Source organism: Enoplosus armatus, chromosome 22 (assembly GCF_043641665.1).
Source record: "Enoplosus armatus isolate fEnoArm2 chromosome 22, fEnoArm2.hap1, whole genome shotgun sequence".
NCBI lineage: Eukaryota > Metazoa > Chordata > Actinopteri > Centrarchiformes > Enoplosidae > Enoplosus > Enoplosus armatus.
Window position 1 is genome coordinate 12,210,289 of NC_092201.1, and position 288,358 is coordinate 12,498,646.

The 288,358-nt window shown below is 41.5% G+C and overlaps 3 protein-coding genes across 3 annotated transcripts; 1 reads left to right on the forward strand and 2 right to left on the reverse strand.

Annotated features, from left to right (window-relative positions):
• Nucleotides 1–70,878: 70,878 nt before the first annotated feature.
• On the reverse strand, nt 70,879–175,185 carry tbc1d22a (TBC1 domain family, member 22a). The gene is made up of 14 exons (XM_070929025.1): nt 175,004–175,185; nt 174,474–174,530; nt 172,265–172,448; nt 171,662–171,911; nt 168,278–168,460; nt 153,315–153,385; nt 145,560–145,688; nt 142,316–142,381; nt 137,783–137,897; nt 119,872–119,978; nt 106,890–106,965; nt 98,773–98,900; nt 87,551–87,646; nt 70,879–71,007 (listed from the first exon to the last, which is right to left on the reverse strand). The coding sequence occupies exons 1-14, from the start codon at nt 175,063–175,065 to the stop codon at nt 70,879–70,881; spliced, it is 1,653 nt and encodes a 550-aa protein (XP_070785126.1). The 5' UTR covers nt 175,066–175,185.
• Nucleotides 175,186–177,555: 2,370 nt separating this feature from the next.
• On the forward strand, nt 177,556–213,430 carry cerk (ceramide kinase). The gene is made up of 13 exons (XM_070929191.1): nt 177,556–177,724; nt 190,259–190,396; nt 192,099–192,221; nt 194,361–194,486; nt 195,143–195,209; nt 196,599–196,744; nt 202,137–202,211; nt 202,408–202,560; nt 203,370–203,475; nt 204,025–204,107; nt 207,233–207,429; nt 210,931–211,145; nt 213,333–213,430. Exons 1-13 carry the CDS (start codon nt 177,556–177,558, stop codon nt 213,418–213,420), a joined length of 1,686 nt encoding a protein of 561 aa, XP_070785292.1. The 3' UTR covers nt 213,421–213,430.
• A 33,256-nt stretch (nt 213,431–246,686) lies between these two features.
• gramd4a (GRAM domain containing 4a) lies at nt 246,687–287,930 on the reverse strand. Its single transcript, XM_070928996.1, has 18 exons — nt 287,693–287,930; nt 281,432–281,645; nt 275,120–275,240; nt 262,531–262,651; nt 260,914–260,975; nt 258,583–258,718; nt 258,060–258,085; nt 257,587–257,678; nt 256,758–256,849; nt 255,733–255,781; nt 255,539–255,610; nt 255,405–255,448; nt 255,187–255,296; nt 254,367–254,521; nt 252,366–252,510; nt 251,976–252,069; nt 251,526–251,616; nt 246,687–247,337 (listed from the first exon to the last, which is right to left on the reverse strand). The coding sequence occupies exons 1-18, from the start codon at nt 287,719–287,721 to the stop codon at nt 247,221–247,223; spliced, it is 1,770 nt and encodes a 589-aa protein (XP_070785097.1). The 5' UTR covers nt 287,722–287,930; the 3' UTR covers nt 246,687–247,220.
• Between the last annotated feature and the right edge of the window lie 428 nt (nt 287,931–288,358).

A 288,358-nucleotide genomic window follows, 5' to 3' on the forward strand; every position in this document is an offset into this window, starting at 1 on the left:
GGCATGCTGTCTGAGGGAGGAAACTTCATTAAGATATATTTTACACCCCATGACCAAGCGAAAGTGACCCGACTATTGACCCATGTTGTCTACTCCTACATCATTGCTTGATATAAGTATTGTCATATTTCACGTCTTCAGTTGCCCTTAAAAGAGGCTAAGAGTTATTGCCGCATTCAAAAACTGGAAGAAATAATGGACTACATTAGATCAATACCACTTACAATAGTGTGCTTATGGATTATGGTACTCAGTTCATAACAACATACAATGGCATTAGTGCTGCAATATTTGTCTATTTTTTATTTTCTCTGTTGACATATTGCACCACCCTTAGTCCTCAATTTGACTGATATGTCCACAGAAACTCGACATATCTGCTCATGCTCTGGAAGTTAAAAACACACAATCCTTATTACATAAAGAGAGATATCATTGAGTTCAGTACATTAGGTTCTGTCACAGTGCAGGTGAACGGGCAGCTATTAAAACACATTTTGCAGCTATGTCCACTTTCCCCAAATGTAACCGCCATGACTGACTGCACTCATGTTAAATTAAGGGCACCTAAGGATGATGAATTGGTTTTCCCGCAATTTAAAAAATAATGCTCCATCACTGTGCTAATCATTTGTGATGCAAAAGTGGTTCTGACAAATGTGGTTGGCCCGACATGTCTACTGCCGAGTTAGTCCATTTAGCAGCATTTTAGACTCATTTTAAATACATGACTCTTCTTGCAATGGTCACCACTTAAAAACCCTGGTTCCTCTTTGCTTTTATCTGTGCTCAAGGTGCACAGCAGACTGCACCACTGCACACAGTGTGGTAATACGCACCATTGGTTTCTTAAAGAGGAGTAGATGCTGTCTGTAATTAAGTGGGGTGAAAATGCTCCATCAACCAGAGGAGGCCTGCAATATTGTTCAGCATTATAAACCATGTACGCCACAACTTGGCTTTCAAAGAAGTGTTGTCTTCACCCCCGGAAGCAGCCTGATGAACCAACACGAGCCCCCAAAATGCGCCTTCATTCTAGATCTGTACTGTACCCTTGAGAAGTCATTGGTTTTTATTTCATGAGGTTAATTGCGATTTATAAGAAGGTAAGGAGTCACACCTGCTGCAATGCTTACTCCCTCTCGCAACCTGAATCAGAGGACTGCATCAGTGAATGAAAACTCCATATATTAACAAAAGGGAGAAAACGCGTGGCTATTTTCTTGTCTCGTTCTTTGCGGCCCGCGCGCTCGGATACCAGATTTTTTCAAGTCTACTTTTGCACAATATTCACATGCCCATGTGTACATTGAAAAAGTTTTTGGTCGCTGTTTTTGTTCTTCCTGTCCATACTCGCTGTAAATAGATCGCTTTGTACTGGGATTCCCATGTAAGAGATAGGGGAACAAAATCCCCTGTCCTCATTTTGTGAAAAAAATGCTAATAAGAGGCTTCAGCAGAGTGAGTTAAACCAATCAAGTGGGTATCTTCCAAAGTCAGCTTCAACTGAACTTTGGAAAAGCATTTTTACACATAGTGACAGTCTCTTACATTGGAATCATGCAGCCAGTATGAACAGGGGGAACTACTACAACGACAAAAAATGTTTTCAGTGTACATATGGGCATGTGAAAATTCTGCTAATATAGACTTGAAATAAATATAATAAATAAAATATAGTATTGATGTCGGCATTATTTTAGTGAAAAATTCTTCCTCATTGGGACCAGCCACAAAAGTTACCCAGTGTGTCCCTGCCCATATTTACTGTTTTTCGGGGGCAATTTTACAGTGCATTTCCAATTCAGCACTTGAAATTAAAATTGAGGGCATACTGATGCTTCTTTTGTAATTAGCTTACTCAAAATTTATTCTTTCATTCATGAATAAGCAAAGACATCAAATCCTATTTAATCTGAACTAAATCAAAGGACATCGCTGCTGAATCGAATCTTTTCAAACTGACTTTGAATCAAAGTTGTTAGAAGAGTCATTACATTGTATCATTGTATATCATTGAATTGTATACTATGACTTCTTTGATATGATGATCTTTAAAAAGGTTTTTTTAGCTTCATCTTTTTCCCTTCATCGGTCTACAGAAAAAAAACGACTTTTACATAAGTTAATGCATCCTTTATGAATATGCACAAGCTGTGATTTTTCAGGTCAGTTCCTTGGCGGATGTGGAGCTTATAGAAAAAGATGTACATAATTTACAGGCGTACTATTCTACAGTTTTCTCCTTCGCTCTTCAGATCCTCAGTTACTCACCTCACTTGCTGCCAAGATGTGTTATGTTTAGAGCCAACTAGCATCATTGTACAGTATATATACACATACACACACACACACTATCATTTCTTTGCCATAGTTTTCATAATTCATTTCATTTTTCATCCTTGATTTCCTGACAGCTTGAGAGCTTGTCAGTCGGAATGATTTATTGAAGGGAGGTTTGTGGGAATAGTTCACCTGTTGTGACCTCAGCAGTAAATGGCACTGGAAGTTATGCAAATTAAACGGTCCTTACAGTGCGCTTTAAAAGGCGAGGGGATATGATAATCAATATTTAAATATAAATCACAATGTGTCTTCACTTGGCAGTGAATAGACTTTAATTTACATCCAATCTCAAGCTCAGCGTTCAGAGCTCTGCATTATAGTTGTAGACTGTGCAATCAATGATTTCTTTTTACTCATTATAACATTGTACATGGTGCTTTGATGTAGACTAATATTCTTGCAATGAAATTTACAGAGCAATGATCCAACGGAGCCACTTCAAGAATCTGTCTTTGTAAAACACACAAATGGTTGGGTGATCAACATCCTTCAACAGGCCGCGTTTTATTGTACAATAATTCACAGACTCATTGCCATGAATAAGAGGGTTTTACATAATGCCGCTTGCTATTCATTCCAAGAACAAAGTGGAGCCCCTCCTCATGTCTCACTCCCCAAATCTGCGGGTGAGCTCGTGATTAATGTGTAATTGACTTGATGAATGGGTTTCCCATTCCGTGAATCCATCAAAATACTGCTTGATTAAGCATCCTCTGTGCCTCTGATTAAAAACCAGCAAGATCAGCTTCATTTAAACACAAGCACGGAGCCATCATGTTTCAAAATCTGGTCACGCCCACTGATTATCTCCTTGCAATGTGGGGTAATCAATGCTCGGAGAGGCTGGGTATCGGGGGCGACATAGTTGTGGTTGTAAGAGAGGCTTTGCAGGCAGCGTGGCGGAGAATCGGCCCAGTTTCAGCAATCAGTCATGCCAACAGAAGCAGAATAGGATGGATAGGGGGCGGAGGAGGAGATGGATCGCAGAGGGTAAGAGTTTGAGAGGTGAGAATGAGATGGAATGGGATTCCGACGGGGACAGAGAGATGGATACAGAAAGTAAGACAGTGTGGTGAAGAAAGTTTGATATGAAAAGCAGGGAGGGAGAGGTGCTGATGAGCAGACGCATGGAGACATGTTACAAGGTATTACGAACAGAAAGACAGGCCAGAGACCTCATATGACACTCCCCTCATCACCTCTTCCTTCTGCAGGAATCTATACCTCTCGCTCCATCTCTGTTCAAAGTGTCAGAGTGTAATTACAAAATGAAGATGACCAGGATCTCACCCTCACAGCCACCAGTGAAGAAAGATATTGCAGCCTTTACAATACATCACCTGTACCTGGCTCTATGACATTTTACAGTTCTATATAGTAAGCCACTGGTATGATCATAGAACATTTCAACGAACAATTCCAGCAATTGATCCACATTTGCTACACATTTATTATTATTCTGAATGAAAGTCTTTTAGACCATACATCAGCCATATGGCCTCGATTCCCTGGGGGGCTTTTGTGCTGTGTGTACTTATGATGTGATGCCAAGACAGCACTGCCATACTTGCAAGTCTTATAAATAACAACCATGGGGTGTTTTTTTAATTATATTACAACAGTATAATGGGAATGTGTTCCATTATGTGCCACTATTGTAACAATACCGTCCCTTTGTGGAGAAAACAACCCTGCACCTAACAGTTTCATAAAACGTATTTTGAGACTGATACATTTCTGTGAAGAAGTAAAAAATGTGCGGCGTAATCATAGTTCAATAATAAAAATCATTGTATTGGAAAACAGTTGAGGAAGTGCGACCAGACTTTGGCTTGTCTCTACATACAAGAGCATTCATTAACACTCAGATGAGTTTCAGCAACAGAAAAAGCCTTTCCATCCTCTCTTCTCACCTCCCCTTCAGTTAGAGGTCTTATTTTCTCGGCAGCCATTAGTCATGCTCCTGTTCTCTCACCTCATCTCAAATTGTTGATCTCCCTGTTTTGATCAACTGTTCAACCTTTAATCTTCCGAACTCTCCTGTTTATTTTCACTTTCTCTCTCCTCTCTCATTGAAGCTCAGTCCGCCTTTACGCTTCTCTTTCTACTTATTTCTCTCTCTGCGTACCCCAACTCTTTTTGCTCTCCCCCTTTCTCCCCTCCCTGCCACCCACCATCGCTCCCTCCTACCCGTACTGAACATCAAACAGAATCCATTTCCCCTGGAGAGCAGGACTAGCCCCTGTGAGCTGCTCTTGATCTCTGTCCGAGCATCTCTGTTTGACAGCTTACAAATGAGCCTGAACCCCTTGTAAACAGGACACACACACACAGATTCCCTACGTAACCACAAGTGCTGTGCGGTTGTAACCTCTGTCAGGAAGCAAGACCTCTGCTGGCCTCTCTGCTTTCTGAGAAATCGACAGATTGTGCTGCCCTGCACACTGATGTCTGTCTGATTGTCTGACCTCTCACCCTGTGGTGTCACCTTTGACCCCTAATGGTGGAAGAGAAGGGAGTAGTGAAGAGGGGAGTCCATAAAACATGCACAAAGTACATGGAAAACATGCACTCAAACACTCACACACTACATATCACATGTAGTAATTTGTGCCATACTGTACACACACATATACACACTGGACCACCACAGCACACACAGGTACCAGTTCAAGAGAGCATTTACCCCCTTTACTACAACGCTACACTGTAACCTTCTGTATAATTCAATCCTCCGACATGCGTCTCCTGCCACGGCACTGCAGCATTAGTATCACTGGAGCTGGACATCGGCCCACTGCGCCTCCTGACATTAGGTTCACAAAGATGCCTGAACAGCTCCCAACGCGCTTCTGCAGTTTTGCCGTGGATGAAAAATTAATAGGGAACCCTGGGAAGAAAATCCAGATGCAGCTTGATCCCATAAATATTTATCTGCCCGTTAACTATTGTGTTTGCTGTGGAGGAGGAAAAGAGGACTGCAGGGGGAAAAAGGTCATAACCCCAAGTAAAGTGACTTTTTCTAGGTGAGCTACCAAAACTGAAAAACCACAACAGTCTATCAGCTGTCCACACACACAACAGAGGAAGTGTAAGGTGTGATTGTCCATCTGCAGCTCATATGTTTCTGTCGCATTGTAGCTTTTACAGTTTTGGCTCTTTGGCCAACCTTCTGTGAATTGGAAATAGACTAAAACACTAAACGTATGAGACATTAATTTAGGATAAAACATGTTTTAACAAGACTGAGAGGTCTACAGCCCCACTCGCTGTTCCAGGGTGAAATACTGTAGATAAATGCTAAGGTCAGTATGCTAACATGCTCACAGTTGACAGCTAACCTGTAGATGGTTAGCATGTATTATGTTTACCATGTTTACCATCTTTAGCCTGCATGTTAACCTGCAAACATTTGCTACCTAGCACTAAACACAAAGTACCACAAAGTACAGCGGAGGCCGATGGTAACGTCATTAGTTTTGTTATTACAATTCATCCTGAGTGGGAGATGAATGGGAGTGCCAAATTTCATTGCAATCCAATAGTTGTTGAGACATCTCACTCAAGACCACAAATGTCAACCTCATGGTGACGCTGGAAGAAAAGTCAGGGGATCACCAAAGTCCGTAGGATTCATCCTCTCGAGACCATGAATGTCTGTACAAAATTTGTGCCAATCCATCAAATACAGTAGATGTTACGATATTTCCCTTGAAACCAAAAATGTTGACCTGCTGGTATTGCTAGATGAAAAGTCAAGTGAGCACCAAAATCAATAGGATTCACCCTCTTGAGACCATGAATGTCTGTACCAAATTTCATAGCAATCGATCTCATAGCTGTTGAGATATTTGAGTCTGGAACAAAATGGTGGACCGACCAACTGACCGACGACAGTCATTGCCACTGATTGAAAAAAATGTATACAACATGTCTATATAAAGGTCCAACAGATCACCAGAGGAAGCTGGTCAATATATTAATCAGTATACCAAACAAAAAGCTATACAAGTATCTCTTCCTACAACTTCCTGGTTTATGGAGTTGAGTAATCGTGTGTGAAGGACCTCGGTCAGGAAGATGACCAAGGACCCAAAGCAGCAGGCCAACTGCTTGAAAAAAGAAATCATGTTAAATCTCTGAGAGCATGACACAAAATATGTGGTCTGATGAAACAAAAATTGACCTTCAGCCTGTGTTATGTCTGACAGAACCCCCAGCACAGCTCATCATTCATCTAACACCATCCTACTGAGATGCATGCAAGTAGAAGAATCGAGCTGAAGTGGGGGGGGGGGGCGCTTTTCAGTAGCAGGGACTCTGAGACCATTGAAGGGAGAATAAACAGACAGATACAGGCACATTCACATAGGGAAATAGATTTTAGATTTTGTAGAAAAGATTTAGATGTAGAAAAGATTTTAATTCACACAAGATATTGTGTGTACCGCACCATAAGCATACACAACAAAACAAACAGGGGATGGCTTCAGAACAAGAATGTAAAGTTTCGAGAGTTTTTCAGCCAAAAAGCCCAGACTTGAGTCTTGTTGGGAGTCTGTGCAATGCATTAAAATAGCTGCTCCCAGATGCTGCCTAAATCTACGAGGAATAATCAGGAAATATATGACAGAATGCAGATCTGCTTGGCAGAAATACAGTTTGTGATCCTCCTGCCATTTTATGTTTTTCAATTTCATTTTCAGCAAGTCATTATGAGGCTGTTAGTGCAGACTGATGACTTGAATCTCAAGTTAGGTTGGGCAACATTGCCCTCTTTACCATGAGACGAAGTGTTGGACTGAAGGTTAAAATTAGATTTATTTTATAATGCCTACATAAGAGAAGATAATATGCTGTAAAATATACTAACCAATTGGACATTGGTGGACATTAATCTGCCAACGGCTAGGCTAGCCCATCCATTATGAGAGGTTTTGGACTGAAGGTTAAAATGAGATTTATTTTATAATCACTCTGCAACAGATTGATCTTTATTTCAATGCCTGTATCCCAGAGGGTTGTTCTGTAAGACAAAAAAGGAATTTATTTTCACAAATAAATGTATTGTTTAGTCATCCAACATAGTGTTTATCAATGGGTTTTTGCTTCCTCCAAAAAAAACAAAAAAATGCCTATGATCTGATGTTTTAATCTTTAATAATATTGTGCTTTACTCATTGACTCTTTATTTCCTTTACATTAATCTTGAGAGTATCAGAGGAAATTAATGCATAAAATGCACAAATTAGAGCATAAAAATTCACCAGAATGCAGGAAATGACGTGTCTGACACTCAAAATGTCATGGGGGAGGAACCCCAGACAAAAAAACAGATTTCCCCCAACAGCAGCTGTTGGTCAGATTTGGTAGATACAAGGAATCTGTTTGCATTCACCAACACACCAATCTATTGCATGGAGTTGATTTCAGGGCTTCATGCAGATAATGAATGGTGTTATTTACTGAAGGGAGGCAACTGTGGAGCAGCAAGAGAGAGGAGATGGCTGGAAGGCAGGCAGATGTGTGTGTGTGTGCGTGTGTGTGTGTGTTTAGCACAGTGGCCCTGAGCTAATCTAGCCCATCCTGCTCCCTCACACACACACACACACACACACAGTACTCCTCGACATAACACCTCCCAGGCACATGCAATTGCATACACACACACACAGAATCACACTCCTACGCAGCATCAGTCCTCTGCTGGCTGAAGCAGCCCATGAGGTGCTGTAGAGATGAGCAGTTCCAGCAGCAATTTGGCTAAAATGACAGCAGCAACAAAGCAAAGTGTGCATGAACGTACATATCTATTTGTGTGTGTGTGTGTGTGTGTGTGTGTGTGTGTGTGTGCACCCACATTCACGTGCATTAAGTGCACATCAGCTCTAGAAGTTTCTTGAGATGTGGTCATGTGCCAACGTGGGTGTGTATGACCTGCACATATGGTTTTGCACGTGTTTTCATAATAAATCTGTATTTGTGTGTGTGTTAGCATCCCTATGTGTGTGTTTGGAGTGTGTTTGCATTTGCAACTGGATGTACTGTGTGTGTCCATATCTACATATGCATGTTGCAGCAGTCATTTGTTTGTATGTGTGTGTGTGTGTGTGTGTGTGTGTGTGTGTGTTCCAGCAGTATTTTGGCTCGGGGCTGACAGTAGTGAAGCAGCAGAGCCCCTGAGCAGGTGTCGTCTAACACTACAACAGGAATGGAGCGCAGAGCGCCATACAGTACAGCAGTTTAGCTGTTTACGGCGCTGTTCAAGCTGACAGATAGCAGACTTGCCAGCTTGTCCGTATTCACATGTACACCATAGCAACCACGGTACAGCACCTACACTCGGTTTTGAAGCGGTGGTTAGACTCAGCGTGTGTGTGTTTATGTGAAGGAGACGGGGTGGGTTGGGTGTGCATGCAGGTTGTTGTAAACATGTGCGGGCACGTGCGGGGTTTATGTTTTTAAAAAGACGTACATGTCAAGTGGTCAACATTCCTTAAAAGAGCAGCTTGACATTTTGGGAAATACACTACACTTAAACTGGAAAAAGAGGGAAACAGCTATCTTTGCTCGACAAAATCTCACCTCTAAACCTCGATAAGATTTCTTTGCCAGGTGCAGTCACTTCCTGGAGTCTATTCATCACCGTCAGGTTGCCAGGCAAACTTCATATTTAGCGTACAGACATGAGAGTGGTGTCAATCTCTTGTCCATTTTCTGCAAAACAGGTAACCACCTTTATACTGAAAACCCTTCTGTAACCTTCTGGCTGGCTCTGTCCTTTACTTCTCATTTAAAATAATGGGATTTTACGTGCAGTCATGGAATTATCACATTTAATGTGTAAACTGATTATAGGTAAAGGACAAGCGCTAATCTAACCTGCTCAATCCCTCATTTCTGGTGTGTCAAATAGATACTACTTGTTGACCTTGTGATCTGTTCACAGCAATTGCTATGTCTGTAGCAGCCGCTGACGTCAGACAGGCATAATAACTGTTCTCTAACCCGGTTAAAAATAGGAGGATGTGATGAGTGACGAATTATATTTCTGACCAAGCACCCTGGATGTGAGCAGCTCTCATGTAATAGCAGTGTGGACACAGGTACTCTGGTATTTTTAGAAGCCTCATATGCCTCCCGTCACTGGCAAGACCTGTCTGATTGCAGTGAAGCTGCCAATTTCCCTCTCTAAATTCCACTCTGTCTACATTATCTATGATATTTTCCTTTTTGTCTTCCTCCTCTTCTGCTGTCGCCGTCTCTGTCAATTTGCTTCTGACTTTTTCTGTCAGTCCTCATGTCTATGCCTCCCTTTTCCCTCTGTCATTTTTACTTGAAATGATCACCTACACCTTCCCCCGCCCTCCTGTATTTTTCAAATCTCCAATCTTCCTCCATGCGCGTACCCCTCCCTACCTGTTTTGTCTCCCAAAGTCATCCTAATTAGTGTTTAAAGCTCCTGCTCCCCCACGGCGAGGTCGTCTGTGCCCGTAAGCCACCGCTGCCTTGTCTCTGCCATGCCAACTCTAATGAAAAAGCCCTATCTGCTGCCATCAATGCTTGTGTGTGTGTGTGTGTGTGTGTGTGTGTGTGTGTGCGTGTGTGTGCGTGTGTGTGCGTGTGTGTGCGTGTAAGAGAGAAAACAGAGACCACTCACACATCATTAACAGCATTACCTCAATTACACAGCCTGACAATGAGAACTAGCCAAGAGAGATGGAGAGTGAGTGAAAGGAGGGAGGGAGGAAGGTGGGGGGGGTTGACAGGTGGGGGGGGGGGGGTGGCGGTCTCACTCAGCAGAAATGTGGAAACTCCGCTGCAAATTTTGTAAGCGTTTTATTCACCTGTCAAGAAAATGTAAAACAGCTACTGTACACAAAACCAATTTCTTGACTGCACTGAATTCAATCCTCCATTTCTGTTTAAAAAACATATTCATTCATATTCAACACATATCCGGAGTTTGATTGAAATCCACGTTGACACCTCACTGCGAGAGATAGCAGCGCATGGAAGTGGGTATTTCTGTGAGGGGCTCTGATGTAATCATAGCAGCCTAATATTTTTTTCTGTCATCCTCTATCTCTTTGCATGACAGTGCTTTCCCCTACCTCCACAACAAAGGTAACTAGATTTGACTCTTGTCATGATTTTTCCGCCCCTCGTTCCTCCTCCACTGCCGCTTTCTCTCTTTCTTTCTCTTTTTTTTTTTTTTTTTTTAAAAAGATGCCCTGATGCCCGTCTTTTATATATCACTGAATTTCGTCTGGGAACAAGAAACAAAACAACAAAGGTCGGATGAATAAGGAGCGAAAGGGGACATGATGGAGGTGGAGAAGACGCTGGCGGAGGGAGAAATGGTTCAAATCAATATCATGAATCTACAGGGATTTGAAATGGTGCCCAGGGACAGTTTAGGAGCAGCATATCCGCTGCCGATTGTGTGTCTCACCCAAGGGGCAAGGCCAGTCAGGGCTGCTCGACCACAGCGCTCAACAAATCAATAGTCCTGCATTTTGTGTGTGTGTGTGTGTGTGTGTGTGTGGCTGTGTGTGCTATCTGCCCACAAGCCCAACATCCATTGACAGAGAGGGCCAGGTGAAGTGTTGGGTGAGAAAATTGTGCAAACAAGGAGGCTGTTATGGGAGTGCAGGGTAAATAAATGCTGCAATAGAAGGTCCTGAGGCTGATGTAAAATTTAAGTGCTGTTACAGGGTGAGACGTTTTGGTCTTTTTGTCGCCTTCCTGCAAAATTGCTTGGTAATACAGCAATTAAGCTAAATCCAGTCAATTAAGCTAAATGTTTCACAAATATCTGACGCAAGACTCCAAGTTATAATAAAATGGGATTGTAACTAAATCTCGCCCTAAAAATCATCTAAATGATGTTCAATGTAAAGCACAGTTTTTCCCTGTAATGTATTTAGGGATCCTAAGGATCGGTAACTGAGCCGATCTGGGAATATTGCAATGGATCGGAATCAGTTCAAATAAAGCAGATCAAAATTTGATCCTTTCTTTACTGTATTCTGCTGAGCTAGTGTTACAGCGCTGCTCTCCTTAATGACAGGCTGGCCTCTACAGTGTGAGCGTTTCTCTCCATATGAAAGTTAGAGTGTGTGAATGTGGAAAATGATCAAGTTGCACCGGTGACTGACTCTGTTCTGACACCCTGGTTGGCAAAATACACAAATGTGCTAAACTCAAACAGTAAGGAATTGGTTATTTCTTCTGCCTCATTAGCAAAGAGCAGCGTACAGAACATTCAGTTAGCTTCTCACTATTTGTTTCACCGATTAAATTAACAAATGTCGCCGGCTCGCTCATTAACGTTAATTTCGTAACTTGATGACAAAATCAAACTTGGCCGTTGTCTGGTTTAAGTGCTTTCTGCAAGCCACTGTCTGTACGCAGCCAAAGATTGTTTATGAGTTACAAAAAGCATCACTCTATAACGCCACAGTACAACTGGCATATAGTGTTTCTGTGGTTTCAACAACTCCAACAGAGTGAGGCGTCTTCTCTCGAGCTGATCGCGTCACGTCAGCTTGAGGAGTCACATTCTCCCAGTTAAACGTTCATTCACATCATATCAATAATTTAAGCTCTTCAACTTTTGAACCAAAACCTTCGGTATTTGGAGCAAGTAGTGTGTTACATACATATTTAATCAACATATAGGTAAATAGAAGTATCGGATTGGACTCGGTATCGAAAGATACTCAGTATTAAAAGGATTCGGTTCAGGATCAGTGCCTAAACACATGATGGGGACATCATAATAAAACGCAGTGATTTTAAAAGATTTAAAAGACATTTAGTACAGAACATGTGAGGCTTGCATATTATCCACTTTATTCAGTAAAAAGAGGATAAAGAGCGTGTTTGATCTGGCCTACTGTACTTCTAAACTTCTTCACATTCAGTGCAGAACTGAAACTACAGCAGATGTAAAGCATCAAAAGGAATAAAACATAAACTCAATATCTCAAAATCCATAGATAATCCAACATCCAGCCAGGAAAAGGGCAGTGGAACATGTGCAATATTCCACTATGTTAATGTTTTCTGTCAGAGAGGTGTTGATTCAACGTTGGTTACTTTTGATGCCATAGTTTGTGACAGAGCTGTAGTGGATCGGATTATGATGTTAAGTGTTCATGTTATGGGACGGACCCCAGGGTCTTATTAATATTTAATGTTACACTTTTGAGGTGAGCCACAAGGGAACATGCAGCGTGACAAACTCTGTTGTAACTGCCGCTTGCAAGCCGAGTCACAGGCATAGTGTAGATTGCAAAGCAGTGCTATCAGAGAAGTATACTGTATATGGCATGACAACACCACTCAGCATCTTAGCACAGCCCACAGCACACATTTGGACATTTGTGGGTTTTTAAGCTTTTCAAAACTGGTGCGGCGGACTCACGTGGGCGCATCTTTTCTTTTACAATTTGCTTCTTCAACTCCTGTGTCATACTATCAGATGGCATAGATTACTTCCCTGTTTACCAACATTTAAATGAGCAAGCTGTTGAAATAAAATGTAAGATATGGCATAAAAACACTCCACTGCTAATGGACACAAGAGAGACATTTTCAAAATCAGATCTCAGTAGATGTAGCAAGAAAATGCACATTAAAATTTCAGCATGACTTTAAACAACACCTAAATGTGTAATTCAAACAGGCTCCACGCTCCACACTACATCTTACAGGCCGAGGCAATACTGCACGCTCTTATGCGTATCCATTCTCTCAAAACTCTGGCAATTAGCATACTGTACTGCAGGCAACAGCTGGCGCTCCATACTTGAGTGCATTATCTGCAAGCTAGGGAACAAACACGTGTACTCTGTTGTTGTTTTGCAAGTCAGAGTCATTATTATTGCAAAGCTAAAAAGGAATATAAAAAAAAAATAAAAAATCAGGCAAGACGGCTATGGGCGCAACAAGAGCAACCATTTGCATGTGCAGTCATTTCCATCAAGATTATTCTGTTATTCGTTTATGTGAATTGGAAACAATTCATTGGCTTCAGACTGTCAACAATGTGGCAGAGGTCATTTTCTAAAGAGAGTAATTATACTGTTATCTATCTTGAAGTTATTGTGCATGTCACAGGTGTGCTGTGTGATGTGCTTCTGTATGTGTGCGAGTGTTTGTGTGCATTCTCTTCAGTTATGGTACTGGCTATTTCCCATATACAGTATGTAGACTATATATTTTATTTTGGTTTTCTGTTTAGCTGGTTTTTGGAGCTATGCTTCCTTAACATATTGATTGTTGGCCTACATAGTTCCTTTCTCTTAATAGGTCCAGTTGTGCAGGTGTGCAACCAGAGGGGTGTTTAATTAAGTAAGATTATCAGTTAAGCCTGGCGTAGACTCGTTTTCAGGAAGTTCTGTTTCATAAAAGAGTCATTTTCACATTTATACACTCGAGCATCTGCATAGTATTCCAGTCAAAATATGTGCTTTTAAATACACTGCAATTACTTTAAAGCTAATAAACAACTTTGACCCATAGCTATAGCCTCATATTAACCTTTTGTTGCTTAAATAAAATGTGAGAAATGGACACCTAGAAATATCAAAAGTACAATAGGGGGTGACAGCTGAATGTATTTAAAATTGTAGTTTTACTATATGGAGGCTGGTGTGTGGCACAATCCAACTGATAGAGAGCTTTCGTTTCTAGAAAATGCTTAAACATCTACTTCTATAATTTTCAGCACTTATGACAAACAGAAAATTCACTGGAAACTGTTAAATCTGATTCAGTGTGTTAGGCTCATACAAGATCATACATTTTCTTGGGCTAGGGTTGTTTTTGTGTTTGCTCACATGATTTTGGTTGATTTAAGGTTAAATTTAAGTATTTTTTGGGCTTGTTCATTGGTCAGAATTACTATTGTAGTTTATGGGATGGCTCCCCGACTCAGTGAGTGCTAATAAGGCAGAAATACAGTCAATTCAACCAGTTGTCGATGTACTGGTCCAAGCTCCCATCTGTGGTGTATTGGGCATAATTTCATTATGTAAGTATAACACAGTGGAATATAAAAGGTATGTGAGCAAGTTCAATAGCTGCTAATGTATTATCTATGTGTGCATTCCAACTAGTCATTATGCCATTACATTTGCTTTTACTCATATTGTGAATTATAAGAGGTATACTTTTACTATCAACTACCAGTGCTTTATACATAAGAACTCATTTCAGCCACAATATTTCATGCTTTTTGTTTAAACCTTATCTTTTGTCCCCCGCTGAGCCATTTTACATGGATTTGCCATCCGTTGGCGGACATAAAGTGTTGCATTCATCTGCTAGTTGGTTATAACAGCGGAAAAGAGGCACTTGTCTTGTCTGTTGAATTTCCCCCATTGGTTCATTTAGCTGAGTAGTACAGAATGGCTTCAGGCAACTTTGATGAGTCATCCATTTATTGATGCTTCTCCTCCCTCTTCCACTTAAAGAAAAATCCCCTGTGATATTGACCTAAAACACTCGCTTTCAGTGAAAACTCTGAATTTAATCTACATGTTAAGTAATGTCATATAGTACATCAGAGCAAGTTGACCTAGTTTATCTACACTAAGGCATTACTTCAACACATTTGTAATTGTGAGTTAGAGCAAAGCAGAGACACATTTATTTTTCTTCAGAGGGATATTACGCCAGTGAAAACACACCCCTGCATCTGGGGGAGTGCACAATTTATTGACAATGTACTGTATGTGTCACTGTCTTCGCTGAGCCCCAGCACTCATACAGAGACTGTCTCTCAATATTTCTTTGTGTCATAACATTTTCACAGAGAGGTGGGATGATAGAGCTTTTACATAACTTTTGATCTCCATTTCTTCTCTGTTGTGCCACATTCATCTCTGTCATATTATTACTTTTACGTCTTGCAGCACTGTCATAATTATTATAAATTAATTAACTGCTTTGCAAATAATGTCAGAGATGATGTGATGCTGCAGTGCTTGGAAGTCAATGAAAAGCTCAGCTGCAGAGATACAAGACTAAGACTCACTAAGATGTGTCTGCTCAAAACGTCATGGCAATCTTTCCAATAGTTGTTGAGATATTTCGGTCTAGACCAAAGTGGTGGATCATGCGACCGGCCCACTGACGTTGCCATCCTTAGAGCCATACTGTTGCATAAAATGTCTGTCTAAAAGTAAGATTTGATATTTCCAGCCAATATTAGCCAAGTTTACATTGGCTGGAAGTCCAATCTAAACTGGGCTAACCAGTACTAATGTTCATCATTTATTTTCCCTTGTTTCCCACCTACATACACACATTATTGCTTCTTGTACTGCTCGTGTTACCTAGAACCCCAGTATCCCAAACCAGTCCTCACATTGACATGGTTATGACTAGCCATGTTGGCATAGGATTTGAACCAGAACAAGCTAGATCTGAAGAGATTCCTCCTGCTGCTTACTGCCTTCTGTAAAATACTCAGATATTGGAACTCAGTTTAGAGTATTGTAAGGAATATTTCAATACTGATATTATTTGGCCTGTTTCATCTCCTTGGAGGGTCAGCATTGACGTCCGACATTGCGCTATTGTCGACACTAGGCTTCAAAAAAACCTGAGCTAATGGACTCATGACTCATTCAATGATGCACCTAAGAGAACCATTTCATATTACTGTTGGCCAATGAGCAGCATCATTGGAGTAGTGAGGAGGTTACGTATCTTGCTGAAGGGTATCATAAACGCAGAAAGTCATATGTGTATTGATAACAGTGGACGGAGTGTTGTGTGATTGCTGATAATGGTTGCTAATGGACCCATACCAAGGGCTAGGCCTCAGGGAAAGCACTCCAGACTGTGGATTGAACAGACTGTCACTCACTGTCTGTGGCCATATAATAGACAAAGTACCACACACACACAGACACACGTTTCCATGCCTACATAAACCCTTAACCCTGGCCCTTCCGTATACCTCTGTATAATTACATTCTGCAGGTCATCTGTTTCAGTAAAAGCAGGAAATAACCCACAACTGCCCTGATGATCAGTCACTGTGCAATAACAGAAAAAAGGTCACTAAAAATGATAAGGGTCTTGATGAAGAAATCACACACACAGGGAGCACTGTCACGCCTCTTGAGGCGAAATGTGACAAAGCAACAAGGTCTTGACCTTCTCAACACACACTAATGCCTCAGTTATTAGACCATAAAGCCTGAGGGTGCACATGTTGGGACAGTGCTTATCATAGGGTCTATGTTGATGATTCGGGCTCAAACACAGTGCCCTCAAGGAGAGAGTCAGCATGTAATAACTGAAATGAAAGAAGGCGGATATTATTTATTGTGTGACGTCACAGATAAGGAGACTTTAACATTTCCATCTAAATCATAGTCTGCCATACCATATTCCAAACCTACTGTGGATGTGCTTCACTAGGGGTTAATACAAGTCCTGATTGTATAAGCACATTTTTAGCCATGTTAGCAGTATGGCTCTGGGGATGGCCATGTCAATTGCCGCTTATAGTCCCCAGAGGATGAATTCTAATCTATTTGTTTTTTTGCTTTTGAGTAAACTATCTCAACAACTACAGCATGGATCGCCATTTACTTTGGTGCAGACATTCATGGTTCCCAGAGGACGAACCTTTGGTGATCTCCTGATCTCAAGGTTTTCACTTATCCTGTGAAATTCTTTTCATATAGCACCATTATCAGACCATGTATTTACATTCTTTCATTCACTGGGACAAAGAGCGGAGATCATGGCAAGCAGAGGATTTGCAGTGGAGATGGCTTTGTTTTTGCACTTTTATAGTAATTTTCCTCAGTCTCCTCCTTCCTGTTAGTGAAATATGGCACTAAGAGTTGATAATGATTCAAGGCCTAGATAAGGATAAGTAAGGTTAAGTAATAAAAAAATGATCTCCTATGACATTTCAATAAGTTTTTAATTTTCCATTGAAGTTGTGTAACAATAATTTAAGCCACTGGCTGACACTCAAAGTGGAGATACAGTTATTACACATGACTTTCTTTCACTTGAGCCCTTTTGTGTTTCCCTTTGAACTAAATTACCTGCTTTTTGAGAGGGACCCCACACAATAAGAGGCAGAGAGGGGCATAATGAACGCAAAGGATAACTGGGTAAAGCTGGATTCAATAGCGCCTAATCGTTTTTGACATAGTCTTGATTAAAATACAGTTTTTGACATTGTTATTTTCTTTGTGTTGCTTTGTGTTCCTTTGAAATTCAAACTGCTTGGACAAATTATGGCTGAGTGAGGGAAATGCTTTGGCAGCCACGTGTAGATAAACACAGTAGGTGGAAATGCTCTGCAGGAGTTTAAAATCTTAACAAAGCAAGAAAAAAATGTCAGTCTCAAAAATGGCTCAGACTTAGAACAATGTAAGAGGGGAACTTGTGGGCTGAGCGTGCTGGGAATACAGTCAGACAACTTGGTGTTTGAAGTGAATTCTTATGAAAGAACTGGTTTATTGGACTTAATATGCAGTGTTTACAGAGTGGGAACGGGGAAACAGGGCTATATCCCACTGAATAGAGCCAAGAATAGCAAGCGCAAAGCCCAAGGATATGGAGTGCTGCTGGGTGGCGTGCGTTTCAATGCGTGTGCATGACAGAGAGAGTGGGGGTGGAGCTTCTGCATCGAGATTGAAATCCGCTTGGAAAGTTTGACTGTTTGCCTTAGCCTGCCTTACTTGCCAGATGGCCATGGTTTGAGGTCTGGGACTTGCTGCGGCACAGTCCATAAGGCAGCCGTCTCTCAAACCCATGTAAGAATCCTCGTGTGTGGAGTTGTTTTTTGTCTTCTGCAAATTCTCATTGTCTTGAACAGGCTCTGCTGTTTCACTGCCTGAATTATAGAGAAGATACACATTGACGGTTGGTGGTGGGGTTGGGGTAATTGATTCTTTTAATGAAAGCTAATACTATATTATCACTATTATATCACTGTGGGGTATCCAGGTGGAGAAATGAAACAAGGTCATTCATGTATATATGTTGAAGCCTCCTGTCTCGTTTTCCCCTCAATGCTCCAATCACAGCTAAGCAAGAAATCACACAATTCTGGACAACATTCCCGGCTGCATCTGTGTAACAAAGGTGAGCAAGATTTATAAGAGTAAGTCTGTAGAACTCAATGTCAGATTTAGATTAACACCATTACTAATATTCAAGTTAACAAGGTTTTATCAATTACACACATTTTCTGTTAAATCAGTAAATATATACTGATAATGCCAATGCCACTTTATGCCAAAATACCAAATTCTGATTTCTTGACATTCAGCATCAGTTGTTGCCAACTTGTATGGAAAGTTGTGAAAAGGAGACGCCGCATGGAGCAAGGAAATAATTGCTATTGACTTCCTGGTTAGTCCTCGCTGCTTCTCATTTTACCTCTTTTGCCTGCCTCTTTCTCTTGCCTCCTTCCCTTTATTCATCTGTGTTCATCCCCAATCTGTATTCCACATTGACCCTCACCTTACTATTTATTTTTCATTTTCTCCTCTCTGTCTCTCCATGTTATTTCCTCCCCCACCTACTCCCATCCATCTCTCCCCTTGTCACATCCTCCCATTCTCTCTCTATCCATCCATCCCTTCCTCCCTCCCATGTGGACAGGCTGCTCTGACCTGTATCTGTCTGGCATGGATGAGTCCCAGGTTTGGTTTAAATGCCCCAATTATTCTCCTGAATTATGATGCCCTGCTCTGGGCTGTGTTGCTCCATCTCTGTGGCTCTCTCTTATGAAAGCTGGCACAGCGCAACAGAACCATTTACAGAGGCCAGATTAAGGGCACGTTCACATGAGCGGTTCTCCCCATGCACCGGGCCATGGAAAGCAGGCGGTTGGTGTGTAAAACTGACCACACGGAAACACTTTGACCTGTTCTGATCTGTCATCCTGCTTTATACAACACCTTTCTCTTGTTTTTGTGGCTATCAAAGTCAATATCAACTGTTCCACTTTGGCACATGGTCTGGACCACATACAAGAGGTTTAAATGATTACTGTGGAAAGGAAATGCAAGTGTTGTCTTTTTGGAATACCTTTTTGCAGTTTCTTGTCATTCAAAAGTCTAATAAGCATTGCTTGGTTTAACCAGCATGCACTTTAGCCACTAAGCGTGTAATTGGAAAATGTATGACTCGTGCTGTAATCATTTTAAACTCTACCAATAGAGGCTTTAACTGGGAGAAGAAGTAATACTCCAAAATGGTTCATCATTTGTAAAGACAGACAAGAGAGAAGAGGAGAGTAGGACTGAACAATATACACCGTTTCAGATCACAATTTCAAGGAGTGCTTTTTAAAATCGCAAGAGGCCCAATTTACATTATGAATAGTATCTCAACTGGCTATGTAGCAAGTGATAGTTTAAGTCAGTGAATGTTGCTGTTATCAAATTCAGTCAGCTCTCGTTAATTAAGAGTTAATTCTGCGAAGAAGCGAAAGACTTTTGTTGCCTGGTAAATGTGCTCCCTCTCTCTGTGGCCGGCATACTGTGGTACTTTCTATAGTTAGACCTGAAATTGTCAACCTTATGAGAGAACAAGGGGGAATTACATGCCATGAACATCACCAGCGATTAGGCCACAAGGACTCCTGAACACGCAACACAACACATATGTATTATTACTTAGTTCTATCCATTTAGCAGTGGCCCTCCTTTCTCAGTCAATCCGGTGCCTAAAGGAACACTCGTTGTTTAATGTGAAAGGTTTGGTAATGGAATAAAAAGCAAGCCAGGTGGCACACTCCTCACTGAAGATGACTTGATACAATACCCCAGGTGTGCTCACATGTGGCGCGCTCACACTGCTCTCCCTGCTGGAAAGTAGAGAACACATGCAGCCCACACTTGGATGAGTCCAATATAGCCTAACCCTCCCCATCTTTTCAAAGCAACTGTGTAATCCAGCCTCCATGGTTAGATTCCTCATTTTTACCACCAGTGTAATCCTACATTACGTCTGAACCCACTAAACCTCTGGTGACATATGTTCCACACTCTGAAAGGTAGTCTAATCATCCAGCTCTTTTTCTTCACCCTATAATTGATCATATCGCATGTGGCCTTGATTAAACACCCACTCGTACTTCAGAATTAATCATGCATTGCATGAACTTAGCATTAATCACGGTATAACCCCCGCTCCATCTCCATTCCTCAGTCGGACTGTAATGGGATATTCATCTCTTCAACAATTAATAACATCGGCATGGGGGCTCCTGCACACTAGCCCCATTCTCTCTGTTCCCACAGTGTTATTTTAAGCTGGTCGCGGGCGATGATTGAGGGGTCGCAACGAGAGCTTAAATGGGATTTATTAGCGTAGATGCCAGAGGTGAAGAAAGGAAAGAAGAAGTGAAGAAGCAGTGGGGTGACAGTGTGCGACTGGATGAAGCAGACAGCGGGAAATAGAGAGCGGGGAGAGCAAGAAAGAGAGAGGACCTAAAGGTGATAGAGTCATTGGCATGTTTTCACACATGTGCCCGCTGGAGAGGCATCAATCTTCTTTATCTCTTTTAGACTTTTTATATCTCCGTGTTTTTCCCTCTGTAATAACCCCCTGCCACCTACCAGGTGATTCATCTGAAACACTCCGCGGCCGAGCTCCTCTGGGGTTCATAGAATACCTGCCACTACGATCCATAACGGTACATAACGACACACACACGCACAAAGGAATAAGAGAGCTGGAAAATAGATTATTATGCTCTTCTCAAAGACTCACTTGACCGTAACAAAATGAGAGTAGCCTATCATAACACCGGCGCTGCTGTAGAGCATAAAAAGCACCACAGAGACTGACTGACGAATACAGCAGCTGCCATCTAGAAGTCTTTCTTCAGTATTGAGGTCACATGCATCTGATGAGGTAATGATAGATCACTTCATAACTTTCAAACTGGTTTTCACAGACTCTGACCTACACATGATGATGACAAAAACATGTATTTACTCATCCTGTGGCCAGAAGAAAACTCTGCTCATGCCAATGAATACAACAGACGCAACAAAGTGACCATAACTGGCCAGAAATGACTCCTCTACAGAACAAAATGAAAGCGACTTTTCAGTAAATCAATGTACACCTGATCTCTTTCTTGTAGAGAGTTAAATGAGGAGATTGATGACACTCGTGCCTGTACGGTAATTATGAAGCTACTGTATAGCCAGCAGCTGATTAGCTTAGCCTAAGACTAAAAACAGCTGTGTTTCTTGGCAGGGGCACAAAGGACAACTAGACTCCTGAAAGTCACTGCTTCCGGACAAGAAATAGTCCAGCATGTAAATCCCCCGTTACGCTTCAGGTTTTGTACAGATTAAATAAACAAGATACAACTGGCAGGCGGACTTTTGTCGCCTTTAGACAGAGCCAGGCTAGCTGTCTCCCCTAGCTTCCAGTCTTTATGCTAAGCTAAGCTAGCCAGCTGCTGGCTGTAGCTTCATATTTACTGCACAGGCACAAGAATGGTATCGATATTCTCAGTTGGAGCGTAACCTTTGAACAATAGGACTTTCTAAAAAGGAAAGACAAGTTGAATCCATAAGCGATACGATGGATCCATCCTCACTGCAACAAAAGGTGTGCTGCAGTTTTACATGGTCAACAAGTGGCTAATGTTAGCTAATGTTACCTAGATGATGCTGTGTGTATGTGATACTGACTAGGAGTCTACTTGTGGTACTGTTGCTCTACATTTTAGCACGTCACAAATAAACATTTCAATGGTCTTTTTGACAAGAATGAAGCTAGAATTTAACACACTGTACCTTGGTAGAGGACATGTTGGTTGCTGCTTTAATTCCTGTTCCAGTTGCAGGTGTCAGGTGATCTTTCTCTACTTTCTCCAGTGTTAAGGTGTTTTAACAGTACCCATGCCAGAGTGTGGACCACACACTGGGCCACAAATTATTAAATTAGTGATGTTTTCCAGCCCAGTTTCTCTAAAGTAACCAAATAAAAAGCTCCCTGACTCAAGGGAAGAAAACATGCTTTCTGAGTTCTCAGTCGGTCACCTAATGATGACATCTTTAAAGGGACTGTGTGATGAGAATCTTGGGAAATGTAGTAAAAATTCAATGCACCAATATCCTGTAATTACTGCTTGTGGCCACAGTGGCCGCTGTTCAACATCAATTCATTTTCTCTTTTCTCTATTTGTTTGTCTATATGTTATTGTTCATTTGATAAGGATAATGCACAATACATTCATTGCACCAGATATACATAAAAGCTCATTTTCATCTGCCGTCTCTGGGAGGAGGCTGCCAATGATGTGCAGGTTGATGTAATAAAAGATTTTACATTAACAGTCAGTTAATTAAAACATTGCAACTTGAAAACAAACACAATAAAACATCAAAATTACAATCAGAATAAAACCGACACATTAATTCCCAGCTAGGGAATATACCGTAATCTAAACATAATTAAAAACTAAAAAATTCATCTGTATAAGAATTTTGGTTTTGGTTAACATAATTAGCGTAGCTTTGCTTCAGTGTCCTTCAGCCATTTCACTTAGTGTATCTGGAGACACACTCCTGTTTAAAATGTGTTGCACAAACAGAGTGACTCATATTCCTGTGGGCTTTCCATCCATTTACATCTCTGAGGTAAGTTTGCATTCATTTCACAAATGTCATTTATCTAAACACACACACATCTGGCAGAAAAAAGCATTTCCATGAAATTATTCGGGGATGTTGTGAGACCAAAGTCATCAGCTGAAATCACTCCAAATGCAACTGGGTCAGTCTTACAGATTTTACTCAGTTTTAAAATTGTAATGTTTCAAAGGAATGACAGGACAGTTTGATCAAATTTAATAAAGACCACTGAGAGTAGGAGGATGTTGTTTCACCTCATTTTGACGCTAACATCTATAGTCAGATATGTGAACACATTTAATAATGTCAGCTACCAAGCACCTCTCACACGCTCCCAGCTGTGAATGCATTCTCTTGGCGTGTCTGGCGAGGCACCTGATGCCAAAAAAAACAGGATGTTTCTTGGCGGGTACAGACAATGCAACTGGGCATCAAAGGATGCCAGGTTCTTTGAAGCTTCTTGGCAATGGTCAAGCACTCCAGATGTGCTGCACGGCGCCCCCAGTGGAAACGGTATGACACCACAGGGACAGATGTTTTGCCTCCTGCTGCCGTGTAAGGGTACAAATCCAGGACAATTGAACACACATTATTGTATTTATATGTCTTTTATTTATTACAAAGACTAGTAATGTACTGAATTGCATTAATAATATCCATGCTGTGATAATGTGCCTTTTATTGATCTCTATACCACAAGGAGACTTCTGGTATACTCAGCATCTTGCTCACGGTTGGTTCAGTAAGGTGTAACACCAGCCTCGATTTATTTTGAACTCTTGTGTCTCTTTGTACCCTGTGCGTCACTCCCCTCAGCACAGCGCAAAATGTGAGCATGTGAGCCTTGAATTGTTGAATTGTTACAAGACGACACAAGTTCACTACAGCATAGAAAAGGTACAATCTTGAATGGAGGTAGAAATATACAGTTATAAATAATTACAGACTTGGGAAGAGATGGTGCAAAACTGAATTAGTGTACACTTGAGAATGAGACTGCGGGAAACTGAGCAGTTGTACACAGTAAATTGAACAAACCTACACTGTCTGCCCACCCGGCTGGAACAATGAGAGAAACAGCTTCCTGGTCTTGTAGCTGAAATTATTAAGCCTTTCTTTTAAAGCCTGTGCCAGTCAATACCACATCACATTATTCCTGCACACGGTCATTTTCTGCCATTCATCTTTATACACAATGAAACACAACTTCCTTCCTTAAAAGTTGCCGGAGTTTTATAATAGATGACATTAAATATAACCCCATCATTTAGCAGCATCAAAGTTTGTTGTGGACTGGCTGGACTTAATACGTCATAGATAAACAGAGTTAACATGGATACAGTATCTACAGTTAACCTAGCACACCATGTTACTGTAGTACACTACAGTATAGGCTGGTTGTCCTCCGAGTGTTGAACATCAGAACTCTTACTTCTACGTTATTACTCAGACTTGAACATAAGATACATACATCATAATAAAATATTAAAATATGCAAAATGTGCTCAAACAAGCTCATAAAATAAGTATGTATGTACATTGAGTGACAGCATAACATATAAGACATCCAGCATCATCATCCAACCTAATCACCAATAGTTAAAACCTCCAACCATCTGTTATATTGGAAGACTTCATGAGAATTTAACAGTTTGATGGCATGAGAGATAAAATCATTTCCCAAGCTGTTAGCCTTTGGTAGGATGAATCTTCTGTGGCGAGAAGCTCAAACTCTTGTCACCAAGATCAACGAGAGGTTGCCAAACCAAGTAATAATAGTTTCACATTTACACTTAGTTGAGGTAACGTCTTGGTGGTTTACCTGAAAATGTTGGACTTTTGTTGGACCATCTCATCTTGAAAAAGAAGGAGCAGGTCATCCAGGGGAATCCAGCCCCTGAATTGGTATAAAGCTTTTATGTGTTGCAGTGTCAGAAAAATGTGTGCTGGCCGTCTCCAGCCACCAACAGCCTGAAGCGGTATAGAAAATAAATGGACGGTCCCCGATTACACAATGGACGTTTTATTGAATAATTCACTGTAATGTCAATAACGCAGCACCAATCACCTACATTCAGCAAGTACAAGTTTGTTTTCAACCATCTGTCTTCTACATGATTCACCAACCCTTTTGTACGTCAGCGCTTCCTGCGTCTCCATGGAGAGGGAATAGCAGCAGAGTCAAAAAGGTATAATAAACCCACAGGTGCCTTCGGTATTCTGTGTTGGCTGTTTGGTTGTGTGTAAGACAGTGTTCCCATCGCTCCTCTGTGTCAATGGCACTCAGCAACAGCAGCCTACAGTGACAGCACTCTGCACTCCTTTTCATGCTCGCTGCTGTGCCACAGGGGGAAAAGGCACTCGGTTTTCCACAGTACTGAATTCAGCGGTGAATCAAACGGCTTGAGGTATTCCAGTTTAACTACATCATGCCAGAAAAAGATCATTGCAGAAGTCAGCCTTTTCTGTGCCATAAATCCATACTGCTTTTTGACTGTGATAGTAGCCTTTTAGCATATCCACTAAGCAGTCACATCTGTGCTTTATCTGTAAAAATAAAATGAATCACACAAGTGTGAATTCTGAACTTCAATCCAATATTATTCTCTCTTTCTATGTTGGTATTATCCCGCTAGACGCTGGAGTATTATAGTAATTATAGAAGAGCAGATGTTCTCTGCTTTGATTATAGGCACGGCAGTGATATGGCAGTGAAGTGTATATGCTCTTATACTAATTATAAAACATGCAACAGGAGAACACTGAAGAGGTCTTAGCAACCAAGTTTTAATGGCTTAAAAAGGCATAATGTCATGAGAGGACCAATTATGTTTTTCACTTTCTTCCATATCGCAAATTATGATCAAACAGTTTTCATGCTGATTGGCATCAGAGTCCATTACTGACTTAAGACTAAACACTCATCTGCGTATTTCAAGGATTCATCTATATCTTTTAAAAGTATCTCCCTGCTAGGTTTTGTAGTAGGATTAGCTTCTTATTTTTTATTTTTTCAACATTTACAACAACAAAAACAATCAGCTGCACATAGTCTTTTTCAGCAAAACCCTCTTTCACATACATGCACTTTCACCGGTGTGTTTATCTCTTCCTCTCAAGTAATTCACTATTTCAGTTCAGCCACAATTAGTATTTGATATTGTTATTTTTCAGTAAAGAAATTTTGAAAGTTTCTGAATTTTTCACTGAAATGCTGCTCTGAGGGTATTAGTTTACCTCAGTTTAGTCCGTTTTCAATGACAATGAATATAAACAAAATGGCACGTGGCTACAGTAACCAGGAGGAATTACTAGCCTATCATTAGCTACTAATGGTAGCGTTACTTGCCTTGTGTTGACTGTTCCTCTCTTTAACTTAAAAGAAAAAATGATTTTCCAATATAAAAGTGTCTCCCTGTTACTTGTTGTGATGTTTTGATGGCCCATGTTTAACTCGGGGGTGTATACATAAATCTATCCAAACAAATGTAATTTGGGGCAACTAGCTAACCACCATATAAAACCGCACTTGACTGTTAGCTTGTGGGTCGTAGTCAGATAGAATGTGGTTGAGGTTTTATGCCTCCCTCGTGTCCTCCACATACTGACATACGATGGTGTATTAGGGCCACTGTTCTCAGAATATTACCCCCCTTCCCGGCTATGTAATATTTTTTTTCTTTTACCTGCAGTTCGACGGCCATATCGCTTTTCTTCCAAAATGTTCTTGTTTTCTTCTTCTTATTGTTTTACACAGAATTTGGATCTGTGGTTCCGTGTCAAGCCAAACGTCTGACTTTTATACGAGTTAATCTTCACATTCAAATATAGAAGCTGCCCAGTCCAACCACAGACTTCTGTTTGTGACCCCCAAGCAGTTCTACTGAAGCCGAAGCTGGGTTAAGTGCCGTGTTCAAGGGCAACGCAATTTTTGGTTATCAGATCACACGTGCAGTTATGGGATTACAATAATGTTTTATTCCCTCTAACCCTCAAATTACTGGCCATGTTCCCCATCAGTCCGACCGTGGTGCCATTCCTGGTGTCAGCTCTGTTGTCAGCCAGCTCTCAGTAACTAGGTCTGATAATGTCGACTGCAGATAACAACGGAGGGATTCCCTGAGCTTGTGTCTCTCATGCCTTCCCAGTCCATTAGCCAGCCATACTGCCTGTGTGGCTGACAGATGACTGAATTAGATCTGAGTGTCATCCGAAGGGGGAAAATATCTTTTCTCTCTCCTTCTAGATCCTTGACACATGCTCTCTTCCTCTGTTGTGTCGGAGTTGCACTCTCTTCCCTGTGATGTTTCTCTTTCTGTGAAGTCTATTTCTTTCTTACATCTTTTCCTCTCTCGCTATTTCTTATCCAAGCATTCTCTCATTCCAAGACACCAGACCATTCCACTTTTCTCCTCTATTTGTGATCACAACTCCCGTTATTCTTGTTTTACTTTAGTGCAAACTTGTTTTTAGTGTGACGTTGGGCTCATGATGAAAGACTACCAGGGCCTACTTTGGATTTGTGGGATTTTTAAGCGCTAGTGATTTTACTTTTGTGATCCTCAATACATTCAAGCCACACGAGTTCAAAATGTTGGCAGAGCTAGTGGAATGTATGATTATTATATGATATTTTACCATTTTAAAAGTTTCGCGAGGTTGCCATCTTCTGTACATTTGTTTGATTTATAATTAAATGCAGAAGCTGTGAATTCACTTTCATCTGCTAATTGTAGCTTGTTAAATATGCAGCAGTTAAATAATGAAAAGTGCTGAAAAGTCGATGAAGAACGAAGATAAAATAATTAATAAAAAATACAGATGAGTCCCTCCACATGTGTAGGCAGTTACCATTGGTAATATGTGTTTCTTAACTTCAGTTGTGAGTGACTGCTATTTTTATTCTATTCCTTATCATGTTTTCATGCACCAAAACACAAACGGGCATTCATCAGAAAGAGTTTGCCAGGCTAATGTGTCTGTACGTCACTCTGTGATTCAGCCACAACAACTTTTTTACCTTTTTTCTAGCAGCAGGTGGCATCTTCACAGGAGTTTACGTGGGGGGGGGGGATCCCATATTTCTACAGACTGCGCCCCCAGCCTGCTACAGCTGGCGCAACAGACATAACATTCAACAATCCTCTGGACTTGAACAGATTCGATCCAACTTTGTCAGTTTAGTCATCACAAACAAATCTCACTCAAAATCACGATGTGCGCTCCTGCCTTAAGGTGTTTCTCTCTTTTACTGTGGACAAAGGTATTACAAAGCCACCTTACCTGTCTAAACTCTTACTGGCGCCACTCTGTATATCCCAAACTTTTAATTATATTTGATGAGCTGCCATAAAAATCCAATTTCCCACAGTGTCTGCAGGCCCTTTATTATTGCTCTGTTACAGGAGAGCTCGCATTGCATGTAGACTACAAACATCCACCTCACAGGAGCGGCACAGACTCTCAGCATCATCTCTCTTTTTGTCTTTCTCACTGCTCTTTCTTCCCACAAGTTCTTTTCTCTCTCTACACCTCTTTGATTTGTATTTGTACACCCCTCTCACACTTCTATCAAGCCCTCTTCTGTATCTCTCTCTCTCTCTCTCTCTCTCTCTCTCTCTCTCTCTCTCTCTCTCTCTCTCGGCCCAGAAGCAAAAATGGTTCATTACATTTTTAATGTTGTTTGTAATTGCTTGGCACCCTCAACATGTCACGAGCAAATCATGTTTCAGAGCGTTCGTTTATGTTTGGTGCGCAGGGATCTCAATCAGAGTGTTGCCCTGAACATGTTTTTGTATTTAGCATCTCTTATCACTCGAGTTGAAGGAGCTCTTAATGTGAGATGTTGGATTACAGCTGGAGATTAGTCCGTTCAGAGAAGAATATTTTCTGCTGCAGTGTTGTACATTATGCTTTCTACAGGAGGCAGGCAAAGAACATTTTATGCTCCCAGCCTTATTTATAAGCATTTCATGAGTGACAGTATAGAGGTTTTATTTTTGCCTGCAGTTTTCATCGCCTCTGTATCGATTTCTTCTTCCTCTGCCAACAAGTCACCCCCACAGCTTGTCAGGGTCAGTGTTACATTGCATATTATTTCAATATTACTTTGCCTTGGAGACATGGCTTGCAAACAAACTCATGAAGGGGAAAGATGGAAGATGTTGCGTATGTGTGTGTTAATGAGCTCATTTGAGTTTTTTTTTTCTTTACACTCTGCTGCGAATTTGCAAGAATGGATGCAATTTGCTCTTCATTTGTCCGGGATTATATCTCTCAATATCTCAGTATGTTGCTCTGAAAAGCACCAAATCAGCATCCAGGATACCTAAATCTTTAGATGAGAGGATTGATACCACTGTCATGTCTGCAACGTAAAATATTAAGCCATGGGACAGTTAGCTTAGCTTAGCATAAATACTGGGAAAAGGGGGACACAGAAAGCCTGACTCTGCAACAAAAGCAACAGTTATGCCTCCCCCAAGCACCTCTGAAGCTCACAAACTGAAACTTTAAATCTAGAAGAAGAATCAAGGCCGCAAATTATAAAGACTATTTCCCTAAAACTATTCCTTTAACAAGACCTAGATAAGTAGATAAGAATTTTATGCTGATCATCTAAAACTAATAGTAGACAAGACATTTTCAAAGTTTTTAAAAAGGGGCAGTATTCCCCTCTAATGCCCTGCATGGTGCAAAAAGTTTGCAATATAATGCATGAAACTAATGTCAAAACAAAACAAATCCCCCATGTCTCTCCTCTTTACCAACCTGCCCGGGCCGAGCACCTCGGCAAAACACAGCTCCTCCTACCTGTCAAAACACAAAGCTGCTCAGAAAGCCCACAAGATTTAATACAGGAGCAGGGCTCTCGCTGCTTTGTAGTGGGCAAAGTCTGCCTTTCTTCTCACTTCAACAAGCGCTTTGAAATACCCAGCCCCAAACAAACAGATGAGATCCAGACAGAGGAAGAAGACAACTGAGCCAAAGCACAAGAGGAGCGAAATATATATGAAAATACAAAACAATGCAAAACAGAAGCAGAGCGGACTGAAATTAACTGTCAAAGAGGGAGGTCACACGAAGATAAATCGAATCTACAGATAAAGTAAAATATCTGGTATTTGGTTCAGCTGGCGTGTCATTTCCTCACCCACGCACACGTATGCATCTGGATATTTCTACTTATGATGACCTTCTTTGTCACAATGTTATTACAAATGTCCGCCCTCAAGATCTACAACTCGAAGCGGTCCTCCCAAAGATAGAAATACAAGAATACACACACCTCGCCAGTGCACAGACTGAATTATGTAAACGCTTGCCAATTAAATATTGAAATCAACACGCAGGGATGACGGGACTCATGAAAGACAAAAAAGAAAGGGAAAGATGCAGGTAAAGAAGAAGAACACGTAAGCATGGGGTGTGTTGAACTGCAAATGATTTGCAGTTTTTGTGTGTGTTGTAATTACATAAGCAGTTTTTCCCTCATATCCCTTCCATACATAGTCAAAGGCTAACACACAGAGTCTAAACTAATTTATGGTTGTGGTTTAATGAGGGGTAATGTGCCGGACTATTTCTCAGCTGGGAGCAATGACGTCATGGAGTCCTGTCGTCAATGTTTTTCCAAGTTTCCGGTCTTTATATTGAGCTAAGCTAACCGTCCCTTCGCTGTAGCCTAAGCTTGCAGACATGCGAGTGGTATTAATCTTCTCATCTCAACTCTTGGTAAGAAAGTGAATAATTGTGTTTACCAAAACGTCGAATAGTTCAAGTAGTTGTTCATGAGGTTTGAGAGGCAGCAAGTCATTTCAACTAAACCACCTTACAGTTCCAGGTTTCCAGGTTTCATTCTGCACAGCTGATTTCAGTTGAAGTTGTCAAGTTGTCAAGTTGTCGTGCTAAAGTAGGAATTTGCAGGTTGGCTTTGTAGAGTGAGTGGTCACTAAGACCTGGGAGGTCTTCTCTCCAAGACTAAACTCCCACATGCAGTGGCCCCACACACACACACACACACACACACACACTCACACACACACAAAAAAAAATAATCCTGCCTGGATTTTACTGGCAATATTAGTCACATGCAAATAGGGCTTGTGCCTATTTCACCAGACAGAGGAGCAGCTGGTGTACCGAACAGTTCATCCTGATCTCACAAGAAACTAGCCGCTTACTTGGATTAAATGAATGTCAAGGTTTTTGTCTGATACGGACGTGGAGTGTAGCACGAGGTGATGCTTTTACAATAAATCAAGCAAAAACCCGACTAAAACCCAACCCCTCACATTAGCCAAAACACTTTAACACGACATTAACTTCAAAAAACGAAGCAGAGATCAGTAGATTTTCTGTACCACCATGATTACACAAAAATGCAAATAAGTTATATCACGAGAAAAGGCGCCATCACTTCCCACAGTCGATGATACGAGAAAACTATGATTCTCAGCAGTTACTGTATGTACAGACTAGAGTTAAGGCCATGAGGAGATGTCGAGTACTTAGCTAGAAACTTGCTGCACCCATGCAATTAAAAGCGACCATATTAGATTAAAAAAAGATAGATTCAGACGTCCCTGGCCTCTTCCAACCCTTCCTCGTCTCAAGTGTACGCGCACAGGTCATGTCCCTTCCACTGCATTACACATGCACACGTCCTCAGCATAACACTGAAACACACGGCCCGATGGGAGTGTGGACGCTAGTGCAGGGAATAATCTGGAAGAATCGTCTATCACAGCGCTCATGTTCATGTAAAACAGGGCTTACAGTTTGCTATAAGAGTTTTATATTAAGCTTCTATTTATTCAGATTTTTGCTCGCCCTTGGAACTGGGAAAAACCTGACTCCCTTACCCTCCTCTAAATATAGTACGACATGCTTTCTTAAGGAGATATAAACATTTTTTTTGTCCAGTCACAATGCAGTAATATTCTGCAGTCCTGTGCGTGTCTGTCAATCACTTTGGAGAGCTTTTGACCCTCTCCGGCGTGGCGGCACATATAACTAGCATTCTAACAGGGAGATAATAACAGTGGAGCACAAAGCCTATCTTCTATGTGTTAGCGTGCCTCCGTGTGTGAGCTGCTGAGTGACTAAGAGACAGAGAAAGAAGAGGGGGATTGCAAGGTGGGGTCACAAGGCCCCAAATATCCACTTAAGTCTCGTGAAAATGAAAATTGTTCAAAGTGCTGAAAGAACCCACCCGCTGCATCCCTCACAGTTCTGTTTTTCAGCGCTTGCAGTGACTCGGACCTGGATTGCCAGTCATATTTTTTTACCCCCTCCTCAGCCGAACAGAATTCCAGACTTCAGAGGCGGTTGCTTGATGATCACCGACATTGAGAGAGCCCTGCTCAGTGACCCCTGTGACCCAGAGCCTTAAATCTCCAAATGAGAAACAGGGAAAAAAAAAAAAAGGAGGGGAGGAGCAGTTTATGATATCGCACTTCAGTGAGCACCGGAGAAGAGAAAAATAAGTATCAATTTTACGAGGGGCTCTAAATCAGGATGGGTTTGCAGAGACGACTTTATCGTTCAATCTGGCCGCTTTGCTTTGGAGGTGTTAGCGAGGTTAGACAAGCGAGCGACCAGCACGCCCGACTCGCCATAACAATAATCATCTCGCTAAGCCCGCAGCTCACGACCTGTAAATTGATTAAGGAGAGAGGACGGCGACAGAGGAGATTCTCCGCGAGGTTGCAGGAGGCGCTGCGCGGTGAATTTGCAGGCCTTCATTAGGTGGACTGTCTGTCCGAGCGTGCTGGATCCGGAGCGGAGATGATGAGAGGGTGTGAGGGGGTAATGGGAAAACTCCAAACTCATTGGCGGTGTTTATACGAGCTGTCTACCATGAAGAGAGGGGCCACGGCCTGCTTTGTCCCGAGATGAATAAAAAAATCATCTTCTCTGTCTGTTTCATTACGGAGAATCATTTCTCCCAAATCAGAGCAGATAAATCATTTAGAGAAAAAGGACGGGGGGGAGTGTGTGTGTGTGTGTGTGTGTGTGTGTGTGTGTGTGTGCGTGGAGCACCCTCATGTGGATGTGTTACACGGCATGTGTGTATGTCTGCCTTTGTGTCTGTCCACCCGTGTTTTTGTGTGTAGCTGTGTTGCAACACTCATGTTTGTGCATGTGTCTGTTTGTGTGACTGTCAAGTTGAGAGTCAACAGAAGGCATGAAGAAGCGGATGGTTATTTCTGTATCGTGGTGGTGGTGGTGGTGGTGGTGGTGTTGGGGGGGGGTCTTGCCTGCGGAAGCATGATTAAGATGCTGAATCAGACTCCGTGTTCAAACATCACAGCCGAATCATGCAACTTTAACTTCTTCCGACCCGTTGACACAAACAAGCTAGACATGACTCCATCCAACATTAATCAGCCCCTCCAGGAAACTCCAGGACGCTGCAACGGAGGACTTGTCTATGCAAGATAGACAGTTTCCATGCAAATATTGCAGGGGTCTTGCAATTTGGGCCCGTCTTTTACGGCACAAGTCAACCTTTCAAGAATGACTCAGACTGTAACATTTTTAGATATCATTAATTAATTACAGTTGCCCATTTTTTTTAGAAAACCTACAGTTACAAAGCAAGAAAGAAGATCACAGCTATATGTAGGCCTCACAATATTTAATGAACTCACTTGATTGTCAAACCTTGGCTGCAAACACAGAAGCCATCAAATTGCAATTATCCCCCAACAAAGTAGTATTGACACAGTAGGAAAGAACACAAGGTTTTTACCAAAATAAAGAACATAATAAATAAAAAACAATCTACCAATCAGACAGTTACACTGACTTTTTATGGATGGCATAAAAATGGCACCCCACCACTGAATTCTCTCAACAACAACTGGACGGATTGCCATGAAATTTGATACAGACATTCATTTTCATCAGAGGATGAATCCTACTGACTTTGGTGTTAACCTGACTGGATGGCTTGCCATGGAACCTGTGTGCTTAATGCTAGTTAGCAAATGATTGCATGCTAACACGCTAAACTAAGATGGCGAACATGGTAAACATTATACTTGCTAAACATCAGCATGTTAGCATCGTCGTTGCGCTCGTGTTAGCAAGCTGACATTAGCATTTAGCTCAAAGCACAGCTGTGCCAAAGTACGGCTAGCTTGGCTTGGCTCAGTCTTGTTTGAATTTCTAAGCTGTGTCAAAACTGACCAAACGGTGTAGCACGCACCTCATACCTCTAACCCTCCAGAATATATAAACAATTTGTTCTGTTTTGCACTAGCTTGTATAGTGGAGACTAAAGTGGAGACTAATGTGTTCAAAGCCTGAGATGGGGTTGCCATAGTGATTAAATGGAGATAAATGAAGGTTCAATTAGAAACGCTACTTCTGTCATTTCCCACTACACACCCACATCCTTCATTCATTGGTTTGATAGGTGCACGTTCTTGCTTTTTTTTTTTTTTGTCCTCTCAGTTTGAAGTCTCATACGTCCCCCGTGAACGACCCCATCTATACTTTAAACCAGAACTCCTACCCCTGCAAAAACAGTAGCCAGTCACTAGTTAGTATCCACTCATTAACCTGATTAGTCGTTGACACTGAAGACATCATCCGTATTGTTACATCCACACACACCACTTTATTCTTTCTAGCTACGTTTGTGAGCACAGATGCTAAGCTCACTAATCACTCATTTTCGGCTGTCTTAAGAATTCTCTTTTCCTCTTCCATTAACAACTCTCTTCCCATACACATTAACTACTCTCCTTCAACACACAGCCCTTCAGAGCTGTGTTAGCTGAGGCCATGGATATAATTTCAAAACAAAAGTCGTGACACTTTTTTTAAACTATCTCCAGAGGCTACCTCATCCTCAGGCAGTAAACTGAAAATCCCTAATTTAATCTTTTACCTACAGACATGTTTGCTTTGATTCCCCACCCTCCCTGCGCACCAAAAGACACAGTTTGAAAAGAAAAAAGGAACAACAGGCATGGCTTTGTTTCTACAGGTTTTTCTTTCTTTTTTTTTTTTTTTTTTTTTTTAAATATCCCTGGGGATGTCGTGTTACAGTTTCAGTTGTTACAGATTCCTAGTGACACAGGAGCAAAAGAAGCGAGGAGGGTGGCTGAAGAGGAGCGCAATACCATTTTTCATAAGGAATAGTTCTAAATTCAAGCATATAACTTGACCCATATTGGTGGAATTTCCAAGAAAATGTATAAGACAGTCAAACACAGCAACTTCACCCTCGTAGTTCTACATCAGCCTCCACTTAAAATTATTTTTGCAAACATCTAGCAAAGCCCACGGCCCACACATTTTAATGGATTGACAAAAATGACATTCAAATGTATGTCACATTTCTCTGAACAGCTTGTGCAGCATAATCCAAATGTTCCATACCCACAGCGCGGTAGTTTGACTTATTACACTGTACAAGTTGGTTTGAAAAATTAGCATTTGACATTTAATGCGGTGGAAAAAAAACTGCTCCCTGATAACTTCATTAGCTTGGGGACCTGGCTGCGATGAAAGATTCAAGTTACATCAGGCTACATACTGTATAAATCAGTGGTGGAAGAAGTAGTGACTCCATTACAAGTAAAAGTCCTACATTCATAATTTTGCTTATGTAGAAGTACAAAAGTATTAGCAGTACAAGCTCCTGTCAGAGTGTTATATTGCATTATTGGTTTATTATTACTAATGTATTACCATGTGAGCAGCATTTTAATGTTTTAGCTGGTCAAGTTGGCGCTAATTTTAGGTTTAAGCAACAAAAGCACTTAAGGATAAGGTTAGCCAAAGTTCCTGGTTTTGGTTAAATGTTGTTAAACACCTGTCTTGTGCTTCAAGTCACCGCAGACTTTTTCTACCGCCACCTTGAGATCAGCGGAATAGCATGAAATCAATGGCAGGATGTAGATGTGCGTCACTTGTGTGCACGTACAGAACAAACAGGACGAGGACCTACTCATAAAACACTGCTCCATGCTGCACTGCTAGTGGCCAAAAACTCTGCAGGGTACCTTTAATGCTGAACTTGGTCACATTATTAGATTAAAATGCACCATATGAATGTCATTGAAGCAAAGCACCCAAAACTGGCAGGGCCAATATCATCCTATAGACCTTCTTCACAGTGGACATTTTGACTCTTCATAGCAGGAAAAGCACAGGTGTAACTAATATCATCAGTTATAACTGAAATTCAACAAAAAAAGTAAAGATTTTCTTGTCTTTTGTTCTTTTTTCTTCTTTTTTTTTTTACGCATGGCTGAATTGGACTGACTTGGAGAACTGGGCAGGGATGGGGCATATGTCAATATGTGATTAAAGTGCATTGATGAAGGGCACTTGAATCACTCACTCCCAGGTCTGAATCTCTGATTAAGTGATTGACGAATAAGAGCATGCAGGGTCAATCCAGTTTTAACCATCTTCTGTGGTTGTGGAAAAAAAAGCATGCATTTTATCTTTTTCTCCACACCTTCTCTCTTCACAGATTCTCACTTTAGTATGCATACATTTCTTTTGCGCTTTATTTTTATTTAATTTTCTTAACTTCCCACTCGTTGACACCCTATTCTTCCTTACTGAGCTCAGAATCTGTTATCCAATTAAGCTGCCCTATTGCTTGTCATCTACTTTTCTGCTTTCTTCCTTTGAGGTGCGTTCCTTTTCTTCAGTCACGCCTACACAATTAGAACTTTTCTTTTCCTGCTTTATCCTTTCTATATGTGGAAAAGAAAAACTCCCACCTGTGCAAACACACACACACACACACACACAAGCAGATGCTGTCACACGTTAACACACAGATATACAAAGAAGAAGAAACCGGCATAAACAAAAGTGGCCCTGCTCATGCCCCTGTTTCCACCCTTCACACCACATGAACCAAGAACGTGGAGAAAAATCAAAGAGATCCAGAGCAGCCGGGCATCTCCTCCTCTTAAGGACTGTATTAACCTTTCCACAGATGTCAGTATATAATAGGTGGAAGCGCGTGCCGCACACTGGCATTTGTCTTGGATAAGGTGCAGGGGTCCTCCTGCTAAATGCCACCAGTAATGAAGCAGCTATGTCTGTGCCTGTGCTTTCTCTAATCTGTAGTTAATGTCCCTCTTGAGTATATGTATAAAAAGTGTGTGTGTGTGTGTGTGTGTGTGAAGACCGTAGAAAGACAACAGCGTGTGAATTTGGTGTCTGTGCTGAAGGGGATAGAATGCATATATTAATGTGGGTCATCAAAATGGGTTTATATACTGCGGGTGGCTTCTGAAAAGTTGTGTTAATGTCAGTGTTGGAATTAGTGTAGTACTGAAAAAGTGGGTAGTAAAGTAACTGAACATTTCTCAATCGCTTGTTCACTTGTTAATTTGTCAAACACATTATTATGAGGCACGAGACTGTTGAAAAAAAATATACACATCCATCTCAAAGTTATCCAGAAAAAGAAATTCAATCAATATTTCTGCAAGTGCTTATATTTTATACTATGATTTTCCTGTTAGCTGTTAGCCATGCTAGCTGTGTGGCTGTAGGGATGTCAACGTTTGGCCGGTTCACCTTTTTTGATCTAGACTCAAATATCTCAACAACTTCTGGAAGGATTTCCACATAATTTGGTACAGTTAAACATTATACCTGCTAAACATCACCATGTTACCATGGTCATTGTATGCTACCATTTAGCTCAAAGCAAGTAAATTGGCAGTTGACTGAAATCTAACTTTCCACAGCAAAGTAAAAGAAAACATCACATTTCTTTCATCAGATTTAAACACCACTCCGTTCACTACTATGATCTAGTATCTCTTCACTACTCTCAATCTGCATGCACTCTCTGCTTTGAGCTCCGTTTCATCTTCCATGTTCCCCTTTGCCAAACCATAAGGGGGTGAATCGATTTGGTTCTCAGCCCTCGTCTCTGCATTTCAACTGGATATCACCCAATCATTATTGATTCTGCAAAGCTCTGAATCAAGAATGCATAGTCTCTGGTCACGTGCTTGAACACTTCTGAAGCCAGTTCGCATCAGCTAGTTAGCTGGATGGTTGTTTGGGAAGGGGATAGACAAGATATCCATGAAATCATCGTCATTAGGATCAAATATCGACCAAATATGGTGATGTTAGCCAATATAACAGTGAGTTTCAAAAAAGCCAACATGCAAGAGACATTAGAAAAAATTGGGTCCTTGTAGAACAAAAATGAAAATTAATTTCAAGAAAGATGTTGAGACAAATTGATTCTTTGCATTACAATTGGTCTCAGAGCTATCATTTAGAGGCCATTCAATGAACTGCATCTTGAGGCACTCCTGTATTGCCTTCACCACTCAGCAGTGGTAGTAGCCACTTGGGAAGAACATAAACTGAATGCATTTTTTATGATTCCAGCTGTGTCAAGCGCGCAGAACAACCAGGGAGGTTGGAAGGTTTCAGTGCTAAATCAAAGGCGTGTGATTCTGGGGTAATTCTGAAATGGTAATCACTTACACGGCTTGATATGAAACAGAAAATTTTACATAGATTAGCATTCTAATAGCCAGATGAAGCTCCTTTTTGGGGAGGTGAAAAACATGCATCTAGTTCCTAAAATGTATAACCTACTGAGGACATAGGATAGGCATTATATATGACATTATATGGATAAATGTTGTCTCACCTGTTTGTGACCAGTAGCTCGGGGACCCACAAAAGAACAGTAAGAATATCTGGTGAAGGTCTTTTCATTATCAACCACTCTCTCCTCTCGCTGTCCTGCTCCCTGGTTGTTATAGTTCCATCGACCAGCCAGAGAGGAGAGGACCCTGTGGGCCCGACCACGCACCCCATAGACACTAAATGGGTCAAAGCTTCATATGAGGAGGATCCATCCCTGAAATACTTCACGAAAGCAAAACATATTGTTCATATTTACAGTTTAGTGTCATAAGATTTCAAAAAGTTCAAAGGGCATGACACAAGGTAGAAATGTAGTGATTATATAGTAAAGAACCTTGATTAAAATGTGCCCAAACCGCATTAAATATTTGCATCCACTTTTTACAAGTCATAATAACAGTGTCTCTCTTGGCTTAATCTGTGTCTTCAGGGATGTAAAAAAAAAAAGACACTGTTGTTTTAAAGACAGTGAGTAAGCTCATCAGAAGCAGAAAACATCAGTAGCACTCTACTTTAAATAAGATACGCAGCATACAAGACTTAAGTAATCCTTCATTCATTCATCCATTTAAAAAACGCAGCCATCTGTTCAATCTGTAACAACAGCAATCGTTGTTGAGACGTTTCACTGAAAACCACAAATGTCAACCTGCTGGTAGCACTAGTGGAAAAGTCACATGATCGCCAAAGTCATTAGGTTTCGTCATCTGGGAACCATGAATGTACAGAATTCAGAAATCTGTGCCATTCCATGTAATAGATGATGAGATATTTCACTGGATGAGTGGCAGGTTTGATCTGGTTGTGGCCCAATCGGGACCACCAAAGTCATTCTGATTCATCCTCTGGGCACCGGGAATATCTGCACCAAATTTCATGTCAATCCGTCCAATAATTGTCAAGATACGACACTAAAATCCAGAAAGGACAACCTCATGGTGGTGCAACAGGAAAAGTGAGGGGCTAACCAAAGTCATTACAAATGATCCTCTGACCACCATGAATGTCTGTACACTATTTCGTAGCAATCCATCCAATACTTGTTGAGATATTTCACTCTGAACCAAAGTGATGGACAGACCAATCACCTGACATTGCCATCCATAGAGCCGTGCCACTAGCATAGCTAATTAAAATAGCTACATAGTTGAATAAATAAGCTTACAACTTTTATAGATGATGCAAGTGAAGATGTAAAAGTTGTACATTCGACGCGTAACAAGACACAATACAATTTGGTGAGTGACAAGAACTCCTGTAAAATTTCTCAATTGGGCATGCAACAAGATTGAGAGTAGAAGGGAACAGCATTGTGCAATTACTGATTGCATATCCGACATCATCTGCTACCTCCGATATACAATAACAGGAGAAAGAGAGAGTGAGCGAGAAATAATGAGACAGACTGAGAAGAGCAAGGGAGAACATCCTCCTCCGATCTCTAAATATACAATTAAAGACTGCAGCATCATGTTATATTACAGTACAGTCAGAGTATCTAAGTAGAGAAATGTGGCAGATGCGAGAGTTCACTGGCGGGGCAGCAGAAACTGTCAGTTCAGGAACACAGGAAGCATGAAGAGGCTACCGTCTGGCTCTACATGCCAACCCAGGCCGTGATGTCCACGTGGACTCGACCCTTTTCCTCCTGGCCTCTCTGAGGCGAACGCTTCTCAGTTCAGTCGAGCTGCACAGTCAATCCTCATCTGCCTTTGCTAGCATAAAATATCTTTATTTTTCACTATGTGACATGTACTTGAAAAATAATACCCCAACTGCTCTTTTATTTGTATGTCTTTTATTGCTTTCTATTATGATTTTTCCTATTTTCCACCAGTACACTCTCCAGTGATTGTTTCATGGTCATGCTTGTAAAGATATGATTTCTAATAAAAAAAATACATATGAATAAATCAGTCCATCAATTAATAGAAATAGAAACAGAATTTCAAATGACAAAAAAAATATTTTAAATTCAGACAAAAAGATTTAATTTACCTCTCCACTGGACAACTTTATGATGACTTTACGTTGCAGGCTTCATTATTTTAACATGTTGGTCTTAAATGCTACCTGCTAATTATAATTATGAATATAATCATATATTAATAATATCATTTGCAATTACTTGTGAAATGTTAGATGAGAAAATCCATATCACTCACATATCTGTACGTCAAATATCAAGCTAGAGCCAGAAGGCTATCAGCTTAGCATAAAAACTGCATTAAAAAAAAGCAGAGGGAAACGAGCTAGCCTGGCTCGTTTGTATGGATTAAATAAGACAGCTGTTTCCCCCTGCTTCCATTCTTTATGCTAACTTAAGCTACAGTAAGCTAATCACCTGCTAGTTCTAGCTTCATATTTAGCCCACAAACATGAGAGTGGCATTCATCTTCTCATCTAACTCTGGGCATGAAAGCAAAAAAAAACAAAATGTTGATGGAACATTACCTGAGCATTTCCTTGATAATCTTGCAAAGAATAGGCCTACAGGACATGACATGCAGATGTTCTACATTTATTCTTTTGCACATGGACGATAATAGAAAATCAGCCTTGATAATCAGATTCCATCCGTGGAAATCAGATACAAAAATGCCAATTAATTTCCACAAGCGCCTGGATGTGGAAAATGTAACACTATCTTAAGAGCTATCCGACTGTCTTGTTAGCGAATGATCTCTCTGACCACGAGGTAACCCTGCCCACCAAAAACACCAAACTTGCCCTTTAGTACATGTTGTGGGGCTATGAACAGACTCCCCGGCTTGAACGCAGTGAAATCTTGACAGGGAAAGACACGAGTAGCATCGTCCTTCCAGTCTCTCAGCAGCTTGTATCAAGGTGAGAACAGAAACAAAGTCCCTCAGCAGCATTAGTGGGGCAGCACTCCGGCCAGCAGCACAAGCCGGCTGCCGCGCGGGGCAGCCCACAGCTGTGAGTGTGTGCAGCAGCATTTAGCATGGTGCTGCAGAAAAAGAGAGATTGCGCTAAAACAAACCAATATTAGGGAGAGGGGGGGGGTTTGGGGGACAAGAAAAAGTAGTTGATTTTCCCCCAACTGCAAGGCTGTCCATTATTCCTGTCCTGTGGCAATGAAGGGGAAGCCAGCTGGCTACAGACCTCAACAATAAACAAACACAACATTGTCTGGCTTGAACAAACAACCTGCAGTTTCCCCAGAGCCAGCCTCTCCTCCCCAGCGATGATGAATATTCTGTCTCCCTCACGCAGTCATATTTTTCTGTTGGCTGTGGCGGTTCCTTTGGCTGCAGGGCTGGATATTGATAAAGCTGGAACAGGATTTTCTGCACTGCATAATGTGGCTATCGCTCAGTAGCGTGTGAGGAATGCTCTGTGCCGCTGTGGATATAGATATCCAACCTCCGGCTTTGACACACAGGGTGACTTAGGTTTATGTGTGAAGCAAGAGGACTGTGCATGTGTGTGTGTGTGTGTGTGTGTGTGTCAGAAATCACTAATCTCATGCTGTCTCTGACCTCTGAGCTGTCCTGTAAAGACATGTGTGTACTGTATACATTTACACACAACAAACACAACACACAGACCAGCTCACACTGTTCTATTTGAGCTATTTACCCATTTAATCCCAGTGTGTGTGCTCTGCTCCATTTCTACTGGCAGTAATGAGCTGTGGCTGGAACCTGCTGTGTGAGTGTGTGTGTGCGTGTGTGTGTGTCTAAATGCATCCTGCAGTGAGGTCTATACTGTAAACCATGTCAAGTCACCCAGCGCAGCTCAGCAAGTGGCACCTAACTGTGGTGTGTGTTTGTATAGTAAGAGGACCACTTTTTAGCACTCCAACTGTACCTCATTGAATCCGTAAAAATCACATGCGGACCGACACACACACGCATGCATCCATGCACAACTACACAAATGCACACACACACACACACTGACAGTACACGCACACAATTATTATTTCAGGAGCACGGCGCTACCCTTACTGCTGAAAGAACATTGCTTTTGCTGCTGGAGGTTAGTAGCAGTAAATAAATATCATTACTGTAAAAAGCAACATTTTCCTCCAAAGCACAAGCTGAAGCACTATAGGGCTCATGTTCTGTATTAGTGCTGCTTTCAATAAGTCACCAAATGTAAATGTTGCAGTCAACAGGTTTAAAACAGAAACATGACAACTTCAAAAGCTATAAAATAATACGCCCAAACTATCCAAAAATCACAAGAAATGGTCCTGAGCTTTGGCAGAATGCTCTTTCTTTACAGCTCAAACAACCTGGAAAATCACACAAAGAAAAGTGCTGTAGTGACACACCACTTTTAGACGCTTGTATGGTCAAATTCTGAGAATGTGTATACGTGGTAATGTACTGTAGTGCTGCAAGTTAAATGTCCTCTAAAGGTTATTGTTTGGAAGGGAAACTTGTTTTTCAGAAGCTAATGTTAATCCTTTATCAGAAAACAATGAGTCTGGTACCAGAAATTCTCTGTGTGGACCTAAAAAGACATAATATAATGGTTCCACAAAATACTTGAAGGCAGGAAAGTTCGCTAGCAAGCCAGGATAGCAGCATACAGACTTGTAACGTTATCCAGTCCATACACCATACAAATTACAGATTACTCACACACACACCATTGAAGGAAAGGGTTTCCACATGAGGCCTGTCTGCTTCTTTATTCAGCTGGCTTCCTGTATAGATTCAGAGGCTCCACCCACACAGGAAGCAGTTCAACTTACTGTCACTGCTCCAACCATGGGGTTGAAATAAACAATAACAAAACAAAGAACTGTGCACTTGCTAAGATCTACAAACTAACATTAAAATGGTAAAAGAAATGAAATTAGACATATAACAAATTGTGATTCAGATTACACTAAACAACTGAGAATCTTATGGCACTAGATGTAATGTTAGGGCATCACCAAAGTGGTTACAATTCATCCTGCAGGGTCATGAAATACCTGTTGAGACATTTCACTCAAAACCAAAAATTGTGAACCTCACGGTGGCACTGGAGGAAGAGTCAGGGGATAACCAAAGTTAGGATTCAACCTCTGGGAAACGCGAATGCTCGCGCAAAATGTCATGGCTATCCATCCACAAGTGGTCGACCACTGCTAGTGTGGCTAAAACCCAAAGCATCTAATATGCAATAACAAGAGAAAGCAGAGCAGAAACTAGAGCACTCAGGTCTCTTTGCCCACAAACACTTCAGCAGTGATGAGTAGAAATACAGCAATATGAGGAACACCGCCAGGATCACGTCAGTGAGTGTGAGTGAACAACATGCGTTTGGGTTTTATTTGCCCTTTCTTACCTCCAACTCCAACATGCCCTCTGTGCTTCACGTTCATAATGCAGCTGATGTTCTCTAATGACGAACATGTAGATCTAATGTAGCACAGCAGTGGCCTTGGACCAAATAAATATTTAATAACATATTACACTTAATGGCTGACTGGCTGCTCGCTGATGAGCTAGTGGGTACGCATTGCATAACGAGCTGTTAGCTGAGATCTCACTTCTTCTCTGCTCTGATCACCCAGACTAAAACCATTGCATTATGCATGAAAGGGTGCAATGAGAAGCAGCAAATTGCTCCAAAACAGACATGTTGCTTTACTAATGGTTGGATTTATGACGCTTAATGGTGTCCATGTTATCTGCGGTCACTCTCTGAATGGGTAATATGTAAAAATAGAATTGTAGAAATAATGAAAAGTACAGAATCACAAACTATCTTGATTTTAAATGTTCTGTATAAAATAGCAGTCCTCCAAAATACATCTGGAATTGAAGCCTTTGATTCCACTATTCGACAATTGTTTGATTAGATCAGAACTTTAAACAAATTAATGTTTTTTTATGCAAACTCATCATACATCTTAGAGGATGATTTCTTAAAAACATTCAGCCATGAACACTAATGACTACAAATGGTTCACATTTCTTTAGATGTTTTTGTTTCTTGTACTTTATACACATTATGAGATATTTGCCTCTTTTCCCTCCTTGTATTCATAGCAATTAATCACATCACACAGAGCACAAATAAATCACAAGCTATAGATGAGTGAAATTAAGCTTTATTCAAGTAAGTCGTTGGACTGTAGCTGGCTTAAGCATCTTGCTTTGGCTTGTCTGTTGGCTTGATTTGAGTCGCACGCCTCAATGCTGTACAACCGCACAGAATGATAACTAATTAGTTTCAAAGTGTTATTTTGGAGAGGAAACCACAGAAGAAGTAAGACACCACCCCCTGTCTCGTCTTGGCTCTTGCAATGGAGATAGAATCCAGCTTTGCAAAATGGTACTGGCTGTCTCCCTCATAGTGTTGGATGAACTTTACTAAAGCAGAAGTTGTCGTAGTTGATTATTGGTCCATTTTGAAATTGAATTCAAGTAAATGAGTGTATTTTCTCATCTAACTCTCGTCAAGTAAGCAAATAAGGATATTTACCAAAATGTCAAACTATTCCTTTAAAAATGTCCTTAATAACCATTTTTTGACATGAAACATGAGTAAATAGCTTTTACCCTGAATTAGAGGCTCCAATCTGAAGCTGTTAGAACAAATGAGCAAAATCTGGTAAAATACACCAAGTAGCTTGAGTCAGGTGTCAATGCCAGGTTGGAGTGTCTGTTATATGTTCTTGGTGTTCACAGGTAAGTAGTGGTCCTCACAGTCTTCAGTCACTCCCACCAGCTCTGCTTGGCTGGAGCAGAAATGGAGAGAACTCGGATCAGGGCCAGAAGTATCACGCAGGTACATGTTCTAGCGACAGTACTCATACAGCAGGGAAAGACATCGTGTTTCTGATCGTTATACCGAGCCGAACCTCCCGGCGGTGCAACTACCAGCTGTCGAGCTCCTGCTGAGTGGGCTAGAGTGCAGAGGCCTCTTTCTGGGGCACTCGCTCCTGCTGGATGCTTCTGGTTACATACTTTACTCAATCAGCAAAGATTATGCCCACTTGGAATGGAAGAAGGTAATCTCATTTTACAAAAACAAATTCCCTCATCAATGAACTAAAGCCTTGAAATGGAGCGTATACTAGCTAGTGAAATGAAATCTAAAAAGCAATCTTTTAATTCAACAGCACACCTGAGGAGTAACTTTACAAGAAAATGTGTCCAAAAGAACACCAAATTATAAATCTTACAGTTTCTTGTTGGTATATTTTTACATTTGGGTTTGTATCCCATCTCATAGTAGACATCTTTGACATTTTTATTATGTAATAAAAAAGTGCATATTATCCACATCGCTCTTTGTGGTGGCGATGATGCGAGTGAAGACAATCTAAGAGTTCAGTAGTGATAGGGTATCACTACTCAGAATCCCTCAGTACCCACTGTACCATACACAAGTGTAAATGCAAACAAGAAGCATTAGAGATGGATAAAAATCAGTAAGCTGTCCGTGGAAACAGGCTCTACAGGGACTGTTCCCTGTGATTATGTCACACTGCAATTAAACTGAAATTAGCAGCTTTCATCCTGTAAAGTAACAGGAAGACAGGCGGCTAAACCAGCGACTGTTCATAGACATGGGATAGAAATGGTCAAAGGTATGCCTACTGAATCATCATCTCTAGTTCTGTTATATCTCTGTCCGAGCATTACTTTGCTCTGTTGTATTTACACCTCCTACACCTCATGGCTTACCCACCTTATCTTTAACTAATCATCTCATATAACAATATGCTTTTTTAGCTACTCAGACGTTATTATTGTACTTAAACTTTCTTCTGGTGTTTTTGGCAGTTACCAAACATCACCAGGTGCGCTACCACCAACCTCTGATCTGGACCAGGGATTCTGACCCATACACTGTATTTCGCTAAGTGTAAATGAAAGTGGATTCAATCCAGATTTTATCCAGATACGAGACACTTGAAATAACAAGTGTAAACAGTCTATCATTCTTCTCCTGCCATTAAAAAGTATAATTAAGTGAAGAATTTCATACTGGGAGCGGGACCTTTTCTTCTTCTTGCATTATCTTTCCCTAAACTTAGCCTAGTGGGTGCCACACATTTATCATATTTTAGCTGCTAATTGCATTTTGAATTTAATGTAACTGCATCTGTACTGGAGTAAATCTGTCCTGTAGAAAGTAGATTTATCAAACACTACTGATCCAAGTTGAAGGAACACCAGAGAGATTGTAAAATAATCTCCCTGCTAGCAGTGAACAAACATCGATGTGTGTAAACGGCTTAAATCAATCCATGAATGATGCACATGGGATTGGGCGTTTAAAATTGAAGCTGATAGTGTCTTTGTGTCCCTGGGAGTTTGAGTTTCTGCCCCGCGTCCACATGTCTGGACTAAAGACGGGGCAAAGGCGCATATCACCAACAGGACGGCGATTATAACCAGCTCACCTGTAAAGAATCCGGAGAAACAAAGCAGCGTGCATCAAAGTTTTACACGCGGACTGTTACTGTGCTCGGTCATAGAGACAGAGAGAGGGAGTCTCCATGGTTACTGCGGCTGCTGTCATCTTCAATCCTGTGACCTTTTACACACTGCAGATCAATAATAGCGAGGTATAGTCTCCTAGGTAAACAAGGGAATAGGGAGACGGCTGACAGGAGTAATTGCTGACATTTCTCAGGCAGATTTCTTAGGCAGTCAGTAAAGCTCCTGGCTTCAGAATACAGCGGAGACTTGCGTAAGAAACTTGGAGAACATCTTTTTTTCTCTCTCTCTCTCTATCTGTCTGCTCCAAAATCTCACACCAAACTGGTCAGCAAACTTTTTTGAACTCATTCGCGGCGCTGTACGAAACGGACGAAGGTGTAATAAAGTGACACAGCTTTAATCTGCTGTCACTTCTGGCGCACCATCTTAGACTTAGCTCCGAATTAGCTGTATTTTCTTTGAGGAACTAAGTGCACAGTGGCAACAAATCCATAGTCAAATGAAAGGGAGATTATAAATGTAGCTATACTATCCTTCTTTATTACACCAAAGGACTTCAGATAGAGCCTCTGCTTATTAAAACTCTTCTCATGGGCTGTCTCAGAGCGAGGCAAACCCTTGGCAGAAGAGTAGGGGTTGCCTTGGTGAGGCTCCGTTTGAAGTTGTGAACTCCTAATTTGTTTTCCGTCCAAGGCTGCCAAGCCAAGCCTTTTCAAGATGCCTTTTCAAGCTCTTCGTGGATGAAGATGCTTTGGTGCAGATGCTAGGCAGAAAAGAGGACAAAGAAGAGAGGGATGGAAGGTGAGAAGGGAAGGGGGGGGGGATGGAGACAGATAAGACAAAAATGGTCAATGTGTGAAAAAGGTCTGAAGTTGAAATAGAAGAAAGGAATGACAGAGCTGAGAGGGGAGAAGGTGTGTAATTGGAATACCTGAACATGACACAGCAAAAAAAATGAAAGAAGTAAGAACTTTGTGATAACAAAGGGACTGTTTCTTCTTCTCTTTCTCCCTGCAGCTCTTTGTTGGTGTCAGCTATCAACAGCATGGAGAGCTGAGAGCGTCTGGTCTTCTGAGTTGAAACACAACACCTCCAAAGACCATGTTAAGCCACGACTTGTGATCTCTCAGGCTGATGTGCAACGACAAATGACGTGTAAATTTAAACACACATCCTGGAGGATATGTAAATGTATTATCTACATAAATGCAGCAATTATTGAAATACAGCACCAAAGTTAAATTCACGCAGACCACTTTCATCAGTAAGCTGAGACCAAGCTGCTTCTTCCTGTCTTAGATTTTTATAGCATTAGAGTGTTTTATGTTGGGTTCCGACTACTCAATATTATTGTCTGGTAAGATGGTCACTGTCAGATTAGGCGATTATAGAGTCATGAATTCTTGCCGTGACTTGACCGAGAGACATGATGCACCACGCGTTAGTCCCAGACCAATCATAGCTTGTCGACTTTCACGACGTGCATGATGTCATCGGGAAAGAGGTGCTAGGGGCCGACTTCCACGAACAAGAATGTAAACAAACATCGGCGTACGCAGCGATGAGTACGATACTGGCTGTCTCGTCCACTACAGACAGGAAACTTATGAACTTACAAACTTACAAAAAGCAGAAAGTTCCACAAGAGTTAAATATTGAAACAAACAGACACAAACACACAAGCACACGGTGTGTTCCTGTGTAGTTCACACACTCCTGCTCCACTCAGAAACACTGTCAGAGCCTTAGTGTTTTTTGACAGAAGCTGTGTCCGGCCCACAGCAGCCTCTGACAGCAACAAGGCTTCAGCAAACACCAGGCTAATACTTAGTACAAGACTCCTTCTTTTTCTCAGTGCTGACATTTCCACTTCTGTCTAACACTATATTACTGCCAGTCTCTATTATAATGGACTCAAAAATTAAGTGCTGGGATGACTCTATTGCCATGGAAACTGGTATTACATCTTTGAGCGGCCTGCTTTTCTTCAAATATATGTTTTTTTTCCCCAATGCTTTGTCCATATGTTTCTTTTGCTTTGGCAATTTACTTTATACAGTAAACTATGAAAAAGGACACATTAAACCACAGGTATCATGCGCACACACACACACACACACACACACTGATACGCATTCAAGCACACAAGCCAGTCACGCAGTGGGAGTCCTGCCAGCCAGGAGCACAAATACAACAGAAAGAAAAGGGAGCGAGAGCACGAAAGGTGGGTTTATTTTAGAGTTTAATACCTCATTTCAATTTCAGCGGTGAGACGAGGGGGGACTCGGCGGGGAGCCGGAAACCTGGCAGGAAAAAGTGGCCACAAGAGAAGCAGAGCGGTGCGAGGGTCACGCTGCTGTTATGTTCCAGTCCTAAGCCCCTCTCAGTGAGGGGGAAGAGCGGCTGCACTCGCTCTGAAGCCCGGCCAAAGAAACACTCACACAATTAGTGCTGGAATTTAGAGAAAGGTCAAGTGACTGAAGGGCGGCTTTGGTGAAAATAAGTCAAACTAGAGTAAATGTCATATTTCTTAACCAGAAAGTCTGCAGTATAGGACAAGAACTAACAAAACCCTTCCAGGTAGTGTAATTGATTATTAGAGCTTCAGTTACCTTTAAAGACCCTGAAAACCGATTTTCTCCGTCACCTCCTTACTGTACGCGAAGCGGTCCAACATATACATATACACATATATGTTATTTTCCTGAGAGATTTTCTGTATTTAGTTTTTTTGTGTGTGTGTGTGTTCTTCTCATCGGTTTGAAGTGGACGGGACTCAGTTGTAAGTCAGCACACCAGTCAGGATTTAGCAACACTGGAATCAGAATCTGTTGACAGTTGTATGGTTATTTGGGTATCTTGCAAAGCTACTGTCAATTTTTAATAAATAATAAATGTTTTTTTTTCTACTTAGGCTTTAATTGTTGTATATTTTGTAATAAATATGAAATGTTATAAAGCACTCATTTAAAACCATGTTTTCAGCCAGTTTGCTTGCTGAGGTAAATGAACATTTATTATATATGTTGACTCTGTGTTGCCTTGCTCCCCTCCTTGTGATGAACACTCTCATGCAACCACATCCTATATTTACCTTAGGAAGTTTTTTACTATACTATATATACTATATAATACTAAACTTGCACACAATTACTTAGTGAATTAAAAGTTGTACTATGCCTAATATATTGAAATGATACCGTTTCTTCCTCTGACACTATTAACCCCATGCACAAAAAAAACACCAATTTGCGTTTTTTCAGGCAAATGATACTTCTATACTGATACTTCTATACTGCAAACATTCTTTCATGATTAATCAAACATGTGGTTGCCCTTCTCAAGTACCCCCCCCCCCCCCACACACACACACACACAAAATAAATTTGTTTGCTATGCTGTGTGAAGTCAAGCATACCTGCCTCATGTTTTTTGTGGCTGTGCGTGAGCTCCATATAAACATGCCTCCAACACAGACCTATTAAATATATATAAACAGCAAATCGTGAGGAAAATAGGGCCATGGCTGAAAATGGCCATGTTATCTCTTAGTTTAAGAAATATAATCTTATTCTTTGAGGAGGAGTAAGTGAGTGAATGATAACTGAGGCGCTCGATGGTTTTAAATGTGAGGAAATGGATTGCCCAAACCCTTGTGCGACCCTGCAGGGTGCCTGAACAAATCGGCCTCTGAAGTGTGGAAATCTACAGTACAAATGAATAGTGTTAATCTGGTGGGCTGAGTGCTGCACACTTGCCGAGAGGACGTACTGTGAAATCTTGTTTGTTACCCTTTGCCTTCTCTTCCTCTTGAACCACCTCTCTCTCTAACAGCCCTCCCTCACGCGTCCTCCCTCCTCTCTCCTAGTCTACATTCCTTCCCTCTCCGCCCTCCGTCTTCTCCCACTCCTCTCTGCCTCAGCTCATCTGTCCCCCTTTCTCTCTCTTCCTCTCCAGCTCAAGTGTTTAGAGCCTGAAAACGAAACAGGCAGCGTCTCGGCAGGAGGCTGCCGGTCGTGTTGAAATCGGCCCAGCTTCCTCCCACAGTCTCCTCCCTGCTCCCACCTTCTCCTCCCTCCAGTCATCCACAATTTACACAGCGCGCTGAAACGTTAATCCACCGACGTGATTCTGCATGCAACATTCATGGGACCCCCTACCAAGAACAGAGGAGACGGCGTATACTTCCACATGGCTTCATCGTGTACATTCAGCTCTATTGTCGGATGCTGGATTGACTCCTTCTAATAACGATGCATGTTTGTGTGTTCATCCATCATCTGTAGTGATCTATATCACATGAAGCCCGCTGGTTTGTTACAATTCTTACAAATTTACAAGTGTTTTTCTGTTCAGAATCAATTTTTCTTCTGTTTTGTGAGAAATATTTCCATGTCAAAAACTGTTGTAGCTACAAGGAGGAATGATAACTTACCCAGTGTCAAACAAAGCTCCGGGTTCGATCAAAAGCTCTGCGCTGGTGCTGGAGTTACTCTCCAAGTAACAGCAGGTTAACATTCCTGCACGGGGTGTCATACTTCAGGCAAAAATGCTGTCATGTTCTCAGTGGGAATGGCACAACAAGAGAAGAGAGCAGGAAAACACTTAGTTGCAATGTGGTGGGGGTGTGTTTTGGAAGAACTGCAGTGCGTAATGCAGAAATCAAATGCATCAAGATGGCATTGTTGCCCACAACAATTTCAAGCAGCAATCCGCTCCACCTACCCATAATATCATTATAAAACGGGGGAGAAAGTTGATTCTCCTCGCATACAAGAACACCAAGAGAAGATGCATGCAAGGGCTGTTTTTTAACACTAGAACACTACATTTTAATACTACAAGCAGTTTATATGAACACGAGACAGCAGTACATTTTCAATTCACTAACGGACTGATTTTATTGCAGTAAACAATAAATTATAATTATACAGTGTAATCAGGTCAAGTTAAGGGACTGTGTGAAAATAACGAGTGGGGAGGTGGGCTGAATCTTTTATTTTATTGTATAAAAATAGCAAGGCCTGCCACAGTGTTATTAATATTTTCTTTGGACCCTCCACCTGACTTATTGCAACATCCTTCCCCGATATCTCAAAACAAATAACATAAAGTTACAGCCACGCTAAATGCACTACAATATTTCTACTCTAAGATGAATGAAAAAAAAAAAAAAAAAAAAAATATATATATATATATAATATGAAAATGCTGTCCAGTCCTTAAAAGCAACTGTCTGAAACTGTCTTTATCCAGGGTGTTCCTCACAGTCTGCAGCATTAACATTAAAGATGTTTTCTCAATAAAGAGCAACTTGGCTCCTGTTCCTCAACTCTACCTCTGGCTTTAGTGAGAATCTTTTTATCCAGGCAAGATTAAGGCTGCATTGTACCAACAGAGATTCTTTTTTAAAAACAGGCCTTAGTTAAAGTTAAATCATGACGACTTGCTTGAGTCTCTCTGCTGTTCTTTTATTCCTCACTCACAATGGGAAAGACCGTTTTTCACAGCCAACACTTTGACTTGTCATAGCAGGAAAGGCACAGGTGTTACTGACAACATTAACGAGAGCTCTGTCCCAGTAAGTGTGACAGTGAGCCAGCATGCACAATAGCAGAACCTTAAAATCAGCCTAATAGAATCCAGCCATCATCCACTATATTTACACCTGTGCTTTTCCTACTGTGCGCATTTACATGTCAAAGTGTATTCAGTGAAAAAGGCCTATATACAGTACGTACACTATCTTTATATAGCATTTTCCTGTTTGCCTCTAAGGGTTCAAGACATCAATCAAAACCCAGGAGTTACAAAACATTTAGTGTTTTAGTGTTTGATTTGTAAGATTAGCAACACATATTGGTCATAAGGTTGCCATGGTCACACTGATCTGTAACAAGAACTTTATAAAAAAACAATCATCAACTCAGGCGACAGCAGCAAATAGCCACAGCAGCAGCCCTGGAAACAACGGCAACTGTCTGAACGGCAAATAATAGTTCCATAAAGTGTAACTGCAGTTCCATGAGCAGAGACATCTAGTGGGCTTCACTATTAGTTAAGCCCTGATGACGGCATCATCTTCATGAATTCAGCACACTGCTAAAAGACATAAGCGAAGGCCAGAATATCATGTTCACCCAGCAAATTAGAGATATGACATCCAGATCCACCCCTGGTTGGGACGAAAAGGAGCTCAGAGAGCCAACCAGGGGATAAAACCGGCATTATCCAGAGCCAGATTATGCTCCCACAGTAGCCACACTGAGCGCAGAATGGTCCTTATGACACAACTGGTGGATGTAAACCGCTTTTATTTCTGACTAATCGTTATTATTGCTAAGAGGAGACTCATGTTGCTTAAACCTCAGGAATACCTTAGACATCAGGAATATCAATAACATCACGCACAATTATCAAGAGATCAACTTAGTAATACAACAGTCTGATGGTAAAAGCAAACAGATGGCGGGGAGTTGTGCTTTATGTTGTGATGAACTTGCTGTTGAACTTGACACTCAAGTAATTGTAATATCACTACAGGCTGCAACTGAACTCTACTGATATTTTGTTGCGCATTTTTCTGTCCTGGCAAAACCTGAGAGCAAACCCCTCCCGCCCCTCCATTTTGACTCACATGTGGCTTGTGAGATGACTCCTCAATAGGCACATCTGAAGTCTAGTCTCACGCACAGTGTCAACAGAGTTGTGGCGTGTCCTCTTTTGCATTTGCCCATCTCAGCTCTGCTCTGTTCTTACTTTTTTTTTTCTCCCCTCCTCCAGCGCCCCTTGACATGATGAACCCCCCCCCCCCCCCCCTCCGTCCCCCGTGGATTACACTAGCTGGTCTCATCAAAGCCAGACAGCCAGACTGCTGACTTGTCAGACATCTCTAATGCTTAGATAAAGAAAAGAAAGTCACACTCACACTCAAGAGCACTTTACTTGCTGACATTTCTGAAGAAGTGAAGAGGCACGTAACCGCAATTAAAGCAGGGACCACGTAACCAACGGAAGAAGCTACAGGAACATAATTGTCTGCTGCAGTGTTGAAAAGATCCCCAATTTCCCTCACTGTTTAAATGTTTGTGTTATTTTAGATACTCCTGCTCAATATCAGGGGTAGATGCTCTAAAGGAATACGCCATGGCTGAGGTGATTGCAATGTTGTACTAAATCTCCTTCAATCTTGAGCATTACTGCAACCAGAGGCTTAGAAAGCAATAAATGGCCTTGAATATTGGTAATGTTAGCTATTCAATGCTGACAGAGTAGTGTGGCATTAACCATTGAGCGTGAGTTTGACTCATTGATAGCAGTTACGGATCATTATTTTTTTAACGTTTTTAAAATAACAGTAGCATTTTATTGTGCCTGTGCTGGCAGTAATGGTCTATTAGTATTTCTGGATACTTTAACTTTCATCAGTGTATGTTGTGTTTGGAGGAATGAATTTTACAAGAAAAGAATCACATTAGGTGACCACCAACAGAGTTCTGATGCGCTTTGCTTTTTACGTGCACAGTAACTTGTCATGTTAGGGATCCCTTACCCTTCCTGTGCTTTCATTTGTTACATCACTCTGCATGTTTGTGCCTGGAGTTCTTCGGTGCCCGTTAATGTAAAGCTGATATTCAACTAGCAATCGTCTTCACTTTAGGCATTCATTTCTTGGAGTGACTGAGAAGCTGATGAGGAACGGCACATTTCTACACCGTCTTTGTGCACGACTGAACGCAACGGACTGAAGGCTGCAGGTGATTTTACACAGTGGATGTGGTTGGTTTAGCCAATGTGATAAGGACTCAAGGACATCACAGCTTTCAAAGATGTCCATAGAAAAGTGGTCTGACTCTGAGAGCGGATGCTGAAAAAGGGACACAGGGACAAAAAAAAGCCTGGTACATGGTGAAGACGAACACAGGGGGGACCAAGCAGTCCAGTTCGTTAAAGTGGCAAATGAGGATCCCACGGTGACAGAAATCACAGCAGCGAAGGCCAAACTGACACTCAGTACACAAAGCAGTTCATTGAGAGTGTCCCTAGAAAAAAGGGACATGACAACCAAACTGTTCAGTCATTCTGGGCCATCAGTGGGGGATTCTCCGTTGAATATTTTTATCATCAGAGGTGGGAACCCGTCCTTTGAATGCTGCTGCATTACAAAATATTAAGAATTAGTGGAATACGTCCTCGTAAGCGTTGTTATTTGATAAAACGCCTATGCAGTCTGTTGAGGGCCATACAGATAAAGGGGCTATAGTGGCTCAAGCCGCCTCCACAACTTTCCACTTTCTTCTCACGACCATGTTCATGCCCAGTTATATAGGCAGCATGTGTAGTAGAGTGTGTAGTACTGTAGTGTATGTAAGTTATGTAATGTGTGTGTGTGTGTGTGTGTGTGTGTGTGTGTGTGTGTGTGTGTGTGTGTGTGTGTGTGTGTGAAAGAGCACAGTATACAGGACATGTGCAGTCGTCATGTGTTCCATCCATGTGTGTGTGTTTGGCCCGAATGTGCTTCGATTCCTCCCGCCTCTATTATCAGATGTTCTTTCACAGGTTAATCTTACGTAACTCTAAACAGCTGCTGCCCAGCATCTCCGCTGACAGCAAGCTGGGAGCGAGACATAACCTCTCAAACTCCATTTTGTTTTCATTTAGAAGCAGTGCGCCAAGCAGAGGAGCTTCAGGAGAAAAGATGAAAAACACATTAGCCCTCTCTAATTAGCCAGACATGACGGTATTCAAACAACAGGCCTTTCACGCTCGAGAAACGAATCAATTCAGTCTACAAAACCCTCATTCCGTTTCATTTACAAAACAGCATACATCATTATTGAAACATAAAAGTACACATTTGAATTAGTGGTCCTTTGTCGCAGCTAACTAAGCTCTTTACTTGTAAACAATGCATCCGCAGTTGGCTGCTAACTTACGTTGCTGCTTGTTAATCGTCTAGTGGGAGCTGTACCCAGAGAAACAGAGCGACTGTGTGAGAACAAAGGTGTTTCAGGTCCACCATGCCTACTGCTGATGGACATGTACTGTGTGTCGAGGGAAATAAAAGGAGGAAGACTGTGAAAGGCAAAAGCGGATGACGTAAGCAAGAGAATATTTCAGTAGCAAGTCTACGACTCCATGGTAGCATCTCTGTGAGGCTGCGCTTTGACCTAAATGCTATAGTAAATGGTCTTCACCTATATAGTGCTTTTCAACTTTACCGGTTCCCAAAGCAGTGTGCACAAAGACAAGGAAGGATAAAAACAGACTCACAATAATGCTTTTAAATGGAAACTAATTCAAGGCGCAGCTGTCAGATAGGGAGATTAGCACTGGAAATGTATGCAATCTGTTGCTGAAATCAAGTGTCAAGGTAGATGCATCACTTCAATTAGCCCAACAGTCGCAAATGATTGCACTACACAGCAGTCAAGTGGCTGCCTCTCCTCTGAAGCCAGATCCTACTGAGTAGAGCTCACACCATTGTAATAAATGGAAAAGACGTACTGTACCAACAAGGTATCACACAGAATGTCTTTTGACATTGCCCCCTCCTTCTCAATCCAAATGAGCGTGGCTGTATTTTGAAATGAATGCACTTCCTTCCAGTCTATTTTATATTTATAGTGATACATCTGTCAACACGTGGAGGACAGATTTCCTTTTGCTTCTGGGTTTAATCCAAAATTGACAGGTGAGGGTTTTACAAAAAACAACAACAACAACAACAACAACAACAACACACAGCTTCACAGGTATTCAGTGATGTTCCTTCCTGGAATGAGTCTCACAATACACTTTTGAAATGAGAAATATGATGTTTTCAATTCATATATACTAAAGAAAAAACAGAGGCGGAACAAATTCAACAAATCCAACTTCACTTGGGAAATAGAAAATATGGCATCAGAGGATGGATGCTGAAGGCAAGGACAGACGTCACTGACATTTGTACTGATCCGGCTTTCATTGTTACTCACAATTTCCAGTTTGTCAGTGATTCAATAAGTCTGAGCTGTCACTGCATTTACGCAATGTCAGCAAAATGGGCCGAACAGAATTTTTTTTTTTAATATGGTTACCACATTTCTAGCCTTAGTCACATGGCCTTAATTACCTGTTCAAACATGGGGGGAAAACGTATATTTAATCAGTAAGGACCTTTTAATTGTTAAAGGGCAACAGGCTGTGCCTCACTCCACTGGCCTTTGCATTGTCCGACTAACCCAAGCGCGTAAAACACTGTAATGACCGGTCATCGAATGCCTCCAAAAGCTATAAGAAAGCTTCTCCCCTCAATATTCAGTGTTAAACTGGCTCCAAAACACACTGGATGCTCACCGAACGCCTCCTGCTTCATGCTCATGTCAACCAGCAACAGTGAACACAGCAGCTGTGCACGGCTCGGGGGCGCACGTCGGAAGGTTTTGGTCGCTCTGTATCTTCCTCGCGCCTTGCACAGATCTCTGATACAAGTACATCACTCGCATGTCGACACAGGTTTGTAATCGCACGTTAAGTATAAACCAGTGTGTTACTGCTGGTGTTCGTCAGTGTGGCACGCTGGAGGTTGATCTGAGTTTCACTGGAGTCACTTGGCTTTTGAAAACTGGGTCGGGAGTTGATGTTTCACTAAACTGTGTCGCTGTGAACCCACCAGGTTGTCATTGTGGCTTTGGTGTAAATGCACACTTGCTCGTGGGGGGCATTTCTGAAACTCGTGAGTGCCTACCCCTTATCTCACTATGTGTAATATATGTCTCATGCAACTCCCCTAGACTGTCACTCATTGGGTAAAAAGGTTTCTGAAGCAGCGATTCAATCCATCACCAGGCAATCACACCAACAGACCTGTCATAATAAATATGACAATAAAAGGCTAAACTATTTACTCTAGTTACTCTAGACCAGAGAAACTGGGACTCAAGGCCTTTAAATAAAGAGTTGAATCTGAATTTAAATAAGTGTACAGTTCCACTTTGGCAAGCCCTGCAATTTCAAGACTTTACAGTGAAGAGAAAAATCAGAAACATGAAATATTGCCCTTTTTTTTTTTTGAGTGAATGAACCTGTCTGTTGTCACCCTCCTAGAAGTATCTAAAAAGAGCTGCTTGAAGGAAAATGCTCGGTGACCTTGGGCTCCAAACGGAGTTCAGTGTGTTGTCCACTGGACGGAAGAGGAGGCAGGAACTTTAAATAGCTGACAGCAGGACAAGGACAAACACTCCATGAACCTGGGCCACTAGGCTAATATGTTCTGAGCCCACAACGATCATTTGGCGGGACACTTCTATTCTGTTCTTGCCACGTATGGCCTGAAAAGTCGTATGTAGTTAAGTCTACTATCAGTTTTAGATAAGCATTATTCCTTTTATTCTGTTGCGCAGTACCCTGAAATACTCTTGTCCACAATAACTGCTTGTTCCAATTTATATTCTTTGAGTTAGCTGTAAAACTCTCTTTCCCTCAGGTCTTTACAACAGTGTTGAAATCGTGTCTGCAATAAGCAGGAAGCTCGAGGCTTCTTCTGTTCACTCTGTCACGTCGGTGTGAACAGTCTTGAAAATCCCCGCCGATCCCTAAAACCACCACCTCCATGAAATGCAGCAGTTTTAGCCCTCGTCTGAAATTCAAATGAAGATTAATCAGAACTGCTAACAAGGCGGCTCGAGTAACAAGCCCTCCAACGGCTCTGTGATTCACCGACCCACAAGAGAGAGGAGGAGGAGGAGTATCTCCTCACCTTGCTTCCTTCCCTCTGCTCTTTTCCTCCTCCTAAAGTCTATGGGGTCGCTATGATGACGCATCATGTATCTAATGAAACAATGGCTCATCGTACTGGACCTTGACTACTTCTTCTGACTGTATGATGCCTCCGGCCGCTTTGTGTTATCTGTGATGTTTGGAGTTTTTCACAGTCAAAACGTTGGCTGCTGTACACAAACGATCGTACTGGAATAAGTCAGAACATCTGAAATCAGAACTGAAATGAAACTGCATCTTTTTCCGCCTGCTACAGCACACACATCTCTGTAAACCACTCGTCCTGCTGTTGCATTTTAGTAAGTTGTTTCCTCTTTTAGAATGAAAGCAGCACCTCGGACTGCCCGTAGAGCGGTCTGGTACTCAGTCACTGCAAATCCTGCCGAGGTGGTCTATAAAACCAACGAGTGCCCACCTTTCCTTCACAGTGACCCAGTGGGAGTGGGAGAAGCGAGGGGGGTGAAGTAACCAGAGGCTGCCTCAGGAAGCTGCTCACTGCCCTCTAATGGCTCCACTAGCCTGGAAGAAGAGCAAACTGGCTGTTAAAACATCCAGAGTAAAATACAAATACAGAGATGCACAGTCAAACAGCAGCTTGTGTATGTGTTTGTTTTCAACTACTGTTGGATTTGTATTTCTGCTTGCATGTTTGTCTCTGTGCACACATTGCTGGTCGAACCCCCGTGATGTATCAACATGGGAAAACCACCTCACCCTGTGTGGTATGATTACACAGCCAGCATTTGATTTCCTTGAGCTTAAGCAATAGTTGTGTTGCGTTCCAGCTTCATTGCAGCTGCTGGAACGTCTCCACAGCACACTAACGCTCCACTATCTTTACAAGCCGGGCCTATTTTCCTTGTGCCTCTGAGGCGTAAAACCCCCTGTGAATACATATATCAGTGGTGGAAGAAGTATTCAGGTATTTTAGTCCTGCATTCAAAAGTATTAGCATTAAAATTGACTTAAAGTACCAAAAGTTGAAGTACTCATTATGCAGTATGGCCCATTTCAGAAATATATTTATCATAATACTGGATTATAATTAGTGATGCATTACTGTGTTCATCACCTTAATGCTGCAGCTGGTTAAGGTGGGGCTAATTTGAATTACTTTATATACTGCTGGGTATCTTAGCCTATAACAATATATCTTGTTTGTTTATGTCACTTCTCTGAAGTCTGTGAAGCAGGAGAAGGAATGCGACGGCTCTCCTTTCCTTATTAGGAACCGCAGATAAAAGACAAAAGATAAGACGGCGTAGAGTATAGAGTAATTAAAATGAGTAAGATGCAGCCGCCAAGTACGTCCATTTTCACCACATCAATCACAAATAGCTGTAAACATGTGTTCAATATGCTCGAGAAACACAACAAAAAAACTGGACAAAAAGATATTGGAAATGTAGCTGCTGAAGACAGATTGCTTCAAAGAAGCGCCGCTTCTGAACGCTCCCAGCGGACGTTTAACCTTCAACGGAGATGTGACGGAGCCACAGTGCAACCAGCATGCACTGCAGTGGGGTAACACCAACAACTCCATTCACCATTTTTGGTTTAAAAAAAAAAGTAAAAAAAAAAAGTATTGAACCACATAACACATACGTAAAAACACAAACCCACACACCTTTTCACAGTACAGCATGTCTTAAGCTTAAACCCTCTCTTTCTCTCTTAGCTTTTAACACACAATGGCAACTTGCCAGGTGGCACATTGTCGCAGCATGAGGTTCTGTGGCGCTAAAGGCGATGCAGCATGGCACTCTGTAAACTGTCATTTGGCAGCAGAAATGTCAGGACTGGATCAAACCGAGGAAGATCTTTCAAACAAACAGATACACAGATGCACATGTAGTACACGGATGCATACAAATGTATCCGCACACTGTGTTGAGGCCGGGTTATCTTCAGCGCAGGAGACACAGACAGCGATGAGGTTTAAAGAAAGAATTTAATTGATCAGTTTAACCTAAAACTAATTCAACTAAGGCCAGTAAGAGGTTTTCCCATTAGTGTGTGTGAATGAATCTACTGTCCAGTTGGCAGGATTGAATTGGTAAAGCTGCCAAATGAAAAGCAGCACGCACGCACGCACACACACACACACACACACACACACACCAGTTAATTACATATCCTGAGTGTGTCATTGCTAACCACTCTGTCTTTATCGCTACAGAGTCACTTAGGCTTAGGCCAGCGGGGTCGGCAGCTATTTTAGCTAACACAGCAGCTTGGTGGCCTAACTCTGATAGAGTGTGGTACACACATCTACGTAGACACACACATGCACACCACACACCCCAACGTATGAGGGTTAAGACATTCGTATTGCAGTTTTTAAATTGATGTGGGCCTCGAAATGCTACATTTTCCTGCTCGAAGCCGCTCTTACCCAATCACCTCGAAAAAACAGCCACCGCAGCATTGAAGGGATGAGAGCAACTTCCACTGTAGGTGCTGTAAATCTAGGTAGCTTATCCAGTTGAAGGACTTGAAGAAAAAGCAGAATGTATTTTGGGAAGATTGCAAACTTGTGTTCGTTTTCCACGAAAAACAAGTAATTGCACTCTCTCAAAGGCTGGATCCCAACCCTTTTTATTTTTTGTCAGATGTAACCCCACATGCTTGGCCGTCACATGAACTCAAACACCCCTTCATCCAGACCTCCCGTCGTTATTCCATTTAACCAATTAGCTATCTATTTCAACCATTTATCCATTACCTTTAGCTATCTATTTCAAGCATATGGAAATTACTTTTAGCAAACAAAGTCAACAATTTATCCTCTACTTTTAGCTACCACTGCTTGCTTGCTCAGTTTCAACCACTCTCAATGGCAACATTTAGGTGTTACAGCTGACTCTACATGTGGACTAAAAGAAAAAAATCTAATCATGGGTCCTATTTTTTTTCAAATCAGTTGAGCTACTCCACAATCTTTTCACGTACCCCCCCGGGGTACAAGTACCTATGATTGGGAATCACTGCTCTAAAACATTGAGACTCCCTTTTGAAAGGCAAAGGTGATGCAGCAGAACGATATCAGTATTCCACAAATGAGACTGGTGATGTTCAGTCTCATCACAGTTCATGTGTTAAACCTCTTAGTCTCTTTCACTGTCAGTCTACTCTGTGAAACACATTCGCAGCCTGTAAAAGGCACATTAGACAGGAACATGATGTGGCACAGTTCAGCATGTTGCAGTATGGGTTAGACCCGTCTCCTAGCAGCTTCCAGAGGTGTCAAGACGTGACTCATCATCAGTCGGCTTACTGCTTTCTGAGTTTTCAGGGGGAAAAAAAACATGCATCATAGACCTGCAGCCGCTGAGAGTGTAGCTCCGGCTGTATCATCACTGTACTAGACAAATAATCCATGGTGGTGCTTCCCGCGGTTGTTAGAGAGGATGAAAGTATTTGTCAGGACAGAGAGCGAACATCTGTATTGGTGTGAAAAGGCAAATGTCTGTCAGACTGAGTCATCTCTCGGAGGGCACTCGTGAGCGACACTTGAGCAGCAGTTCGTCTTTCAGTGGCAATTTAGAATCTATTAAAAAGTAAAGTGGTAACCAGCTCTGTGCACTGGAACCATGGCAACTGGAAATGCAGCGATTTGTGTATTTATACTATGAAGAGATGTATGAAAATTTACACCTCACCTCATTTTCACCATGCAACTTTATGTTGATCGAGTGAGACTAAAGCTTGATGTCAGAAAAAGGACAGAAAGGCCAGGTGTTGTGGAATATACAGTAAGTCTCAGCGTGCTCTGCCCATTCTGCAACGCCAGACTTATGACAGCGCTTCAGAAAAGACCAGAATTTGATGGTTTGGGGAATATCAAGATGTGTTCACAAATGCGTCTGCATTAAAAAACGCAAATGGTTGCGCTGGCGGAGGCGTGTTGCTTCAGGTATTGGGGAGACAATGAAATATAACCCAGGCCGGTCTGAGTAGTGGAAGGGCGCATTTTGGATTCGACGATGACAGTGATGTATTTTGGGAATGCGTCGTACGCCATCAACCGGAGACGTTAGCTAAGAGAAGCCGCGCTAGCAGATGAGACTGGCTAATCAATGCACGCTGCAGCACTTAACTGGTATCCAAATTCTGATCGCTGCTATTCTTCAATAAATAAGTCTAATCCAGCAGATACAGACAAATACTGCGCCAGTCGGTCAGCGGATCAGTTTTAAATATTGCAGGGAGGAATAGCAACCCTGCTGTACCAATACCAGCCCCTCATTGAAATGAATGAGGGGGCTACGTTTTTTTCATGCGGGGCTAATGTCTGTCAGAACATGGCATTACTGTGGAGATGGATTCAGAGTGACACGTGTATAAAGTCTTGTCGATCTCGGTGATGGGGAGACGTACAGTAGATCTGATGGGAGCTCCGTCCTGTTGAAGCTCAGCGTGATGTGATGAGTAAGCAGTCACAGTTCATTTGGGGGAGTTCAGTTTTCTCATCTAGTAAATATATCCCTCACAAGTCTCCTGAGCTTCGAGTCATGCTCTAACTGTGTGAAGTCAAGTATAAATATTCACCTCCTAGTTACTGACAGGGAGAAGCTCTCACCTGCTCCATAACTGTCTGCACAAAGTTCTCGATTCAAGTCATCAGACAGAGATTTGAAAATATGTCTGAAGGAATTAAAGGACAGATCAGTTCTTTGTTGCAAGAGTTCAAATGAAGTGCATTCTTTAAATAGCCCTCGAATTTAATCTGTGAAGAACACACTGTTCCACATCTTAAGAGCAGGGAAGGGGACTTTTTCAGTCGCTAAGTGTCAGCGGCCGATAAATCCCAGAGTTGCAAAGCTACTTTTACTTTTCACCAAGTGACTAAAATAAAACATGTCTCTTAAAGTATTAAAATGTTGTAAAATCCAGTGATTATAGGTCTTATTTTTGACACTGCGGTGGCCAGTTGTGGTGACGTCCAGAATTCATCAACTGGTCTCAGTTCCAGGTTGTTTTTAGTAAATGTGTTGCTTCCCCGCATGAACTCCACGAGTACCTTGTTAATCAAACATCAAGCTCAACACCTGCACACTGACCATGGTAATCTCTCCGCTAAGATTAGTTGATCCTGCTGTGTTTCTTAGCTGAAAGATTATCACGCTCAGTGTGCAGGTGTTCTGATTTCTCTTCTCAGCTGGATGAGCTAAAAGATAACAACAACAACAACAACAACGACGCTGTTGTTAAGACAATCACGGCCAACAAAACACTGATGTGTGAACAAGTATGACATCTCTGCGTAAAGTACTGTAGACTGACCATCAAGCCAATCACTCGTTGGAGTTAAAGTTAACCAGGGACTAGAAACATGTTTTTGGACTTTGAGCAGGAAGGACCCCTCCTAACCCAGAGTGTGACATCATGTAGACATTAGGATGACGGTGGTGTCGTTTTCTGACAGTTGCAGTTTGAATTATTAAACAGTGCTGAGCAGGAAAAACTTTATAATGTGTACACGCAAATATTATAAGTTACTAATCTATCTGAGTTGTATATGTAAAAATAAGACTCCCCAAATTACTGAATAGCTTGTGTGGCTTAAACAATAAATATATTTAGCTATGATCATTCCAGCTTCACATTGCACACGCAGCAATGATGTTGCAAAAAGGGCTGTCGGCACATCTCCATCTCCTGAACATGGAATTTTTCTTCTCCAACGTCCAAATCATCTTTCAATTACACCTCCTGTTAACTTATCTGCTCCTACAGGTGGGAAAAACGTATTGCTTCTTTAGTGAATGAATGAATAAATAAGTTAATGAATGACCCGATGTATTATTACTGCCAAAATTGTTGGTTGTGACAAATCACATCCTGTTGCAAAGCTGCGTTTTCCCTGTTGCTGTGAGGTTGCAAGGTTTTTATTGAGTATGTGCTCTCTTCTGCATCCCACACAAAGTCCACAAGTTTATTTTTGCCAAAACAGTATTTTTGAATAAGCTCATAGTCATCAATTGAAGCCTCTCCTCCCACAGAATGTAAGCCTGTGTCTCTGAACACCACCTCCTGGCAGCTACCAACATGTCAGGACTAAATGCTTCCACTTCTAAAAGTACGACCAGGAAATGTGTTAGTCTGACGATTCATGGCCAGTTCGGACTGATTTCCTAAATACTGAGCCAGGTGAGGCTGTTAGAAGCTGGTAGATGTAATGGAGACAGATTAAGAACAGATTTTCAGGCTTGAGGAGATGAAACCATTGGAAGGTGGTTCATATGTATATTTTGTAACTTTAAAACATGACATTTCCACTCCTAAGCAGCAAGACATCATTTTCCATTCCCCCGCCCAACGTATTTGGATCCCTCCGTCGTCTCAGCACAAACTTTAAATTGAAACTGATTTACATCACAGTTGCCAGTGCCTCCACAGTGCACCTCAAATCCTCTCCAGAGACATCCTCAATCTGCGTGTTATCCTTCATTGGGACAATAACGCCGTTGCCGTGCAGCTCCTCTTTCCAAAATTGAATCAGGAAATTGATTTCAGACGCGGGCTTAAAATTCCACGAAAGTGCCGTGAAGTCTGCCTCGACATTTCTGCCTTAGTGATCCCCCCAAATGTTGGGAGCGTTTGCTGCTGTGAGCCACTGTTGATGAAAGGGACTCACGCTGGCAAGTGATGGTTTATAGGCCTGTAAATCGGGGGAGTTAGGAGGGCACGGGGAGGTAAACAGCGTTGGCCGATGCTATAATAGTGACATACTGTACAAATAAATGGCAAACAGCTACAATATGTAGAGAGGAAAATGGCTGTGAGAAAAACACTAAAGGAAAAGTTGGTTTTGCTAATATTTGCACTATATCTTCTCCACTTCATAGTGTGCTCCGGCTGCATCTTTGTTGGCACGTTTTCCGTCTTTCATCACCCATTAGGGTGTGTGTGTGTGTGTGTGTGTGTGTCTGTGCCTTCCTGCGACCATTGTTGGTTTTAATGTATTTTTAATTTCCCATGAAGTGACTGGAGTCCTCAGTGACCGGCACTCCATAATTGGCTGCCTGTGTGAACATCAGTCAGCCTAACGAGAGCAAGGAAGCTTCTACTGCGGGCTGCTGCATGTGTGCGCACACACACACACACACACACACACACACACACACACACACACACACACACACACACACACACAGGTATGTACTCACATTTGCAAGTGAATGCAGCCTGGTTCTTGTCTTTTCTGTCTTCTCCTTTCCTTCCTGTCCTCTGAAACACACACACACACACACACACACACACACACACACACACACACACACACACACACACACACACACACACACACACACACACACACACACACACACTAAGAAAGAAAGTCTCATTAACCAAGCTAGTGCTGCCATTTCCTCCAGAGGGATCAGACAAGGAGTGTTTACCTGTTGGACTGTGTGCATGGGAACGCTGTATGAATACAACCGATACAATTAGCTACGCACTGCACATTAGCACAGCTGTTAGCCGCGGCCTGCTCGCCATGCCGGCTAATGTATGCGCAGACACCCAAACGTATTCACACATTCAACAAGCAGGAAAAGCGATTCTAGGTTTGATTGAAAGCTTCTGCATTTTTTCTGCATTTTCATTACAGTGAAGGACTTCATTGTTGTCTCACTGGGGGACAGATCACTACGCTGCAGAAATGTGTCTCTGCAAGGTTTCCAGGCTGTTTAGATAGAGAGGCACTGGGGACACGACGCTCTGAAATATATCATACCTAGAGTTTGTCTGCAATTGGACATGGAATATTAAAAGATGCAGTGATTTCTCTCTGCTCTCACACACACACACAAACACACACAGTATTCACAAGTGTTCACACATATACATAACATGACACCTTATTCAAAGCAATTTTCTCATATATAGGATTTATTTACACTTTCTATTTACAGATTTATGTTTCAAAATCTTCTCTGTACACATTTTTAAATTCAAGAACCACTACTCCTGTCATCCACACACTCTAGTATTATTAGATTTTTCCAAGTACTCAAGAGGCAAAAGACTCCGGGGGGGGGGGGGGGGGGGGGGTCGTTTTTCAATTTTCATGGCTGGAGAAGTAGAGAAAAAGAAAAACTCTAAAAGAAATGAAAGCAGCTGAAAATGTTGATGATACCCTCCTGAAGATGCTCCAAAGAATGTTTGAAGTTTGAAGTTTGAGTGTGTGTGCGTGTGCGTGTGTGTGTGTGGGCTAATAGAAAAAAGGGCTCCAGCGAGATACCACCTCGGCCTTCATCACCATGGAGACAGTGGGTAACAGGCAGGCTAACTTGACATTGGTAGCATGTGAATGCGTGTTGGTTTAAATCATCTCTTTTCGCAGGCAGCTACTTCTTGTTAAAGGGAAATTACTGCATATGACATTAGAGTAAAAATAGACACTCTTCTAATGATCTGAAAAGAAGAAGAGGGGCAGGGGTCAAGCCTACTCTGTTTGCCCACACACACACACACACACACACACACATTCACAGACTATAGTAGCTGTCAACCCCCCTCCCCCCTGTTCAATATGAATGTGTGCAATAAGGCAACATAATGTCTTGAAAAGTGGGGCTTTGAATAAATGGGACAATAATTGACTGTTCGTGACCCACCCCCCTTAGTTACTGTTGCTAAGCCTGTCAAGCTTTCCATTTTGGGCACATGTGCAGTTTACAGGGATAACGGTGGCAGATTTATCACTCAAAATGATTATCAAAGCTAACAGGTCCCAGGCAAAAAGTTAGCATCCTCACCAGTTGATGATGCATATGGAACCAATAGTTGGACCAACTAGCTAATCTTTTAGCTAGTTGGTCCAACTATTATAAGTATGATGAAGGAAAAATGTAAGATCAGACCCTGTTTGGCTGCTTTACTTACTTGTTTGTATTCTAAATAGTATGTTCTCACATAACAAGAGAAAAGGAGTTTGCAGGAGGACTTTGGTAATGTAATGCTATCTCATTAACGCTGGTTGTTGTTGCTGGAGTGTAAACGGACACCACCCTCCAAACACTTTAGATGCAGAGAATCTTACTACAGGCCCATACACACTGCTTCAACATGTGGAGAAATCCAAAGCTTGACAGGCCCGCTGTGCCTAGTTACGGTTGCTAAGCCTTGAATAGATAATCACTGGGAGGGGCTTAGCGAACGATCAATTGCCAAGTGTGAATTATTAAATGAGTATTATTAAACAGTTGATGTTGGTGGCTAACACACAAAAAAATATATATTTTCTGTCTTTTCACAGCAAATTCATGATGTCATACTATTGCTTGCAGAAATCTAAAAGTTCATTTGAGGTCAAAAACATAACTAGGATGTTGTCTCATGTCTAAAGAGTCAGGCACAACTTAATAGGCTCGTCATGTAAACAGCATAAAAAAATAAAACCAAAAAAAAAAAGAAAATGACAAATCTTTAAAATGCTGATTGAAAGAATATATCTCATACAAAAAGAGAGAGAGAGGAAAAAATACTATACACTTTTAAATTAAGTGTAGTTTTTCCTTGTCAGAGAGCATGGGAGATGAGGGGCTTGTGAAACTGGTGCAGATTGTGCAAAAAAAAAAAACGCGTGATCAAAGAGTGACAGCTCTCACAGAGAAAGCGCTGAACCCCCCCCTCCCCTCCTTCCATCTCCCCTCCACACACCTACGCACACCGTCTTTGCGGGCTGGGGTGACAATAATGGATCCTGGCGGAGTCGCGGCAGGAGACTCCGAACGTTAACAGCTTTGTGTAATGTCATGAATGTCTGATTACCCCCCCCCCCCCCCCCCCCCATACCCTCCTCCCAACATTACACCAATATGGTGCTAGCAACTTTGGGTAAGACTTCCCATGTGCTCTACATGAACAGAGCAATGTACGTAAAAAAAAAAGGCGGCAAAAAGACAAAGACGAGGCCAGAGTTCAACAGGGGGGGTCACGTGCACAGGAATAATAAGGCTGAATCTAAATGCACCTGCTGTTTTTGTTCATTTATGTGCAGCTCGCTATAGGCAAAAGTATTTTACATTAAAGGGTGACTTGTCATCTGTTAAGCCTGTCAGGTTTCTACCACATTAGAGAGGCGTTCAGACCAGCTTCTCAACGTTTAAAGCCACGATTATGCTCTATTCCGTTATGTTACAGCAAAGGGTCTGTCCATAGTGAAATAATAAAAATGAACAATCATTTTCCAGACCAGTTAGAAAAAAAGGCTATTACCTATTGGTTTTTTATGACAATATGGAGGATATCGAGGCAGGACTGACAGATCCTGAAGCTGAGTGAGGAGACAGCTTTTGTATTGTAAGTGCGTCTAATACAGATCCAGGATGTCACAGTCTCCAATATCTGATCTGCGCTGGATAAACTGGAAAGCTGTGCAGAATACAAAGTTATAACAGACTACTTTTAAGTGCACATGGGCACAGAAGATATTTGGGTATTTTTTGCAGCAGCCCTGTGCTGGTTACACATGATTCAATTAAGAGAACCAATATGGATCAAACGTGTAATTGCTTTTTAAAGGTGCAAGACTTCCTCAAAGATAAAGGCTGCAAAAAAAAAAAAAACCCAGAAAAAACATGCACCTGCTGCTTTCATATGTTTATAGGCACTAAAATTAACTTTGTGGATGTCATATTAATAAGAATCACTCAACTCTGCCTTACACCAGTAAGTTCTCACCAAAGCTTGTACTTTTGAGGTGGAGCTACTGTTTGAAGAGCATGTAATCAAAGTGTTTCGCTTTATGTGGGCTTGGTCTGTAACTGTTACAGCTTTACTTCACACTTTTCATTTGTGCTTTGTCCTCTAAAGCCTCTTCCCAGCAAAATGTCAAAGAGTCCACCTACATCAAATCAACAGACAACAAACATTTTTTGGAAGGGGGTGAGAGAAAACAAAGACAGAAACGGGGTTTTAATTAAGGCAAAATTGCTCATTTGGAGCTTCAAAAAACAACCCTGTGAAGACACACATTTATTTTTCTGTGGATACCAAATTTAGCCTCCACGAGGATGATTAAATTTCTGACGGGGTAGTTAATAGATAATGGCCCTTCATATATAAGCAGGTCTAAGGAAAACTTTAAGAATGGGAATGAGCAGCTTTCTTACTCCTAATGGTTTACTAGCTTTGGTGATGTCGAAGGTAGTAAACCAAGGTCTATTGAACTCAAACGCTGTGCTGTTGCGGGTGGGAGGATGGGATAAAGGGGTGGCTGAGCCGGTGTGTGTGGTTTGTGGAAGGAGGGAGGGAGACGTGCTTCCCCTCACAGACTGACAATCTCTCTCTCTGTAAAGTTCTGGTATGTTTGAAAGGGAAACTAACTGTGTCCCTCCTGGCACGAAGCAGGAGAGAGAAAAAAAGAAAAACAGGAGGTATCATGTTCCTTCTGGTTGTGTTGAGACCAGAAGAGGGGGCTCGGATATGTAAACCATGTAGCACAGTGCCCTTTTGCCATCACTCTTTGTCTTTACAAACTGAAAAAAAAGTCACATTTTTGCTTCCAGGAACAAAAAAAAAACAATGTATTGCCATGGTATCGGAAATAACAATTAGCAGAAAAGAACATTTCTCTGAGCCAGACTAAACCCCCCCCGGCGGTGCTTAGCAACAGCTCATGGTCCTGCGTCGGGCCTGAGGTTGTACTTTGAGGCGTCAGCTTGAGCGGGCCGAACTCTAACAAAACGTTGCCATCAGCGACGACGAGGGTTCTGCACTGGGCTGAAGGAGTGCATGTTTCAGAGCTGATCAGAGGAAAAATAATTTAAAAAAAGGCTCCACATCAACATGTTAGAATGCTACACCGCACGTCCTCTCAGTCATCGGTTGATTCAAATCTCTTAGTAGCTGAAAAGGCCCACCGGGCGATAGGGGAAAGGGAGGTTAAGAAAAAGGGGAGGTCCTTCCGTATAGGAATAGAGGCCTCCAAGTTCAGTAGACGACTGCAGGGCAGAAAAGGAGGAATCAGAGGAGGAGGAGGAGGAAGCAGCTTCAGGGAGCCACGCTTATCATCTCTTGTAGTGGTTGGGTGCGTCGGCGAAGGCAAACTTCAACCTGTAGGCCTCGGCCAGCAGCACGCTCACTTCCTCGTTGCCCCAGTGCATTGTGGGAAGGTTCTGCAGGAGGATCATCAGACCCTGTTGAGAAAAACAACAACATACATTTGAATGTATTTTATGTAACACATTTCTACTCAGTTTTTAAGTTTTACAGTTGAAAAACTGTTGCAGCCTCAGGCCTTTATTGGACTCTGTTGGCGATCTGTCTGATCCTGGAACATTAGATGAGATGATGGAGAACACTGACTCATACCAGGTGCAAAGGCCTGAGATCAGATGTCATTATCCGTATAACATATCCAGATACAGATTGCATGTTAATACCAGGCATGAATTAGGCCCAAAAACAACTTTTATTTGAAAACTACAGATCCCAAAACTACACAAAACTATCCAAATGCAATTGGGATCCCGTGCAGAATACCCTTCTGGTCTGCTGTGTACGAGTGTAATGCTAGTGTAGCAAGCACAGTTACACTTGCTTTCTGCCTCTTCCTGTGAGTTTGAGTGTGACTCAGGTGTTATTAACTCGGTCAAAGTGGTTTTATAACAGCTGCGAGACAGAAAGAGTAGGGTGCTGGGTATGGGGGGGAAATCAGGAAAGAAAGAATAAAATGTCAAGTACAATTCAGTGGAGCTCAAGCCTATCCCCAGATTCCTGTTCTGTATATTACCATGTAAGTAAGGAGACAGGCAACAGCAACACACCCCTCACACACACACACACACACATGGACGGACGGACGCGAGTTCAATCTGGCCGACTAATGCCTCGCTCTCAAAGGGGAATGGGACTGGTTAGCAGTGAGACAGACTGATGCTGTGTGTGTGTGTGTACGTGCATGCTATGGATCAGTGTCCCGGGAGCTTCCATCATCAAGGCTGAAATCATTGCCGTGACAACAGGGTTTACAACCAATCATAGTGTTGATAATCACATCGAAGGACAAATCACGTTGGGTCTTCTGGTGTCTACAACCGGCTGACTCCAGAGCAGTTTTTGCTGCCATCTGAAATGTTACAAGTGTTTTTTTTTTTTTAAGTGTTTGAATGTAATTGTAATGAATTATGTGTCAAAGTGTTTCTAAATATTTATGCACATTCCATCCTAATCTCTCTACAACTCCTGAGAAAGTCAAACAAAACTTTACGTGGGTATATCCACATACAGCAGGGCACTTTGTATTATTTTACCCTCCGACGTATTAAATTGAAGGTGTTTGGCTCCATTAATTTTTTCCTTCCTCGCACGTTTTTAATGAGCCGGTGAGACGACCCTGATGACTTTTCAACAGAGAGCATTTGTATTCCGAGTGAGGGTTGGAAAAGTGCAAGTTTTCTTCAACTAATTAAGCTCAAAGCTGCAATCCGAGCCCGATTTCACAGATTAGGCTGTAGTTGTGTTTCACCTCTGTCTCCTGAATAACTTAAAAAAAAACGGACCCAGCTGAATCTCCGTTTAAATTTTTAAAACGTATCTTAGCTAGTCAAAAAACCCTCTTGGAGTGTTTCAAAAATTCACAGGCAGTGAGAGGGCGCTGTTAAAAATGCTAACAAATTCGGCCTCCAGTGTCGTGAAACATAAAACAGGACTCTCAGTTCGCGATCAGACTCCCTCTAAAATGCTGCTCCATATCACAATCATCAAAATCCAGCTTGTTAATTCTACAGTTTAAAAAAGGTACCATAATAGATGCTCCTGGACCTTGACTTTGAAAGGTTGACCTAATGACATCCCCGTTAGTTCAGAAAGACACACTCCTCTGAAGTATTTTCACTCTGAGGGATGGAGAGAGACGGAGAGCGGAAGAAAGCGAGCTTGATCAGAATTCAGCTAGCCTCTCTCTCATCTGTATTCAACGGAGCATCACTATCAGCTCTCCCCTTTCATCACTCACCCTCTCTCCCATTCATGCGCACACACACACACGCACACACACACACACGCAATCCAACAATGTTACTCGCAGCTAAAAGGACGGCATGTGAGCACTCATGGGTTCATGTGTTGTAAATGTATGTTATTGTCTGCTCACGTGAAAACAATCAGACGCTAAGAAAAAAACTACAATGAAAACATCTCTCAGGCACATTAAGCTGAATTCGACTCACCAACAACAAATATTTCATTTAAATAGTGATGTGTATTATTTGATACTAATCATAAAAGTAGTCTTTTCATAAAATGATATGCAGTACAAAGTTGCCACGTATGCAATGTTCCAGGTAAATAACTAGCAGATGTTGGGGCCCCATACTTATATATATATAACTTGTCTCATCATCATTGGTTTTGGGGTACTGAGGGACCCTAGGGAAATATAAGTTTATAGACTCATGTGTTAAAGTAGGACCCCATGTATGCCTAAATGTATAAAAGACGAGTTTGAACAGTGTTCGAGGCAGCAGTACTGATTCGGCTACGGGTGCTGTACAGGTCAAGATGCGCATGCCTGTTGATCCTGATCTTTGATGCAAATAAACAATATTATGTGAAAAGTCAGTATCAGCGGAGTTTCCTTCCATCATCGGATCATCGCCTACATCTGGGGAATGAAGAAGAAATTAACAACAATAGAACAATGAGGGAGCAAGTGAAAGAGAAAATGAATTATTAAAAGAAAAAGAGAATTGCTCATTCTGCATCTAATTGAATCACATGTAGTTCTACAGTTCATGTGCATGTGTAATGTATTTATGTGAATGTGTGTACAGTAAGTATTCTTTGCATCACCCTAGTGGTCCTGGATGCCTGGGGCTAGACACCATGTACCTCCCCTATTGTACTTCACTGCCCCAGGCTGTTCAAGAAAAAGGAACGCTTCCCTATAGAATAACAACACTGTATCCTGGTAGTGAAATTAATATAAGTTGAGCTACACTAAAAGAGTCTTCTTACAGATTTATTAACCGAACCAGATAATTGAGATGCTGCTGATGCTGCTTTAAAGCAAACCTTTAATACGAGCGAGAGCAGCCGATGAATCAGCAGGTGTTGAAATAACACATGTAGCAGGAAGAAAGTGCTAACTTTTGCTTTTAGCTTTCTAGCTTCACTTTACCTTAGGAGGTCCCATTATGTTTGTATTCCAAAGTGTTGAAGGTTGGAAAAAGGACAGACTTCTTAAATAATATAACAGTCCATAATAAGCACTATGTGGACTTGTTGAAAAAGGGGTTATGATGTGCTCTAGTCAGTAGCCCACCATGAAAGTTGACAGTGCTTCTCCTAGCAACGCTAACAATGGCAGCCCTCAGATGTCAGTCAACAGCTACCATTAAGAACACCCACCCAGAGGCTCCAAGCTTTGTTTTATTCTCTTTTGAAAATTTGAAAAATATGCACAATAGCTGTAGAATCACTATAGCTTATAGTTCCTTACATATCTGACCTATGTACCATATAGCTTTGGCTAATGACTAATGGCTAATTTTTGAGGTGCAGAATACTAAAACAATGAGAATCTCTCAGATGACCAGCTGATATGAATACATGGACAGCTTACATCTCCATGTATATAGAATGTCCTCCTTGTAGCCTGTTTTGGCCTCCACAGTGCTGGAGATGGATAAGTGGTAGGAGGAGGAATTCACCATGTGCTACCATATCTCTATAAATCAACAATAGGCACTAATTGCAATGCTACAGGAGAAGGACCAACCACCGTCTAATCAAGTGCTGCTTTGAGTGTTACAGCCGTTAGGCAACACACCCCAAACAAACATACACGCGACATACACACGAGTGCACTCATACACACCCATAGAGTGACTGAGGAGCTTCATTAAGAGCATATTTCGGCGTGGTAACCATCTGCTGGCTATCACTTCTGTTGGGCTAATGACTTTAATACGGTTTAATTGCATACATCTCGCTGTCAGGGGGGAATGCTGCTCTCACTCTGCTCCACACAGGTGGAAACACTCCACGCTGAGAGGCCACAAGTGTCTGTGTGGATAAGTGTGTGTTTGCATGAGGGTAAAAAAAGGCATCTGTGCAATCCGTGAAATTCAATGTATGTTTGGCATGTGTTTTTGGGTAGTGAAAGGCTGTGTGTGCAATTAGAAACAGGGGGCGGGGGGGATTGTAACTAAAGAGTATGTGGTGTCTGGAGATGCATACGTGTTTGTACAGTAAATTGAAGGTACAGGCGAGACAGAAAAAGGAGATGTGTGCGTTTGTGTACTGTAGGTGTGTATGTCGTTTATGTAGCCTTGTTGCATGTGTGGGGGGGTGTTTGTAGTTATTCAGCCATGAATATCCATTTATCCCACAATGCTAACAAACACATTGATCCACCGTTACTGTATACAGTGCGCTACAAAAAGAAAAAAGGCAATTAGCTCTCCATCTCCTACGCTTGGCAAGGCTTAAAGTGGTTAATAGCTATTGATACTGAGGGGAAAGCAGATTGTCAATAGAGTCAGGGCTAAGGCTCTTACTTCAAAAAGCGCATGGGATAACATAATGGTTACACAGAAAGCCGAGGTCACTGTCAAGTGAAATTTACCTGCTGTGCTGTATAGTTATTGTTTTAACCTGCATCTGACCGGGGTGAGATGATTTAATACCTACCCTCATCTCTGCATGTTCGGAGTAAAATCCTCCACCTTGGCAAACAAGAGAGCTGCTGATTCACTCTGTGGGAAATGGCCAATCTTAGAAGAAAGTGTGGAGGAAGTAAAACAAATGCAGCGCAATAGCATGAGGCAAAGCAGGGCTGATAAACATAGAGACACCCCATTTTGAAATATGCTTCACCAGTCATCCAGTTGGACGAAACTGTTACGTATGCATGTGAGATGACTGTAAGAGCTGATGCCTCAAATGGAGTCAGAGAGAAATATTACTTCAAAGTAATGGTGGCTTCTGCTGAACTCTTGCAAGCACACACACACACACACACACACACACACACACACACACACACACAAAACACATAAAACACACAATTAAAGCCCACTCTACCTGTGAACCAAATAGTGTATTTGCTGGCAGAATGAGATGGTGCTAAGTGAAGTGAGTGCAATGAGTGCCCCAAGTCCTGCGAGGTGCATCCCTGTCTTTCCTGCGCTGACAACTACAGCTCCCTGCAGCAAGCTGCGAAAGCCCTGGAGAAATTAATGGCCGACAGATGACAGGTGTTGATGTGCACAAACATAGCGACAGACACACATTTGTGGCTAAAAAAAGGCAATCGTCTGTAGTAACTGTTGTTGTGTTCCTTGACATGTATCGTTCCACCTCCGACCTCTTTCAACCAACACATCTACATGAACACGCGCATAGAGATGAGGTTACACACACATATATATAGACCGTCACCTACGTGCACAAACACTCCAGGTTTCTGGCGGTGGTAATGGTGTTTTGCAGCACCCTGAGGTGTAATGGGCCCAGGCACTGCTCTGTCAGGGCCATTAGCTTGCTGTAGTTCGTATAATTACACAAAATGGGCACTCTGGCAAACAGTGGGTGCTAATGTAGGAGTTGGGCACTGTGGCATGTGGAGGTAAGAGCTGACATAGGATGGCACAGACAAGTTGTCTTGTGAGAAGAGTTGGCTGGTAAAAAAGCTCAGTGTGGATTGGTACAGTGGTAGCAGTTAAAAGTCCGCACACTGCTACGAGAACGGCGCACCTTACAGTACAATGTCAGTCGGGGGCGCTCAGCTTACCCACAGCTTCACACAGGTAAACCGGTGTGGTTGCAGCCTAGAGGGAGGACGGTGACCCTAATTTCAGGTTGGGGTTTTTTCCCATGTAATATATTGTGTTTACATTTACTTTGTGAGTCTATTTCTAAATATTTAATACTGTTTATGCTATAAAACAAGTAAGAGACACATTCATACCTAGTTTATTTGGCTTTTTCATTACACTACTATACCACAGTTGAAACAGTAGGATCCAAATTATTCATGCAGTAAAAACATATTCCATTGTACTAATGGACCATTCGAGTGGATTGTGTTGTGCAGGTGTGCCACGTTCAGACGTTTTAGACTCACATTCACACCTCGCCTGTCTTTTTGTCTTGGACATGTCAACAGCTGCCTCTAGGGAAGTTTTCTTTTTTTGTAGCTGTGGTTTAAGCCGTCTTTAGCCCATTAAGAAGAGACTGCAGTTTCTCGTATTTTTACAGTACTATACAGTTAAGCAGTAGTACCCACACTCATCATCCAGTGAAAAAGTATTCCATTGGTCTACTAGTGGGCCATTGGTGCGACGCTCTCACATGACGCTCAGCCCCCGCAAACCAAGCAGCCAAGTATAAATTCCTCAGGTGTGCTATGAATGACTGAATAACATTTTGTATAATGTCATTTAGTACTTTGTCGGATATCCATGGAAAGGAAGTTGGATCTGTTCATACATTTTTCCAGCAACACAGGCAGAGTAGAGATGTGGTTTCACCTGCAAAACATTGCTGAAACAGATTCAAAACGAGCATTTGAAGCTCATGGTTTTGTATTTGCATGTATAATAAAAAATAAAATATTATGTCGAGATAAGATGTCGAGCCCTGTGTCTACAGTTACAGATTATGATTACCAACACTATACAGTTCTGCCCCTGTAGGATATGAAATACAGTAACAACATTTACAAGAAGCGATACTGCTTTGGGACTCCTCACTGCATACAGATATAGTCATGAGCCTTTGCGACTCCTGGTGGCAGAAAAGAGAACAGCACGTAGGATTATTTTGATGCTAGAGAACACTCCAGCTGCTAGCTGTAGCTACGTATTTAGCGCACAGACATGAGAGTGGTGTTGATCCTCTCATCTAACAACAGAAAGCTGATTATAGCGTATTTCCTGTAATGTCAAACCATTCCTATAAAGGCCTGTTTTAACTAGTGTCAAAAGAGTGAAAAGAGTCAAACACAATTGGCCCAACTACGTACTTTTGCCATCTGGACATTTCATGTATTTCATTTTATGTAAATAAATCTGAGATATTTCTCATTTAACATTGATATATTTGGAACATGCTTAATGTGCAGTAGATCGACATCAGTCCAAGATTGCGTAAACCAAACTAATTCATGAAGTCCTGCAATGTCCTTTATAAAAGGAAAGGATAAGGAGACATGAGGGACGTGGGTGCAACCTTTGGTAATTTATATACTGTGGGAGTGCGAATAAGATTAGCCCGAGAGAATGGATGACAGATTGGTTGAAAGCTTTCAGTACTCTTGAAACCACAAGCGTGGGCGTTAGTGTTGAGGTTATCATTTGGATACTCCAACCCCTACTGACACTTCATAGAAAGATGGATTTTAATGGTTTTAATTCAAACTAAAAAATGAAAGAGTAAATATATATTCCTCTGTTAGAAAAATGTTTTTTTTCTTTTTTGCTCTCAATAGTTCAGCAGGTTTGAGCCTTGCACCCATTCTGTACCAGTCAATGCCCGTCCGATGACAAGTTCATAACCTCTGGAAAAATGCAGCCAGAAGCAATCTAAGTACTAAAACAGTTGTCTGTGCTTCCTCTGTGTATCGAAGCATTTATAGTGATATTTCACTCTGCTTGAGTTGAATCACTTTTAGCAAGTATTTTCAAGAGCAGTCGATATTTAACCATTTGTCCCTTCTTACCAACCAAGATCTGGCAAACAGTTTTGTTTTCACACTGTTTAAAACATGCAAAACATCTTAAGAAATGTATGAGCCAATCCACTGCAATGAATTTCAGTTGTATATCTATGCTTGCTGACTACTGTGTTGACAACTGCCCGCAAAATTGGCAATATGAACAGTTCAATGGGCATTTTTCCATGCAGAGGCCCTATGACCTCTAACATACTAAATACCCCAAAAGAAAAACGGTGCCTTAACAGTTTAACTCCATCCGTCACCCACTGCTAAGTTCAGAAAGGTTAATGGCACCCTAATCAAGAGTTCACAAAGGACCCAGGAGCAGAAATGCCTCAGTTCTCGCTTTGACTGCGTATAAGAGCATTTAAATTTAAAATTCAATATTTATGTCTCGGTTCATGACCCAGCTCATTTCACAAACCTCCTTTCTTCTTGTTTTCTTAAAAACCCATTTCTCCCTCTCCTCCTGCTGCTGCAGTCTGTTTATTCCTTACAAGCGGGTCGATATTGCTGTTTATTTGGCATTTTTGTGTCTTAACTGAGTTGAGCAGGGGGGCTTACGGGCTGACAGAGCAGCTCCTGTTAAATTCTGTTATCTTAGGGCAAAAAAGCCATAAAACTCTGACTCTTCCTATCGCCATTTTCCTCTCTATTGTGGAGAAAGCTCAGCCAACGATAATGTCGGTAATGACACTCAGATGGCAGGCTAATCATCCCACACACACACTATTGTTTTGAGCTGATAAATGCTTTCAGGAGACTCCTCGCAATGGCAAACTTGTGCTTGACGCATTGATCAACAGAGCAACACCACTCAGTTGTACGGCCAATATACAACTGCCTTTGTGCACACATTTTAGAACAAACACACACTCACTTACTTTATATGTCTGCTCAATGCCATACCGTGACTGATCGCTGCCGACTTTCCAAGCAGCTTTGGTCATCAAAATTGTGCGCCACAATAATTCAGTGTACGAGCTCATGCAAGTTAGCCTTAAAGTGAACTTCAGCTGTCAGTGATGGAGAGCATGTAGGTGGAAGGAGCGCAATGAGAGACGGATGTCACAGAATAAAAGGCAGGACGGGATGGAGGGCAACATAATTACTTCCACCATATTAAGTCTCTTTTTTTTCCCTCTTCTCCTATTGTTTTGGCACAAATACATTCATATGCCACATCGGAGCGCAGCACTCAATCAACAGGGTGATTATTAAAAGTTGTTTACTGGGGGGTGGCCTTGTCTCACTTTCTACACTATTGACTACAGAGCCATCCATCAGAAACGCTGCAAAACCCCCGAGAGGGTCTATTCAATACAAGCCAAGTTTGGGAAGAAAGTTACAGGGGAGAAAATGAGGAGGTCTCGCTGTGATGAATGGGTGAAAAACATGGAATTAATCAGAGGAGGGATCCAGCTCTTTACTGGAAATTGCAAGGTGGTGATCTTAATGGGGACTTGCTATTGCTCATGCACACACATAAAGGTAGAAAATAAAAAGAAGGCTATTATACATCTTTGTGAAGCTCATAATCAGGGCTTGACCACAGCATTGGTGGCTCGATTCTAAGGGTTGATTAATGTCTTTTCAACATATCAAATCATAAAATAACAGAAATACAAATTTATGCAGTAAATACAGAGAAAAGTGTTGTTTTTCCCAGCAGAGGGCCCTATGGACTACTTTCATTACAATACTCTGCAGCATTTGTGTTGGCAGAATAAAACATCTAGAGTGACCAGATGTCCTGATTAAATAGTGACAGTTCGGATTTTCAAGCATTTGTCCTGGCGCCCTGACAGGGACACACTTTGTTCTGATAATTAGACTGAATTACTTTTGTTTTTCCCAAAATAAACTTTTAAAAGACATCTTTGTGGAATGTGTCAACAAGCAAAACAATGGCTTTGTTAGGACAATGGTCAAACCAGAGGGAAATAATGCAAAAACTATGCCGCTTTCTCTTTTGTCAGCATTCAGAGCAGTGGCAGAGAAAGGACAAATATCAGGATATACCTGAGCCACAAACTCCTTGTGTTGCTCTAAATGTGGGGAAACAAATCTTTATTGGTGTATAAAGTATGCAATTGGAGGCTGTTTGCGTATTCTTCCTGAGGTTTCAAATAAAATATACACAATCACTGTCCCATCACTAGAGAAAAAAACAACAGAGTACTCTAATCAAACTCAGGCTAACTGGCGACGTAACATCTGTCAAAAAGTGGAGCTGAAAACTTAGCCCAGAATTTATATATATATATATATATATATATATATATATATATATATATGAAAATTTGTCTTAAACAAAGTTATGTTCCCGCTCACGGTGATTGAAATAGTGCTGACATTTCCAGAACACTCTGATTCCTCTGGAGTGCCCTCCTTTCCTTTATTGCCAAGGCTGCCTAACCCAAGGCGTTCGCCACACATAACTGATCTGAGGACAGACGCTGACATTTACAAAGGTCCACAGTTTTTCACACACCATTAATTAAAGTGAAAACAAACTTTTGTCTCCCTCTTTCACTCTTCCGCCTCTCACTTTCTTTCCTCACTACAGCTCCTCCTGCATGTCGGGAGAACTGTAGTGACAGTGAGATTCCATTTACACAGAACTAATAGCTTCGTATTCACATAAACGCTTGGCCTCACATTAACGATCACGATGGGGATCCTCACAACGGGGACCATTCAGCAACGCTCACTAATGAAATCTCGGGGAAAGACTATTAGATGGCTGAGATCAAGAGGTTCGAGTGATGGCCATGAAATCCATGCTGACAAATAATGCCTTTGGTTTTGCTTGCAAATGGACACAAATGTGACCATGTCCTTGTGAGTCTACAGACTAATTTAAGTGCTGCGTGACCTTTCACGTAAATTAAAAATTAAATCTTAGATAATATAGTCTATCAATTGAGAAAATAGAGTAGTGTATATGGCAGGTAGAATGCATAATTGAGTATTATGGGAAAACGTACAGATTACAACATTAATAAGGTAGGTCTCACGCGTAATTGAGCACCCAGCTGTTTCTTTAATCACCTTTTATTAAGAGCAAGGAATAATGTTTGTACGCAATATGCATCTCAATAAATGTTCTGATGCAAGAGTAGGCAACACGGAGGGTATGAAACAGACTAAAAGCATGACTCATGAGGTGTGTGGTGAACATTAAATATGTGTTTTGCTGTTGGAAAACTTTTACATTACCAAGTGTAGACGGGGTGTTAGACATTGTATGTGAAGGTGCTTTGATGCATTGACATAGTGCATGTAGAGAAACTGGATGTAGGTGCTGAATGTCAAGCAAAATTGCAATGTAGCATTTCTGCAGCATCCCTGCCAACTTGTGACTATTCCTCGATTTCAAAATATCATTCGCTGCATCTTTTTTTTTTCCAAATGCAGACTGGTCCATTCTTATATTTCCAGGCCAAAGTACAGCTCCACAATCAAGCAGCTCCACATGTGCAGGCTTAGACAACAGAGTGCAGAGGTTTTTCATAGTCATTTAGAGGCAGGTAGCACAGACTAATGGGAAATGGCACCGACTGTGCTGGCCCTACTAAAAACAGCCCATACCTGCATAATATCTCCCCGCTTGCCCATTACTGTGCATACTGTAGGTGTGTCCGAAATAAATGTGTATGACAGGTGACAGGAATGTGTGAATAAAACGGTACGGTGGGAGAGAGAGTTGTTTACAGTATGCACATGTTTATGTCGAGCCGTCTATGGCTTTGAATGACAGAGAAAATGCATGAAAGTGTGTGTGTGTGTGTGTGTGTGTGTGTGTGTGTGTGTGTGTTGGTGCACGCGCTAACTTATCCCTGCAGTCCAGGCCTGCAGTTAGCAGTAGTGTGCTAGCTGAGGTGGAACGGTGGAAGGCAGATTGCTTAGGGAGTGCCATGCTCCTCCTGCTTTTCATTTAGCAGCTTAACCAATCCAATCCCACAACCAGGAGAGGAGATTCACAGTTACTAGGTTTGATAACAATGCATGAATTAGCCTTTTTAAATTACTTTCAGCATGCATTTTTTAATTCAAACTGTTAAAGTGAATCAATCATTCGTGTTCCCTCTCAGGACCCCAGGCAGTTTGTCATCCACTGCTGCTCCTCCTCACTTTCTACATTTTACATTAAAGACAATTAGCTCACACTTTTATACAGTGAGTGACTACACTGCAGTGATTGAGCAGATTTAGGTGTATTAAACAAAACGACCTGAAGGGAACAATTTGTTTTCCAACTCCCACGTTCACATTTGTGAGGTTGAACCTGTAACTTTTCAGTCTAACATCTCCACTGCTTTGAGAAATCTATGACAAAGCATTACAGTTTCAAACCAGAATATAAGAAATGTATGTTTCCCAACTCAGCAAAGCAAAAATCAATCAAAGCAGTCATTTACAGGTATGACACAAAACAACAATCTGTTAATGTTGTACTGTGCTAACTAGTTGCAACAAGTCTAGTTAGCCTCCAGGCCTGGGGATATTGAAGTAGCAACTCAGTGTAATAATGTGCAGATTGATGAGAACTGGTTGGAAACCATTATCATATTGCTGGAAGCGTGTGTTTGTGTGCTTGCGTTTTCTTAGGCTGTGTTCTAATGCATGTGTTGTCTTTTTGACTTGTCTGATAACATTTTACTGCCTTCTGACAGCTTCAGGGCTTTATGTAAGTGTAAGATGTCTCTAAAACAGTGGTGCTTCAAGCTAAATATAAACGTCAGCATGCTTACATGCACAACAACATATTGATGTTATAATGTTCACCATCTTTACCATCTTAGTTTAGCCTGTAAGCATGCAAGCACTTGCTCATTAGCATTACACACAAAGTACAAAGATGGAAATGTCATTAGTTATGCAGGTATTTGGTGCAATACCAAAGCAATGGATAAATTAAAATTGTGACTGGATAATGGCGCTAGAGGATCAGGGGATCGCCAACGTTTTTTAATTCATCCTGTGGGGAACGTTAATGTACAACATTTCATGACAATCCATGTATTAGTTGTCAAGACATTTCACTTAAAAGCACAAATGTAAACCACATGGTGGTGCTACAAGAAATCTCAGGGTATCACCAACGTTAGTAGGCTTCATTCTCTGGGAATCATGAATGTCTGTACAAAATTTTGTAGCAATCCATCCAATAGTTGTTGAGATATTTCAGTCTTCAGTCTCTACTCATGATGTCAATGATCATGATGCCAAGTGTGGGGAAGAAAGGGAAAGAGCGAGAATAAGTGACAGAGAGATACACAACGAAAAGAAAGGAAGAAAGACCCAAAATAAAGAAAGAGACAGAAGGAAACAGTGAAACAAAACAAAAGATGCAACTGAGCAGCAGAGAAACAGTGGCAAAAACAGAGCGGCGGGGAATTAGTAACAGAGAGAGAAACATAGCGACAGAGACGCAGAGAAAGACAGAGAGAGAGAGAGAAAGAAAGGCCGCCATAAGAGGAAAGGATGCCGTGAGGGTTGCTGGGTAAAGCATGTGGAGATAAGAGCTGTTCAACAGGCCCTTAAGAACCTGGCAGGCCCACGTTTGAACTCAGTGGCTCAGTGGATCAGAGGCAGAAATCTCTTGGAATTAAACCACTAAAGCTGGGAAGAGAAGTAATCTTTACTTTTTCTCTTTCCTCACTGACACTTATCTGTGTCAAAAAAAGTACTTAATAAATTGTATTATTTTTGGTTGATCAATTTGTGAAAATGAACAATTTTCTCTCAAAGCCACAACAACATTAGAATATGCAAGAACATTCACATTTATTGTTAAGAACTGCAGACACAAAAAGTTGGCTTTTTGTAAATTCAAACATTTACAAAGTCTTAATGTAATTTTACATTTGTAATCTCAATATATATGAATCCAGTCTGTGACGGAGACAAATTGAGCCAGCCAGACACACACACACACACACACACACACACACACACACAGGACATCTGTGTTTCATTAAGTACAGACAACAGACTTCTCGTGAAGACGTAAACAAATAGGCGATGAAAGCTCATTTGCTGTATACTAGGCAGGGGGAAAATGCCAGGATGACATTTGGCTGCGTCTGTTCATGAGTATGTATGTGCTTGTGCTTGTGTGTGTGTGTGTCTGTGAGTGAAAGGGCTGTAGGGGGGACATGGATGAGCCCACACTCCTGAGTGACAAGAGAAACAAAGTGTCCTGCGTGACTGTTGTTGTACTGATGGGATTAATGCTATTAGGAACGTCCATTATCCTGAATGTATCACAACAAGTAAACATAGATGAAGTATCGAGTTTGCATTACCAGCAAGCAGCGTCAATAGAAAATTAAAGCGGGTGGAGATCAACATATAAAAACGGGGGCCTAGCTCTCCCTGCAGTTGTGGACACTATTTAGGAATTTACAGTATCTACAGAGACTTCGGATTATCATTGTGGGGCAAATTTCTTTCATTCTGTGAGGCGTATATATTATTGCTACTATTCTGGGTGATGTGTTTATTTAGGAGTCTGAAGCCCTGAACTACTACTGAAGAAAAGTTTGGACTGACTGTGGGGTGTGTGCCTGAGTACATGTTGGAGAGAGCCACTGTAGACTTGGTTTTCAATCTTTGGAAGTTGAACAGAAAAACATTTTAAAACAAGACTAGAAATGCACAGCCATGGTAGCGGCTCTGTGAGGCCGCACTCGCAGTCAGTAGGAGTCATCCTCTGGGGACCATGAATGCCATGCCAGCAGCAGGTCCTCCTGGTATACCTGCTGCTGGCATGTAGCTAACAAGCAGAGAGGAGGAAGTCATAACTGTGGAGATTAAAGGTGTTTTTTTGTTTCTTTTATTTGACAATAATGTGATGTTTAGCCTTTCTCATGCTTGTGGGTGCACACATTGTGATCATACAAAACATCAAGCTCACCTGGCTGTCCTTAAAGTTGATGGTGTTCCTGTAGTCATTGTTGACTCCTCCACAGGCGCTATCTGCTCTCAGTATGCCAGCCTAGTCTTGTTCAAATTATGAATATTTCCATATATGCATGGATTTTTTTCTTTTTTTGCCATTTTAACGCAAGAGTGGACACACTGTAACTACATACAGGTTAGCGAGGCCTGTGTGCATAGCTCAAAACGCTGCCGAAATTCATTAAAAAAAAAAAAAAAACTATAACCAGTTCAATTTGAAATGGAATCCAACAAAAAGTAGCAATTTTATTTGAGCTTGAACTTGAGAGAGAGAAAAGGGGAGACAGGAGAGAGGCTAAGAAAGGTATGAAAGTAAGAACAGATGAATCAGTTGATGTCTCATCTTCAAACTCCGACAGCCTCCAGTGTCTCATTCAGTCGGTGAATCAGCTTTAATCAACTGGCCTCCATCTAAAGCACAGGTTCGTTAGAACTGTAACCCTCTGACTGCCATCGCTTTTGAAGACTTCTTCTGATTTATTACATGATGGAAGTGACAGAAAAGATGGAGTAGTGTTTATGCTCTATGCTCCATTTAACAAAAACGCTTTGTTAACAAGTGGCAGTGTTGGGGGAAGTAACTTTATCCAATTACATTTTCACAAAACCTAAATGGCAAGTCTTTTTTTGAACTTGTCTAAGTAAAAACATACCTTTGACATACTGTATGTTCTCTGGAAAGAAGTATCACTTAACTGTTTCTATCCAAAGTAAAGATGGACCTCTAGAAGGCAGTTCTGCTTTCCCTCATTTGAAAACCAGTGATATAGATGTCCTACTGTTTAGTGTTGTGTCCATTCCTGAAGGTGGCTGTAGACTTAAAGCCTCAAGTGTGTGCAAACTGCAGCCCAATGCATAGTCAGCTTTAATTAATCGTGTGTAACATTGCTCAGGATAAAATTGTCTAATGGCATAGGGGTATAACATTACACAAAACCATAAATGCTCTCTCAATTTAAAAACAAACCTGTCTTTTTTTCCCCTCCATTGCTCTAAAGTTTAATCTGTGCTTACTTCTCCAACACCTCTTCCTACCCTCTCATTGCCACGCTGATCCTCTCCTCCCTCTACGCCTCCCTCTTTTCCTCCTGTCTTCATGGGGATGGATACTTTGCCCTTGGTGCAGCACTTGGTAGTCTGTACGGCACGCCGGCCAGTGAGTGAAACTATATGGAGCTGGGAGAACTGTGTGCATGCATTTGTGTATTTGTGTAAGTTGGCGAGGTAAGTAAGATAATACAGATGACCACAAACGGCAGACGTAACAAAAGACAAAATAAAGGAGCACTTTGGAGTAACTGTTAGTTTGATGAACACCAGCTGGACACGTTTTACCCAGCATGCTCTGTATTGAGCTGAGGTTAGCTTAAAGATCAGTATTGATCAACCGGACTCAGCCGACTAACACTACAGCAGGTCTGTTTGCACTAATGACAGATACCTCTTTCTTCTATCGCGTTCTATTAGTGAGTAATGAAAAGAAGGGAGGTGTGAAAAGACTCGAAACAGCAGAGGAAAGAACTCATGAGATGCAAAGTGAAACAATGCTGAAGAGAGGTTAAGAAATAACATGTAAAAAGCACAGAGGAAGTAGAGGAAATGTGAAACAACAGAAAGAAAAGACAGAATAGAAAAGAAAGAGAAGAGTAGCCAAAGAGCAGAGATGATGTTTGTATGTGGCGATATTAGACTGTGTTGCTACTGTTAAGAAGCCAGGTCCCCCAGTGAGCTGGCAACCAAAGTCACCTTCTGGCAGCTGTCTACTGTCATCTACTAATGCACTCACAACGACTTTTGAACCTCAGAGTTAATGACCAGGGAGGTAATGGAGAGGGATGTAGGCCATGAGCAGCTCTACAACAACAGTCTGGCGGACTGTTTAGATGCTGTTTCCCTCACACAACCGGGAGCTTCATTTTCATCGATATAACGCACAGTATATCACCATCAGCGTCACCAGCTGGGTATGAAAACATGCAGCGTGTTTGTCTTTATGTTTTAGGAACACAAAGCTTTCTGGCGCCCCCTGTGTCTTGTGCGCAAATTACCTGAAAGTCCCGCTCCTCTAGAATTTCTTTCCGCCACCTCACCAGGAAGGCCGCGCACACGTAGAGGTGGAAATGGGAGAAGCCCTCTGGTTCAGCCTAGTGAGAGAGAGAGAGAGAGAGAGAGAGAGAGAGAGAGAGAGAGAGAGAGAGAGAGAGAGAGAGAGAGAGAGAGAGAGAGAGAGAGAGAGAGAGAGAGAGATGAAAATGTTGAGCACAGACGTTGATTTACGACAGGTTTAACATTTCACAGTCATAACACAAACGATACCTCCATCACAGCTATGCTACACTGTTCAAACAGAAGCTTAGGGATGTGAGAAAAGCGTCTGTGTATGCTCAGAATACCTCAAATAGCTAATTTTAAGAAAGATTTAGAAGCATTTTCACATGATGTATTTAGTCTGCCATATACACAAAAGGAGAGAGAAGAGATGAAAAAAAAAAAAAAAGAATATAAAACATTTACATTTGCAGGGCGACGGAGACGAAGAAAGATACAAATCCCCTCTTCTTTGCACGGCTTTTTATTCCAGCCCCCCGTTACATTTTGTGGCTGGCTTTTTTTTTTTATGACTCGGCAGTGAGCGGGGGAATTAAAGAGGGAGAAAGACAAAGGATGGGATGTTTCACGTTCTATTCATTTTTTTCTCCAGAGCCCTATCACAGGGAGGATAATTACGAGTGCCTTTAAATGCAAGTGAATTAAGAGTATGTGCCCCCATAAAGGTGGGATACGATATCCGAAGAGCATCTTAATGAGATTTGCTGAATTCATTCTGGCATGCTTGTCTGAGGGGTTTACTTACCCACATACTATATGTTATTTTAACTTAAAATTCAGAGAATTAAAGCGTCTAGCACTACCCAACATGCAGATGTACTTGGAAGAAACATACACACATATACACTCACACTCTTAGTAATAGCATGAATTCATGAATTATTCTGCAAGTGTGCGCTCTGATGTGTCTAGTTTGATAGTATGCAGTGCTAAAGAAGCAATGCTACATCAAAATATACTCAAATTCTACCACCCAGGCATCATTTACAGTTTTAGGAAATGGACTCTCACACAGCTGCTCTTTAATTCTACATTATGCGTTGTAGTCTCAGGTGAGTTAATAAAGAGCCTAAGGCGACACACATGTTACAATAATTCAGCCATGTTTATCACATTTTACTACTCATTTACAGGATTTTCACTCAGATAGAAGATGCAGTATTACTCATTTCCACTTTGTCTGAGTAACCAACTGCAAGTGTTGCTCTTTAACCACCATACTCATTTGTGTGTAACAGTGAGGCCATAACTCTGCAGGAATGAACAGATACTGCCTTTCTGCTGTGATAATTGAATTTCCCTCCAGGATAGAACAAAGGAATAAACAGATTAACAGTGGATAGACAGATTGAAACAAAAATAGTATACAGGACGCAGGCTCTACTTCTTTACTGCATGGCTGCCTTTTTTGTGTTTGGTCTTTCCAGACAGCTTGATCCTCCCTACGCCTTTGTGTATGTCTCCTGTTGTTTGGGTTTCCTCTTATTTTACCTCCCACTTAGTTAAACCAATTTTCAGAATTTCCCAACTGAGTGTGTGTGTGTGTGTGAGTGAGAGAGTGAGAGAGAAATAGAGAAAGTGAGTAATAGAAAGAGAGAGTACAGAATGTGGTGAGGGAACAAAGACACAAAAAAAAAAGAGTGTTTGTGAACAGCGAAGCGTGGCGTGATGTGCGTTGTAAACTGGCAGGTGATTGGCTTGTTGGTCTAACCTGGCAACTCCAATCCAAACAACTGGAGCAAGCAAACACACACTCTCATATACATACACACACACACACACACACACAAACACAGATGACTGAGTATATGAGTGGCATACGGGAGCACAATGTTTATCAGTCCCCAAAGATTCGCACAGTTTTAATTTCCTTTCTTCTATGAGTTTTTGTGTGTGTGTTAGAGTGTGTGCTTGTGTGTGAGTTCATGGTTGAGGGCACCAGTGAACTCTTAAGGACTGTGAAACTCTGAAATCGAGTCTATTTCTCCTTATGCCCCCTCTTCCTCTTTTTCCAATCACCCCTCCATCTATCCTCTGCTCTCACAATCCGTCACCTCCTTCAGTCTCATTCAACAAATGTCTGTCAGCCGCTCGTCTCTCTCTTTTTCATTAATATGACTGTGAGGAATATTTCACAAGCTAAAAGGGGGATTTATCTTTATCAAAAACAACTTCTGTTAACGAGCAATCTTGATATTCTGATTTGTCAGCAATCATTTCCACGGCGCTCCACCATTAACTTGAAATCTATGGCCTCCTTTGGCTGCAGAAGGAATGGCAGCCTAACTAATGGCAGCATATATGACTTGCTTTGGTGCTCACTTTGATCTGTTTCTGGCAGCAGAAAGAGGGGGAAAAAATGCTTGAAAGAACAAAATGCTCTCTTTGTTTTAGTACAACTCAATCACTTGTTTGACAAGGCGTTTTAAGTGCAAATTCTGTGGTGCCACTGCGTCTGTAGTCAAAGTACACATCACTATAGTAATGCTCCTTTATTGTAGAGTCATGGACCTCTAAACATAAAAGGGAACATTGCATAGTGAGATTAGTTTGCATCAAAATATGTGTATTTAAGAATTATTTATTATGAATATGCTTTAAGGATAACATCTTTAATAAATTTGTTTGTACTTGACTGACGACAAAAAATGGCATTTAAAGCTTATTAGCGTTGATCCAATCAGCTGGCTAATTGACTGACAGAAAATGAGAACATTATGATAATCGATTAATCGTTTGACTCATTCATCAAGCAAAATCACCAAACGTTTGCTGGTTCAGACTTCACAAATGTGTGTCTCAGTTTTTTAATCATTGTAAATAAAAGATCTTTGGGTTTTGGACTGTAAAAAACATGAAAAAGTCATTTTACAAAGAAAAGAAGAAAAATCATTTTAATTGTTTCAATCAACAGTTTGACATTTTGGCAAACACACTTGCTTCTTGCCAATAATTGCCAAGAGAGAAAATCAATACCACTCTCATGTCTGTGCGTCATATATGACACTGGAGCCTGGCGACAGTTAGCTTAGCATAACAAAAAGACTGTTTGTGTACAAATGAGACAAACAAGACACAACATGTTAATTAGTGAGCTTTAGAGGAGCTGGATGGTGTATTTTTTATCTGTGGAATGAGCCAGGCTAGCTGTTTCCCCCTACTTGCAGTGTTTATGTTAAGCTAAGCTAATTGACTCCCAGCACCATATTTAATGCACAGACATGAGAGTGATATCAATCTTGTTATCTAGCTCTTGGAAAGAAAGTGAATAAGTGTATGTATGCGAAAGCAGATTTCAGGCACTTTCCACACTTGGGAAAATAATCAACACAAGTAGAACTTTTCTCCCCGTCTTCTACCACCCCTTCCTCCTGCCCTATCCAACCGCTGCTGCTGCTTCAGCTCAAAGCTTTCCCATCATTATGATTTGCAAAATAAAGTTTGTCACGGGAGTCAAGGTGACACCATCAAACTTGTCTCTACCTCTTCTCCTCCTCCATTGTTATGCTTGGTCCTCCACCAGCCTTGTGTCAGGGCAGCCATATTGGCTGAGACAGGCGAGATTCTGACTGACAAGCACTGCTGATCAAAGTAGGGAGAAAGTGGGGGGAAGGTGGGAGGGAGGGAGCATTGGGGGAGAAAGGGCGATGGGGGTACGTGGAGAGGAGTCAACAGGGAGAGGGGTAAGAAGTAACAGGGAGTGCATGAGAGACGGCGAGGGTAAGAGGCTAAAAGGTGAACAGAGGAGGAAAAGGGAATGTGGAATGCAGAGTGAGAGAGTGAGAGGCAGTATTGCAATGTCACATTGTCTTTAAACTGTCTTGACTAGTCTCATCCCTCCTAAACAAACCGGCCTGACGTGGGACTAACTCGATACCCTGACGAACAGACAACAGACAAGGTGAAGAGGTGACGGAGCTGTGGAGTGACGCAAGATGATAAACGAGCAGATTTGAACTGATGTAACAATTACACCGATAAAATATGATATGAGAGCCGCTGGCTCGAAGGGTAGTTTTAAAGGTCTCTTCATGTTATTTGTGTATGGACACGACTGTGGTAGTGATTGGCGAGAGTAGACATTAACTGCTACAAGCTGTACAGGTACTCCTGCATGCAATACCTCCCTAAGGGATAGTGTGCACGGTGTAGTGTGTGATTGCAGGATACATTTAAACACTAAAATGGCAAGGAAGCGACATTTTGAATTGTAAATTACAATGTAAGATCTCACAGAGAGAAAAAAAAAGACTGATGACAGGAATGACAAGAGTCAGGTCATGATGCAATTCATTTAAAAAAGGGAAGGAAGGAGGCTTTTCCAGATGAATGGCTCTAACTTCAGCATAGTTTCTGTCCCTTTGAAACAAAAGCATCGGAGTAAAAGCAATTAACAAGTGTCTATAATATGTGGGTGAGTGTATAAATACAGTACGTGAGAGTGAGAATATACAGTGTTTATGTGAAAGTGAAGGCTATTGGTATGCAAAGGAAAAGATAAAGTGATGAGAAAAATTACAAAACATTATAATGCAAGCCAGGAAATTAACTCTGCTACCTTCATGCTGAGATTGTGTCAGGACAGACAATAACAATAATAATCTCCCTCTCATTCAGTTGGCAGGTAAGTGTTTTATTCAAATTCAAGAGTGCGTGTAATCCTTGGATAGTCTGATAATTGACTTTGGCACTAATTTGTGACTGAGCTAAAAGAAGGTCTGAAGCAGCGCATTTAGAAAAGTTATTTCTCTTGATTTTTCTTTTGGAGAAACAATTCTACTTTTGATGAAATGCTGTCAAAGAAATTCAAGCTCAGTGGGAGAAAAACAGCTATTTCCTTCATCGTGGGGGTTTTACAAGTTATTTACTGTGCATATGATACTCAAATACGTGTTTTATTTGAGGGTTTTATTTAGGCAGAGTAAGATTATCACCTCCCAGGATTATCACCTCCCAGGTTTATCACCTCGTTAGCAGGTAACCTTCAGGTTAAAAGAAAATCTCTCACATTATCTCACACTAAAATATGAAAGATAAAGTGCTGGAGTTAGCCAATTGCTAATAGTCATTATGTAAGAAAACTGCACCTTCAGACAAGATGAAACTCTGCAGGAAATGCCACCTGTGACTGATTTATTATTACATATTACACTATTAGTTTGTCAATACTGATTGATCCATGTGCAAGCAGCATTTCACAGTTGACTGTCGAGGTGGAGCTACTTTTAACAACTTTATATACAGTTTGGTAGTTTAGTCCAGTGGTTCCTAACCTAGGGGTCAGGCCCCTCCAAAGGGTCACAAGATAAATCTGGGGTGTCGTGAGATGATTAATGGCAGAGGAAAGAAGAAAAGAACAAAGTTCTGCTACAAAAATCTGTTCTTCATTTGGACTTTTCTTCTCATCTTTTCTTTTTCATGAAATATTTGACACTTCTACCTCTTTCGGCCTCAAACTGTTTCATTTTCATTTATCGAAAAAGTTAGCTGGTCTTTTGGTCTATAAAATATCACAAAATTGTGATTTTTTTTTCTATTTTCTGGCGCTGGAACAAGGTCATTTTGACACCTGGCTTGAAAAATGGGTTAAACAATGGATGAATTATCAAAACAGCTACCTATTAATTTTCTGTCAATCAACAAATTGATTAGTTGCCCTCAGAATTGTAGAGTACCTGAGTTAATGGACATAGTTACTTCCCAGCACTGACAGAGGTAAGAGCTGTATAACTAAGAACATAAAAGCAACACAGAAGGGCCGCCGAGTACAACATACGTATTTGATTTGTTTCGTCTGTGCTTTAATCTCAATCTTTGTTCAATCTTCTGACCCTTATTGCAGTAAATTACCAAAATTTTCCATCAAGAATTGGCATGTTTGATCACATCTTACACAATGGCTTTAAACATGGCCACTGACAACGCTAAACAGCTCCCTGCTTGGTAAATTCAGCCGTCCATATGGAAAAGGACCATATTTCACGACCTGAAAATGTCACGGTATCCCTTTAACAGCCATGCTAATGCTGCCACACTGAGCTACTTGCTAATTTCATGCTCCACGCAACAGGGATAATTTGGTCCCTGTCTGTCTGTCCGTCTGTCTGTCTGCCTGCCTGCCTGCCTGCCTGCCTGCCGGGGAGGAGAGGTGTATATGTATGTGAGTTTCGCTCTAAATCATTCCTCGGTTTCTCTCTCTCTCTTCCTCTTCTTGAGATCAACGGTGACAAAAGGGGAAAAAGCCAAAAAAGGGAGAACTAGACTGAGAACAAAAGACAAACCTAGAGAAGAGACTGCTGATAGAAAGACAGAAAGAGAAGATGACAGAGACAGAGAGGAAGACAGAGGAAGCGCTGTCTTGTGTTGGATCAGGCTACTGAACAGATGGCCACACCGCAGAGAGAAGACCACAGCGGAGACATTACAACACTCAGGTTAAAATCTCCCCTGGAAAACACACACACACACACACACACACACACACACACACATACAGGCTCAGTGGCAAAGGGCAAGGTCTTTCTGTTTATTATCAGCATTTGTGACAGACCCAAGCACTCTAGGCTTTTTATCCCTCGTGGACATGCTTTAAGGACATTTGTCAAAAAACTGCATTAATCTAGTCTGGAAATCCTGTTTGTTTAAGAAGAGTAGGGGTTTTTGGCACAACGTCACCTACTTTCAAGGGGCATGGAGAAGGGAAAAAGTCTAAAGAGGTCAAAACACCAGCAACACTTGTAGTATATATAATATATATACATATAAATATATATAGATATTGTTAGACCAACGCGTTTCGGCTTGTGGCCTTCATTAGGGTCATAAAAACACATTATAGGGAATATTTAAATAGGGTAGCTATAAAGCAAGTTTTAAAAAGGAAAAAAAAAAAACACAACCAATCATATACATCCATACAAATATCAGCCAATGGGCCCAATGTTGGCCTGAAGCCACATGACCATATGTCCAGCCCATCTGTGTATGTGCCCCATTGGCTGAAACCAAGGACAACTGATGAATCCTTGAGCACTGAGAAAGCATGCATTGTCCCTCAAGCTAAAGTTTGGGAAAGCCCTGTACTCACAAGGATGTGGTTTTGTAGAAATCACATGCTATGGGTTCTTTTGTGGAGCATATCAAACAAATTTTAGTACTTCAAATCTCTAATCTTTCATAGTCAGTTAAAGGCAAGTATGGCTGAGAAGAGCAAGAGGTAAGGACAAGAAGAGTGAAAGATGACAAGTAGAGAGGACACAGGAGGGCTGTTAAATAAAACGTTTAAAAAAGGACAATAGAAAAGAGCAGAAAAGGGCAGAATAGAACAGACAAGAACAGCGTTGTGCGTCACTGTCAACTCTACTGAAAGTTTCATGAGTGGAAGTGGCTTAATATCCCTCCAAACCAGAGTAGGACTGGAGGTGAGGGACTGTGACACAGCCCCCCAAAAAAAGGTGTATCTGCGTGTTTGTATGTTGTTGTGTGGAGGATGCAATCCAAGCGACATTGTAAAACATCAAATATTTAGAGGATGGATTACAAGTACAATGTGTGCTTGGGTTGCTGTCGAGTCACGACAAAGCAACAACACAGTTTAATGATTCATTCCTTGTTTCTTTTTTAGACTTCAAGTGGACGGAGTACGTTAGAGTTAGTGTGGTCTGTGTTGTTTGCTTACAGGTATTTTGTTTAAAAATAGCAAAGAATGAAGGCAATAATGAACACAGTATTCTTCCGTTGTAATTATTGGTTATAGTTATGTCAATGTACTCCATATCCACCCATCCAAACCCACTTATTTTGTTTCAGGGTCATTGTGGTAGGAAACCCACAGAAGAACATGCAAGCTTCTCGATTCCTGTCACGTTCAAACTCCAAAACCTTCTTGCACGTAAGCCAACACTGCTAGCCATCATGCTGCACTAAGTTAATACACTGTATGTTATAATTAGTGAGTTAAGTTGTGATTAATAAAACCACTTCCCTGGGAATTATACTCAAATTGGAGGGGTAGTCTAAGCAAGGTAGCCTTTACATCCTTCTCCCTAGCTACATATTCCAGCCTTTCCTGGGTGATCCCGAGGGCAATCCCTCAAGGATATTCCGGGTCTGTAGTCTCCTCCTAACATTCAAAATGCAGTCGCTAAATAGTCTGTGGTTTTGCAGAACTGTCTAATATCAACATTCAGTTTGCTCTGTTCATTTTTTCCCCCTTTATTCTTTCCTTCTTTCAGTAGGACGATGCATTGGATTTGTCACTGAGCTCTTAAGTGATGCATAATGAAAAATATCTGCATGTTACTATGGACACCATGCAGACATCAAGTATAATAGAGACCATTACACAGTAGAGCTGGGTCAGGTACACAGCAGTACTGGGTCTGCTAGTACATTTTTATAACCGCAAGTTTGTGTTCAAATTGTGTTAAATTATGAGTTAATTTACTATATATGGATAATCCAGAGAATCGTAAAAGGTCACCTGCTCTGGTTCCAACGTAATTCTCTTCATGCAGGTCCAGGCAGGAGAGACATGTACTCAGCTAAGCAAGACATCTCTAAATATGTCTGTCTCTCCCGCCAGCTGGCTGTAGTTCAGTCGAAGTGCACAAGAAAAAAACTACCTAAATGGGAAAGCACTAGAGTTTGTTGTAATGATTAAGTATCAATCCTTCACTAAAATAAAATTCAATGCCTCTCAGTAATTATAAGGGATGGCAGACCAGGAAGTGGGTTCATGAAAATATAGTGCTGCTTTTCGGGTCAAGTGTTAGGTTAGGTTTCTTTGGCTCCCTCATCACAGATGCACAGAAGTAATGTGTGTAGAGAGACTGCACTTAAAGCGGAGGTATTGGACAGTTCAGGACCCAGCAGTTTACGTCATCGAGAACAGAGAAAGTGAAAAGAATTTTTGCTGGCAGGGATCAATTACTGTAAGTAGGATTATGGTAATATGAATCTTTGGAAGCAATGGTAAAGTGAAAAAATGAAAGTGCTTATGTAATAAATTGCAAGATTGGTGAAATCTTCACAAGGATTCATAGTTTCACAAGATGATGAGAAAAATTGTATTTTTCAATTATATAATATCGATGGGGAATGATATTCACACCATGCTGCAAAATATGCTCCACCATCAGCTTGCAGTAAAGTAAAACATTATATAAAATTAATAAAATATATTTTTACAAGCCTGCAGGAGTTTTATCAGCGTTCAAGGGTTCGGCAGACAAACTAAATCTGACACCAAAAAATGGCCGTGGTGTTTTAATTCAAGAAAGGCAAGAAAAGAAAAATACCATCTTTGCTGTTACGTGGCTTTTACCTGTCAGTTGCAATTTATCTCATGCTGCCAAAAGTTCAGTCAGAGTTCATAAAGATTGAGACAAGATTCATTTGGTATTCATTCATCCGAGCTACGGTTTGTTGATGGCTGTGGACTAAGCACTTCAGCTGTAAACTACAACGAGCCCTTATTTCTGTTTTTTCAACCATTTTTCTGTCTCTTCATTCGGTCTCTTCTCTTGTCTAGTTTTACTTGCCACTGTCACCCCTATCAGTTTTTATCCCCTCTCATCCTTGATCGCTCTTACCCATCGAAATTTGCTTCCCCTTGCCCATCAACTAACTCCTCTTGTTCTCCTTGCGCTCTTAACTGCAACCAAAAGTCACATATAGGTACTGTTATTTGACTAAAGTACGTCATTTACTTTACATTATACCTTCCACACAGTGACTTCAGAGAGGTGGGGATGTCAGACTTAAGTGTTACACTTGCAAATGTCAGACCTTTCAGCCAAGCAAACATAAACGACACAAACCAAAGGGTAAATATGACAAGGAACATCTGCATTGCATACAGTCCCATCTGAATGAGAAATTAGAAGAACATGCAGAGAAAAAACAAATGAGACAGAACTCTGAGTGATGCTAAGATGCTGAGAAACAGCAGGAAGAACAGGGCCACGCAACTGCAGACACTGCTAAGAAGACAGCTGAAAAGTTACATACATATGTTTGTGCAGTCAACTACCACAGTTGGAAGTGCCACCAAGGAACTCTCCGTTTATCATGCTCCTTCTCTCTGCTCTCCTCATCAAATCAAACACTGCGATCACATGTGTAACACTCTCCACCTCTACATCAACTGGAAAATCCATTATATGTACTCAGCTCAAGCCCTGGACTATCCACAAACATGCTCCAGCACATACACACACGCCACTGAATCAATAGCAGACATTAGGCGTTATTGACAACGCCAACGGAGGTTAACAATCTGGCGTAACTGTAGGCGTCGCCTATTAAGCTGTGTGTAAATGTGAGAGGGCAGCAGAATGAACAGGTCCAGATGTGTTTGAATGGGACTAAGATCCTGCTCTCTCTCTCTCACACACACACACACACACACACACACACACACACACACTTACTCATCTAGGTCAACACAGTAACAGGCTTTACTTTTACACTCACACACACAAAAGAACAGAGCAGCCATGAAATTCAAATTAAACCATAAGTAAAATAGTAAAAACTTTTGTTTCATGCATGAAAGGGGCTACTGACATCTTTGTTTCATTACTGAATTAAATAATCCTCTACAATCCCTCACCCGCAGATCTCCTCCAGAAATGTTTTATAATTCACATTTTTTAAACCTTTCCTTCCTCCCGTCTTTTTTTTTGTCTGTTCCTTGTGTTACTACTATACGCCAACACGGCACTATCTCACTCCATATGAGCTGTGCTGACAGTGAACAAATCAACTCATCCTGTTAAACTAACAACTTAAGTGTAAATTTGTCAGTAGCATGGCTGTGTGATGGGGCCGAACTGCATAGTTTGGCTGTATCATAAGCTCTGTATAATTAAGACTATCATAGGGAAAGCTGCCATGATTAAATACACTAAAAAAAAGTGTATTATGTTGCATCATGCTGCTGGGTTGGCTGGGATATAATGGTAGGAATTACAAAAGCAACACTTCTGAGGCAATCATCGATGTCATTATCAGAGAATATCCCCATTTCTGAGATCTCATGCAGAGCCAGATAGATAGAAATGGATGGATAACAAAAAGCACAATAACAGTAGCTTTGCTGCGAGTGTGTGTGTGTGTGTGTGTGTGTGTGTGTGTGTGTGTGTGTGTGTGTTTGTACCTGGTAGGTGTCCCACAGTCTGATCGTGCAGCGTAGTGGCAGCTCCCTCATCAGGAGGTTGTTCATCCAGCGGAAGGCAAACTGCAGGTACTCCACCTCGTACTGCTGCATGTGGCGGTGCACAGACTCTGTCAACATAATAATAATCACAATTAAAAAAAACACACAATATTACACATAGATTAAGGTGCCACTGCTTGCATCTATATGTGTGTGACCAGCAAAGGAAATAGAGATGAAGATGTGGCTATAGTAATGGTAACAGGAACAAGTGTGTAGATAGACAGATTCCTTCATGGCTCTCTGTTAATAACTCCCGCAGTCAGTGTCACACGCACACACAACCATCACGCCTCATAATAGAGACGTAATTACGGAGCTATCAGAATTGTCTGAGAAAAGCTACAAACTGAGATGAGAAGAGGGGGTGTATTCATTATTAAATGAAATGAAAGCTCCAAAAATTGCCTGCAGTCCAATGAGGAACAGAATGCATATACTGTAGGTCAATAGCATCCAGAGGTGAGGACAGAAGGCATGTTTATGTAATGTATACAGTGTGTGTTTATTATTTCTTTGACATTATGGCTTCCAGTAGGAGGAGATTAAAACTGTATTTTTTGTTCATTTTTGTCGTACAAGGTCAGTCTGTGCAAAACCTCTTCAAACCTCTGCAGGGTTTTAACAGAATTGTGACTTTTTGTCAAAGGGAAGTAGAGTGATTTAATACTGCACAAGCTCAACGCTGATTTTATCCTACACAAAGCATTTATGTTTGTCTCACTATAAACTACTGTCACAAATACCTACTGTTGTAGGCACGCTCATTGGTCCTCCCATAATCAAAACACCGTCAAAACAGACACATCTCTTCAGTTTTTCTATGAGGCAGGCTGTATTTCCTGTTGGAGCTCAGAGTTACAAAATGGTGATTTGGCAAAGGCTAAAATGCATGTAGTTACCAAGGAGATGGCAAATATTTGATTACCCTTCTTGAAATATTAATCATGTCCAAATGAGCCTTTATTGTAAATTTGTGTTTAGTGTATTTAGGCTGCCACTGCCAAATTTCAGGCACAGTAGGGCTTATAAACAAGTCACATTAACTCAAACATTGATTATTGGACAGAGAATTAGCAACCCGTCATCACTGTGACACAAGAGACTTTGGCAGGAGGAGGAGTCGAAACAAATCAAGTTCCTGTCCTTCTAACTGAAAAGCGTATTTTCAAGAAATCCATTGAAAAGACGAGAACCAACAACGTGTTTGTCCATCTCTCTCAGCTTTTAGCCCCAAGCCCATTTGTTTCTACTGAAGATTTAAATCTTTAAAAACAGGTGACAATTGTTTGGAACTATTTTTCTCGGCAGATTAATACACATTTGGTGTGACTGCAGGTAGTTCAGGCACCAGAGCAGCGTATGTGGAGTCTAAACAATGCCCATGTTCATTGTAAAGAGGGAACATGTCACCCTGTGCAGCTCATTGATTTGTGTTTTTAATAGTTCTAGGGAAACAATGGAGAGGAATAAGCTACATCAGGCTTTGGCCTCACAGTCAATACTTGTAAGTATTCATCATTGTTTGTTGACTATATAAAAAATATATAGAATATCATCCTGGCATCAATAACAGCTGAGGACACAGCTGAATATTATCATCAGTCAAGATGGTTTTGTTAGGCTTGACTTTCTAAACATAAACATCAGCTGGCTATTAGACGTCCACATCTGTCCCCTTACACCCATAAAATGTGTTTTGTGTTTCCCCGCCTATAATCGGTTCAGATTTTTGCTCTCACTTCCAACAAACCACACAGAGAGAGCAGCATACGATGCTCAATATGGTCTCAATGTGGAGTTCAAACGTCACTGTCACTGTCGGTGTCAGTGTGATGGTATAGTGGGTTGGCATGAGCGCTCACTGAAAATGTGCTGCATATGGGGCTGTGGCACAGAGAGTGGCCGCCTTTGTTTTGTTCTCTGTTCTTGATAAATGTTTATTTTATGCTTCTTTACATAACAAAAGATTAAAAATACCACTCAGTATTCAGCGACTCCCTATTTCATAGTCATCAAACCCATGACACTCTCTCTCTCTCTCTCACACACACACACATTTCATAATAGAGCTATAATTAAAGAGCTGTCAGAGATTCTATGAGAAAAGCCAGTTGGGGAGGAACTATAGCATCCTCTTCTCTCACGCTCTGTGTTCTTAATCAGGGCTGACTGACAAGCACGCACACGCACACACACACACACACACACACACACACACACACACACACGCTTTAATAAAGCTTGAATTGGTGAAATCTTCTGCAAGATATTTCTAGCCAAGAAAACATACATTATTACTCTCAAACACACACAGCAAACACTCGAATGACACCTGTCTTCTATTGCTCACACTTGCATGTTTAACAATTACGCACACACTCCACCACATGAGCAGGGTGCGAAGTAAACACAAAGTGATTATTTCACACTCCTCTCTGCAGTTTAATTATCACATGCTGCTGTAAAAGTATAAACAAGGCAAGCTCATTAATGGCGAATGCATCATGGTGACAGATCTTAGCTAGCTGCCAAGCGGAGGGGGAGAGAGTGGAACAACTTTAGACAATGTTAAATTACACTAATGAACTTGCTATGCCTAATATTAGCAACTTCACCAAACACAGAGAGGAAGAGGTGTACGGTGGTGGGGTGGTGGAAGGGAGAGTCATTTGTCATGAGGAGTTATCGCAATGGGAGAGAGAGGAGAGAGAGGAGAGGAGAGGAGAGAGAGGAGAGGAGAGAGAGGAGAGGAGAGGAGAGGAGAGAGAGGAGAGGAGAGAGAGGAGAGGAGAGGAGAGGATGAGAGAGGAGAGGGGAAGAGAGAGAGGATGAGAGAGGAGAGGATGAGAGAGGAGAGGGGAGGAGAGAGTGGAGAGGAGAGGAGAGGATGAGAGAGGAGAGGGGAGGAGGGAGAGGGGAGGAGAGAAAGGAGACGGGAAAGGGGAGAGGAGAGGGGAGGAGAGAGAGGAGAGGAGAGGAGAGGATGAGAGAGGAGAGGAGAGGATGAGAGAGGAGAGGGGAGGAGAGAGTGGAGAGGAGAGGAGAGAATGAGAGAGGAGAGGAGAGGAGAGAGAGGAGAGGGGAGGATGAGAGAGGAGAGGGGAGGAGAGAAAGGAGACGGGAAAGGGGAGAGGAGAGGAGAGGAGAGGATGAGAGAGGAGAGGATGAGAGAGGAGAGGATGAGAGAGGAGAGGATGAGAGAGGGGAGTAGAGGATGAGAGAGGGGAGTAGAGGATGAGAGAAGAGGATGAGAGAGGGGAGTAGAGGATGAGAGAGGGGAGGATGAGAGAGGGGAGTAGAGGAGACGAGAGAGAGGAGGGGGGAGGAGAGGATGAGAGAGGAGAGGATGAGAGAGGGGAGTAGAGGAGACGAGAGAGAGGAGAGGAGAAATTAGAAATTAAAAATAAAAAAAGAACAACAAACAAAAAAAAAAACATTAGCGCTCAAACTTGTGACTTTTTAACCGTGGGCTGCTGTCCAGCTGGCACAAAGCTCGGCATGCTGGGTAGCGTAGTTACAGGGGCTGAGGGTGGTTGAGGATGACATCGCTCATAGACACTGATTGACTGATGAGTCTTGTCTTCCTTCCTACTGCTGGTTAAAGTTTAGGACGGAGGCCACGATGCCAGTGAGTCCGCTCTCCACAGTGGACTGCAGCCCGTGGCTGGTGAAGAGCGGGCGGACAGCAGGAGGTCAGAGGTCGTACAGTGACTGGTGAGCAGCTCCCAGGATTCTGCTGACGAAGCCAATTCTGCCTGACTTCATGCTCTCCTTGGTACAAAACGTAATTACAGTTACACACTTTTTTTCCCCTCCCTCTTCCACTTTCCTACTGGCTGCTGTTTTTTTCTTTTACCATTTCACTTTCACTCAGTCCATTCTATCAGAGCTGCTTTACTTTGAAACTCATTTGCTTGTTCTTTCACTGTCAACTACTCCAATCAATCCCTCTCTATATATATAAACAGAATGTACTCATTTCACTGAAACCTTTACCCCTTATCTCTTTCATTTTACTCTCATCAGCTTTAGCACAGGTTTGAACACATCCTACTATAGATCCAAACCAAGCAACAAGGCCCTGTTTGTTCACCAGTGTTTGCTTTTCTATTTCCAGAATATCGCACACTAAGTCAGCCACCACTGTGCTAATATAATATTTTGTGTCTCTGGTCTATTTCTTTGGATACAATTGACCATTAGCTAATCCTTGTCCCCAGTAGTTACTGTTGCTATGCCATTCTCGCTAAGCACATATGCAGTTTAAAATGATAACAGAGGCAGATTTAACACTCGAAACCATAGAAAACACACTGTAGCCTTTTTCTGCCTTTCATTATACAATACAGTCTCACGAACCAGCTACCAGCCTTTTTACACAATTCAGCCTCAGAGCATTTGCTGCCAGTGCGTCCTCTCATTTACATAAATAAATTCACCTTTGGGCAATTTGCATGTTGATGAACTTGTGCTAATGCACTTGCATGCAACAAATACACAGAAAGAGATAAGAGAGGGATAAAGAGATCAGAGAAACATTACAGGCAGGCAGACGAAGTGGCTTGTCTTTTAAGGAGGTACACGTGCTAGCGTCAAGCAAGGCTAATGAGAGTTAGCATCACTTATTCCAAGTAGGATAATTAGAGGGAGGGGGAGGGAGGGGCAAGCAGAGAGAGAAACAAAGACATTTCAAAGTAAAAGCCTTCCAACAAATGTCACCCACTGTTTTCAACTAAGAGAATCAAAGTAAAGAAATAAACAGCTTTGATTTTTCTCATTTTTAACAAATGATTGCAGTTTCTTTTGGCCTCCTTCTTTCAAGTTCAATGAGAGCTTACACTATATGACTGAATTCACAGAAAACAAATAAAAAATGGAATCTCCAAAGAATACTCGCAGAAAATGTTTAATCATAAAAGTATCTTTTGTGCAAAAAAATATTTTTAGCTGTGTGATACGCCTCATTTGAGAGATGCCCTGCTTGACAATTGGTTACTCAATGCAGCTGAGGACGCGGCACCTTTGTCAAAGCCACCTCAGTCATAAGACTTGAGGGAGATGGGAGAGTTTTTCTAGCTATTCCAGGACTATTCCTAGTGTCATTATGGTTATAAAAATCTTATCTAGGAAACCTTGTGGTTTCTTTAGACTCTCAAAAGCAAGTATTAATTCTGTTTGATATATCTGCTGCCTTTGACACAGCCAATCATTTCAATTTGAAAATGTGTATAAGGGTGATATCTTATCGTGTCAAAAACACAAACTGTACTATTTTTCCAATCAAGCAGATTTCAAAGGGTGGAAGAATTTCTCAAAAAAAGTTAGGTTACAGGAAAAGTGTGAGGAAGAGGAGGAGAAGAAGAACAATGATGAAAAATGGCTGAGGCCTCACGGCTAAAAATCCTGAGTCTGTTTTTTTTCTTTTTCTTCCCCACTACGCTAAAAAATATAGTAGGTAATGGATGATGGGGATATGATGATAAAACACTGTACAACATCTCTCTTTCCCTCTCTGTGAATGTACAGTATATGTGTGTTTCCCCTCTATCTGACAGACACAGTATATACTGTAGGAGGAGCTAGATGGAGTCATTTTAAAGAAGCAGAGAGAAGGTGACAGAGACAGACAGATCAGCAATGTCCTATCTCCACTGACCCAGAACTGCAAACAATAATGCAATGAAACACAGAGCGGAGGTCAAAAACATCCCAAACTCCCTCCTTCCTCCTTCCCACCATCCTTGTCTCTCCTTATATTGTCTTAATACCCCATCAACTACTCATGTCCTTGAATTGGATACCCAACTGATACAAGGCTGAAACAGAATACCAGAGTCCCATAGCAACAGCTAGCGCTTTTTCTGTTGCGTTTTCGGGAAGGATACTAGCTTGCTCTAATGGAGAACAATAGATTTGTTCATTTTGCAATACGTTTGGTCCAACAAATTTAAAATTAATGACCTGCAAGATTAAGTACTATTAGTGCCACTAATGCAATGGATTGGTAATCTCAAAAGAAATATACAAGACACATTAACATGCAGAGAAAAACTATAAATAACCAATAAAAATACTTGTAAATTCAGATTCTACAACGTGGGATTTCTACCATGAGTGAAATCGTAATATTGAGAAATCTATAGCAGGCGCCAAAACATCTGCGTGCTATGAAAAGACAGGACCCTACCCTTTATCTAACAGCACAACACTCTGGATAAGCCTGCATCCGATAAGCGCTGATAGGTAATTTTGGAAGAGATGATGAGAGGCCATTGTTCCCGAAACAGATGCTGTTGTCGAGGGCGAAAAACAATCCTGTAACAGAAGATAAAAGCTATCTGTGATCTCATTAGAGGTGGTAATGTCAAGCTAGCGAGGTATAAAATGGCTCTGCCCCAACTATGATGACAGGGCACTTATGGAATAAGATACAGTAAAAATGTCGAGTCATTTTTTATGTCTTTGCTGGGGAGGTGGCGGAGCTTGGGAGAGGCGGGAGAACTTGGTTATTTTTGTATCCTTTATTGTTATTTTATTTTTTTCTAAACATGGAAAAGACACACACATACACACACATCCATACAGTCCATCTATCCATCTATCCATCTATCAGCTTCTTTCTCACACAGATAACAACATACACCCACACTTGCCCTTTCTATCGGCAAGTTTACTCTGTCACAACCACATATGCAAACAAACAGGCCTGTATATGCACACTAACTTTCTCTGGCATTCACACTCCCACACACACACACACACGCACACACACATATGCACTCTCTCTCCATCCATTTGAATGCAGCGGGGGAGTCCTCCCCTCCCTCTGGCCGACAGAGCGGGTGAGTCGAACAGCACCAAGGTTAGCCAAGAACATGACCACTGTACAAAGGCTTGCTTTGAAAAGACCTTGTTTTGCACAATGCATTGTGGGCCACAACGAATGCCATACACGCTTTACATGATAAAGTTTGGATGGAAAACTTTTCAAACCATATTTACACATTTATTGTTTTGACAAAATGAAAATGAGGAGGGGGAGCAGAAGAAAAAGCAGAATTGCTAATTAACACTAAGTTAGTGGGTATGTGAAATGTCACTGAGCTGTGTATGAGTCCCTTCAGTGTGCAGACATTAACTTCCAGCCCTCAGCAGGCCATTGTCTGGTGCTAATAATAACCAGCACTAGCAAGACACAATCGCAGTGTAATTACAAACCGATGTAAAAGAAAACAGCAGAAGAATCACGGCGTGAAAACAAATGTTACTTCCTGGTGTGTGTGTAGTTCTAACACAAGAGAGTTTATGTGTTAAGAAAGCTGTACCCTCATTATGGCAATTTCTTCAGTTTTTTTATTTCTCCGGGTTCATCCCCCTTCCTCCTCTCTGCTGCATGCATATGTTTAGGAGGTAAACATAGCCTTGCTCAGGCACTTAGGTAAAATTTATAAAATGACTTGGGTAATGTTGGTTGAGGGGAATGTGGAGGACCATTGCAGTGGATCATCTTTGTAGGGGCAAAGAGTTTCACAATGGGCCTCACATTCACACATTTAGGTTTGTTTTATCAGATAGATCAATATTCTCTTATTCTCCAAAATGTTCACAGGTAGGAACAAAATTTAAATAAGATGCCCAGGAAATCCTTACATGGTGTGTAACGAGTTTATACCATGAAAAATAAAAGAAAGTACAACTGACATTGGGAAAATACCAGATAAATGAAGATTTTTGTTAATGTTTCGTTAATTTTCTCTCCGTTTTAAAAAATTGTTAAAAATTTGTGAATGAAGCCCATTGTCTTGCATGTGTATTGTAAAGCAGACAGCCCCGCAGGGGATCCTAATTTTCAGAATATTTTTGTGTTTTGTGTAAATGTGTTAGTTGGTGCGTGAGAGACGACAGAAGAAATTAAAAAAGATAGCTGAGAACAGAGAAGAAGTAACAGGAAAGACAAGAAGAAGTAAATGGAAATCAAGTCAAAATGGCAGAGCTGTACTTCATGGATGGATGAATGGAAGGATGGATGGATGGAGGCAAGACAGATGACTCACCATCAATCCTGCTGACCAGCTCCTCCAGGGCCTTGACTTTCCTCTGGATGCCTGGCTGGGCAAATGTATAGTTGTCCTGAGAAGAAGAAAAACCAGACAGAGTCAATATGGACCAAGGCTCCATCTGCAGTGGTGAAAAAACTTAAAACAGTTGGTAACAATTTTTGCTTACTCCCAAAGTAGAATGAAATATGCTTGAAACAATTTGGATAAATTATTACAAGCAACAACAAGAAGTGCGAAGGTCAGACAAGTCGGTGAGTAACACTCCTCAAAACAAAAAGTCCAAGGAAAAGCACTAAAAACAAGCACCAAGATCAAGCTGATATTTTTATCATGGGAATATTTGTCATATTTCTCTGTAATTTCTCAGAAAAGCTGTGAAATGGATCCCTTGTTGAGAAAACTAACATGATTTGTTTCACATTGACGTTTTGCAGCATTTGGTCTGAAAGTCGGTGTATCACAGCACACACTCAAAAAAGTTTGAATTGTCACATTTTCACATGGGGGTTTCATTTTTAGAAAAGTGCAGTAGCCATTAAAGATTCCAAGTGATTCACACCATTTCACACCGCACACAAAGCCCTGGCCCTCTTTGAAAAAAGCTAAATAGAGAAAATAGGCTGCCTAACTAACATTGGCGTGACAAAACATGTGCGGCTGTGGCTCTTGAAGACAACATGGAGGGCTGAGTGTGAATGTGGCTGTAAGAACATAACAGGTGAGCTGTGAATGGGTCCTGGCCTCATACTTGGTGTGAAGTGGTGGAATAATAAAATATCCCTGAGAGCTGATGGCTGAAGTCTTCATTTCACTAACATCCCCTTCAACACTTACTGTGCCTCATCATCTCGACTGGATAATTCCAGCTGGTTAAAAGAGCTGGAAAATGAGATGGCGGGAGGGATGTTTATAAAGTCACATGTAAGACCAAATGTAGGGAGATGGACACAAGGTCATTTAAGTATTAACTTGAAAAAAGCTGTGCGGCATTTCAAAGACATTATGTTGCTTGTTTTTATTAACACTGCGTCTCTTGAAACATTGATTTTAATGCATTCCTGGCAGCTAATGTCTTACGTTGTTATGTTGCTTTTTTTTATGTGTTTTGATATGTTTTTTAATTCAATTAGCTTTTGATGAGATACAGAAAGATAAGACATTAAAAGATTTTTCTTCTTTTTGTTCATTTTCAACCATCTCTAACAGGGGCGTCGCCGGTGAGGTGACTGCAGGCTTAGCTTGCTAGGTGTAGCTTAACCATGGAATACAATATGTATTATTTATAAATTGCAGTGTATGCAATGCTGTCCACAGCTGTGATCATACAAAATCTAAGACGAATTACAGGTTACATGTTATGACTGGATATTAAACAATTTTCACAAATGCAATAAATATTAAAATGTAAAGTGTGTATGTATACAAACAAGTACACATCACGTTTGTGCTTACTTTCCAAAAACACCGTACATTTTTATATTTTAATATATAACTGAGAATGTATATTGAAATGATCTAATGAAAATATTTGATTTAATGATGATATTTTTGGGGATATGAAGACAATAAATGAACCTGAATGTGACCACAGGAGTGGGCAGTGTCAGCTGGTTGAACTTGCAGAACACAATCCAAGAGAGAACGGCACATAAGCATTTTGTGTGTGCGTGTACACCCAAACACACACAACGTGGATTACGTTTCCTTGAGGGGTCATTTCAGTGTGGCTGGAGAACAGCTGATGTGGCAAAGTATCCAACAGATGGAGAGATGGAGAGAGAAAATGAGAAGGAGAAAGAGAGGAGAGAGAAAGAAAGAGAAGGTGGGGGGGGGGGGGTCATTTAGCAATAAACAGCTCCAGTTGTCCTTCAGGCTCAGCAGAACCAAGGCTTGTGTGTCCTCCTGAGTCCATCAGTGGCTGGCAGGGTAGAAACCACATTCTCTGCTGCCTCTTTTTTTTTTTAATTCCTCCACCTACAGCATCTCACACTTCTTTCATCCCTCCACAGCCTCTGAACTGTCTCTGTCATTACTCCTTCTCCCCCTTCTCGTTTGACCCACCTTTATCTCTTACATTAATAGGTGTATGTTTCTGTTTGATTCCTTTCCTTTCCCATCCGGTGGGAAAAAACTACATTTATGGATAGTATTTACTTATTTGTGCTCTCAAATTAATATTTTGAGCATATGATTAAAAGAATGTTCAACAATATTGTTGAGACTCTGAGATTACTGTCAACTGTTTTTTATAAATATATCGTTAGAAAGTATATCAAGTCATATGATAAGTAAGTAAGACAAGTAAGTAAATGAATATTTAGAAACAGTGTCACCATTTGTCGACCACTGTTGATTTACTATAAAATGTTCCACTCAGTGTGAATCTTGGTCACAATAATTTAAAAAAGACGATAAGGGATTCATATCAAGATTGTTTGTTTATGTTGTGTCTTTTTTGTTAAAAACAATATTAACCGCCTATATATTGTTTTGGTGGGGGGGGTTTACGTCCAAATAGCAGCTCAAAAATGCAGCATTGGTCTTCCGATGAGCATGTAGCATCACAAACAAAATTTTAAAAAATAAAGGACAAACATATTAAATGTATTAATTACTGAATGGGAAAACATACATTATTAATATGACAATATGAAGGAATGGATTTAGCATCTCAATACCAAAACACAGATGTTAGCCTGCCGCTAAAACTCCTAACTCCTAACCGACATCCCATAACTTCAGATCTTAATGCTTCGACATTAATTGGAGAGTGGAAATTACTAATTTGTGTTCAGGAATTGGTTTCTGTTCCTCCCTTTTCTCTTCTCCATCACCGTTTTTTTTTGTTTTCACACATTCCTACTCCACCTCCCATCATCCTTGTTGTTCTGCTTCCAGGTTTTGTTCATTCCATATTTGCATATTGTCTCCATTTTGTGTCTTGAGCTGCTCTACCTCTCGGGCTCTCTTTGTTTCAACCACCCCAGCGTTAATGCGGTTAGGTGCTAAGCAAGTGTGAGGGCCAGTACAAGTAATTACATTTGCATTATTGAAGCTGCTGGCTTTAATCAGCTGCCCTTCCTTCTCTGTCTCCCTCTCTTTCTCTCTCACCAGTTTCTCCTTTCTGTCTGTCTGTCTCAAAATCAGCTTGTAGCATTTTCTAGTTCTATACTCTTTATACCTCTTCCTGCTCACCTTCTCTTTCTTCTGTTTTCTCCGCCAGTGTCCTTACTGCTTTTTCATCAGACCTAGTTTCACTTTCTCTTCATATCTTTCTTATTCTCACTTTATTTGTCTATGTCTCGCACCTTCTTTATTTCATATCTCTCTCTTTCTCGGGCTGTCTTCATCACATTTTTGACTGATTTTTTATCACTGTCACAGTCTCCACGTGTCAACTTAAAAAATTATTGCTTGTATGAAACACAAAATTTGGATCACCAATGTACTAAAAATGATGAGTCATACCTTTAACAACAACAAACTATTCGGTTTGTTGTTTTCAGCTTCCACACCTTCATCTTGTCTCTTTTTACATCTTTCCAGTGAAAAAATCCCCTGCCACACGGGGAGTTATAGATTTTATCTTATTTTCTATTGAATAGAGGACAGACAAGGAAGTTGGAATTAACAGCCGCAGACACCGAAAGCTGAACAGACAAAGTTGAGTTGAAATTTTCACTCAAATTGAAAATCTTCAACATCTTCGACACTTGTTTGCATTGGTTCACGTCTTTGTCTGTATTTGCAATCTTTCTAAATGTAGCTTTTTGTTGAATCTTATAACATGAAAACATGTGCCAAGCAGATTTTTTAATAAATAAGCTAAATGAGATAGCATCGCTAACATTCTTCAAATGACTTCTTCTACTTTTGATACCCTGGTTCATTCTACTGTACGCTCTAGTTTCATTTGAGTCAACTTTTACGAGAAAGACTTTTACTTTAATATAATTCCATTGTGCTATAGTGGCATTTCTAACATTTACTGAAATAAAAGGAAATGATTTGTACACTTCTTTCTCCTCTGGCTATGTAATTGACTGTAATGCGTTTGAGGGTCAGGAGGTTCTCTAAGCTTGTGTTTGTCTCTGCTTTCAGGTGCTCATTTTCTTTCCTCGCTCATCTACGTCTCTTCGTCCTACCTCTGCTACCCTACCTAGGCTCTATTGGCACTTGGAGGATTGTTCTCCGCCACTGTAAAAGTCAGACAAAGCCTGTTTTTAATGAATGGTTCAAATTAATGACGGATATTGCCTCTTCTGAATCTTTTATTGCAAGGACTAATAATTACAGAGGGAAGTTTAATGGAGTCTGGTCCATTTCTTTTATGTATATACAGACAGAAACATAAAAGAAATAAAAGTATTCCAACCATTTTTTAATGAAAATGTGCTACATCATTTATTTGGTATTTATTTGGTATTTTATTTATATTTTGTGTCCTTTTTTTCTTCCTTTGGTTCTTTCTGTGTGCCCAGATTTGTTTTGTTTTGCTTTATTATCTGTTATTCAATGATTTACTGTAATATGTTGTCTTGTGTTGCATTAAGAACCTTTTTTTAAACCATATTTCCCCTTTTCCCCCCTTTCCTTTCTCCTTTAGTTCCCTCTTTTCACCTCTAAGTCTCACTTTGTTCCGCTCCTCTTCATTGGAATCCCTCTACATTTCTCCCTCCTCTCATTTCTTCTTCTATCAGTCTCTAAGTCTTCTCCTCTCCCACCTTCTGTTCTCCATTTCCTCGTCTATTTTCATCACTTTGGTGGTGCTAATGAGGCTAGACTTGACTAAGTGTTTTGAACATGCTATTATGTCTCCTCTGCTTTGTTTTGTTCCCTGGTGTTTCATTTTGTTCCATGCTGTATTGCATTTTATTTTCTGACTGATTGTTGTTTAGTTAGATCTGTTGTTTTTGCCTTGATACATATTTGTGATTAGGGTAAGAATTTTTCTCTTTATTCTCATGTTTCTGCTTTCACATTTTTCCTTCCATTTTTCTCTTTTCTAACTGCTTCTCCTCCTATTTCCTCACCTCCTCTCCTCCATCACAATCACTCTCTCCTCTTTTCACACCCTCACCTCCTTTATTCCTTTATTTCTTTGTCTCCCATTCTCTATTTTCTCCCTTCTTACGTCTGCCCTTCTTTCACTCACTTCCTCTCTTTGTCAAATCCAATATGTCGGATCTTTGATCAGCTGAGGCAACAGGAGGAAATCAACTTTCACTCCTTCATTATTCATACATTCTCCTCTTCTACCCACCATCTGTCCTTCTACCACATCTGACCCAGCAAGTAAGTGGAACTGCCCCGGCTCACCACATGAACGAACAGACGCAGAGCACACAAACATCAAGTCGGTGCGTCTCTGTCTCTACCAGGTGTCAACAGCCTCTCGTTCTCTCCTTCTTTGTTCACTCTCTCTTTCTCTCACTCCCTCTCCCTCTCCCTCTCTCTCTCTCTCTCTCTCTCTGTCAGCGGAATCAATAGCTCCTCTTCACCTCTCAGTCCATTCTATTAGAGACAACAATGGCTCCACGCTGGACTAAGATTGCCTCCCATTGTGGCACCGGATGTCTATCAGCAAGTTGGACAGACCCAACACAACAACGCTGCGACGGTATGTGTACGTGTGTGTATGTGAGGACAGAGAGGAGAGAGAGCGAGATGACAGGTCAAGATAAAGGGTAGACAATAAACTGAAGGACAGGGCAATGATCTGTCATTCTCTGGTACATGTGTATGTGTACATGTGTGTGTGTGTGTGTGTGTGTGTGTGTGTGTGTGTGTGTGTGAGAGAGGGAGAGAGAGAGAAGCAGAAAGTGATTGTATGATAGAGATGACAGGTTGCGATAAGGTGTAGACAATTACAGTTGTTCAGAGCTACAGGAGGATTGGGCAGATTTAATTCGCTTGCTTTTGTGTGAACATCTATGGCCTCTAGTTTGAGGGAAGTACACTTTAACTTGTATTGGTAGCACAAGAAAGTAGGTAGTCCACAAGGTTGACACCTTGCAGCGCAGTTGGTCAAGCTGATGGTAAAGGACTAAAGGTAGAGCTTGTACGTAATAAACACTGGTGCATAGGGCTGGGTATCCAACCTAAATTCATTTTTTGGTACTGACCACAATGTGTCTGTAGTACAGAGTATCAACAAGACTAAGAGTCTACAGCCATACTAGTGGCTTTGTGAGGCTGTACTTAGGCACTGCAATGTTTTGAGCAAAATGCTAATGTTGAGACATTTAAGAAAGAAGAAAAACTCAACCTCAATGAATCACCAAAAGTCAGTAGGATTCATCGTCTGGGACCCATGAATGTCTGTACCAAATTTCATGGAAATCCATCCAACAGTTGTGAAGATCTTTCAGTCTGGACCAAAGTGGTAGACAAACCGACTGACCAACACTGCCATGCTGCTAGAATGGCTAACCAAAATCTGGCGTTGAACACTTTCCACTCCTCTTTACTTATTCTTTGATGAGACGATTTTCGGATGCAAGTCGCCAATGTACAGCTGCTTACGTTGAGAACCATTTACCATTTGAAAAGTGGGTGGTTTTGTTAAATGAAAAAAAAATCTTGGAGAAGTTTATATTCCCCACAGTAATGTATTGAAAAAAGTATTGTTTTGGTATTGGGACTGAAACTCAGGTACCGTATCAGCAATTGTCAAACACCCAGCCTCAGCGCACCCACTATACTCTACAACCTACTGATAGCACAAACCCTTATCACAGCAAAACACACTTATTACAGTCATTACAGTTTTTAAACACAGCCTTGTTGAGATCCAGCCGCCAACAGTACAAACAAATCACTCACCCACTGTGCTGAAAGTTGGGGAATAGATGGTGGAGAAATGGTGGTCATATAAACACTGTACAGTATAGGTATGTTTTTTTTTTTACAAGATCTGACAGATAGAGGCAGAGAGAAGGAGACAGACGTAAAAAGCTGGTTACCTGTATGCACAGCCAAAAGAATCGTCTTTCTCTAGCTGGGGAAACCAGGTTTCTCTAATTCCTGAATCCAATTTGGGGAGTTTCTCATATACATCACGTTTGAGAAATCAGGTCACTGCAGAAAGCTGTAACTGTAACCTGACTAATGTGGATATAAACGCACAAACTGGTAGGTGAGTCCACGTCTCCTGGACACTTGAATCTGAAGAGAACACTGGGCCAGACATCACTTTAAATATAATGGAACATCTTTTCCATCCTCCACACCTTTAAATTGGCTTATTCATGGTATTTTCTTTGTGAAGAGACCTATTTACCGAAGAGCAAACACATACTGATCATTTTGAACAGCAAATGTGAAATGTTTTTTGTTTTATCACAAGAAAGTTCATGAAACTGTTGCAGATAGTTAACGAGCACTTTGGGGCTGGCTTGGTGTATGAATGGTGCTATATAAAGAAACCTGCCTCGCCTCACACGACCCCTAACGTGATCAACACCACTTGTCTCTTTGCTAACAAGGTTTTCACAACAGTGCACACTCTTGTCTTTATGCTGTTCTTATTACATAAATGTCTCCATTCATCTGTGCCTGATTTTCCAGCCTCAGCCTTTATCCTAACCTCTTCCCCCCCCAGCAGCTGTTACTGCCTCCATCTCCACTGACCTGCATGTAAACTAGCTTAGCTAACATGATTCTACATAATCTGTAAAAAAAAAAAAAAAATAAAAAAAAAGACAAAGAGATGGCGAGGGGGAAAGTATGTATGACTTCCAGTAAGAATAAATAAATAAATAAAAATAGAGGGAGGTGGGAGTGTTATGGTCGGACCAATAAGATTTGGAAGACAATACAAACACATATACAAACATGCTGTCAAGCATCACACACACAGACACACCAGCTGGCAGTTCACTCCTCCTGTCTATGTGTGTGTGCGTGGTGGAATGAGTGACAGCCCAAGGTGACGGTAGGGAAGCCTTGGGGACACCAGAACAGGACACAGCGTCTGGTTTGGTCTGGCTGCCGTCTGCTAGCCGTCGGTCCTCGAACCCCTGTTCCCACTTGAGGTAGACCCCATCTCTAGCTGGCACCGTGGAAACAGATGGTTGCCTTGACAATGAGCAGGCACACTGCGATTGGCTCGTGCTCCAAGGGAGAGGGTGGAGGCGGTGGAGCAGTGAGAGAGGGAGCTGTTGGCCATTTAATCTTGGTGTGTTTTACATTAATTAAGGGCTGTTTATTCAATTTGTTGGTGACTTAACTGCAGAAGGGTTCCTGCGATACAAGTTATGTAATAAAGTTAACTTGTGTCCAAATAGCTATCTTTTCAGCCTCTGGGGCATCTCATCTCAACTTCACATCAGTACCTGTCAAATTAATCTTGCTAGGTCATCTGGTAAAACTTTCCAGCCACAAAGTTGTTGGAAATAGCAAAATGAATATAAATATCCTTCATGTTCTCCGCTCATTGGCTATAATTAAAAATGACTCTGAAGTTCAATTAAAAGCTAAAACTGAAGAATAATACCAACATTTCCTGACAAGTTTGCATCAGTGCGTCAAACCATGGCATTCAAACCAAAAGAAAAGGGTCAGAGACATTTCCTTGCTGGACCCCCCATGTGTCAAGACCACCGTTGAAATATAATAAGTTCAGATCCCAGGGCGAAATTAAATTTCTCAAAGTTAGGTCCTGGAGTGGAAAAATACATTTAAGAGCCCCTGCTGTAAAAGGCTGCAGAATTAACATAAAAGGCAGGTTTTCATCTGCTGGCTTTAAAACTGAGAGCCCTCGGGGGTGTGCTGGCGGAATAATGGACTTTTTTAACTTTTTGACTTCATTTCCCTCTCTGGGCACGGCAGGTAAGACGCAGCCTCAATGGCTGTGCATGGACAGCACATAGCTGCTACATACTGAGTGCAGCAGTGGTGAGCCCTTCCAGCTGACTATAACTGCAAAATGTGACAAAGATTAAATTACTGAGGCTTTGACTGACTGTTTTTTTACTGCAGACGTTAATAATATATTAGGGTTTAGGATTAACGGGACATTTAAAATCAACAACACAATATTGGGCAGACATGACAGTTCCATTTAAATTCATTGAAATTGTAGACATGGAACCATTTTAACAAGTTAAATTAGTCAAGTTAGCCAGAGGCGCTGTCAAATTTAGCACAGCACAAGACTAATTGGCTGCTGGAGAGACTGGGGTAACATCGGGGTCAGCTTAACATAGTTGTCTCTAAAATGGGTAAACGTACTGATGTGTAGAAATTCCATTTACTTTTCTGTCCATTTATTTTACGTTGCACTTTAAATCCAATTCAACGTAATCCTTGGAATATTATGATGGTTTATGTATCAGTTCAGAGTCTTGCTTAAAAGCACTTAAACAGATCACATGGCTGGATGATCATAAACAATGACACATGCTGACCCATTTGAACAGGACTAATGTGCTTCTTTCCAGCCCAGTAGCTCAGGTAGTTCAGCCATGTTTGTTTGATCACGTCAGAAGATGTGGCCACTGTGTGCAGCCTGTTTGAAGTGTAAATTGGCTGTGTGCTGTTATCTTGTTGATGCTGTTGTAAACACACACATGCACGGGGACACACACACACACACACACACTCTTCAAGACTTGTCCATTTAACAGTGCCTTACAGGTCATGCCAGGACAGAGGAATGGCTGAATCCACTCATTTACCCCTGAAACTGTCACTCACTGTCTGTTAACGCAATGGGGGGGGTTCTGGAGTGGGCGTGTAGTCCTGGATGTCAGCCGAGACAACAGCTTTAATTTTAATAATACAAACACACAAATGTTGCTCTTACAGTCCCCATCCAAAGATGTAGCAATTCCCAACATTTCAGTGCTTTTCCAAGATTAACAGGAAAAATCTCCGTCCTATACATTAGACATTTGTAGGAGTCATTCTGATTTTGCGAACAGAGACATTGGAATCAACTGATCTCTCCTACCTACCTTTTATCCCAACCTGCTCCTTTGGAGGAGGGGGCAGCAGTGCCGCCAATTAAAGCAGCAGCTCATTAGAGAAGTTGCTTAAGAGAACTGACAGCCAAAACAGCCTGTTCAGTTTTAGGTGGGAGAGAGGCATGGCAGTGAAACACTAAAACCAGAACTAATGGCCAATTTACTGTATTAAAAACAGTATTTCCGCTGTACACCAGGTAATTGCAGGAAAAAAAACACACCATCTGTGGTTCATGGATGGATGGGAAAAAGTACATTTTTCTTCACAAAAACTTCCCAACCATGTAGTGGTTTTCAAACCTCCCATTTATGAGTCTGTTCGGCTTTGTGATACAATTAAGTTCCTTTAAATATTTCACACAAATTGGTCCAAAAACGAGTGGACACCAGTGTGGCACCAGTTCAGGAGGAAACACTGGATATATAAGGTGCTTATAAGGCAGTGAGCAAATGTAATTGCATGGAGAGACTCTCTTTCTCCCTAACCCCCCAGACCCCCACCTTCAGGCCCTCAGTTAAGTGTAACAGTGTGTAGTGGATGTGAGAGGGTTTGAGACGGGGTCAGAGCAAGGATCACCAACTAATTACGGTGCAGAGGCACTCAGCCTCCGTCAGATTGTTTAGAAAGCATTAGGGGGGAAACATGGGCTTCCCTGGTGCATTGCACATAATTAGTTTGGAGCCAAGGTCACAAACAAACACAAGCACGGGGACAAACAACGTCCGCACACAAACAAAAGCACACACAAAGACACACACTCTATTCTTCTCTCTGCTCTCAAGCTCTGCGTTCTCTCTGTTTTGCTCTCTCAGGGGCAACAAGGCACAGCGTCTATTAATTTCCTAAATGAATAGCCTACCAATTGATTGTTATTTATGGATGTTCACGTTTTATTCACCACACATGCTTCTTACTATTAATTACCTTTAGTGTAGGGCTAGGCAATATATTGAGTTTCACGATATTAAGTATGTTTCGAATGAACGGGTGAAAGTATTAAACACCGTAAACAAACAAAAGTCATCTATTAAAACATTGCCGTCTTCCCTCACTAAAACTTCACTTCACCATCATGACATCAAGACACAGGGTATTTATTTTACCCCTAAAACACTAATTTCCATACAACAATAAGCATATTGCCTAATCAATACATTTAAAGACTAACTGCTGTGGCCATTCTCTTAAGTGTTACTTTAGATTAGGGTCATTGACCCGACTGGGGAAGCTTGGCAGATGCTTCTTTAACTGTGCCAGAAAACAATGATTAGAGTAGCTGTGCTAAAACATGGCCACAGGGACAACCAGAAACACCCAAGCCATAACGGTAAGAACCAAACAGACTTCTGGTATTCACAGTAAGTCAAAAAGGCACTAAAATGTGTCAAAAATGTTGAAGTTTTGTGATGAGAAATGTCACATTTCCTGATACAACTACCATCTACAAAGAAAACTGTTCTATTGCCTAAGAATTTGTGCTTCAGTCCAACACAGAAAGATATGGAAGATATGGTGCCCAGGCAGGCACGTTTACAATTGACAGATGGCTCGACCCAGACCGCTGAGAGCGAGGTCGATTAAGAGAGCTGGTGGGCAAAAGTTCGAGAAGAAATGATGAAACAAAATGAAGTTTGGTGCCGCCGTCTGTATGCAATTATCTGGTCCCCAGACACTCTGGCCTGCTTTAGAATATGCAGGACAATCACATTTCTAAAACCCACACAGAGAAGCCATTTCATACATAACGCGCACACTGTTAAGAGAGGTCCTGCAGGCTTTGCAGCAGACAGGAACATCAGACCACCTGAACGCCGTAACATTCAACACTGTGCAGACAATCGATTATCTGTAGTGGTTTGTCATGCAAACTTGCACTAAACTGAGCAACAATACTATCTGCATTGGTTATGTACATTAAAAACCCCTCTCCATGGAAAAGCACAGATGTTTAGCACTGGACGAGGATTATGTTTATGGTGTAAAACTCTTAATTATTGCCAGTAAAATGTTATAATTGTAACATAATAAAATACACAATAATATTGGACATAAGAGACATAATCTAGTATCAGGCACAGAAGGACTCTGAAACTAAGCTTATATGTGCAGATGTGTGTTCACACTCTTTACAAGCAGTGTATAAATATACTGTATGTATGTAACTGTACAATCAATATCTGTGAGTCTACATGTGGTACTGGGTCTCCTCCTCCAACAGATCCCATATGTTACTGGTGTTGTGTTATGTGTATGTATAACTTAGATATACATATATATTAAAGAGCCCAATTTTAGATGACAGACAAGTGGAGAGAGGGATACACAGCTTCCAGATGCTCGTTGTTTTGGATCAACGGTCGATATGGGTGGGAGGTCTCACCCTTGGGTGATCATGTAAAACTGTAGAAAAACTATTCTACCGATGTGCTCCCTGCCTCGTGCAAACAGGTGGAGAGCTGAGGTAAACAAGTGGAGTGAAGAGAGTTGAATGTCAAGCAAGCCAGAGAGGCCCTGATAAAACACAGTAAGTAAATGCTGAAGTTGTATTTGACATGTAACTTGCATGATGCCCAAACTGCCCTCAATGTATAACAATAGGCTGGTGTTTGCTAACTGTAACTATAACAACTTAATATGTGTATCAAGGCTTATATTATTGTATAATTTCCCCCCGGGGGTCAATAAAGAATTTCTGATTCTGATTCTGATTATTCCTATGAGTTTGTTCTAGTGGTCAAAATTGCTTAATTCAGTAGTAACAGCGAGAGGAACACTTATCTCTATTAGGACAACATCAGGGAGGCCTTGATCCATAACAGAACAGGCAGTAAAAGAAATACAGGGAGAAGAGAGGTGTGGACAGACTACATGGAGAAGGGAGACAGTGTGAGATTGAGCATGTACAGTATGTTGGTGTGAAAGTATAAAACCATATGTGGGCGTTTTGATCAGAGTTTGTTCTCAGACAACCTTCATATTTTCAACACACACGTACACACATGCTTACCTGGATGCCGTCCAGCAGTTTGCTCATGCACCAGAAGCTGTCAGCCTCGATGTTCCTCAGAGCCTCTTCCTGGAGACTGGACACGTCAAAGTTTTCCACTTCCTCCTCTAGAGAAGAGAGAGGAGAACAAAGAGTGTGAGAGAGGGAGAGAGAGAGAGAGAGAGAGAGAGAGAGAGAGAGAGAGAGAGAGAGAGAGGGAGAGAGAGAGAGAGAAATAAGGAGTGCATGGGGGAAGAGATGGACAGAAAGGGAAAGACAGAGAGCGATTCAGGTTTTCCCGGCACAGCAGGGGCTCCCATCATAAGCCCACCACTCAGACAGGGGAACAAGACAGACATAGGTGCAGAGGGAGGATACATTCAATGGGGAGAGTGGGAGCAAGGGGAGAGGTAAGGGTGGCGGTTTATGACAGGTGTATAGAAAGGAATGAAGATGCTGACAAACTGGAGCACAGGAATAAAGGAGGGATGAGAATAAATGGGTGGCAGTGTGGCAGCTGAGCATGTGGGAAGAAAATAAAAAAAGCAGACTAATAGAGCAGCATGACTATTATCTTTTAAATACAGTGGTTCAACCTTTTTTCCACAGCTACTGTTTCCACACACACGGCATAACATGTACTTTTTATATTGCAGATGCAGTGAGTGTATTTTCTAGGTGAAAAAACGAAACAAATGACGCAACATTTGTTCCGCCGTTGAACGTGTTGAAGTTAAATTACCCCTCAGAATCATGTCAGTAAGTTTGTCCTGTCTTTACACTGTCTAATGCAATCTTTTATCTTATTTTTACAACAAATGATTTTATTCTGTATTTCGGTTGGTATTTGTTTACATTCTATGATTTCATTTGCATTGGACTGTTGATGCCATTTGTACACTGCTTTAAAGATAAAAGGCAATTGTGAAGAGTGAGGTCAAGAAGGAAGTCAGGTGTGCAGCAGGGTAGATACTCTAAATACGGGCAGAATTAGATTTGGACATATCTTAAAAGGCACTGCAGACTGCGCAGAAGACACAATTCAAAAGCAGCGAGCACACTGAGTTCTCAGTCATCTCCAGCGGGTGACTTCAACGATGGGTGTCATCAGATGTCATTAACGGCAGCAGTGTGTGACGGACTGCAGGGGCTTTGACGGGCTTCTGACAAGCCACTGACAGCCAGTGGAGAGGAGACGGGACAAGACTGATTAACAATGATCCAGAGAGTGAAAGAAATGGGAGAGCGGGGAGCCACAGAGAAAAACTGAGAAAAGATAAGTGTGTGTGCTTATGAGTGTGTGTGTGGTCATATTACTAAAAATTGGAGTTTGGTGGATGTATTTGTGCATTTCCTAACACAGAGTGTGTGTGTGTGCACATACACAGGACCTGGCAGCTCTGCTTGGTATCCTTGGCAACCCCAGTGGAATGTTGTCAAGGTTGTAATGAGCATGCTCAGTCTGACAGACAGACAGACAGGGAGCTGGCAGTGGGCCAAGACTACAAAGCCATTAACAACTAGGCTGTATGCCTGTGTGTGTGTGTGTGTGTGTGTGTGTGTGTGCACTCGTTCAACACCCTGCCATGCGGGCGCTCTCATCATTGTCTTGTCTGCTTGAAGTCATGTAAGGATGGACAGAAACCGGACAGAGAGCTGCAGTTTCTTCATTTCAGCGAGACCTTTCATCCCATCACGCCAGCACAGATCAAGGTGTCCAGACGCACAAAAATCTAATTTTGTTCACACAGCTGCCAGATCTTTAATACCAGATATGGAAGTGGTCAGGGGCTGCATTATGATTACATGTCAGTGCAGTTCATTCTAATCACAATACTAACACAAGCCATGTGCAGAATGTAATAAAACCTGCAGGCCACACATAACATCCATCATTAGTGCAAACATACAGAGATACAATCTCATAAAATCCAATTTTTGGAATGACGTCTAAAAAAAAAAAAAAAAAAAAAATCAGTTGGCAATGAGAAGTGAAAGAGAGGAAGAGGTCATCCACCAACAAATATTATGAGTCAGAGACAGCTGATGGGATGAAAACACACCATATTTCTCTGCAGTTTAAACTGAGGCCAATAGCAGAAGTCAACTATAATCAACTGAAGCTAAATGTAGTGTTGGTGCAGCTGTTATAAACAGTGCAGAGACAAAAGAGGCCACCATCTGACCAATTTGAAGTCAGTATCTAATTTGATAGCTCCTCTATAGTGATGCAGAAGACAATACATGAACAGGCCCTCTCTCTCTCCGGGACGCAGCGGCTCTGGGCACCGGTGATTGCATTAAATTTGTAGTTGAAAAGATTAATTGCAAACAGGATGACTGGCAATTGGCATGGTGTCGCTGCTGATTAACAAGGCGGCGAGAGTGCCACTGGCTCTGGTGTTCTGGGAGACCCTGAGTATCCCAAAGTCTCAAATCAGTCTTTGTCGTGGCTATAGCCTTGCCGTCGAGCTCAGTTCCAAACCTGGACCTTGACTCCTGGAGCAGATGTGAAGGAACGGCTTCCAGGAGTCCAGTGGTTGCACTGGAATCGGGCATGGCTCATCACAATAACAAGGACACACGAGAGGAAGGGCTAAGAGATTACAGAGTGCCTGTACTCAGTGTGGCTGGATTACAAGGCAACAGTGCCCCCTGTGATCGCTGGTGGAAGTGATGCTAACACCAGTAACCGGCTTTACACGGATGAATGCTTAAAAACAGTCAAAGCTCAGGTCATTAGTAATTTTCATGGCCAGGTAGTCCAGAAAGCTCTTTCTGTTCACTCTTTAAAGGTGAAAAGAATCACAGCTGTGTGCTGAATGTCTGATGATTTAACCACCTGTAGCTGAATTTAGTTTCCATGATGATCCATCTTCAAACTAGGAGTGTTTTGGTTACATAAATAAAAAAGAAAGCACCATTAGGCCACCCTGAATGCCTCAACAGGTCGTGCGTCTCAGTCGACCTGCCTTCAAAATTAGAAATTGCTAATTACTTTCACCAGATCCATGCCTCAGTAGAAATGCCTTCAAGATACTCTCTTGGTGATTACTTTTGGAGCGCTGCCTCCACACTAAGGACCAGCTGACAATACCTGCCTGGGACATGATCCGTGTCTCCGTAGCCTCACAAATAAGAACCTGGGGAATTTCTGGAAGTTCAAGCTTCAGCGAGCCTCGCATCAGAGAGTGGGAGTCTCAGTGGCTTTAGCTCTGTGCGAGATGTGCCTCCAAAATAATCTTTCGCCAAATGATATTCTCAGGCTCCTTCAGGAGGTAGAGAAAGCAGCAGGTCTGACACAAAGTCACCTTGGTAGGAGAAAACAACTTTGTTTGATGCAGCCGACACTCTAGGACACACAAACTGTCTGCAGACGAGTTTTGTGATCAAACTGACGGAACAGCACATCCACAGACTTAAGAGAGGTAGCCAATGCATTCACACATAACTACAAAAACACACAAATAGTCAAACTGATTACAAAACAGTAATTGTTTGCTTGAAAGTGAGAATCATCACATAATTTCTTTGAAAAAAAGCTACCAAAGGAGAATGTTTAATTCAAGAATTCCACTTCCTCCAACGACCCCAATTAAAGGTGAACTACTATTCTCTTGACATAGTTTCAGCTCTGCCACTTCATATCTCCTCTCCCCCATCAATCCGCCGCTCCTATCTCTTTTCATACCTTGACTTTCCTCTGATAGTCTCTTGATCTCTCTTTTGGTACATCAGTGCTTTTCCTCTCCCTCCACTTCGCCAATACAGCCATTTGATATCTCTTCTGTTTGCCATTGCTGCGCCTGCCTCTCCAAGCTGTCCCCCACCCCCCCTCTTCCTATTGGCCACAGAGCCAGTTTCCTGCCAGGCCCCAGGGTTTATTTCCTGTTTGTCCTGGCGCAGGGGGCAACTTGTCCAGAGAGACCAACTGCTTGGTTGCTGCCAGCTGTGAGCGCTTGGCACAGCTTGGCATGTGTAGCCGGGTTACACCTCCAGAGACCCAGTGCCGGCACCCACACACACACACACACAAACACGTGCACGAGTACACACAACACACACTCGCGCCAGTGCTGCCATCTGCCCTCTACAACTATGGGCCACAAGGTAATGTGATGTAAGATGATAAACGAGCTAGTTTAGCCTGATGTAATCATAAAGTGTGCGCGCGCTGAGTGCGAGAGTGAGTGTGTGTCTTTGCAGACAGCAATTGGCAATAAAAAACAGTCCCGTTTGACAACCTTCTGTTGGTTCAGATTAATCACAAGCAAATCTGAGTTGCAGACCGCCAGAGAGAGAGGGGGGGAGAGAGAGAGAGAGAGAGACACTTTTGGTTTTAACAAGATTTCACCATCCAAAGCTCGTAAGATCACATGAAGTGTCATTACTTATAATTTACAGCAGCGGTTCAGGTTAAATATAATGAACCTAATGACATAAAATTTTTGTTTTTTTGGTCCAAAACAAGTAACAATCCAGTTTCCACCTTCAGAATGACACCCAGGTGACACAGCCAAAGGCCTGACACTTCAAAATGAGACACATTAGCTGCAAGTGAGATGTGTAATACTTCCACCTCCCCACACCTCTGATGAACCCCCCACCCCCATTTCTCGCTCAAGCTTCTGCAAAAAAAAGAAAAAGAAAAAAGAAGTGATTTCCCCACCGTGGCACAATTAGTGCGACAGCACAGTTGTTAATGAGAGTTGAACATTTTCCAGAGAGGTGGCATTCATACTGTTGGATAATTAAGAAGAGAGTCAACCTGGCAATCCCGGTGTCGCCAACACACTAGCGCACACACACACACACACACACACACACACACACACACACACACACACACACACACACACACACACACACACACACACACACACACACACACAATAAGCAGGACCACGGGAGATGAGAGCACTTTGAGAATAGAATTACGGTTGTGTTGCGAAACAAGGTGTGAAGATATGAAAACAGACAGCTGGGGGTGAAGGAAGGTAGGGATTGGAGAGAGGGTGAGAGAACAGGTGGAAGTGATTGGAGGTGAAAGGAGGAATAATTGTTTGCTAATCTTTGAAACAAACCCTTTGATTCCCATGAATCTCTGGGTTCACGAGACTGAGAAACTTACCTAAAGTCTCCTTTCTGGTTTCCGAAAAAGCATTCTCCATTTCATGGTTCTTAGAAGTTACACTGGTTTTTTCTTCAAAGTGCACCACTAGACTCACTCATTGAAAGCGCTGAACTTCAGCCTCACCAGTGATAAGGAATGCTTTAGGCCATAAAATCTACACAATCACTCCAACAATGTTCTCATCTGCCACTATCTGCACTATAAGCCGTGTGTCCATACATCAAACAGCAGGCCCCACAGCTGTTGGCAAGATAATGTAAGTCCTTGACATCAAATGGAATACAGCTATTAATACCATATCTGCCTATGTGCAGACACATAATGATCCACTTGCCCCGAGGTAAGATGGTGTCTTGTATGAGGAAGCTTAAAGTGCTTAATGTTGAGTAAGGCCACCGCATCGCATTAACTATTGCTACTGCTGCCAATATCTCTATTCGCACTGCATCCCTCCCCCATCAGCACCCCTCGTACCGGCCCGTGGGGTGTTTGTACAGCACAAATGTGTGTGAAATGTGTGATTCAACATGTGCGCAGCTGGCTGGCATGCCCTTCAATCGCGTAACCATGGCAATGCCAAAGTGTCGCAACGCTGCCTGGAATGAGGTTTGTTTGTGTTTGTGTTGTGTCCGCTTTGATAACATAGACTAGGGGGGAAGGGGGCACAGGCGATCAATAGTACAAATCATAGCTGAATCAACAGGATGGTTCCTGATAGATCTTATCATCTACAACCACTGCCAGGGTGCCCACATGAGGCGCAATCTGAAGAACAGGTGAGAAGGATGAGGGAAGAGACTTCAAACCAGTTACAAACTGGGGTATAGACTTTAAAGACGAGATGGGGCATGTAGGAGGCAAAGAGGGTCTAATGAAAGATGCCATCAAGTTGCAACATGGGAAGTGTAGGATCCAGCATCTTACGGGGTGGGACTCATACTAGGGACTAAAAGGCAGAATATCTCAGCCTGTGCTGCTTTGATTTTGACTATTCTATTCTTAATCTGTTTCTCACAAGCCTCCCAACTTTATGGAAATCACTGGAGTACCCCCTTTAAGTAATTCATTTCAGTAAAAAAAACACCACTTTTGAGTCAAATTTGAGTATTTTCTGCTTTTCCCAGTTTTTATATGATTGGAAATTGAATATCTTTATCAACTCAACTCACAAATGACAAAAAAAAGTCAAGTAAGATGGGTTCGGATGCATGAGACTTTACCCAAATGAGTGTCTTGTTTGTTGCGACCACTGCGCCGCATAAAGAAAAACATTAAATGAAGCATTTTTCTTGACACTAACTTGTATCCTACCGATAAGTCAAGACACATTTGTCATCTTCTGTCTCATTTACATGCATTCAGTGTGTTAATGTGTAGTCAAAGCTTGCACTTGTTATTCCTGAATGGAATAAACAGTGCCCAGTGCTTATTTCATTTGTTTCTTTACACTGGTTTGAGTGGTTTCTGAGTTGGTTACATCTTACATGTGACTTGGAACACTGGCTGCAATCAAAATGCTTTAATGGATGAGTGTGTCAGATATTACCCTGCTTTGGTGAACAGGTGTTTGTATGAGGGATTAGAGCTTAATTAGCGTTATAACAACATTTATGTAACCAACTGCCCGCCAACTATTCTTCATTCAGGTCATGTGACATAATATCCTTCAATCTCTAGTGTATGCATAAGCAGGCTATGCGTCAAGCAGATAAAGTAAAGAATGCAATCATATCCACTGGCTCCTTTCACACACAGATATAAACATGTTTTAATCACATAAGATGTCCAATCCACTCAAGGCATAGTAAATGTGCCTGCCTAATGCAAGAGACACATTTGGGAGCTGAAGGAAAGTTTGCCTGAGATGTAAGTGAGGGATCAGTCCATTAAGTCATTAGCGTGTGTAATCTGCAGGCTTAGTTAGGAAGGGGAAAAAAACAAAAACATTAGGGGGAACAGTAATAAGCAGACATTATGAACGGCAGCAGACACATTTAAACACAAAGGCCGAGTGGTTTGAGAGACGCCTCGTGACGTAATCCTGTGCTGATGCGTGCAGGAATATCTGTGTAAATGTGTGTGTGTGAGGGAGCATTGTGTATGGGTGTGCACATATGTAAGTGTCCGGATCCTTGAGGTGCGAGTGCTATTGTCTCAAACGTGCCCACATATCTGAAATGCGTGAGTCTGAGTATGCGAGTACGTGCACAAAGTCATGATGCAACCCAAAACACCACACACCATCGTTGCAGCCGCATGGTAAGATGACTGTTTCAATTGCCTCCAATTGCATCAGGTCAAGCGGAACGCGTCTCGCTGGTGACAGAATGATAAAACAGATTTTTTTTTTTTTCTCTCTCTCCAATCAAACGGCTGACAGAGAGAACGAAAAATAGAGACTCGGGGAGATCTGAAGCTTCTTGGTGAGGAGAGCTTCAATTTATGGCTTTTTATAGTCAAGTAATTAACTTAATCTAAAAATATTCAATAACCCCTGCGATTATTCACAGAAGATAAATCATTTTTTGACAGAACTATTTCTCCGGATCATTTCAGAGCTCTATTGCTTTTTATCAGGAGCAATGAGAGAATCTCTGGTAATACGGGGGAAATAAGATCAGGCCGGATGCAGATGAAAGCACAGCTATTGATTTTCAGCTTTATATATCCTATTGTCAGGCGCCGACGATGGTCTCTGTGGCCATTTCCACACCGTAGGCCAAAACAGGGAAGGTTCAAAACAACAACAAATGTGGTGCAATCCCGTTGCAAATGGTTATCACATGGCGTGAAGAGATTTTCCATTTAACACCATATTACATTTTTGTAATCATGTTTCCTGTCTCTACCTGCTCAACATTTCTTGTATGATGAAAACAATTACCACACTTGTGTCATGTTCTCTGCAACATATTTAGATTTTAGGAAACAACTGCATGACCAGTGAAAGCCATTTGTTTTAAATGGCTAAAATACTTGTATAGTATAGTTTGGTTTGGTTTGGTTCTGTCATAAACAACCTACACATCAACACACATACGGAAATAAAAAAGAAAACAATGGGATTGAAGATAAAACCAACACTAAATAGAATGTAACACAAACAAAAAAAAGGTGTAAAAAAAATTGAAGCCCCTAAATATCTTCAATATCTCCACTTAAAGTTAATGTAACTTATTTCCATAGTGGTCTTGGCCTGCTGTGCCTCTACTACACTACAGACTTAGGTCAAAGTTGTGTCATATAGAATCAGTTTTAGCTGATATTACTCATATGCTCCGCTGGCCATTTTCCTTTCATGAAACGTTTGACCATCTGTTTTAAAAAACCCTCATAGATTCTTAGGTAAGCTGTTCCAAATGTTAGCAGACTCACTGAAAGGATTTTGACTATGCTGAGTATTATATCTACAGTATGCTGGTCTGTAATTCGCTCACCTGCAAACAGTCTGCTGTCTGGCCATTGAGGAATTTATACCAACTTTCCGCTAAATACTATTAGCAATGTTTAGCCATAAAATGTCCCATATGTAAGTAGATTCTTTTATTCCAATAAATATGTAAAGTATTGTCTTATTTTGTACAACCTGTAAACTAGCCTGTTGCTTAGAAAGACAATGGCAACAGAAATTACTTTTTGATTGTATAATAAAGTGCGATTCAATCCACCTATTTTTATGCGCTTTTTCAATTAATTCACATTTATTCACATTTTCTTTTGCTGACTTTCTTCTGGATTGAAACCTGACTATAGCCATACATGATATTTCCTTGCAACTAACATTACAAATTTTTTTTTTAGATAAGCATAAGATATCTGGACGCATTTTTGAACCATACAAGTAGCAATTAGATACATTTTGATCAAGTAATCCACCTAAGAAAGTAACCACTTAACTTTCTAATGTCTTATTCTTTCTAAGAAAACACAAAGAGAAGAATACTTAGAAAGCTGCTGAGCAAAGCTGTTGTTAGACTTACAACAAGACATATATAATGAATACAACCTATTTCCTGGTAAACAAGGGTTACTCTCATGTTTGGTTTCACTTATTATCCAGTGGCCTTAAAAAGTGGCAACCGAGTGATATGGTGTCACAGAACTAAAATGTTAAATGTGCATTAAAGCAGAGGTATGAGAATACTGAATGTAACCTCTTTAAAAAGAAGAAAGGAGTAGAAGATGAATGTAAAGTGGCAACCATCAAAAGTCTGAAAGAGAAGAACATATTTCAGGGGAATGAAAGAGAGACTTTTATCCACAGAAAGGTGGAGATAGACAGAGACTGAGGATCACAACCACACAGTTGATTCAATTTCTGCCAGTCCAAATGCTATTACTTAACCCCAGTAACATGGTGATTGCGTTCTAAACCGATAGAGGAGTGGAGACCGAGACAAAGCTCGAGCCAGGAGAGAGACAAAGAGACACGGCGTCAAAGAAAATTGAAGAACAAATCTCAAACTGTCTGGAGGAAAAATAATGCCTCCACCGAGTCAATAATCTCACCAAATGATTAAAGCAGGAGGAATTAGAGAAAGCAAAAGCAGATAAGGAACAAAGTAGAAAAGACAGTGTTCCTGCTGGTTGTCAGCAGCTGTGCTCGGCCAATCACTAAGCAGCTCATTAGAGCTAATAACAGCCGTTAATCAGAGGGAGACTTAGAATAGAAGGCTCGACCAACGGTGGCCAGACCATGGGGAGAAAGAAGCCGATATTAGTTAACCGCCTACTGGCTGAGATCCACTCCACAGATTGCTCAATCTATAGACGAACAAACAGGCAGTTGGACGGATACAAAGACGGAGAAGAAGTTGAATCAACAGGAAAGAAAACTACAAATAGAGAGCTGACTAAGACAACACTTTCACAGTAAAAGTGCTCGAGAGGCTCACTGTGAGGCAGCCATAGAAGTGTTTGGTTACATTAACAGTGTGTTAACAAAGCAACAAACATCACTGAGGCCCCCATCTGTTATTCAATGTCAAGAAGTGAATAAAACACCACTCCTATGTTCCAAAATATGTCCACACATACTGAGCCAACCATTATAGTAATGGCTCAGCACTGTAATCCCCTGACGTGAGGATGCAATTGAAATATAAATGAGCACGACATAGCACGGCATGGTGGGGCACACTGTGTCTCAGCTAAACAACAGATCAGAGACGAGATAGGAGTGGAAAATGCGGAGAAGAGAAGATGATACAACAAAAGGGCCAAAAATGAATGTGCATAGTGAAGCAAACTGCTGCTAACTGCAAGATATGCTGCCCACCTGAACATATAATTCAGGCAGGATATGAAAATGACATTTCCGTTTCAGAAAAGTACAAATCTTAATTCAGACAGTTTCTAGTGTCATTCGATTGAATTTTTCCCGTCCATTATGATGAGACTCTTCTCTCAGCTTCAGTCTGCCCTCAGTGTGTGTGTCTGTGTTTCTAATAGCTCACCTCACCAGTCTGCGCCCTGTGTTTGTGTGTGTGGTGTTACACTCCTGCAGGCATTTCATCACAGCTGACTGACAGCATGTTTCCATCTTCCCAGCTTTGTCCCTGGGTGCTCCACCAAGCCAGCCACACACTCACAGTGGCAATGCAGGGGCTGTGTGTGTGTGTGTGTGTGTGTGTGTGTGTGTGTGTGTGTGTGTGTGTCTATAAGTGGTCCCTGCCGCACCATGACTTTTTCAAAGAGACATCAAGCAGAGCCCTCCCTCTCTCTCTGTTCTGAGGCAGGATCTATATCGTGATATAAGTTCTCTAACACGTGGTGCATAAGGAGGATTTAGGTTGTCTGTCACAGCCAGTCCCCGTCAGGCTCTAACATTGAAGCCAGTTGGCTTCATTTGCAGCAAAGCATACTAGAAGAGGGCACTTGAGTTAGCATATGTAAGTTGTAATGTAATGCAGTTACAGTCAAATATTACATTTCTACTAGTTCCCTAATCTCAATGTGTATGTGAAAACAGCTGTAAAATAGTCTGTAGAACTTTCCTCTGCCAAGACGGTCGTCTCGTCGTTTATTGTAATGCCGGTAACGCAGGAGTAGACCATACTGGCTTATTTTTACTTGCGCATATAAGTAGATTAATGGCCGAATAATTATGTAAAAATGAATAAATTACTGTTATGTTGACAACAATGTGTAACTGCCTAATTTTGTATCTCCAACAAATTCTCCAGGCCTAGTGTGGAGTAAAAAAGCAGCTAAACAAAGTGATATCCAGCATCTGTGTACAGTGAAGGAATCGTAGTGGTTGGTAGTCAGTTAAATTAAAACAACAAATATCTGCAACATGCAAGCTGCATGAATGACTGAGTTAGTAACTAAAATGTGTGTCTAGCCAAAGTTGCAGTTAGCGAGCGCAATGACAAAACACATAAACATAATCTGAAAGGAGGAATACTGCAAGCTAATTTTTCCCACTTTCTCCCAGTGGTTTCACAGCATTTCGCAGCTTGTAAAGCATGTTGTGTTCCCACAGGACTGAGACAAACTTACTTAAAATAATGTAAAAAGCCAAAGGAAAAAAAAATGTGTGACATAAAGCTCTTACTATCTAAAAGCTGACTAAAATTGCGTGTATAATTTACAAATGTGCCCTCAGCAGACAGCAGTTGTCCCGCATGAGCAAGTGATAAAGAGCATATTGTGGAAGGAAGTGCACATTTCTCTGCATTTGTGAAAGCTTAAAGAAGCTTCTCGAGAAAAGGCCTGTGTCGAGGGATCTGAACAGTCTTTATGCTTTTAAAGGCTGGCTAAAACACACACACACATACACACAACACTATCGAGACCTCCATCACAGTCATATTGCTATTTTTGCTCTTCATGCCCTCAATCTTACCTACAAACCACAAGGACACATCTCCAAAACCTGTCTGACTGTACTGATGGCTCTGGTTGGTGGGACACCTCCTCTGTCCCTTTATCTCCGTTTGCCCCTCACGTAGAGATGTGACTTGAGTTGTTGTACATGTCTACGGCTTCTCTTTTCAAACCCCTTTTTTTAAGTAATTCACATTGCCATTTGGAGATGAGCCTCTGCTTCCATCGCAATAAAAGGAAATCAAAATTTAAAATATACTTAGCCTAGAACGTTTTAGGTTTGTCCTCATCCTTGCTTCCTGCAAGGGTCCCTGCTCACTGAGCACATTATCCTACTTCTACAAAGGACAACAACGCATGTCAGCAAAATGGTGGAAAGTACATCCTGATTTTTAAGAACTTAGAGCACTTTAGTCAATGCTAAAAAAAAAAAAGAAGTAAAAATCACGGCAATACAGAGCAGTGTTTCGTTTTCTAGGAAACTGCATTTGAGTGAACAGACAATGGCTTGAAGATAAAGTTTCATTTTAACTAATGGAATTAGACAAAGCTGGGAAAACCTGCAACCAGTACTTGTCATTTCAACTGGCAAACATCAGTCAGTGGCTGAATATGAGAAGGCTCATACTCTAATTTGTCACAACATTAACTTATTATCGTCTTTACAGCTGATATGGCTAACTTGTTAGAAAAAAGTTGCTTTTCTGCATCCAGCTGGGCACATAGTGTACAGGGGGAGGTTCTTCACTGAAAACAGCTGTCTGCTGCCGCTGGAAAACAACGCTGAGAGTGAACCAAAATACCAAAACAATAAGTTAAAAGATGCTATAAAGCACCGTAGAGCTGAGGGGACAGAGTCAAGGGATAATTCTTTGTGGGACACATTTCACATCATAGATAGTCGTTTAATCCATTGTTAAAATAAAAATGTAAATTATAGCAGCTCTAAGGTTAAATTTTGGACCTTCTTTTACAGTGTATTTTGCTAAATTGGCATTCTGAACTTTTTTCCATGTTTAAAAAAACGTTAATCAATCAATAATAGCAAAAACAGCATGACATCTAGACAAACTGCTACCCTTTAAACCACAGTATATATTAGAAACTCTTGGTTATTTGATCAGACAACGCAACATTTCACACATAGGAAGCTGTGCTTTCACACAGTGGTGAACGACAGAGCACAGAGCTAATTGCTGAAGTACACACAAAATCCTAGCTGTTGCTAGCCATTTTCTGCCAGCTATGACAAGTAGAGCTTCACAGGGGCGGAGGGTGATAGCATACACCAGGCCATTCATCTCTTAGTTGATAGGAGGAAGGACTGCCTGGATCGGCCGCTTCCTGACAGCATGGGGGCACTTTCTAAGTCGGTCATTTTCCCCTTTTTGAAAATCTTGTTTTCCAGCTCTGTTGTTTGTCCCTCTCTGTCATCCTCCATGCTCTCACTCTCTTACTCTTAGCCTGCCAGGAGACACTCTGGCAGCTGTTATATTCCACTACTTCGCGTAGCTGGGGTTCTCTTTCACTCACGGTTGTCAAACCCTCACCTCTCTGAATTTACTTTCAAATGCACTACCTCATCTCTCTCCCTGTCTCTCCAACTCGCCCCCTTGTTCGCATCTTTCCTCAGAGCGGATCCATACTTAGACACTGGCATGCAGATTACATTATGGATCCACTGGCCGATCAATGGCTGTTCCACATTAAAGGAGGACCGGCCAGGCTCCTTGGCCCGTCATGGCCCATCCTGGCCTTAATTAGATGACTTCTATTGTCGGCTAATAGGAGAGGAGCTACACTGTGGAAGAAGGGGAGAAGACAAAAGCAGAGTAATGCCTCACATTTGGAGAACAAGAACGATAGACTTTCCAAATCAATTCCTCCTTTGACACCAGAGAGGCCTGCTAGATTGCTTAACAGTCCAGGTGGATGCCAAACAACTTTAGTGGTATTTTTCCTTCCACGGCGTCAGAAGAGTTTATCAATAATCTACCAATTGGAACTTTTCAATTTGGATCAACAGTCAGGTGTTAATGAAAGTTGGTGACAGGATGATAAGGGGGAGTGCTGTGAAGACGAAGCGGTTAAGGGGTCGAGCCATCACTTCGCATTGCATCATCAAAAGGTAAACAGTGTTTATGGCAGCTGAACAAGCACTACAGTTCCAGACCAAGGCTGTTTTGTGACTCAGAAAAACAAGCCAGAGAGAAAACAGAGCGAGAGAGCTAAAACGAAAAACAAAGAGACACTAACAAAGTGACAGATGAGAAGAGTGGAACATAAGGAAGACAAGCAAACTAACACAACCAAACACACATATGCAGGGACATCTTGTGGGCAGCAGAGCATGGCTGTGATTTGGTGTTTTTTCCCCTACCGTATCCCTTCCTGCTTTTAGAGGTGGGACACAAAAAGATTTCAATGAATCAATCAATGAAGATAACAAAAAAAGATAACTAGACAAAGACACAAAAAGAGAGAATGGCAAAGAAATGATGTCTGAGACGGAGACAAACACACAACGCAGAACAGAGAATAGACAGAAAAGACTTGTTTAGAGGGCAGATTAAGCAGCTGCAGACATGTTGAAGTCTTAATCAGGTTCCCAATCAGTGAACTGGCTCACATCCTCAGATACTGGCTGTCACTCAAATTCACAGGGCTATACACTGTTCAGACACAGACACGCATTTGGCGCAAGGGTTTGAAATTGAAATGTGAAAGTTAGAGACCAGCTGGTGAACATAGTGGAGAAGTTAGCAGCTAAAGATCTTACCCTAGGGAATTGGTGGAGACCAAATCAGAGCTAAAAGAGAGTGAATGCTGGACTTGAATTTGCTAGAAATATGCCCAAAAATGAATGCTAATGATGCTCCCCTCAATGTGTAAATGAGCAACTGTGTCAGTATGTCAGAGTTGCGATATTTATCAGCCTCAATGAGTAGGTTTGTGATGTTCAAACCTGAATCTGTAGGACAATGGTGGTCTACGGTAATAGCTTCAATCATAATATTTTGGCATTAGGATACACTTGAGCAGTCTTTCTAAAAAAAGACTAGAAGTAGAAGTCACTAAAAAACACTGAATTGCAAATTATTAAATTAATTTTCACTCACAAGTCTCTACATCTAGGGCCTGGATGTTTCTTAAGAAGTTAGTGTTTTAACCAAATAGGCTCTTGGGTTTGACAGATCAGTCTTTGACCTCATTCAAGAGAAGAAAAAGAAGAGAGATGAGCAGTTCAGGTGTCTGGCCTACTAACACCTTCAAATGTTGCTATTTTCATACTTGTTTGTATAAGTAGTATTTAGCCAACATGTCAACACTGCCCGTGGGGTGTATGTGTAACAGTATTTATTTCTAATAATTCTTAAAGAAATGCATTCCAACTTCCTGCCTTCATCATACGCCCATGAGCTCACACACAAAAGGGGGGGAGGGACAGAGAGAGGAAGAAGAGGGGGAGTGCAATGCAACAGAAGAAAGAAAAAGAGATGGCAAGTGAAGAAGAGAGGCTGCCAGAGAGAGCATGAGAGCGCGGCAGCATGAGAGAGTATATCTCACACTTCCTGCCCCTCCACAAAGGAGCAGAATTAGGCCCGTGAAAGAGCCAAACCTCTCTCTCGCTCTCTCCGTCAGAAAACAAGAGCACCTAACAACAACAACACAGCGCATCAACCCATCATGTAAGATGCCAGCCGGGCACGTTTGAAGGTTTCTTGGCTGTGTGTGTGTGTGTGTGTGTGTGTGTGTGTGTGTGTGTTGTATCGAGGCTCATCAGCGCGTGGAGATGCAGGGGGAACAAAGCGCGGGGGTGATGCCTTGAAGATCTGACAAGAGCGTGACTCGCCCACAGAGAAAAGGCAGAGAGGGGGGGAGAAACAAATGCAGAGAGAGGTAGGGATAACGAAAGAAAAGTAGAAAGTGAGTGATGGCAGAGGAAACAAGACACAGGAGAACATATTAATAAAAGGAAAAAGAGAGGGAGATGTGAAGGACAAGAGGCTAAATGAAGAAAGAAGCAAGTCAAGAGAGTCATCCCTTCATACATCATTGTGCTCACAACTAGTCACTGGAGTTGGGAGATATGGAAACACTCTATTTAATTATTCTTCTCCACAAAATGCTGCATATCAGTTTTGAAGAAAGAAATGTTTCCTGCATAGAATCTATAAATGTGTCATACTCGTACAACTGTATCTTTAATTACCTGTTTTGTAAGTGAAGATCTAATATTGGAGCCATTATTTTGAGAGAGTAAACTGACGGTTTTCCATTGATAGAAGTCTTATTTTGGAAATTATACTAATTTGCCAGTTTATTTAGGTTCACCAAGCTAATACTAATGCATTCTTATACAACAAACAATAAACAATAAACAATAAATCCCCCCTTTATGAAGTTTGTAATGTTTTTTAGAGGGTCTGATTTAAATTGATGGTCATTTTGGAGGCTGTAGTGTAGTTTGCCATACGGTTACATTGCATTGCGTTATACTAAAGGACATAAAACAAAGTACAAGTTAAAAAAGAAAACACTTATTAGCTCTGAGTAAAATGCTGTGTGCCAACAAGCAGCACAGAGAAGCACAGGAGTCAGAGAGTCCAAACCTACTTTGCGTGCCTCCCACCACTTAACTTGTGGATCCTAATTGTATCTCCGTGACCACAGTTGGTCTGGAGTGTGCAAGGTGGTCCACAGAGCATTGTGGTTTCCACTTAGCTGCTCTATTTTGAATGGCTTCAAGGAGAGCTTGATGGGCCAAAACATAAGAAGCACAAAAAAACAAACACGGTGTATATGTGGAATGTATAGAGACGCTCACATCACGGAAGAAGCATGCAAGAACGCGCTCATCCAGCAGAGCTGTAGCAGTTCTAAGTTCAAGTTCTACTTGTCACGACAGCATGGGATCAACTCTCATCGCTTACTGCCACATTTCTGTTAGCCTCCAATTAGCACCAACACTCTTCAAAAAAGGAGTATGGTGAAAAATTGCTTCTTAAAGCCACTGATTGTTGTAATAACAACTCTCAGTAGGTGCTTGAAAAGACTACCAGGCCTCTAAAAAAATTACTTTTGTAATAAGAGGAAAAACCAGGGACCTAAAATAAGGAGGGGTTCATTCATGAACATCTTGAAAAACAACACCATGGGGAAAGAATGGAGGAATGTCTGACATAAGAACAATAAAGAATTGACTACATACAAACACAAAATAAATTGGTAAAAAAATTAAGTTACATATATTATGTGCCAGGTTCAAATCCAGCCACGGACCTTCATCGAATGTATCATATAATGTTCTTTCTCTAGTGTCAACTATCTAATAAAGGAACAATACAAGAAAAGGATTAATGGGGTGGTTACAATCATCTTTAAAATGTGCATCCCTTTTGTTTTTTCTTTCAGCTGCTTAGAGTCTGTGTGTGCTCTATTCTGTCAAAAGATTTAAGTGTGAGGACAAAATAAAACATCATCGCACATTCATCTGCGCAAATGTGGCACAACATAAACGCACAGGTAGGAGGGCTCTGGAGAGAACAATGCGGTGTGCACAAGCGAGCGCACACACGCCCACAGGTCACACGTAAGTGTTAACCAGACTGCTTTGATGTATAGAACTTGCAAGCACATTTAAACACAAACTGACACTGAAGCGTATATATCTACATGAAAGAAGAACAGATGGATGGAAGAAAAGAGGGCACAGAGCTGTCGGAGGAGCTCAATGGCCAGAGAGTTGTGAAAAGAGAGACCGTCTCGAGGGTCCCAGGGTTGATCGCCTGTGACCTGTGGTGATGAACCAGCAAGTAAACCGAGTCTCGCCAGCTACAAAAGGTGCCGCTCCGCAAAAGAGATGACTGATCCTCGCATCAATAGCATATCACACAAAAAAAAAATTTAAGAGGGTTTTTAAGTGAAAAGGAAAATGCAAAAGAGAGGGGGAGAGACGGCACTTACCAATGTACTCAAAGACGTAGACGACAAAGAACGGCGTGACCAGGTCGTTGATGCCCTGTACGTAGCCGCTGGCTGGATGGCGGATGGCCCAGATAAACAGGATCCGCTCAAAAATCTTTCACACAAACAGAGACACAGTGTCAAAACGGTAGTTTGTAGACTAAAAACATTTACATTACACCAGTAACCCACAAAGGTAGTCAATTTAAAATTACATGAAAAGCAATGAATCTCTATGTCAGAGATGCTAAAGTCAGTAAATGTTTTGTATAAAATGACTTTTAACCCTTTAAATTAACCCTCTGTCAATTTGTCTTAATTCTTTCTTGATGATCTAATCAACTTACTGACTCCCTGATACGCTAATAATGAAGCAAAACCTCTTAATGATAACAGTGTCAGTTTTAGAAAGTGAGTGAGGTGTGGGAAGGCATTAGCAAAAATCGGAACAAATTGAGGCATGCCGAGCGGGTGAGGAGGAAAGCAGTTGAATGGGCACAACCGTGCTGGCTGTGGAAGTCTGGCAGCAACACTACAGATGTGGATATCAATTATTAAGTTTGACCTGTGGAGTTTTGGACCACTAGTAGCGCTGCAGAGCAGTGCTTTTACGAGTGGGTCCCTGTTTTGTTTTTACTATGCAGGCGAATGAAGGCACAAATGGAATGTGCTATTCCGCTGGTTGACAGTCGGTGGTCGGTAAAGTGCAGAGTAGCGTAGCAACACGCCAACAAAGACGAGCAAGAAAAAGAAAGCTAGGAAATATGGATTCAATAATGCGGGATTCAAAATTAAAATTAAAAAATCAGCTTTTGTTTTATGTTTTATGAGGAAGGAAATGCATTTCAAATGTTTGTTAGACCTCGAGGATGCACACAAAGTGTTAAAAACACTGAATGTACACCTCTTGTTTGTTTACAAGAAACACACAGGGCGCCTTTAACGGCATATGCTCTAATAACAGCTCTGGACCTTGAGACTTTCTAATATTGATTTTCAATAAGCAAATGCATCAAAACACTTAGTTGAGTAATTACTCAATTCAAATGTCACATAGTAGCTGGGTAAAGATTCTAGTTTAAACCCTTAGTTAAACATTTAAGGTGTAATTTCGTGTGTGTGCGTTTTATTCCTTGCAGTTACTATCTGGTATCCCACCTTTATTTATCCTGGTGTTTATTGTCTAAATGTATTTTAAGCTAATCATGACCGTTTGCCCAAATTAAGAACTACACAAGCAGAAAGTGGATTTTGGGCATTATGGAAATAGGAGAGCACAGTCTGAATTTTGAGACGAACCATCTCTCTCTCTCTCTCTCTCTCTCTCTCTCTCTCTCTCAGCACAAAGCAACATCTCACTCTTTGCTTTCTCCGCTGCATTTTCTTGTGCACAAAAAAAGCTCACTTTGAACTTTGTTCTCGGCTTTGGTGTTGGTCTCCTCCCTCCTCTCTTCTTTTTTCACTCACTTTGTCTCTGTCTCTTGCTCTCCCCCTCTTGAGTCTGTCTCCTCCTCCATCTTCCCTCTCTCTCCCTGAATCTCAATATTTTTTTGCAAGGCAAACACTTCCATCTTCGTTATGGGTGGCTGTTTAATGCTGTCAACCCCAGTGAATTAGAGGAGGCTTGATGTTCAGCTTGTTTTTCTGCTGTGCAAATGGATTTCCCCCTGAAAAACACACACACACACACACACTCTCTCATACCTTGCTGTACCACACCCATCAAGCACTTTCTTATTTTTTGGGGATATGTCATGTTTCTGTCACTTTCTAAATAACCTCATAGCTCATTGTTTTATGGAGTAAAAAGCAGAGCCATGGCAATGTCATTTTTTTTGGAAGCTGTGCGCGCAAACTCTCATTTTTATTTAAAGTAATTCAATCAATGGTAAGACGGTCGGAGTGACTGGTAAGATGCAACTCTCTCTGGCTTTCCCCTACACTTTCTCCTCTAATCCCCTTTACCTGCCTCCACACCTCACACCTCCCTCTTTCCTTATCAAAGCCCCATCAATCAAACAGGGAGACATGCTGGTGTGAGCACGGGGAGTGGGTGATGGGACTTTCTTTTCATGCAACCTCAGAAGCTGACATGCATATTTCACACTGGCACCTGCACACGGAACCACTTTGAGTGAACCCCTGCACATACGCACTACCCGATCCACACCCAGTTTAGTATTGGCAAAGAGTCCCACCTTGGCGTGTTTGTGTGTGGAAGACAGAAAACAAAGACACAGAGAGACTCCACGCTTCAAACACTAACCGAACAACATCATATGCAGGTTTAAACAGAGTTCACTCCGTCCTCAAAAGACACAAAACCAGATTCTTGCAAATTATGTTAATCTCACATTAACTTCATATTCTTCTCATAACGCGGTGCATCTCCAGGACAGGAAATCAGCTTTCCTGTGTCTCTCATGTCATAACGCTATGGCCCTGTCAAATTAGTCCCAGACCCCAAGGACCCCCGATAAGGGTAATCTTGAGAGGAAGAAACTAAATTACTACAACAAAATGATAAAAAAAAACTCTTCCCTGACACAAAGAGAAAAAAAACATGAGGGGTGAGAGATAAAGATCAGTGGGCTCAATCACTCAAATATCCGATGTATTCATCAAAAACCACACCAAATTGCTACCTATGCACTCATTCCTTAGTTATTTATTGAAAAAGCATCAGTTAAATGCTCGAAATGAAAAAGGAAAATCAGATTTCTTAACATGGCAGACACCAAGGTCTACTGATAAATCCTGCTCTTTCAGCCTCCAATCACAATTTGGAGGCAAGACTGAACGTTTTCTTTTCACGTTGGGAACTTGTAATTGCTGATTATCAACATCTCCTGAAGACTGTATTGTCCTCCAAAACAAGAAAAACTCAAACACTTAGATACCACTTAGGAAATCACTGCAGAATTGCTTCAGTATCCCTCTCTCTCTCTCTCTCTCTCCCTGAAATTGAACAGACTGTTGACTGCCTTCCATCTCGACTAAATCTCTTTGAGCCCCGTGGGGGGTGGGGGGGGACAAACAAGTGAGTGAAATGAAGAAGAGGTGATTTTCAGGTGGTGCTGCAGCAAGCATAAGCATATATATATTTATATTTTAAAAAAGAGGCCTTTGGAGTCTGTTGCATACCAAAATATATGAGAGCACACTGCTTGAATATTTCAAGGCTTTTATTTTGCACGCAGAGGGGAGAGTTGGTGTGTGGGGATGAGAGGGAGAAAGCTTCTATGAGAGAGGGTAAGGAGGTAATGTAGAAAATACATACTACTGTATATAAAATTGGTCTCCTCCTTGTCTGATCTTCTTTCCCTCCTTACCTCCCTGGTTACAGCCCCGAGCTATATCCTGTACACGACAGGGGGCAACGGAAGGTGGCGTTGCCTGGGGGCACTGTGTGTGAGTGTGCTTGTACATGTGTATAAATACTAGTATGTCTCCTCATTTTCCTTCCTTGTACACATGCATACATGATTGTGACCTATGTGCAGGTATATACACAGAGCAGCCCAGAGCCGTGGCCACGTCATTAGCCTGCACCTCATTATGGGATTTTTTTTTTTTTTCTATCTGGGCTGCTTCTCAGGCCAATGGTTCTATGTATGACAGGGGAAATCCCAGAAGCACTGTAATAAGATAAATGTAACCCCACATAAATGGATGGAATCAAGCTCATTTCCATGTTAAGTTGTTTTGAGAAACTGCACTGATAGTCCCTCAGGCCTGCTGCACCAACGTCTTACACCACAGCAGAAACAAAAGTGACTTGTACCACATTTACATTCTAAATAACACCGTTATCCAAAGCAACTTACAATGATTTAATAATTAAGGATTCCAGTAATGTGTGCCTGGCTGTATGTTTTCCTAATGTTCCCAAACTACCACTAGTTGCTTTATCAAACATTATGCTTAAGAGGGTTTTAAGATAATTAGTTCTTATATCCCCTAGAACACAGTACCCAACTGTAATAAGAAATGCTTTGTTCAGTAGTACAAACCATGCAGAGTGGAGGTTTATGTGTATCTGAGAATATCCATGCAATATGACTGCAGGTATTGTTTAATTCTTCTATATACAATATTAGTTTTTTCCTCCTCTGTGTATGCACCCATGCCAGACCATGCAGTGTGCTGAAGCGAGGGTTTTCCCGTGTCAAACTCCTAGGCAGACAGAAAAAAACCCACCAAAAATTTGACATCTTGTCCTTGGCTTTCATGCCACACGTTCTTAAATTTCTGTCACTGAGTTTTATGACTATACATATATGACACCCACTGATATCATTAGCACACCCCACACTATCAGCACTAACCTTTTTTGAACCAATTTATGTGATAAGTCATTTGGATTTGTTATTAACTGTCACTTGAACTGATGCATGCTTTATATTTTCTACCTGCCCCCATAATATCAGTGCCACCGATGATGTTACCACCCATATCTGCCTAAAAGCAGAGGGGAAAACCCTGCTACGTGAGGTGGTGTGTGTGCAGCAGGGGGGTGGATGGGGGTCTCACCTCTTGGACAGAAGCTTGTTGAAAGAGAGGAATAAGGGGATTAGTTCTCGGTATGTCAATGTGAATCTGCAGAGGGAGAAAGAGAGAAAAAAAAAAGACAAACACTGAAGCAACGGGCAGGTTAGCACAGATCTGGCCAATACAGACATTGACAGAGACAGAAGGAGGGCAACAGTTAGTGGATTGGTGTACTTGATTGAAGGCAGACAGGGGTTTCGTGGTCTGAAATGGATAGCAGCGGTGGTCTTGAATGTGAGAGTGCATATGTGTGTCTCTGCATGTTGAGATGTCTCTGTGATACTATGTGCTTGAGAGTAAATTTGCGTGTGTTGGACCACGTTTACACCATTTCAGAGTGTTTACCCCACAGATGAACAATACGGCAGACAGACAGATTCGTCAGAAGGGAGCCAGACGGATGCAGGGCAGCGGCTGGAGCCAAGCCAACCGAAATAGTCCAGACTGGACGGGCGGACTGTTTGTGAGAGTGTGTGGCTCGTTGTTGACAGGACTGGGGATGGAGCTGAATTCACAGTCCTGTCTGTTCTGTCCACCTTACCTCTGTCACCTTTGGCTGCAGCACCAAAGACTCAGGACTCATCCTAGGAATGTCTATGTGGATCTGACAGCAACATGGGAGAGAAAGGTGTTAGACACACACACGCACACAAACACACACTCTCACACACACACACACACACACACACACACACACACACACACACTCATGAGTACCAATGTAGAAGTCCCCTTCATGCATTTCACGCATTTAAATCTCTTTTGGCTTCCTCAGATGTTGTCAGGAAAGAAGTATAAAGAAGATATTTTTCAACCTGGGTCATGCTATCATGATTGCGGCAGTTCTGACTAAAGTAGATACCTACGGTAAGCTAGTTAAAATAGGTAGGTAATTAGGGGGATCATTTCTGGGTTTACTTTTGATCCGACTTAAACTGGAATACTTCTCTGGGCTGTGCGTAGGTGAATGAGGTCTGCACAACTCATTGCTGAGATTTGGATGCTGTGCACGTGGGCTCCTCTGCGAGCCTCTGTGACCGAAGTCTACCCATAACACCCTTCTCTGTGTAGTTTAGAGACGTATATATGTCTCCATGAAGCATAATTCCAGCATTAGAGACAAATGTTTGAAATTATTCATATGAAATTGAAGTTCATTCGGAAAGCTTTAGGAGGATTGCGCTGCTTGCCCTGGTACGTATGTACTCACGTTTCACGAATATCTAAAACAGAAGTGTCGGGTTAAAAAGTAGCGGGAATCCACCGTCAGAACAGCCACAATTATGAGACCCAGCTTGAAAAATACCGGACTTTTCCTTGATCAAGGGAATGCAAATGTACTGCACTTGATGTGTATTACATTGGATATTGGTACTGAGCCAAGCAGCGCTGAGTGGAATGACTCTGTCACGCTTGTGCTGCTGATCCCACTGCGAATCAACAACCCCCTACACAATCCCTCTCCCCTCGGTGCAACTGTCATCATGCAGTCCATTGTTTTGATTTGCTGGCCCATGTGGTTGAGTTCCAACTACCCCATATAAATCTGTAGGTAGCTACTGCCAGCTCACAAGATCTGCCAAGTACAAAATGGCGCAGCGACAAGGTAAATGAGTGACTGGTTAAAAGAGTCAAACAAACCAAGACTAAAAGACAAGCAAATGTTGGGCTTACATTCGACAGGTGCCAAGGAGAAAGATTTAGATGGGTTGCCAGTGTTGCTCTGTTACTGCTGGATGTGTAAATAGGCAACTGCTTACTAAAACCTTAGCCACACAAACTTGATAAGCCTTTAATATAACAAGGCTCTGCTACAGTGAGTGTGTTTCAGGACTATTTCTGATGTATCCGTGCCCCCTAGTGGTCAAAAATTGTTTAATGCAGCTTTAACAGTGGAACTAAATTAGTTTCAAACACACAACTCCAGTGTCTGTCAATCAAGTAGCTTCCAGACCATTCCTTATATCTTCTGATAGCTTAAAAAAAGGAGCAAAGATAGATTTTTTTAAGTACTTTCTCTTGGGATGGAACAAAGCCGCAGCAGTATTTCAAAAAGCTTGCAGTGCAAGCTGGGACTTCTACAATGGCTACATCCATATGCATACACACATACGCACAAGCTGTTTGGGCAAGTTACCAACACCATAAATAGATATATAAAAGAGACAGATGGACAGACACAAGAAGAGACACAAACTATAGAGACAGATTGAGAGATCTAGACTTGCTGATGGACCATCCCATATGAGCAAAGATACAGACAAACACAAGACATATAGGTACATGTAATGTATGCAAATATATCTTCAGCCACTAAAACATAATATACACAAAACACATACAAACCCACTGTCATGTGCAATTGGGTGCCAAACCAACATATGTACCAACACACATAATCTCACACGGAGAAAAGAAATTCACTAGAAATCACCGCTCACTCTGTCAACACAAACAGCTTTGGAACAAGCAGAATTTGGCAGAAAAAGAGGCTTCAAGACGCAATCCAAACAATCATCAAAACAAAGTATGCCAGCTTTCTGGCACAGTACAGAGGTGATCAATAGGAAATTGGACGGGATGTGAGAAATGTGTGTTTTTGCTATTGACAGCCCACTTTGATGTTTCTTATCAGTTTGAAATAAATGGGAAGTAGTTGAGTGTTAAAATGAAAGAGTATGCGTGGGGGAGAGAGAGACAGATAAACAGAGAGAGAGTAAAAGTAGATATTATTTTCAAAGCCAAAGAAAAGTGTTCATTTATGCAGCTCTCTGAAGCTAGGGGCTGGTTGTGTCTCCTCTGTGAACAGAGCTGGACCACATTCCCTCCATGTCAACACAGACAGACAAGCAGACAACAGTCCTACGTGTACATGAGGGAGAAGGACGAAAGGACAGAGGGGGGGAAAAAAAGCATGGAACAGGTTCCAGTAATCCTGTCTGCAGAGCCGAATCCTGTCAAAACACACACTTCCTCAGACACACAAAAACAAACATACACATACAGCCTTGTGTCCTGGGTTTGTGCTGAGGGAATACATTAGGGACAAGACGTTGTTCTTGTAATTAGAAATGGAACCTTTTGTAGTTCATCTTTCATTCTGTCCTTCAAGTTCTGCAATTCAGACAGCCGTTAAAAAACAGTCAGATGTAGAAGAAATGATTAGATGCACAACAAGTAAACAGGACCTGTGAGTGTGTGCGTGCTGGACTGTATATGCATATACCTGTCTGTATGTGTCCTGATGGTGTTCGTCATTGCGGGAGTCATAGTATTGCTGGATGAAGCCAAAGTATTCTTGTCTCTTCCTCTGTAGGACGCTGTCTCTCCTTTCCGCATTGGCTGGCAGGTAACCCTGAGAGAGACAAAGAAAGGGAGGAAGGTTTTATTCTTTGACATACCATGTTTTACATCGTATTGTCCAACATACAGTAGTTTTCTGTTAAACTCGTCTAAACCTAGAAATTTAAAAAATCGCTAATACAACATTGTGTGAAATTCTGAAAACAGTAGTGATACTAGTACAGGCCCATATAAACTTAAGCAAGTAATTGTAATAGTTTCCAACCTAATACACCTGTCTACACTTGTGGGTACCACATGGGACTCATTAATTCAGCTATTTGTCTGTCAGTATAGTCTATTTAATGAGGCTGTATTTCTAAACTCTTGTTCTAAAACCCTGACTTGCTTTGAGTTCTTTAGCCAAGTTCAATCCCAAACCAAACTCCACCACCTGGGATTACACAGACCGTAAATGACACACTTCAAAGACAACTTGACCAAATGCTTTGTGCCTCTTAGGGGAGCTACCTTAGTGTTTCCCATTAATTACCTGAAACGACCCGAAAATATTTTCACACTAACATTGTGTTAGCTGCCAAGCTGCCGGCAGGCCTACTCTTTGCTTCCCGAGCCATATCAGATTTTCTGGGCCTAAATAAACTGCATTACCCAGGGAGTACTACATGACGCTCACCTGTTCCCGTTCTCGCCTGCCTGCTTTTCTGTCAGCAGCTAGTCTAACTAACGTCATAAAACTGTTGGCATGGCTCCAAAAGGGCACAAAGAGAGCATGAACACGGTCAGACGATGACACAACAGAGCTTCTAAGTCAAATCCTACCCAACCTTACTAAAAGTACAGGCTGGGAGCAGCAAGCTAACGTTAGCACCTGATTTGCTGATACTGGCTGATACACACGCCAACATGTGAATAAGGGGAGTACTGGCACTTCTTTTTCCACTTCAAGCTGTATCCACTACAGTTATCCACTAGTCCAAACACAAATGTATCATTATCAATGTACGACAGCAGTGAGCGTCTGGCTGACTGGCAGCACCGAAGTTACTTTTGCTAATTAACGTTAAAGTTAAACCAGTTCAACACAGGTAACCACTTTTGCTTAATTTCTTTGATGGTTCAAATGTGTGCTCTAGTCCATTTTGTGTTTTAACCATTTGAGAACTGCCATTGCCTTTACCATGCTTTGTGGGAGTGACTTTTCTGCTGAGTCATCACCATTCATATCTATACAACCGAACAACCCACGTGTTTATGATTAAATAGTTTACTAGAGCAAAATGTTTTTCATAGATCAACCTCTTAATTTTGCCCGATTGATGAATTTAACTTTAAAATGTACAAAAAACAATTCCGGGGGAGCATGACCGCTGGACCCCCCTAGAGGGTCTGAGGTTCACCCACCACAGTCTTGAATAATTCTGTGGGAAACACTGTACCTATCTGTGTGCGCGTGTGCTTCTGGGAATGTGTTTCTCAGACAGTTTATGTGAGCATACATTTGTGAAAGTGTGTATCCTCCTTGTGTGGTCAGGCTTATGCAATGACGAGAAAGTCCACTCCAAACTGAACAACAAATCTAAAGTCTATTAAAAGCGAGAGCTGGGACCAGGGGTTCTAAAATATTCACCAAGTTAAAATCTTCAAAACAGAACTCCAACATGACTGCTGGCTCTAAAAACTTGCCGGATTGTCTTGTTGTTAAACCTACAAAAGGTGCTTATCATAGTTGTTGTCAAGTTTTATATTGCATAACGAGGAGTCGGAAATGTGTTAAAGGATATATTTTTTTAGTTTAATATTAAAATAGATATTTAGTTTAATCGTTTATCATGTGACCCGAGCCAGCTACATTCCCTGAAAAAGACAATGGAATACGGTTGAAAATCAGAAAAGGCCAAAAAGCTAGTAAGTGACCCTGTTTGCTTTTGTTTTTTATCACGTGACTTCACCAAAGGGACCACAGTCAAGGCCATTCTCTACAGAAGACTGAGATGCTGCTGAAAGCTCCAAAGGTCAAGACTAAACCAACTATACTTACAAGAGTTCCTTGTAAATGTTACAGCAAACACACAGACGCTGTGTTCGCTTCATCAGCCTGTCTGTCTCTTACATTTGTCACTACTTTCAATTGAAACCAAGCATTTTCCTGAGAGCATTTGGCTGCTGTGAAGTCACATCTGAGAGCAACTCTGCTTTGGACTGTCATTAGTGGAATAGCCATCAAACTAAACTCAACATGCACCAACGCATCCAGTCTGCACAGGTCTTGTGTGTGTGTGTAATCTATGTGCATCTCTGCACACACACAAAGTATCAATTTTGGACAACTGTCTAGAGGAAAATCAATAAGCGCTACAACAAAAAGGTTCCCTTTCTTGTTATTTATTCATTTTTTCAAGGCCCCTGGAGAAGTCTGGAGAGTCGAGAGGCTTATTTGTTGCACACAACTTTGCTTACAGACATATAAACACACCAGGCTAACACATACAAAATCCTACTACAAACACCATGGTCCCACACGCTCATATGTGTACATTATGACATATAAAGACACCTCGCATCACGTTTCACATTCTCCTGTCAGCCCCTTTATCTTTTCCACCTTCAGTAGGTCTGTATATCTGTTGGTTTAACTTACAAATGCTGAAAACAAAAAAAAGTAAATCCTTTCACAACCAAAAGACTCTGAAGGAGGCAGACTCCATCCTCGTCCACCCGGCTGCCGCCTCTCCGTCGGTGCTGCCAGTCAGCCAGACGCTCACATTTGTGCCCACAGAAATCAGGCTAAGCACTGACTGTGACTTTTCCCACAGTCGCTCTCTGCCAAAAAGTCCACGCGTCACATGTTGACACGGCTCCATATGCAAACACACACACACACACAACACATGAATACACACGCAAACAGAAACCGCAACAGGCCAGCTACAAAACATTGGGCTCCAGTGTTAGGTGCACTCTGCCAAATGAGGGAGAGGAGAGCATGTGTGTGTTGAAGGTTAATGGACAGCTTAGTGGAGGTCAATGACACTGCAGCTGCATTACTGCTCGACAGGACAGGACCACACCCACACACACACACACACACATAAAATTGTGTTTTAAGGATAATTGGTTCGAAGGGAAAGGATGCAGACACATGCACAAGCAGCTTTTAGAAAATGGAGAATTAAAATAACTGCATACGTCTCACAGTAAAGTGCATCAAGTTCCCAAGATGAGTAGAGATGTAAAAAAAAAAAAAAAAAAAAAAATAGAGCGATGGAAGATTGAAAGCAAAGCATAAATGCATGACGGCTCTGCACGATCTGCCAGTGGTACAAAATGTGGCGGCACAGTGCTTCCCTCCTGCCTCTGTTAATCAGTCTACAAAAACCTCATCTCTTCATTCTTCCTTGCATCAATCTACTCCTGGACCCTTCCATCCCTCTAATGGACCCTCCACTTCAGTAAGCTCTCTGTAAAAAAAAACAGGGGAAATATGCTTGGGGAATCCATTTGGGGAATTTGAATGAAATAGTTTTTTTTCTGTTAAGTCTTCACAAAATCTAAATTGATTTCTACTTAACAGGCGCACGTAATCCTGGAGGCAGACTGGAAACAAACTGTCCCAGTACGGACACAGAAAAAGCTGAACAAACAAAACTTTACTTTTTTTTTTTTTTTTAAAAACTCTCGTCGCCGTGTCTCTACATGTCCATTTTTACACTTACATCTGGTGAGCTACATGAAGTTTGGAAACATCCCTATGAGAATCATTTTCATACCGTGACTCACCGCCTTTGTAGACATATAAACGAAGCATGATTCTGCAATTGCGTGACTTATTTCTTACCTCAGATTTATTCAGAAACTAATTTTAGTGGATAGTTTTGGAGAAATTAGACAATGTTTCCCAGACTGCATCTGGGGTTGTACTAAGTGACCAATAACAGCCTCAATACTTCAGTTTGCTGTACTGACCTCAACAGCTGAGGATGAACACAGTTTGGTTCCTGGCTGCCTGAACTCTGCTGCATTCAGCCTCATTTGATCACCAGTAATGGAAAACAAGAGCGACAACCTCTGCATTACCAAAGCCAGACTTTCTATTCATTTTCGGGGGGTTGATAATCATTACATCATTCACCATCATCATTTTTGTTTTACTGACCACCTGCTACTTGAGCTGCACCTGCAAGCAGAGAATGATCAGAAACCTGGGTATGGTGTTTGCATGTCACAGTATCACTGATTTAATCAGAGTCCTCCATCTAGCACATCCAGGTTTCTCAAAACTGAGATACATTTGGGTTTTTTTTATTTCTGAAACCAGGATATGGTGTTTAGATGCGCAACACATAATACTCCAGATACTCCTGATAATAACCAGAATACTGTTGCCCATGTGACCGCACTCAGTGTGGAAGTTAATGTTCACTTGCAGAAGGCTTTGGAGTAAAGGTCTTAAAGTTTCCAAGAAGCCTGTGGTATAACCCAGAAGAGGAACAGTAAGCAGTAAGCTTTTCATATCTTCACTATTGAGGATGACCCATCCTTAATCCCCACGGATATACAAACCAAACATATATATACAAAGGCAACATCTTTAAATTCCTGGCCCTGGATCTGTTTACAAAAAGCGATTTGCTCGGGTCTGAGTTGTTAATACTGTGAGGGGACAGTGGGCCTGCACTACTGGTGAACTACAGTAGAAGTGTGCAGACCGAAAGGGAAGAAAATGTTCTAGCCAAGGTGTGAGATGTCTCTAAGAATGAGCATATGAAGGTTGGGAGTCTGCCTCACATGAAGAAAAAAAAATGTTATTTACTCTCAAGCGACGTAATTATGTGTACTGTTGTAAGGTAACGGTTTAACATAATAAACTCTGAATCTGTCCCCGCTGCCGCTGCTTCCTGATACATCTCATATAACCCTTTAGCCTTATCAGTATTTCCACAGCCAGTTAGTTTTCTCCTCTCCCACCACTTCACATTTAACAGCCACACTCCATTAGCAAATGTACATATTGCCACAGGCTGACATTCTTCCACAAAGCAGAAAAACCATTTAATTTCTCCTTTCTCCTTCAGGCTCGGACACAAAGTGCTCTTTAAAATAATGAAATAAGACGGTATTATTTCTGAAATAATAGGAAGTTCAACCGGATGTGTTTCCGAGGCCGGGGGGGCAACCTGTGGAGCCTCTTGCTCAAATAGTAAAAACGAAGCTAGAGGTAGCTATCCAGTGAGGCTAAAAATTGCTCTCTCCCTCTCATATGTTTTCACCTGCTTCTTGCTTTTTTAATTTCCACACTGGCTAATAACAGCGGAGACAGTTATGGACGGTATCTGAGATGTGGTGGTGAATGCGGGCCATTGGGGGAGCATTACCGAGCTCCAACCTCAGTGGGAAAACTTTCCCCGTCTTTGTCAGGCAAAGACGAGCGTGGCTCAAGCATGCCTGCTGGAGGGGAGGAAAAAATCAAATAAGCTGGTGCACGCTGGTGAGCAGGAGAAGGGCACAAGGGACACTACTGGAGTGAAGTTTTATTAGGTGCCTCTGCCAAGTTTATGGAATACAGCGTGGGCCGCGAGTCTGAATGTGTGTCTATGTGTGTGCGTGCATGCGTGCAAGAAGGAGAATAGATTTTTCGAGCCTGATCCCTCCTATCTATTTCTCCACTGGATCATACCACAGACAGGACAGAGAAGGCAGTCAAGTGTTATGACACTTCAGAAGATATGAGTGGTTTTGACACTGCCCACTTTTCACTTTAATCCAAATCTTGGATTTAACCCTGGGATAATTCACACTGCACAAGGCTCTAAGATCTAGAAACCTATCTGAAACCCTGCAGGATGGGGCTGATAACTCCACATTTCGATCTTAAGTTTGCACAGTCAAAACATCCCCTGCATATTTTATTAAAGTCATCCGGACACACATGTCCTCAATGACGGTAGTTGTATTCCATTATACCGCCATTTAAACTTGTTAAAAACATGTCCAATATGTCGATGAAACAGAATATAAAATATGTCGGCTTGTGGTGACCATGTTGTATAGCAAAGCACAAGCTTGATTTTTTTTCAGACAGAAAGTTGCAAATCCTATATTCAGACCTGAACTGAGGAAATAAACCAGCTCTTTAGCAGCTTCAGGGTTTCAAGGCTTTGTGGCTTTAAGAAGGGTGAGGGTGTGACACTGAAGTATTCAGCAGTATTTTAACAAAAATGCAACTGTTTGGAACATATTGAGCATGCGGTTGGACAACAGACAAGTAGATTACTGCAGGAGAGGCTTGAGGGATTCCTGTGATTAGCTTAGCTTAGCATAAAGAAACAGCTAGCCTGGCTCTCTCAAAAGTTCCAAAAACTACTACTACAACGACTACTAAAGCTCTGAAGCTGTGTTTCCCAAAATGTTTTTTTAACTGCTTTGTAACAGAGGAAGAAGAACTTGTGACGGAGGGATCATTCTTCTATTTCTCCGTCACTGTATTTTATGTTATTCTACAACACTGTGATTACTTTTTTTCTCCCTCATTTCTTCCTTTATTTTGTTTTCTTTACTCTTTTTACTTTTATATCTGGTTCCTTCGCGTTCCTTCAGGCGTTCCAACCATCATTTATGAAGGCCATAAGGCAGCTGCGCTTTGCAACCCCACTGTTCACTGCAGCGTTCTCTTTACATAAATACATACTGTATATAAACATATCGGTATACACATGTACACACACAATTGCTACACACACATGAATGCACACATGATTTATATACTCGCAAACACAAAAATGCACAATAGAACAACACAAACACGAACAAACCAATAATGGGGTGTTATTTATGGTACATTAGCTAAAACACCAGACACACACACAAAAAGCTGTGTTGAGGTGCCCCTCCCCTCCCCTGAGCCTGGCTGACTACACTGCAGCCAATGCTTTGCAACTTCATACGGCATTATGAGCCCTCACTTCAGTGGAGTACCAAACAAAGCAGCCGTTAATGGTTAAAGTGCCCAGTTGGTAACTACCCACCACCAAAAAACACAAAAAGGCACATGCGCGCGCACGTACACACACACACACACACACACACACACACACACACACACACACACACACACCTTTAATGACATCTTTTCTGCGGCACATTAACTATTGTGCAGTAATTAATGGGAGAGTCACGCCGTTCAAAAAGCCGGTCTTCTCTCTGCAGACTAGGAGCTGTACACAACAACAATGGCTTAATGAGTAAACACACCACGCGTCTCATGAATAAATTATTTGTGCCTTGCAATTCATTTTCCCCATTGAAGTTTGGAAAAAAAGCCTGTTACCAGTCTTCATAAATCAAAACAACATGACAGCAACTTTTTGTGCATTTGTGTATTTGCGTGAGTGCGTGCCTAAGATCCTCAGTAATGCGTATTATTTGTGCGGTTTTATCTGTGTGTGTATGTGCATATGATGGATGATGAATGAATGATTTTCACTTGCGGGTTTATGTTTGAGGTTACACAGGTTTTTGTCTTTGAGTGTGTTTGTATGTGTGTTTTTGTGTGTTTCTGTGTTTTATACAAATGAGTGTTTGTTTCAATGTGTCTACTGGTGTGTGAAAGTACAGTATATATGTATAGCGTGTGTGTGTTTGAGATTGAATACTGTGCATAAAAGTTACTGAAACTTACTGAAAGCAGCTTCCACGTTATTGGTCGGACCTGTCGTGGGATTCCGGACCAGCTGAGTTTCCGTAGCTCCTCTGTAAAACAACAACAAAAATACCAGATGGTCCATGTTAGATTCACACAGTTCACACATTAGTTTACACAAAGACTTTGATTTCCCTCTAGAGCCCAACCAAATGGCGTTGGCAATGGATATTACGTTATCACCAATATTAGCTCATCAGAGATGTATCCATATGGGCATATATGTCAATAAAATAAATAACAGATTGTGGTACACAAATGCTAAAGATATGTTTGAGGTAATTAAGTTGCATAGTTTAACCAGCAGGGAGTGTTGACAAGTTTTTCTTTTAACCTCAAAATGTCCTCCTGTTCAGGACATATGTTTGTCACAATTATCATATTACAACATTTAAGGAATCCAAAATTGTTTGTTATGAGTGGATGTTGGCCAATATATTGTTATTTGATTATATTACTGTGCAGATCATTTCAAATTCTCATGTCAAATATCGATATTGGCATCAGCCTCAAAAATCAGTTAAGCTCTATTCCCTTCCCATGTTTTCTACATTTCTGATCACAGATAACAAATGACGCAATAAACAGCCAAAGAGATACTAAAATGCTCATGTTTCACCACATTTGTTTCACCTGTAAACATATTTCATTGAATAAAAAATAACTTTCCAAAGACCCAAAATAATGAGTTTTTTCAATTGTTTCTGTCTCTAAAAATAAAAATGGCTTTTCTACCTTCCGCCATGATCACTATGTATTTCATAAAATTCTAAAACAGTTTTTAATGACGGTTGACTTCATGGCCTTGTATGCTAACAAATACACCCTCACTGCGATAAAAGGAATCGTGTCACAAAATTATCCCAATAAAAACTATTTTCAAACTATTATTGGAATAGTAAATCATTCTTAGACATCATTCAATCAAACATTCAATCTACCAACCAGCCGACCAACCATGTCCTCACTGTCCAAACTTCCCTTTTTGTCTCTCTTCTCCTTCACCCAAATTATCTAATGGGTTAGTGGATTATTACCTACGTTCTCCCCAGGCCGGCTGGGAGAGCCAGGCAGACTATAATGTAAAATAAATCTGATGGAAAGGTGAAAATTTAACTTTTAAATTGGCTGAGAGTAGCTCCCTTTGGGTCCTTGAAGACCCAGAAAGTATGGCTTAATGTTAGATGCTACACATTACATCCAGCCCATATCCCACACACACACACAGATTAGCAGTAAGGGAGGGTGGATGGGTGTCAGGATCAGCAGTCACTCAAGAGAAAATGTTTTGTCTTGTGGTATTTAGCAAACTGTGTCTTCTATTTCATCCTATTTTTAGTAAATTGAACATAATAACTAGACTACACTAAAGGTCCAGGATATAATTTCCTTGCACCAAAAAGAGATGTTGTTCATACATAGAGCTAAAGCCATTGTTTGTAGCAGTGCGACTGTAACAGTTTTTGCTCAGGGCTTAAACTGACCAAACTCATGCCATAATGTCTCCACCCAGTTCCAACTGGTTCTTTTTGGCTATGACGTGATAGCCAAGTCGCACAAGTTCATTTAACATTACAGATTATGTCAAGTAGACGGTTTCCCCATCAGATGCCCAGGACATTGAAACTGCTGAATTCTTTTTCGACAATCCATGACACATATTCTTCACCCAAATAACTGTTCCCAGAGGGGGAGTGAAATCACTGACTGACCTTGTCTACCAGGACCAGGCAGCTTAGGGTATTCAAGATGTATGACTGTGCGTTTTTCTCACTAACGTTAAGTCATCCATTATTCACTGATAGGTCTCCCTCTGCCTGGGCCCTGCAAGTCTACGACCCCCCCCCCACACACACACACACACACATTAGCATTCAGCAAGACAAGTTGCCACAGTCAAACTGAGACAAACATAAAAACACCATGGAAATCTCTTCACTTGTAATTGCACTACCACTGTTTTACCTTCATTCCGAGAGTGGAGGGAAGAGGGGAAATCGATTTCCGTGCAAATGAAATGGCACTGCCTTAACATACTTTTCTGGGTTAAAAAAAAAAGAAACAAATGTACCTAATGAATAAGCCAAATTCTTCCTCAACTCTTATTCAAGGAACTGGCTGAAAATTGATAAGCCCTTTGCACAGAGTGAACGATATTGATTAGTGCTGCCTAATGACTCTGCCTTGCCTGTTCTTCAAGGCAAATGCAACGGAGAGTCAGTGACAGATAGCAGAATAGGAAATAGCAATCAGCTAAACAGCGAAGGGCTAAGTCCATTGGCCAAATTGAGTGAAACGCATTAGAGGTTGTTCAGCTGATGGGAGTAGCTATTTATTCACTATAGTTCCTGTGCATCTTCCACTTAAAATTTCTCCCTTACCTTGTCCCCAGTGACTTTAATTATATAGAAATTCAATACAGTGATCCGGAGCACAGCATGGCTCTGTTGGTTTGGAGGGAGTCAGAGCCTCACAGTATGGGGAGGGTTTCGATTACCCCAAGGTTACCTGTGCAGCAGCAAGGCGCAATCAAAAAGATTTAAAAAATAAATAAATAAATAAATAAAAACTCTGTCAGACATGACACAGACACTTTGCTCCTTCTATTCCCTCACCTCAGGACTACAACAAGTAGAAGGCAATGTATGGAAGTGCACATTGCTACCAAGTTACAGTTTGTACAGACACAGGACAAGCTACTGCAGACAGTGTCCCAGTGTCATCTGAAGGCGCAGTTAGCATTGTCAGTGTTTCCCATGCATAGGCTCTACTTGGGCGGCCCGCCCAGGTAGATTAAATCAGAATACCATTTTTTTTAAATTATTTTTTTCTTTTTTTAAATCAACACGCACAATTGTCATTTCATAATGCACACAGACCAGCGGACCTTCAGTCCCGTGGAACACTACAGCACAAGTTTTACTGGGACATTTTCAGTTGTTGTCTATCAGCTGTAGCAACTACCGTAGCAACCATTTCCCGTTTATTACTGAACCCACCCATCACCACAAGTAAATTCTCAACCTGTGGAAAATTGCATTGTGCTTTTAATGTACATGCTGACAGTCAATTTGCCAGTTTTCTGAGGTTGGTACTATGGGGCCTTTAAAGGAGAACTCTACAGGTCTTGGGGAGTACTACTGCATATGCAAAAAAAAAACGTAGTATAAAGCCTTTTGTGGCTCCAGAGGGAGCCTGAAATATTTCCATTAGTGAGGTCACTTGAGTCAACATTGGTTGGGGATGAAGACTCTGTTTGAAATTTGAAAATGAAAGAAATGTGTGGAGTTAGAAAGAAGTGAGCTTACCAGACCTCTGTAACCCGCTCCTCCTCTCTGCTTGAGGCTAGCAGCTCGACGCTACACTAGTCGTTACTAGCATAACACACTTGAATCTCCAACTGAATTGTCAGCGGTCGGCATTGCATTGTGGGTAATGCCTGCGCCAGGCTTTGACAAGGACGACGAATGCATGCATACATTGCAAAAGACCATATCTTCTTTAGTATCATTCTTTAAACTGTCCATTTTAAGTCTGACAATGTTCTAGAAGTTCTAACAAATCATTTTCTATTTTATCAGGAAAAACTCTTCATCATCATGCCACACCTCATGTTGCTGACATGGTAAAATACAATATTGATGCCAGCGCAGGTAAGGTTGATTGGCATTGTGGTCCAGCCTCCGTGCTGCAATCGTTGCCAGTCCCAGTCCCAGAGTGGTTCGTTTGGGTACATCCTGTCTTGCAAGCTCATGAAAAAAAGCTTCAGCAGCTGTAGCTATTGATTGCCACTACTGCATGTCAAACACATGTGGATACATTTTTCAAATCACCTTTAACAGCTCCCCATTGCAATACTGCTGGATGAATGAATACGTATTTGAATCTGATGTCTGCCTTTTACGCATGTAGAGCGGGACAGCCGCATTTAAGTTATGGAGAGGCCATTTACAACAAGTCTTTAGGGGTGAAATCGTTATCCTATGTGCACCTCTACATTCATTACGCTCCTAACAGAAAGTCAAGGGTGTCTCTCCTCTTGCCTTGCACCCTTTGAACCTTCATTTGCACTGTCAGACAAAGAAATGAGTCCATGAATCTTGTGGACTCGGGCTTAATTAAACTATGTTATATTTTCCCCACCTGGCATTAATCTCACCATAGGGGGTTATAGAGAGGAGGGGGTGAAGGGACGTGAGGCACAACTTAGCTAATGGTCTTTACATCCTGATGCTGCAGTGATCTCCAGAAAGCCTCGTTCCCTCCGGTCAAACACTTTGCATTTGCAGGAGAGGCTCCTGCGCAGAATGTGGGCACTGAACCGCATCTACACTGGTGTTTGTGTGGGGGGTATGTATAAGTGTGTGGCAAGGGCAAGGGGCAAATATTTACTTGGCACCATGTGGCCAGCAGAACAAGCAGATGTGCCTGTTAGACCCATACATCATACACAGAAAACCGCAGACACAGCCTCCACTCCTGGAAAAAATTTGCTGTCTTCCAAACCACTCTCCAGCAGAGAGCCAGACCACCGCAGAATCCAAATCACAGTTACCCCAACGTGAGCCCAGATGACTTATAGACCCACAGCATGACATGTCAGAGTACTGATGCACTGCACTGGTGCAGTACATTAAAAGGACAATGACATATTATACTAGGAAAGATTTTTTTTCATCATATTCTTACACTTCCACACATTTTAATTAGTCCTGAGCTAAAATGCTACTTTGAGAGGAGATCTGCATAAGGAAATATGTAATCCATAATCCATCTGTGAAATAGACTCTGTGGTGACACTTTCTTCTAATGCAAATGCGCTCACATAGGAAATGCGGCTCTACCCCTATTTCCTGAATGCTTACTATGTAGCCGCACTCATCTCAGCTCCAAATCCTGAGAAATCATTTCTGAGGAATAACACTCCATTTCCCCACAGTGGGCAGAGACGGAGAGGGCGACACAAGCATAGTTGACATACAGGCTAAATTGCAGATGTCGTTTCATTAGTGTGAGGCTGGCTCATCTCTCAGAAAACATATCTGACTCTCTAGGGCATCTCTTGTGCATTATGAATGAGACAGCCATACCCCCCACCCCCATCTCCACTGGAATAAATTAAAGGCATTTCATGACATTTTGAAAATTAATCTGTTGTTTTTGCTCAGCGGGCACTTGTCACAATGTGGGCAAAGAAAAAAGTTACTGCTACTGTCCCGGAGGCGACGAGGGACTAGCTGTCCCCGTCAGTTTCAGTGAACAATGCAAACAAGCCATTTTTAGATGGCAAATTTGTCACTCCCCTCTATACATAGGAATCTGTGCAACAACAAAAAAAATCTACTACATGAAATTATAAAGACATTCCTTTAACAGGTCTCTACAGAAAAAACTCATTAAAGCAAAAACTCAATTTACAGTCAATTCACCCCACAGGCAATCATTTCAAAGTATACATATAGTGCAAGCGGGGGCAAGTGAAAACAGAATCTCCCTTTTGGGACCAATAAAATATCACATTATTATATACATGCTTTGGAATTAGTGAGATCAGTATTGTGGGTGTTTATCATGCTGGCAGGCACAGACCTCAGGGGATTGGTCTGGAGAGGCCATCTCAACCCTGGAGGAAGCGGTATCCCTCACTGGCATGAAAAACACCTGTAAAATCAGCAATGTGCAACTCAAGGGCAACTGCAGCCAGTCTTTCCTCTCCGTGTCTACTGTATTCCATTATGCATGAACTTACAGGGGTGCACTTTGTCTTGGCTGGAGTTAAGCTGGGGACCACAGGGGGTGATTAGGACACCATGTACCTTCTGTTTAACACCCACAACAGCTGCTCTGATGTGGGACCCTCAGAGGTAATGAATGCTCAATGACTCCTGAAACATTCAGAGGGCAAAATATAACTAAATATCATGTTTGTATTACATTAAAACTTATCTAACCAGCCAAGATAACCAGAAGTATTATGTAGCAGCAGCTTGAGAGCCGTTACAAAGTGAGGGAAGGTCACATCAAAAGAAACACAATGTGGACTTTCCCAGCGCAGTTGCTTATGTACCTTTGACAACAGCAGCTCCAGTGAAGCAGCTTGGGTTGGGTAACTTGTTGAAGGCCACCTCAACTGCACTGTACTTGCTGAGGGAGGAGAGCATGTGTCTTATTCACCTCTCTGGCCCAGATTCTCTCAGCCTGCATGGGGATCTGAACCACTTACATGTGGGTCACAGACCATTTCTTTAACATTTTGGCTACATAAACATGTTCTTCTGTTCCACAGGTGAGAAAACCTCAGATCAAAATCACATTGACGGCAATTTCTTAAAAAAAGATCAGATATTCTTGTATATTCCGTATTCCTGTTTATAGCAGTCTTTTACGAACACCATTTCTCATCATCACTAGATAAACCCCACGACTCAACAGAAGAGGCGGGTCCATGTTCGTTTATGACAACAGCAGGACAGAGAGGAGCGAACAGTGTTTACATTTTCAGACAGTAGAGATGACGGCTAAAAAGTTGAAAAGAAGAAGACTTTTCACAAGCACATTGGTGGACATTATGGATTAGGACAGCAACTAACGATTGTTTCATTATAGACTGATCTGATGTTTGCATTGAAAAATAAAAAACTATTAATTGTTAACGTGCAAAATAGTTGCAGATTAATTTTCAGCCAATCAACTAATGTTTGCCTCTCTGTGATGGATATGGACAAAACCAAGTCAAGATGACACAAAAACCCTCGCTGCCGCACTCATTCATTTTAATGGGACAATTAATTCCTTAATCGTTCCCAAATTTAAAAACATGGACCGTTTCAACTTCTAACCGCAAGTGCTGCAGTGGATGTGAATTTGTCTTAGAATGTGAAAAGTAAACCCCTGCAACATGTTTCATTTCTTCAGGAAAACTGATGAAAGATATGATAGCAGAACGAGGAACAGAAGGTAGCCCAGACGTGACGTCAGGACTTTGGCTCTCTATTGGGGTTGGAACTCAGGATTCATTAACAACTTGATTATACACAGTCAAAAGTCAAGTGCCACCACTAGAATCACGCATGCATTCATAAAGGGCTGTTTTCTTCCTGAGTGGACCCAAACAATGGAGCTTAACTGGCCGAGCGAGGGCTCTTACTACAAGCAACAAAGCAATATGAGGCAGTTGTGTTAGGAAAAAAAAATCAAATAAGTATGAGAGTGTGTGTAGCTGTGTGACTGCAAGTGTGTATGTGATGGTGTGCACCTGCACTTCTTCCATGTCTGCCTGTCTACCTGCCTGTCAGTCAGTCTACCTGCCTGTGTGCATGGTTCTGTGTGAAGGCCAGTAAGAAGAATGGAAGACAGCAAGGAGCGAAGAAGCGCTGTCAGTCAGTGCTGGCTGAGCAGGAGGCTGATGGGAGAAGGAGGGGAGACGCTTGGCGGGCCGGAGCCATGCACTATTCAGGCATCATTCAGACGGAGCGCGACCACTGGGGCAAAACACCACAAGGTTCTTGGCAACACACACACACACGCCAAAAACTGGGGTTTGTACTCACATATTCTGCAGTCTAAACCTTAAGCAGCAACACAACAGTAATTATATATCTTGCTTTAAATGCAGCAATAAGAGGTATAGGCTTCCCTAGAAAATGCAACAGTCAGAAGTCTCACAAGTGTTATTACAATGTGTGCCAATAACATCCTCCAAAGCACCTGTGTGATACCCATGAAAGTCTTGGATAACATTGCTATGGTAAAAAGTAGGTGAGTGCCATCCTACCTTCCCTTGTTGCAGACACTGTCCCAGTGTCATCTGAAGCTATTCTTTCAGTGAGGTCAGAAAAACAATACAATCAGGACAGACACCTTTATCACGCAGTGTATTAAAAAGTTAAGCTCCCCTCCTATAAACCTTGAATGCTGTGAGAGAGTCCCGAACCGTCTAACTCATCTAAAGGACAAAGTGATGGCGCCAGGGAGCAGACGGCTCGTAAACTAATGGGACTCTTGTAAAAAGATACTCCCCCCTGGATTATACCTGCTCAGGAGGCCTGATGGATGGCCCAGATGGCTGGGAGAGGACACCGAGCATAGAGGAGTGTACAGGTGTGAGAATGTGTGTGTGCTATAATACACAGACTTGTACAGTCAATTACCTGAAGCTTGCCTTGCCTTTACCTGATTTTGATGGAACAGGTTCTAAAATATCTGACCTGGTGACAATTATTTTCAAAAACTTTTATGAGGAAACTGGCAGACATTTTGAATTTCAGATACGTTACTTTTCCAGGTAATGGTTATATTGGAAGGAACACATTTTCCACATTTCACCTATTCTAAAAAAACAACTCATTAATATGCTAAATGAAACCAGTGCAGACCAGGATAATGAGCTACCACAGTGCAACTGGTAGTGAGAATAGTAATGCTAATAGGAAGGCCTCAAGAAACCTGTTTACCACAATGGAGCACATTCCTGACCAAATACGACTTAAACTCTGTCAGTGACAAATCCAAGCCTAATCATGCAATTTGCACACATACAAAGATCCTTTCCAAATGCTCCACAACTGACTAGTATATGTTAAGAATTTTTTTCCAAAACTTCCATAATTACTAAAGATTACTTGTTTATAAAGGCTTATGTTACCCACAGAGTACTGATTTGAACAATCAATTAGTCTGCAACAATTTTGATAACCTATTAATCATTTTGATAATGCTTTCAGCAAAAATCCACTGATCAGGACTCAAATCTCTAAATTTATACCTATACATATATATATATATATATATATATATATATATATATATATAAACATTTTATATATCTGGTCTGGTATGAGCTTAACATCACAGCTACAGCTTACTTCCCTGGTTGATGGATGAAGTAGTACAAAAATAATTATTAACCTTATTGTTACCCTCAAGGACAATATCATTATTAATTCTATGATTAAATCACGTTTACACTTATAATACCATTTAGGTTATAGACTTATCAGAATTTATAAAACAAAACAAACCTCTGGCTGTAATGAACTGAAGGATTAAACTGAAAGTGTTGGCAGTGGACACAATATGTCCTCCACTGCACTTACAAGCGCCCAGCAGAGAACAGGTGTGAACGGTAAAGGCTGAAGTGTGTTCAGTCAAGCTTCTCTGAGAAAAGATAGGATGGAAAAATTCACATGGAAAAGCACTGTGTAACATATGAATAAAGTAAGCCAGGCAATCTGGGAGGCTACTGACACAGGAGACAGCTGGAGGTTGGACTAGCCTTATTAAGTCAGGTGTTTTGCCTGGGGACGTGCTAGGAGGCAGCACACACACACATGAACATTCATGCATACATACACCGCTGACTATTAGTACGGTTACCATGCAAGTGGAGTACAATTTCAAAGCAAAGAAAAAAGGATAAATAACAAAATGCTGTGATTTCAAGATTTAGCTTTTCTCACAGTATCAACTTTCTAAAAATAGGATGCTTGTATAGAAAACAACCTACAGTGCATTTTCTCTTTTTTCTCTCTGGCTTTCGTCAGATGGGTGCTATTGACATCTCAATAATACGTTCTACTGAGAATGCAAATGGAAACCTTCTCTCTGTAAAGTTGCCATATTTCCCAGAGATTTATCCATGTAGACAGTCTAATGCTGCATTATCTCTTCTTCTACACTTTCCAAGCCTGTGACACACACCTCTGAAATTGTCACACATGGACAGTGCTCTCAAACGAGGCATTAGGACTGAGTTAAATTGAATTACATCGCCGCTTCCCACTTTGATGGCGGCTATTAACTTTTGCAAACAGTGCTGATGGTAAGCCTATCATATGGTGGCTGCTGTGTAACAGGATTGCGGATTGCAGCACTACAGAGTGCGGAGCGAGCAACTGTGGCAGAAAGTAGCAGGCCTCCTAGCCTCCTTGCTGCAGTGAGGGTGATGGCAGTTGGGGAGAAGCGTACTGTAGTGGTGAAGGTGTAACAAAGAGCTGCAGCACCCCCAACAGAGAGTAGAGACACACCGACAGGCATCAAGGCAACAAAAGGAAGTGTGTACATGTATTCTTGTGGGCAGTTATATGTTGTTTTTTCTGTTAAATATTGTTGGTTAGCGGTTTGTTTATTCTTGCATTTTATTTATGGTGTTGACAGCCCATAGATGTTCATCATGTGTTTGTGAACATGTGTGGGGGCACATGTGTGAGGTGGAGGTCTGAGGTAGAATATAATGACCGCACAAAGAGCAAACAGAAAGTAGAAGAAAATAAAAGAGAGAAAGAAAGACAAACAGGTACTGATGATAAGGGGAAGTAAAATATAGAAATAGGATCAATTGCCAGGAAAGAGAAGAGAGGAAAGGACCATTGCCATAGCAACAGCAGTATTTCTGCCATCCAGTAATAACTGCTTGATGTCAGATGCCAGCTCTTGGTCTTAAAATCGATTAAAAAGAAACAGATATGCAAAAAGTCTGTAAAATCTAGAGCCCATCATGGAGCACGTGGCTTACAGAAAGTATACAACACTAAACACAGACTGGGGAATAAACATTATGATGGATACAAACACACACACAAACACTAGCTCATCCTGAATTTTGAACAGAGCTGGCAGAAAAATAATTGTTTGGTAGCTGAAAAGCTAAACACTATTACAAACTCCAGAAAATATGTCAGACCATCTAGTATTGCATTTGTGAAGTTGTCTCCCCTGGACAGTTACTGTACTTTCTCATTCATTATCATGTTATCAGCTTGTTCGCACTCTCTGTCTCTCTCTCTTTCAAGTGGTAGTTGCCATGGGGTCGGAGTTTGGCCAATCAGTGATGGTCAGCCCTGCAAGCTAGTGAGTGTTTTTGTGATTTGCTAAGAAGTTGGTTCATCAATCAGAATCAGAAATACTTTATAAAGTGAAGGAGTGATTTGTTTTGATCTAGACTCATAAGAACGTTTCTGGATTGGGTTGAGTTATGCTGGAAAGTAATTGGCTAAATATTTGAGCATATTTCTCCAATCTGGCTCGTGAAAACATTGCACACCTCTACAAATAGCTCATTAACAAGAAGTGAAACTGGTTAAATCAGTAGATTTTTTTCTCGTTTCCCAGCTGAAATAACTCCCTCCTCAATGAGAGTTCAGTGGGCGCTGTGTTCAGGTTCACTCAACAGACAGGCTCGCCTCAGGACATCAGGAATAATTAGCCGAGATCAACCTGACATCAATCACCCTACTCTCACACACGCATGGGTCATCACCTTCTACATGACCTTACATGCTAAACAGGCCGCTGTCACAACCTGTCGCAAGGCTCAGTGGAGAGGGAGAGAGACAGAGAGAGATGGGGGAGGGGGGTGATAAAGATGTGAATGCAAAGGAGATCATGACGGCAAGCTGGCCAGATTTAACATGATCAAGAAGACACTGGCTATTGAGAAAACCAAGTGGAAACTAGTGTGGAAGCCTGCATACAGTTGCCTTATTTTACCATCTATCCCCCTCAATTCAATACAGTTGCAAACAGTTCCACAAGCAAAGTTTCATATCACTAGAGGAACCAAGAGTGTAACTGTACGCTAACTAATGCACTCTGCTACACCACATGACAAAACTAACACAAAGTGGAGGTAGCTATAATGATTCTTATGGGCTGAGGCTGTCATTTTAGAAAATCACTCACATTCACACACTGACCAACACGACCAGACAGAGACAAACACACCTGTGGACTCCAGAGACTGGCAGCCCTGACATGTCAGGGGGCCTGGCCCAAAAACATGGCTGCCTCTGCAATTAATTACACGATTCAAGTGAGGAACCGACCGATGGATCATACCAGTCCCCCCACCCTCTTCCTTCGAGCTCAAGGACAGTCGGTCAAGTTTCTCTTTTACACAAGGGGGCGTCATCCCCACTAACAGTGCCCACTGGTATGTGTGGGAATTTGAGTGTAAACCGCGTGCTGGGACAATGACCTCCGCTTTAAGGACGAGGAGTTTAATCCATTTTGTCATCTTCCTCTTAATTGAAAATCAGTTCATCATATCAGTATTTCAAACCAGACATATTCATACCTCAAAACAGCTAAAAAAAACAACAACATTCTAAACCAAGGTAAAAAAACAACAAATAACTATGAGCACGCAATGATATTTACTTTTGTCCAAGAAATATTTTTCAGTAGGCTTAAATTCCTTCAGATGGTGGTGATTTCATTTTTTCTTTTTGTATTCTCATCTATATCCCATTCTTTGCTGCTGCAATGACCCAATTCCCCACGGGGATCATTAAAGTTTCATCTTATCTTATCTGCCCCTATCCCTCTCCCTTCCCCTATCAGCCCTCATCACGCCCCTCCCCCAATCCTTCACTTAATTATGTCCCGTGAATGAAGTTCATCTTTCATGCTGCCAGCAGCCGGCAGCGTGGCTCGCCCGTTCTGGGGCTAGTCGTGGCGCATAGACTAAACTAAATTTAGACAGCCGGCTTGTGATGCCTGGCAGGCCCTAATGGGGGCTGACATCTCAAGACACTCTGCTGATGTACAGGATACACTCTGCCCGAGTGGGCCGCAACCACCGCTGACTAACGCTGCCGACTTGTGAACCAGTTTGTTTCGTTCAAAAAGTTTTCAAGGGGATCACACAGAGAGGTGAAGCACTGTGCTGACTAAGGCCATTCAAACTTAATGAAATCCAGCATTTACATTTTAGGATCAAAGCCAATGCTCCAAGTGTGTGTGCCTCAAAGTAATCTACATGTGGCACCAAGGGGTACAAACTCACACACTTTTATTCAAATTGTAAAGCAATCAGCCATGTCTGTTGGCAGAATATGATTTGTGGATGCAGCTTAACATACAGGTAGATAATCTAGCGGTGGCAATGCAAATGTGATTATGATTAATCATTAATAATATCACAAAAGAATGTACTGAGGAATATCTGAGGGAATTTTCAGGCACATGACACTTTCTGCAAGTTAAAGCCTTATCGCATATATATTAGTATTGGCATATATGTCAACTGCTAAGTCTCTGGCATTTCTGTACTGACATGTCCTAAGATATGTTTGAGGTAATTAAGAAAGTGTCTCGGCCACCAGAAAGCACTGACAAGTTAATCTTTCAACTGTAAAATTCCCAAGTTCTTTAATAACTTAATGTAAAATTGAAGGGATCCTTATCAAAAAATTGTATGTTAAAAAAAAAAATCACATCAGCTGATATATTATTACCAGATTTTTCAAACTCTCAACATCTATATGGGTATCTGCTTCAAAAAAACAGTATCAGTCCGTCAATACTGGAAATGTCTCAAAATAAAAGCCTTCCAGTATTGGGATTAAGCCTTCTGAAACACTGTACAGCTTATACTGTGAAACTGTTGAGTTTGCATTTACAGCAAACAGCAGAAACGGAGCAGATTAGAAAGCTAAAATATGATAAAGTATACTTATAAAAGAGGAGAAGTCTGAATAAAAGGCTTGTTTCTAATAATAGCCAGTCTCAAATTAATGCCTGGTCGCCTCTTCAGCTGTGGTAAATTAAGACCACAGCCACCATTCGAGAATGGAAGCTACGGTATTTAAACTGTGTCATTTCTGCACTGGAAATGCTCCGACACACTCCTTTTGTCTTTAGCATATTTAGGGTATTTAGACAGGCACATAACCCATTCTCTTGCTAAGCAACGCACTTTCTTAATTCTCTCCCTTGGTCTCACTTTATGCTCCCGTTGTGTCAGGCACAGTCAACACACACGTACACACACATAATGTAGCATAAACACACAAAAACCACTCAAGGACAAGCGATGCACATGCTTAATGTTAACACAGACCAGATCTGCATCCTCTTCTAATGATCCACTCAACCCCAATATTTCTTCATGAGTCAGTGTCTGTGCTTTTGCCAAAACTGACAGAGGTCACGGCAACTTTTTCCCCTCGAATTCTCGAATGGTATTATAACAGTGCTATAGATTATGATGGTGTTTTATAATGGTAATTAGTGTTGTTAGTCCAAGGAACATCAACCTTTTTTTGTATTTCTACAATTAACTTAAACAATACATTATATGTCTGTATTCTTATGACACGTGTACTGACACCTAAATAAAAACTGTGATGTTTGACTACATCTGACTACTTCAGCAGGCCACTATCTATATGCTCTTTATCGTGCTCCCCCAGGGCTGGATGCAACTCCAGATGCTGCTGTGAAATAATATATTAAGCCTTTACCTTAGCTTTACAAAAACGATTTCAGATTCATGGCAGCTACTGTTGTTTAACAGCAAGTAGAGGCATTTCATCACATAACATTCTGTTTGTAAGTCATAGATCGGTCACTGGCTGGATCTCATCATTCAACGTATGCACTCGGACAGGCTCGATTCGCAAACTTGTCTGATAACCGCTTTGATGTAGTTAATCTACTTGTCAACAAGTTGGTGCATAGCAGTTGCCAAAAGTTAGTTTCAGAGGACACAAAGTCAACTGTAAAGAGGGAGGTCTGCAAGGATTTCATGGCCACTGGGGTGGCAGTGGTAGCAAACAAAGTCTCTGGGGTTGGATAAACAATAAAGGCCTGTCGTTTGGTTAGAACAAAGGCCTGTCATTTGCTTTTGTTGTTGGCGGTATTTTTTCCCCTTGTAATCTGCATGTCCAGATGGCTGGATGACTTTCCCACTCACAGCATCGTTAAAAGCGCAGCACAGCTGGCAGACAGAGTGAGCAAACTAAGAGTGAGAAGCAAAAGATCGCAAGGAAATGAAAAAGTGAAAAAGAGCTTAGAGAGCAAAAAGAAAAAGGCAAAACTAGACAAAAGCTGAGAAATGTAGAGCGAAACAGAGCAATAGTGAGACAAGTGGACTGCACAAGAGTGCACAGTGTAACCCAAACTGACAGATAAGCGGAGACTTTCAGATGAGTATCTCTCACCCAGATCTGTGTTGGGCCCAGCCAACAACTGTTTGAATTTATCCAGACGGGACGCTTCCCTCTCGGTCATGGCCGGGGTGCCAGATGTGTTCTGGTCAGCCATGCGAGCCACAAGCGGGATGACGGGCGGCCGGTGAGGCAGAGACCGTTGTCTGTGGAGGGCTGCATGCTCACCTGCTGCATCTGTTGGGAGGATAAAGAGTTGAGACAGACAGACATTTTGAAAGCCTATAGCTTGAGAGCAAGATGAGAACATCTGTAAATACAGTACATGTAAACAATGCAAGGTTAGAGACTGACGATTTCCTGTTTACATAGTATTCGTTTGTAAGTTCTCAAGCTAACCATAAAATTTGCTCTTCCTAAAACCGCAGTTAACTTCTGATTTTTAAGTTCTTTTATGCTCACAATGACAACACTAACATGCTGATGTTTAGCAAGCATTATGTTTACATGTCAGCATGCTAACATTTGCTAATTATCAGTCAACACAAAGTACAGCTGAGGTTGAGGGAAATGTCATTTGCAGATTTTTGCAAAGTTATCAGAACTCATCCTGAGGAGGAGATGAATGTGTACACCAAATTGCTGTACAAAAAAGGCGCAACAATATTGAGTGCAGCTTCCTCTGAATAGAGCTTTGCCTTGATTCTGTTTGGAGGACAGTTTTGGTGGTGCTCAGTTAAACTTTGATTACGAATGACAGTGATTAGTAGCTGCACAGTAACTGCTGTGCACAGCAACCTCCTGTGTTAGCTTGCTGACTAGTTACCGAAGTTGAAGAACTGCATTTTCAAGTTAAGCAAGCTGATATTTTTAGATCTACAAGTCTAATCTGTATTACACAAAGCAAGCAAGGTGGTGATGAATGAAGTTGCTGTTAGCGGCTTGTTTCAGCAATGAGCCTCCAGGATGGCAGCAGTTGTGGTTGTTTCAAAATTTCAGATTCAACTGTGAAGCCTTTATAACTGGTAGACAAACACTTTCATTCAGCCTGCTGAGGGCCACATGTTCACCCAGATGTGCTAAAAAAAGACAGAACGCAGAACGAAACAGTGGCACCACACACAGACAAGTTATGAACAAGCTGGTGAGGTCGGGACGTCAGCGTGGAGATGGATGCTCCTTCTGTCACACTGAACACTAAACAAAAGTTCATAAAGATCCCTGTGAACAGCACTGCCAACATTTCTCAGTGCTAGAGCAAAGCATGACACATCTACTGCGTATAGAGTCACACAAACACAACATAGCAATTAAGAAAACTGGAATGCTGCCTATTTTAATATCCTTTTCCGTTTTTACGGGAACAAATAAAAAGCTACAAATCTGTTCTCAACTGCTTTATTTGCACTTACAAAAATTAAAAAATATTATTAAAGCCGACGGAACCTTCTTCGTAGTGGAGCCTTTAGTGTGAGCTTAACAATAAACCCTTTTTATTGTCCATTTAATAACTTTTAAAGGCCTACAAAAGAAAAAGCCAAGTTAGAGGAAGTTAGTAATGTTCACTTGTCAGTCACACTACATCCATTATTACAAGGATGGAGGGAAAAAATACATACATGAAAGAACACAAATAGTACTTCAGTAATACTACAGTACTTCCCCTCAACCACTATTACAGAGAACAGGAGAAGAGTGTGCATTTTTGTGAAAAAAAAAAAAAATCCAAGGACAACAGAGGCTTCAGAGACCACCAGCTTCTCTGTGTGAGTGTGTCTCATAATGTCTAAGCTGCAGAGTAGCGGGATGGACAGTGCCAAGTATGAGTATATAATGTATAAGTATATGGAGAGAGTCTGGGCCTCACTAATGAAAGCTATGCTGTGTGCCATTATCCATGTGTGTTAAGCAAGTTTGTTATTGCACACACGAGAAAAGAAGCAAACAAGAACAATAAGCAGAGGAAAATCAAATCTACAATGAAACGAGAGACCGCAAACCAGCAGTCAGCTTTACTGTAACTGTTTGTTTGTCCACCTGCCAAGTACAGTGAGTGCGCATGCAGTGTTTAGTGGCAATATGCTTGCTAGAGGTGCAAAAGGTGTCGTCTTGTATATCCCTGTACATGACGTGGCAGTGCATGTAAGCCTGCGCGTTGTCTTCTCTGAGGAGATAAGAGGAATCGGCAAGGCAACGGGCTTCTCATGTTATCTGTATCTAAACGCGGCATCAGACAACCGAGCAGACAGGCAGATGACCTGCCAGACAGGACAACAGTCAGCCAGATGTTCAAGATGTACAGCGTGTGCTGCTGATGTTACAATCTACAAAGCAACAGTAGAGCCATCTCTTTACAACTTTCCTCTGCTGTGCCTTTGCAAGGAAGAGGATAAAACAGGATTCTGTATTGCTAGAAAGTCCTGCTGTGCCCCCGTTTTAAGTAAAAACCCTTAAACACTGAAGTGACCTTTGGAACAGTGACACAGCAACAACAGGAGCCATGACATAGAGTAGTTGTTGCATATTACAGAGGTGGAGTAAGAGGGAAGGTGTCTCTTTTATGCTGTCACCTGGTGTTTCTATATAAGAGTAGAGGAAGGGCCAGAAACAGATGCCTCAGGGATTAATATGAAACTTTACTCTTCACTACAGCGTATTGCTTTTCTCGCTTTGTTTTTATTCTATTTATTTATGAGAGAGCGAGATAACAGGGTAGTCTGACATAACTACCCACCAATATTCATAAAGCATCACTTGCAGCACTTCATACTATCTTTTAACAAAAAGTTATGAGGGTTTGCATCTTTGCGTGTTCTGCAACTGTGTCAGTGCTGAGTGCTGTACTCTCCGTCTAAACCACAAGCAAGTCCAATCAAAGCACAACATTGGCAGTCTATCAGTAACACTGCTCTACAGAGTGATAACATCTGCCAAATATTTCCTCCTCATTTCTCTGCTGTTTGGATGCTGAGTGGTTTTGTTGAAACTTGATACTATTTAAATGTGGTGACACCAAGCAGCTGTGAGATCACAGTAAATAAACACACACACACACAAAGAACTGATGTAGATAAAAACACACTGTGTGCAAATTGTGAACTTGTAAAAATGAGTAAGCTGATCACTAAAATCCTGAATATGTTCATTTAATCTATTCTATTTATGGCATAGCATTACAAGTTATGGTGCTGGATATGGTGACATTTTCATGTTTTTTCCGCAACATTTAACCCTTAGTTATACAGGACACATTGGCCAAACACACTTTTTATAGCTACACTAAAATAAATGTAACAAGAACATACACAAAGAGAGCTCAGGGGAGTTTGGTGTGAAAATATTCCATGACACTGGTGAACTAAAAGTAAAAGCAGTCTAGCTTTAATATGCAGGTGAGCAAAGAAACTTTTTGAACACTTAGCAGTGGTGTTCACTAACCTTTAGGTGACCCAATTGGAGCTTCACTGTGGGATTTCACTAAGCGGCCATCAGTGTAAGGGCTGCTCTGGGAAGCAAACGACACCTCTGGGTTGGTCACCTCTCCTTCCCCCACCCCGTCCTCCTCATCTTCCTCCTCGTCCTCCTCGTCCTCTGCCACCTCCTCCTGCGTGTCGTCTTCTCTCTGTTCCAGCTCTGTTGTATCATCCTGCCTCTGTCTCTCCTGCTGCTTGCTGTGATTCTCGATCACCTGTTCAGTTGACAGAAAATCAAGGTGTGGTCTGCGGAGGTGTGTCACATCATTTGGTATACATCTGTCTTAAAAGTGAAGCAGTGCATCTTACACATAAGTAATGCAGTTCTTTTAGTCACCTAAATCTAATGTCAAACCTTCCAAAAAAGACTTTTTACTGACATCTTAATAAGAAGAAAGATTTTTATCAAATGTTTGAAATCAGGAAAACATGCTTCTCTCTATGCAGCAGACTCCATGATGAACTATGTCGTGTAGTGTGTAGGGCACCTGTCCGTCAACCAAGCATCTGTGGCTTATCATATCAGGCTTAATAGTTTTATAGCAAGCCACTGCATCTGACTGTTCACCTTATTAGCTGTCTCCATGACCACCTCAATATTAAGGTTCTGCGCAGCCATGGCCAGCAACTCGTCATCATCATCCCCAACATCCCAGGCATCACTTGTGATGCTCTCAAACTCCTGGAAGGTGGTGGCCTTCTTGGGCTTGCCTGGTGTGGCCGGAGGAGGCTTGTTGCCTGCTTTAATCAGGCTGGAGGACAAAGACAGGGCCATGAAAACAGACAAGATAGGGGAAAGAGGATCAGATTAAAGAAATTGAGAAAGAATGTGAGGAGAGTTGGGGTGGAGTGTAGGACAGGGAGGAAAACAAAAGGTGGTGAACAGGCAGGAAAGGAAAGAGAAGGAGAGGGAGATAAAGTAAATAGCCACAGTGAGGATAAGGGGGAACAGGACAGAAATGACAAGAGAATAATCTTTAAACTTGACAGGTGGCCAAAGAATATTTGGCCTAAACAAGGTCGTATAATCCACATTGAATTTTGAAAGAATTACCAGTAGATGTGTGAGTCACCACCTCCACACACACACACACAGACTCTTAATCTTAAACACTTGAATCTAAAGCAGGTCTCCAACACCAATCAAGACTGCATCATTCAAAAGACAAACTTTTACTGAGTGCTTTGTGCTGCAAGGGCACTGTTTCATTCAGTGGGAACAAGAAATGCAACAGAAAAAGAGAATTCAATTAAACTCAACCTTTGCCGTTTTATCATGCAATGTGAAAAAAAGGAAGGTTGGAGGAGGGGACGGGGGTGCTCTGATTTCTTACAAAGACAAGGATTACCATAATAAAGAGAGAGACTTGTCCATATAATCTTCCATTATAAATTAGAAGAAGAGGAGAAGAGAGTGTCTGAACATATACCCTGACAAAAAACAAGCAAATTATCTTCAACCCCCTGTGGAAATCTACATGATTAAACATCAGTCAGAAGAAATAAAAGGATTTTTATGGGGAAAAGGGCTGTTTTTCTACCTGTGTGTGTGCGTGTACATGCAAATAAATGAGACAAGTGCCAATTACCAATTACGGGTCATAAAAAATCAAGGTTCTACAGTTTCTTTATTTTTCAGCTGTACATACAATATTTAGTGTATTTAGTGTCTTTTTATAAATTAATGAATTAAATCACATATTTTCATTCACTCCAGACCTGTGTAGGTACCCAGTAGTCCTGGAATTATGACAAATTTCCACCCTCCATTTGAATTCTTCAAGTCATGTAACATAATCTGTTTGTCTGGACATGATTACAAGCTTTTCAAACAAGTTTACTGTGCCTTTTCTTCTTTAAGCTGTCCACCCAGCCATCTCACAACTACATTTTTGGGTTCACTTCCACTGACACTGGAGAACAAGACAGGCCATACAGTGCAAACAGAAGGTTACCAGAATTATACCACAAGGCCTGGTATAGGCTATGGCATTTCATTTAAGCATGTTGCAATGATGGCCACATCCCAATCCATGATGTCACAGCTGATATCTGGTGTCAGCTGTCAAATGGCAAAACAAACACTTCCTGATCAAGATGTGGCTAAAAGTATTACATACTATACAGTATCAATCCATGCCACAGCAGTTTTCTGCCTTCTGTGAGTGGCTAGGTAGCCACCCTTTAAGATGTGTGAGTACTGTGTTGTTGTTTAAATGTCTTCTGACAAATAATCACTCTCTACTGGAGAATGAGCTCCACGAACTTAAGATGGAAGAAATCTATAAGAACTTCAATCCAGTGAATGAAGTCCTGACTTCTGCTCATGTATATTTTTACCATGGGACTCAATAAAGGGTTTGTATGACCATCTGTAAGGCTGGTACTGCTGGTCATCAAGGCAACATTAACCTTGTAAATACCAAAACATTCACCTCCCATTCGAAGAGGAAGAGAAAGAGCCTTTGACCTACTATACAGCAGATAAACCTGTTAGTTTGTCAAAACATCATCTTATTAATGGAAACTGATGGGATCTTCCATGATTAGGAGGGATATTTTCATCCACCGTTTAATGCAGATTAAATATGTCATAAAAGCAAGATATTTGGGAGAATGTCAACTTTAGCTAGTGTTTCACGTAGTTTAAAGTCTGAAGCAAACGCCTCTTAACGTCAGCAAAGAAACTTAAATAAGCAAAAGTATAACACCTGTCAAAACTCTCCCAACAAGATCATAGGGAATTTGCCTACAATGATGAAGTACATTTAACTTACTTTGCATGAAGGAGAGGGTCGAAAGGTGGATGTTGTGCGCCATACACATGCTGAATGCTGAGGAAGTGAAGAAGAGAGGATGTAAATGAATGAGCTAATTCGTAACAGGCTGTCAAGCTAGCCATGTTAGCCTTTCATTACCCAAAACAATATCAGTTAATACTATAATACTGCGACTAAGTGTGATTAAAGCGACTTTAAATTGCTGTAAGACCACAGCTACTCCGTAACATAACATGGTTACTGTGTAATTAGTTACAACTCTGTGCGGTGTGGGTAAATTGCTCAACTGTTAGCCGCTGTTAGCAACGTAGCTCTTAGCCAGCTAACAGTAGAGAGGTGTAGACAGTGTCTGCGAGACTAATTTACCACAGACATTGGTGCGTTACAAGGAGTGAAACTCCCAAACTTGCGGTGCAATACCGCCGGACCGTCAGCGAACGTGAAAGTTGCGTTTGAAGCAACTGCAGCGTCAGTTGAGTAAGGCTAGCTACGTTAAGCTAGCCAACAGGAGGGAACACGTCACTCACCTGCCAGGAACCTTCGCTGCGTTTCTTTTCCAGAACTGTTTTTTATTTCCGTCAGTCGACATTTTCCCTCTCCGGTCCAACCAGCCCTAATCACAATCACGCAGACGCTGTCGTTATCTGTAAAACGTGAAATTTGTGTTTATTTACACCAGGTCCCCTCCTCCAAAACTCAGAAAGCTGCCATGTTGATAGTGCCTAATCGGCAAGCAAACGCTACTGTGATTGGCTGGACTGACACTTCCTCGCTGTGAGCCAATCACAAGTGAGATCCGGTGTTAGGTGGCACGAGAAGCTGTGACGTCATGGTCTACTGCCTTTGCTATGTTGACAGAAACTACATGCTGTTACAAGGTGTCAATCAAAAGAGAGACCATCAGCATCAGGACCACAGACAAGGAGGGAAAGTGCTTACCGTTTACCTTTATCATTTCAATTGTAGTTTATAGACACAGTATAAACTGATGTATTTATAGTTTAGTAAGATTTATTTCTGTTTAGAATTGTTCATATACTGTAATATTCATTCATTAATATTCAGACAGTTTTGATATAAAATAATGTATATTGATATTGATTGATGCAAGGATTATTACTGACTGCAGGTTTTCATTGCTATGTCACTAACCAGAAAGCATCAGTAAGCAAATTTATCAATTCACACACCCTGGGGGTGTGGGAGGTCATGAACTAGATCATCATATAAATATGAATATGTACAGTTATAGCATATTGAAATCTACAATGTCGTGGGAACATACTGTAGTTTACTGTAGTAATTGTAAAGACACTCTGGCCCTAAATAAGTGTTTGTCAGACTTCATGTCAGCACCATGCACTGTCAAAATAACGTGCCTCTCCTCATGTCTTGGCAATATTAGATGTTACAAGGTCATATTTAAAGGGATTTACATAAGCCTTGTATTACACTGCTATCTACAGAAGTTTTAACTCAACTTTAACCTCAGCTTTTGTTTGGAGGCCAAATATTTTTGTCAGAGGGCCAGATTCGGCACAGGGGCCACTATTTGCCTACTACCGCAATACAGTATTGCATCTTTCCACACACTCACCATTAACCTACACTGGATACTGGTGAAGTTGGAGTATCCTGTTTGTATAATAATATCTTTCAATTAAAAAGTAAGCCTGTGATACAAGACCTGTTTTACAGTAGAAATTCTCCAGCCTGCACATGATCAAAATGTACAAAATGTTATTGACCTTTGGAGACCTGCACATGAAAATGTGTCATCAATAATTCAAGATTAGGAGCAGAAGGTTTCCTTCGACAATACCTCCTCTTATGAACTGTCTCTCACTCTGTCAGGTGGAGAGAGTAACCATCTTTATTGTTACATAAATAGTACATACACATATATTTATTATTATTCCTATAGAACTCGTTTTAATGCACAAATTGAAGGGCATTTCACTGTGATTGTATGGTTACATGTGACAAATAAACTTGGTTTATTGACATTATTTGCATCATCTTAAAATCAGCCCAGTTTCCACTAAAAGCAGAGGTAAGAATGTGGCCTCATCGCTCTCTGAAGGTTATGAAAGGTTGAGGTAATTATTCAGCTCTTCAGCCTAGAACAGTGTGGAAGCACGTGACTGCTCTGAGTCATGAATTGGTGAGTTTATGTTGTGTTTACCCAACATGCTGATGCAGTGTTTGTTTCACAGGACTGAAGCAGACAGAATGAAAGGTAAGAGCTCTCACTCTGTTACTGTCCCCCGGTACTGCAAACGTCACGTATTCTGTCAGGGTATTAGTGTAAGGGGAAAAGTGGTAAAAGTGGCCATAGGCCTACTTCTGCAAATATGTTCTGTTAAAACATTTAAGATTTTGTTATTTTATTTTATTTTTAAACAAATAATAATTAAATTATACATAAACCAAAGTCATGGTTAATAACACAATTACGAATGTTACTCTTTTTTTCAATTTGTCTTTAGTTATTTAAGGGTTCCAAAACAGAATACAGGCTGAATGAAGTCAGCTTTAAAACAGAAATGTAAGCTGTGGATGAAATGGCATCACTCAGTGCTGATCAATAAATTGACCCTAACACATCCGTGAATTTTGACAAATAAGAAGTATTATACATACTTTTGATCTTAATGAAATTGACATTATTAGATGAATTTTTAATCTACTAGTACAGACACCACTTAAGGTTTTTTGTTTTGTAGGAAGCAAATGTAACAAGATTTTGATACAGGAACAGGACTATAAGATTGTTGTCCTTGATATGAACTCTTACAAATGCGTTAGAAATGAAAATCAACAGATTTTCATTCATTTTTCATTTGAAGGCCTTTCACGCCAGCATGCCAGGACAGCACAGAGTGGAAAGTAGGCCAGTTTCATTTTTACTGTCGAGTAAATCATCTTCCTTCTAGACGATCTTTGTCTAATTTGTCTTCTCCAGAGAGCTCGGCCCGCAGCCGGCACACTGACTCCACACACTTCCGACGCTGAACGCATGTTGCTATGCGGGCCGTAACAAAGTTGAGATGAGAATCGTCGGGCGACAGCGCAACTAATGACACGTCTGAGCGATATTATGGAAAAACTACCCAGATTACTATCTTCGGAGCTTTTTCAGAAGCACAGACAGGTAGAAGTTGTCTTAAATCGCAGTGTTTTGGCATGGAAGGAAATTGAGAAGAGAAGAAAACGAAGCTGTGGCATCAGCAGCGTTTCTGAGACAGGTGAGTCTAACATGAAGTGAGGGAGTTTGATAACTTTGTCATAATGCCACACAAAACTGCTTTATTTCAAGTCTTAAAAACACAAGAACAGCACAACTAGTCCTGTTTAAAACAGAATAAGTAGAAATGAAACAATCTAAAAAGGCCAAAACATCAAAGGAATGTATGTTTTAACCCATATGGTTCAGTTGTATTTAAGCCTGTATTTTCCTCTGGTAAACGTAACCATTGTCACCCATGCAAATAAAGTGTGAAGCAGCTGTATTCCACTCTGCGCTCCTTGTCAGGATCATGCACATGTTGAGGGAGCAACAGTCAGGTCATGTAGCTGCTGTAGCTGGGGTCTGTACCCTGACAAGAGCAGGTCACGTTGGTGGGTTTGTCATTCAGAGATAATTAGGAGGCTCTGTTTCTTACAAGCAAACACTAGTAGGGGTTGACTGTAATTTAATATGTCCCACAGGAGGGAGGTCATTCAGCCTTTCGTTAACTCATTCATGAAAAAGGGGGTTTTCTGCTTCAGTGAGCTTTGTGAATATCTCCAAAATGTCAGCTTTTTAGAAACTAAAAAGTAACCTTGTTTTCAGCTTGGTCACTGTAAGTTTTGACTTTATCCAGGAGAGTTTGATAAGGCAAAAGGCAGCAGACGTTTCTCAAAACATACAGTAAGGGGTATGAAATGAGTTAGTTGTGACTGTTTACACCCACTAACTGCCAGGTGTAATTGCTGCCAAGCTAACTGACAAATTTAATGTTAAGCTGAGAAATCAAAATGCAGTTTAATAACAAGACTTTAAAGTACATTTCACAAAAATAACAATTACAATTACAAAACATGCTAATAAAGTCAGACAAAATGAGTGTTGCTTATGACTGTTCCCAGTAGACCACACACACCGAAATGGACTATCCACTCTTGTGCAATATTTCTGAATGCATAACTAATGGTGCAATATCTACATCTCTCTATGTGCAATACAGTATAATTACTTTACCTTTTTTTGTCATTCTGTGAATTTGTAAATTTGTAAATTATGGTTGTTTTTTAGTTTTAGTAGTTTTTTTATAACGGTGTTTATTGTTTTTATTTATTATGTCTTTAATTTTCTTATTTATGTCTCTTCTATCGCACTAGCCTGTTTGCTGCTATAACAATGCAAATTTCCCTGCTGAGGGATTAATAAAGGATTATCTTATTTTATTTGATCTTATCTTAGGTTAACATAATCAGATCCTTCCCGCTCATTCTAAACAACATGAATACAACTGACTCTGAAACATATTTCTCTGTGTATGATATATAAATACTTCACACATACTTTTACAAAAGACTGTGAAAGTATTAATATATCATTTGGTCATTTAATATAGCAACCAATTTACATGTAACTGAAGTTTTAACTAGCTAAAGCATTTGTTTAGTTTTAATGGTGCAACCAATTAGTAAATCACTGGTCTGAAATTAACTTGAAGTTACTAAGAACTTTACACTTAAGCTAGTGATGTGTTTATGAATAGTTGGTGCAACCCAGTCCGGGGTCACAGTAAACTGGAATCCCAGCTCTGGATTAATGGTCTGTACCTTAAAAACTCTTTCCTGTAACCGGGGTTGTCAACCAGCGCTCCAAATTTTGGCCCTTTGCATCAGACAACTTCCACTTAATCCAGACGTCCTTATAACCTCCTGAGGCTAATGTTTGTTCATCTAGATGAGTTCTCTGGTCTGCAATTACTGTACCATATCGAGTGGAGTGATTACAGCTGGCACTGCACACTTCAGTTTAAACCAGGCCATTGACCTTCCTCAAAGTGGTATCAAGCGCCCTATAATAATCTGCCATAAAGACTTTCATTTATTGAGTAAATGTTCAACGCGGCTACATCAAAATCCCCCCCAGCGATCATTGTGACAAGAGCAGGTCAGTTTACCCTGGAGTTAGGAATCAAACAAGGAGACTTTCCAAGTATCAAGTAAGTTCGACATCAAACACCAGTGGAAAAGGAATAGAGTCACACTCTTTCTGAGAAAGAAATGACGAAGTGCTTAAGCAAGCTAAAGTGACAAATGATATTGATCTTTTTATGCATGCAGTGCAATCTTTGAGCAGAGTGTGGTTATCATTATTATCCTAGTTAATCAGTGACTATAGTAAAGATGGGGGTGGTGGTGACTGGAATTAAAAGACTGGAATATATTAGCACCTACCCACACAAAAGAATGCTCTATTTCTGGACTCCACGTGTTTTGCACGTTGTTGACTTACGTCATGGGCTGCACAAGCATTCCACCCTTCCACACTGTGCATATCTTTCTCTGTGAGTTTGCCTTAGATTTGAAGCTGTAAAGTTTAACAGCTGTGCAATGTCGGGTGTTTCAATACATCAGCCCCTTACCTGTGTGGCCACAGGTTCAGTGCCCTTGACAGCAGAAATCATGCAAATGAATAAGTAAGTCAGGAGTAGGATGGATTCTTTTTCTTTGTCATTTTCCAATTTAATTTATTGAAAATGAAAAAGGAAAAACTGTGACAAAACAAGCTGGCATATCAGGAGAAATATAATAGATAGAAGGTGACATGTTGGTTGGTACAAATTTAACATTTTCTATCAAGTAATATGTAGAAGTGAAGAAACATCCGTGAATCCACTGCAGCACTGAGAAGACAGACAACGTTAATCCCAGCTGATGGCAGAAAATCATGCAGAGTGACTCAAATTTGACAGGTCTTCAGCTCATATTTTCCATTTTTTTGCCCAATATATTTTCCCAAACCTCATGCTGACACACAAGTGCCATAAATGCCAAGAGGAATTGTTTTGAGCGGTAAACATCACTCTGGTCTCGATGCTTCGGTTTAGACTACATTAGTTGATGTTACTGCTTGACATTTAAATGGATTTGGTTGAATCAGAGCAACCGTCAGTCAGATGTGCTCAACAGAGAACTGGACAGGGTATCCTAGCCAGGATTGTTATTTGTTTACACACAGATTCACTCTCACAGACACACAGACAAAATCCAATCACTGAGATGGCATGGCCCCTGAGCCTAGAGCAAATCTTATGTCCACATAATGCCTGAGTCACTCCTCTGATACAATGCACGATCCCATATTGGAGGAAAATCTAGAATAAATCATGGCATATGCTATAGAGAGAGAGTCTCTCCTTTCCTCCAAATCACTATGCTTAGCGAGTAGTACTTCCTCAGGCCCTCTAAGCCTGGATATCTCTCTTGGCCAGGGGGGGTTTTAGATATTTGCTTTCCCATATGGCAGAGCTGGATACAGATCCAACGTGTTACAGTCAGGGATTCACTTATAGCGCTACTGGAAGTATTGGAAATCGGGCTGAAATAGGGTATCAGCATCACAAAATGTCCTCTGTAGTAAAATCCGCATATAACAAGTAAAGAAGCAAAACAAAGCTACATGATTTTGTGCATCAGTCACTCTCAGAACTACAGCAAGTCTCAAAAGACGAGAAAAAGAAGGCTACAGCCATGCCTGCAGCTCTGTGAAACTGTACTGCTGTTTAGCTGGTATAATATTGAACACGGTCACCATTTTAGTTTGGTATGCTAACATTTGCTAATTGACACTAAACGCAAAGTATAGCTGAGGCTGATGGGAATGTCATTAGTTTTGCAGGTATGTGGGCACATAGGTTGGATAGGTGAACATTTTGACCTTTTGACTAGTTGAAAAATCTCTGGGCACCATGAATATTTGTCCCAAATTTTCAGCCAATTGTTCTCGAGACATTTGACTAAAAAACAAAAACATCAACCTCATAGTGGCACTGGAGGAAAAGTCAGGGCACCACCAAAGTCATTAGGCTTCATCCTCTGGGGACCATGAATGTCTGTACAAAGTGTCATAATATTGGACCAAAGTGGTGGACAAACTGACATTGCAACCCTTAGGGCCATGCTGCTGGTGTGGATAAAAATCCAAAAGCAGCACGTAAAAACAATCCAGAGAAATTTATGTTTGTTAGAAAATAAGGGTTACAAAAAAAGTAAGTTGCATTTTAAATTGAAATAATGACTTGTATTGACTGCTATTTCTGGCCTAGGTAGTGAACTAGCAGTACCATTGCACCCCTGGTGACTGTTCTCCTGTTATACCTTCCACCTTTGCTGTCCTTTCCTCTCCATCTGTTTGCCTAAGCATTGGCTTAACAAACCCATTGTGCCTGGGAGAAATCCACATGTCTTGTTTGACAGCTCACTGCCATGTGTATCCAGGCAGATCTGTGCTTTCTAATCTAAAGCTGGTGCTCAATGCACAGCCCTGTCTGTACATTGAGAGACGGCTGCAGAGGGAGGGTGAGAGATACAGAGAAATAAACACAGCCAGAAAACGACAGCGTCTGGAGATTGCGTAAACTGTGGTCCACACTGCATTACTGGCAGCAATACAGGCCCTTTCATTACATTGATTGTATTTATTAACCTGCAACTTGGTTCAATAGGAGTAAAGAGCTGGACCTCTAAAGCTAATTACACAATGAATCAGTGACCTGGATGAGGATATGTTGGTGGGGTTGCGTGACAAAGAAATGCACTACTATCCTCCATGGTAGGATATCCACCTTGTTTGACAATAACTCATATTTCTGAAAATATTGAACACTTGCATACAACTAATATCCAGCATGGGGCCAAAAATGCTTAAATATTAGGTTGCATCGCCCAACAACAAACAGTTTTATCGGTTTCACACCCTTAGTTCAATCTTGTTCCCTCTCTCTTGCACTCGTATTGCATGTCACCTGGAATGCAATGTGTAAAAGCAAAACAGGAATGGCATGAAAACAACATAAATAGTGTGAGAATGCCTAAGAATGCAAGCATTTCCTTAAGCTTGCACAGGCTTGTCCTCTAACACATTGTCAGTTCCAAACCACAGTAACAATAAAGGGATTACATACTGATCCACTGTGTAAAGGGAGGGGTGCAGAGAACAACAGCAGAATATGAATATGATGACAGCTTCTTGTTGTCGGAGGACTAAAAGAAGGTGAGTCGAGGTGCTGTGCTGTCAGAGATATCATATACACGAGCACACGCAAACATAAAATCTCTTGTGCACACATACATGAATGCACAGGATATACTGAGTTAAGATCAAACTCTGTAAGATGAACTACAAATCTGGCACACACTTCCCCATTTTAAGTTTAGGCTGAGGAGAGATTGTCTGGGCCTCTTCAACACCCATGTGCCAAACATCTTGGGTGTGATGAGGAATTCACAGACGTTAAGAAACCAATTCTTTCAGTGGAATCCTGTCAGGTAGGATGCCACCCAGTTTTAGGGAAGCAGGGTGAGCAGGATCATGGATCCAGTTAGAACAAAAAAGGGAAAGGTACTCGTTGATCCACCAAAGCTTCTACAATCAAGAAGTGTGAAGGAATCTTACTGCGCCACTTTTTGGTGTGGTCGGGCCTTAACACAGCGGTGGAAAGTCTGTGAGGGTTGATGTGAAAATGGCCGTTCCAAATTGGCAGAAAACACCAGATTTATAAAACAAAACATTACGTTACGTTACATTTTGTATCACTTGGGGTACATAACAGTACTTTTAAAAGGCAGGGGTACAAAAATATACTTGCAAGAAGGGTACCATTTTGTACCATATAGGGTTCCCCATTAAGCTACAACCTTTTGTACACCAAAAGGTACAATCCTGCTCTCTCTTTTCCTGTGTGTCTGTGAGAATGAACAACAGCTCTTCTTCAGAGCCATGCTCTTGAATTACATGGTAGATAGTATTTCTACCAAAAGACCTGAATTTAACTGACCTCGTGAGCTCCATTACATTAACACAAAGATTCTCTTTCATCTATTATTCCATCTATTATTATAAGATACAGTCATTGCCAAGACCAGTGGCTCTCAATTCTCATTGAGTACTGCTGGATTTTTAGCCCTCTGGGTTAGTTAAAGGGCAATTTCAGTGATTTTAAACTTTATGCCTATGTTCTTCTCATTATATGGGGTACTTACACAAACCATGAAACTATTCAGTGCTCTCTGGCATAGGCAGACTCTCCTAAATCCTACACCTTGATGATACAGTCATGGGCTGAACAGACACTACAGGTTGGTCATGCTTGGGTTATCACGTATAGCATTTAGTTGGAATGAACATACAGATTACATGTAGTACTTAAAAACGTGAATTACTGGATAATTATTTTACCTTTAGTCCTCTGAGAGGGAATAATCACTCTTTGGTTAAACTGGTCACAGCTTGTAGACATGTGCAACCTGTGACAAGCCTCATTTTAAAGATATACATGCCAAAATGGTTTGGAACCACGGATGTAGAGCTGCAACGACTAGTTGTTTAATTGATTAGTCGATTGAAAGAAAATTAATTGCCAACTATGTTGATAATCAATAGTTTAAATAATTTTCCAAGCAAAAACATTAGCTGGTACCAGCTTCTTAAATGTAAGGATTTGCTGCCTTTGGGTTTAGACAAAAGAAGCAATTTGAAGACATCACTTTGGGAAATTGTCATTTTTTAAAAACATTTCGCATTTTATAGACTCAATGATTAATCATGACAAAATAATCGGCAGATTAATTGATATTGTAAATAATCATTAGTTGCAGCCCTACACTGATTCAAATTCACAGATTTTGTAAAAAATCTGCAAACTGGCCCTGGCCCCTTGTAACAGATTACAACAGCGCATTGCAGGTGTTAATCCATCTCATGTGGTTAGGATAGAAACCGGTAGCACCCTGGGCCCTGAGGACTTGGATGTTTCTGGCTCAGTAGAGAAAGGCACTAATGCCAGAGTCAGGATTACATTCACACTCGGGGCAAAGCAACGCGCTGCCATTGCCAGAATTTGAGGTCCGTGCCCTGCCTTGCACATTGATGGAGTTACACATGCCAGGGTTAGGGAATCATTCTCTGTGTTGCTCCCTGTCCTCATTCCACGTGGTTGTATCTGTAAACCTGGCCTTATTTCCATGGCAGTCAACCACAATCATGCGGGGAAACTGAAGCCTTAACTGAAACCTGAGAGGTTGTTTACAATTGTATACCAAAATGCACATAATACAAAGTACTTTCTGTAACCAGCTAGCCTGACACAATTGGCCTACCAGCACATCTAAAGCTCAATACGAAACACTCACTTCCATTTGTCTAATCCCTGTAAAATATGAATTGTAAAAACAACATTCGTTTTATGGGCTTTTATTTGCGGCACTATTTCTTGGCCAGATGCAGTGGCTTACTAGTAGGCGGATTTTGTTGTTTTGGACAGTCAGGTTAGCTGTATTTGCAGTCTTTTTGCTAAGCTAAGCTAACCAGCTGCTGGCCATCTCTATATTAAGGATACAGACATGAGAGTGGTATCGATCTTCAGACAAAAAAAGGAGATAAGTGTATTTCCCAAAATGTCCTTTAAAGTGATGTACTGTATTTGCCTGAATCTGAATATAATCCCCATGTTAAATTCAAGTGGATAGTCAGTTAATTTGATCATTTTCGGACATAAGCAGTAGTAACTACTTTGTCTTGCCTTGCATCAGAGATTTAGATAGCACATCAAATGGAATCATAACCATAAATCTTGTAAATTATGTACAGCCTACTTCATTATAAACAATATTTTTGGCATGTCAGGAGATACAGTTTGAAAAAATGATGTTATTATTAGTTAGAACTCTAGCTTTATATGAATGAATCATTATCACCTGGCAGTCTCAAATGTTTACAGTAGGCTCTGACAGGAACCGTGACTCAGTAATGCAAACACAAAGCGTCACGCTCCAGGTCACACTCATTCACTTCAATATTGTTGAAGCGACACTGTTTGTTTTTAATTTTTGTGCTATTTATCTAGGGTGCCCTGCTCATAACTGTCATGACTATTTGTGTTTTTTCTCTGGGAGGTGTTAGGGCTCCACTTAATTGTCACATCCAAGTTTTTTATATGGAGTAACTGATAGTTGAAGCAGCAGTAATTTTTTAAGTGATGAAAAGCAAGTTAATGATAAAAAATAAAAATCCTTTATGCTATTCATTCTGAAATGGTTGCAGAAAATGGAAGCTAGACACAGATTATTACATAACCCTAAATGACACCAGTCTTCTATATCAGTGTTCTTAGGTATCACCTTAGCTTTGCAGCAACAAAACAAACATTTGAATGCTTTCTCCAAGTTCCAGACGTTAGAAAACAAACCCAATTCCTGAAAAGCTGACTTTTCACAGGTAGCAGACCTCTCCGGCTCACAGTAACTCACTGAGCCCTGTGGTATGAATAGGCAGCACACACTGGCTGACTGCCAGTGCTAAGATTCTTTTCAAGCACAAAGAAAAAGTATGTCAGAGCAGAGCAGAGAGGATCTGCCTTGTATGGCCGAGGGCTTAGCATGTAGCTTAGGGACTGCACTGAGCTAAAAAGTAGGGAATTTGTGTGTGGGTATGTGTAGGATTATTGTGTACTTGTGTGTGCATGTCTGAGCGTGTGTGTGGCAGGGTTATTGGAGCAGTGTTAGAATGTGGGAATGTCAGCTATTGTTTCCAGTTCTTTCCCTAACACAGTTCACTGGGATTGTTGGCTTGGTCCTTGTTTCTGGGGTTAATTTGACCAAGTTGTTCAAAGGACAGGCCTGACTAGAGAAAGAGGGAGAGAGAGAGGGAGAGAGAGAGACCGCCTGTACTGACTCAATGATGAATGTTGGCTTTTTGTCTTTGACAGAAGTAGATTTGCCTACCAGGCTAACACGCAGAAAAGATTTCATGCATTTTTCATTTTTTGGGGGGGGGGATTTCACCGCAAACCAGGGAGCTTAAGATAACAAACATGTAAATGTGTAAGATATGAGATAAGATATTATGATATATTCAGCTGAGAGTTTTGGCACAACTCGGGTACATGTTTGGTGCTCATATATAAAACAAACAGCAAATTCTATGTTGAATTATCTCAAATCTAACACAGTTTGTTGTAATCTTGGGTTCATTCCGTCTATAGCTGTCAATATCAACATGCAACATTTTACCAAAGATAATCTGCTTTTGCTTATCTGTGTAAGCTTGCATGAAAGCTTTTTTTTGACAGGTAGACTGTCCTCAATACACTGTCTATTTTGTCAGCACATCTCAGTGATAAATCAAACTATCAGTATAACACATTACACGACAGTACAAGTAGATTCCCTGCTGGGTTAAACCTCCCACAGTGTCATGCATATGTTAGAAGGTGTGCTTAAATCAACAGTTGAAACAGTAAGCTTCCTCAGGGGTCTGTTTGTGTAACATACTCCCTTAAATATCCACAGCTATTAACCTATTAACCTTAACCTAATCTCATTGTCAATAATGAGCCATTATTGGCCTTTTTCACATAAGACATTTTGACATGTGACAGTAGGAAAACCACATGCGTGCAGGCTCGCTGTCACACTGTCATGACTTATACTGGGACACCTGAACACAGCCATTGACAATGTTGTCAATGTTGCTTTTCCTAATATGACAAGTCAAAATGCTTCACTGTAATGTTACAATACTTACAGTGAAGCAGTCGTTGGCAATGAAATTCTTAGATCTCAGGCTCCCTCCAACTGTGCTCTTACAGATATGAATAAAAAAATATGTAAAGATATATGTAAATGTATAAAGACAAATGATGTAAGCGGGACAAAATCTACCGTTCCGGTACATTAGCCTTAGGCAAAGTGGATGTGTGGGGAAGTGGCCTCAACCAAAAGAGGAGAAATTAGACTCCTGGTGCGTGCAGTCACCATGGCTAACGTTAAGCTAGCTGTTGATGGTCGGTTCATATCTCCAAAACAGTAGGTTGCTTTCTATTCAAACCATAATGTTGTTTTTTTATTCCTAAATGTATTAAATACTGAAGATATGGGTGTGGAGGCTTCGGAGTTGTGTAAAGGCACCTTTGACAGAGGTGGTTACCCAGAACCTCAAAGTTGAATGAATTATTATTTTCAAGAATAAAAATGTAACTGGTCACTGTCACCTCAGTAATAAAAGGTGCTGCATACATGTTCTCTCAGTGTTTGCGTGGCTTTCCTCGGTTTTCTGGCTTCTTCCCTCAGTCATGCGGGTCAGGTGAATTGAACACTTTAAATATTAATTGTATTTACTGATATATAGGCAGTTTAGAAAATAGATGGAATGTATAAGTCACAATAACTTTCAGTAATCCATTATATATTTTAATTCAACACCAACAATCACTTTGGCAGAGCACAAGGTGCCATTTTTCAAATAGTTGGTATGAAACTCCTCACATTATTTTTTCTCCCTGAAATGAAGTCATTACCCACATGGCCATAATTCTTCCCATTTGTCAAAGTGTGAATATCGATGGCCATAAAGTTATTCATGCCTGCATGGCGCATCATTTTTATTTGAGAAAGAAATGAAATCCTATTCCCTCAGACTCCCAGGAGAGAAATAATATGTCATGCCTCCCTCCCATCCATTTCACCATATCAGCTGAATAAATTTGTGAGAGACTGGAATGCCAGTATGTGATGCAGTTGAAGAGGTCAGTTAAACTCAATGCAAGTAATATTGTCCTTTCCTAGTACAAAGTGCACTTTTGAATTTGTTCCGTTAGTAGCATAGCCATCTTTTGTGCTTGAATGCTCAGGGTTCCTGGGTTTAAATGTAGAAACAGTTCACAAGGGACAGCTATATTGAGATTTTGTGTAGAGTATTTGGGCATCACCTTCCTAGCATTGAGTTGCCCCTTTTTACACTTGGGTGTTTAAGCTATTCTTGATTCCATGATTTAATTGCCTTCATCATGATTTCCCCTGGTCACTCAGTTTCATACTAGGACCAACATGTCCTCACTTACCAGTATGGAAACATTTCTACCTTTGAAATGCAGTAATTTGATACCTTTTAAATTCTTTGTTACTTAGCAGCTCTTTAAACAGTAGCTGAGCCGCCCCATCTCCTCACTGCCAGGAGGTACCAGATCGCACCATACTTAACTAATTCTGTTAATGAATAGACCATTGAAACACTGCCAAAGCCTTTCAACCCAAAGTCATAAAACCCATGGGTGTCACGGCTGGTGGTGCAGGGCAGCAAGGAACACGAGGAACAGGACCCAATTGCAGACACAGAGACAGAACTGATGCAGGTGGAAAGATTTTATTGCAAAACCAGGTGGACAGAGATTTACAGAGCAGTGAGACAGGCAGTCCAAACAGGCAAACAGATAAGGCAAGGAACAGGCAAGAATCAGAGTCCAAAAACAATCCAAAGTCCAAAAATCCAAAGACACTGGGAAAACAGGGAACGCAGGGGAAACAGGAAGCCAAGGCAGGTAACACAGAGCAACAACATACAACAAACTGGTACTGAGGAGAGGGAAACACACAGACTAAATACAGAAGCCAGGTGGGGATAATGAGGGGCAGGTGAAACTAATCAGATGAAGGTGAAGACAATCACACCGGCGGAAAAATGCAGAAAGACAGGAAGTGAAGTAAACTGAAATGAGAGGAGAGTAAATTAACACAATAAAACAGGAAACATGAAAAACTTAATGACTGAACTAAACCCACATATGAAGCAAACCATGACAGCGGGAAAGAAGAACAAGAAGATGCACTTCCTTCCCAAACACTCACCAGCTCTGTTGGGATATGGCTGTGTTATTCCTCCCATTCATTTTACTGTTTTATGAAATTAATGGTAGGGCTGCCATTCTAAGGTCCTCTTAACACCAGATACCTTTGTAACTGAATGGATGAAGCTGAATTAATTTTTAAGGGGAAAACTAAACTTACCTTCCTTTAGTCATTTTTTGGCCTGTTGGGGGTAGTGGAAACAACAAGTTAGGTGAACCTGTCAGCAAACAGTTGGCTATTTACACATCCAGCAGATACAGTGACAGATACAGAGTAGTATTAGCATTGTGTCTCATTTGATGGATGTTAGTCCAATATTCACTCTACTTTCAGCTTTGCTTTGGTCTTCAACAACTCCCGAGCGAAATATCTGGCCCTTTAACTGCTGAATGTTCGAATTTATCAGCTAGTGCTAAATTTGTCTGTGTGCCGTTTGGTGCTTGGCAGGAAGCGTATAATGGGTTTATCAGAGGCGTTTCACTGAAACAGCTGCCTGTTACATCTGGAAATGAGGATAATGAGAGCGGTGAGACTGAACCAAAACACTAAAAGTTGTGGGCCATAAAACCAAAAAAATGATCTGAAACAAGCTGCGTTTAGCTGAGGGGAAGTGCAGAGTCAGGTGGTAATTCTTTTTTGGGTTTGTCTCTATGAGCGACCCCTTTCACATTACACATGGCCATGTGATCCATTGTTAAGATAAAAATATTGATTATTGCAGCTTGACTACAGCACAATTTGGCAGTAGGTCTTTGGTTTGTTAATGTGTGTCTATGTACATGTATGAATTTATTATACAGACTAACTGTGCCAGCAAAAGAGTGCTTTGGTTATTGTGTAATGCAGTTGAGTAAAATATTGATTTATTAATGTCTCTCCAGCGCACAGCCATGTTGTCCAGGTGTGTGAAATAGTGGCTGTCTGCCAGGCCAAACATGATGACCGAGACAACACAGAGACCAGGAGGAGTCAGAAAAAAGCAAAGCAGCACTCCCAGCTGTATCCCCACGCATTCACAGGTATAAAACCGACACTGACATACATACTTAAGCCGACATTTCATATATTTTTTCATATCAAAGTCAATTTGTCTCTGGGAGCACTACCTCTGACGACCGTTGTGTAATGTCTTCTGTCTGAGAAAGCGACCAGCTGCATTATGGGAAGTGTAGTATCCAGTGTGTTTGGAGTTTGACCCATGTGAGGGACTAAAAGACAGGATATCTCAGCTTTTTTCTGCATTGATTTTTATCAGTTTTAATCTGCCTCTCTCACATCCCCCATCTTTATGGAATTGCAATATTTAATCGCTTAAAGTGCTCCTTTAAGAAATAGATGCAGCGTCTTTTGTTCTTTCCAACAACATTGCCTGAAGCCAGTTTTCATCACTGTCACTTTCATTTTACTGTAGTAGGTTAATGTCACATCACAGTTACATTTAGGGGTAAGTGTGCCAAGAGCCTGCGTTTAGCTCCACCAATCACAAGTGACCTGTCACTGGAAATAAGCCCATAGACAACTCCACAGTCTGAAAGTAATGCATTAACAAGAGAGCCCCTCACAGCTTAGCTGACTGGGTCTAAGATGGCAGCATGCCATGGACTAATGCTTAATTTTGAGCCATTAGATTATATCCAAACAAGATCGGATTTACATTATTTATCACAGAAAATGTTAAAAATTACCTCACTTATGTGAGCCTTTACTGGCATTAGACTGTGTCAAGCCTGACTCGACTGCATTTCCCACGATCTGTTGAAACTTGGCTTCAAAGACATGTTCCATCACTTACATCCTGATTATGTAACTTATTAAAAGGATGATTTTACACGCACTCCCCACTGTAAGCACGAGGTACTGTAAGCGATTTGGACTGAAGAAGTTGCCTGGAAAGTTAACTTTTCTATCTGATGAAAAGAATGCTTAGTGTGATAATTTGACTTTGAAATGCTTACTGAGTGAATCTGCTGTCAAAGTGCTTAGCGAGTGAATTTTTGGTCCTTAATGTAAATATTTCAGTAATGTTCCCCAGCAGGATATTATGTGACTCCATCTCTAGTTTTTGTCTGACTATCAGCAGAGCCCTGTTTTACTTAACCGACTTCTTCTTCATTTCCCACATGCCCTCATTTCTTAGTCATTCACGTATCTGATTGACTTGGCTGGCAAGGATGAAGGGTTCATTCTCAGGCCAAGGCTGCACTGTAGCAAAGCCAGGTAATACTGAATGTAGTCGATGCCAAATGGATAAATGGACAAAGTATGATACCTCTCTGCTGATGTAGAAAGACCTTCCCTGGAGCCTGAAAATACTCGCCAAATTATAGGTCACAAACTATGATGGGTGTTTCACAGTGATTCTTATCTGGGAAGGTAAGGCTTTATTTGGCACATTTGGTGTTATCTCCTGAAATCAAATCATCTTGTTTTGACGATACCATCTCTCTTTTGTTGATACTCTTTTTCCATTCTCCGTCTAAGGACTATGAGGCGTTGGCTGGTAAATGGTTAGAGTGTAACATAAGGTTCAATCCTCGCAGTGCAGACAGTGCATTTATATCAGCAGACTAGACCTAGAAGTGTGTTTGTGGAGTGTAAAATGTAAGCCATTACCATTGAGAACACCTATGACAAATTTAAACAATCATAAAATGGCAAGGCATATTCTTATTTCTTTTTCTCTCACACTCCATTCCTTCCTTCTGCTTTGTTTCTCTACAGTTTCCTACGTCAGGAGGACAAGGCAGCACCAGTGGCGGTGCAGTGATGTCACCTTCCACTGTGCCAATCAGGGACTCTGTGAGCAGTGGATCCAGCTTATCAATGAGCAGCTGACATTACTCAGTATGTACTGTTTATTGATGTTCTATAACTTAATCAGAATCAGTTTATTGACTAGGCACCATAAAAGTGACACGTCCTAGATGTCTGGCTCAGTGAGTGCTTGGACACGGAGCCAAAGGGCAAATGTAACTGTAGCAAAAGTGTATTCAATAGCACATTGGGTCCGTCAATATAGCAGTCTTGGTAAAGCAAATACTAAAGTAAAGTAAATAATATTTACATTATACGCATACATGTTTGGTCCATGCCAAACATATAGACTTGTTTTTTTTAATGGTAGTTTGTCAGGCTAAGATTGGACTGGAAGATGTTGCACTGTACAGTATATTCTACATGGAGGGAACAGGTGTCCTGTGAGGATCAGGCTTTTTATTTCTCAAGCAATGTTAATAGCTGACAGCAATGTGCATGTGGGATATACAGTACAATCCTTTTTCTGAGTGGTTTATGGACTACTTCACTGGGACACCACCATACAGTATGAAAGAGAAGTTACTGCTGCGCCCAAGGAAATTCTCAAGTTCTCTCTTTACTCACTAGACCTACATGACACTGCCTCACATTAAAAGGATATTTTTTATTGTGGGCTACATCCAATAGTGCTTGAGGCAAACTAAAAAGAGAAATGATAGCAAAGATTAGGTCATTATTCCACGGCGCATATTCAGTTCATATTTCTCTGTCAACTGGTTGAGAAAAGCATTAAAGGAAAATGTATTAAACTCAACATGCTGGTTTGTAGAATTCAGCTATACTGACTTCACAGTGAATTTGGCCCAAGTTCCAAAATCTAGAGGAGTAAAAGTACAAAATAGCATAAAATGAAATTACTCAAGTAAAGTACGAGTATACAAGTGTCCAATACTTGACTAAATGTACTCACTTCCATGTGAATTAAAGTTATCATTCAAGAGCTCTTCTACTCCTTAACCAGACTGTGTGCATTATTGTCCATAAAAAAACATTTCATTCTCTTCGGTAGTATTGGTGCCCTCAGGAGAGCCCAGAGGCAAACCTACAATAGAGGTTGCCCTCGTGCGATTCTCTTCTAGACAGTACCTCACAGGCACAGACATAAAGAATGGAGTCAGCAACAGTCTGATAAAACATATAAATGGTGGTATAACAAACTTAAAGAGGGCAGTGTCGTTTCAAAATATGTTTGGCTGGCTTGGACTTGAAGCATGAAGAGGATGTCTGTATAAGTGCTTGAGTCCAGCTTACTGGCCATATGTGCTCCAAGGATTCTGTCTCCTACTTATTAACATGCTTTTTATAAAATATAAAACTCTGGATTGTAAATGTACACAACAGCATATCATGTGTCAAAGATTTTACATAATAAATAGATCAACCTGAAGATTAAGGAATTTCATGTTTTCCAATGATGTATCAACAAATTACATGTCCATAAAAATGTTACACTATTGGTCACACCTTAGTGTGTTTTACACTTAGAATGTGATTGCAAAGTGATTACAAGTTGCATTCTCTAAGATTTAGTGTGTCTCCAGCATGTGGACATTAGAGTGGAAGATGGGTATAACCCGTTCGAAATGGACTACTTGGCCCCAGTTTGTCTGGCAGGATGAATCAATTCAAGAAAATTAACTGCATTCATTGTGAGGATGAAGCCTCAGTGTGTTCAGTCGTGTTAGTCTCCTGCACAGTACACCTTTACATCACCCATTGACAATCCATTTATGTAATCTAATGGAACTTTTGTCTTATTGCCAGACAATATTGCACCCTATATTTCTCTGTGCTCATTTAACAATTGATCCCCATCCATTCATTTTCAATTTGAGCGGCTGCTGTATCTCGGTTTGTTGTCCTAAACGCAGTCTTCCACAACAGCCATAAACAAGCCATTTAGTATTCTCCATCGCAGCACTTTGTTGGTTTATCACCGAATGATGCAGCACCTCTGAATTGCTTCACACTCCTCCCTTAGTCAGTAGACACACCATTTATTTCATGAGCGGCGCGTTTTGGGCACCAGTCAGTTTGACGGAGCATTTTGAGAAAGGTCTCTGGTTAATGAAAACTTCATCAAGCTGCTGTCAGTTACACATTTATAAAAAAGGTAAACACTGAGCCTTTTTAATGACTATCTCATACCCCTCCCTCACTTTGCAGCCAACCGACCGAAGAGCCTTCTGGTGTACATCAATCCCTTCGGGGGAAAGCGGCGTGGGAAGCGTATTTACGAGCAGAAGGTGGCTCCACTGTTTTGCCGCGCCTGCATCGCAACCGACGTGATTGGTGGGTCCCTATCAGTAGCGTTTTTTTTCTACATTTAAATAAAAAATGAGGCTTGATGGCCACCATATAGATCTCCACTGCCACCTCGGCCTCTCGCAGGGACCGAAGAGGCTTGCAAGAATATGATTTGGCTTATAGTGCCATTAATCACGCCACCACCTTAATGGAAGCTGTGATAGTTGATAAGCTTGGGTATCCAAACACATCTATTATTCAATAAGTGTTTGCTACAGCTACACCTAGTCTGAGGTATTGATGGTCCATCAGGGTGAATACGATTCACTCTGGGCTTCCTACAGCTGCTATGAATCGCAGGATTGTATTTGTGTTGATGTTATATGCCTGGTAAACAGATTTACTGTGGAAATATTATTTTTGTTTTTGTGGGCCCAAGGCTCATTTTGCGGGCTAATATACAATAGCTGAATAAAGGTGTTTTGAGCCACTGTGCCTTTTGCTGTTTCTGAACATTAATCTGCACGACTGGCTCTAGTGAATGTTTCAAAAGTGCAGTACTTTCCTTGTCTTGTATTTCAAAATGCCAGTAATAGCATGCTTGTTGTACTAGTCGAGCCACAAAGAGTCTAGTTATTTTGTCTGTACATTCCCTTTCATTGAGCTTGTGCTAACACTTGCCATTTGATTTGTTTCCATAGTTACAGAGCGGGCCAATCATGCCAGGGACCACTTGAAAACAGAGGCCAATCTAGATAAATATGATGGGTGAGTACTCGAGCTAGGTAGCTGCTGCTTTCAGGCTTTCAACACTGGTTCTTCACTGTGACATGGAGGTGACTCCTGTCTGTTCATATTGTAATAAAGCCATTGAGAGACTCGGCCCCAAGCTGTACATCAATAGTCGCATATTAGGAGTTCGTTATGAGGCCCTGTTGTGCTGTAATCAGTGTTGTGCCAGATTGTTATGACTGAGAGAAAGCCCTGTTTGTTTCTCAAACTTAACTGCTGTCATTGGGATGATCTCAGACATTGATCTGCATTTCCTTGTATGGAGTTGGAGTTCTGTAACCTGGCATGATGTTTGATCAGTGTTACTCTCTTTGGACCAGGATCTCCTAACATTTGGCAGATAAACATCAGTAAACATGCTGGTAGTGTAGCAAACAGATACTGTTTTTATCCTTTCTGTTTTGTTTCGTCAACCTTATATTCAAATATACTCACACCACTAATAATAATGATTACAAGTTCAAACTGAAGGTGCCAGAAGAAAACATCAGGGGATCACTTTAGTCATTAGGATTCATGTTTCATGGCATAATGTTTCAGTTGCATGATATCATTTGAATTGAAGGAGAAGTAAAGCCATCTGCATATAAATGGAAACTGATACGAGGATTTTGAAATATATGACCTAAAGGTAGCTTGTAGACAGAGAACAGCAAAGGACCCAAGACAGATCCCTGTGGTTCTCCATGAGTGAAGTGGGTTGTGGAGGATTTACAGCCCCTGGTATGCTTACTCAATGCATTAAATTAAAATCAAGTGTAAGTATCAAGTCAACTGTAACAAAAGCTGCAGTTCAGATCTAAAAGCAATAAAACATGTGTCACTAGGAAGGTGTATTAAATTTCCACATTTTAGGATGATTTTAGGCATGTATCTGATTCTGCTCTCAAGAATCACTTACAATAATAAATCAGAATCTTCAAATCACTCACATCAGGTCACGTACGTTTTCAACACAAATTGTACACAACGCTGTGGCTCACAACTGGGAGTAAAGGGAGCATGTGAGGGTAAAATGCAGCTGATAGGGCATCAATAACATGAAAAGTTTTTCCTGCTGAGTGCCTCGCCATCTGCAGCTTCTATTCATCAGATATTCAGTCCAGCAGAGCAGGGTTAGAGTCCATTATGCTTTTACTCCGCAGTTCATATAATTTATAGGTCCATTTATGTAAAGTTTTGATATAGACTGTAATGCTGGGTGGCACAGCGTGATATTATTATGTATTGAAGGGTTTCACAGTTAGACCTGCTGCCCAGTGGTGGCATTGTGAAGGTTCTCTGGCTGTATAGTCGTTTTTCTCATAAAACTGTGTTTTATTGCCAACACATGTATCAAATTGTTGATATAATTTGTCTGTACAGGGTGGTGTGTGTGGGTGGAGATGGGATGTTCAGTGAGATACTGCATGGGTTGGTCACCAGGACCCAAACAGACAACGGCGTGGACCAGAACCAACCAGATGCTGAGCTGGTGCCGTGTTCGCTACACATAGGAATCATTCCTGCAGGTGAGCTTTGGCCATTATATCACATGAAAATGTATCCAGGGTTTGGAAACTGTGATAATGATCTCTGAATGTCAAATTAAAGGAATTTAACTTTGGTGTTACTCTAACTTGCGTCAAAAAAATTACACATATTCGCTTTTTTTGCCAAAAGTTAAATGAAGAGTATAAATGAGAAAGAATATATAGACAGTTGATACCATTCCCTTGTCTGTACAATGAAAATGAAGCTGCAGACCTCAGTCGGTAAGCCATAAAGCTATAAAGACTCTAAAGCTCACTAACATGCAATATGTTTAATCTGTACAAAAACCAAAGTGTAAAAACAACATGTCGTGATTTTACGGAGGGTTGCTGCTGGCTGTAGCCTTATATTTAACACAAACAAATTTGAGAGTGGTATCGATCTTCTCATCTAACTCTTGGCAAGAAAGCGATTAAGCGCATTTCCCAAAAAACTTGCTTCTCAGTAAGTGCAAAATAATGACAAAAGTTGAACTATTTAAGTGAGAACTTGAGCAACTCTTTAAGTCTGCGCTCCTATTGTTGCAAACACCTTGAGGTGAATTAGTCTAAGTCACACAAGATTGAGACAAAGGGAAGAAACTATGCTCTATATGAATAACAAATGTATGAAAGTAAAATTCCAAAAAAAAGCTTGCATTTTTCTGACAATTATGTTGTTTTTCTTATTTTTCTTAGCTTTTGGTGGATAAACTACACAAACTTAGAAAACTTCACCGGTAAACATCATCAAAGATCAAGGGCTACTTTTAAAGCTCAACATATTGCCTTAACATTCAGTCACATGTAAAAAAAAAAAAAAAAAAAAAAAAACTTAAATACTTTCAAAACTTCTTTCCACCAGCAGTCTTTGTAGAGCGTATTGTAATGCTGGCATGACATGTTATAATTTGTCTAAAAGACAAAGATAAGACAGACATTTTACTCACCATTGCTGTTTCTCTCCTCGCTCCACCTACGCATTCTTTATGACCCACAGCTGAAAGCCCAGAGTTTACACCAGGTCTCTCACATTTGTCTAGGAAATGTAGGAAATCAGTTGTTACTCCTTCATAGAGTAAATAACGCATTTCTAAAATAATATACGTGCACAGATATTTCAATATGTAGTGTTTGTGTGACATGTGTTTTTTTCCTGAGTTAAAAAAAAAAAAAGAAAAGAAAAGAAAACTCCTGCATTAAAATCCCACTTGACAGAACTGTTATTGATTTCAATTGTGAAGAACTTCAGCCCCGCTGATCCGGGGTTGCTGAGTTGCGTAAGAGAATCTCTATGGCAACAGGGCAGGGGGGCCCAAAAGGGGCCTGTGGAGGGTCAATCATTCCAAGTGCCGTAAATGGAAACATGCCGTGTGACATTCACTGTAATTTTCATGAGGATAGATATACAGTGCATGAGGATCAATATGAGGCTCCCCAGTGCACAGCTTGATGGTGATAGCAGAGGAGTTTAAAGATCGGCTGTGGCCTTCTTGCAATCACAGATGAATTCAAATGTTAGGTGTGTAATGTCTAATCTTTTTAATACACCTGTATAAAAGGTCTAAGGTCTTGTCAACACACTTCTGCTCAGATGAAAACTCATGGCCACAAGGACGAAAGCTCTCAAGTAGATAATTGTTTCAAAGATGTATTTATGTCATTAGTATACTGGTATTACTGCAAGGACTTTAGTTGTTGATTGTAGAATTAAAAGTGCTTTTATTTTCTTATTTCATGATTTTGAGGTAAACAAACCCTCAAATGACCAAGGCCAACCTCTCTTCAGTGCTTTCAAACTCAAAGTACCTGATTCAGAGTCACATTGAAATTATCTAACAATGGTACAGCCTTCATGCTTAAAGAATATGGGTGGCAATATTCAATATTTTTCTTAGTGTCCGTAAATTGCATGAAAAGATCAAAGTCGGCAAACAACTCCTACTAACAAATATTGTCTGTGTAGTCAAAGCCTGATATATCTTATTCCTCTGTGCCATAGAGCGCCATTGTTGTCCAGGACATATTAAAAACACATCAGTGAGCCACACTGACATGTTCCTTCATTACAATGAACATGGGCATTGTAGTTTATTTTAAGTCATGCCCCCATACACTGTCCTGGTGCCATAAATACAAGAGCACCAAATGTGTATAAATCCGAGGCTGAAAATAGTCCCCAACAAATGCACTGTTTACTTGTCATTGAGGAACAACACTGTAACAAACTACTGTGCCCAGCTGTTTTAAGAAGTTGTTTAGCCTTTTTTAAAAATGTATATGGTATAAGTTTGTAACCAGCTTGCGTGAATTGGCTACCATAAACCACAACGTCCCCAATATAAGTCCGGGCCGGAAAGCTGTGTTAATGTCATCCCCCATTTTTCTGTCATCTCTCTACTGTCGGCTCGCTTATAAAACGGCATACAAAAAAAAAGTTTTTTAAAAAGGGCCAGTAATGTCTCAAATAACGGTGATAATGTGCAGTGTCTCGAACATCTTGGCACATACACTTTTGCTTAAGGGGGAACAGTGTCGATCAGTGCTTCTGCGTCATGAGAGAGTGTATCTTTGCCACCTGGGTGTGATTTATGATCTCATCAATATAACGATCAATACTTAGCAAAAACAGGCAGGACTCGGTGCACGGTAGAGCAGTCAAACAAAGCAGATAATCCAAGACGGAATAGGCAAAAGACGAGGTCAAAATCAAAAACCAGGTAGACAGTAAACATGGAACACCAGGGAATCGCTGGAGCGCTTGCACAAAGGACAAAGATGAACTGGCACAGAAGGAGGGGAGGGACACAGGTTAAATACATACAGGTGATGGCTAATTAGGACCAGGTGAAACTAATAAGGGCGGGGCAGGTAATCACGAAGGCGGGAAACACACAAGGGCAGGAAGTGAAGTGTCTGAAACAGGAGGAGAGGTAAATACTACAAAATAAAACAGGAAATGTGCAACACAAAACACAGGACAAGACAAAACAGACTAATGAACAGGACGAGACGTTACATTATGGTTTGAAAAGGAACATCTGTTCACCCTGAGACATTAAAAGTAGATTTTTTTTTTGCTGAAAAAACAAGAAGCATATGATGTTCAAAAGGCCCACTTGTCTGGTTGAAAAGGGTTCACTGCTGTCGTTATAAGATACGTTCAGAAGTGCAGCTATAAATACATTCATGTGCTGAGGATTCAAACAGCAAAAATATCCTTTTCGGGTCAGCGCTCAAAAGCATCTAGACTCCATTGTTGTCCCTGAGATAAAGATGATTTCTCTGCCAAGATGATCTTACTGGCGAGACAGTTTCGGGGAAAATGCAGATAAAAACTGGAGCTTCTCCGCTGAGGATATGCCTTGTGACAGTTTCTGCAATCTCCTCTGAATGTGCCAACAGGCTACTGCGGTTGAGTAACTTAAGGGGGGATAAAACATTGAACATCTGAGGACTGAACATCATTAAACATCTGGGTGTGCCACTTAAATCCATTCAAAGTCAATTGGCTTTTAGTGGGTAGCTTTAGAAGAGTCAAATAGCATATGTCACCGTTTTTAAAAAAAAAAATTTATGCTCAGCAAAATAGCAGGTAGTGCAGCGCTGTCAGGAGCAATTGCAAAGTGTTCGGATGTGATTATGAAGCTCGGAGGCCAGATAAGTGATATTCATAGAAAGTGTGGGAGCAAGAGAGGGAGCTCATCTTCATACTCATCTGTGTGTCCGCCGCTGAATGACAGGCCTGATCTCGCTCTGTCATGCTTCTGCGAGCCAACTCAAAACATCACTAGTTAGATTTCATTCTCTTCTCTCCCTCACTCTCTCTCTCTCTCTTTTTATCTGTGACAGTAGGTCCATTTCACCACTTGAAGATGATCAAAGTAGGGCAGATAGGTCTGAAATTACGCCATGTGGCGCGGAGAGATAGAGCCTTATTACGTCTCAAGTTGAAAGATTTAATATCAAACTCAACATTTCTCTCAAGGCAGGGGATGCCTCTTATCCTTCATTTGTTGGCTGAAGAGAGCTGATGATAGCCCAGGGCCTGGAGCTCTCCGATTAGTTAACTTTATGACTGAAACGTCTCCTTGCTCTCGCATAATGCAATCATTCAACTGAATTCTTCTTACTTGGTCGCAGCTTTGAAAGACATGTAACTCTACCAAGGACCAAATCTCGTATGAGCGACTTCAACTATGAATAAGAGATTTACACATTTGATTTCCGTCTGAGTCAACACGCCTGTACAGTCACTTCTGATGACTGCAGATAGCATAAAACTTTGAAGATACACTGACCATCGCACTTATGCTAAGAATATTAACGACTCTATCCGTCGACTGTTCTGCAACCAGAACTCTCAAAAAATCCTATTAATGTCAGTGTGTTATTGTGTCAGAATGTCTGTACAAATTTCACTGGTTGGTCTCGCCAAACTCCACTCTGTACTTTATAGATTAATAAAGTCAGTCATTTCATAAAGATGTGAGATTAAATCTGGCATCCGATTCACTTCCTGTCTGCAGCAATGGAGTCAAGAAACTGTGTTTTTAACAGGCATGACGGTTGCCCCCTGCAACAACAAACTGGGTTGAGTTGACTTGCCAGACCAGTGCTGACGCATAAAAATAAAACAAAACTATGACATAGTTGAACAATCCCTTGTAGGTAACGTTTTGTAGTGAAACTGCACTCCCTACAAAAAGGGGAGGTTTAACTTATCCAGCAGCAAAACTACATGAAGTGTCCTAATGACTTTTGCGATGCCCTGACCTTTCTTGTAGCCCCACTAAGAGGTTCACCTTTTAGTGAAATGTTCAACATCAACATTTGCAATCTAACATGCTAAACATTATACCTGTTAAATATCTGCATGTTAGCATTGTGCTTGCGGGCATGTAAGCATTCTGATGTTAGCATTTAGCTCAAAGCACCACTGTGCCGAAGTACAGCCTCACAGAGCTGCTAACATGGCTGTAGACTCTTAGTCTTGTTTGTGTATGCATCCCAGTGTGCCAGTAGATACTGGCAAAAATGTTTGCCAGGAAGTGTTAAACTATGTGCATACCAGTTATGTGATATTTCAAGTTTTTCTGGTGGCATAAGTTGCTTTTAGAAAACTGACACAATCCAGATGAAAACTGGACTACGTGTATGTCATTGTGTGTCCCTGGGTCAGATTTAGGCGGGAGGCTGTCGCCTACTACTATTTACTACAGAGGGACACCAAAATTAGAAACCTCCTACACATTTAAAATGTCTACACATATTGGCTTTAAATAGTAGAGGCGTGTGTGTATGAACTGTTTCATGTCCCAGTGTCTTTAACATGCCTATACTGGTGCTACTATGGCTGACCATCGACCTGTATGTGTCTCTTATCAAACAGGGTCCACTGATTGTATCTGCTTTGCCACAGTGGGAACCAACGATCCAGTTACTTCTGCTTTACACATCATTGTGGGTGAGTCGAAGTCGATGAAGGACTCATAGAGAACTTACAGCCCGCGTGTCATGGTGGCATCCTAAGAGATGTTGTCAGTGTTGCATAGGAAGCTACAAACAACCTTTTGAGCGATTATTACAGCATGCTCATGTCTCTGTTGTGGTAACAAGGCAGGGAGTGGCTTCTTACAACTGTTCTGGGTGTGACTGAACAGGTGATTCCCAGCCGATGGACGTGTCTTCAGTTCACCACAACGACATCTTCCTCAGATACTCTGTCTCGTTGCTTGGCTACGGTTTCTATGGTGACGTGCTGACAGACAGCGAGAGGAAGAGATGGCTGGGTCCTGCTAGATATGACCTGTCAGGTAAGCAGCTGACCATCATTTTCTAAACTTGAGTGACTCTTCAGACCCACATACACACTTTATTTCATTTTATTGTATTTATTTATGTTTTTAACCCATGGCTCACTGACCTCTGAGCTTACCGGCCTCACACCGGCTTATTTTGAATGTAAGGTAACCTTAAGGAGTTTATCGCTGAGCTCGCCGGTCCTGCTCTTGGTGCAGACCTCAGATGATTAAAGATATAAATCTGACACAAAGACTCAAGCTTGTGGATTCAGTGCAAGCTCTTGTGTGGCTCAGTACTGGGACTCAATAACACCACCAAGATTTCTCTACCTACTGGGGCTAAACACAAATACTTGCACACATCCACCTTATGGTCCAAGATATAAAACTGGACTAAATTTAACGGCACAGATAATTATTATCTATAATTGTTGACCAAAAACCTGGGACCTCATTTATTAAAGCATGTGTTAAATAAGAACATGCGTATGACTAAGAAGCATGGTTCAAGCACAGAACTGGGTACGCATAGCTGATAAATGAGGCCCCTGGGCTGCATGCAGGACACAACAAGGGTTTTAAATACAACTGTGTGTTATCTGTATTACAGCATTCTCTAAATGTTGCTTATATAATTCTTTTCACCCAATTAAACCTGCAATGGCCTCCAGAGAAAAAGAATAGTGGTCCAATTAGTTCGGCGTTGCTTTAAGAGTTTTACTCCTAATTGTCTTGTTGGGTATGATTAGAGTTGAATTAAACACAACAAATAAAACATGTATTGGCATGTATCCTGTGGCTCACGCTGTTTTTTGTTTCAGGGGTAAAAACCTTTCTGAGTCACAACTACTATGAAGGCACCGTCTCTTTCCTCCCCGCTGAGGACAACATGGGGAACCCCAGGGACAAGCTGCAGTGTCGATCCGGGTAAATAAATATCAGAGAGATCCATTCCTGCAGCTTTTCAGCACCATTTCACAATGTTCCAACTTATCTGATGCAGTTCAATAGTAGCAGCGCACCTGCCAGAGCTTAAATGGGCTAGTTTACGTTGTCAGGAAGCCCATCTGATTTATTGCGGACTGAGAGCCCATTCAGTTTTTGTTTCCAAAAAAGCGTCTGACTAAGTGCTTTGGTTTTTGAGATGCTGGGCGCAGACATTGTTTGCATTTGTTATACATTTGAGACTGAAAGGAGCTAAAAACCATTAATCTGTAAAATTTCCTGACAACTTATTTTACCATGAAAACAAAAGGGATACGACTATGCAACAAAAAGGCTTTTGTGGCTGTAGACTTCTTTTGAGCATTGAACACAAAATGACATATTTAAATAGCTAAACACGGTACACGTCATTCTGAGATGGACTGAATTTATTCCCAGCTAATGAATCATTTAAGCTTGTTAAAACCTTGAATGTCACAGCAACACTGATGGCTTGATAGTTGTAAAAACAAGGTTACGCTGATGTTTCAGGTGCTGTGTCTGTCAGCACAAGCCCTCATCAAAGGACAAGCAGTGGGAGATGTCAGAGGAGAAGGAGTCTGATAAAGGTACGAGTTTTTGGGGTTAATACTCGAAATATGTCAAATTAATCACAGCGAAAAATGTACGTCTCATTCCTCTGCCTCGTTATCTGCTTGTTTGTCTACTTTGAAACCATTTCTAGATGTCTGGGATGTGTGTGAGTATTTCTAAAAGGGAGTGATTTGAGAGAGAAAAGACAAAAAAGAAAAAAAACACACAAAAAGGAGATGAGACAATCCAACACTGGCTCTCTTTTCCCTTGAAGTCTCTCACTCACTCACACACACACACACACACACACACACACACAAATCATGGGAGACTTACATTCTGCAGCACCGGAGTGTAAATAATAACATCATCTTCTCCCTTTCAAATTTCGCTTTACCTCCATTTTCTGTCGGGCTTGTTTTTCTCCCGCAGCATGGCAAAACTCTTGATGAGATTCTTGATGAGTTATTGATGAGAAAATCTAAACTGATTTTAGTGACACTGCAGGACTCCCCGCCGCGCCTCGCCGGAGCCTCTTTTGCCTATCGATTTCCAAATCTCCAGCATCCACCCCTGTGCCTGCTTGATGCGATTACATGTCCCCCAATGGGGCTGGTGTCTGTCCACTTGATCGTCAAGGAGGACGACGTCGCCTCCTGTTTTTTCTTCTTTCTTTTTTTTAACCTCGTCTGTCCCCCTGACTGTTGTGCACACACACACTTCATTATCTACAGTCCTCTCAACCCACACACATTGCAGCACAAACCTCTGGAGGCAGATGAAATACTGACTCCTGTGTGTGTGTGTGTGTGTGTGTGTGTGTGTGTGTGTGTGTGTGTGTGTGTGTGCTGGCGCGTGTTTGTGTGTGTACTCTGAGCTGCAAATGAGCTACGTTTCCTCTCTAATTAGTGTTGTGATATTCAATTCAAGATTTTCTGTCTTGGCTATCTGGGACTGTGGCTTCCTATAGAGAGTGTGTGTGTGTGTGTGTGTGTGTGTGTGTGTGTGTGTGTGTGTGTGTGTGTGTGTATTCTTTTCCCCGTGTAAATATGAAAGTGAGTGTAACCTGTTTGTGTGTGCATATGATGTGTGACAGATTCCCACTAATCAGGAAGAAATTTGGCTCTGCCAGCTCTGACAGGGGGTTTGCCTCACGCCAGTGCTGCCGTTTGTTTTGCGATTTTTGTCTTCTTTTTTTTTCTTGGCAAGGGAAATCTCAGACAACTGCTAAATCAATGAGGCACGACACACTCTCTCTCTGCAAATGAGCCAGTGTCTCCTCCGAAAAAAGCAAATACTCATTTGGAAGCATCCTCCTAATGCAGAGCCTACAGTCCACAGTTGGATCCTTTTTGGGTTTTTTTATTTTTTTTTGTGATTTAGCTTTAATCACTGCTTCCCAATTAGAATATTGTTGTTTTTATGTAGCCTCAGCGGGCTTGTTATCACCTCTGTAAGTTTATGTTGCGAAATGAGGTGGAAAGGTAATGAATCGTTTTGCTTTCCAAGATCACATAATTTTCCCTCTGAGGTTTGGACGTCTGTGATCACTTTTTGCAGCTTACTCCAATGACTATCGCCCTGGTGACAGGCGCTGGCGGTCCTGTGGGTGATACTGTGTCTTTGATACACCATCGCTTGTAAACAGCCAGCTAATCTCCGAGGAACAGAGTGGTGATTTGTGGAGTGCAACCATCGCGTCTGTCATTTGAGATCCGGATGGCCACGTGTGCATTTAATCATAGCAAGCAAACTCGAGGTTAATCCAATCAGTCTTCTATCTATCTGACTTCCTCTTTAGATATTGTGAACCCCTCCTTGGCCAAATTTAATTGCATTTTGAAACATAAGACGTTCAGCTCTCCTACAAGGGTAACACACGTTCCTTCCAGCATCAGAGTTTCTATCTTGGCTCAGTCATCAGGGTAAAGCTGCTGTGAGAATCCCTGCCAAGACATCTGGATCTTAATGGACTCTCATCAGCAGCACTGCTGTCGCATAACAAGCTGGGAACTTAACCTTAAGGATTCATAAAGCACCTTCAAAATACACAGTATCATTTCAAAAACCAAATTCCTGATGCACAGATTATTCGTTTCAGTCTATAACATCAGCGCTTTATGGAAAAGCCAATCTGGAGGCTGAAAGGAATCCAAATTTTTAGCTTAATCTCGTGGGCAAGTAAGTAGCATAAAGATGGCAGGATACTCCTACCGCAATCAAATGTGGTGCGTTTGCAATTAAATGACAGTACAGTACATTCGCTGCAGCTCGAGGTCTGTTCATTTAAAAGTGTCAGTGTCAGATAAGAGGAGATTTAACATTGCAGTGAGAAGAGAAGAGTTAAGTAAACCAGAAACGAGAGGTGAAAAAGTGAAGAAAACACAAACAGTCACGTGACTGATGATGATTGGTGATTGTGTGTAACCGAAACTCTGCAGCACTTCATTTTGGTTGCAAACTGCAAATTTTCCCTGTGTGAACATGCCAAATTGAGTTCTATTTGGAGTACACTTGAATAAAAGTGACTTCAGTTATTTGTATACTGCCAGATTGGAGCCCCCACATTATACATTATTTAAAGCATTTAAATTCTACTTCTTTGGTGCGGTTCAGGTGTGCAGTGGAGAACAATGCAATCCAAATTTTGCAACCAAATATAAAACACTGGAAACTCAAACACAAGGTTTTAAAAAGGTTTAAGGAGACAGATGCTGACATCTGACAACCAGTCCCGACCAGTAGGTGATTTGTTCATTTTTAACAGTGGGTATGGCCCAATGGGAGCACCCCCCTGTCTCCACACCACCAACCAACCAACACACACACACACACACACACACTCACACTCACACTCACACTCACTCACTCACTCACTCATGTACACCTCCCAGAGGACATTGTTGCAGTACGCCTTAATGTAGTAGGAGAGAGGGAGGGGAGAGGAGGGAGGAAGCTTTCCTGTCAAACACTCAATTTGCGGCACAAATATTTGTTTTATTTGAAAAATATGTTGAGTGACCGCTTACTTGGGTTATGTTTTTGTCATAATTTCTAGGATATACAATATACAATGGGGTACAATGTTAAAACAGTCAAACAGAAGTAGACACAAAAGTAAACTGTATGTGAGGTCAAACTCTAACTCTTGACTCGTCTGTTTCAGCTGGTTGGAGTGTGATCCATGGAAAGTTTATTGCCATTAATGCTGCCAGTATGAGCTGCGCGTGCCCCCGCAGTCCGAAAGGCCTGTCGCCCTCCGCTCACCTCGCCGACGGCACCACAGACCTCATCCTCGTTAGGAAGTGTTCCCGTCTGGACTTCCTCAAACACCTCCTTCGACACACCAACAAAGAAGACCAGGTAGGAGTGAAGTGTGAAGTGTGAGTTCACTTCAGAGCACTTTCTAAGGTCGTACGTGTAAAGTAAGCGTGCATAAACAGTGTGTGAGTCATGCTGTACTGAATATTTCAGAATTGAAATGAGCTGGGAAAATGGATTGACTGATTTGGATCCTGCAGGGACAAGAAAAACTTCCCCTTAAAAAGAGTGAAGGAATTTCCAACATACTGCCAAACTTTTAAGGCAATTTCATCCCTCCCCAAAAGCCTCCTCAGTCAGTGGCTTTGCTGCAGAACTCAGCTTTCAACATCAGGAGTTGCTCGATCTGTGCTCATATAAGTTGAGAGTGTGTTAAGTCTGTAAACGAGCGAGCAGAAGGCAGAAGAGTTTGCCCACTTGCTGTGCTAGCACCTCCATTTGCTGACGCGGCTCAATTTCCCAACTATGGTTCACTTTAGTTCAAATGCCTTAGCCCTTGTGCCTTCCCACGTATCATAAATAATCTCCACTCGGGTCCGGAGAGGCACTGATAATCGCTGCATCAGGGATACGCTGTATGGCTGATACCAGACTAATGCCCTCTCAGGATAGCACAAGTATTACCAGGGGAAGTCTGGTGATTAGTAATTATTACCTCAGGAAGGACCTCAGGAAGTTTATCCCATTTAAATGGATCTTGTAAGTAATTTCATCTACAGCAGCTGCCCTGGTAAAAAAGTGTTCTGAGCTAACACTGACATCCTGAGGTGAGTTTTAACTCTAAGATCACCATTCTGACTTGTGGACCCAGTAATTGGATTACAAGGACCGATGTTACTCTTGTAATAAGATGTGATTTGATTAGGATGTCATGAATTTGCAGCTTTAGAGTTTACAGGCCTCAGCAGTACAGAGGCTGCTGCTATGACTGTGAAATCCAGCAACTTGAGGGAAGATTTTGCTGCTCCGTGTGACATGAAGCGTGTCCCTGGAACGCCACGGTCCCAATAAAGTATTTTTCATCTAGATGAAATTACCGATGTGTGTTGACAGAATCAAATTACCAACTTTCCCTGGTGATGCTAATGCAGAGAGGGCTAGAAAATGATTTTATGACAGAGAATTTCCCCCAATATACTAACATCCAATACTGAGAATCACCAGTAAGATGTTACTGTATCTACTGTAAAACACTGTAATATATCTCAACAACTATTGCATGGATTGCCATGAAAGTTTGTACAGACATTCATCATTTCCAGATGATGTATCTTTAATGGGTTTTCCTCTAGCGCCACCATGAGGTTCACTGTGTCATCCTCAGGATGAAGTGTAATAACTTTGGTGTTTCCTTAACTTTTCATTTAGCGCCATCATAAGGTCAACATTTCTGAACTTTAATTTGACCAATCCTCGGGTTTATGACCTCATACCTGCAAAACTAATGACATTCCCATCATGCCAAACATCAGCATGCTAACACGCTGAATTAAGGAAGTGACCATGGTAAACTTTTCACCTGCTAAACATCTGCATGTTAGCTTTGACATTGGGAGCATGTTAGCATGCTGGCCTTAGCATTTAGCTCAAAGCCCTGCTGCGTCAAAGTACAGCCTCGGCCAATCACTACAGAGTTTCCAGGCGGATTTTGCACTCATTTGCATAAGTTAAACATTTTCAACTTTATGCAGATGAAGTTTGCCATGTCGCAGGTTAGTTGCCTGGAGTCCCACAATGCCAAAACTTTGCACTGAGGTGCCATCAGTGGGTCCGTGAGACTGTTAAGTCTTGTTTTGCCTCTTGCCATGCAGCTGTCAGCATTTGTTTTTCCTCCATTAGAGAGAGCTATGGCATTAACAGTCGTTTAATGACCACAGATCTCAGTGTCCATTGTCTGGTGTTGGCAGTGAAAAGGCATGATGTGGTGCATCTCTAGCTTGAGGCCGTCTTTGGTGCTTTACTCGCAACACAGAAAGGTGGACAAGTGGTCGTACGAGTAGGGTGAGCGGGACTTTGCATCAGAGTTCACTTAATATCAGCATCACTGTCCAGCCAAGCGGAGAGAAACAAGGAGTGAGAAGGCACTAAGCGTATTCATGGCCTTGTCAGAAAGCCTTTTAGGCAGACCGTCCAGCATGAATGCAAAGCGGCTGCAGTCATAAAGTGGGGCTGATGTGAAATAAATGGCTGTCACTCGGCTTTTGGGATGAGAGAGGGCAAGAAAGGGAGCGAAGGAAGGGAGAGAGAGGAGGACAAGAAAGAAAGAGGAGAAGAAGAGAAGAGAATAGGGGGAAAGTGGCACCCCGTGAAGTTGAAGAAAGTAGTGCGCCGGGCAGAGCTGAACCTTTCTGCGACACCGAGTGAGATGAAAGGGGATTTTGACAATATAATTTCTTTTCATCTCTCTCTTCTTTCTCTTCACTCCTCTGCAGTTTACATAGTTTTTATGCACCTCCATTTCATCTGACCTCTTCTCTCCCTCCCTCCATTTTGCATTTGATCTCCTGTTTTGCAGTTTTCTTTTATTGTAAACGGAAAGGAAGACAAATAACCCCACATGTAGTTTTGCTTTTCATTATGAAATCAGCAGGAGTCCATAAAAAGACAATGGAGGAGAAATTAACTTTTTTACCTCACCCACCAGGAGCCTGTAAACTAAAAAAAAATTACATGCCAAGAATCGTTTTACCACCCAATATAATCATCATATTTCAGTAAAATATACCACTGCCCATTTCTGTGTACAAATTGAGTAGTTTATGTTCAATTTCAGACATTTAAGTGTTCAAAAAACAGTTTCGAATGAAACATAGTCAATTCATCCACCGAAGAACAAAGAAAGGGTTTTACTTGTACAAATCTGTTTGTTTCTTTTTTTATCTATTAAAGTGATGTTTTTATGTTGAGGACTCTTGGAAGAATAGCCCAGTTGGGTTTTAAGAGACCCTAATAAGAAATCTAAACCACTCAAAGACTAATTCTGGTAACAGTTGATGCTTTATGCATTATTTTGTTTTGACACGCTAGCTGCGTATTTGTAGGTCTGTCCACCATTGGTCCAGACAAGAACTATATTGGATTGCCATGAAATTTGGTACACACAGTCATGTCACTATTTCTTCTGATAGTAAAAGTAAAAGTTGGCTTACATCTTCAGCATACAGTACGTGCCTTTATCACTCATCTGTAATTGTGTTCTGCGAGATGTTTGTTCATTCCTCGTGACCCTCTGATTGAAGCACCCTTGTAGAAACCTGCACAGGGTAATCATAAAAATACGTTTGAAAAGATACTTGAAAAAGTCTTCTTCCAAAAAACAATTTAACACAAAATTTAATTTGGTGAAGGACAAAAGAATTGACTCCTGTGTTCCCTCTCATCCTGCTGTACTGCTTATTTGAAATGAAACTCTTCAAGTGATTCTGGAGAGTCTTAACCTCTGCACCATCTGTAGGCACATCTGGTCCTCCATCCATCCGTCCGTCCATCTCTCCTCCTCCTCCCTTTCATCTATTTCTCATCCATCTCTCCTTCCCTCCCCAGTTTGACCACTCGTTTGTGGAAGTCCACCGGGTAAGGAAGTTTCGTTTCAAACCGCGGCGCCATGAGCTGGTTTCACTGGAAGACCTGAGCGAGACTCCAAAGAAGACAGGCTTCAGTCCCATATGCTCCGCCCAAACAACCTGCAACTACAGCACCGCCCACAGCAGCTGGAACTGCGACGGGGAGATCCTGCCTCACGCTGCCATCCAAGTCAGGTAGCTAATCACAGAATCACCTGTGAATATACAACTCTCAACTTACTGTAGTAGGTATTTCCACATCTTGGACAATGGGAGTTGTCAAATATAAATTTGAAATTTGCACTCAGCACTGTCAAAAACAATAAAATGCATTGTTATTAACCAGTAATGATGAATGTTTTGCCCATATATATGGCTTTTTAATGCTGTGAAACTGAAACAATCATTTTGACTGCTGAAGACAGGCATGGTTCAACCACTTTCCCACTCTGCCAGCTTATTTTGCGTTTTATGAAGCCTGTGACGAAACATTTTTGAGGCGATGAAGGCAGGCAGGATCACTCTCAGCATACATGAGGACTTGCAAATGGCTTTGAATTGGTGCACATAATATTGTAGAAGCGGTTTAATGGAAAAAGCACTGAAATACTTGCAGGGCTCATACCTATTGCATCACCGTGGCACTGGTGTTCACAGTAAAGTTCTTTTCTGTTCTTTTCCCCAGTATTACAGATATAATCTCAAGTTTAAATTGCCCTAAAATGTTCCTGAGTATCATGACTTGAAGCCCAAGTAGAAATAGATATGGTCTGTATGCTCGACAGCTCTGTATTCACAGTGCACTGAAGTAAAACTCACACATACTATTTTTAGCCACGCTAGCTGGCTCTATAGATGGCAATGTTGTTCGCTAGCTGTACTATGCGTTTTGTGCTATTTAGGACATGTTAGCATGCTAACATACACGTAAACGTTATGTCTTGCTAAACATCGGCTTAGCAGCTTGTTTAATGTTTGTTTGTTCAGTTAAATTAATTGTTATTCTAGAAGTATTTTAGTATTTTGTTATTTTCTGTTGTTCGTTTTGTACCAATATAACATGAATAAGAGATTACAACCATGTTAGCAGCCCTGTGAGACTGATAACTATTTGGAAAGAGGCAAAGAAAGATAAAGGAAGATACAACAACATTCCGCAGTTTAAAGTCTGTATGATATAAGGGTCAGTATGTAAATTGTCGATATCAAGTCATCCCGATGCTCGTTGTAGCTGAATAAAGGAGTTGGCCAGACAGAAATGAGAGCAGCAGTGCCATTAGCGCTGCTAGTGTCCAACAGTGTCTGGTCAGGAGACTCTTTGACTGTTCCCTGCTGGACCATCTTGGCAACTCGGTGGAATTAGCCCCCCTCATTACTCTGGCCCTGTCCACACTTCAGCTTTCCCCCACTATCAGATCTCTATACAGGCGGTGTGGTACTGCTTGACGCATCATTTATTTCATGCTCCATTGTACTTTGCCAATGATGCATGGCGCTGTAATGTTGCTAATTTAACGGCCCTCCCCATGTTAAAAGGCTACTCCCCTTTAATTAAAGCAGAAGTCCGTCCTTTTATTGCCTCTTCCTCTCCGCTAATCGTTCTTGGAGTGAGCCAGCCAGAGTGCTGCTCAGATAATTAATGGTAATAGCCCAGGCGAAACGGAAAGAAAGTAGGGGAGAGAGGAAGGAAGAGTGAGGAGTTTTGCTTCGGAAGTGAGAAATGTACATTAGGAAAGAGCGAAAGTCACGCTGCCGCAATGGTTGAACCAAACAATTAAAACAAGCATTGTCATATAATTATAACCATTCCTTAATTATGTATTGAACTTTTGGTATTTTTGTTTTATGTATTAATACCATTCATACATTCACACTGGCTTGATAATGAGTTATTATGCTATTCCATGATATTAACTGCTGGAGAAGCCTTCAAGTAAACAACAGGTGTTCCAGTAACAAATACAGCAGACAAAAGGCACAGGCAGTAATTGAGGCTATACAACGTACTGTACCTGATTCTTTTTCTGTCCATATACTTCTACCTTGTGTTCACCAGGATCCGTTATGCGTGTCATTAAAGTGCATCAGCCCCATTTGTATTAGAACATCTGTTGCCTTTAACAGTCTTTATACTATACACACCACAAAGATCGTCTCACTTTCAAGTTTGCATGTCAAGCCTGTGAGCAGGGGTGCCGTACCATGTCTTTTACATCTGCCACATGGACAGTAAAGTCTCATCGAAATGAGCACAGTCATTAAGTTGATGGTTTGTTATTCAGGCTAAATGATGCGTTGTGTGTGTGTGTGTGTGTGTGTGTGTGTGTGTGTGTGTGTGTGTGTGTGTGTGTGTGTGTGTGTGTGTGTGTGTCCTCTCTGCAGTGTCCAGTGCCAGTTGATCAGGCTGTTCGCCCGCGGTATCGAGGAGCAGCAGCAGTGTGTGTTTCAAGACCCTTGTACAGTGGACTGAGAGCTGGACGGGACATTTAGCTGCTGAAAAACAAAAACTTGGCACCTGAGTTGCACTTGGCAAGATTTGTCCTGGAAATATACACGCATCACATCAGTGTAAATCCCAAACGCTGGCGTACCTTCCCTCCTTAGTGTATTTGCTTAAATGAAACATGCAGGAAGTCCTATGCACAAGAAGTAATGGACTGAAACTTAAAAGGGTGTGGCGAAAAAAAATCTCCAAAAAGGCTCCCATCTAACCTTTGTTACTGTGGAATTCAGTTATCTCCTCGCTGCTATTTGGGGCTGTTATTATATGTAAAATACCTCATGCAGTTGCACTAACCAACAATATGATATGCTGGTGCTGCCACATCCGAACTTTTTTTCATCTATACTTTTTGGAAAATGAAGATGTTGAAGCTCAGGATCTCAAACAGCCTGGGTGTTCACACAGATGAAACAGAGCTGAACCGGACTGCGCTGGACTCAGCCGCGACAATCTGCAGAAGGTTTTCATACTGCCATGAAGGAGAACACTAATAGGATTTAGCCCTATGTAGCAAAGAGAGACTGCCAAGGAGATAGTGCTTTGTAAGAAGGATGAAGAAAACAGCCATGCCTGTGAAGTACACACTGATGAACTGAAAAGACTTAAAATGCCATGGCTACACTAGAAACTAAAAAAACACTCACGAAATCTGATCGTCCCTTTTTTGGGGGCAAAAAACCCCAAAACATTTAATCTGTGACCCAGGTGAGAGCAGATATGAGCCAAGGACACTAATGAAAAGAGCTGAATACCCTGCTAATACATTAACAGGACCCCGGTGGCTTCTGGGTAATAAGGCAAAGTGGTTGCTAAGTGATTTGGTGTATCTCAGCGCTGCTGCGGCTGCACCTGTGGCTCGGAGCTCTGCTTGTCTCTGGCTAAAAACTACAGACAGTTCAACCATCACCTGGGATTAGCCAGAATTATACATTGTTCATTTAATTAGAGATAATTGTATGGGTCTGAAATTAGCCTCATTAGCTGCTTTTAGTTGTAGGTCAAGGTGGACCGTCCAAGAAAAAGCACTTTTATTTTTGTTTTTTTTTGCTACTCAATAAAACTGTATTCAACTGCATATATGATAATAATACGTTCGGGTAAATTGTCCGTGTGTGTAGGGTTAAGTGTGTTTTCCACAAGCCCTTAAGGGATGTGCGATCACTGGAGTGTGTGTGTGTGTTAATGGGTTTGTGAAGGTGCCAATGTGATGAGTTGGCTCTATCACAATTAGCCTCATGACTGCCATTTTGCAGATGCTCTCTCGCTGCAGCCAACACACCGCTAACACAAGCACCTATAGATGAGCAAAGACAGGCACACACACACACACACACACACACACACAGTTTCTATCTTTCTATGATGCTATTTCTGATATCCAATGTCTTTCTGTCTCATACACCCTCCTACACAGACACAAACACACTCCTTAACTTTTAACACCATAAAAGCCTGCTCCTGTCTTTGAATCCTCTCCAACGCTGTTAATACGGACTCTGGATGTCTATAATGTTTCACCTTCACTGCTCACTTTGGTCAACTTAGTCGGACGCTTTTAAATCCTCTCTCTCTCTCTCACACACACACACACACACACACACACACACACTGAAATGTACGTGCAGACACACACAGAAACAGTGGAAGTGACGATTGTATTCAGATATGACCAAACACATTTGAAAAGCTGAAGAGTTTAGCAATTTTAGACTGACAATGCAAACAAACTCAAACTGAAATGTCTCACTTTTGTCTCATGTAATATGAACATATATAAACTATGATGCTACTGGAAGCTAACAAGCTAGGAAAACTAGCCTCCACCCACGGACATCCACTTGTAAAGTTGAAGCTAGTTAGCTTAGCTTGCCAACATTAGCACTTATTCCCAGTTTGTTTATGCTATTTCCATGCCTACAACACACTCAGTGTTCACCAGTGACGCATATGCAGATTTAAAATCTCAGTTCGGCTCTCCATATTTGAGTAAACGCAGACATAAACTGTGATGTGAGTTGATGCCTTATTTATTTTATGAAAATGTTCAATAAAGTGCTTTTGAATCGTGGTTCTTTTTATGTCCTTTTGCTTGATGTTCATGGTGTGCTTGAAGCCAGTGATGTGTCATCCCCACCCCCCCTCTCTCTCTCACACACACACAGTCTCACTCGTGCACACAAAGGTCAGCGCTCCTTTGCTCTGGCTTTCCCAATCTTTCTCTTTCTCCCTGTATGAGTGGAATTTAATAGGGTGCTCTGATGTGAGCGAGATGTTTCATTAAAGAACATCTGACATCAAAGGCCTCTGCTGAGATGGAGTGGTATTTCACGCTGTGCTCAGTCTGCACAAAGTCTGAATCGTGTTTCTGTCTTGATACTGCGAGGGCAAGTCCAACGTGTTGAAAAGGGGTCTGGTAATCTGAATTTGGTAACTGTAATAATTTAACATTTCTAACCACGGTGATGCCAGAGTAAATGCAGGTTGTGGCGGATCACAAAACTTCATCAAGTGGGTTAAATGGATTTTGGTGCCAAAACATGCCAAAACCAACTTTTGTCACAATAGCAACAGTCTGTTTGATGTAAATTATTCAGCTACTGACAGTCACAAGTGTCCATGTTCAAAATACCTCCTAGTTAGCAACAAGTAACTTCACAAAGTCAACCAATCAAACACCTGCTGAAATGTTCTTTTCATGCACAAGTGATAAAAACAAAAAAGCAATCCTCATGACAAGTAAACTGATTTTAAAATGTGTCAAATTGGTGTAGTGACACTTTATATTAAAGCTGCAACAATCAATATTTTTATATGAACAACAGAGCAAATGACTATGTACAATGAGAAAGGTGTTCCAGCACCAAACAGCAGAAGAGCCAGATATTTACATCAAGGAGGTAGCGGACAACAAAACAGAACGAAAAGAGTGAATATTGGACTCACACTCCTCAGGTGCACACAGACACGACCCCAAATGAATGCTAAAGTTGCTTGTATCTGCTGGATGTGCAAATAGGAAACTGTTTGCTCTACTGTCCTAACCCTAACAATTATTTAATGCAAGTTTAACTACAATTTCCACCAAACATCATGAAATTACTAGTTAAATATCTATCTAATACCAGGCAAAGTCATGCTTTTTCAAATGGCCGCCAAAGTGTGTGTGTTCTGACCGTATTGAGTAATCCATAATGGAGTGGCTGACTGAATGGCCGTACATTATATGAATATGAGTATGACCACAAAGACAAGAGGGATTTTCCAGCCTCGACCAAATTATTTTCCCTCCCTCTTTCTTCACCTTCCTCTCATTTTCTTGCTTTGCTACTTCCTTATTGATTTATTCTCCATCTGCTTGTCTGCAGCCCCCCCCCCCCCCCGAGAACTGCTATCTCATTCCCAAATCCCACCTGAGACACAAGGTGAGACGAAACAGCGGCAAACACCCTCTACCACACACACACACGCTCACACACACACACACAAGGTAGCGACTGTCCTCAATTCACCAGTGTCTTTACCCAAAGAAAGGGTTTCTAACAGGAGATGACAGTGCTGTTGCATCCCCTGGACACTCACCTTCACACACACACACACACATCACACGTCTCTCTTTTCTCTCTCACATAAAGATTCACACTAAGAATATAACAGAAAAACACACGCTCTCGTCCTTTTTTAATTTATACACATATACACACTCTCTCTCTCTCTCTCAGACCTACTTCAAGACTATTCCCATTATCATTGGCCTGATTTGGCATTTTCCACCAGTGCGTCCAATCAGGAGCCAAGTATGACAGATTTTTGCACCTTTCTGACATTGTTTGTGTGCATCAGAAACAAGACAAAGGTTAGGGGGAAAAAACAAACTGTTCTGCAGAGGCAACAAGCGGAAAAGGTGAGGTCAGGTACAAGGTGCTGCTGTGGCAGGTAGCATTACATCCGCCATGCTTGTATGACACCAATAATTACGGTGGCCGAACCTGGAAAATTGTTTTCTCACAGCATGTCGGCTAACAAGCGGCAAACAAAAGTAGAAGTATTTGCTTGTGTGAGAGACTACAGGGAATCAGGTGGGCGGCGTGAAGACGGTGTAAGTGAGAAACAGAGATAGAGGGACGGAGAGAGCAGATATTGCAGGGGCGGTGGTCCAAACAGCAGCAGTGCTGTTGCCTACTCCTCTCTGTATTGATTGGAACGGGCTCCCTGTGAGAGATTTAGATCAATGAGGCCATAACAGTCCATCTTCTCAGTCAGGAGCCACTGCCGGCCTCTTATCTCTCATTCTCTGTCTCTCACCAACCCACACACACACACCTTCACTCACACATTTCAACTCGCTAATGCACTCACACATGCTGGAGGTCAGTCCTCAAAGCTGGAGCCATGGGATGTTTTTTTTTTTTTAACAGACATAGTATTATATCCATTCGTATGGGGGAGTGTGGTGAAACACTGAAAACACAGCATCTCTCCATAATTTTCTGGAGTTGAACAAACTTTCCATTATAATCATTATAATTATTATTATGAAGCTCACGTTTTAGGACTGAAAATGCTATAATAATGGAAGGTTTGAACAATGACAGTTCCAGTGTCTCCAAACTCTCATCTGCTGATGAATACCATGCGACACAATCGAACAATCTGGAACAAGTGGACCTTGAGTTGGGATTGTTTTGTCAACTGCAGTTTCCACGGTCAAGAATGAATTCCCACTTTGAGTCAACATCGGTGAGAAGTCTTATCAGATATTTACAGTTCCGTGACAACTGAGCAAACTCCATCTGTGGATGAAGACCATGCAATATGGTTGAAAGCTTGAGATTGTTTTGTAAACTGCTGTTTTCAAAGCTCAAATCTGAGAGATCAGTTAATATATAACTAACATATGTGGAATTGCCAGTTTGTGAAATGGATTTTTCATGTTAGCCAGCTTTAGTTCATCAGGAACTAAATGCTAATTGTAAAGAGGAAATGGATCATTATTATGTATCCTAAAAACAACAGTGGGTGGAAAACTTAATGCTGATTCGACAGGTCCGATTGAAACCCACTGTGCTTGGGTTGAGCTCACTATTCACCAATTCATCATGACTATTATACGTTAGCAATTTCAGCAGCAGCCCGTGAAAGCTCATTGTGAAGTTGTTGTTGTTTTTTTAACCTTTTTTCCTTATTATGGTAATTTTGAGTTAAAGCCAATACTCAATTCTAATTCAAGGGCCTCTCACGTTAATACAGCAATTAGCAAAGCTATACACCCAGCATCTCCTTAATCTTGCAAATCATAATAATCGGCTTGAAGCAGTGCTGTGATATGTAATTTTGCTCCACAATGCATTCAATTCAGAGGAAGTGTGCACTGTGGGTGAAAACCTATCGCCTCTGGTGCTATCATTTTGAATGAGTTGAGTTTTCACTTATCACTGGCCCCAGCTACATGATCTGTGCATTTTAATGCATGTACGGTCATGTACGGTTGTCACAGCAACACTGTGCTGTTAAATCCTCTAACGGCCCACATCACCTCATGATATTGATGAGTGTTCAGTCAATGGAGGCCTATCAGGATGTCTGTAGAAGGACCGACATAGACACATCAACATGTTGAGGGAGAACTAGTGACAACACAATTAAACACTATAATGTTACAGAGCACTGAAAAGGCTTGTTTTCTCACAGGAAATGATGGAAAATTCTATGTAAAACTGATTGGACAGAAATTATATGTATTTACTGAGGTATGTTTGTAACACTATCAAAAGGCTTATATTTTACCATAGTATTACTACTACACCTGTAGCCATAAGCAACCCATGATGACATTGGTTATGTCAAACAGAAGGTGTTTGATTGTCAGATTTCTTTTTCCTGTTTAGTTACTGTTTAAAATCAGTGTCATTTCTTTTGACATAAATATTTAAAGAGTTCATAATAATTAGCATTAAAGTGCTTCATCAATAGTCAATGAAAAGCAGGCAATTGTAAGCTAATGACTAATGACTTTTCCAATCATTAGATAATTCTCTCTCGAGTCTAACAAGACAATTTATAAAACATTTCAATATGCCATTATGTATAGATGATCCAAATAAAGCCAAGCAGGAAGAGAGGAGGGGTGCCAACAACATAATCAATACACACAGTAGAAAAGTCACTCCGGAGTCCGACAAATAAATGCTGCCGTCAGTTCAGTGTGACTTGTGGATCAGACCTTCAAGTTTTTGGACAAGGGAAATGGAGAAGCTGTGTGAAAAAAAGTATGATTAAAAATCTTAAGAAAAGCCTCTCTGTGAAGTTTAATTGGCAGCAACATTCCCTGTTTGATTGACATATTTTTACATTTCCTGTTCATATAAAATGGTAAAATATGATTTTTTTTATGCTAAACTGCTAAAACAGTATCTCAAAAGCTCTATCTTCATGGCTTGAAACCACCAACAGTACAGTACCAACTTTACTTTAAAACGCACTAGGAGCAGATCCAACTAAAAGTTATGTAGATGGGTAATACAAATTACTCCAAATATTTATTACTTTTGAAAAGTTACTTCCCCCAGGACTGGCCACAGCACCCAAACTCAACATCCTCGTTGTGAAGTTGGGTTCAGAAGTTGAAGCTGCTGAATCCATAGTGGCACTTTGGCCTCTGCCAGCGGGCTACTGCAGAGTGCTTTGTAGTGACAAGTCATTACCTCAGCTGGCGCGTTGTTAGCAAACAGGGAATCTGTTGCTGGAGCAATCTACTCATTACTTGTTAATCACTTGAATAGGAGGACCTGTTTGTGCAGACACACAAAACCAGAAGTTGCACATGCACAAACACATTCAGCGGGCATGCTGGACTTTGTTTTCTGCTAAGCACAGATGTTATTGTGTTCCTAATGGTGCTTGAAGTAATTACACCCTATAATGTTACTCGTCGTCTAGTCCTTTACAGCATGCCCCAGCATGGTAGCTCAGAACTACCGTACACACACACGCGATTCACCCCATAAATGAGTCCATTAGCCAGAATGCATCTGCAGTCGCTTCCTCTTGTGCGCGAATATGAGGCATGCTTCACCAACAGCCTAACTGGCTGCATACAGGGGGTAACTGGTCAGTGGGAGCAAACACACAAACAAATGATTTGTTATAAGCATTAGAGGATGCCTGTGTGTGTGTGTGTGTGTGACAAAGACTTTGACAAAAACTTTATTGAACAATACAGAACAAAGATCTGCATCCAGAATAAAGCTACAGACACATTACATTTCTATCCTGCAGATATTTGAAGTGAATGGGAGATGAGGCAACTGAGGGTTTGTACTTTCGACCAAAAGAAACAGTTTTGGACTGTGCTCGGAAATGGAGAAGTTGTTCTTGTACAATATTACACTACCACGTGACAAACTGCAGCTTCGCTTAAATTAGAATTTACACAGTAAAAATAAAGAAAAAAAACTCTCGGGATGGAAATGTCTGTCGGTTGGCCCAACACTTTGGTTCAGACTGAAATGTCTCAACAGCTATTTGATGGACTGAAATTTGGTACAGATATTCATGTTCCCTTCACGATGAATTGCATTATTTGTGGTGATCCTCTGACTTCAGTGTGTCATCATCAGGCCAAAGTGTTTATGACCACATTATTGCAAAATGAATGGCATTCCCATCAGACTCAGCTGTACTTTGTGTTTGGTGCTAATGAGTGAATGTTAGCATGCTAAGATGCCAAACTGAGGTGGTGAACATGGAAAACATTATACCTGCTAAATATCAGCATATTTATAAATATATATATATATATATATATACATATATATATATATATAAACAAAAAATGAATACACCTGAATTTTTCACTGTACCAGGTGTTTGAATTAAAATGTGATGACAGTTGCATCAAAGCACAGTCAATCAAAATCTGATCAAGCCACCAACACAGTCCTGATGAAACAGATTAGCTGAGCTTTCACTGCTAAACTAGCTAAATAAGCTAAATAAATAACTAAAAGATGATTTTCCAAAACTCTGACCTTTATGCTCGATTGCTTTTTAGTCACACATATTAGGTGTTATTCAGGATGCACAAAATTTGAAATCAAGTTTTCAGGGCTTGACGTAAACTGGAAGACTCATGCCGAGTCACCTTTAATGGCTCTTTTTTAATGCCTTCTGTACGACCTTCAGCCTCGCCTTTAAAACGGCACAATGTTGTCTATTTTCCCTTCTTGCAGCACAGGATAGAAATGTTCTTTTTCTCTGTCTCAGTCTGTGTTGAGGCGAGATGCGGCACAATCCAATATTAATGCACCTCAGCCAGTGTGACTGAAATGACTGCCGCTGTAAGGCAGTTTGCCCTCCAGAAAATTCTAACTGATACCTCCTCTCTCCGGTCTCCAATCACCCTTACGACCCGAGTCTCCAAACCCCCCTGAGGGATATTTGGTTTAAGTCATTTTCTCCTGTGTCTATGCCGCTCCTCCTTCCTCCCTGCTTCTTCTTCTTCCTTATCCATTTGATGTCACAGACTTGTTTTCTGTTTATGACTGTGGATGATTGAGACGTGTTGCTCCAGTGTCAGCCCTGCTCCAGGGGAAAACGCAGCAGGACATGGACAAACAAAAGCTGTCACCTTCTAAGCGGAGTTCAACTGACATTGGAGGGATGAGTGTGAATGTCTGAGTGTGTGTTCCTGTGTGGGTGTGCGCACAGCCTCCTCCCTGGGGGTAGACATTTTATCTCGGCGGCGTCTGGGAGAGAAACAGGCCAATATGTCGGTGCAAAGATGCGCCGTGGGTAAGAACAGATACGAGACCTTCTGATTTACCCACAGTGACAGGACCATTAGGGCGTCCCACTTTACTGTGCAACCAGCCATCGCTGTCCAACTATGGAAGACATGGAGAAAGAGGCAGAAGACTAGGGAGTGATGGAGGAGGGAAAGACATTCTGTAGTACGATTATCCAGAATATTCTAGCATGTCATGTTTATCTGTGGCAGTGTGAGAAGCAGAGCTGTCATAGCTGGGCAAACAGAAAGTGTGTGTTCAAGCCTTCCCAAAAGATGTATGTAGGTGGTGAGATCCAGAATCACTGGTTCTACATAACTTTTACAAGAACGAAAGTCCAAAATGTTCAATCCAACATCCAGAGTGAGTGTTGTAAAGCTGTGACGTGACGCTGCAACAAGTACGGTGACTAGTTGTTTAAAATGAACTGCCTGAGGAAATAAATGCTGATATCAATTTTGAAAAACAAACAAACAAACATATCATACGCTCAATGCCACTGCTTCCTCATACTGTACAGATGTAGAATATATGGTTACATGTTGTAACAGCAGTTTATCCACTCATATTTGTCCACGAGAATTTGCATGAATGTTCTCAGCCAGTCACAACATCTCTAAAAGACCACAGTATATATGAGTCCTTTAATGGTTCGCCCCCCATTTATTTTCTATGGGAAAATAGGTGAGGTAGCAACCCCACCAGTCAAAAAAAACAAAGGGTCAAAGGGTAAAAATGTTCAAAATGCAATTTGCCTGAAAGCTCTGTAGTGAAAAAAAAGACTTAAGGCAAGGACAAAACTTGCCACTGCATTACTTATCATTATGTTATATCCTGAATTTCCTCTTTTGAAAGATGCTTTCCTCCAACATTATACAAAAAGAAAGTGTGGCTTGGCTCAAAGTCGTGTCAATCTCTGGAGAAAGCCGTAATTTGCTTATTAACCCAACACTAACTTACAAATACCCTACTTGCCATCTTGCAAGCATTGTCACGCTCACAGAGTCACAGGTGTTACACGATTCCAGAGCGCCTTCACCGTAAAGGCCCGGAATATGCTAGAAACAAACTAGTTTGTACGGCGTGTTGCTGCAACACATCAAAACACAGCAGAGGTGTTTATAGCTGTTCAGAACAGCTACACTCAAAATAAATCTCTCTAGAAAACTGCCAGAGAGAGGGGCGATGGGGATAATGGAGCACACTTTCGGACAGTCTGCACTTGATGGTGCGCACAAAGAATGACAGAAGTAACTGTGTGAGGAATGAAAGAAGAGAGCTTGAGAGAGACGTTCAATTCCTGCTTGTTGGGTTGTCATTTTTGGAAAGTTACAAGTATTGTCAGATCCCCCCAATTCCGATGTCAGAAAGACATAGGATGAGGTTGGTTTCGGGTGCTTTGAGAAGCGCTTTGTTTGCAGCACACTGGCAACTTAAATCCTCAGTCCTCACGAGTGGAATGACATGTGATGTGTTCGACGTCTCCAGCTGTGTTCCTACAATTTCACACCAGAGCACGATCATTCTGAACGACAGAACTGCTTCTTCTACATCTCTTGAAATACAGAAAATTCTGTTTATGCATCACTTAGATGGAATATTTGTATTTCTGTACTGTCTCTGTCTCTGTAGCCTACATTTTTGTAGTGGTCTGTAGGAGCCACGAAGTTTGCTTGGTAAACTCTTCCTTTGCTCATCATGTTAGACTGCAGACTTATACCTTTATATCCTCCGTGAACACCTTATTCACACAAGTGGTCATTACCTCTGACAGCAAAGGATTGATCCACACCAAGCATCACTTAAGCTCTCTGGGCTGCATTCAAGCCCTTCACACTACTACTCTGTGATAGCTGTGCATAAGGCTGGCAACATCAAACTGCCACCATGCAGACTGTACGGAAACAAGCGTTGGGCTTAATTTATATTTCCCATAAACTCACTCATCCCATGGTGCTCTCACAAATAGATCTTTTGAGCACGTGAGTTGGAGTCATCTGCCTCAAAAAGCTGAGCTCTCTGGGAAAATGAAGCGATAGCAGGTCCTCCAGTGCCCCCATCAGGATCTTTTCAGCACCTCCAGTCCACCTCTCTTCATCTCTTTCACCTTCAATATCTTACGCTCTTCTCATTCGTTTCCTCCCTCACTACCACAGCAACATAGTTCGTTTTCTTCCCCCTTCCTCTCTTTGTTGTGCGGCTGAGGAAAGCCCGGAGTGTTGCCGTTGGGGGGGGAGGCCATTAAGAAACGGCAAACAGACATGTCGGGTCTGCAAACACTGGTGTGCGTACAGGTGGCGCAGAGCTAACAGACAGGAATCATTACACTGTTCCTCTCAGATCGCTGCCGTTCCACTGGGACCGAGCCTCCACACGGTCGGCATACGCACAGATGGCCGTACACACAAATACAGATTGAAATCACATATGGTGCACGGGTACATGAAACATATAAAACATGTCATTGCATGCATACAGGTACATACAGGAAGCGAGTATCTGTCAGTGAGGATTATTATTGCTTTGTCTCAACTGTAGTTCATGAAAAAGAAAATAGGGAGAAGACACAAAGTTAAGGGAGAAAAAAAGCAAAGATAGCAAGCCAAGAGAAAGGCAGTGACAAACCTAAATCTCCACTTGTTATTGTACCTGAGGCCAGAGAGTCGGCTCGCTCTGCAGCCTGGCTAATGGTGCGACGTTCACCAGCATATTTCACCGGACACATTTACATTTGCTACCGCTCTGACCTAGTCATAGCACATCTCTCCCTCATTTGTCCCCTACATCTGTGTGTGTGTGTGTGTGTGTGTGTGTGTGTGTGTGTGTGTGTGTGTGCGTGCAGCAAGAATAATGACTGCATTGATCAGGGACGTCCCCAATGGGTGGTCTTGTTCCGTCAAGGCTGAGAGAAAACGAGAGGGAGAGAGAAAAAGAGAGAAAGCGAGCAGGGCCAGAACGGGATGCCCTCTGTGCTGCCCGCCTCATCGCATTAGCCAATCAAATATCCATCTTGGCTGTCGCCTTCCTGCTCCACGCAGACTATCAAAAACTAATCTGCTGCCATGTTTTTATCGCCTGTCATGTCTCCGTTGCTTCTTTCCTTCATCATCCCTCGCTCCCGCTCAAAAAGTCTCAAAAGTATCGTCTTTGGCTCACACGTTTCAGATCTGATTTACAAACCTGGGGAAACAATTGTACATTCACCTTTTTGGTAATTCAGCTGAGTTACCCAGAGTGACTCGAGTGGGATATCAAACCCTCCTGCCATGTACTGATGGGCACCACATTAAGAGACAGGGCACTAAGGGGTCACTGAATGGTTTCATGAAAGTGATGTGAATCATATGTCACTAGATCTCAACCCAAGTGAACACCTATGGGGATTTTCCAGCTACACAAGGAAAGGTATTAATGCACTGGCAGGCCAGGACGTTTTGTCCTAACGTTATTATTGTATTTTCATGAATTCCTCTTTTGAAAGATGTTTTCCTACAAGATTACAGTCAGAAATAAAGTGGGGCTTGACTCAAAGTCGTGGTCATAGGTTGCTTATTATTTAAGGTCTAACTTTTACTTGTAAAGGAGTACTTTGACATTGTTGGTATTTTTACTTGAGTAAAAGATCTGAATACTTCTTCTATCACTGCTATCCATGGTTGAAATCCAACGCTAAACTATACCTGTAGTTAACCGCTTTTCCAAGCATAAATCCAGCTGAACGCAGCAACCTGCTTGTCTTTTCTTTGTCTAGAACGTTCTTAAAACAAGCTGATTTTTTTAAGAACACTGTGGTATGTCTCACAACACACATGGATCTGCTGATGTCTTCCTTCTCATGACACTGAATAAAGTTGTATATGGAGGATTCAGGCATTGCTCTTATTATTGAAAAAGAAAAAAAGAAAGAGCACAACACTTTGAGGTCTGACAGCTCTGGAGTTCCATTAAGAATTCTTCTAAATTTACAGTGAGAGCAAACCGCCATAGCTTGCTGCCCACAGAAACAAGGCAATCACTCACCTCAGCCCCTTTACAAAGCCAGACAGCATTTACACACACACACACACACACACACACACACACATTCAAAGACAAATGTTCGCACACACACACACACACACAAACACACAAGAGGCCAGGGGAGAGTGCAGATGATAGTGCTGATGATTTCTTGTTGCTGACAGTTGGCTTCTCCTCTAAGTCCCGTGTGTGTATGCATGTTTGTGTGTGTGTGTATATGTGTGGGTGGATGAGGATCCGTCATGGAAAAGGTTACGTCTGGTGCCAGTGCAAACATGAGGTGCAGGATCTGGCCGCAAACCACCAGCCAATCTAGAATACACTTCACCTTTGAGACACATACATATTAAGGAGAAATACACACATATGGCTTTTTTTACCCCCTTCCCACACACACACACACACACACACACACACACACGTCAGTGCCAACACACTGATAAATCCACATGCAGAAAGAGTAACGTGGTTATAAAAAACACATGCAAATGGAGACACGTAATTTCTCCCCTTCTAGCAGAAGACACACTCCTTCCTTCATATTACGCATTCACAGCAGCACGTGTTGGGGTTGACATACTACATTCCTTTTGGGGCGCTTAAAGGACTCTGCTATTTAGTGCCGATGACATTCAGAAACACTGGATGTTCTTTGGTTTCTAATCTCTTCCTCTGCACTCCCTGAAGGAGCGCGTGGGTCATTAAAAGTCAAGGCATATGGCACGACGCCTGCAGGAGATGTGGAAGGACCCCCACCCACCCACCCCATCTCATCATCAGCTACGTTTCTGTATTTGTGACTCAAAGAAGCTTCAAGAGACAGGTAGGGGGGGAGAAAAAAAAGGGGAAGTGAAAGAAAAGAAAAAGATGAAGCCAAACAGAGAAAGACAATGAGAACGGGAGATAATTGAGATGCGAAAGACAAGAGTTTCACAATGAGACGAAACAAGTTGCGGTTCTCGCTATTCGATCGCAAATAGACAAACCAGAAAAGCTCACAAAGCCAATAAATCTCCGGCTGTCTCCGGAGAGTTTGGCTGATGTCTCCCAGGCACGCATGAATATTAAATGGCCTCTTGTAAATCAAACAGTGGTGTGTTAGTGAGCACTGAAACAGAATTAGGTGGGAAAGGGCAGATAATAAATTGACTCTATTTTCATGGCTGATGCCAAAAAGCTTCTCCCCACGCGTAAAGACACAGCGAGAGTACTACACGGGGAAGTGTTGGCGAGGCCTAATGGCTTCGATTTTTCTCCTCTCTTCGGCATCTTCCTACACACATACATGCGTACACACATTCAAGCGAACACACACACTGTCAATAAGGAGTAATAATGATAACAAGGAGAGTTATAGTGCTGGTTTGATCTCATTTCACGCGCGCACACACTCCTTTCTCTCTAACATTGCACTCTGCTGACGTGGATACACGCGGGAAAAGATGAAGCTTACACAGCGTTCACATGAGTTTGGATGCGTGTGTCCACGTTTTGACATTCACTGCAGAGGCACAGCAGAAATAGAGACAGGGAAAGGAAAGGAAAGGACGGACACAAAGTACGGTTTTTGTGCATTTCTGCATGATTGTGTGGTTCCCTTGGATTGTAATGCAATGAGGAGACAGAAAAGAGAAAGCAACGGCGACGTGGAGAGAGGGAGGGAGAAGAGGTGATACAGGTGAGAGAGAAAATCAACCAGCTCTCACACTGAGACAATCAATAAGCTCTCCTCTCAGTCTATTTCCTATGGGCTGGCCTGGATAATAGCATTGTGCCAAAGCCGCCTGTGTGGAGCCTGGGAATAGGTTGAGGGTGATGTGATAGTAAAGTATGAAGGCAGCACTGCTATGGGACTCACACTAATTGTTACTTTTGTCATAAAGAGGTCAGAGGAATCTCTGGGAGAGGTGTTGCGGAGACATGGGTACAATGTCGGGGGGGGTTTTAGGTACAGGCAGGAGAGAGAAAAAGGTGCGAATACTCACACAGTTTGTTTTTCTATGGTTTCAAATATCACTTTGTGATGTTTATGTAGTTTCTTCATTTAGGTTCACACTGCCTGATTAGAAACAAACCAGGGCTTTTACAGATGTAAGGAAAAGAATGTGATGAGGTTCATACAGTGTTGGAGACAGTGGTGAATGCTAACAATGCTAGTTTAAAGCACAAAAAACAATTACAAACAATGTTTAATCATTTCACATTTGTAATAATGAAAATTACTCAATGAAAGCTGCACTAATCAATATTTATATATTAAGAATGAGTCAAAATGACGCAATGATATGCGTGCAAGGTGTCATCCGTCATGACAATGTCGTTCATTCCACAAGCTTCACTGCTTTGGTTCAGTTTCACTGCTCTCAGGCAGCTGTTGAAGATATTTGAAACCAAATATTTCTCTCAAGAGTTGCTGATAACCGACAGACCTAAAAAGGAGAGTTTTACTCATCAAGTGGCCTGAAACATGACTCCAAATGAATGCTAATGTTGCTCCGTGTCTGCTGGATGCATAAATAGGCAACTGTTAGCTATGCCATACCAACTTTAAGCTTCCGCTGTCCACAAGTGGCCAAAAAAATGAGTTAATACTGCTTAAACGTTAGAGAAGCTAATGTAACAGCGGCTAGAAGGTAGTGACGCTAGGGCTTTGGCTGTCCATACAGCTCTCTTCCATGGTATATGACAGTTTTCTGAAAATGTTTTAAACTATTTTCCCCCCTCTATTACTCTTTGTTAATGCAACAGCCCCTTTTCAGCCAGGGAATGATTAAAATCTCATCTTATCGTTTCCATGCATCATGCACCTGCCTGTCCCTCTAAATCTCCACCAGGAGCAGGAAATAAAACACAGTGTGACACATGGGGGATGACGAGGGTGGAATTTCCACTCCGGTGCAGGTGAACCCAACGATTCATTAAAAGAACGAGCAAGTCAGCAGGAGTGCTATGGCGAGGAGGGATACTTGGGCAGGTGGGGGGGGGGGGGGGGGGGTTGAAGAGACGAGAAGGAGTGCAGAGCAGAGTGTAGGTTTCCATCCATATGGTCAGCCAGTTGGTTGGTGGGCCAGTAGTCAGGTCTCAGTGATCCCGAGCTTCACCACGCATGACCGCCAAATCATCACACACACAACCTGAACGTACACTCTGAAAAAGGGAGATGCGAATGTTGTGGAGTGTGTATGAGTGTGTGTGGTGTTGTACAGGTGCACCAGATGTCCACTTTCCACTCCTGTGGCCATTGTCACTAACATGCTCCGGTAACGTGGGAGGGGATGGAGGCCAAATGGCAGACACCGAAACCAGCGTGTCTGGGGCTGGCCGTGGAGACTGAGGGGGGGGGGGCGGCTGCATCCGCCTGGCCAGTGACCCAGGTAAACACCTCACATCGCAGCAACCCAGAAAAATTTCACAGCGTTTGAAAAAAAAAAAGGAGTCAAAATCAATTGCTTGCTTCATATTTAGCATACAGATTATGAGTGGTATCAATCTTCTTATCTATTGGCAACAATAAAGAAGCTTCATTTCCCAAGATGTCAAACTACTGCTTTAATCTTAGGGTTAGGTTTTACAATCTGCAAAGATGCAACAAATACATAAAGTAATTTTTTGTTGATAATCTAGTCTCCTGGTAAATGGAGGGTCAGTACTGGATTATTCAAATAAACTGTTATCATACTGTAACGGATTTTTCAGAAGCCCTAATTGTCTTCTTTTAGTCCCAGAAGAATGTTAGAAACTCCCACGCATTATGTTTATTAAAATAATGATAATGAAATAACGTTGCCCAGCAACAAATACAACTCCAGACATTAAAATGGCCTTTAGTTAATATTGCTTTTGGCAAAAACTGGTGAAATCCTAATCACTGGATGGCTTACAAAGGCCCAAGATTTCTTATTATTACGAGACTAAACTGAATAAAAAAGAATAAGAAACAGTGTTGTTATGAAATGCACATGTTCTCGCTTCCTTGATTGTGACTAATAGTATTTTGACAGAGCACCCAGCTGGTGTATAGGCAGTATGGGGTAGCGCATCTGCTATCCTTCTCAACTTCAGCCTGACCTCTCTGAGGGAAGCTGACACACAAACACACACACACACACACACATCGCAGGAGGCCGCCATCCCACGCAGGGTAGCCGAGTGAGCGAGCTAACAGCCTGTGACCACGCTGTAATTATGAGCCGTTTTCTAATTATGAAGCACTTCGGTGGTTCTGCCTCGACCACTGAAACTTTCATTTTATTTTTTTATTTTATAGCCTGCAGTACTGATGACAAAAAACTAAAGATGAAGGGGAAGAAGAGAAAATGGTGAGGGGGGGGTGTACAAAGTCAAAGAGAAAACTACTGGAGAGGTTCAGATATGAGAGAAAGAAAGGGAAACAGAAAGAAAAGTAAACCTGGCAGAGTAAAGAGAGTTAACAAAAGACAGTGAGACTGAGAGAAACAGCCGTCCCTCAGCTGCAGTCTTCCAAGCAGGAAAGAAAAGTGCCAGCGAGCTGCCTGTAAAACAGAATCATTACACCATTAACCCCCAATCCATCTTCATTTGACCGTGCTGTAAGAAACTATATCAGTAAAGAAGCCATGGAGCTTAGAGAAGTTGACTGTGGAAATGGGGTGGAGTGAGGGCTAGGACCACTAAACATCCCCCAACCCACAAGCCTGCGTCTGGGCATGGCCAAGAGGGAAGGCAACCTCTCTCTCCCACCCTCTCTCTCCCTTCTGTGGATCTGTGGTTGGGTGCAGCAATGAGAGGTGACTTGTGGCCGATTGTGATTTATGTGGTGGTGGGTTCGGGCGTGCGGGATGTGGGCCGGTGGAGGGGAGAAGATGGATCCGAGGCGTGACCGAAGGAGACAATCTGATTACAGCCTTCTACCTCCTTTCATCTTCATCACTCGCCGGTTCACTCGCTCTTTCGCCCACGTCATGTCGCTATGGTAACCTGAAACCTGGTAAGAAGCCAAGTGCCCGGAATGACCTGATGGCCATGGCAGAGATGGACACATGCTGAAGGTGTGTTTATGTAGAATCATGTCCTCACAACAAGGAAACTTCCATTAACACTGAAAACAATTAAATACGGATGAATACGGAAGACGCTGAGAGGAAAGTTGCAGTCAGGGTTAAGATTGGATCACTGTGGGGACAACTCACTAGTCTAAACCATAAACAATTCCCAAAAGAAGAGCCAGCAACTATCCAATCACTTAGTTGTTTCACTTGAGTGACAACTGTGAGACAACCATGGGATTGGATGGTTTTTAGCATTTACACAACTGACCGTTTCACTGCTTTCATCTTCTATTCTTTACTGATTCTTACTCTTTGAACTTTTTTCTCTTCATACTTTTACAGAGTTGATCTGCTTCCAGTGGTTACATTTCAACTGACACTTCAATTCCTTTCAATGCTTACACTTCGAGGGACACTTTATATCTTCCGCTTTGAACAAAAACAAAACAAAACTCAGCTCTTCTCAGTCACAACTTTTATTGTTAATACACAATTTACTCCAACTGCTTATAGTGCCCATACTTTAGCGGACACTTGTTTCAGTTTATGCACTTGAAGTGGCATTCATTTATTCTAGGACTTCCACTTCCACTGACCTTTTCAGCACAATTTATCTCTTACACTTCAAGTGACATTTTAACTCCTTTCAGCTGATACCTCAACTTCACGTCTGCACTTCCACTTGACACTTCAGCTTCTTTCAGTATTATGTAGAATCATGTCCTCACAAGGAAACTTTCATTTAGAGAGAGAGAAATAAATTAAAGACAGACGAAAAGACTTGGAGAACAGTTGTGACTGGAGTTACAATTGGATCACCGTGGTGATAAGTCCAGCCTATTGACATTTCCCAAAAGAGCCAATAAATATCAAATCACCTAGTTCACTTGAGAGACAACTGTGAGACAACCAGGTGATTGGATAACTATTAGTAAATCAACTGACAGTTTCACTGCTTTCATCTCTTCTCTCTTTTCTTTACAATATGTTTTTACTATGTACTTCTACTGAGTTCTTCTGCTTTCAGTGATGACATCTCAACGCCTTTCCATGCTTACACTTCAAACCCTTTCAGATCACACATCTTCAGCTTTAAATAAAATTTTTTTAAAAAGCTCTTGTCAGTTCCACAATTTTCTTAATTGCATGCACAATTTACTCCAACTGCTTTCGGTATTTTACTTTTCAGTTTAGACACTTGAACTGGCATTTGTTTCTTTTAGGACATCTACCTCAACTGACCCTTCCAGCTCATTTATCACTTACTCCTCAAGTGGTATTTCAACTATTTTCAGTGTGTGATATTCAACTGAATCGTCAGCTCCTTTCAGCACTGTTATTTCAAATTCACTCAGTGCTCGCTCTTAAATTGACACTTCAACTCCTTTCAATATTCATTATTTCAAAATGTTTCTACTGCAAATTTTCAACAGCGAGCACACAAATTAGCTTTAGAAAATGTTGCTTTTTCTAGTGAAACTTTAGTTCTAGTGAGTCATTTTTAAAGTAGAAAGGTCCAGACTTGATTACAGTTGTTACGATGATGTCTGGTCCATATTTAGGTCCAACTACATTTCAAAACCACTCTGTGCTGCATTTGAAAGATCTGGAAACCTACTGAGAGCTGCAACATGGACAAAGGTGCATATGTGCATGCAAACAGAGTACATGGTCAAAAATGGCATATTTAGGAGTTTATAATTCCCACTTTTATTCGATAAATATATAAATCCATGAACCAGTCGACAGATCGCATACATCACTGCCACTACAATGAATTGTCAGGAGTATACATGTAGACATGAACATACGTTGACCAAGCACTGCTGTGTTCTAAGACTGCCACCAAGTGGTGAGATGATGCACTGCACTGAATTTTGAATTAAAGAAGATTTTAATTTAAGATGATGATACGAATTATAAGAATTATTTTCATGTCAAACTTCACAGTCCCGCTTTAGCTCTGCATAATCATCTGAGGTGATGTGAGAGGAGGAGGGGGAATGAGTGGGAGAGAAGGATGGATTTAGCTGGAGAAAAAAAACTGGTGATACAGCACTAGAAAGTTAAGAAAAATAGTTTAAAACTGAAACGCTTGCAGTGACTTCCTAATATACATATTTACATTGGCACAGACAAATGATGACTACCTAACACAGCCATAATGATAAAGGTAAGCAGTTCTAAGTGAGCAGCCAGCTCTTCACTAAATCACAATACAGACATAAATATGAGGAGTTGATTGTCTCATCTGCCGCCCAGAGGGAGCGGTGAAATGTTGGTCTTCTCTGGATTAGATCATTTATCACTATCATCAGTGCAGTGTGTATTACAGTGCTGCAGAGAGATGTGAAAATAGCTGACCGCAGTGTGCAACCTCCTCCTGACTAAGGCTTTGTAAGAGACACAAAAGAGCAAAACCCCTGCTTAAAAAAGGTGCTGGATGTAGCAGTTTTAACGTCAATAAATCATCATCTCTATAATTTGAGACATTACAGGCACTTTTAAAATGAAAGCAGCAAAATGCTTCGCATTCAAGGAAGGTGAACGACGATTAGATTTAAACAGAATGAGCTGTTAAGGTAAAAAAAAAAATGTAATAGGGATAAAAAACAAAAAGATGCAGAGAGAAGAAAATAGGAATGAAAATGACGGCCCTGCAGGAGGATATGTTTCACATGGGCTCATCTGAACTGAAATGCACATAAAGCATTAAAAATGGGGGAAAAGAGCAGTGAAGAGATGCTAAAATGGTAGAAACACATGTGGCCCTGTCTCTTAGTTTGGTTAACCGAGAAAAGTTGTTTATTATGATGATGAAAATTGAGGCTTGTGTCCAAAAGGACAGCCCTCTAACATATTCATGGAGCAGACAAAGGGCAGGTTGAACTGACTGGAAAAACTCATGACCCTTATTTAGACATCACTTGCACAGACATCAAAATGGCATGTTCTTGGGTTATGCCATGTAATTATGTGACTCGGGGGGAAGCATGTGCATGTAACTGGAGTAGAAAGCATCAATACTGTATTCCTCTTTTGTTGAAAGACTTGGACACAAGCTGTGTTTAAAGGATCCAGGGACATGACATGAAAATAGAGCTGTTGAAACAGTTTGGAGAGTCTTGCCGCAGATATTTCAGAAAATAGAGGAAGAAGCTCCCGACTATTTAGTCCATCTGAAAAGTCGTTTCTTCAGCTTTTCAGAACACAGACACCACAAGGAGCAAGATTCAAACTGGTCAGTGGTATTAAGGTAGAATTAAGGTTGCTGTAAGATTATTTTACAGTTCCTCTCCACTCAAAAGTGTTGTTTTCACTTATTGTGACTTCACTTGGACGTGCAGATTTTGTTTTTAGTTTCTCATGCTCATCTGAAATCTGAGTTAAGATGTGTATTTCAGCAGGATTTTGAGAAAGCCAGTCATGGTCCAATGTGGAATTTAATTCAATTTAATGAAAGTGTGAAGTAGAAACTTGAAACCAGTGCACGTACACTGAAAATTGACTTTTAGTGGAGTAGGAGACATTTAGTGTCCAGTATTTAAAACTTTTGATGCTGAGTGTTAGCAATGATGGCTAATGCAGCACAGAGGATACAAAGTGGTCTCATGTGTGAGGCTCAGGAGAAGCTATTGTAAGTGGAATTATTGACGTTAATGAGATATGAGTTAGGTCTGTTGCTGATAACAGTTGAAATTGAATTAGTGAATGGACTGCACCATCTCCGTCTTCTACTAGAGCTCAGAACAAGTTCCAACAAGTCACACACACCACATGGTCTGCTGGATCTCGTCTTTTCCAAACTATCAAAAAGACTCACAGAACTTCCAACACACTGCCCCCCCCCGTCCTCTCACATTGACAGACAAACACACGGATAGACAGACTGATAAACAGCCAGACAAACACACCACAACACTTCTGCTCATTACCCTCTGGCCTCAGCAGAGGAGAGCAAATCTGCCGTGGACTCAATTACTTCCACCTTCCTTCCTTCCTTCCTTTGGATGTGACATGAATAACCACATTATGATTACCTCCAAGTTCTTTGAGGCAAGCACAGCCCTCCCACTCAAAAAAGACTTTGTGTAATTAAAATCAAGAGAGCAAAAAGCTTGGGAAATAACTTGGAGTGTCAGGACAGGAAGGAAGAAAATGGGGGAGATGGTAGAGGATGAAGTGAGGAGCCTCTGTTATCTGGTCTGATTGCTTTGAGAGAGACGAGGGAGAAAACAAAGATGGACAGTGTGGGACAGAAACAAAGATGCTCTGTGCCTTTTATCCCAAGTGACAGCAAATAACAGTGACAAATAACTTTAAATTGGCGCGTGAATACTCAAAAATCATGTAATGCCGAGTCAGTAAATTGCACTCAGCTGGCTCATGTTTACCAACTCGTTTCTTTCCCTCTATCGCCATTTAGGACTTCAGCTTTCTGATCTTTCCAGTCCCCACATACTTCTCAAGGGGACTTAAATATGTATAGAGACTCATGTTATCTCAGCTAGTTCTGCCTTTGTGGCGAAATCTTCTTTCCCTCTCAATTTGATGCATCACCTGCTGTGCAGAGTGGATTTTCTGCCTGTGGCCATAACCCAATATTGGAACTGAATTAAGGCAAATAGTCAAAGGACTCAATTAGCAGGAGTGAGATGTTGTTCTTTGTTGCAGCTTTGTGATTTAGGTGTATAAACTGCCTGCTTTTTCACAACAAATGACTTCTATAATGCAAACGGGACATAAAAAGAACACAAACAATGAAAGAATCCATCATTTGATTGAAATACCAATGACACCACAGTACCACAGACAAGTCTAGTCATTTAATTGTCTAAACTAATTTGTTTTTATCAGTCCAAAAAAAAAAAAAACACAATCAAGAAGGATTTCAAGCTTCATAAGCGACAAGAGTATTAAAGGCAACAATAAATCTCAGCTCAGCAGCACAACATCACTGTCTTGTGTCAGAGAAAGAAAGAAACAGAGCACCTCGCACAGGTGTTCTCATATAACCATCATCCGGCTTCATTGGTGCAAACTAGCCAATAGAAACAAGGATCCTGCTCTGAGAAAGAGCTGCCACATGTTTTTTTCCCCCTGAAAGATATTTAGAAAAAGTTTCATTTGGATCATTTTATTCACAATAAATGGACTGACAAACCTGCATTTTGGTGTGAAGCCCTCATCAAAGCACATGTGAGCACCCGTGAGTTCTGTCTGGTCATAAAATCAGCAATCAGCAGAAAAACAGATATACCTGAGAGTGAGACAAGTGAAAAAGATCCAATTTACTACTAACTAACTAATTACAATTAGATAAAATAAAATACATCGGTTTACAGGAAATAAATTACAAACTTGTAAATAAGAAGAACTGTATAGAAAATATTTCCACTGTCAGTACCACAGCTACCACGCAAGTGACATCTGTCAGTCGTCACCTGCAGAGAAGCCATATGCAATTTACACTTAAATTTTACATTTTACATTTAAAGCAGTATGAAACATATTATAACCTCCATAAAGTTGATAAGGCAAATGTGTGAGCAAACAGCTGCCTCTTTACACACCCGGCAGACATAGAAAAGCATTAACATCCATTTCAGCTTGTCAAACATCAGCTTATCCAGAAACCTGGATAAGGCTTCTATTGGAGTGCTCCAGCTAGCATACCCAGGTTTCTCAAAACCAGGATATGGTGTTTACATGCTAAAATGCTCCTTAGAGCTGAGAGGAACTTCATGATTCTCTGCGGTTTCGTCTTCGGGTGACCCCTCTCACATTACACAAAGTCATCTGACCCATCGTTAATATAAAAATATGAATTAGTGCAGCTTTAAATAGATCGGAGCATGTGTGTGGGTTTTTTTTCTCAGCATCACAGGTGAGCCTGGCCATCATTTGTCACATCGAGGGAAAGAAAATTCATTACAGCGACACGTGTTGACACTGTATCATATATCATGTCACACACACACACACACACACACTAACACACACCTCGCCCCTCTGGAGGACAGCAGGAATGAAGGTGCCGACCACCCGCAGCTTTCATCAGCCTTTTCCCATGTTTTTCTGGTGACAAACACACACACACACACACACACACACACACACACACACACACACACAGATTCCTTATGTCAGATATCCATGACCTGAGATGTAATGTGCTGACAGATGCTCCGAAGCATTTGCTGCTCCTTTAGAGAGACTAGAAATGTGAAAGCATTTGCTGTTTATTGGCAGATATTGAAGGCATGTGCGTTTGCTTCAAAAAGTGTTGACATCAACTGAAAAAATCCTGGAACTTTTCTCCTCACAAAGGATCGGAGAAGCCCTTTGAGCCGTTGCATTCAATATAAAACCCTCGTCTTTGCCAAGGACACACTGGTTATTAGTGATGAGGACAGTCCACTCTCCAAAACAAACTCCAAACTCTTACTTTCAAACACAATTCCTCTCTTATTCATTGAACAGATTTATTCATGTCTCAGAAAATCCAGGCTGCGCTGCTAATTATCTTCAGGGTTGTTTTTTTTTCTCTTTTTTTCGGCACTCAGCTCACCGAAACATTAATGCGAGTTGAAGCCCGGCCTTTGATGGCCTTAACAAATCTGCCTCTGCTCAGAGAGTCAAACATGCTTCAACAGTCGGCAAGACAAGAGAATAACAATTAGAACATGCCATTTAAAAACTCAAACAGCAGACGCACAAAGAGCCGGCCGTGTTCCTTCGTTCGTCGAATGCTGGGTCGTGACACTGTTCATTTATCTGCGGGAGTTATCTGCTTGATGCTTTCCCTCCCTCATCTTAAACATCTGCCAGTCAGTCAAACACACACACACACATGCACATCCTCCCCCTCCGTTCACTCCTTAGACGTGTGCCAAATAAACATCATTAAAAGCAGGCGGTGGCTGCCCCCATGCGACACCCACCATGCGTGTCGGGTAAACACCACAACAGCTCATTAGCATCCAAAGTCATCAAATTACAGTGTGTGTGTGTGTGGTGTGCAAGTGAGAGTGTGTGTGTGTGTGTGTGTGTGTGTGTGTTTAGGCATGTGTACCTGTACTTACAGTGCAGAGTGGGCGTACAATAACATGAAACGTGTGTGTGTGTATACTCGCTCAACTTTGTGTTTGTCTGTATGTATGTGGCTCCAAGCAAACCGTGTGTGAGGATAAGGGGGGGGGGGGGCAGTTCATTGTGCAATAAGCAAACTTCTGTTCAAATATTCATGGGTGGCCTCCTCGGCGGGGTGCAGCAGGTTGAGTCAGGTCGAGCTCATTTAAACGGCAGAGTGAGCTAAAATGGGAGCAGAAGCTCTGGAGAGCGGCGGTTAGATGAGGTCAGTGGTTTGCAGCGGCGGCAATGCAAGTGTTGAAATAACAACATTTGACGGTTTGCTTGATTGAAAAAGTTCTAAAAAGCCTTGAAAGCCTTGGATATGTCTAGTAGAGCATATTTAATTTGCCACTAAAGAGATTTAAAATAAGGATGCTGTTACATCATTTTCTTCTCCCATTAAAAGACCAAACCCAACAATGTGTTAGTTCTTCTTTTGATGACTTCTCTTCGCTGTCTGAAGCACTTAGCCTCCTGCCCATTGGTTCCTCCTGAAGACTTTAAAAGCCTTTAAAAATAGATCACAAATACATGCTTTCCTTTTTTTTCTTTTAAAAAAGGCTCGGTAATTCCCTAAAACAGCTGGGCACTGTAGTTTTTAGCCAACACTACTCAAACATGAGTAAATAGTGTATTTGTCAAGGAGTAATAGATATTTGGTGCGCTGGCAGCAGGACAGGGTTGGATGGAGCTCTACGGCACAGAAGAATCACAGGGTGCACAGGGTGCACAGGGTGCACAGGCCATACGTGTTAATAGAATCACTGCATTGTTGGCCGTTTATGGGATTTGTAGGCAACAAGAAAAATAAAGAACATTGCCAGCATCGTCCTTCAGGCTGCATTCAGACAAAAAAGCAAAAAAGTTCAAAAGCAGTTTGCCAAACAACAGAAGAGAAGTAGAAGAAGAACTTTAAACCCCCCCCCACCCCGACCCGCGCTGCTAGTATGCCAGCTTGTACGAGTAATCGTCTGTCCCCATCAGCAGATTAAAAATACACAAGTAAACAAGGTTCTTCTTCTCGTAGGCATCTTCCCATCTGATCTGCAGCCTACGTGACTGGCCACCGCAGTGTGACGTCAGGTTGCGTTTCTCCAAAAGTTGAATCCATCTCAACTTTTTTTTGGGACCCCCCTGCGCGATTACCACCGCCGAAACACACTACCCTCATTCAAAATGAATGGGAGGACTGGCGTTTTGGTCTGAATGCCGCCTTAAGCCGTTAAAGCAAGACTATATAACTTTTGCCACTTTTCTCAGTTCCACACACTTCTCAAAAGTGGTTATTTTGACCTCACACTGAATTTCCCTTCAGTCAGTCATTTGCTTTAAAGATATCACCATTAGGTGATTGGAACAGTGAATGCAACAGCACTGGCACATGAGGCTATTTAAGCACAGCCACCACAGGTGGTATTACAGGTCATGTGACGCACACTGGCCCATACACAATCACTTGGGTGTGGGTGTGAAACGATGAATGCATTTTTCCTAGTGGCAAAAATATCCCAAAAATGACTAATTTTAGTATCAGAAATTGGCACATTAGGTCCAAATTAAGTGAATGATTTCCACGCCGTGCAGCAGGAAGTCAGCAGGCTCAGCCACAGAAGGATCCTAATGAGCATGCTCCACGGATCCAAACACACAAAGGCCTGAAAAACATTTTCGGTGAATTTGGCAGGTGAGCAACTTTCATTAAGTTGAACTGGGCGCCATCTTGGAAGGTGCCAATGTCGGTTCCAAAGCAAATATCTCAAGTTCTATGAAGTTTGATAACTTAAGCTAACATTAGCAACCATAAGCTACTGGTCACACCTGACCAGGTAAGACAGATGGTGCTTATTGAGTTAAGCAAGGGTGCATTTTGTTGCTTATGAATTAAACATTCAATTTGTAAGAGCTTGTGAGAGTGTTATTTCTTCTTTGAAATGTTCAATGAATAAACAATAAAATGTGGCCAGGTCAAGTGAGGGAAATCTTCCTGCATGCAATAATGATGTGGCTAAAGGCCCACATGGAGATAACAAGAGACAAATCCAACCCAACAACAACATGGGGAGAGCTGCAGTATAGTTACATAGTGTGTCAGGATACCACAGCCAGCTGAGTGCGAGACAAGAGTTACCAGACAAAAGCCAAACACCGTTTATCATAACAGCCGAGGAGCAAACACAAAGAGCCTCATTAGAGTGAATTCAGAGACGGGCTGCAGCGAGAATTCAAAAGCGCAAACAAGCCATTGCATAACTTTTTCAAATATTAAAATATATATATCAGCATGAGCTTGACTTATTTGATCCTAGATGCATTTAAAATGCATTTTGTGCCGTTAGTCATTGTTAGATCAAATACTTTAAGCCACCGTAGGGCTTCAGGTAGCAACAGCAGAGGTAGCAGCACAGCACACAGACTTTCCCTCCTCCACTTCCACAGTCTTCATTATACAGCAAACAGCTGGAGGCCTCGGGGAAGGTCGTGAGTGTTTATGTGTGTGCGTGTGTGTGTGAGTCCTGAGGGAAGGTTTTGGACCTAATTGGCACCGGCATGTCAAATGTTCCCGTGAACCAAGCTGGCACCCCTGTACGTCAAAACTCCCGGTTCTCAACAAAACGGAGCGGCGCATGAATGCGAATAAGTCTGCCGACCCCTGAGTGACTTTTAGCATCCCAGCGCTGCAGGCAATGAGAACGGAGACAGGAGGGCTGGAGGGATATGAAATCAGTTTATTAAAATGGACGTATAAAAAAAATACTCTGACTGGAACATAGCCTGAAATGACTGCTGGGAGGATGCAAACATCTAAATCCCAATAAAGTGATGATTTTCTGGTGAAGGTGAAGCCACATTTTATCTCTCTCATTGTTATCATATATAAGCTCTGCCTCTTCATGGTGTGTCTACTGCTGGAACAAACACTACTGTATATGACAAAGCCTCATCCCTTCATTACTCGTTCCACACAGTCGATGATCTGATTAGACTTTGAAACACCTCGCTGGATAAATTTAGATATTAATGAGGAGAAAAACGATTTTCGTGAAACTACTATAACTCCGTAATAAGTTAAGATGCAGCGCTCTCATTAATACTGGCCATTATGTGGAGACAAGTATGCTGACATAGAATTATTTGCTAATGAATGCGAATTAGCTTAATTAATGACCTCATTAACATAACTACTTATGTTCAATATATCACAGAGATATGGGTTATGGACATTAAGCAGCTCAAGTGCCTCTCATTTATTATGGTTCCACCTAATCTATATTGCATGTTTTAATATTCCATGACATGTTCTACTGTCACATATAAGATATTTATATTTTACTTTTTTTTTTTTAAATCGCACATATTCTGCACTTCTGGTTAATCTTCACAGGCTAATGTTAGTGTTTCTATTATTAGGGACTGTATGAAAATTATTGGGGGGGGGGGGGGGGTCAGAAATAGGGGAGGATTGTGTAATTTTGTCTTTTTGCTGAAGGGAGGGTCTGACTTTTTTAGGAGAGCAGGAGTCTTTTTATTTTTTCTCATCCTGAATGGAAATGATTACCCCATTAACATATGAAAGTTTAATGTTAAGGTTATGGGACACCATCTTATACTGAGATATTGGGGGAAGGTATTGCAGTTTGAAAGTCAAGGGGAGGGTACAAATACATATTTATAACCCTGTGGAGGGTTTTCATTTCTTAAAAAGCGAGACGTAAGGTTCAACCTCACAACTCACCTCCCTGAGAGTCTGGCAGAACAAAAAAATAAATTCTTTTCTACTGCTACTCTTTTGCTGTTTGTGCAACACAATAAACAGTCAAGGCCTTGTAGAGTTCTCAGACAGTTAATTTAGATAGAGTTTAGCTGTCGCATGAGCAGTAGAGATTTAGAGGAACTGACCACCCCCAAATGGCAATTGTCCAATCATAGCTTAGCATCCGTAAGTAGGCACAGCTTCGGCTTCTCCACATAATGAAGCAGAAGAGCAAAGAATGGATTAAACTGTGTGTTTATCTGCTCTAACGTAAGCGGAAAACGTTAGCATGCCAGGCTAACTAGCTTAGCCCTAGTAGTACCTAGTTTCAGGCAAGGGGCATTCCCACCTCCTTTATGTTAAGTCCTGCACCCACCCTGCCCCCGATTGGCTAACCCCAACCCCAACCTTAACCAGCAGAGTACTAGCCAATCAGAGGTAGAGTTCCCGGGACTTGACGCAAAAAATAATGCCGGCATCAACAGCAAGGGGGGTTGGGGTAGGGGGGCACTACCTCATGACTCAGTATTTCTGGCTGCGGCCCTGCGCCTGAGAAAGAGAGGTCGACTAACTTCTAATTACCTAAAGTTGTGGACAATGCTTCCATCAGCCATTATCACCAGCCAGAGGCTTTTATAGTTCTTCTATGGCTGGAGTGTGTGTGTGTGTGTGTGTGTTTGTCTCTCATGCTCTCTGGAAGGCCTCATTTGGCTGCAGTAAAAACAGTGTGTGGTGTGTTTTGTGAATTAGCAGACAATGCGGCCCTGCAGACAGAAATAGCTGTTTCCTCTCAGCATGGGCGTACCTCCCGACGCAGCTTTGTAGTCTTCATCGCGGAACAAGCGCTAGGTTCACTGGGAGGGTAAGGCTGACACCGGATCTGCATAAAAGACGTATCATCCGCGAAGACAAAGAGTTGCTGCTGCCGCTCCTTGAAGCGGTTTTGGGGCGAGAATCCAATTACGGGAGCGTTATTGAACTGTGTGCTCACTAAACGTTGATTGGTGTTCTGATCCAGATCAGATTTAACAGCCGATATCTAGTGTGTGTGTGTGTGTGTGTGTGTGTGTGTGTGTGTGTGTGTGTGAGAGAGAGATGGAAATTACATTAGGAAGAGAAGGCAAGACAGCTGATATTGCTGTGTATTTATGTTGTGCATTCTGTTGACCAAAAGAAAATCATTTCATATTATTGTTTTTTCATTGCTCTTCAGCGGTGGTGCCTCTTTATTACACACAAGCACTGCATGAATGGACTTTTATTTGTGTACATTTTATAATAATCGTCATTAACATCCCTGATGAGTGCTTTGCTAAGACAAGCAGATGTGTCATGCTAAGAGAGAGACTGCGCACGGGTGTGCATGTGTGAGTCATTATGCTGGGTGCTGACAGCTGCTATCGGCGAGAGCTATGGCCAGAATGGTCTGCTATCCTTCAGGGGAAGCATCATTTCAACATCCAACTAATGACTGATGGCCGGGCAGCCAAATGCCTGTCCTCTCCACTCCAGCACACACACACACACACAGATGCAGAGGTCACCTTAACCCGCCACAGCTAGTAACTGGCCACTTCACACACACACACACACACAAACACACACAGCAGTGTGCATACGTACGGATACGGTTTTGTCAAGTGGAAGCTTTGTTAATCATTTTGATAAGACAGAAACTTCTGTATCTCCCGAACCTCTCCATGTTTCAGACAGAGAAGCAGTTAACTTCCCTGCACAGCGAACTGCACACAGGTGTCTGATCAGACCTCTGCTCGGGTTGAAGTTGGGTGCAACAAGTCACCAAACTCCACATACACAACTTTTATATAACTGACTTGAATAAGTTTGTCCTGCCCTAATAAGTGCAAGTAGAAATCGAACAGTATACTCACCCACAATCCTGAGAAGAGGTCCGATTAGGCCAGGTAAGTGGGAACACCTGTGCCGGTGCACCATGTGTGTTTGATAACGACTGATTATCTTGTTCTTGGGCGTCTCATCGTGTAACATTGCAAGATGTACTTGGAATTTTAAATTATCCCCAAAATGTAACGTCATTAAAACGTGGCACAGATCCTTGGTCACCACAGGATGAATCCTAATGACTTTGGTAGCTCCAAGACTTTTCATGTCGCACCAACACAGGGTAAAAAAAATCGTATTTTTAATTCAAATTAAATCAATCTCGCACCACATTTTCACAGCTGGCCTGGTCGCTGAATGTATTCAGCTTTTGCAAGTGAATGGGAATTTACATTGAAATGAACTGATTTTGGTTCTGCTGTTTTAAATGCTGATGTGACCAAGTCCTTAGTGAAGTTAAGCAGCTTAAGCTCAGTGACTTCCTCCAACACTGTGCAGCTAGCATACAAATAGGAAAAGGACTTACAGGATATGGCAGGAGTCATACAACTCGACGTGTACCCCAACATGGACAAGGAGACAGAGCCCATGTGTCAAACTGTGTCACCATTTTGTCACGGCGTGCAAATGGTAAATGGAGCCACGTTTGGCGATGTCTCTTTTGGGGTGACTAAAAATACACCGAATCCATCAAGCGAAGCAGTGGGGAAGGCAGAACGAATGAACCTCTGAATGACTCTGAGGTGTCATTTACACCACATCTCTTCAAACTGCTTTTAACTGCACGAAAGTTTGTGACACTCTCGTCTTGAAATGGAGCGTTTATGAACAAAGAGGAAAAAAAGCGAGAGCGCCTGTGTGTTACAGAGGGAATGCATTCACATTCACAAGTCAACACGGATCAGCGAAATGGGATGTCAGTGAAAGAGCTCTGACAGGTCCTCTGCAGGAAACCTGTTTACGATGAAACGTTGCTTTCCTTTCCAGATTTTTGTTCTTGATGATCTCTAACTCAGTTCTCAGGTTTGGACTGGAATGAAATCCATTTCAATAGAAACGATACAAAAAAAAAACACTTTAACATCTTAAAAACATTTTAGTCGCGAGCTTCTTAACCTTTGACCTCCCACAGCGCTGAATGACAGCACCGAGTGGTGACTCATGTACACACAAATTGCAATTGAAATGGAGTGAAAAGACAATGTTAATAGTCTCAGTTTGTATGTAATTTCTTTCTATAACCTTTTATTTGAATCCTCAGTTTAACTTAATAATATTCATTCCTTGCATTTAAACTTTTCTACTTACAATTAATAACATTGGCACTATTCCTTGTACAATATTCTAAAAGTAATTTACTATTTTATGGAAAACTGTAAAATACCTTTTCTGTGGCTACACTGTCCCTACAGAAGTACATTTCTCAGGTTTCCCCCGTTTTTCCATGTGCAGCCATATCCTCCTCCTGCACAGAAATACCAGTGTCACATGTCACCTTGCAATCAGGGCTCACAGACATTTTCACAGCTTGAATCTGGTATATGGCCTTCATTCTCACGGCGGCACAAAGAGAAATCTGTCAGCCACCACCTGAAATTACAGCCGAAGCTGTGCTATTTAGGCCAAAACGTGCAGGATGTAGAACTTTGTAATAGAGGAAACTGTTTCATGTGTCCTCAACTGTATTCTGACAGTTGCATTTGTTAGTTAAGAGGTGTGACGGCCACTTGGAAAAATAAACTAGGAGATAAAGTCATATTGGCTGTGGAAGTGACAGCAGCCTGTAGTTGTTTCACCCCCTCTATAGTTAAGAAACACGCAAACATGTCTTCATCCACCTCCTTATTGATTCTTCGGCCATCCAATCACCACGGAAATGGAGTTATTTAAGTTAAATTGGGTAAGACGGGTAAAACACCCACTTTCTCATTCCTACACAGAGTATAAAGTAGTGAAATATCATTGACCCGTACCTCCCTGTGCAGGGGGGAAGCAAAAGGAGCATTCTATCCCAGCCGATTTGGTCTCGACAAAAGGTCTCATAGTGACCTCATGTGGCCACATAGAGGCACTGCAGCTTGGAGCCAATAAATAATCTTTGTCTCGACTCAAAGGGAAGAAGTAGCAGAACCTCCCACAAACAAAGGGAAGACAGAGGCAAGAGCCAAATACCTTAAATTCATTTACTTAAATTAAAAAATGTACATCACATCATCCTTTACAATAGACATGTCTTTTTAAAAACTCAGTGGTTTTTTTCTCTTCACTGTACATTTCAATCATTTGTATACAAATTCCTCTTTGACCAAAAAAAAAGAGAAAAAAGAAGAAGTCTTTATAGACTGCCACAGATGACAAATTAATTACTCGTTGTAATGACTGCAGTGTTTCCCGGTTACACTTGGGCTTTAATTTGCAATTCACTGACTGTGCCAAAGTTTATGAGTACTGCCTCAGTCCATAAAACAGGACTGAGTTTTTTTTTAATATATTTAACCTTTTAAATTCACTTCAGTCTTGATGTCAGATTAAGGCCGTTTGCAGCCTTGAGACAGTTCATTTGTAAGTCTTCCAAAGCGAGGATCACTCAGCGTGGATCACTGGGATGCTGAAATGCTTTTGGAAAAAAAAAACTTAATTAACATTTACACACAGTTAGAGGAACTACATATTTAATACAACAGCGAGAACACCAGCTTTAAATGGAGGGGACCTTGAGAGGACAACACCACTGTTTTTGACAAGGTCCCTGTCACTTACAACAGCAGTTAAACCCTCAAACTGTTCTGTGTTATTTGCCAGTAGCGAGAAGCACAGTTTGGCAGTCATTATGTGCAGCTTACCGTTCTCAACATTATCAGTCATTCTACAACAATTAAAGGAATATTTTCGACATTTTGATAAATATGTTTATTCGCTTTCTTGCTGAGAGGTACATGAGAAGATTGATGCCACTTTCATGATGAATTCGATACAGGCGGTAATATTTTACAGAACAATCTAATATTGCTGTTTAGATACTTTATTTCCTGTTTTTGGTGGCCTTGATGGAACACCACTTCCCATAAGCCCTAGACCAACGCAGGTTAAACATCACAGCCCGACAAAAGAAGGCGGCGGTCTGTAATAACAGCAGAGAAGACTTTTAAATGGGATTTTGCGTTTTGTGTATGCTCACAAAGTAACTATTTAACTTAAAATGATGAAAGGTTCAATTTCTAATAGAAAGTGCTGTGCATGTGCTGAAGTGCATTTAAACGTGATAGTCACTTTTTTAAGTGAACAAACTACATGGTGATAATGAATCTTTCAACTGAAGTGCAAAAGAAGATTCAAATCAGCAAAGTGATCATAATTTCCACCTCTACGGTAAACATCTCCTACAGCTAGTCTCGCTTTGACTAAAGGTAAAAAATCTGTGCTAAGCTAAGCGGCTGCTGGTATTAGCTTCATATTCAGACTACAGACAGGAGAGTGGTATCAAACTTGTCATTTAATTCTCTGCAAAAAGCCAACAAGCGTATTCCCCAAAACGTTGCACTATTCCTTTGGACATTTGCTGGATGCAAAGTGCCTAACAGTAACATGAGTGCACAGATTTCATTTCATTAAAAAAAATTAAAAACCTCAATCAAACTTTTGTGTTATTTCTGCCATCCTCTACACGCTTCAAAAACAGACAAACTAAATGTCAAAAACACTGATGTTGCCGTTTCAGCCCACCATGACCATCTCTGCTCCGCAAGACGCCTGTTTTACGGCTAATGACACTACACTGTAACCAAGTACTGTGACGTCGGATGTGACCATTTACATGCTGCACGAGGTTGAAAATACTGCTCTTGTTGTTGCTATGATTGAAGTTTCCTATTGGTTAAAAAGGGTGAGCAGAAATGGTCATGTGAGTGGTGCAGAGCCAATGAGAGCTGAGACATTAATTCAAGAACAGCAGTCCAGTCTTCATAACTCCGCAGTCAAAGGAATTCAAACTGGGTTAAGAAAACAAACAAAAAAAAAAAACCCAACAAATTAATTTTTACAACCGTCTGTAAACATGAGCGTAGGCAGAATATGGCAGACAGAAAATTAAAGATTTGGCAAAAGGAAAAAAAATAATCTTAGACATTGAGAACGTGATACATTCTGTGCTTTATCTGAGTGCAGCCTTACACAGCTGATTTTCAGAGTTAACAGATTACAAAAAGGCTTCAGGTAAAAGCTTTAAGACTACATCGAGCCATCCAATCACACAGTGAGACAGCGTTAATTACTTCACTGATTTCACCTACTCTTACATCCGACAGGTTTTCCCCCGTCCATGGATCCAATTTATTCCTAAACAAAAATAGAAAAATCCATGTCCGGGAAGGCAGCCTATTAATAACAGGCCAAATCATACAAATGGATGTCAACAAAAAATATCCATTCTTAATTACTTTGAACAAAAAAATAATAATATGCTTCTTTGAACTGGTCCATTGCCTCTCTGGCAATTTCATATCCAGCTCAGTGGATTCTAATTGCTAATGATGACAAGAGGACTTGTGTAGACTTTAAGAGAAACCTTGACATTTTGAGTCTGAGGGGAAGAAAACAGAAAATAATCCTCTGCTTTTCTTACAGGAAAGGTGACACAAGAGTGATTAAAGATTGTTAAACTAAACAGAAGTGTCCAGTGAGTACAAAAGAAACAGAATAAAAGTAAATATTCAAACATCAAGGTCTCCCTCTTAACAGTGGTTTGTGAGATTTACAATGAGACTGAAGCTTGTGCTGCTGGGCCTACAGTAAATAGGAGTGTGGAGTAGCTACTCTACCGTCTCGCTACTAAAATCTGAAGAGAAATCACGACCTCCAGGCCCCGTGTCCTATCTCCATTCACCTGGTGAAGTTTGGCATTATATTTCTACATATCAAACCGTTCTGCAAGAGTAAAGACCAGCTTTATTATCGCGAACAGTGTCTTAAAATAAAGTGTCGTTGAAATATTCTCTTCAGTCTAGACCTTTATCCATATACTTGATAGACTACCATTTAAAAAAAGCGTATGTTTAGATGATCTGGAACAAGTGGAAGAGCACCCAGATGACTCACTGTGGCTTTACAGAGAAGAAAAAGTAAGAAATCAAACAAAAAAGGAGCTAATTAGGCATGTCTGTATAGCTCGTAATCCTGGTTTTCTGACTTAAAAAGTACACAAATAAATCCAGAATTTACATTACTGCTTATATAACCTCACATCACCCGATCAGGATATTTCTGCACTGGCCTTGGGACAATCAGGTTTAGATTTCCAAGTCAAAATACAGTGATGTGAGAGTTATCTGTCAGTGGTTTCATTTCCAAGTACCTTCTTCTTTTATGGTCAGCATGAAGGTTGTCTGGCTCGTTGCAGCAGACATCAATCTGGTATTAATACAATGTGCTCAGACCGCATTTGTGCTGCACTGAGACCAGCGGGATGTGACCGGATCAAGTAGTCAGACAAAAGAGAAATACCAAAGGACATTACTGGTAGCTTTGAAACTATTTGCTAACACTGACTATGAACTCCAGCTCAAGTAAGTGAGCGTTTTAAAGTGTTCTCACTGCAACATAAATGTCAGGAAAGTCCAGTTAACGTCGTTATAAAGTGCAGGGAGAATACTATTGATGGAAAAAAGAAAGGAAATCTCTATGTACAGATTGTGCCTGTGTTCTCTGCTGTGAAACAGCTCTAAATGGCAGTCAGTGTTTGAACCATCTAACAGTGGTTGTGCTCACATCTTGGACACAATCAGCAGCTCCAGGACCACCAGATACTCATCCCAAAGGCTGTTTGTCACAAAGACAAGAAAAAAAAAAAGAACATTTTCAAAAGAAAGGCATTTTTTTTTTGTGAAAAAAAAAACAAAAAAACAAAACACTTCACTACACGTTTCACATACGCACACTTACAAACATCGAAGCGGATGCTGAATGCAGCGTACATTTTCTGTTTGTTAGATCGACACAGATGACTAAGACACACTGTCGCTGCTGAAATGTGCGTCTGGAAAGAAAGAAGACAATTAGACAGCAGCAATGTAAACTAACAGAAAGGCTCCGTGTCAGTCAAATGGTGATCTGACATTTTCACAGCTAAGAGAAAAACAATAGCTGACCACATTCACACTCCTGTAATTTTGTTGGGCTATGCCAGGAGGCACCGATCAGCCAGTTAAATGTCTGAGTATTTCATAAATGGTTGTTTTTGCTCTGATTTATTAAGCTAGAACGTTATTCATTCGGATGTCTGGCAGTTAAAAGAGCCTCCTGTTTATCTTCTGTCCACTGACTGAGGAACAAAGAGAAAAATAGGGCCACTTGACGCTATTTAAGAGCTGAATTTCTGCCCACACACCCACTCACACATGCAAGCACAGAAACAAGTAAGTCAGGAAACCAGTCAGCCAGTTGGTCAGTCAGGTGGGAGAGGAGAACCAGCCCCCCTCGCCAGCCTTCTGCTGACACAGACCCTCACTCCTCCCAGAACCAGTTAGCGGATTTTGTTCATTATCCAGCACCCACAGAAAGTGTGTGTGATGTAACTAAATCCAAACTACACAGACATGTAGCCCCACACACCCTCATATCCCCTCCAAACGGCCTAAACGGTAAATCCACCCAATCAAAGCTGACCGTCGATGAGGAAACTGATGCCCATCACAGGAGGAGGAGGAGGAGGAGGAGGAGGAGGAGGCTCACACAGAGGAGTGTGGTGGTTTCTTTAAAGTATCTTCCAGTCCAGATGGATCCCAGGAGGCTCTCTGCCCCACACTTTAGCCCCAGTACGGAGGTCTGTTGCCGGGATGCAGGCTGTCTACAGCTCTGCGCTGGCCGGGGGTTTGGTGGTGGTCATGATCTTCATGTACTGGGTGAAGATGGCCTCGAAAGCCTCGTCTCTGTGAATCATGGCACCAAACACCAATGGCTGGAGGACGCACAAATGCTTGGTGATGAATATCGACATCTTACATGTTATAGCTGCACCTTGCAAGATTTTACTCAACAAAACACACAATAAGTCTAAAACACTAAGTAAAATACCTGCAAATTAAAGATATTGCTTAATTAAAAGCATAACACGCTTTAATGGGAAGGTTTTGTGCAACTCCTCTGAAAAACATCATACACATATGTTTAAGCCCTTGAGCTTTTTTCTAGTGGACATAAAGCAATATTTCTAGACACACAGAATCTATTCAAATCCAAAACCCACCACATGAATCTAAATAGGAAAAGTAAAAAACATGTCTGGCTGGACCAGCAGCCTCCATACTGTACCTTCTGAGTGGAAGGAGTGGCTATAGAGATGCCCATCCCACTTCCTGGTAGGACTGACAGTACTTTGTACTGGAGAGGATTTCAGAAAAACAAGAGGGTTATTATCATTTTTAACTGCACAACATCTCGTACAAATTTGTAACTCCTACATAATGGACAATAATATGTGTCATTTTTCAAAGTGATTACCTTTTGTATGTCAGTGATGTCCACCAGCTTGATAACTTTGTTCTTCTTGGAGGAGCTGGATCTGGAGCTGGAGCTCTCAAAGCAAAGGTAACTGACGGAGAAGAGAACAAGAGAGGAGAATAGCTTGCTGAAAGAGGTCAACAAGCAAAACAGACTACAAACTAAATGGACTTCTTGTCAGTTATATAAGAGATATTCTCAGGAGGAGGGGCGTCCTACACGATCCACTGTTCTCTGACTGACACAGACACATGGAGCGAGAGAGGGAGGAGACGGTGTAGCTCTTAGTTAAGAATCTTTTCAGGTACTTAATACCACAAACCCATTGTGCCTAAATTGCTAGCTGCTCCTCCTCTCCGCTCCACCTTTAAGAGTTAACTTCTTTTTCTCTCATGCAGTCAGAGATTTAATGATAAAAGATGCTCTCCTGAGAGAAGATGTCCCACTTACTTCTCTGTGACATAGAGCATTCCGTTCCTGATGTAGTCTGTGGGCATCTTCCTGTCTCTGTTAATGAGGCAGCACCTCCAGCCGTTCTCACACACTGAAAACACACAGGACAGACCACAGACCAGTGAGAACGTTGTTTACAGTACTAGTGATGAAAATATCAATATGTGTACAACCTGGTTTTAAACCATTGTTTTTGCTTGATGATTTCAGCTTGTAGCCTTCTCAAACGTCCAACCACAAAGGTGGATTAAACATTTCTAACTTTAAATGACTGACTCTCCTGGACTGTGGAAAATGCAGTGCAGAAATGTGGATTTTGGGTACACTTGGGCAAATGAAATCAGGTACATGATGGGGTTTTTTTTATGCTGCAGTAAGTCCCCTCACCCGCCAGAGGGCGCTCTGACTCCTGCAGGTTGAAGATCTCATGGAAGGCTCCCTTCTTGGTGCTGTGGGAGCGACCCGTCTCCTCCTCTCTGCTCACCCCGCATGGGACTGTGGCGAGGCTGCCCCGAGAAACCACCGGCTGAACCTGGAGAGAGACAAAGGAGGAGGGGAAGGCAGGAAGCATGGGGGAGAGAAAAACAGACAGGATGACGGGAAGACGGAAGAAAAATCGCCATGAAGGAGACAAAAAAGGACGTGTGGGAGAGGAGGAAGACATTTAGGAGGGAAAGAAGATGGGAAAGGAGGAAATGGAGAAATATTTAAAATCAAGCATCTTTACACATTGTGTGGTACCATCCAATAGGACTGCATGTTACCAGAGCTATTGAGAAAAGTGGCCAAAATTGAAAACAGCTCATCGTTCAGTATTGCATTATGTGCTTCTCTGCATGTGCATCTTCTTTGCAGCAGGCTTTGCAGGTGTGACGTGCAAAGCAGAGTGAGGCCGTCATTCACTCAACATACATGGCGACAGTTTAGAGGCAAAAAGTACTTAGTTAGTTTGTGGAAAAAACATAATTAGCATAAAAATGCATCCTAATTAAATGTTTAGGTTTGAGGGATCCTTTTATTGTTCAGTCCTCTCTTTATAAGTGTTTCAGTTACAGCAACAGGGTTGAAGGCAATTAACTGACATTAAAAAAAAAAACTAACAGCAATTACATGTTACGGTTAATTACTAGGTGTAATGGGGAACGGGAAGGAATTAATGAGCTAATATGAAATCACAGTGGTCAAGGGGCTACTCTATGTGCATTTTAACTATTCAGTAGACACTACTTCTCACTGAGCATTCATGTCAATGGATCAAAAATGTCAACAATCTGGGTACATATAACATAAATCAATGTAATGTTTAAAAAATATATAATAATAATAAAAAGCCATTATGAAATTATATAACTAATAATTTTGACATTTTGATCCATTCTGTCCACAAGCCAGTCCCGAGGTGTCTCACACACCGCACAAACACACACACACACACACACACACACACACACGCTTTGAGGTGAGCTAGCGGCACACCCAGGCGCAGTAGAGGAACCAAAGGGAGACACACCAGAGTCCCTACCTTCTCAGTGCCAGAGAGCTGAGAGAGAGAAACGACAGAGTACACCTGTGACTGACGCCACAGCAAAGACGCACACACTCACACACTCAATCATGAGAGACACACGTACATTTTGTCCTCACAGCGAGGACAGGTCATGATAGTGAGTGGCTGAGTTGTAATGTATTATTGACAGGAGAGATGATATTTTGATACTTTATTGATCTCTTTTCTCTCTTTGCTGAACACAGGGGGGTCAGTGGTGGGAGGCAGACTGACACAGTGGGTGGATTCTTGCCAACATGAAAGATTCAACCTGACCTACACTTGAAAGACACTGCCTAACTTTCTCTCTCAGTATAAATGCGTAAATGTTCTGTTATGTTATTTGTAGATGTAACACTTAACTGACTTTCTACCTAAAAACATCCCTGGCCTTTTTTCACATGTTATTAAGATTGGCTTCCTTGCTGAACTAACTCCTTGACTAGTTATTTGCCAATAACCTGAATTCACAATAATTGTTGGCTATTCTGTACTCGCTACCGTAAATCTCCAGGTGACCTCAATGGCATCAATGCAGCAGCTGCTAAAAGATTTGTGACACAACTGCAAAGCTTCTATAGGTATAAACTTAAGCTTTTCAGGTTAGCAAAAGGGACGGCTTAAATAAAGAATTAGGGTAGCAGAAATAATCCTCATGCATTTTGAACATGTTTGGTCTTGGACAGGATTCAGACTAAGCTGTGTTGAACGGTCTGTGTTTGTGTGTTTATGTGCGAGTTCTTTAAGAGAGTTTAAGAAAGCAAGAAGAGGAGGCAATAAAGGAGGGAAGACAGCAAAGAGCTGATACGGATGTGGATATGCAAGTGTTTCTGCCTCCTTACCCGCCGGGACACAGTGGCGTTGGTCCTCTCTTTGAGCTGAGGGTCTGTGGGAAGGCTGTTCCACACGATGTAGGGCGTGTCGTACTTGTCCCGCAGCTTCGGACAGCTCTTAAACAGGAAGTCTATGATGAAGAACTTGATACCAGCGTACAGGCCTGGAGAGGAGAGAGGGCAAGGAAGGGAGAAAACAAACACAGGATAAGAAAAAGGATGACAAAACTGATATGGAAGAAGAGGTTATCGACAAAATCTTGTACAGCACTGTTGTTGGGAAAGTCTGTTCTCTAAACTAACTTGCAACAGCCAAGAACAACACACGAATAACAGTGAGAAACACAGAAAAAGGCTGAATGTGAAATGACTTTGAGTGATTTTGTTGCGGTTATGCCTGCACACTGACTCCTGACTTTGCCATCCACGGAGATGTGCTGCTAGCGTGGCTAACCAACCAAGTTCTCTCTCAAATTTGGTAGTGACTATCTGCCAGTTTGGTTACAGAACATACGTTTTATACATCTATTGTGTCAACAACTATTTTTGCTCCAAGCATCTTCGACAAATATATGAGCCCACAGCACTTTGGAGACACGTTGTTTACAAGAGATAGCAGTAACTAATATTATCAGCTTTGGCATGCCAACAGCCTGCAGCTGCCCTCACAGGCAGAGGGAGTACAGTTACACAAGTGCTAAATGAATTCATTTGTTTGTGTGCACTGGATTGAGTAAAAGTATTTGCATTCTTTCAAGGGCTAATGCAGTATGTACAGTATGTCAGGAGGATAAAGAAGCTTTGTTGTGTATGCATGTACGTCTCTCACCCATCATGAAGCCCATTAGTTTGTATGGCAGGACGCAGGAGGTGATGAAAGCCACCCACAGGCAGATGTAAAGTTTCCGGGTGCTCTCAGGCTGCACCCACATGAACAGGCTTACAGATAAATGCACACAGAGACAAAGGAGAAGAGAAAGTACAATTATACACTATTTGCATACTTGACCCCAGCATTTAGTAAAATACGACACATGTTTTACTTACTTCTTTATCTTCTCTAAAACATCTGCCATCTTGCCAAACAGGTTCTATAAGGAGAGATTAAGCACTGTAAGAACCGGTACGGTTTAATTATCTGTCTTCACTGATTTGAGAAATAACATGAGCGGTGTTGGTACCTGGGCTTTTTGTGCAACATCAAGTACAAGCTGGAACTTCTCAGATACAGTCAAGTCTTCCTTTGGAGGCTCCTGCATAAAACAAAGAGAAAGGTTAATAGGACTACATATTTACCTCCACTGATATACATAGGTTTTCCTCCTGACACACAGAAACAGGACGCAGTGAAACAGGAAGTGGGAAGTCGTCTCACCATGGGCTCAGAGACCTCAGGCACAATGCTCCACTGGATCCTCCAACCTCTGGAAAATAGGAGATAAGATAAGATGTACATTTTGTATTATGTTTGTATGAAATTAGGCCACCAAACTACTATTCAGCCTCGAGAGCTTGTGGCTCCAACATATTTTCAACCTTCATCACTTACAAGGTGACCAGGTGTCCCAGTTTGATAGTCTAAGTCCAGACAGATGTCTGACAAACATTAATGTGCCCTCATTTCACAATGATCACTGGTTTACCCCACTTTTCATTTTGTTGATGTTCATACAACTTATTTATATTTGGCTGTGTGCAGCTGTGAGCACAAACAGGAGTTTACCTTGTTTGCTATAATGATGATCATAAATAAAGGCATGTGTGCATGTATCAAAAGTCTGCCCATTATTAGCAACACATTTGCAGTAGTAGATTCATGTTTTTATGTGGCTCAAACAATCACAAGAGGTCCACAGAGTGCACCTGTTCACCAATAGCACAGCTGTGGCCTCAGTAGTTGACTTTAATAGGCTTTTATTGCACAAAGCACACAGTAAACCTCCGCACAGCTGATCAAATCATTCAAATTAGCCATGGCAGCACTATAATATAACTGTTCAACTCCTCGCTCTGAGTGTCACTGACACTCAGAAGAAACAGACTGGAAATCTGTTAATGTTTCAGTGCAATACATATATAGTCATACACAGTGCAATACATACATATATATATACACATACATATACATTGTTACTGTATATATTTTTTTCTTTTATTTTTCACTTAAATAATGTAAATGTGTATATTTCTATTTTCCATTTCTTATTTTTATACTTTGTACATACTTTTAGCTCTAAATTTATGCTACTTTCTACTCTTGAATGGGAGCACCGGTACTGTACAATTTCCCCCCAGGGATCAATAAAGTATTTCTGATTCTGATAATGACCATATAGTTAAAACTGGCACAATGGATGCTTCTCTACTATCTGACTGTCCACTGAGGAGAACTCTTTTTACCTGGCGATGAGGTAATTTAAGGACAAGCGCAGGATAGCCAGGAAGAGTAACATGGGAATGGCCCAGCCATGCCAAGCAGCATTCATGTAGATCTGCAGGCAACAACAGGAAACACAGCACAACAAGACAGTCAACATTTGGTTTATTGATTGTTTTTTAGAGGTGACCACAGGTTACAGAGCTACATTTCACATGAATATGCATTTGAGTCAATGCTTCACAGGACTGAGGTCAGATTGATTCAAACATTTGATTTCCTTCAGCCCATAATGCAGTTGACTTGTCAGAATTTGACAGAAAATACCTAATTCATATAGTATTCCTTTAGCTGACAAATTGATGACAAGATGAACATAAAGAGTCCTTTTAACAATGATTTAAGACACTGACTTAATGCCTGTGGAAGATGCTATTAGATGCACCTGACAACACTAGAGAGAGATCATCTCTAGATACTGAGATGGCCCGGGCATGTATGGGCACAATCAAAGGTTTGAAGATGATTTACCATAATCATTGACTGTGGACATTAATGAAGATCTGATTAGACCTCTGCGGCCTTTGGCAGAACCAGTGCAATCTGTCACTGTGGAGCAGAAATTACTTTGCGATTCATTTAATTTCGCTGTCATGTACAACCAAATGGGTTCATCAGTCAATTCTTAGATCTTCCTTTTTTGTCTATTAAAGCTTAGAACTTAATCAACATAGCACGGTGTCAGAAGTAATGTTTTGTCTAATCTGACAAATCTATCATGGTTATCCTGTATAAGTTGAACATAATAGAGCAATGTGTTAGAAATGATGTATAAGAAAAGTGCACACTCACAATGAAGGCAATAGCTGAGGTGTAGACGGAGTGCCAATTGGATAAGGCGGAGAGGTTCCTTAAGAAGTTGGTGACAGGTCTGGCTCCTCGCTCTAAAAAACAAGGGTAGAGGGATATATTCAGTGTGGTTTGGGACAAATACATAATTGCACAATCAAGGCACTGGAAAGTATGAAAAACAAGTGAATCGCGCAGTGAGTATTGACTAAAAACAGTTATGGGTGGTCACATGGTACTTTCAGTGCATTCAAATGAAATGTAATGTCAATGTGTTTAATGTAAAATCATGTACAGAAGCCAGAGGCACTGGAACTTACAATATCATGGGTGGTCAACATTTTAGCATTATAGCATTTTGCAGTGGCTACTAAATGGCTCCAAAAATGAATGCTGTACTGACAGCAAAGTCAGTATTTGAACTGTGCTTCTATTATAGTTTTCTATGAGTTTGTGTGTGTGTTTTGAGTACTCACTGAGTCGCCTCATATTTTCTGTTAACCTGGATGGAAAACACAAAGAGTGAAGGTCAGAACACACGCAGGTGCTCACGTATAAACACATGCGCACATCAAGGAAAAAAAGCTGCTTTATGTGCTTGAGGAGGTGGTGACACTTTGGCCGTCATCAGCCTGGCATGACTCACTCGCCTTTACAAAAGGCGGAGAGAAAGGAGGAACAGAGAAAATAAGTGAGAGAAGAGCTTCCTAGTTCCTATGTCCTCCCTCACTGCAAAATAAAGCCTGATCTGAACACATCTCATCGAGCAACCGACAGTTCAAAGAAACAGTGAGTCAGCTACAGTGCATTGGTAGCACATGTCAAAGGTACGTACAGTACAACACTATATAATTTGGATTATTGTGTGTTTGGCTGCACACCTTTAGTACTCCCCAGCTGCCGTCTAGCTGTCTGACTCCACATCTCAAATCAACAACCGCTGAATCAATACCTGGGGACAGACTCTTCATGTTCTATTCCAGAAGAGGTCTCACCCACCTTTTAGCACTTAGTGGTTCCTCTGCCTCCACGGTGCTTTCCTCTGGCTGGAAGCGAAAGTCTTCGATGTAAACCCCGAAGCGCTCGTATAGCCACTTCTGCAGCCGCGAACTCCAGACCTCCTTCTGCTGTTTGTCTGCTAAAGAGAACAAAAGGGTGTGTGAATTGTATTATTTTCCGACAACTTGTTTCGCCATAGGCACACATTTTGATTCCCCTGACTAACAATAATCTGTTGTTCACATAAAAATATGGCTATGTGGTGATATAATGTGATCTGTGAACAACATTTATCTCATGAGTAATTAGTATGGTTTGTTTTGGGACCCACACTGGGCCAATTAGCAAGGAAACTGGGAATGGAAAACACTTCCTTTCCACAACTGATCTTTTGCCAAACCCCGCCCCTGAACAGTGATTGTCCAATCATATCTTAGCTACTACAACTAGGCAAGGCAAGCCTATCAAACAGAGTGAATGGTTGTTGGTCATTGGTTATTTCAATTTCATTCTAAAATCGTTTTCTCTTTTAAAGCGAAGCATGCTGTGAAAATATGAATATTAAAGCATAAATCTAACCACTGTGCTGCTTGTCCAAGTATGTTGTTCAATAGTTAAGCTTTCAAATCATCCAAGGGTTATGTTAGAACAAATAACATTTTGATAACATTTTCATTCCTTTATTTCCATGTCTTCTAAATGGATCATCAACTGGCAAGGATGCTGATGATTGCTTGGGACATGTAGCTTTAGCCTCATTTAGCATTACATCATGTTTGTAACCACCATGTGCATATGTAAGATCTATTTATAAGCCTTTCGTTTAAAACAAACCAGCTCAGAATATTAAGAAGTCTGCTGGATATAGCTGATTCTCAGCCAGAAATAAGTAGTGTGTTTCAGTATAACTAAATGACTGAATCCAAACTGGTAAATCTGTTATCATTGTGAACTGCATTAAGTGCTGTGTGAGAACGGAAACCTTAACAACAATAACTATGGGGGGTGGGGCTTAGCAAATGGTCAATTACTAATGCTGAAGTGCCCCTGAGCAAAGAACACTATCCTCAGCTGTTCTGGTGTAACTGTTAAGTATACACTAATTGACACTAATTGACTATGCTTGTACCGAGCAGCTGCCTTGTGACTGTGACTGACTGTGTGAATGTGAAGCTGAAAAAAGCAGGCAGTGCACTCAAATTTCACTGAGAGGTTCCCACACCATTTAAAAAAAAAAAAAAAAGACAATGCAATTATGGCAAAATGTAAGATCTAGCAGGGCTGTTTTTTCGGCTGCAGATTTATTATCAACACGAATATTTTTGTTAGAAGCCATTTTAATTTGTAGTTTACACAGTTGCCACGGTCCCATCAGCCCAAATTACTCTGTTCATCCTCTCTCCTTTACCCAACAGATTATACTCACTTTCTCTCTGTCCTTTTATCCTCACAAACAAGCCAAAACACAGACACACACAGACACACAGACACACAGACACACACACACACACACTCTCTTAATCCATCCTGACACCCACACACACCTCCGACACTAGTTAGAGCATGGGCATGTCTGCCCTAGATGAAGTGATCTACAATCATAACCCATTTTCCAAAATTAGCCACTCCGTCTCTCCCTCCCTTTCTCTCCACACACACACACACACACACACACACACACACTGTCACTGGGTCATTGTAAGTCAAACAGTGACAAAAACTGTTATTCAGCCCAAAAATAGGCAAAACATGCACCCCAACACACACACATTTCAGAAATACCATCTGACTGTTACTGCGTTAACAAGCTCCCCTCTTGCCTCACTGACGTATTTTAAAACACACACACACACACTCACACTCTCTTACGGCACTGACATTAGCAGAGCAGATCGGTGGCGATGACAGCAATTAACCTTCATTGTAGAATAGTTTTTGATGCATTTATGCAGTTTGTTGTTGCTTGCTTACTCTTGATGCAACTAGTTGTAAACCGGAAACCACCATGTAAGTGTGTATTTCTGTTACTGCGCATACACACAGACACTACTTTAAGCTCTAGAATAACCCATGAACGCTTCCGACACTCTCTCACACTGTTCCTATTGAGCAGTCCACTGCACACATCCTACATCCCCACCTCCACTGCACGCATGCGCGCACACGCACACACACACACACACACACACACACACACCTCTTGATTTACTCCTACACTTGGAAGACATCAAAGTCCTCCTTCCCTACTTATTTCCTGTTAGTCACTCTGGACTCCCACTCCCCACCCACCCACCCCTCTCTCTCACACTCGGTCTTGCTCCAGGATCTTACCTGTTCCATTGTTTGAGGGTGACTGCTGTTTCCGGGGAGGCTGTGGCGGAGAATCCTCCAGCCTGAGGGGGGAGAGAGAGAGACAGAGAGACGAGGAAAGATTAGTCTCACTTCTCTATTGTCAGAGCTGCAGTCCCACAGCAGGCACATCTCAGGCAGGTTTTGTTGTGAGCTGCCACATTGAATAAATCAACAACTGTCGGAAGAGTTAGATAGACTCATACAGGAGCAGACAGAATGAGGAGAAGCAATTTCAATTTCAATCTGCCTACGAGAAGTCAATAATCTCACTGTTACAATCTCATAGCAGGTGCCAGCAAAAACAGAAAATATCTTGGACAATAAAAAACAAAGAGTGAAAAAAGAGTCTACACTGAGACTATGAGAGCATACACTTATAACCTCACACATTTGTTTTACACTTGTATGATTTGACTCAAGCTTTTTCAATTGTATGCAAAAACAATCAAAAGACTGAACATCATTCCAAGAGTTTATTTGCTTTGGCATGCTTGTTGCCATTTCATCTTTGATGGTTTAATGGTAGTCATGTTTCTTGCAAATGGCCATAAAATGCTTGCTGAAAAAGAGACTGTGTTGATTGTCTCTCTAGAAAAAGAAAGCAATTCTTTGTCACTATAAGTGAGGACTTAGGAAATATGTTGGTAATGTTTCATTTTAAGGGGTTCGTAATCTCCAAATCATTTCAAGTTACGACCATTAGAGGTACAACTAATGATTAATGACATTATCAATCATCAACAAATGAGGGGATATATTTTGGTAGAATGGTGTTCATCACTCCAGCTCACAGAGACTTTAACAATCTATGCCAGTTGCATTGAAAGTCTTCCGTTCATGATTGAACAACACTGTTTTGTTGAGTGTTTTTAATTTTGGCCACCAAGCTCTACTGCCTTGCTCATGGACACCTGGATAGTAGCCACAGAAAAAGAGCACCTACATCTCTCCGGCTGGATGCTGCTGATAAAGCTGACCTGTACCCAGGTCATGGTACATTAGTTCACCTCTTACAAAATCCAGAACTGTCTCTGACATTCTTGAAGCTGTGTTTCTGTGCTCATAATCACTTGGAGCGCACCAGTGGAATTTCCCATTGGCAGGCAGAGAAACATCATCTGATCACACACATACGCAGAGCTGTACATACACACCCTGGGCTTAAGGGTGGCTCACTTGGTGCCAAGAGACGCAGGCTTTTCCTGACACCAGCATGGCTACTGTGTCAGAGTGTGCACTTGGCGACACAGACCGGCGCGTGACTCGTATCTGTTTTTTCTCTCTCTTTCCATCTCCCTCAAAACACAAACACACACACCAACACACCTCCTTATGGAATTCCCCGCCTACCAAGCTGCTGAGGCCTCTATTTATAAACAGAAACCTTGGGCAGCAGTGGGACTGACACACACATACACTCTCACACACACCATCCGACTTGACCTATGATAAACTCTGCTGAGCTGAAATGTTACAAAGTGCAGTGTCATCCTTTCCTGAGGTCACATTATTACTTCCCATCTTGCACATTTCGCCCTCATCTCCTGTCGCTCCAACGTCATGCACTTGACTGTGCTCGCTGTCTTCTTCTCTTACCTGGACTTGAGCACCTCATTCATCTTCTGCTCCAGGTCTATCCTCTTGCTCCGCTCTCTCTCCAGCTCCTGCCGCAGAGAGTCCACATTGGTCTCTTCCCGCAGCTTCCTCAGCTCCTCCTCTGGAAAACACAACACGAACGCTGGAGATCAGTATCTCAAATTTTCATATGAAAACAATGCAACCCCAAGAGCTCCACACAAACACATTCGGGGTCATGAAAAAGGCATCTGATGTATGCAAGAAGGTAGTTCAAACTTTATGGGAAACATTTCGTCCAGCATTTCAGATACAAACCAACTTCAAATTTCACTAAAACAGTCTAATCCATAAAAGAAAATAATTAAGCTATGAAAAACTGTTGTTTTTAAAGTGGGATCAAATTTGAAGTCATAGAAATGGAGAGCTTCAAACTGCCTCTACTTATGTGTCTCACTCGTTTCATCTCTCCATCCATCTCCTTCTCCTTCACCTTCACCTCCACCTCCACCTCACTCTTCCGTCAATCAGCTCCTAGCATTAAGCGGTTTCAGGTATCAGGGCTTTCAAAGCCTGGGGTGCAACATCAGCGGTGTTTCCTCTCAGTCTATTGTCCCTGACTAAAGGGACACATGAATATTGGAGGACAGGAGGCAATAAAAGTGTGTACATGTGCAGAGGCACAAATGAATGAATGCTTGCATACATTTATGTATGTATGTGAGGCACACGAAACAAAAACAGGCAAAACCACAAATTAAATCTGTCTTAAAGAACACACAAAATGAAATCCACATAGTGTAGAAAAAGACTACCTGTTTGATTGCCAGTAAGGCTTTCCTTAAAAGAAAGAACCTTGTGAAGCTCCATCACACTCTGCTGTGGCACCAATTAAATTGTGCATCATAACAATATTACATGGAATTAATAACAGACGTACAAGCTGTGCCACTGAGCACTAAGATCATTATCTCTCCAACCTAAACAAAAGAAACACTCCCTGAACCAGCAGCACCCTCATCCTTCTAAGGGACCAGACTGACAGTGAAGAAAGTGATAAAAGCAGGGTTACGCACCCCCTGCAAAGGAATGTGTACATCATCTGGTCCCCCCCTTCTTCTCCCTGAGATCATTTCATCACACAGACAGTAGGTGGCAGTTTCTCTTTCTCATCACCTAATCTCATATCTCATTCGCCCTTTATCTCTTCCCATTAACGCTAATAAAACATTCATTGCCAGCACCTCCTGCAGCTAAAGCATCGGCAACAACACAATCCACTTGCTTAGTATAATCTTTAAATTTCTGGTTTAGTAAGAGCAGTAAGGCACATTTTGGTTTCATTTTGAAAACCTTGTGCATTGGGGCATTGAAGAGGAAAACCATAAACATAAAGCATGATTTTTTTCGTCACTTCATCTGTGTAATATGACTCTTCTCATACACTTTCACCAGTCCACCAGCTTCAGTCTCCCTGCCGCCTGCTAACATAAGGATGTGTTTATGCTACAGTATTTATGTATGTAAACAAGACAGAGAGAGTGAGTGCGTGCGTGCGTGTGCGTCTGTGTGTGCGTAAGAGTAAAGCCAGAGGCCGGCCAAAGGTTGCTGTGGGCTAAGCAGCTTAGCACTGGCTAGGTTGCCCTGTGCCAGGAGACCCACAGCCAATTGTAAACCAATTAGACAAATGGCTAACAGTGGCAGCGAGGTACCCTGGGTGGTGCAGGCAGAACAAGATCAGTGGTTTACGCTGTGCTGAACGTAACACTTAACAGCAATAGAGGTGGCACTTGACTAAGTCACTTTACTTAAAATGACTTAATACTTTGTCCTTTCTGTCAAACAAAGCAAGTGAAGAAAGAAGAAAGTGAAGAGTGACAGGAATACAATATGTTAGATATACTCAGACAAAGTTTTGGCCACTTGGGGGCAGCAGAATGTAAAACATTACATTAATATATTATCACCTTATAATATTCATGTATTTGCCACCACCTGACGTATGCACTTCCATTCAATTCCCAACTCCTGAGGGAAATATCTGGCTCTTTAGTTGCTAATTTCATTTGGTGCTGGGCAGATTGTGTAGAGTGGGCAATCAAAGCTTGTTTTGCTGCGTCTGCAGGGGGGAACAAGGTTGATGAAAGTTGTAAGACTGAACCAAAACAGTAAAGTTGAGAGCCATAAAACCAAAACAATGCTGAAAGCTGAAAGACCCTAAAACTCCTCCATGAAGCTCAAGCTAACTGCAGAGATGGCTGAGTTTTCTCTGTGGGTTTGTCGCTACAAGCAACCTCTTCCATTGTTAATATAAAAATATTGATTAGTGCACCTTTAAGTTCAGTCTTTGGTTGACTGAAACACAGCAGTTTCACCGATTAATCTCCTTAATCTAAATTGCAGTAGTCCATTTTAAATGTTGGTGGCTCCAAAATGCAGCAATAGATAATTGTGTGATACAGCACAGCATGACACAATATGCTATGTGTGTCAGACATGGACAGTTGGAGTACAATCGTTTTCCTGTTCCACAGAGGCCCTCTACATCAGATAGCATATTAATAATACTGTCAACATGCCCGTTCCGCTTCTAAAATTGGATTGCTGTCCGCTATATATAAATCTCAATCCTGGGTTACCATATCACAGGGTCGCTTCAGCCATTATGAAGGCTAGTAACTACACCATTTATCTGTTAAACAGACAGGGGATTAAATGCCATGCCAGGAGATGTCACTTTTAATAGTGTTGACCTTCTCTCCCATGCAGGCTTTCCATGAAACTCTAATCTCTGAGGGAAAAAAAAAAAGCTGACAGCAATTTGATAGGAGTTACACAGATTATATTATCTGCTAATGAAGGTTGGAAAACATTAGAACATACTAGTGATGTTGAGGGCAGTTAATTGCGATATGAGGACAAGGGGAGTATGGTCTTGTTTAGTTTGGGTAATACAGTACATTCAGTGCCAGATAAGGTTAAAGTCAGAGGACTGTCAAGTTGTAGTTAGACACACTGCTGAGGTTCATCCTTTTAACATTACCATGAGTTAAAGTCAAGTTTGTCTGAATACAAGTTGCTGGACAATCTTACATAAGTAGAAATTGATTACAGTCAACTGAATGGTTTTAGTGAGATGTTTAGAAACTTTAAAAACAATCAAAAATTGGGGAAATGTTGTTGAAACTTGGTGCAGCTGAGGTGGCATGAGACAGCAGCAACCGCCATGTCTGAGTGTCATATGAGAGACTTCCTTTATGTCCCCTACATGGCTCAATCATTTTCAAAATGTCACCATGAAGACTGAATAGAAGAAGTAACATTAGTTCAAATTAAGACCTGAACTTATAGTACCAACAAACGTTTTTATCCAAGTTTTCTTGACACAAGCACCTAAACAGACAAACTCCCCCTTAAGGCACTTTGCACTGGTTTCAACATTCAGCTGAGGGGACTGCAGTTACAGTACAATGTAATTAGGTTAAACTTGCCCAGAAAATTTTGAAGCTGACAAACTTACTGAGGTTGAGGTTACTTTTGTGGCTTTTGATCTTATCAACAGCTCCACTGTAAAGCAGCTCAAAGCTGTCAAAGGTGCAGTCCTCCATCTTGCACAAACCCATTCGTCTCTGCAGTCGGCCGGTCCCTGGGACACTCGCGCAGGAATGGGACGGCAGAGTGGCAGCCTTGGTTCTTTCTTGAAATCGAGCCACGTTTAGAGGTTCTCCTGGTCTGGTCCAGCTTGTTTAGCACCCTCTGCTACCTAATGACTTCAAACCTCTTCAAAGCCCAGCAAATTTCAGGTTATATGCTCCATGCTTACATGTCCCATCCAGAGACAAAGCAGAGGTCAAGGACAGGTTACTCAGTGCTAATCTGTCACCAGCAACACAAGAGACTGTTCTGCTAGGCCTCCACACAGTGAGAGTGATGGTCAGTGACTGGAGCTGGTCTGAGTGAGTTAGGCACTGTAAAAAGAGAAGGAGGGCAGGCAGCGGAGGTAGAGAGAGGTGGGGCTTTGCTGGGTGGCCAGCAGACTAAGAGGGCCTGGAATCTGAGATTTCTAACACACACACACACACACACACACACACACACACACACACACACACACACACACACACACACACACACACACACACACACACACACACACACACACACACACACACACACACACACACACACACACATTATGCGTGTTCATATGTCAGTATGAGTTTATTCGAGTGGTTGTGTACATATGTGTGGCCATTGTGTTATGTGTTTGTTGTGTTTTGATTTGTGAACATTCATATTTGTGTGAGGAGGAATGTGTGCAAAGATGCGTGAGTGCATGAGTACTGTAAATACGCAAGCAAAGCAAATCGCTTTTCATCTACGCAGGCAAAGTTTTTAAGACCTCAAAGGAAAAGTACTGTGTGAGTTTTTCAATCCAGGCCAGAGACAATGGCTCCTTTCATTAAACGAAGGTGGGGGCACAGGGGGGTTCAGAGAAAGAGAGACAGAGAGAGAGAGAGAGGGAGAAGCGGCTGCTTCACATTGGCCTCTCATTGTTCCCATTCTCTACAGTGTTTGCCACAACGCTGGTTGACTTGAACAGAAAGGGAGGTTGAGCTTTGTGGCCTCCAGCTGATCTGCAGGTGTTAACAGACCATTCAAGACACTGATAGAGTAAAAAGAGAAGGGGAAGACAGGGTAAAGAGAACAATATAAACCCAGACCTGGCAACCACTTGCCAGAGTTTGAGAAAAGCCAAAATGTACTTGGCAAAGAAAATGAAACCTGTTGCATTTGATACTGCCCTCACTCTGCAAGTGTCAAGTTCACAACAAGTGTTTTGAAGTGAATTAAAGAGTCAAGTTAACAAATATGAGGCCTGAATATCAACAATTTATTCAAAGTGATTTTTTTTTCTTTCAAAAGTTGCGTTTTAGTTTGTATCTTATAAATATTATACTGTCGCTCAGCTTGTACTTGGAGTGAACTAACAGCAAGTACAGTATTTTGTCCTTCTTCCATCTTGTATCTTTTTAAAATGATCTTTCCTCTCCGTGGCCTCCTTCCACGCCTGATATCTCTGGGTGACCTAGATTTCACTCGTTTCACTTTTCCCCCCTCTACAACAATATGTTGACTTCATGGCTAAATCGCAAACTTCACAGTCCTCCCTGTTACATCAAAACAACAACACTTTCTCTTTGCTGACCACTTGTTTCACGTGGCACAGAGCCAGACTCCCTGACAGGAAATGTGTAGGGAGTAGTGTGACGTCTTCTCCCTCTGTGGATGTCTATGTTACTGTGCGAGCATGCTCAAATATTTACGTGGGAAAGAAACATGCAATAAATAATCTAGATAAACAATGTTCCATAATCAAATGTTGTGTCAGCAGGGAGGATAGCATCTGCTTGTTTGGAGAACAGTAATCATATAACAGTCATTACAGCATAGATATCTGGTCAAGACTGCAGTCTCCTCTAAGAACTTGGAACTAAGTGCTTTCAGGGAAACAGCAAGGAAAACAAAGGACATTTCCACAGTTCCAACACTGCAAATTTGCTAGAAAATACACGCAATTGACTCAATATTAGAATTACATACATTCTCTGTTATAGACCACGTCAGTCATTGCTTTTATCCAGCAAAATATACGATTCCAAATTGCATTTTTCTGCTGTTGAAATGTTGGCTTGTTCTGTTTTGTCCTTAAAGACAAAATACAGCACTGTCATCCTAATCTATCTTATATAAGCACAACTATCAGCAATGTACCTTGCAAGTTCCAGGTTATTTTTGTGTTTTGGTGTAGGCAGACAACAGACGGGAAAACACCTGTGTGGGTGGACTATGGGTGACACTATAGCTCTGGATTCTTAAAGTCCATTATTAAATATCTGTCAGTGGGGAATAAGACACTTCTTAATGTCTGTTTGATAAACGCAACTGGCATGTACTTGTTATTCCGGGTGGTGTCCCAGTACTGGTGGGTTTATTGAGTACCAGATGGTATTGTGAACACATTGCATTACAGACCCACTGCAATTCATCTGATTCCATTAGCTTTCAGTTGTGCTGCTGCTGCATTGTGCATGTTTGTGCGTAGACTTTATGTGTGTGTTCCACTGCCCAGTGTGAAGTAGGACAGCAGCTAGGACACTGTATTGATCAGCCAGTCACTGTAGTGCACACAGCCTGGCCTGCCTGTTCCCCTGCAGTGACCTTCAATACATGACCTCAAACAGGATAGCCTCTCTCTCACTCACACACTATCTATCTAGTTCTCTCAAATGTTATGGAACTAGCAGAGGTACAACCAATAAACCCAATTAAAGCAGGACCTGTCTATTACACAGTGCAATGTGAGAATATAGAGGCACTACAAACGTGTACACTTTAGCCTGCCAGGTGTAGGATGGACATCAACAGAACAAATGTCCAGTGCATCTGTGCTTCTGTGTGATTATCCGTTTGGCTTGTGTACTCCATAGCTACACAAGTTTGGTTTTTTTAAGCTTGCAAATATCAGCTCAGAGTACAAATGAGGTCTTTTGTAATGCAAAAACAGAGAAAGTAAGATGTATCAACAAGCCAAGACTAAAAAGTAGGCAAAAGAGAATAGCAAAAAGAGGACACAAGGGCAAAGGAAGAAAAGACAATGATGTTTAGAGGAAGGACTGAGAGGGAATAAGAATAAAAGCAAGAGAGGACTAAGTAGAGACAGAAAAAGGAAGCAGTAAAGGCTTAGCACATTAGCCCTGCTCATATAATTACATGAGGTGATTTCCACTGGCACCACCCTCTGCCATTTTACCATCAGTAGGAGGGTCAGTTCAGCTCAGCTCCGTCACCCACGGGACATATTCTAGTTGATATATCCCTCTGCTTTTACATCCATTACTATAATAATCACACAACTATCACAGGGTTATCACTCAAGGAATCTGTGTCCTCAGGGTGCTTATCATAAATCTTGGAGCGAGGACTGAGAAACGCACAAAAACACACTCAAACACATACATTTATTCCCACTTTAGACACACACACACACACACACTTGGGAGTACAAATACAGTGCAGTTTTATGCTAAAACACTTGCATAATTTACATCTCCATTGTTTTTGTGTCTTCTGTGGTTGCTGCTATAAATCTTCAACCTGACAGAGCTCTGCAGAATAGAAGATGAAGCAGCCAGTCTGCATATAATGAAGGAATGGTTGACCTACTGGTTATCTGATTACTGAGAACTTCATTGTTGGAATTTGAAATTTGTCAGTGAGACTGTCTTAGCTTATCTGACTAACGGTGCTACACAAAGTATAGCATTTTAGCACATAAAACACAATGGGGTGGTAAAAACGTGGTATTATTAGCATGTATCTCAGGTTGCAAAATATTGAAATGATTCTAAGCAATGATAAAGACTATAGTGCCTATGGTACCATGGCTTAAACCTGCCAACACAGAATAACACTTGTTACTGTGGATTATCCACAGACTAGCTGTAGACAGTTTATCGGGAGCTGCAGTTCTTTCTAGGTCTGTGGATTATCCTGCACGTGTAACCACAACAATGTCACATCTAGTTAGGTATCAACAGCGGTATGTGGCAAAATAGTTTTTGTGATTTCAGTGAACCACCTCTCTTACTTGAATTACTGAAGGTTACCCACATAAACACGTAATGCTTACACGACACACTACAGAGACTACTGTAGCACCTCACTTGGTCAAGGTAGAATGAGGTGAACACACATTTATTCAAATGGTGAAAACATGAATAGATGAGAGGAAAGGAATAAATAAGGACCTGGAGAGATGAGAGAAAGGAAGAGGAAAAGAGAAGAAAACTTAAGGAAACAAAACCGTGATACAGCAGAAGGCCATCACGACCTCCGCTGCATGTGTGTATGTGTGTTAGCCTCCTTCTATGTGATCTCAGGTCCGGAAACATGGTTACAAATTAACCAATTAAGTGCCCTCAGAATAGCACTGTTCAATCACAACAAATGCCAAGGGACATTGTATCCACACACACACACACACACACACACACACACACACACACACACACACACACACACACACACACACACACACACACACACACACACACACACACACACACACACACACACACACACACACCATCTGGAATGGAAACTCATGCCTCCTGTGAAGGCAGGAGACAATATACTTAAGCTGTGTGTTTGTTTTGGCATACAGCGTGGGCCCCGGCTTTATTTTAGGCAGCAGCGAGAAAAACGTCAGCGAGAGAGAGAAAGAGAGAGAGAGAGAGAGAGAGAGAGAGAGAGAAAATACGCCTACACTCAGTTCACTCCGAGTGTGAAAGAGATCCAAGAAGCCCAAATCATTTCTTGGGTTAAATGCTGATGCACCATTAGAGGAATGAGCACAAAACCAACACATACTTCAAGGTTTGGAAGGACGAGTTTCAGTTACTTTTGCTCCTATTTCCTAAACCGCCATTATTGTCATTTACCTCTGGGAAAGCATGTTGTGAAAACTGTAAGAGGTCTAAACATTTTCTTAACCTCTCAGTGAAAAAACTACACCAAGAACTCAATACTGAATACTGAACTGTGTGAAAGTGGAACTCATTCATGTTTTAGGTGTTGAGCTGATGGTCTCGTCTAGAGCAACTTTAGATGAACAAGCAAGATGTGCTGGCTGTTGAACTGTAACCTTTCAATTATGAGAATGTCTTCTATATGAACCATGAGTTATTTAGGGCTGCAAATAATTATTTTCATTATTGATTTATCTGGGTTTTTTTTGTTTTTTTTTAACAATTGTTAAACAAGTCCCACACTCAAAAATATTACATTTACACTGACAGCACAGAAATGCAACTTCCTGTTCTTGCAGTGTAAGTCACGCCTTTCTACAGTATGTTGTACCTTTTGGGACTGTCATTTTTTCTGTGATAGCCATTCAATGTATTTACATTCGGTAAATACCTCTCTATATGGTAGGTGGTGGGGCCTGCCATTCTCGCACTGGATTCAACTTGCCTACCAACACTCAAATGATTCACAGGAAACGGTGCATGCATGTAATCCAGCGTTAATATTTGTAATTTTATCTCATTGATATAAACCTGACTGTTAACTGTTCACTCACCTACAGCTGTGTCAGAGCTGAGTTAAGCTGCTGTTAACTGCAAACCCAAGATTTCCTACTGTGGCTTCAGTTGTGAAGCAGTCACAGGAAATGCAATGTATTTGTAAAGGAAAAGGAAGAAGATGCTAAAGTGAGCTGTCTGATGAAGAGCTGCAAGTGACAGGCTGCACACATCCAACTCCTCAGCAAGGTAAGAAACAATGTCCTGCTGTTGTGTGGAAAAATACTTGCGCCATGTGTAGCATGAAATCCGATCGCGGTTGGTCACGGCATGATGGAAAAAGGCCAATTATTATCTGACTTCCTTATCAAAACAATGTGAGTGTGTTCAGCTGTGTTGTAAATAGGTACACCAGTTGGTCCCCTGTTGTATTTCTGACTAAGTAGCAAGGAGTGTTTTCTGCCCCCAAAGTTCTGGGACCTGTAGTATCAACCCGCACAAACTATGGCTAGTCTTCTCACAGTATACTATGTTGTTTTCCTATATTACCTATGCTCCAGAAATGCCATTACACAACACATAAACCCATAATGTCTTGCTACAAGGAACCTTTTGTTTCACCCCACTAATCTCATTAGCCTCATCGACAAACTGTATATAAGCATATAAGTCTGTATTTATCTGCTCTCAACACATAACTGAGAGTAGGTCTTTCTATAGCAGGCTATACTGTGCGAGGAATCACACACCCTCAGCAGTCCATTATTTATTGTACAATTCCTACATAAAGCAAAGGAAAGCAGAGTAGAGTGCAAAGGAAAATAGTAGAAATAGAATACACAATAACAAGAGTGCAGGGCAGAGAGCTTGGGATTCCATTAGGTGCTAATGGATTGTCACGCTTCAGTGTTCCCCGAAGTACGATTACACCGGCCAGAGATAGGATGAGAGATTGACAAGCATGAGAAAAATGGATAACCAGAGGGTGAGAGAGGAAGGGAGAGGCAGCAGACGTCTACAAGAAAGCAGAGGGAATAAAACACAAAGCACTTGAGGTAATAGAAGAAAAAACAACATTACCCAGAGGTACTACTACCCTTTTCCAATCAACAACAGATGGCAACATGTATGAGGGTTCCTAGCCTTCGGAGTCCTCCCTACAAAATGCCAAGTGGCTGCCATCTTAGGTAGAGAACCTTATTTCTGTTCTTAACTCTTTGAGCCTATGAAACCGTCACAGCTGTTTTACCTGCTCGAGTGTTTATGTGTGAGCACATGTGTTTGTCAGATCTCAGAAGAATCTCAGAACATCACACTGCCATGTCTGACAGAGAGAAAGCATGAAAGGGAAAGGGAAATCAAACGCACGCTAAAAGAAGAGAAGGGCATAAATGAGCAAAGAGAGAGCAGAGACTGATCCAGAAATGAAGTGTGGGGAATGGCGGGCAGAATCTGAAAGAGCAGCTCAGCGGGATGGAGAAAAAAAAGGCAAAGAGAGCTCTAGAGGATTTTTTTAAAGATGGGGGTGGGAGGAAGTAAGGAAAGGGCAAACGGGAAGGAAGAAAGGTCCATGAAAGGAGGGCTCATGTAGTTAGCATCCTGACAGTGTGACAATGAAACCAGCCCTTTTAGCTCAGGCACAGGCATTATGAGAGAGGACATAGCCTGAGGTATTCTCTTTCACACACTCTCTCCCTGTCTCTCACTCTCTCTCTAATAGACACAGGGTAGGGGGAAAGAAAACTTCACAGTCCATTACACACCACAGGATTGTCAACGTGCTGCATGGTGCAGGACAACCAGTACCCCTCTCGGGAGCCATAACTGCAAACAGATATATATACTGCAAATAATTACTTTTTTCCTCTAATGCTAAACTACACTGGAACAGAAGACTGTCAAGATCAATTATAGCAGATTTAATTTAATTTAGTAATTGCTGTTTTATGATGTGGCCAGCAACAATACCACTTCTCGTCAAATCCATGTAGGCACTCTACTGTAGATTGCAAGGATATGTATGGCACAAACAGCAAAGGAAAGAATGAATAAATAAATAAATTAATAAATAAATAAATAGAAAGGTTTGTAGGGTAATTGAGGATGCACTGCTGCTTTATGGATGCTTCACCTCACAGTGGCCCTCTCTGGTATAGCATCGTAAACTGATTACCATTAGCTTAGCAGATGCTTGCTTCCATTATGCTTCCAGTGGAATTTCAGGGTTGCTAACATACAGTTAGCAAAACAGGATGTTACTGTTGTTATTGCCCATTCTAAATATCAGATTACATAATTCAATTTTAACTATAATTCTTGAATTTGGCAATGTTATTGGAATGAATATTAACAAACATTATAGCAAGCAGAGGAACCAAATACTGCTAACAGATCCAATTGGGTAATATTACCGCTTTCAAGTTGAGTTGAGCAACGCATTACTGCTTCATGTAAGAAGCATAATACATCAGGGTTTTGTTGGACAGCCAGTCTGTTGGAGTCAATTTGCACACAGCAGCCAAGAGCAATGCAGGAAACCAACATCCTGTGAGACTATGACACCACAAAGCAGACCGATATCACAGGATGCTTGTAGTTTAAAGCTCAGGCACACATTAAGATCTACTGTAAGAGATACATTACATCCCATTCATTTGCCAGAAGCTTTCCTCTGAAGTGACCTACAGTAAAGGCAGTCATCGTCAGGATCGAACAGGAGATAGGTGTCTCTAAGCTGTAAGTGCATCCCTTCTGAAGAAATAAATAAGAGTATTGTTATAATTTTTTATAATTACTTTTGTTTTCTCTGAGGAAATGAGACATCAGTTAGTACCAACATGGGGTGTCGAGGAGAGGAGATTTTCATTTCAGCAACACCTGAGTTTAATCAGACCCGCTCATCAAATAGAGGAGGCTTCCTGCTACATTCACCATTTGGTATACAATCAGAAATGTAGATAAGAAATTGTAAAAAGAGGCAGACTCTCCATAACACAAAGTCACCACAGCAAGACATTGAACTCACACTTTTTCCTCTCTCTTAGTGCTGCAAACAATCTGACCACCTACACTGTATAACCATGAGCTGAATGCCACAAGTTCAGGGCTTTCCTCTGGGAACTGACGAGGGATTGTGGGTACAGGAAATTTCTAACTGAAATTAGAGGTAGACGGCAGCTTGTGGGAAAGCAAAACCGTTTGAACACTGATCAACGCAGAGACAACTTTTCACTTCAGAAGGCACAATGTGAGCCAATGAACTGCCAGCATACGTTTGGTCTATCCACCCAACAACAGAGCAACTAAAACACCTCTTGTGCGATGACTCTGAAGACAAGATTCCTTAAATATTTTTTGGGGGATCTCAATGACCATTTGCATACTTGAACTGCAATCTCAGATAATAGCTCTAAAAGAAGACCAGAAAGTGTCTCAAACTGTAATCCAGGTCTGGTGTTGTGTGTGTATATGTGTGTGAGTGTGTGTGTGTGTGTGTGTGTGTGTGTGTGAGTGTGCATACTCACGTAGGAAATGTTTCTCCAATAAGGCAATTTCCAGGTGACCTTTCACTTCATTGAGTCGGTCTGACTCCGACCTCTGGAAGTCCTGGATGGCCGCGGCCATGGTGGGAGACCCCGAACCTGCCTGCACACACACACACACACACACACACACACACACACACACACACACACACACACACACACACACACACACACACACACACACACACACACACACACACACACACACACACACACACACACAGTACAAACACAGGCGAACATACAAATACCCATGTGCACACACACCCACATTCACATTCAGCCAAACACAAAACAAAGATGAGATTTGGCTTTAGAATTACAAGTACTTGACAACAAAATACACACAAGAGAGCACAAGTAGGGATATCCCATATGATCCAACACATATAAACACACACACACACACCCACAGAATAGCATTGCGCTATGACTCACGCTAACGTTTCCTCTCCCAGTTTAAGACCAGCTGGAGCGAGATAGGAGGAGGAAGGCGAAAGAGTGGAGAATCCCCCCTCTTCCGTCTACAGCAACACTGATGACTCACACACCTCTGACTAAGGGCTTTAACCCTGACACACAACTAGCAACACAACATGTGTGTGGGTAGACGGAGTGAAGACAATGATTGAGAGGTGACGACTGTGTGAGAGAGGACAGGAATGAAGGACACAGTGTGAGGAAAAAAGGGGTGCGTGAAAGGAAAGAGCGAGAGGAGAGGAGAGATGGCTGTGCTAGCGGATGATGAGCACTGCAGGTTGAGCATCACTGCTCGACTACAGCAAGGGTCCTTTAAAAGACTTCTGCCACACACACACACAAACCCACACACACCCACACGCTGCAGCAGCTTCTCCCTGACAGCAAGCAGCATGGTTTGTGTGTGCCTGCCTAGACACACCAGAGATGTGCTCGCTGCAAAAGAGAGAGCGTGTGAGAGAGAGCGTGTGAGAGAGAGAGAGAGAGAGAGAGCGTGTGAGAGAGAGAGAGAGAGAGAGAGAGAGAGAGAACAAAACTGACATTGACCTGAAAAAATGGGCTTTGGGAGAGAGCCAAAGCACAACAAGATAGGCGGGTGGGGAGACGGAGAGACACAGAGATGGAGAGAGTGTCCCTGAATAAAGATGCACTTCAAAGAAAACAAATGAGAGCCTCCTCTAGAAGTATGTCATGGAGAAGGAAAAAGGGTGTTGACTGAGAGAGAGAAATAGGAAGAGAAGGAGGAGAATTAAATGGAGACAGGGGGATAAAAGAGAGAGACAGCGAAAGAGGCAGACGAGGAGGACATGGTGGAGATGAAAGGAGCAGACGGTGGGAGAGAAAAGAAGTTTTGCTGCATTACGAGCGCTCGGCTCCAAAGCTCTTTGGCTTGGATTTTGTCGGTTTTGTTTTTTCAAAATGTCAAATCGCTAATGGCTCGATCCAAGGATAATACGTAACGTAAGCACACCTTTGTGTTGTTCAATGCTGTCGTCAACTCTCAGTCAGTCAGAACCTCCTAGTTATCAAAAGTAGGTCAAGCCCTGACGTCACCCTGGACGATTATCGGCTGATTAATTATTGTGATCCCCCTCTCCCTCTTTCATGACTGTGGCTGATGTGAGCGTAGGAATCTCACTGTGTCCTGCTGCAAAACTCCATCATCTCTTCCATGACATTCTATTACTGAATGCTGTTTATAGCACTGAGAAGACATGACCATGAAATGTATGCAAACAAGTGGAAATCATCATTTCATGACATTCTTAAAGCATCAATGTTGTGACAGTCACAGCTACTGTACTTTGCTTCACACCCACTCTCAGCCCTTGTATCATTTAGCTGTTATTTCTGCTGAAGGTGCACATAAGGTCACGTAGCACAACAGATTCTAAATGTAAGACTAATCTTCTCGGTCTGGTTCAGAGAAGAGGTGAGCAGAAGTTGCCAACACATATTTTCTGCATTGTATTATGAATCTGAATTGCAAATAAGCCACAATCCACAACTCTGGTTTTATGCAAACTGCAATCGCCCGCCACAAAAGAAACACAACAAATGATTAGATACATATTTGTGTGTGACAGACCATGACATTTTACTTAAAATACGTTTGATTATGACAAAATTCCACATTAACATATCCAGGAATGTGAATGAAAAAGTATTAACAAGGTATTCTGAAATGTTTCACCAATGATCAGTTTATATGTACTCCTTCGTGTTTTTTATATTCAAGAAGTCATTCAAAAGCTTTTACGAGCCCCTATAACTATAATTAATACTGAAAACACTTTCCGAGGGCATCCAAGTATTCACTGATAGAGACTATGGGTAGTTCAAATAAACCACAGAGCTTTTCCAGCCCTCCACTATGTGTCTTGTCTAGTTGAGCCACATCTCTAGGCACAGTTTCCACACTTAGACCACAGTGGACGCAGCTCTGCACCTCTCTTCTTCGGGTCAGCAATTTCCTGCTCCTGATGTTTTACGAAGCTTTCATCCTGACTCTATTCTGTCTTGCTTCACTTCATTGAGCTTGATGACCTCAGTTTGGCTTTTCTGTACGGAGACAGTGAGGATCTATCTGCCACCTCTTTCTTTGCCTCATGTTTAGAGATTTCCACTGACTGGTTCCGTGCTCCTCAGTCATCTGCTGTACTCCTCGTTTGCTCCTTTTTTCTCCTCATTCATCCTCTCTCTGTGCTCAGCCTCTGGGGGGACATTGTCCACTGGTTGTATGGTTTCCTCAGTGCAGACCTGACACAGAAATGTCTGGTTTATCCGAGAGAACAGCTCCAGGGATCTCAAATGCTTTTTACATACTCTTTCTTCTACAATGTGAAAAGGAGTGTGCTTTTTACGCCTGCAACTCTCTCATGAGGCTCGGTGGGAGTCTCACAGTAGGAGTGGAAATACAGAAGGTGCGATTTCAAGGCCTTGTTCTGCTCATAAACACACATAACACAAGAGACCTTCTCCATGTTGCACAGATTGTTGGTCCAGCAGGCTGGTGGTAGCACTTTTTGTTCAGCCATGTCCAATAATTAACAATTAACAGAGATATCTGGCCTGTCACAGAAAATGTTCTTTCACCATGGACACTGACAGACCACGTAGGTGTCACAGTACTTGTTAAAGCATGTTTTATAAAATGTGTGGCTGTAAAGACGTCCAGACAAATAGAGCATGGTAACTGCTTAAAAAAGGCTCAGCTGAGGGCATTCACAAAATAAAAGTCAGCTGAATCACTACAATCGGTCAATATCAGGCATTTATGGCACATCATGCTACATTACTATGCTTTCAAAGTATTCATTGTTTCATTGAGAAAATAAATCTAAAATGAGATTATGATAAATCCTCTGCTGATGGTGGAAAATGCTGACAGTGGAACGGATAATGTGGTTATACCCTACTTGACTGTTATATTATCTGAACTGCCTGTTCTACTTTCACTTTTATTTTTCCTGCAGTGAAACCACACAACCTGATTTCCTGACTTGTAAAATGGTACACATACCAAAACTACCTCAGAGGAACTCAAGTTTGTTACCGACAGTGGACCAGGAGTACAATTTTGCCATATTTTCACACTTTTAAAAAATAAGTCACTTTAAATAAAAATGAAACAGCTTTGAAATGAGAGGTATCCTCAGACCAGACCTAAAACCTCACCACACAACAGAAATCAGAACCACAGTGATTTAAGCAAGAGTCTTCTTGGTAAAGACAGCCACAATCCTCCAGAGCAGCATCACCAGCAAAGGTGCAACCACAGCTCTACATACAGTTAGCTGGTAAATGTAAATCCACGTTATTTATTCTAGGGTGGCTACTAACTCAGAACCATAAAAACATAACAGCTGGTTTGACTTTGATTTATATTTCCATGGAGGGATTCAGAACTGTAACAGATTACAGTGGTCAACTGTTTTTGGATTTTTATGCCATTGGAGAATTGATCCCTTTAGCCCTTACTATCAAACTGAAAAAAATAGACTTGACTTTAAAGCCTAAGGGTATGATTACAGGCTCAAGTGCTCATGACCCAGTGAGTTTCAGCATGGAGTGGCATGTTGAAGAGCTGTTCAGCACTGATAGCTGGTTAAGTGGCTTCTAAGTATAATTTCAAGTACACGACAGTGAGGCTTTGGGGGGCTTTTAAATTTGAAAATGGAATGCATCTAATCAAAATTTAAACATATACAGTAGGAAAAGAGATGTACATGAAAATGCCAATCAGGCTTCAGAAACGTGTTCGTAGTGTAGTTATTATTAGTCATTCAAAACATTAAGTTTTGGATTGAAAGGGGACTTCTATTTAACATAAGTTCTCAGATTTTACATAGCATCCACAATATGTCTTTTATAAGGGCAGCAGGTGTAATGAGGCAATCGTGAATGGATTGTCCTTTTATCTACCCAACTAACACTATTCAAGTCTAAAAAAAAGAAAAATGTGCTTTGATGTGAAAGTCAGGCCTACATAATAGAGTTATTCCCGTTTGGTGGTGGTTATCTATATGTCGATTTTAACATTAATGGTATATATGATGCAATGATCATCACTGTTTCAGCAATTATTTCTGTATTATTTTGTGCTTTAGATAAATGATACAATGACACAAATGCAGTGAGAAAGTCACCTGATCAAGCAGGAAAAGTGAGGAGAGGCCAGCGAGGTCGTATGCAGTCTGTGCGATGACTGAACACCATCTGCCCAGCGACATTCTACCTATTTAGTATGGATGACACAAGCTAGTTTGTCATAAAGTCTCAGTGCATGTATTCTGCAGCCAAAGGGCACACTCTGTCCTCTTTTTAACAGATGAGGTAGTGAAGGTGAGGTTTAGACCCAGGTCATGTGATCTAATCCTGGAGAGTGGGTAGACAGATATCATTATATCATTGCCGTCTGGGTGGGTTCCAGTATGCCAGTAGGGACTATGAAGGGCACTACACAGGGAGCGTGAGATTTCCACCAAGCAGTGGCATCTTTTAGAAATTGAATGCAACTGTATGCTTCGTGTGTGACGGTGTCTGTGTGTGTCCCAGCAGGGATAAGAGCTAGCTCGGTCTATTTTGGGGCTTTGGAGTGTGACTCATCAGTGCCGTGAGTGGGAGATGTCTCCCCAGTGGGCTGGTACTCACACAGGCAAACATCAGTGCACATACAGACATGCAACCACCAGCTCACAGACACACTTGTGCATACATGCAAATACACACACATTGCACATGAACACAGAGTATGCCATTTGCCAAAAGGGACCATAGTCAGCTAGATCACTGATTAAAAAACATTCGCCACAGAACCGATTAAAATACAATTTAATATAGTTTTATTCTTATGTGGGTACAATGAGGCCTGTTATGGTCTGATGATGATATTTTGTCTCTAAGTACCACTCATGTATCAACAGGCCTTGTGCAGCTCTCAATGGGATGTCATATCAGCTGTCTATTGGAGGTGAAACAAAGAGAGAAAATGAAACAAGATCCCTGGGGCCTTCATTCAGGAAATGATACAATCAAGTGACTAATCCGGTCTGTTTTTAATCCGGGTATCTTCCTATCAATGCATGTGCATGACGATGACGACAGTACTGGTTTTTAGTCAACCATGAGGGCAAGAGAGAGCTGCAGATTTCATGAAATATGAACAGTGTATAGTGTGGGAGGAAGACATGATCTGGATTTTTTATTCTCTTCATCCTGTCCATCTCCTCCCCTCCACACATCTCAGTCCAATCCTCTGTGGCTCAATACCTGTCCTCTAGCCTCCTTTATCACTTTCCCTGCTTTAATCTTTTCTCTCCCTCCATTTTCCATCCCCTTCCTGTGATCCAATATCTGTTCATCTCACCACTGCTTTCACTATTTCTACTCTTGTCTGGTGCTGATTGCCATCTCTATTCCATGTCCATCCTATTGAGAGATATTTATCACTGTCATCTCTTCCATTTTTCTTTTCCATGACACCACCTCCCTCCATCATTCTCCCTTTCTCTTCAGAGCATAACCAGAAACTAGTGGGATTAAATAAAACAACATAGTTTTGTTTTTTAGGTCTAAACATTTATTAAGCTAGCTAAGGAAGCTAACACAACATCAGAAGGGTGAAACAGTGGTTATCTCCCTCCCTGTGTTTTTTATGTTACAGTCAGAGCATCCTTTTCAGACGGAATAATTCATGAGCGCATTGAAAAATACATTTCTGTGTGTTCGTCCTAGCCAGTCATGGCAAAATGCGTATATATATATATATATATATATATATATATATATATATATATGGTGAGCACTCACAGGGTCTCGCAGGAGGTCCTCTGTGTCTCGCAGAGCTGCTCTGGGCTTCAGCTGCATGTCGTCGCTACATTCGTTGTCGGAGGCGGGTGGCGACTCGGCCAGATCAGGGAAGTCGTCTCTCGTCCTGGGGCCTCGAAAGCGGATCTTGTCCAGGCGCTTTAGCATGGTCAACACCGCGCACCTGGGCTTTACCTTAACATGGCGGACGGCAACCCTGTGGGGACACAAAACATGAAGGTCTATACAACATTTCAAGGCAATCCATCCAGTTGAGTTTTTCAGTCAAGTGGTTGACAGACCGACATTGCCATCCCTACAGCGATCCCTATAGCATGGTTAGAAATAACTGTCATCTTGTGATGTTTATTGCTCAGTATCAACTCGTCTAATTTCCATCTCCAACTATGATTCTTATGAAAAGTTCAATATAGACAATATATGACTTCAATAATGACACCAATTATTTTATCAAATAGGTGTTACAACTTTTTGGTATTTTATTCTGGAATGCACCTCAAAGCTTTCACTATGATCACTGCAAACTCCTGAAGTTGCTAACCTTGTCAGTGTTTTGTGTTTAGCACTCCCCTTCTGCCTACACAGGAGGATGGAACCAGTAACCCTGTTAGAGCCATGACAACTACATCCTTTCACTCCTCTGGCAAACAGTTGCCAGCAGCAGATCTGCTGACCTCATTTATTGATTTTATTTCCATAGTGGGAGAGATGGCAGCGTTGGCAGTTGTGAGAGGTTGTGAAAGGCTTAACGGTCATGTTTTGGTGTCAAGGGCCGCGGTGTAATGATGACAGATAGAACAGGGCGGCTGTTTGTGTCATCACACACAGAGTCACAGGAGTCAAGCTACTGCAGCGTTTCCCCTGCAGCAGTAGCCTGATACTGCAGTAAAATGAATCCCACTGACAAACAAAATACAGACAGCATTAATGACCTCATTAATGCTCACTAAAAATAAGACAACTACAGTACAAATGTGCCATAGATCATAATTAGCATGGAAATGGGAGCCAGTTTGAAACCACAACAGGTGCTAAACTGTTACTGGCAAAGCATCTGCAAGCAAACACTAATGATAGTCTCCTCACAGCTACTAGTTCACAGACGTTCCCGGCTTATTAAACTCTGACTGCACCCTAAGTGTTGCCTTTCCAGCCACCACCCCCCATTAAGTCCTATCTTTGAATGAGAAATGCTGACTGAATGAAACAACAGTGAGATTTCCCTTGTAGTACGACTCTACGAGGAGGTAATTCCTGTTTGACCGAATGCAGTATGTCAAAAAATTGTCACAACAATCCATCACTCCTTCCAGCAGCTGAGCACGGAGCAACTGAATGTGTAGTCAACATGCCTGTGTTGGTTTTTGACTGCTGTGATCTGTCATTTTGGAAGGGATTAAGAGTAGTTCTTCTTGATGTAATCCTCAGAGATTACTTAATCGGCTTGATTGGATGACTAGCTGTCGTGCTGCAAAAATGCTTTTCTGACTGATGAGCTCTCTGAGTGTGATTGGCTAACTGATAAGATGACTGGCTTGTTGTCTGACTTACCGCTAGTTTAACCTGCTTACTCACTCCGCTTCTGAAAACTCAGAAGACTGTTGACTGGCAACCTGGCTGTCTAAACGCTTAGACCTACCAGCCTGGTTTTCTCAATGCTTATACATTCCTTTAGGTGCCGCAGAAATCATTATAATCCCAATACAATCGTAATATACAGTATACATCCCTTACTTGCATATGTAAACCTTTGACTGCAACTGTGTTTTGATGAGCGATATACTGTATTTACATTATTCCTTTTACCTTAAAACATTTAATCCTGGATTATGAGATAATGCATTTACAAGCAGAATATCAATAAATTCACAAATCACAACAATTTTGAAGGAAAACACACAAGACTAACATTTCACATTCTGTTTTGCCATGTGGGAGGACATCAATAACAAAAAAAAGGAATAATGCTGGCATTGGTAACATGTTCACCATTACTATTTACTGGACAGAACATCACATTATCTGTGCAAATACTAACTTCAAGGTAAAAAAGAGGCTACAGAGCTGTTGAAACCAACTAACAGGTGATTCAGCTCTGCTGCCATTGTCAGAGACTGACAGTACTTGAGATGACGTCTGAAAGGAAAGGACATCTCATTTTATCTAAAATGTTTCCTTGATTCCTCTTTCCATCTTTTCTAAGATGCAAGGAATAGGCACAAGTGAGGGTAAGGTGGATGCAATTAAGGGAATTAGATGAACTCACAGATAAGCAGACAGATCGACAGGCATTAAGGCAGCGAAACGTTTTAGTGCATGAACATATATTTTATGAATAAATATTTTTCCTAGCCAACCCACCCACATGGGCACATATAAGTGGAAAAAAACAAGTCTGGTGGGTTGATCTTTCTTCGGTGAGGGGTGAGTGGAAACATGGTGAGTGGCAGCTTCATAAACACTTCCCTCCAGTTGTCAAGACACCTGTCACAATGAAATCTATTCTCACGATAACTACCTGAATCCAGTTACAGCCTGCTCAGTGAACCACTGGTCAGCTCTAACTACCTATGCTTACCCACCATAAAAATCAAGCCATAACAATAGTGACTAATGAAAGCATCCAATGCACATTTACCAATTTGAAAACATCCTCGAAACAGACATTTATGTTCAGAGTTCCATTGAAAAATGCAACAAACAAATCACACTCCAATCAGTCTGTAACTTATTCCCATGCTATTCCTCGCCTCCTTTCACTGCGGTGTTCTTCAGGCTACCTCTCCTTTTTTTGTTTCCTTTTTTAAGGATTTCTTTCTCCAGTCCAGAGGCAGTTTCAACCACAACACCGTCCTAAATAGAAGAATGAAAAGATGAAAAGAGAGGAGGAGGTGGAGGAAGAGGACGGGGCTTTAGCTCAAGGTCTGATCACTATGTGAATGTGCCAAAAGGGAATACACACAAACAGGCTTCATGATATATTTGCTCAGTTATGTACTCACCTACTCAGAAGTCATTGCTAACCCAACAGCTAGGGGAGCGGCTGGTGCAATCATAAAACATAACAGAGGGGCAAAGATATGCACAAACATGTGCATCTAAAACAAAATAACAATGAAGCAACAAACACACACACACACACACAAGTGGATAGTGTTTGTTTGTTACTGCATACATTAGTTAAGGGTGAGTAGCTTTACAAGCCCAGTGTGTATCCGCTGTACAAGCCTAATATGCTGTATCTGAACGTGTGTGTATGCTTATGTCCGTCTGAGTAATCTTCTGCTAATGACCCGTAGTAGCTGGAGGTTACTCTTGGTCACACCGGTCACACTCACTGCAACAGCCAATCACAGCTAATTCATGGATATCAGGCTGTAAGAGGCAGTCTACTGCCCTTTGCCCTACATCAGTGTTTCTCAATTTTATAAAAGGAAGACGATCATGTAAAGGAGTTTCTACTAGGGCTGAAATTATTAGTTAATCGACAGAAAATGAATCAACTACTATTATTGATAATCGGTTTATCATTTAAGTCATTATATTACATTAAAAACGACAAACATAGGATGGTTCCAGCCTCTGAAATGTGAGAATTTGCCGCTGTAAACTATACCCACTCATCTTACTTTAATAACTATTCAGGTGCATGGCCTGGGTATCTATAAGAAGATATCAGCATGGTATAGCCACATGAGATGTGAGTAGCTCTTTCTACAATTACACCCTATATAACTGTTGCCTATCAACCATGCATGAAGGGGAAGGGGGGGGGGGCAGTGGAAACAACCACATACTGTTGAGTCCAGTACAGGCTAGAGCACTCGCACAAGTAGGCCACTTACTGTGCAAGTGTATTTTATGGAACATTAGGCAGTCAGGTTTTGTTTTAGAATAACAGAAAGTTTGACAATAACAGCTTGTTAGATGGAAATGCCACGCTGTAGTGTTTCCGCTTTGGTGACTGATGCAAACCTTGTTTCCTTTTACAGGTGCTCTCACTCGATTGTGCTGTATAAACCCACGTAAGACCATCCTGTCCACATTATCCATGCTTGGTTTCTATAGAAACAAGGCAAGAGATTCACCTGTCAACTTCTACATATTTCATAAAACACTGTGAGACAGAGAGAGGGATTAATATGACCTTTAAACATCTCATCTGCCAGCACTGACCAGGATGTTCCAAGGAGTAGCGTCAACTTTTGTTTTTCTCACTTTTCTGCATTCATAATGAAGTGACAGGCAACAGATGGTCTGAAAAACACACCAGGCTACTGCCATGCTGAATAATAACTGCCTGTAATGAAACAAAGTATGCTGCCAGGTGCCGTTCTAACTTAGAAAGACAAAACAATAATGCCTTATAGAAGCAGCTACTGGGTATCCATTCTTATTAAATTGGAACACTGTCTCAATCTGGATACACATTGTTATTGTAAATGTCTTCATCAAGCCTCCTATGTTTATTTGATGTCAACCCTGGGGAGGAAGGGAGGAGAGTGTAGATATGATGAGCTTTAATTAGACCTATTAGCCACATTCTGCTCTGTTTGTAGTGGGAGGCTAAACAAGGGTCTCAGCAGAGTCTCAGTCAACAGATTTGGACACAAGAATAATAAAGAAATGGTAGGGGCTACAAGAATGTACTAGCTTTTATTTGGCCCACTAATGCAACCCTCTGGGCAATGTGTAGTTGGCTGAACAAAAATAAAAGTCAGTTATGGCGTGCATTTTTCAAAGCCAACATCATGTCCAGGTTATTTTTTTGTGGAGCTTTTGAATGGTACGCGTCATGTGTATGATGTGTTTGGCATTTATGTTGTTATAAACACTTTTAATATGCAAAATAAAGAGATGATTTGTCCCTCTTCTCTTGTTTTCTGCTTTTTACCTTTTTCTGAGACATGAGAGAACAAGTACACAACAAAAAGGTAGCCAATTTCCAGTGGCTCTGTTTACAAATGTCAAAGTACACCACTACTCTTCACTTCGTAATTACAGTACATTACAGTATGTCCTTGTGGCGCATACCAGGCTGGATTGAGATGAGTTCACTGATGTTAGCAAACATGAGTGTTTTAGAAAGGATAAAATGAATTCAGTGGAACTCCAGCATTAGGGCACAGTCAGACCACAGCTGGCGAGGTGACATTTACTCACACGCAGTGATGAAAATCGGGCATAAGCTGTAAGAGCCTGACAAGACTTTGTTGTTACCCTATAACCCTGCCCTTGCTCTCACTGCCTTGAATGCAGCATCCCTCCTACTCTGCTGCTATTATTTCACCATGCAGTTATATAAACAATGATATAAACAATCGATACTTCCTTAACAACAGATCAGCCTGCCCTCTCTCTCAAATTGGATGGACAATGTTGACTCAGGTCACCAAATTTGAACTCTGTGTGAGGCGAACAAGGCGGGATCACTTCAGGGCAGGAAACAAAAGCTGGTCCCACTCATATGAAAAGGAAATGATTAATCTTGGTTTGACAGCACCTCTTAGAACAGTACTCTCAAATCTCAGAGCTCAGAGCTTCCAACTGTCAGTGAACACACCAGCACTTTTCAAATCATTATGCACGTTCAGGTGCATTATGCAACTTTGACATTGAACATAAAACAAGATATAATTTTTATCGAATGTCTATAATTGTCTGTGACAGATATCAGGTCAAGTTTCAAGTATGAATGAAAGTAAGAATGAAACACTGAACCAATGACTGCCCAAAATTCATTAAAAATATCACAAAGTAGCCAGGCTATATATTATTATCTACTGATGGGGTTATTGGGGATGTTTAAGGGTTAAACACACAGAAAACTCGAAACGGTCCTTTAAAAAGCAGCAATGGACGTTATTTTAAACAACTGTATTGTAACGCGCGACCGTTACTTTGACTGTCCACGACTCCATCCAACGACGGCACAGTTTAACGTTAGCTAAACGGCATTGTTGAATACAAATGTGTCCGTTATGTTTTAGGCAGCGACTGAATTACGCTGGAGTTTGACATTAGGCCTCGAGTAAAGGGTTTCAATAAACCCTCAAACGGCCCGACATTTTTTTTTTATCTGTAACATTAGGAGACACAACATGAAAACCAAATAATCCGCAATTTGAATGACCCCGAAGAGACAGTGGGGACAGGCGGTTGACATAAAACAATACCCTTAATTTTCTTTTAACAATAGACATTTGAAGAACGTTACAAAAAGGAGAAAACGCGTGTTCTTACCCAGCACGTAAATCGTAGCAAAGTTTCATGAACACTGAGATTGCCTTTAGTCTGCTTTATCCGTCAGTACACCTGCTGCTCAGGACGTCCAAATTAGCGCCAGTCTCACGGCGAAAACGGCTGACTTGGTCCATCCATCCCAACAATATCCGCCTGTTTCTAAAACACCGACTAAATGTCGTCTCCTGCTGAGTGTGGAGCGGTTAGGCAGGGAAACACTGGGGGCGGAAAAAATACCAGTTGCGTCCCCCTCCTATCTGGAGAGAGTTTCCCTGGTCAGAGGCGCTGGGCCGTGGCTCGCAGATCCTAGCTTGCCTCCGTCTCTTGTTGATTTCGCAGAAACTGGCAGGGAGCAGGGCCGAGGAAATATCGTCAGCGCGCGGTGCTGCTTTCTTAAAGGGGCCGTCAGCGGAGAGCGGCGCTTCAGAGACAGGAAACACAGACACCTCTTACCACCGCCCCGTGGCTGCCTCTGTCATGTAGTGTCAAATTATAAAGACAAGGTGGGTAAACAATGGCCTCATTATAATGCAATTACGCATTAATGTAAATCAACCTCATAGACAAATAATATTACTGTAATATTCCCACCGACTCTTATTGTGGTGGCGCAATGAGTTTAGCTTTTAAATCCTTGAATGCATGTCTGATTTCTCATTAATTTTA

Bases quoted from the DNA above. Each gene is read 5' to 3' on its own strand.
- cerk (XM_070929191.1), top strand. From the start codon at position 177,556: ATGACACGTCTGAGCGATATTATGGAAAAACTACCCAGATTACTATCT. The intron at 196,745-202,136 runs GTGAGCTTTGGC...CTTATCAAACAG, and splicing joins CATAGGAATCATTCCTGCAG to GGTCCACTGATTGTATCTGC. The intron at 202,212-202,407 runs GTGAGTCGAAGT...GTGACTGAACAG, and splicing joins TGCTTTACACATCATTGTGG to GTGATTCCCAGCCGATGGAC.
- gramd4a (XM_070928996.1), bottom strand. From the start codon at position 287,721: ATGAAACTTTGCTACGATTTACGTGCTGG. The intron at 258,086-258,582 runs GTGGGTGAGACC...TTTTCCATCCAG, and splicing joins GAACCACTAAGTGCTAAAAG to GTTAACAGAAAATATGAGGC. The intron at 257,679-258,059 runs GTGAGTACTCAA...CTTGTTTTTTAG, and splicing joins AGAAAATATGAGGCGACTCA to AGCGAGGAGCCAGACCTGTC.
- tbc1d22a (XM_070929025.1), bottom strand. From the start codon at position 175,065: ATGTCGACTGACGGAAATAAAAAACAGTTCTGGAAAAGAAACGCAGCG. The intron at 153,386-168,277 runs GTGAGAGATACT...GTTGTTTTACAG, and splicing joins TGGGCCCAACACAGATCTGG to AGGAGCTACGGAAACTCAGC. The intron at 71,008-87,550 runs GTAATTTGCGCA...TTTTCTCAACAG, and splicing joins TAGAGGAGCGGGACTTTCAG to GGTCTGATGATCCTCCTGCA.